The sequence below is a fragment of the Balaenoptera musculus genome, chromosome 10 (genome assembly GCF_009873245.2).
Source record: "Balaenoptera musculus isolate JJ_BM4_2016_0621 chromosome 10, mBalMus1.pri.v3, whole genome shotgun sequence".
Taxonomy (NCBI): Eukaryota; Metazoa; Chordata; class Mammalia; order Artiodactyla; family Balaenopteridae; genus Balaenoptera; species Balaenoptera musculus.
The window spans coordinates 26410659-26699016 of NC_045794.1; the positions used below are offsets into that span (position 1 = coordinate 26410659).

General features: G+C 40.1%; 1 protein-coding gene, 1 non-coding gene and 2 pseudogenes across 10 annotated transcripts; 2 read left to right on the plus strand and 2 right to left on the minus strand.

The window, feature by feature from the left end:
- Nucleotides 1–18840: 18840 nt before the first annotated feature.
- On the plus strand, nucleotides 18841–22471 carry LOC118902557 (annotated as a pseudogene).
- Nucleotides 22472–26592: 4121 nt separating this feature from the next.
- On the minus strand, nucleotides 26593–237118 carry DENND5B (DENN domain containing 5B). 9 transcript variants are annotated; one of them, XM_036864674.1, is made up of 25 exons: nucleotides 236644–237118; nucleotides 185108–185137; nucleotides 139499–139564; nucleotides 136521–136630; nucleotides 127368–128034; nucleotides 98620–98807; nucleotides 92270–92806; nucleotides 89366–89597; nucleotides 86887–86973; nucleotides 84821–84971; nucleotides 76123–76216; nucleotides 75183–75293; nucleotides 71693–71824; nucleotides 70268–70420; nucleotides 69315–69393; nucleotides 62382–62463; nucleotides 47765–47893; nucleotides 45858–45979; nucleotides 43031–43176; nucleotides 41277–41395; nucleotides 39930–40117; nucleotides 35752–35834; nucleotides 35411–35537; nucleotides 33221–33395; nucleotides 26593–31660 (listed from the first exon to the last, which is right to left on the minus strand). In XM_036864674.1, the coding sequence occupies exons 1-25, from the start codon at nucleotides 236768–236770 to the stop codon at nucleotides 31477–31479; spliced, it is 4119 nt and encodes a 1372-aa protein (XP_036720569.1). In that variant the 5' UTR covers nucleotides 236771–237118; the 3' UTR covers nucleotides 26593–31476. The 9 variants fall into 9 exon arrangements, with proteins under 9 accessions (XP_036720569.1, XP_036720570.1, XP_036720571.1 ...); XM_036864675.1 differs by lacking the exon at nucleotides 185108–185137; XM_036864676.1 differs by lacking the exon at nucleotides 86887–86973.
- Nucleotides 49274–50854, minus strand: LOC118901948 (annotated as a pseudogene).
- Nucleotides 229034–229140, plus strand: LOC118902954. The gene has a single exon (XR_005021664.1). It is a non-coding gene; the product is annotated as a U6 spliceosomal RNA (small nuclear RNA).
- Nucleotides 237119–288358: the final 51240 nt, after the last annotated feature.

The window sequence follows — 288358 nt, forward strand, 5'->3', positions numbered from 1 at the left end:
TTTTGTGGGAACCCACTCAGAATCCTATATTGGTATAAAGATTATTTTAAGGTGAAGATACTTGAAATTCAACAGATAGAGAAAAAACTCCTTCTCAGAGCTCCCCTTATCTGACTAAAAGCAGCAACTTCTGGAAAATTAGGCTGCCATAAATTCCTCTTCAAGGCAGATCTATTCCCAGAAGGGAAAATGTGAAAAAGAGCTACCCGTTCTACAGAGGAGGTTTTTTTTATGGCCCTGAAGGAGCCGGAAAGACTACTCATACCTGTATAGACAAACATTATCACCAACTTTCTTATCTCCTGTTTGTTCTCCTGAAAACCCATTTATCTTTACAAAGATAAATGTTTTCCAACGAGTGCCTTTCTCCATCTTCCCTTCACCTAGTATTAAGATGGTATATAAGCCCCAAATTCTAACCATTCCTTTGAGTTCTCACAGAGTTCTGCTGCTATATGCACATTGCATAAATAAACTCCATTTTCTCTTCCTGTTAATCGGTCTTTGTCAGTTTAATTTGCAGCTCTCATTCACTCAACCTAAGAGAGTAGAGAAAAAGCTTTTCTTCCCCTATGCTTTCAACTGGTTGTATGAGGCCCACCCACATTAACAAGATAATCTCCTTTACTTAAAGTCAATTGATTGAAGATATTAACCACATCTATAAAATACCTTCAAAGTAACCCACACTTAGATTAGTGTTTGATTAAATAATTGGGTAGTATAGCCTAGCCAAGTTGACATATAAAACAAACCACCACACAAAGGAAAGAAAGGATAGATAATGTCCGCCCCCCCCCCACCCCGCCCCGCAAAAAAAAAATTGAGAAAACACTAGGAGGATTTGGTGATTGGCTGGAATGTGGGGGTAAAGAGAAAGGAGGTCCAAGGTTTTAGCCCTGGACACAATGGTTTGCAACTATCCTTCTCACATCTGTTCCTACCCTTAACTTCCATCTCACTCTTGTCCTACCCTGAACAATGGCATATACGTTTCTAACAACTGATTGGGGTTAGGGACACAGTGTGTGGCCATGTAACGAAGTTCTATATAGGGATCATCCATGACCTTGGCCCTTTTAGGGGTAATGCTTTAGGTAAAAGTAATCCCAATGGAAGTATTACCATGGCTGTTATAGAAAGAGCATTCTGTTACCTAAGAATTGAATAATCAGTCAGATAGCAGAAGAAAAAAAGGGCAAGAAATGATGTGAGAAAATTTTCTGAAATAATTCTCTCGAATTGCCACTTTTCTCTGGGCAGTGACATACTAACTGGTTAATGTACCTGCTTTCATCGAAATTTAAGCAAATTAGTGTAACCTTGAGCACGGTTTACAAGCTTTCTGCATTTGACATAAGATTCATTTATCTGGGTTGGTGTTTTCCTGAGTTTCATTTCTATTTTTAGGTCTGGGTTTCTTTCTAAGTGACACACGGGTACTACTTGTGAATTATAAGCTTGGCATCTTGGCAACTCTAATAACGAAAACCTGAAGCGTGGAGATTAAAAGCCCTGCCTGGCCAGGTTTTAAATTGAGTCTGGATGCACTTCACTTACTCTGTTAGACTGGTAACTTGTTGCCAACAGAAACCTAAAGAAGCACATTCTGCAATTAATATGTTAACTATCATTAATGGCTTTGTTTTCTCCAGACAAGCCAACAGCATAGGCATTAGTCTTTAGTCTTGATAAACTGGTTCTGAGAAATGAAAATCACATGAGTTCGGGAAAGAGAATACAACCAAGCAGTGAATCTAGCAGCAAAATGCTTTTTACCCTCCAGGGTGAATTATAAAACCTCGAATTTAGAAGCCAGTATGACAGACTTTATTTAATGTGTCAGAAATGACAAAGCTTTATAACCTCCAGTCCAAATCTGACTAAGCCAGCAGACCACTTTCTACAGCCCCCAGGGCACCCAAACTCCTGCCACACCCACCTCCCACTTCTCCAGACCAGCGCTTCCTCCACTCTGGAGCAACTGTTCTCGAAACCTCACTTGATTCCTTATACTTTCCTCAGGGCGTCTACAAGCCCACCTTCCTACATTTCAGCTACAGACCAATGGCTATAACACAAAGCACCAGGCACTTTACCGACATTATCTGGTCTGTCACTTTATCTCTTTACTTCACACTGCCGCTGTGAACTAAGCATTATTATTAGACCCATTTTATCGCTGAGCAAAATGAGCTTGAGAGAAATGAAGATCTCACATCTTATAAGTGATAGAAATGGGATTGTACCCTGGTTCTTCTGAATCCAAATAGTGCACCTATCATTTTACCTTCTTAGTTTATATAGGATGATTTTCTGAAAAAGGGATGGCTTTTCTCAGTTCGTCTATCACTAAGTGTTTGTGGGGTGTCCTACAGCTTAAAGACATGGTGGACATTTCCCAAAACCTTTGCTTACTTGGCATAAACAAGAAAGAATCCATCTGGGCTTCTGAACTGTCCTTACAGCTTCTAAAGGACACTGTCCATCTTCCATTTTTAATCTCTTTGGTGTGATGGAAGAGCAATGGGCCATTCAATAAATGGAGCACTACAGTTGGGGGATGCAGGGGAGGCATGGTACCCTCCATCGCCTCCTGGTAGGAGGTAGGGTCATTGGCTCACAAGGCCCTGAGCTCTGGGATAATACCGTGAGCTGCCAATTCCCTTCCACCACCACCAATAATGCATCACACAGCAATGTGGCAGTACCGTTTTCAAGAGGTTTCACATCCCTTATCTCATCCCAACTTCAAACACCATTCTCAGAAAATTAAGTTGTGGGAAAACTTTATTCTACCCTCCACTTTGTGTGCTGAAACAAGAGTAACAATATAAGCCTCCTCCAGGTTAATTGCAGTTAATACATGCATGGTTCCAGTCTGATTGTCCACAGGAACCAGATTACTTCTCAGTCTCATTTTAACTTGTGAGGACATGAGCTGAATTCTGTGGAATGACGGTTATCTGTGAAAGATACCCACATGATGGGTTCAGGGCAGTCACGAGGCATTTTCAGAGCTGAACGTCAAATCTGTGCTTTTCTGCTTCTACTCTGGCTCCCTGCCCCTTGTTCTTAGAGGCTGACAGCTGGGAAGTGTTGTCAGAATATCTGTGATTATTTCATCATCTATATCAACCTCAAGAGCAATGAAACTACACATGTAAAGATCCAACGAGAGCTTTTCTTGAAATTTTGGGTTTAGACTACCCAGGATCTGCCATTTATTAGCTCTGTAACCTTGCAAATCTCTTAACTTCTCCTGATCTCAGTTTCTTCTTTTCCAAATGGAGATAATGAAAACTACCTCACAGAATTCTTATAAAATAGATAACTAATAAGAACCTGCTGTGTAACACAGGGAACTCTACTCAGTACTCCGTAATGCCCTATGTGGGAAAAGAATCTAAAAAAAAAAGAAAAAAGAGTGGATATATGTATATGTATAAGTGATTCACTTTGCTATACACCTGAAACTAACACAACATTGTAAACCAACTATACTCCAATAAAAATTTAGAAAAAAAGAAGAAAGGCGGGAATTCCCTGGCAGTCCAGTGGTTAGGGCTCCACACTCTCACTGCTGAGGGCCAGAGTTAGATCCCTGGGTGGGGAACTAAGATCCCACAAGCCGTGTGGCACAGCCAAAAAAAACCTCAAAAAACAAAACAAAACAAAAAACCAAGATGAAAGGAGGTAACATCTGTGAAATTAGGATGCTCATTAAAGGTAACTCCTATACTTAAGTTAATTATTATTAGTTCTTACTAAAAGATACTCTGGGGCAAGGATAAATTTCACTAGGTGTTCCAGTCACACCGCCTACGCTATGCTGGGACAGAAAATTTCTCATCAGTATAGTATCTAAGAAAGATGAAAATTCTTCCCAAAGAACTAAACTATAAAATCAAAACACAGCAGAATGAACACAAAGATGTACTGTCACCTTTAAAGACTCTGACTCACAGTTAAATGAAGAAAGTGAAAAATATTCATGAAAATGAAGCATTCTTAGGTCAACCAGAAGGAACGGGATGAGGAGGGAAGGTCATCAACAAAAGCAGAGCAAAGCTGCAGGCAGGTGTTACCCTGTCCGGAGGAGAGTGCATCCTCTCAAGCTACTTCCTGGTTTCCATCTAGTACCTCCTCTGTGTCTTTATCCTCCTGATTGGTTGGAAAGATTCCCATTTGCATTCAAATATGCTCTAGTATCTTTCATATTTAAATCCTACCCCTCTTGACCCCCCATTCCCTCTTTGGTCACTGTACCATTTCTCTGCTCCAATGGTTAGGACTCCGAGGTATTAGAGGATTTTGTTGTTGATATTGTTGTTATTTGGCCGTGCCATGCAGCTTGTGGGATCTTAATTCCCTGACCAGGGATTGAACCTGGTAGTGGAAATGCAGAGTCCTAACCACTGGACTGCCAGGGAATTCCCTAAATAGAAGTTTTGAAAGCACTGGCTACACTTCTTCCTGACTCCACTGCCCACCTCCCATTGACCCTTCCACCCATTCCATCTAGCTTATGCCCCCACCACTCATTGAGGAAGCTCTTGATGAGGCCACCAAATTCAGTAAACACCTTTCAGTCCTCATCCTACTGGACTTCTCAGCAGTTGATACACGTGACGAGTAGCTCCTCATAACACTCTCCTTTTGGAATCTGTGACACTACCTTCTCTTGGTTCTGCTGCCACCTGCCTGGTTGTGCCTTTTCAGTCCCCTTTGTTAACACATTGGCGTGTACCCAACAACTCAGTGCAAGGAGTTCCTGTCTGTCCCCAGGCTCTCCTCTTCTCTTGTTCTATACTCTGTTCTTAGGCAGTCTCAACTATTCTGATGGCTTTTTTACAGTGATTCACAGATTTCTACCACCAGCCCAGATCTTTCCTATATCATGAGACTCACATATCCAACTAGTATTTACTGTCTCCACCTGGAAGTCCTCCAGGACTCTTAGACTGAACATGTTAAAACTGAAATCCTTCTTTGATCTTGCTTGCCTGTTTCCTTGCGACATCCTTCTTCATTATTTCTCAGTTCAGTTAATGGCACTATCAATCACCAAAAGTTCAAGCCAGTAACCTGAAAGTCATTCTCAGTGCCCCCCTCTTGTCACCTGCTATATCCACACCAGGCCCACGCCATCAATTCTACCGTCAACAAGTGTCTCCAATGCAGACGTCTCTGTCATCACCCAGCCCAAGCCATCGTCTTCTCTCGTCTCAACTATTGCAGACAGCCTCCTAATTGGTCTCTCTTTTCTCTCTGTCCTTCTTCAATCACTTCTCTTTCTTAAAAGGTGCCTTGGAACATTAATTAAAATTCTTCAGTGGCTTTCCATTGCAGTTGGGATAGACTCTAGAATCCTTACATTGGGCCTTTGCCCATCTCTCTACGCTCTTCTCAAGCCACTCTCTGCCCACCCTAGTTATTCTTCAGTCATGCCTCTCTTTCATTTCTTGTAGAGCTCTTTCTGGCCACAGGGCCTTTGCATACACTGTTTCCTTCACGTGGATTCTCCTGCTGTCTCCTGCCTTGCCTTACCACCCCCTCCCCCATACCGTTGCCTGGCTAACTTCTACTCACCTTCAAGTCTTAATAGTCTCTCTTTAGAGATGCCTTTCTTGACCTTCCTATCTAAAATAGGTTCCTCATAATTCTCATAACTTTTCCTTCACATTTACTACCATTTGTAATTATATGTTTAGTAGTATATTTATTCATTAAATATCTTTTTTCTCCATAGACTGAAAGCTCCATGGGAGGGGAAATCACATGTCTTTTGTGTATCAGTATATACTCATTCTTACTGAAGTGCCTGGGACATCATAGGCTCTTAATAAATATTTGTTGAATAATGAATAAATTAATATTCTTCTGACAGGCATGTTCTATTGTAAAAACAGACATTGGAGCCTGATGCTAGTAAACAGTTAAGTCATACAGCTCGTGTCAATACCCCTTGCTAGGATTCTAGGCTTGCCAACCAATCTTTTGATAACTTGCCTTCTCATTTCTAATTCAAATATCTTCAGGTCCCACAGGGTCATAACTGAGTCCAGCTGAGCTTTAACACCAAAATTTCTGATTTGGTGGCTCCCCTGTAGAGCCACATACCTCAGCCCCCTAAGTGTCCCCAAGTATTTCTCAGGGTCCCCTTCTCTTCTCCAGCCAGCCCCTCTGCTCCTCTGGGGGGATGTTATCCTTCCCAAGGGGCTCTCCCCAGGGCTTTCCCAAGTGGCACAGCCCTCAAGGATCCACTTAATGCTCTGTGTCTTTTGTCTTCTCTATGCTACGTTTCTCCTGGGACTCTTTTCCTTCCAAGTGATAGATCCCAACTCAAACTAGTTTGAGCACAGAGAAGGCCTGATTAGTTCTCATGACCCTGGAAGAGCCAGGGCTGAGCCTGGAGAAAGCTGGGAGCAGGAACCTCCAAGCTCTGGTTCTCTGCCCCTCGTCTCATCTTCTCTCCTCTGGTGGCTTCATTTGCTCGTACTGCAGACAAGTTCTCTCCACTTATTTGGGGATGCAGCACAGCAGGTCTAGGGTTTCATGCCCAAGTCCCACATCCCAGGGGGAAGAGCTTTCCCCAACCAACTCTACTTAGAGAAATCTGAGGGAAGGGTTTTAGTTGACTGGCCACATGCTCTGCTTGGATGACATCTCAGTCCTGTGTGGCCAGGGGTGTGGAATCCCAGGTTTGGAGTGGTGGAAAAGTCTCCCTGGAGACAGGAGGAGGGAGGTGCACTTCCAGGAGAAGGAATAAGAGTGTGGAAGGCAACATCAGAATGTCCAATATGCTATATTTCGGGCAGAGATAGTGAGGCTGCCTGTTACAGGCTGAACTGTATTCTCCAAAAGACATGATGAAGCTCTACACCCCAGCACCTCAGATATGAGGTGGTCATTGCAGTTGTGATTACAGTTGACCCTTGTACAAAGGAGGTGGGGTGGGGGGGTAGGAGCACTGACTTTCAGCTGAAAATCTGCGTATAACTTTTCATTTTGCCTTTCGTATCCTCAGTTCCGCATCTGTGGATTCAGTCAACTGCAGATCATGTAGTATTGTGATAGTGTAAGTGGACCCATGCAGTTCGAAGCCGTGTTGTTTAACGTTCAACTGTAGTTAAGATGGTGTCACATTGGAGTAGTGTGAGTCATTAATCTAACTTGTGTCCTTATAAGAAAAGTTATTCACAACACATTAAAAAATGATGAGGGAGATTTTATTCAGGGTACCATCATGGTAGGTGTAGGGACGACTCCAATGCGGTTTTGCAGTATGGAAGAGAGCTTGGGCTCGACTTTGAACACAACAAGGAAAAGTGAAAATTTATAGCCAGAGAGCAGGGTGGGGGGGTCAGTGGATGGAAAATCACTAAGAGGAAACAGCAGGGGTAAGGGGGGATTTCTTGCTTAAGGAAACTAACAGGATTCTTGCTGAAGTCAGGCCAGGGTGATCAGACATTACCTGGGGGATGGAATAGGATGACAAACTAAACCACATATCGAGTGTGATCCGGTATCAACGGTGGGGCATTCTGGCTAAAACTGGGTGATACAAAGAATGACACAGAACTCCAAAAGTCGAGGTCTCGTTGAGAAGAGAGTTCAGAGGAGCCTGACTAGTTTGGTCAAGGGGAGAATCTTTATCAAGGAGAACCCCTTGCGGAGATGGAGGCAGAGATTGGAGTGATGTGTCCACAAGCCAAGGAACGCCAAGGATTGCCAGCTGTCACCAGATGCTAGGAAAGAGGGATGGAACAGATTCTCCCACAGTGCCTCAGAAGGAACCAACCCTGCTGATGCCTTGATTTCAAAATTCTAGCCTCCAGAGTTGTGAGAGAATACATTCCTGTTGTTTTAAGTTTGTGGTACTTTGTTACAGAAGCCCTAGAAAACTGATATACAGCCCCTTTCCCGACTCTGATTGGCTTTTTGTCTACTGGGCTCAGAATCACATACAGTTTCTCATGAAACCTCCCTATACCTTCTGACCAGCTTCTGACTATACCTCACTCCCTGTGGGTGTTCAAAACCTGGTGCACGAGTTTGGAAGGAGAAACTGATGCCATTCCCACTGTATCTGCTCCACTCTGCCCATTTCTCTCCATCCACCTTCCAACCATGGTCCCCCTATGCACTCACCCAGTGTGCCCTTTTTGGTTAACACAGGAACACACTGCTATGGGCCTCTCTTACTGACCAGGAGAGAGGTCTTTGATTAGGCTGACTCAGTAACTGTTAAGTTGAGCCATTGTATTTCTCACTGGAAATGAATAATTTGGCATTCTATTTTATACATTTCTGTCTTTGAGCTTTGTTAGTGAATTAGTATCTGCGTCCTTTTAACTTAGGGCTGCTAATTAAAGATTCCTAATTAGCAAAAGTGAAAGACAAACCTCTTGGGCCTGTCTGGAGGGGCTATCAGAAGGCCAGGTGATACCTGTCTCCATGATACTACCTTGTTCTTTTCCATTGAAATGTCTTCGTGGATAAAATGGACTCTGCTCCTAGCACTCTTTCCTACCCATGGACACCGCCCTCAGTCCTAATTGAGGATTAGAACTAAATGTGACTGTTTTTCCACTTTATCTCCAAAAGCTGCTCTGATTTTATCTCTAAGTTATTCTTGTCCTATAAAAACTAAAATGCTCCCAACTGATTAACTCGACTGTAATTTAGTGGTTGCATCAAATTCCCAAGAGTGTTTGTCCTTGGGCATAATTTTTATACGACTAAGTAGTTATGAGTGTCTATGTGCGTGCATGGTTGCTTGGCTTCCAATGAGATGCTTGTACAATGTGATAACCTTGTGCCATATGTTGGGCAAATATCCTGGCTGTAATTCACAGGCAATTGACACATTAATAGGTCCTCTGCCATTCTCATTGTGGAGACTCTGTGCTAGTGGCCTTTGTCTACCATGGATATGACAGAGGGGCAGGATTAGCTCACTGATGCTCGGAACACAGTTGACAAGGGATTTCATGAAAACAAAGCCAAACAAACAAGGCAGCTTCCACAGGCACCTGGCTGAAAAAATTAAAGTTGATTGAATCCTCTATTACAATGATAGAAAAGGAGGTAAAATATGCCTTTCCTAATGAGTTTCTTTACAATTATTAACTGTTTAAGACTTGCTCTTCCAGGAAAGCAGCAACTTTGCACGACACATTCTACTGGGTCTGGGCCCCAGAGGTATTGTTCACACTTCTGGCAAGCAGAGTCACTGGACAACATTGCTTCCAAGCCAGTGCTGGCAAAGAACCCAACACTCTCTTCCCCTTGGCCTGCCCTGGCTACTGAGTGACCACATGGGGATGGACTCAGTGCGGGAGAAATTAAATGTGCCCAGAAGGAAAAAAACTGAATTAAAGTAACAGTCTAAAAAGGACCATGAAAATAGACAAAATAAGTACAGATTCTATGTGAAAGAAGAAAAAAAAATAGCACCAAGGTTTACTAATAAACTTGGCATGAATAAATACTGTACCATCGGATTTAACATTATTTATGGATCTTTCATTTGCTATGAGTTGGCATTACCAGCAAGCATGAGGCACTCAAATGCAAAAGTACACAGGAAAAGCCATTTTCACTCTGTAAAAATGAGCACATACAAGATTACACAAGTGCCCTGTGAAACGGTGAAAAGTCTGCATAGTGTGGTTTTAATGGTCACACCTGTCCACACAGAAATCCCCACCAACCTGCCATTGTGCTCACCTCCACTGAGAATGTCTACCAACAGTGTCCCTCGACAAAGACAGCAATGTCAGTTCCAGACGAATAGGGTTAAAATACACTGGGATTTAACTATTACCTGGGGCTGAAAGGAGTAACTAAGGTTAGCTTTTACCCATTAGTACACTGTGGTTGGCCAGAGAATTAGCTACTCCTCTTGGTAGTTATGGGATTGATATTTGATTTCTGTGTGGAATCAGGGTGCCCACCCCGAACAGGAAGTGACCAAGGGTCAGAGAGAATAGAATAAACAAAGCGTGTGAAATAGCAAAAGAGGTTCAGAGAGGCAGCGTGCATGGTAAGAATACTCACTTAACAAGCTCCAGAAAACTGTCACTACTGCCACTTCCTAAACTGTACAATTTTTCAGCAAACTACCTACATTTTGTGGGCTTCAGTTTCCTCATCTGTAAAACTGGGGTCATAATACCACTGTCATAGGACCGTTGTCAAAATTAAACTAGATATATGTGTAAACACAGACATATGAGACACAGTATGCCCTTGAAAATACAAACTTCCCAACTACTTCGCTACAGGATAAGCTGAAATTGTGAAGGGGAGCAGGGTAGGGCGACCAATGGAGCATGTAAGGAGCTTCTGAAGTGCGGCCAAAGTCGGAGGCCACTGCTTTAACTGATTAATACTAGACTTCTTTCATGTAACTATTATAATCAGTGCTAGACCTCAACAGGGGCTTTTGGCAAACTTTTTCTGTAAAGGGTCAGATAGTAAATATTTTAAGCTTTGCAGCTCATGCTCTGTCTCAACTACTCATCCCAGCAGAGCAGAAAGGCATCCACAGACAATATAAAAAAGAATGAGTTTTACAGTGTTCCAATAAAACTTTATTTTTGGACACTTATATTTGAATTTCATGTAATTTTCACGTGTCACGAAATACTATTCTCCTTTTTTAAAAATAAATTTATTTATCTTATTTATTTATTTTTGGCTGTGTTGGGTCTTCGTTGCTGCACGCGGGCTTTCTTTAGTTGCAGCGAGCGGGGGCTACTCTCCATTGCGGTGCGTGGGCTTCTCATTGTGGTGGCTTGTCTTGTTGCAGAGCACGGGCTCTAGGCATGCAGGCTTCAGTAGTTGTGGCACACGGGCTCAGTAGTTGTGGTGCACGGGCTTAGTTGCTCCGCGGCATGTGGGATCCTCCCAGACCAGGGATCGAACCCGTGTCGCTTGCATTGGCAGGCGGATTCTTAACCACTGCGCCACCAGGGAAGTCCCACTATTCTCCTTTCGATTTGATTTTTTCCAACTATTTAAAACTATGAAAACAATTCTTAGCTCATGGGTCATACAAAACCAGGTGACAGGGCTGGATTTGGCCTGTGGGCTGAAATTTGCTAACCCCCGTTTCTGGACACTGGATTATTTTCTTTATATTCGTTACCTCCTTTAATTCAAATATCAATCTGATGAGCTAATGTTAGGAAGGGAACTTATTTTATGGAAAAGAAAATTGACCTTGGGATCAGCTGGGTGACCTTGGCAATTTTCTTAACGTTTCTCTACCTCAGCTTCCTCATCTACCTTGTAAGCTTGGTACAGAATTAAATGAGTTCTGACACATAAAGCACTCAGAACACTGCTTAACACATGGTAAGCGCCTCATAAATATTAACTGTTACATCCTCAAGCATTAAAAACTCTTCTCCAACATGATATTTAATGACGGCATAGCATTCCATGTAGATTTTCATGATTTACTTACCAAAGTCTCTAATGTTGGACTTTTAATTTGTCCTTTATTTTGTTTCCTCAAAAGGAACTCATAATTACTTTGTAGAAAAAATTTGAAGTGGAGATAAGGGGACTTCCCTGGCGGTCCAGGGGTTAAGACTCTGTGCTCCCAATGCAGGGGGCCCGGGTTCGATCCCTGGTTGGGGAACTAAGATCCCACAAACTGCAACTAAGCCTGCGCGCTGAAACTACTGAGCCCACATGTTCTAGAGTCCTCGCGCTGCAACTAGAGAAGCCGGTGCGCCACAACAAAGACCCAGCGCAGCCAAAATACATACATAAATAAAGTGGAGATAAGAAAAATAAAAATTGCTCGTAATTCCATTATGCAGAGATTATAACTGCTATTATAATGTTATGATGTATGTTTTTCCAGGTTTATTTTTATCTTCAAACAAAGCTGGAGGAATTCCCTGGCAGTCCAGTGGTTAGGACTCTGCGCTTTCACTGCCAAGGGCCCGGGTTAGATCCCTGGTTGGGGAACTAAGATCCCACAAGCCTCGCAGCCAGTAAATAAATAAATAAATAAATAAATAAACAAACAAACAAAGCTGGGGTTACACTGTACATACTGTTTTATAACATGAATTTTCACTTATCATGATAGTGAAGGGCTTCATGACCTCTAAGATCCTGATCTTGAACTCCTGGACTCTGATTTCTATTATCCTAGTTTAACATGTGCCTTCCCACTTCTCACACCTATTCCCATAAGGGAGACTGGGCTGACCATCTGGTCTTCTTGGCATTATATTTCTTACTGTGAAACTACAAATTGGCAGCTGGTTTCACACATCAGTCTCTTAGGAGTTTAGTTACTGTTAGCTCCCACTGTGAGCCTGAGTGATTACCTCCAAAACAGCAAAATAGGGAGTTTGGGATCTTCAAAGCTGAGAACCTTGGGCGTTATGACCTAAATAAAGTCACGCAGTCCTGTCTGAGCAGCCAGTCAAACCCTGTCAGCCTCCTTCCCTGACATCTTTATTTTGCTTTCTTTAAGTGCCTTACCAATGATTATACATGATGACTAGTATTTATCATTTTAAATGGCAAACAACTCTAAGTGGCTCTGGTGGAGAGCAAGTTCAGACATAGTTGCTAGAGACTAGCTGAAAGTAGATGCCCCTTTGGAGTATTATTTGAAATGCTCACTTTATACAAAAATGCCAAATTACCTCTCCCACTGTTAAAATATCTTGTTATACTTCTCCTTCCTGTTTATGTTATCAAGGAAGTACGTATGTAGACTTCAGAACTCAAATTTTGATCTGTTTTTGACTAAACCTAGGTTTACCACACTATGGTAATTTTTCACATTGTTGAGAGAAAGTTGAATTGTTACAGTGAATTTTCTGTGGATATAGAAGCTTCTACAGTTGATTTAAATATCTAAAACTCTCAACACAATGTGTCTTCTGATCACACATGAAGTCAGGCACTGGCACACACTAGACCATGAACTGGACTGATCTGAAAAGACTACTGACTTGCTATCTTACCCCCTGTGTCTACTCTGGGCAATGAAAAGAAAGTCGGATGCATTTAATTTTTGAAGTCAAGTGTTTATTGATCTGGAAATCGAGTCTGTATACCTGCTGCTGATGGCAGAGTGTAGGCAGCACGTGAGCCACTGTGTTTTGTGTGCTCTGAGTGATGTGGGCATTTCCCTTTCACCTGTGACAGGGCCAAAGCAGAGGCACAGAGGCCTGAACACAAACATGAAAAACACCTTACCACCTGGGAGTCGGCAGCAGGTTCAGGCACATCCCTTCCTCAGGCATTTGAGCAGCTCTTTCTACAGCATTGCCCCGAACGGCAGATGGAAGAGTCAGATTAAAAACCAGTGAAACAGTGGTCCCCTAACCTCTTAACCTTCTCCTACTCCACCTCCTGACAAAAAACCAAACCAAAAACCTAAAGAGGCACTTTGTCGGCTAGACATCAACCATCTTCGTTAGCTTTATATATTTCCAAGGAAAAATTACAAGGGTTGTTAAAGTCATTTTAAAACACACAAGAAGCAACTATTGAACACTTACTACTACAATGCCATGCATTGTCATATTCGTGGTTTTTTAAAATTAATCTCAGAACGGGGGAAACAGCTTATTAGCAGACCCCGCCCCAGAGGATGAGGCCTAGGTGGCTGGTAACAAGAGCAGGGTAAATATCATAAATGGTAGAACTCAGATTTGAAAGCAGATCTGCGCCCTCAGACCCATGTCCTTCCCACGATCACACTACCACACATCTAGAGCAGAACCTTCTTAGCCACAGAGAGCAGCTAGCAGAAAGCCACTGCAGGAGGAAGGGCCCAGAGGAAAACTGCTGGGAGTGTCCAGTGGGGCAGGGGACAGAAGCACACGCCATGCGTGCAGTGTTATTTAGAAGCTTTTTTTCTTAAATATACAGAGATGGGTTCATACCCAGGCGTGTCTCTCAAACATTCATTCATCCAGCTTGGGCACAATAGGGATGCTGGCAGATTGGCAGCGGGGGTTCGTGGTACAGCCAGCACAGGGTAACAGGGGGCCCCCCCCGGGAAGACAATCTAGCCAGGAGCGGGAGCCCAAAGGACAGTGTGATACCTGCGCCGAGGCGGGTGCTGGGCTCCAGGAACCGTACTGAGAGCTCAGGGTTAGGTCTGAGATAGTGAGTGACCTGTGGGTTGGATCACCAGAAAATGAAAGCAGCAGGAGTACTTTGGGCTAGTGGGTTTTTTGTTTCGTTTTGTTTTGTTTCGCTTTTTGCAGGGACTCCCCACGACGTGCTGGAACAAACAGTGTGACAGTTGGGTTGGCTGGAGGAACTGAGCGGCTCTCCCTCCCCACCTGCCATTCAGAAACCCCGCAAAAGTGTAGCCTGAGGGTGTGTGTGAAGAAGCAAGGAGTGACTCCTCTCTCCCCACGAGGAGAGGGCAGTGCACCCACAGTGGCCTGGTGTGTGCGCCCGGGTCGGGGAGGGCGGCAGGCTTGGCTCTGAATGCCTGAGCCTCTTCCTGGAGCTGCAGCTCTGCTTGGGGGTGACTGCTGTCATACTGTAGGTGTGCAAAGGTGCGGCCAGAGCAGGGTGGGATTCAGTCTTGAGAAGGTGAAAGGGACTTTTTCTTTCTTTTTTTAATAAATTTATTTATTTATTTTTGGCTGCGTTGGGTCTTCATTACTGCGCCCGGGCTTTCTCTAGTTGCGGTGAGCGGGGGCTACTCTTCGTTGCGGTGCGCCGGCTTCTCATTGCGGTGGCTTCTCTTGTTGCGGAGCACGGGCGCCAGGCACAGGGGCTTCAGTAGTTGTGGCACACAGGCTCAGTAGTTGTGGCTCACGGGCCTAGTTGCTCCGCGGCATGTGGGATCTTCCCGGACCAGGGCTCGAACCCGTATCCCCTGCATTGGCAGGTGGATTCTCAACCACTGCGCCACCAGGGAAGTCCCTGGGCTTTTTCTTTCTTTTCCCCAAAGAGCCTGCAGTCTGGGGGCGGAGATCTGGACAAATCCCTAATTCTACTACTAAGGGCTAAGCACTGAGCATGACTGGTGGAAATCGGAAGTCAGGAGGACCCTGAAGTTGGTGTGGAGGAGGGGCAGGGGTCCAGAGGTGGTACTGGTTATCTATTTCTGCGTAACAAATTAACAAAAAGGTGGAGCTGCTTAAACCAACAGACGGTGATTATCTCACAGTTTCTTTGGGTCAGAAATCAAGGTGTGGCTTAGCCGGGGGCCTCCAGGCTGAAGGGCTTTCATGGGGTGGCAGTTTTGCCATTAGCCAAGGCTGCCCTCCTGTCTGAACGCTCAACTGGTGTCGGACCTGGTTCCGAGCTCGCTCCTGCAGTTGCTGACAGGAGCCAGTTCCTCACAGGCTGCCGGCTGGAGGCCTCCCCTCTGTTCCTGGTCACGTGGCCCCATCCCAGGGCGTTCGCAACAGGGCAGCTGGCTTCCTGCAGAGCAGGTGAGTGGGGGGGAGGGCGCCCAGAAAGGAGCCACAGTGTTTGCGGAGCTGATGTCACTCCCGCCATACTCTGTTCTCCAGAATCACATCAGGAAACACACTCAAGGGCATGAATACCAGGAGGCGGGGATCAGCGGGGCCATCTTAAAGGCTGCCTGTCAGAGTGTCCAAGCTGAGACCTGAAGAGTGAGGAGTTGGCTGAGCACAAGGGGAGGGGCGGGAGGGAGTGTCTGGCGGGTTGGGCTGCGGCTGTAACTCTGTGGCTGTGCGGGAGAGCGGCTCCCGTGGGTGGAGACGTGTGCTAGAGAGACCAGCAGGGCCCAGAGGGCGTAAGACCTTTTAACCCAGATTTGTGAAGGTGGACTTTACCCTGGAGGGAGGGAGACCTTCAAGCTGGAGGCTAAAATTTAAGATCTGACCTTAGAAAGATGACGGTGCTGTGGGGAGAACGGATTGGAGGGAGTAAGAGAGAAAGAGGAAGGCCACTGGGGGATTTTGAACTAAGGTAGTGACTGAAGGAGTCTAGAGATACTAAGGAGTTGGACTGACGGTCGCCACCTTCTAGAACACAAGTTCAGCAGGGTCTCTGGTATCCCCAACCTTCTGGCTTGAATAACTTGGGAGAGCCTTTCTCTGAGATATGAAACACAGAGGACAAACATGGCTAGGAACTCAATATTTGAGAAACAGTGGGTCTGAGGTGCTTCGTGGGACATCCGAGAGTAGATGCTCTGTAGGCAGTTGAAATGAGGGCATCTGCAGAGCTTCCCACAGAAATAGTGAGAGATGCAGATTAGAGAACAGTAAGCACCCAGGTGCCGATTCGTGAGAGTGGATAATACGGCCACCAGAGCTTCCGGGACACCCTGAGCAGCAACAGTGCTTTGAAAGACAGTACAAGAAGAGAGGCCAATTGTCATGCACGAAAGAAAGCCCAAAATATGCTGCCAGGGAGGAAAACCAGGAGTCACAGGAACCAGAAAGAACACGGGGTATAAGAGTGTCAAGTAAGGACTGCAGAGCCCAGTGAGCTGACGCCTGGGGCAGGTGGGGAGAGAGGTGAAAAGGAATGTTTTCCAGAAATACGAAGTATTATTTAATATTTTAGAAGTTAAAGCTGCCATTTCCAAATTCCATTAAAAGACAAACAAAATAGATAAGCATTTAGACATCAGTTCCCCAAAGTTGGTCTTTGTAGCGGCAACTTGAAAAAATCACCCAGGAGGCTTTTCAAAAATACCAGTTCCAGGGTATGTCCCAACCCTATAAAATTAGTCTCCCAAAATGGAGGCAGGGACAACTGACATTTTTTTTAAAGCAGCCAAGTGATTTTTGAAGTGTGACAGGCTTTGAAATCACTTATTTAAACCTCTAAGAACTACTGCTTGATATTTGGCTTAAGCCCTTTCAGAAGAATTAAAGTGACAGAAAAATTCATAGTTTGCTGAGCTGTGAGAGGCTGATTGTTAAATTTAAGGCTTTAATAGGAAATTTAAAGCAATCAAGAAAATAAACTCCCCCACGAAGTTAAAAAACAACAACTAAAAAACACATCTTGTATGTTTATTATCAAGAAAATGCTAATGACGGCAATTAGGACTATAAATTTAGTTGAGAGTAAATGAGAGCTAGGCTAGTAAATAAAACTGTCTGTAAACATTTCTAAAATAGTTATCCTCCTTGGTGTGGTTTGTAAAAGAACCCAGTGGATATCTGAAGAGCTGGGGACCAGTTCCTGGCTCTGACTGAGTGGGAAGTCCTCATTGTTTCATAAACCAAGAAAAGCCCCCCAGCTCACAGTTGCCTCTTCTCTGGGAAAACCCCGAAGCTCTCTTCTCAGCACTCCTGGAGCAGCCTGGGCTGCACCCCGGCCTCCACGTCCTTACCGCTTTCCTTTGCCCCTTGGCAGTTTACCTGGGAGCCTCAGAAGTCCATTAAAAGCCCTTTCCGGGTCCTCGGGGACCCCTGGCCTTGTAAGCTCCACAACCAAACAGCAGCCTGTCACATACAAAGTCTCCAGAGTCCCCCTCGGGCCCCTCCAGGCTGGCAGCAGACCCCCAGGGACTTACCTCCCTTCCTCTGGAAATATATTTCAAAGTTCACCGCTCATCCCTCCCCTTTCTCCAGGACTTTAAGTTGAAATAGTTTTCCCATTTCTACTTTCTCTTGCTGTCCTTAATGAAAAACCTTATACTGGTTTTTCATTTGTTTTATACCATTAACTCCTCATCAGGAAATGAAAGTAACAAACAGAGGGAGGCTAGGAAATCACAGCTCCCCCTCCCTGGTTCAGTGGAAGCCTCTCTAGAAAGGCTCAGATGTTTACATCTTCAGGTCAAATTGCTCCAAACAATAGGTGCCCTTAGGTTTACCCTCACTGGGCAGAATGTGCCTAATTTCACTGGTCTCCTACCCCACACAGGATTTCTCTGTGCTCCTTAGAATGTTTCTTTAAAATTAGTTGAATCCCAAACTTATTAGTCCACAAAGAAATGCAAATAAAATATTATTCTTGTTCTATCAAGATGGCAAAAAAAATTAAAATGAAGTTTGATAATACCCAGTTTGAGCCAGCGTGCTGGGAAGCTGACTCATTCTTGCATCGCTGGAGGGGTTCAGAATCGAGAGCCTTCTGTACTGTACTGAAGGGTAAATGTGGGCGTACTCTTCACAGTAATCCCACTTTTAGGAAAATATCCTAAGGAAATAATCAAGAGATGCAGTCAAGGATTTAGGAACAAAGAATATGCATGGCAAAGCCATAATTGAGAAAAACTGGAAAGGACTTACGTGCCTCCCAGGTGGGGCTATTTCCACAAATCCTCCTGCATCTCTATGGTGCATGGGGCACATCCAGCCTTGCAGTCGTCCAGGTGCCAAATGTTTATTAGGTACCTACTTTGCATTAGGCACTTGCCTGGGTAAACAAAACAGGAAAGTTCCTAGCCGCCCCCGCCGGAAGATGCACTCACTAAAATTCCTAATCTCGTAAAACAAGTCTAAGATCGTTCACATTGTGCTTTTTGAGGGGAAGCAGGGTACACACTGTATCACCCCTCACTCTCTCATCCCCTGCCATAAGCAGTTACCAAATCCGAATATTTTTTCCTTCAGTGGCTCTCCCTAGACGACCTCTTCATTCCTTTTCAAAAGCAGATCCTAAGGCTCAGAGGTAACCTGATAATAGCAGAAAGAACACCCACATGGAAGTCTTCCGATTGGTTTCTAATTCCAGGAAGTTGCCGACTTTGGGCAAATCACGTCACCTCTGGACTGTTTCTAATCAGAATAAAGAAAGAAAGGGCTGGACCCATCTTTCAGGTTCTCGGAGTCCAATAATTTCTGACTCTGACAGAAACATCCGTAGATGAGGGAGTCTTACACCGCGGCTAGAGGGAGGGGGAGGTGGTGAACCCCTTGAGGATCTGCGCACCTCTGTCCGGGGAGTTCCAGGACAGAGAAAAGGCAAGGGGCCGTGTAGCTAGAAGGAGGGCAACAGTACAGAAGCTGACGGGCCTGTGGCTGGTGGGGAGGCCGGGCAGTGGCACAGGCTCGGCCCCAGGCCAGTTCCCTACACGCTGCCCTCCTTCCCCTGGGCCGACTCCAGGCCCACCGCGTTGGTAAGCAGGCAACGCCCTTCCTTCGAGTTGCTATTTCATAGTAATAAATAACAGCTAATAATTATTGGGTGCTTCCAGGTGCAAAACAGTGTGTAGTCAATTTAGTTACCTCACAACAAAAGTATGAGGTTCATTCTGCTGTGCCTGTTCTTCTTAGCGCAAAACATAGGCTTAGGAAGGTTACAAAACTTACAGGAAGTCGCTTGGCTGGTCCCCAGGTCCAGGGCTCTTCACCTGCATACTGGCCAGTCTTCCTCTTTTCCTGAAAAGGCAGTGGGACAGTCTCCCATTTTACCCCCTCTTTCCTGCTGCAGAAGACAGGAACTCGGGTCATTATGGTGGTAAGGGTTTATTGATTACCAACTGGGAGACTGAAATAAATACACAGGGTTGCCTAAGTTTACGGATGGTCTTAGAATCTACTGGGGCCTCCTGTTTCCATTTAGAGCCCCCTTCCTCCAGCCCTCGTCCTCCACAGCGCCCTTCCCTGTCAGGTCAGGGTGAAGGGTCAGCTCTGAAGGGGCCGTCAGGAAGGAACAATCCTCGTCCTTTCCTCAAAGGGAGAGAGAAATTTGCAACTCAGAGGAGCTCAGATCTTGACACCCAGTTTGGACTTTGATCCTTGCAGTTAAGATCTGCTCTGAGAAATTTCCCGTGACCTGTTGAGGTTCGCTGCTACAAAGCAATAAGGAGTTTTGACATTAAGGGCTACTTAATTCAGGAATCTAAAAAGGCGGTTTAGTGTCAGGGTCCTATGAGCTCCTTGAAATTGTACAGGTGTGTATGTGCACAGGTGCATTTTTCTGGGGAGAGTGTTCATAGCTCTCCTTGGATTCTCAGAGGGGCTTACAGCTGCCCATAGGTTAACAATTCCAAGTGACAAGCGGGTGTTGCTAAGGGGGGGACAGTGGGCAAATCTGGTGGGAGTGGAAAAGGGAGAATGGAAGGTGGGGGAGGGGTATTCAGGTAAGACTTCACAAAGAGGCAGGATTCTGGGATGGGGGTTGGGGGAGCTAACATTTCTTGTGCTCTTACTGTGCGCCAGGCATTGTTCTAGACTAAAATTTACAAGGATTAGTTCATTCTTATAACAGCCTTATGAGGTAAATAAGATTATTGTTCTGGCTTTGTAGATTCATTCATTTAATAAATATTTACTGAGCACTATGTATCAGGCACTGTTCCCAGAGCTGGGGCTACAGCAGTTAACAAAACAGTCAAAAATGCCTCCTTTGTGGAGCTTACATTCCTGTGGGGAGACAGATGAGGAAACCAGGTTCCCAGAGACTTAAGTGACAAACAAGGGTCTTCAGCTAGTTAAGCAGTAGAGATTTGAACCCAGGCAGTATGGCACCAGAAGCTGTTTTGTTTTGTTTTGTTTTTTTTAAGGAATGTATAATAACTTTTTTTTTTTTTAAGAAACTGCAACCTATTTTATTTATTTATTTAATTTTGGCTGTGTTGGGCCTTCGTTTCTGTGCAAGGGCTTTTTCTAGTTGTGGCAAGCGGGGGCCACTCTTCATCGGAATGTATAATAACTTTAAACAATTGAAAACTTAAATTTTCTGTGCCACAAAAAATACCAAAAATTAAAAGGAAAGTGAGAAAATATTGATATCGTACAGAGCAAAGAATAGCTCAAAAATGTTTTTAAACTATAAATCAAAGCCAAAACAGACATTAAAAATGAATGGGCAAAGATTACTAAAATAACTCAGAAGAGGAAATATACACGATCAATAATGTTAAATACTGGCTTCCTGAATTAACGTCAAACATTCTGTTTATTGCTTGCACAGTAAGGAAGAGCTTTACCTTGACAGAGTCTTAGTAACCTGTCAGAGGGCAAAGGGCGGAGTCTGGATATTTACTCAGGTTTTGGAAACTGGTCTAGGGCAGACCTTTGCATGGGGAAAGGGGGCTTGGTTAGGTTTGGGTAGGACCATGATCTAATAGTTTGGGATTAACTGACACAGCTATGCAAGGATTTTAAGGAAGGGAGTTTAAAGAATCACAACAGCATGCCAGGTAGAAACCTAGAAGCAAAAATGCAAGTTGGCTTTCTTTGAAGGAGTGTATAACTGTGACTGCAGTCGTGTGCCTGCAGTTCTTCATGCTAGGCACTTGTTGGGTTTATCTAGATTTACCTGAGCTGCTTCCGATCTTTAGCATAGATGTCTTTAGTGCTTGTGGATAAACAGGTGATGGTGCTAAGAAGCCCATAGAATGAGGTAGAAGGGAATGATTGGTAAATCAAGTTATTGGGTTTTCCCTTTTTTTTTTAAACCCCATTTTAATTACAGTGTGTGTATTCTCAACTTTTCAGTTAGATTTTAAAAAATCCTTGAGGTGTTATTGACATTCAACAAATTTCACTTACTTAAAAGTATGCAATTTTGTTAAGTTTTGACATGAGTTATGTACTCATGAAACTATCACCACAATTAAAATTATGAATATATCTGTTACTTCCAAAGTTTCCTTGGGCCTCTGTCAAACTCCCCTCAGCCCCCATCTCCAAGCAGCAACTGATTTGTCTTCTGTAACTATAGATTATTTGCATTTTTGGTTTGATTTTATACAAATGGAACCCTATAGTATGCATTCATTTTTTGCCTGGCTTTTTTTACTCAGAATAATTGTTTTTAGATGCATTCATGTTGCTTCATGTATTAATAGCTTACTCCTTTTTATTGCTGAATAGTATTCCATTGTATGGATATATCACAAATTATTTATCCACTCATCTGTTGATGCCAATTGGGTTGATTCCAGTTTTTGGCTATTACAAATAAAACTGTGATTAACATTCATGTGTAAGTATTTGTGTAGACATATACATATGCTTTTATTTCTCTTCAGTATTTAATTACCTAAAGAATGGCTGGATCATGTGGTTGGTATATGTCAAAGTTATTATTATTATTATTTTTTGGCCACAGCTTGCAGCATCTTACTTCCCCAACCAGGGATCGAACCTGTGCCCCCTGCAGTGGAAGTGCGGACTCTTAACCACTGGACTGCCAGAGAAGTCCCACAAAGAGTGTACATTTGGGCAGAGACTACTTAGTCTGGGGCTTCGCAGATTTGTTCTCGTCTCCTTTCAGGCCAAAGGCCTTTGCCACAAATATGTTCCACTAGATCCTTGGTTAGGCCAAGAAGCATACAAACTTGATTTCTTTCTTCGTATTTATTGGAGCCGGAGGTACTGGAGCAGCAGCACTGTATGTCTTGTATCTGGCATTGCTCAGTCATTTGGAACAGAAAGAATAACCCAGAACCCAGAAGAAATTGAATCCCAGTGATCAATATATGTTCTACTCAGTGAATGTGGATTATAGCAAACTGAAAAAAGAAGGTCCAGACTTCTAAATGAAATGTTTGACTATAAAGCTGCTTAGAATGAAGGTCTTCCAGAAGTTATCTGTAAAATTTTCTATTTAACCAGGAAGTATTTCCCCTCTACATACATGAAATCACGTTGGTGTATTGTGTTGGTGTTTACACTGATTAATAAATGTCTGAAACTTGAAAAAAAAAAAGCATACGTACATTCTTAACTTTTGTTAAGTCTAATTTATCAATATTTTAAATATTTATTTATTATTATTTTTAAATTTTTGGCTGCATTGGGTCTTAGTTGCAGCACACGGGATCTTCATTGTGGCATGCAGGATCTTTTGTTGTGGTGCGTGGGCTTCTCTCTAGTTGTGGTGCACGGACTTCTCTCTAGTTGTGGCCTATAGGTTTTCTCTCTCTAGTTGTGGTGCGTGGGCTCCAAGAGCGCGTGGGCTCTGTAGCTGTGGTACGTGAGCTCCAGAGCGTGTAGGCTCTGTAGTTTGTGGCATGCGGGCTCTCTAGCTGAGGCACACGGGCTCAGTAGTTGTGGTGGGCGGGCTTAGTTGCCCTGCGGCATGTGGGATCTTAGTTCCCCAACCAGGGATTGAACTGGCGTCCCCTGCATTGAAAGGCAGATTCTTTACCACTGGACCACCAGGGAAGTCTCGATCAATGTTTTTTAAGGACTGTACCTTTTTTCATATCTCAGAAATCTTTGCCTAACCCAAGATCATTTACCATGTGTTTTCTTTCAAAGTTTTCTAATTTTAGGATTTACATTTATATCTATGATCCATTTTGAGTTGATTTTTGTATATGGTGGGAGGTGTGGATCAAACTTCATTTCTTTTACATGTAGCTATTCAATTGTTCCAGGACCATTCACTGAAAAGACTATCCTCTTTGTCACTTAATAACCCTTGAACTTTGTTGAGCAATTGACCATATATGTTTGGGTCTATTACCAGACTCTTTGTTCTGTTCAATTGATCTATTTGTCTGACTTTACCTCAATTTCCCCACACTGTATTTATTAATCACTGTAGCTTTAGTGTAAGTATTGAAATCAGGTAATGTAAGTCCTCCAAGTTTGTTTATCTTTTTCCAAGTTATTTAGGCTCTTCTAGGGCTTTTGCATTTCTATATTAATTTTAGGATCAATTTGTTAAGTTCTACGGAAAAGACTGCTGGGAGTTTGAATGGGATTGCACTGACTCTATAGATCAATTTGGGGAGAACTGACATCTTAATAATATTGAATCTTCTGACCTAGGACCACACTATATTTCTCCATGTATTTAGGACTTCTTTAGTTTCCCTCAGTAGTTTTCAGTGAGCAAGTCTTGCACATTTTTTGTCAAACTTATCCCCAAGTATTTCAGATTTGCCTTGTAATACTATTGCATATAGAAATACAACTGATTTTTGTAGATTGACTCTATATCCTGCAACCTTGATAACCTCACTTATTAGCATCAGTAAGTTTTTAGTAAATTCCATAGGATTTTCTACATGGACCATCATGTCATCTGTGAATAAAGACAGTTTTACTTCTTTCTTTTCAAACTTTATGCCTTTTTTTTCTTGTCTTATTGCACTGACTAGAAACTATAGTACAATGTTGAAGTATTAAGAGTGGATATCCATGCCTTGTTCTTGATCTTATGGGGGAAGCACTCAGCATTTCCCCATAAAGGATGATGTTAGCTGTAGGTTTTTTGCAGATGACTTTCAGTATTTTCTGATCCATGAACACAGTATATCTGAGGTGAGGAAGTCCACTGAGTTTTTGGTTTTCTTTTCTAAACCATGAATGAACATTAGAATTAGTCAAAAAATTTTTGTGTTTATTGGGATGAGCATATAAATTGTTTTTATTTTTTAATCTGTAACTGTGGTGAATTATATTGCTTGACTGAATGCTAAACCAACCTTGCTCTCCTTGATAGACCCCAATTAGTCATGACATACCATTTTTATCACTGGATTTGAATTACTAATATTTTGTTAAGAATTTTTACATCTACATTCATGAGAGTTCTTGGTCTGTATTTTTCTTTTCTTGTAATTTCTTTGTCTGCTATAGGTATCAGGGTAATGCTGGCTCATGGGATGAGTTGGGAAGTATTACCTTGTTGTGGGCTGAATTGTGTCCTCTCAGAATTCATATGTTGAGGTCCTAACCCCCAGTACCTCAGAATGTGACTGTATTTGGAGGTAGGGTCTTCAAAGAGGTAAGTTAAAAAGAAGTCATTAGGGTTGGCCCTCATCCAATATGACTGGTGTCCTTATAAGAAGAAGAAATTAGGACCCAGACATGCACTGAGAGAAGACCATATAAAGACAGAGGTAAGACGGCCATCTATAAGCCAAGGGAAAGGCCTCAGAAGAAACATCCTGCTGACACCTTGATCTCAGACTTCTAGCCTTCAGAATAGTGAGAAAATAGATTTCTGTGGTTTAAGCCAACCAGTCTTCGTTACAGCAGCCTTAGCAACTAACACATACTTCATCCATTTTCTGGAAGACTTTGATTAGAATTTTCATTATTTCTTCCTTAAATTTTTGATAGAATTCACCAGTGGACGGCTTCCCTGGCACCCTCTCCAGTGGTTTCCCAGCAAGTTCTGGGCTATGCCACCTCTCCATGGATGTTCCCCTGGTGCCTGACAGCAGATTCCAAACAAGTGGCACTGGTGCAGCATCTCAGTAAACTTCTTTACCATCCGGTGGGCCATGGCTGTGCCCTCTTAATAAAGTCTGACTCTCAGCCCAAGGGGGAGGGGGCTTTTTTAGGTTTGCCTTGCCTCAGCCCTAGGGTTAGTGGCTGCTTCCTATATATGCTATTCTTGTATTCTTTAGAGTTCTTTTCATTGCTTAATAGCAAATAGTCCATAATTCCAATTTCTTATTACAGTAGTCCGTGATGGTTACTTTTATGTATCAACTTGGCTGGGCCATGGAGCCCAGATATTTATCAAACATTATTCTGGATGTTTCTGTGAAGGTGTTTTTTGGATAAGACTAACATTTACATTGGTGGTCTTTGAGTAAAGCAGATTACCCTCCATAATGTATCCTAATCAGTTGAAGGCCTTAGTAGAGCAAGAAGGCATTCTGCCAGTCAACCCTCTTTGAACTTGAACTACAACTCTTTCCCTGGGTCTCCAGCCCGCCAGCCTACCCTGCAGAATTTGGATTTACCAAGGCTCTACAACTGTGTGAGCCAATTCCTTAAAATAAATCTCTATATATACATATACATACACACACACATCCTGTCGGTTCTGTTTCTCTGGAGAATTCTCACATAGTTCTATACATTAAACTACCCCTCTTCAAATTGCTGTGTGATTTCTGTCTCTTGATTTGGACCCTGACAAACACACCATTATTTTCCCCTGAACTCTGAATCCATATGTGCAACTGTCTATCAGCATCTTTACTTGGATGTCTATCAGGCATGCCAAACTTACTGCCAAAAGTAAGCTCTTGATGTTCCTCCTGCAAACTTGTTTCTCTTATGCTTTTTCCAATTTTTGCTAAAGACAACTCCATTTTCAGTGAGGCTTTCCCTGGCTAACCCATTTACAATTGCAGTCCATCTCTAAGCAGTCCCGACTATACTTTCAATCCTTCTTCTTTGCTTGTTGTTATTATCTAACTACTATATGTATTACCTATTTGTCATGTTTATTGTGTAACTCCTCCATTAGAATATAAATTCCATGATAGCAGGAATTTGATGTATGTGTATGTTTAAACTGCTTTATGTCCATAACCTAAAGTAATGCTTAACATACAGTGGGTAATCAATGAATCTCTGCCTTTCATTTTTGCTGCGGACTAAAAAGCTAGTTATTTTTGAGTGTTTTGTTTAAATACTACCCTTTCCCCAGTTCATAAATACATTCTACATTTTCTTCAAAAAATTTTGTTTTGCCTTTTACATTTAGGTTGTTAAGCCAAGAATTAATTGATCTTTCTGTATGGTGTGAGGTAGGGTTTTTTTTTTTTTTTAAACCCCTTTTAGATAACCAGTTGCCCAGCAGGCTATATTTCTACTACATAATGGTTTTATGTAGTTTTATCTCTCATAATGGTTTTATCCCTCTACTTTCTGGAGTCACTTGCCCTGTGAACTGCTCAGTATTAAGGTTCTACAAAAATGAAGCAAAACAAAGTATCAACCCCACAGTTTTATTTGTAAAGAATGAAGCATGAAAAGTCATATTTAAATGTACTCCAAAACCTGAAAAACCCACATCAGTTTCTCTGATACACATGTTAAAGTGCTTGATATCACAATACTCTTTAAATTTTAAGTATGCTCAGATGAGAAAAAAAATCCAGTTCTGATGCATTTTGTTAACAATACAAAGAAAACAATATAATTTAAATGCAGAAATGCTCATTTAAAAAAAAGATACACAGGGTACATTTATACATGGTTCAAGTGTAACATAGAGAATTCTTTTTATAAGTTTAACACCCTCATTTGATTGACAACAGGAACTCTTACCACACCTCTCTACTTTTAACAAGATCTGTCTAGTGTTTGGAATAAAGGCTGGGCCACATGTAAATACATTTAGGTAATTGGGTCAAGCGTGATTCCCTCCCACATAACCCAAGGATACCCTGGATTCCTTCAGATGAGGAGAGTGTTTTTGACGATTTCTTTTCACTCTGGTATTAATTGCTCAATGTGATAACTTTCTGGAGCCAATCTTTATTTTGTCCTTGAGAGGACAATCAGGTCTAGTAAGATCTGAAAGGATGAGGTTCTCCTTGGATTACTCTGATCTCACTCCATCGGTACCCTCTTCAAAAAGCTTGGAAATCAGTTTGATTCAAGAGATTTATAAATGTATTTTAATAGGAATAAGAGACCTAGTAGCTTATTATTTGTTTCTGTCTCCTTTTACACTAAAAGGTAATGTAACAAATACTTACATAAGAAACACGGACTTCAAATGACATGGATGACTTGGAAATAGGATTGATTCACTTTACAAAAGTAGAGAAGATCTCAAGACTCCATTCTCAATCAGTGAAGGTGTGTTAATACTGAAATGTAAATAGCTACGGTTCAGATTGTCCTTTCGAATGGTGAAAAAGATAGACTAGTTTCTGTAAACCTCACAGAGAAAATACTCACAGTTCTCAAAATGAAAATCTACTGAAAAAATCATAATTCTTAGCAGAAAGAAGCTATTTCATCATTAAGAGTTACACTTCCAATGCTGTCAAATAAATATTTCCCTGGGGAATCTGAGGTCCTTGTCTGTTGCCTCATGTTTCAAAATATCTCAGAGGTGTCAACATTTACTACACATGGACTGTTATGTATAGCCTCTATCCCTCTTTTACTTACATTTACATACTATAGTGCTTTATTGCCAAAAAAAGGAAATATGAGCAATTCAGTATTTCCCCTGTATCATTCATATAGTGTGACAGAAGTTCATTAAAATGATTTCTTAAAAAGCCATGTTAAAGTAAATACCATAGTGTTACAAAAGGTACAAAATGTGTGAAATATTTAAAATAAATTTTAGAGGGAAATCATAAACTTTTGCAAGCTTTAGGTTCTTCTATCAAATTCCTGCCCCCAGTGGGAAAAAGGATGGAGAAGGTTGGGAAACCTTCCTTTTGTTCTCAGTAGCCCATTTTTCTCCACTGAGAACCCTACTTTATACTACTCCACACTGAGCCTCAGTCATTTTTAAGGCGCTGGTGAGCCCCCAGATAGGGCACAGCTTCAGGGTCTCACACATAATACCAATTACCAGTGTAATGCCACTATGTCACCAAGGTTGATATTAGGAGTTTCAGGACATTTGAAAAACACTTGGAAGATAAATGTTTCAAGAGATAATATTTTTGGCAATTTAACTTTAAAACAATTTTAAAACAATTGTTTTAAAACAATTTCTTCTTAAGCTATTATTATGTGAAAATACTAATTATGATTCCAGGCATTACTTTTAATTTATTTTGAGGAAAAAAAAGTCAATTACAAAATTGATTTTTATGTACTTTAACTTTGAAGTGTGATGATAAAGCAATATACTAATTTAAAGTATTAACAGGAAAAAAAATAAAGTGTTAACAGAGCAGAAAGTATACCTCTGAATGACTTTCAAAAGTCAGCTTAGAAGGCTATGTACATTTATTCTAAGGATTCTGCTACTGTCCTGCTCAAAATATTTTGATATTGGCTCAAAGACAGTTATAAGCCATGTAAGAACTAAGTCTTATTTCTTTAGAATTGTGTTACTGGAAAGTTACTCTTATGTGACTCCAAACTTTGCTTAAGTATCCTTTTCATTCATCAACTTGTAACCTAAGGACTTTTTGTTGTTTCCAAATATTAAATTTCTTTTGAAAGGCCACCATTTCCCATCACTGGCAGTATTCAAAAGAATGGGCTGTAGGTCATTCAGGCAGCTCATAAGGAAGTCCCCAGCTGTCTGGAGCACTGGCTTTATCACTGGCATACATATATGGACTCCCAAGGTGACCACTCTAAAGGGCCTAGCATTCTAGAGGATGTGTCAGTTCTGGTGTGATTCCTTCTTTTGAAATTGGTCGTTTCGCTACTGTAGTCAGACAACAGAAAGTGGGATGAAACTTTAGGTATAACTCTTTGGGGAGGTATTACTTTTTAAAGTAATGGTTTTATTCACAGGTCCGAAATCCAATTTTGCTCCTAGTTTTTTTTTTTTTTTTGGCTGCGCCGTGAGGCTTGTGGGATCTTAGTTCCCTGACCAGGGATCAAACCCGGGCCCTTGGCAGTGAGAGCACGGAGGCCTAACCACTGGACCGGCAGAGAATTCCTGCTCCTACTTTTTATAATAGGTGTAATTCTCTATAACTTAAGGACAACTTGTTAAAATGAATATTAATCCCTGTGCTACCTATATAGGTGGATGAATAAACAACCAAGGGTAGAAAGGCTATTAATATGAATGCCTTGAAGGCCAGTCTCATGCAGCCTGGTGTAATAAAAAACATGAATTCTAGACTCTGTGTTGTCACTGCCCAGGTGTGCGGGTAAGTATTTAATCTCTCTGACCCTTAAGTGTTCCCATCTGTAAAATGAGAAGGCTAGACTAGATGACTCAATTCTAGCCTGCTAACCTAAGCCATCTCTCTGTTTGCCCAGAATGTGTCACAAGCATGGCCTTTGGAAAAGGTAACAAGAACAAAATCCGGGATTGGATCACGCTACGGTTTCTCATCATTGAAACAGTAAGTGCCTAGTGTGAAACTGGTGCTGGATGGCTCCCATAACAGACTTTCCATGTCCCTGGAACAGCCATATCACTGTGGACAAACTTTAGCTGTAGGCAAACAAAGTTCTGGTCCACCCAGGTCACCCAGAACCATCTTCTTAAACCCTTTCCACGGGTTTCTAAATGCTGCCTTCAACTCTCCCTACCCTCCTCAAGTACTCAGTCTCGTATTAAAAGCGCGTGTGCCTTGGCTGAATACAGTGTTTGATAAAGGGAGTGAGGCACTTGTTTCATTAGTTTCTTCTTCCAGGAAAAAAGGTAAACAACGCTATTGGCTAAAGCCTGGACCCTCAGATTACACAAGGGTCCTGAGAGGCCATGGCTTTGCTTCTCAGCCACAACTGGGAATAAAATCTGGAGCTCTGCTGAGGCAATTTCCCTGCTAACAACATGCAAATGCCTAATTAGACTTACAGGACTGACCGTAAGATGAAGACTTAAGGTAACGAGCTAATACCAAATTTATTTAACTTCCTTAAAAAATACCAAACTGGAAAGTTACTCACAATGTTTGGTCTTCTAAAACTGTTGCCTCTTGTTTTGCTTCCATTTTGTCAGTACTGGCCTGTACCTTCTCTGGGCCAGTTGTTTTACATTTTCACCCCTGCTTACAAAAGAACATAAAGCTTGCCCTGAAACACCCAGAAAGGGTTCATTCTTTCTCTCTTCTTCTGTTATTTGCATTATCATGGTCAACAAATACTTTCACAAAAACATTCCAAGCCACACAGAGCCCTCCTCCTTCTTAAACATTCTTTCCATTTCCTGAGGGGGGATGGGCACCGGGCGAGGGGAGGCGGGTGATTGGAACCAAACAAAGACAGTGTTTGTGGTTATCCTTAAGAGGTAAGGGACCACTGCAGGGTTGAGATGGCCAAATTAAAAGTACAGAATCAAACTGCTGTTTGCAGTTCTTAAGACCATGAGGCCAACACTCTGAAATTCACATCTCCCCAAAGTACCACAAATAACAAGAATAAAAATGCCAAGAATGAAGTTAGTCTAGGCTAATCTTTCCAAAGTGTAAAGAAGTTATAATCCCACAAGTTAACACACTTCTCAGGGCTTTGTGTGTTCTCTTTCCAGTTTAGCCAAGCTCCTGGGGTACAGTATTTAAAATATTTGAATCATATCTTGTGCTGACGGAAAAATTTTTCCAAAAGACTGGAAAAGTGGCTCAATTCAAACGTATGAAACCATGTGAAACTTAAAAGCTATAAGTGAGGGCTACTATCCCCTACAGTAGGTAAAGCTGTTTACATTCACAATACAAAGGATCAGACACCAGGACGGCTGGTTACGACATAACAATGCATTCTGAGTTCCTTTGTGATACCTGGAGGAAAAAAAAAGCCCCACTCGGTTGCACTGTATTTACATGTTTACTGGCTTCTTCCTGACTAGCACCACTCTTTCTCCTCTCCCCCCCAACTCCCAATACTTTTAAGCTACTTATTTTAAGTCACAGGAATATTCAATCTAAGAAAAGTTATCTTATTAGAGTAATATAATTTCTCAAAGAAGAGAGCATATTTACACACATCTAACACATGAAAATACTCTATTTTATACTAAATTCCAGGTTCAAATGAACTACAATACAGCATTTTACCTTGTCTGTAGTGTCAGGATTGTTCAAATTGGGGGATACGGTGTGTTGCCCCCTGCAGTGACTCACTACCTTGTCAGACAAGTCCAAATCGGTCCCCATCGTTGGGGAAGGTTCAGGAACAAGGGGTCTGGACTGAGAGTTTCTAGCTAATTGGGTTACACATCCACTCCTTTGATGAGTGAGCCTTCTAAGACTATGGTGAAGTCCTGGATGGTCTGCAGAATGCGGATGAGGGAGTTGACGGTCATGCGATCTCGCAGGAGGGCGCTCTCCTCATACATTCGGGTGATGGCAGGACACTCGGCTAACAGTGGAATCCACTGTGGGAGCAGGCGATCCCTACAGACCCAAACAGAAACAAGTCCTGAGCACTGCTGCCCTCGCTGCAGAACAAGGCACACACTGGAGCTTTTGACGGGAAGGTGTGGGTGTGCGACTGGATGGGGAAAAAATCTAGCCAAGCTCTGAGGTCACCAAAGACAAAACCAAAGTCAAGTAGCTGGATAATTACTGGTTAAAAAGATAAGGTAAGGAGACAGTGTAAGCTAACGAGGAAACCCATCAGATTCTAAAAGTGGGTCTGCACAAGTTGGCCATAAGGACTTAGATGTATTAAAGAAATTCTCTATTCTGATTCTACCACTTTAAAAAAAAGGCAGAATGCCATTTTGTATTCTTTTTTACAGGGATGTTAATCAGACATCTGTGGCAAAGCATGCCGAAGTATACTGACCTTTTGGGAAGAAAGTCTCCATTTAATTGTAGGGACTAGCAATTTTTTTTAAATTTACACAACATTACAAGGTAAGGAACAAAATCAAAGCAGAAAAACATTAAGTAGATTTTATAAACCAAAAGAGGGGTTGCGCTGGTCTAATAAATCAGAACAGTAAAGCGATAAAAGGAGATAAGGATCATACTCAAAAGGAACGTAAAAAAACACAGCTGAAACTGGGCAGCTTTTATTAAGAAGAAATACAGAACTTAACTCAGTAAACCAGTTGTTTCAGGAGGACAGGATCTCAATCTTCAGTGTTTCCTGATTAAACTGACATTTAGCTATCTGTCACTAAGTAGCTAAGACATCCTCAATGAGCACCTCTCACTACGCTTTCACGACAAGGCAGCTAGGCCATCCTGCACCTCTTGCTGGGGCTTCTAGGGGTTTAGAAGAAAACAAACATTGCACAGATAAAAAATCTTCTAAAGATCTATGGGGTTCATTTCTTACAATTCTGAGAGCCGTTTTAAAATTAATGGAGTGTACAGCTCCTATGTGTCATTTTAAAAAAAGAAAGGGGTAGGAAATTGTCTTAAAGAGAAGACTTTCCATAGTAAGAATTACTCAGATAGTAAGAATTCCACAATGTATTAAAATTAAAGCAACATGGTAGCATGTACACACTATACAAGCTCTATAGAGGAAATATGTATGTGTGAATGTGCTGGTGTGTCTAATTATCTACCCATCTACCTATTACTTATCCACCCACCTCTGGTGCAGTACTGTGTAACGGTTCAGAGCTTTGGGCTCTGGAGTGCGACTGGGTGTAAATCTTGGCTCTGCCTCTTTCTAGCTGTGTGATCTTGGGAAAGTTTGTTAACTTATCCGTGCCTCTTCTACTTTCTATTTTCTCATCTATACAGTGGGGATATCACTTGCTACTTCATGCAATGGTGGTGGTGAAGTGATAGGAGGGTTAAATGAGATAATGTATGTGAAGTACTTAGCATACTGCCCAACACATAGCAAGCACCCAATAAACAGGAGTCTCATAAAATTTGGTACGAAAGAAACCCAAGGGAGAGCTTTGGAAGGGGCATGATCTGGTATAATCTTTTCTAAATTCTTGCTCAACATATGACAAAGATAGGGAAAGTCAAGAACTGGCTTAATACCGTGTTCCAAGGCAAACTAAAATCTGGAATTTGCCGTCCTTCCCAATGTTCCTGGGTGCAGTATTAATAGCATTTACATAGTGGCAGAAGGTTTTGCAGGATGATTTCTGAATGAGGACATCATCTTCATTGTCTAGAATCTGGTCAGTTGTTTCAAAATAAGCAACTGCTCTCTCTGGAGAAGGAAGTCAGAGTCATATCACAATACACATAATACTTCAAATAAAAAAAGATGAATCACTTGGTTTATTCCGGAAATACTAACGACACTGCATTATAGCCAGTCTTAAAACCAAAACCATTACTTTATCACTGGTTTCACAATAAATTCTAGAGGCCCATGTTTCATGGTAGAACAATATGCTCCCAGGAGTTTATTTTCTAATCTAGACTGCATTCCAGACGGTTGGAAAGTTTACTCTCTTTAGAATACCTTCAAGAAATGGCAATTGACAGCAAAGAAAAAAAAACCCATGAACTTGTCTGTTAAGACTGGAGCCTTCTAAGAGTAAGTAGCAAAGACATGGTAGCCATTGAGGTGGCGCCCTTTGTTCTAGTTACAGAATGGCTGGCTAACACTGTGCAACAAAATTCTTGAAATGGAACTGCTTCAGTAAATCTGAGGAAGAGGGACTTCCCTGGTGGTGCAGTGGTTAAGAATTCGCCTGCCAATGCAAGGGACATGGGTTCAAGCCCTGGTCCGGGAAGATCCCACATGCCATGGAGCAACTAAGCCCGTGCACCACAACTACTGAGTCTGCGCTCTAGAGCCTGCGAGCCACAACTACTGAGCCCGCACGCTACAACTACTGAAGCCCGTGCGCCTACAGCCCGTGCTCCGCGACAAAGAGAAGCCACCGCAATGAGAAGCCCGCGTACCGCAATGAAGAGTAGCCCCCGTGCGCCGCAGCTAGAGAAAGCCTGTGTGCAGCAACGAAGACCCCACAAAGCCAAAAATAAATAAATAAATTTATTTAAAAAAAAAATCTGAGGAAGAGTTATGTATATACATATCAGAAGCAGGAGCAGTAAGAGTCTATGCATTCCAAAAGAAAAAACAACAACCCACTCTAGGGGGCCTAGCTCTGTCAACTTTCCTTTCTTTGTCTAAAAGTTATTGGATAAAATCAACTACTTCATCCAGGCCTTATTTACAAACATGAAATGATTACTCTCCCTGTTAAAGAAACTGGGAATTGTAGAAGAAGCTGCATAGCAAGATAAAGAATACAAAGTTTAGCGAGCTAGAGCAGTGCATTCCAGTAGGACTTTCCATGATGATGAAAACATTCTACATCTGCACGGTCCAGTTCTACAGCCACTAGTAGGGCTGGTGTGACTGAGGGAGTGAATTTTAAACTTAATTTAAATTAAGCCAATTTAAATAGCCACATGTGACTACTGGTTACCATACTGGACAGCACAGACCTAGAGTGATCCTTTTAAAACATAGATTATATCATGTCACTCCTTAGCTCCAGGCCTTCCAAGGACTTCCCATCCCATTCAGTACAAAGAACAAAGTGCTTCCAGAGGCCTAGAAGGCCCTCCACAAGCGGCTCTGGCAGTAAACACCCTCTCCTCCGAATCCCAGCCCCTCTCCCTCACTCCGCTCCAGTCACACCGACATCCCTGCTGCCCCATGCAAGGCCAAGCACAGCCCCACCCTGCTCTGCAGGGCGCTTCTCTCAGCCTCCAGTGCCCTCTTCCCCGTATTCACAAGGCTCACTTCCTTAAAGTCTTTGCTTAATGTTACCTTGTCAACAAAGTCTACAAGCACCCCAATTAAAAGAGTGCTCCCACTCCACTTCCTTTCACCTTGCTCCATTTTTCCGGATCAACAATGACCTTCTAATATATCAGATGAATTGCATATCTGTTATGTTTTTGTGTATTGTTTGCCCCTACCAGATTATAAATTTGTCAACCACAGGAATTTCTGTGTTTTGTTTACTTTTATCTTTATGTATATCTTGAACATATGTATATCTTGAGAATACTGTTTAGAATATTGTGGACATTTATATATATTTGTTGACTGAATGAAAAGCACAGATACTGCTTATTTGATATTTACTTTTAAAAACATACACCCTTATCAATAACTCTTATTCACTCAAATTCCTGAGTCTGAGTTTTCTAAGAAACATTTTGATGACCTTATAACAACATACACCAGCTTTAATTTACCTATGAAGTCCCAGATGAAGACGTTCTTGTGAAAGATGCGAGCAGATTTGAAGCCATGGTGGAAAACTTGCTCAAGTGCTGCAACTAAGCCACTCTCTCCACACAGCAACACAGTGAGGCTTCCTCTCTGTGGAGCGCAACACACAGTGCCGGAGAATAAGCTCTTGCTCGATGTTTAAGAAAAATACTAGAGGAACAAGTGCTGAGAGTAGCTATGAAGCATCTTTTGCAGCTATTAGAAAGCTTACAAATGAAAATTAAAGCACCTTTTATTGTCTTATGTATCATGTATAGAGCAGCTTTAAAAATCCTACCATATTAAGTTTTATAGCCCATCATACCTCTTTTTCAGGTTTGTGAAAATGTTTCACAATATTGTTCACAGCTTCTCCAATTCCTTCTTGGATCTGTCCAGCATTGGGTTCTAAAAAATAATCAATAATGGCTGAATTCTCATGCAAGGGAAATAAACCAAAGTACTACAGGACATCAACTGTGCCTGCCTGTGGTGGAAACACTTCACCAGAGCAGGCTGGCTTGTCAGGGTTCCATGAAACTTGCCTTGGCCAGTTTGGCCAAGGGAGAGGCATATTGGCACAATGGAGAAGAAACCAAGAGACCCCCAAGACTCAAATCCCAGCCTTACCACTTGCAATCCATAACCTTGGTCAAATTCTCTAACTTCCTCTGAGTTTGAGTTTCTTCAATCTAAAACAGGGAAAATACACACCTCTTGGGTCACAGGGAAAAGTGAATGAGATATTAGGTGTAAATCATCCGGCATGGTGCCTGTCACAAGGTGCTAGCTAGTCCTCAGATCTAAGGAGAGAGGTGGGAAAGACCCACAGCATCATTCCTCAGGTACCCCTTATCCCACCTACCTCCGAGTCCTTAGTAGGCACAGACCAAGGCTTCTGGAGCTCTGAATGTCTAACTTGGATCTTGTGCTTTGCTGTTGTCTTAAAAGTAAAGGGTATATGTTTAAAGATGCCAGGTACATGGGGACACCCTGCCTGAAGCCCAGAACTGTTTCTTTCTGGCTAGTTAGGCCATCTGGGCACTGCTTCATTCTCTCATTCAGTACTTGCTTACCTAGGCCCCCTTCCTGAGGGAGAGCTTGGTGGGTTGCTTGAATGGAATCTAAAGCACCTTTGCCTCCCAAACCCCAAGAATGATAAAAAAAAAAAAAAAAGGAGAAAAAGACGGAAAAGAAAAAAAGGTGGTAAAAAGTTTCATCCATGGATAGAAGTAAGTAACAAGAGAAAAATTAAATAATTGGTCTTTTCTTGTAGTGATTAACTCTTAAATCAAACTCACATATCACACTATAAATGACATGCTATACAGTCTAGAATTTAAGAATCTTTAAATTCATACTGCTGGAGGATTTCTTGCATAAGACATTTTCCAGGTAAGACTCAAGTAAGTTTTTTCTATAGCAACGCAAAAAAATTGTTAAAATGGAAACCTCTTATAACTGAAGGACTGATACTGTGTCATCTCCAGCTCCTAGTAATTTTTTTACTTGTACCTTTCTCTTTTAAACATGAAGATCTATTTTGAAAGCTTTTATTCATTTCGAATGAACCCTGTGCTGATCAGCATTATTTTGAAACCAATTTGAAGTGTTTAGTTCTCTAAATATCACCTTGCACACACTGTGGAAAAAACACCACGGTACCCATCTCTCAGTTTCACGTTATTTAAATTTTTCTGCTTATTGAGAAAGAAAATATGACCAGAAGTGGGGGATAAGGCCTCTCAAAACATTAATACCCCATGAAATTGGACTGATTCACAAGTTGTAATAATTTGGAAGGACTGAACTGAAATCCACTTTTTAATTTTAAATCAGCATAGTTGAGGTATTACATACAATAAATTCACCAATTTTAAGTGTGTAATTTGATGAGTTTTGACAGATGTATAGACATATAACCATCACCACAGACATAATATAGAAAATTTCCATCAACCCCAAAAGTTCCCCCGTTCCCCTTTTCAGTCAATCCCCTTCCCCAGCTCATAACCCCTGTCAACTGCTGATCTGCTTTTCATCGTTATTATATTGCCTTTTCTAGAATTTAATACAAATGGAATCATATAGTGTCTGGTCCTTTGTGTCCGGTTTCTCTCACCTGGCATAATACTTTTGATTCATCCATGATGTTAGATATATCCACAGTATTGCTGAATAGTATCCCATTGACTAGATATACTACTATCTGCTTCTCCACTCAGCAGCTGGTGGACACTGGGGTTGTTTCCATTTTGGCTATTATGAATAAAGCTGCTAGCAGCATTTGAGTACAAGTCTTGGTATAGATATATGTATTTATTTCTTTTGGGTATATATCTAGAGTGGGACTGCTGGGTCAAGTGTATGGTTAGTATATGTATATCTTTAAAAGAAATTGCCAAATGGTTTTTCCTTTGGCATTCCCACTGGCAATATGAGTATTCCACTGTTCTCTATCCTTATTTTAGCTATTCTAGTGTGTGTGTGTGTTAAATTTACTTCTGAAGGCAGAGAAGAATTATGAATACAGGGAATCATTTGAGAAAGAATAAGGGAGATTTTTAGACTGTATCATTCTAATAGTTAATATATTACTATGTACTAAGAAATGGATATGGAATAATAATATCTAAGGAAGCTGCTTTGTTAGTTAACTAAGGACCTCTTAGGTACCTCTTATTCTACTCATGGTTACTGTCTATAAACTGAAATAAAACCACTTCACTGATAAACTTCTGTGATTTTTCACTAAATCATACTGCCTCTCTATTAGTTTTCTGTGGTTCTGGTACTAGGCTACCACAAATTTGGTAACTTAAAAAAGCAGAAATTTATTCTCCCACAATTCCAAAGGCAGAAGTCAGAAATCAGTATCACCAGGCAGAAATCAAGGTGTGGACAGGGCTGCACTTCCTCTGGAGGCTCAGTGGAAGAAGCTGCTCCTTGCCTCTTCAAGCTCTGGTGGCTCTGGAATTCCTTGGCTTGTAGCCGCATCACTTCAATTTCTGCCTCCATCTTTCTATTGTCTTCTCCTCTGTGTGTGTCTAATTTCCTTTTGCCTCCCTCTTATAAGAATACATGTGGGGCTTCCCTGGTGGCGCAGTGGTTGAGAATCTGCCTGCTAATGCAGGGGACACGGGTTCGAGCCCTGGTCTGGGAAGATCCCACATGCCGCGGAGCGGCTGGGCCCGTGAGCCACAACTGCTGAGCCTGCGCATCTGGAGCCTGTGCCCCGCAACGGGAGGGGCCGCGATAGTGAAAGGCCCGCGCACCGCGATGAAGAGCGGTCCCCGCACCGCGATGAAAGAGTGGCCCCCGCTTGCCGCAACTAGAGAAAGCCCTCGCACGAACCGAAGACCCAGCACAGCCAAAAATAAATAAATAAATAAATAAATAAATAAATAAAGATTTAAAAAAAAAAAGAATACATGTGATTGCATTTAGGGCCTACCTGGATAATCCAGGATAATCTCCCCATCTCAAGTTCCTTAACGTAATTATATTTGCAAAGACCCTTTTTCTAAATAAAGTAACATTTACAGATCCCAGGTATTAAAATCTGACACCCCTGGGAGACATTATTCAGCCTATTATAGACCACATTAGTATAAATTAGAAGTTTATTGTACTATTCAAAATGGCATATGAACATAGTATCCTATCCACAGAATTCACTTTTTTATAGTATTTTGTTTTATCACTTCTACAGGAAGTTGGGGGTGGGGTAGGGAGAGGAATTTTTAGAATTCCTCTTAGAAAAAGGGGCTCTGGATAACTAGATGTGGGAGTACTGTAACATGTAACTGTCCTTATTCCTCCTTTAAGTTTCAGGCAAGATATTATTTATTCATACTTCCAAAGCTTAATTAAAACAGAAGCATGCAATTTTTGTTGGATTTTAACATCTAAATTCTTCAGGCTTTTAATTATTTGTTAATGTCCTGCTTTATTTTTCCCCCTTTTTTCTCTTCCCATTCTTTTTTTTTTTTTTAAATTTATTTATTTTATTTTATTGGCCTCGTTGGGTCTTTGTTGCCACACGTGGGCTTTCTCTAGTTGTGGTGAGCGGGGGCTACTCTTCGTTGTGGTGCGCAGGCTTCTCATTGCGGTGGCTTCTCTTGTTGCAGAGCATGGGCTTCAGTGGTTGTGGTGCGTGGGCTTCAGTAGTTGCGGCATGTGGGCTCAGTAGTTGTGGCTCGTGGGCTCTAGAGCGCAGGCTAGGTAGCTGTGGTGCACGGTCTTAGTTGCTCCGCGGCATGTGGGATCTTCCCGGACCAGGGCTCAAACCCGTGTCCCCTGCCTTGGCAGGTGGATTCTTAACCACTGTGCCACCAGGGAAGCCCTCTCTCCCCACTCTTAAAGCCTTCCTCTCAAATTAATTTTCCTCAGCTTTTTTCTTTTCAATCTCCTTACCGTAATTCATTAATACAACAGTTTTCTATGAAATGGCTACATGATGCCTGCAACATGACACGCTGGAAAATAAAAAAAACTATTTACTGGTAGTTTTTCCCGTCAGTGAAGTGATGCTTAGTCTCCTGGCCGTGGTGGGTGATTTCTGCTGGGGTGGAGTCCGACACTGCTTCACCAGGTCCTCATCTGCTGCTGTCGTCATCAGTTCTCCAATGAGAATTCTCTCCAGGCTTCCATCATCAATGCCTTTCCCCAGCCACCGCCCGCATGGGAACCTGGTAGGACAGAAACAAACTTCAGAATCACCAATATCTTACTAGCTTTAATTAGAATTTTTAAATGGCACCATGGGTGAAGCCCATCATTTTAGTGCCTGTGGGTTGCTTTTTTCATTATGAAAAATTTCAAACACGTAAAAAAGCAGAAAAGTATAAGAGACACCCATATTCTTATGACTTAAACATAACATTTTGCCATATGCTTCATTGTTATTTTTTGTTAAAAGTATTTTAAAGTAAATTACAAACAACAGGACATTTTACTCCCAAGCACTTTAGTATGAGTCTCTGAAAACTAAAGATATTCTCTCTTATATAAAGAGAATAAATTGTTATCACCAAATTAAAATAATTCTTTAATATTTTCTCATACCTCGTCTGTATTAAAATTCTGGGGTTAGGTTCAACAACAATATCTTCAAACTAGATGTTAACGTGGGAGTTAAGTTACAGGAGAAAAGAGGAGAATGCTCTCAAAGAAGAGTGCTGGCTTTGCCAGGAGCATCTGAAAGAACTTTCCTCTTACTGACATTATTTTAAGCTTCTTTTTTGTGTCCTTTTTTTATCAGACTTCCACCAATCTTTTTCAACATTTGTGGACTAAGCATTAGCAGCAAACACAATCAGTTTCTTAAAAGTATTTTGGGGCTTCCCTGGTGGCGCACTGGTTGAGAATCTGCCTGCCAATGCAGGGGACACGGGTCCGAGCCCTGGTCTGGGAAGATCCCACATGCCGCGGAGCAACTAGGCCTGTGAGCCACAACTGCTGAGCCTGCGCGTCTGGAGCCTGTGCTCCGCAACAAGAGAGGCCGCGATAGTGAAGAGGCCCGCGCACCACGATGAAGAGTGGCCCCCGCTTGCCGCAACTGGAGAAAGCCCTCGCACAGAAACGAAGACCCAACACAGCCAAAGATGAATAAATAAATAAATAAAGTAGGTGACTTAAAAAAAAAAAAAAAAGTATTTTGGAGACAATTTTGTATTCGGAACAAAATAACACAATTTTGTTATGACATAAACAAAAACAAAACAACCCAAAAAACTAAACTAAAATTCAGAAGGCAGCGGGAAAGCTTTGGAATGAAAACAATTCTCAAACCTTTTCTTGTCTAAAGAGTCTTAAAAGAAGTCTGAGCTCCCAAGGACATTTACTTACCTGTATGTATGTCCTGTGATTTCATTTCTGACCATGACACAATCCACTAGCCATTTGGCTAACAGTCCTGAGTTATCGTGACCGATCTGAACAGTAGTCAGCTTCCCCAGGTTCTGGCACTGCAGGGACAGGACCACAGGTTACTCAGTACCTGATCCCTTCCTGCTACCTCTCAGCTTTAGCAGTGGCGCCATGATTCCACCCAATTTAACAACTGCAGAGGACCCACTCTGCATAATGTGTTCTGCTGTGCACTAGAGAAAAATACTCACATCTAATAGATCCCTTCTAATGAGACAGGAGACATAGGAACATTAACTGTCAAATGAGAGGGACTGCACAATGCCCTAGAGTAGAGATGTAAACAGGTACTTGAAGAACACTGGGGAAAGAACAAAGATTTCTAATTGGAGAACCCAGAAACACTGCAGAGTCAGTGATTTGTGCCTATGAAGGATGAGAAGAATCCCAAGAAGTGGGAAAAGGATGCTATTTAGATTTAGTTACAGAGAGGTCAGAGAAACAATTATAGATACAAAATATCACCAACATGACTACTTTTCTGCTTCTAATAAAATACTAAGGCAGAACTGACTTCAAACCTCACCTAGAAGTCTTTGAAGCTATTGTTAAAAAGAAAAAAAAAAAAAGCATGGTTATTAGCGTCCTTCCTGACCCTTTGTGGACAAGTACAAAAGAAAGCGATGATAATAGGAATGGTGAAAATAAATGTCAACTAAATTCTGACTTTTAAATCCTGATAAAAGATCATAGACCCCAACTGACTATGTATGGTTGGGAACATCAGAGCTATGAGTTCTCATAGCTCTGATGTTACTAGCTTTAGTTAGATGCTAGTATCTTTGACGTCTTTGAATCACAGCGATCTAGGTGAGGGAGGATGGCATCTTGAAGTAGCTGTGGCAGCAGAGATGGAAAGAAGTAGGCAGATGTGAGCGTCTAGAAACAGCAATGATGGGACTTATAATGCAGTTTATGCTCCGTACTTGGTAGTCAAAGAAAAGCCAAGGATTTTAATCTTTTATATACAGATGGCTGTGACTCCACTAGATAGATGGTGTCAAAATAAGCTCTTGGGCAGTGTTATGACTCTGAATGGAAACTGCTATTCCTAGACTCCAAGGAACATGAGAACAGGACATTTCAGTTAGCACCACTTCCCTCCTGAAACAAGAACAGCTGTTTGTCTTCTTCCTGTGTGCCAGGATCAACCAGCATGTGGGCTCAAAAGTATGGAAGTACTTCACCAGGTAAAACCTGAAAACTGACTACCATAGTGAAAGGTATATTTTTGCAAAATCACTTTATAAACATCACCACGTGGTCTAAAAACCAAAAGCATGGATAGCAGCTCCCCTGTCCCTTTGTCTAGGTTCAGGCAGGGTGAATTTACCGTTTGGAAGAGAACCACTGTGGGGAAAGCATTTACTTGAATGTTCTCTACTTGCCAGGTTCCGTGCTAGGCACTGGGAATTATGGAATAGGACCTGGCAAAGCCCCAAAGTGCACCATTATGAGTGGAAAAATAGAGCTTAACAATTAAAATAACAATAAAAATACAAAAATTCACGTGTTCAAGACAACTTGAGGTATATAATCCCAAAAATGATCCTGCATGCTTAATTACTCCTTTATATTATTTGACTCAAGGAAAAATGAAAAAGTGAAACTGGCATCATTGTGTAGAACTATGTATGACACTTTGTGCTAAGAAAGGTATTAGCTGAACTTACTTCAAAAGTCATTTCGAGGAGATTTTTGGGAATCTGCATTACTCCCGTGTCTCCTAGTTCTCCTGATACACAGATCCAAGGGTTCGATGTGATGATCGCATTGCTTAGCTTTTTGATGGGAATGATCACTGACCTATACGGAATCACTGAAAGAAAAATGCTGAAATTAATACAAAATTACAATAAAATTCTCCTGATAACAAAACAAATATATATTAAGAACTCGGTTGGCTTTCACAGATAATTTGTTTTTTAATGATCTATCAAGATGTACTTAAACAAAAAGATAGATCATAACCTCCCCCAGTCTAGAAAGATGAGTTCTGGTTTATAAGCCAAAAGTCCAAATATTTGTGGTTTCCACACATATACATCACCATGTGTACATGACACGCTTATCATCACCACTACATTTATAAACAATGTCAGGCATTAGCACCAGAATCTCTGAGGACATAAACAGTGACTGTGCTATACAGTATTTTCATTGTTTTAATGTTTTTATTAATTTTGTTCCAGAATCGAGTATAAATGCGCATGGTTACTGGTATGGTTTCATATAAAAAAAGGTGGTAGATGACTTCTTGGATAGTATCCTCTTGTTGCTGATTTTCTTGGCCAACCCTTAAAAGCACTGCACTTCAGAACTTTCCCATCCCAGTTTTACAGTCCAATAGGCAAAGCCAAGAATAATAAACAACAGCACCTCCATTCTGGACGTAATATGAAGTCTATAAACTACAACTTGGAAAGGTGACTCATGTGCAAGTGGTGCCCCAGGGAAAGAATCAGGATATGGAAACGGATCTGTAAGAAATCTTTCCCCTCTGAAGGCTCTTCAAAAGGCACACCACTAGATGTCACTGTCCTATCACCGTCCTTTGCTCAAATGTGTAAACCACACAGGCATTACACATACCTCCATTTCCTTTAAAAAATGGGGATGGCTCAAACACATTAGCATATTTTTATCCCTCAGAGCCATACTTTTTTTTTTTTAAAGCAGGGTAGAATCAATATTTTGGTTGGTATTCTCAGGATTTCTGTTCATTCAGTCACAAGAGAGCTAACAGAAAGCCCTCCTTGAAAGAACTACACGTAGAATTAAAAACATTTACTGGACAAGAGGCTCAGATACAGCCTCACAATAGGAGCTCGTGTTTCAATGTGCTCTTAGATGAGCAAAATGAATGGGATAAATGGTTCATTTCCCTAACTTTACATAGACGACTTTCTGTTGGGTGAATAACCTCCCTTTCTGTCCTTTTTATTTTGGCTGAAGGAAAGGAAAATGTCAGAGGAAAGGCCATACTTTCATGGTTTAGTAATCATGAGACTCAAATGATTTTTGAAACTGAAAGCAGAAGAGGTTAGTGCAAGATGTTATTTTAGGTGCCAGAGGCTACTTTCATTTCTTTCACTGACAGGATTAGAAAAGCTACAGAAAAAGGCCTCTTTAAGGTCAGCAGTTCTGTGGCTGCAAAGGGCTCACAGATGCACAACAATGATTTCATAAAGTAGAAAAAGAGCAATATTATTAAACTCAGAATATTTATTTCATGAAGTATTTCGATTCCTCTAATTGAAAGAGTTCCTCAGATGAAGAGAAATCTGCATATATGGGGAGGAACTTAGGATCCTAACTCTCTCTGCTATTTCTTCTCTTTCAAAACTGTATATAACACCTTAGTTTCTAGTAAACTAATAGTAGCTTGAAAGACAATACAGGTTGGCCCAATAACCATTCCAACTCCATTTTCCCCTTGTCTGCCTCTACCAGAGACTTTGAAGGCCAAAACCTACACAATTGTGCCCAGTGAAATACTGGTGATATTTATTGAGATTTCTTAGAAAACTATGTTTTTCTGGCACAGATTCTAACTCCTCTTCCTTGGCACTACTTCCCTCTTCGGGCTGGAGGGTAGACTGAGAACAGCCATCGCTGGAGGCGATTAGCACGCACTGATAACTGTCAAAGGGCCTGGGTCCGTGATAGCACTGTGGACTGCCTACCCCAAGACTTATCACTGTATAAGAAAATTAAAACAACCGATTTCTTTAAACTACTATTTTCCAAGCTTCTGATACTTGCAGCTGAATAAAACTCCTGATACAAGTAAAAATTCTCCAAAGTAGGGAAGGGGACCCACTGCAACAGAATAAATGCTGTAATTCAATTTATCAAAAACACATCTCTAATCATCATTTCCTCCCTCTATAGACCTACAACACCCAGCAAGATCCTGAAGTCTTTCTGAATCTTCAAAGTTTAATGATGTTCAGTTATATGTTTATTATCATATACTGATTCTTTGAATTTATGTGTTTCAGGTAAGATATTGGAATATTTGTTTAATAAAACATTTTTCTTTACATCCATCCCAATTGGGTTTCCTGGGAAGCAGACTCTGAGTCAGAAATTAGCATGCAGAATGTGAGGAAGAAAGCAGGATGCGCTGAGGCAGAAACTGAGCTCTGATGCTGTGAGTGCTCAGCTGGTCCCACAGTGAGTTCTGGGACAGCCCATGGGTCAGGCAGGGATGCTGGCCAGCTCTGGTAGGAGGGATAGCTTCAGGTAAGGTAGTTTTCTTTGGTGAGACACTCCCCACAGGAGCTGACAGCTGAGGGTGGTCTTCCAGCAGCATCTCCGGCTGCTGGGGCATAACCTTCGTTCATAAATGGAGATGGGGTAGGGCGGGGTGGGTGGGTGGATGTCGCAGTGTCTGACTCACTGTACTGTGATATGTCTCGTTTTAAAAAATATAAACTCTTATTCCATTAGTCATCTGAGCAACTCTTCACTTAACAGTCAATTCTCCAGACTTACTGATAGTGGTGAACACACTGGTGAAGCAGAAATAGTCCACAGCATTGAGGGAAAGAAGATGGTAAAGAAACTGCTCTCTTTCTTCTTCACAACGTAGAAAAGCATAACGTTTATAAAGCTTCCTAGGAAAGGGTAAGACAAGCACAAAATAATAGTATAGTATATTTTTCATTATGTCTTCCACTAAAAATAAACATCTCCACTTAGACAAACTATAGGTAGAAACTTTAATCTAGAAAGAACAGACAATTCACAAAAATGAACACATATACAGTTAATAATACATTTAAATCTACTTAGTAATTAAAGAAACAACCTGCCGTGAATCCATTTTGTCTCTCAAAGTAATAAAGATTTAAGAGTGATGACTGCTGCTGATGGGGGGTGGGGGTTGGCAGTGAATAATAGAAAGTGGAACTGAAAATTTCAGAAAAGCAATTTGTTGGTAATAATTATTTTGAACCAATCATATTCTTTGACTCATTAATTTTACTTTAAGGACTCAGTCCTAGGGATATAATATGAAATGTGGGCAAAGATTTACTCACAAATGTCCACTTGAATATTATTTGTAAAAGTAAAAATATATCATGGTATACCCATTAAAAATAAAGTTTAGGAAGAGTTTTAACAAAAACAAAACTACTACTCCCAAAAATAATAAATAACTTTTTATTAAGCACTTATATTTAAGTATTTTTAAATTATTAATATATTTAATTCTCGTGACCACGTATGAGGTAAGTCTATTAGCATCCTCCTTTTATAGATGAGGAAAACAGAGATACAGTGAAGTTAAGTATCTTGTCTACGGCCATTCAAATAGTGAATAGTAAAGGTAGTATTTGAACACAGGCATTCAGATTTCAGAGGCTAAAACCCTTATGAAATAGAAAATGTTATGGTATAATATTAAGCTAAAAAAAGATGATGCTGAATTACAAATATAGTATAATCTTAACTAAGAGAACATGTACAGAAGTACAGTAGAAAACATGTGAAATACTTAGTAGTCACCTTTATGTAGTAAGATTTTAAATGATTATCATTTTCTTCTTTGTACTTTGGCCACAAAGGGCAAGTGACTTACGGGTGGGGATAAGGTGTGGGGAGAGTAATCAGTTTTAAGAGAACAAGGTCAGGTTCAGACTGTACTTCACATCACGCACTCTTTATCAAACCTATTCGTTGGACATTAAGACTCATCCTAAAATGCTCCAGAGAGTAACTTAACCCAACAGTGATATGTACAAACACAAAATCACAAAAAGAACTGGGTTTTGGTGGCATTCCAACACTGTCATGTTTGAGGTCTCTGTTGAATTCTTTGCATACCTTTGGTCTAGAGAACTCAAAGTCCTCAACCTTCAAATTAGTTCTACTGTACATATTAGCTGGATGATGCATTTCATCCAAGGTTTCTTGATGGCGTAAAGGGAAACCTATCAAAACAGTTAACAATTAACTAATATGCACTTGATTGGTTTCCTGGCTCTAAACTACTAAATGTAAGTATTAGCAAGACTCTCAGAGAAGCCCTTTCCTGTGGACTTTTTAGTTTTTTTGCCACTCCTGGTTTTGTTGTGATCTTTACAATATGATATACAGTTTACATAAATTCAACCCATCTTTTGGATGTTACTATCAGCCTGTGGGACTATTAGCTTTTGTTCTGAACAGAGTAGCACAATCTGCCCTTTGGCTTTGAAATCTGTACCCTCCCAGATATAATCAAATAGGAGGTCATGACACAGAGTTTCTGAAGCATGTGCCTGTTAGAAAGGAAGAGTTCATGTGCACAGGAGTCAGCAACTCATGCTGGAGAAGCCAGCTTGTCAGCCTATGCAGTTTATTTTGTAAGCACACAGGTCACAGAAACAGAAATGCCTCAAGAGGCCATCTCTTACTTTGTGAGCAGTTGGTTAGAGAGCAACTGCTTGAGATGCTGGGACAAGAGCTTCTTTTCTAGAGACAATCTTATCCATGCTCGAGCTCGTCCGACATCAGTCTTGATCTCACTCATGTTTTGAATATGCCTAAAGAATAGTAAAACAGCAAAGATGTAAATCCTAAGGCTAAACTTGAACTGGAAAAGCAATGAAGAGTTACAGCACCTTGCACAGAAAAGTTATTTTATACTTAGAGGAAGCAACAGGCAACACACAATTTATGTTGATTAAACTTCAAGTGTTCCACCTGAATCATGAAATTAGTCCAACATCAGAATTACCATTACAACAAGAGCACACAGGCAATATCCTAAGATAAAGCATTTAACACTCATTCACTCTTTCAGGTTTTATTTATTCTTGTTTCAGGCTCATAGATATCTATAAACTGGCACTTGGTTATTCCTGATACTCAGAAAAATAAAAGCAATAAAACAGTCTGAATATTCAAGTTCTTATTCGAAATAATTGTTCTACAGTTGAAGTATCTGCTACAACTTTAATCCACTGAATCTTTTTTCAAATTGCCCTGACAACATATGGAAAATATGAAATCGCATTTTCTATGGCATTAGAATACAAGCTGTACTATACTAATAAATTCCAAATTCTTAAAAATTTGAGAGACTTAGGAAATTGTGTGGCCACAAACAAACTGTGTGGTCAACCCCCAAATGAATGTTACATATATGTATATATTAGTATTCTGTGTAGAAGTTGATGCCATATCCAGCAGGACTGAATTTATCTTCCTAATGATTTTCCTCCTAAGGAGAAAGAAGGATTGAGCAGGAAGGACAAGCCTAAGGGACAGGATAATTATAGAACCACTACAATGACTCACTGAAAAGTCTTTGTGATTGTGACCCACCATCCCTTCCTTTGATTTTTTTTTTTTTAATGTACAGAATGACTCATCTCAGCTGTAATAAATACTGCAACAAACCCTTTTCTCTGATGATTCCAAGCATTCAGAATAAGGAATATCCTCCCAGTAAAACACACACATTCTCTTTCCCCACCCCAGTTTTATTGAGATATAATTGACACACAGCACTGTGTAAGTTTAAGGTGTACAACATAATGATTTGACTTATACAGGTCATGAGGCCTATCACTGCCCCTCCCTGTGGCCCCTAACTCCAGGCCTCTGGAAGGAGCCAGGACAGATGAAGAGCCACTCTCCTTCCTTCCACTGGGGCTCAGTCTTGTGGACAGAAGCTGGCTCAGTGGTGGCGGAGGATGGTCACAGCACGACTCTCCAAGGCTTGGTGGTTGAGGAATGTAGCTGGGCCCAAGGTAGCAGTGGCACAAGGTGGCCTAGGCCCGGGGCTGGTAATGTGAGGCTGAAGTTTATGGTCCCGAAGTCCTCCTGAAGTGGGGTCAGACGGTGGGAAGGACAGAGAGACAGGGCCAAGGTGGGTGGGAGTGGGGACCAGGTGCTCAGGGCTCAGAGCTTGTGGGAGTTCACTCCTGGTAGGTCCCCTTGTATGGGAAGCCCACTCTCTTCATCAGCTCGTCTGCCTCTGTGGGGCCTCAGCTGCTGCAGACGTAGGGGATGGGCTGGGGCTACTCCCATTCAATCTGGTGCAGCAGCGGTGTGAAGATGCACCAGGCTTGCTGGAGCTCACCACTGCACATAAAGTGCGTCTGGCTCCCACAGAAGATGCCCAGGATGAGGCACTCACATGCATCTGGGAGCTTCACGTTCTTGTATCTGCTGCCATAGGTCAGGTTCAGCACCGACTCCTCATGGTTGAAGAACATGCTGGGCTTCTTGGTCATCATCTTGCTGTACACGGCCTCGTTGGGCTGCACGCGGATCACCAGCTCACTGCTCTTGCACTGCTGCTGGAAGATGTCACCGGCCACGTCTCGGAACTGCAGAGGCACCTCAGCTTTGTGCTCATTCAGGGCTTTGCCGTAGTGCAAGATGAAGGGCACCCCGTCCCACCTCTCGTTCCCCACGTAGAGGATGACAGCTGCAAAGGTGGCGGTGGTGGAGCCGCGGGGCACCATGGGGTCGTCCAGGTACGCTTTGGTGGCCTCACATTCTCCGCTGGGGTTCCCCACGTACTGGCCCAGGACCACATTGCTTGCCTGCACCTCTGAGATACATTTCAACACCTTGACCTTCTCATCACGGACGTCATCTGAGTCGGTGGAGACGGGCTTCTCCATGGCCACCAGACACACCATCTGCAGGATGTGATTTTGCATCACGTCCCGGATGATCCCAAAGTCACTGAAGTAGCCCCAGCAGCCCTCAGTGCCAAAGGACTCCTTGAAGGTGAGAATGACGTAAGACATGTTGTCACGGTTCCAGATGGGGCCGAAGATCCTGTTGGCAAACCTCAGCACCATGAGGTTCTGGACCATCTCCCTGCCCATGTAGTGGTCGATGCGGCAGATTTGGTCCTCGTGAAACAGGGAGGAAGTGTGGTTGGAACTCTGCAGGTCCCTCCCAAAGGGCTTCTCCATAATGATACAGTTCCAGCCTATCTGGCTCATGCAGGTCTTGTGGATGTTCTTGGTGACAGCCTGATAGACTGTGGGGGGCAAGGCCAGGCAGAAGAGGCGGTTGGCCTATGTACCCTGGTGGAGGGTGTTCGTGTGGCTGTTGAGGCGCTCATAGGAGGCCACATCATCATACTGGCCGGTCACATAGGAGTTGTGGGCAAAGAACTCCTCCAGCGTGGTCCTCTCCTCTGGGGTAGCTTTGATGAATAGCTCGCTCCACTTGCGTGTATTGGCCACTGTGAGGTGGGAGAGGGCGTAGCCCATGATGAAGGTATCTTCTGGCAAAAGGTCATCCCAGAACAGCCACCAGATGGTGGCGTAGATCTTCCTCTTGGCCAGGTTGCCGGATGCGCCCATGATGATGAAGTTATGTGTATCAGACTGGTGGAAGGAATCACTTTGGTACAGCTCTTCCCGTAGTATCCGGCACACCTGGGTCTGGTTCAGAGCCACCTGCTCTGCTATGATGCTCTCTGAGCCGGTTGCCGGGCCGCGGGTCCCCTGTGGTCCCCAGCGCCACTGTTCCATGTCCTGGATGCCTCATGAGTGCCCGTGCATCTCCATACTGTTCGCGCAGGTCCACATCCCCGACCCACCCCGCCCCTGCAATTTGGCTTTCTTGCCAGCCTCGGGCGGAACGGCTCCACTTCTGCAGTGTGGTCACGCCCCTTGACCCCATTTGTAGGTGGGCCTTCTGCACCCCACCCCCTCGCCTCCTCGCCCCCTGGCCATTGGTCACCTGCTCAGGTCAAACCAGCCCCATTAGGCAGCCTCGTTGTGGCTCCTCCCCCAGCAGGGGCAGGGTGGCTCGGCTGACTGCTCGGGCTTCCGGTCGGGGACAGCCTCCCTCACGTCTGATCAAACACTCTTGATAAAATGTAAAGCATTATCACATCACACAAGTGAGGCTTAAAGAGATGGCTTGAAAACGAGTCAGAATGAGGAAATAAAAGAAAATTCTGTTGCCGTTTCGTTAACCAACCTCACCTCTAAGAATTTTTTTCAGAAATTATGACAGACTTAATTTATCTTTAAAGGGCTAATACCATTACACATGGTCGTGAACGGAGAAAGCTGGTGTCAGGCAAGTCCCTCTTAGACCCTGGTTCTGGTGGTGGTGGCAGTGGTGGGCGCCACCACACGGACGCCCCACACGGGCACCTCCAAAGTGAGCCTAGGAAACAGCACTGGCTGTTCCTCAACTACTGACATTGACCAAATGATGACACAGTTGACTAAAAGCAACAAGGGGGAAATGCTCAGGTATTTACCACTTAAAGTTCCACAGTATGTACAAGGTCCCCCCATGAGCGCAGTGCCAGGTTAGAGCTCACATGATCCAGGAATACCAAGTTGATCAAAGTGTATCCACCAGAAATGAATCTATATAAGGTTTGGTAAGTACGTATGTTGTATAATCTTTCCCTAAGTATTCTTCCTACTCTAAAACAGTAAAGTCTACTGAAATTAGTTTCATACTGGTCTTAGGTATCTGGAGACATGATAGGTGAAGAATGTCAAAATGGGAAATAATTATTTGAAAAACAATGTTATGTTAAAGGAAAATGGGAAGGATTGGAATACACAAAGTGAAACCTCTTTTATTTAGGTGGCTAGCAGCATTCCCATCATAAAAATGTTTGCACTAATTTTTGTTTGTTTGTTCTTTTGTGTTCTTTTTGGCAGGAAGCATGGGAATCAGGAGATGAGGCCACCAGATTCTTCTCCTCAAGCCCCTTGTTCACTGGCACCAGGTAAATTACTCTGCCTAAAAGATTGCCTCCTAATGTAATTCCTTTGTTCCAGAATATTCAAAAGCTCACGGGATACAGCCTGAACTGCTCAGGCTTGCATTCAAGGCCCATTACCCCTTGGCCTCAACATATTTTCCTATTAAAAAATTCTATTCCAAGCAGTTAACTTATAAGACTCTGTATTTTATTACCTGAAATACTTACTCTCTTCTAGCTTCCTTATTTGATTCTATTCATGTTTGAAATCCCAGCTTCTTCTAGAAAGCTTTCCTTGACCATGAGAGCCTTCAATGACCTCTCTAATTTATGGAATTCTATAGTCTGATTTGCATTTATTGTGCACTACTACTTTTATCATTTTCTCTTGGTATACATTTTTCTCAGCTTGACAAAAGCTTCCTGAGAATGAGGAGCCCAATACTTCTTACTAGCCTTGAATCCTTCTTTGCTCCCTATAGGGCCTAGTGTATATAAAAAGCTAAAAAAATTCTGTTGCTTTGTAAATCTATATCTAATTTAATGCTTTAAAACAATTTATATGTGTTGTGTTATTAAGCTTTAAATCTATTAAAATTTTTTCTGTGTAGTTATACCATTTGAATCTTTTTAATTGGAATAATTTATTATAGGTAATTATAATGATATTCAGCATAATATTATACAAGTATTACTTCTAAAATAGATCCTGGGGACTTCTCTGGTGGCGCAGTGGTTGGGAGTCCGCCTGCCAATGCAGGGGACACGGGTTTGATCCCTGGTCCAGGAGGATCCCACATGCTGTGGAGCAACTGGTCCCGTGTGCCACAACTACTGAGCCTGACCTCTACAGCCCACAAGCCACAACTACTGAGCCTGCATGCCACAACTATTGAGGCCATGTGCCACAACTACTGAGCCCATGCGCCTCAACTATTGAGGTGCATGTGCTCTAGGGCCCGCATGCTGCAACTACTGAAGCCTGTGTGCCTACAGCCCGTGCTCCGCAACAAGAGAAGCCACTGCAATGAGAAGCCCACGCGCTGCAATGAAGAGTAGACTCCACTCGGCGCAACTAGAGAAAGCCCATGCGCAGCAATGAAGACCCAATGCAGCCAAAAATTAAAATTAAAATAAAAAACTAAAATAGATCCTGTTAATTCACAGAAAAGCATACATGGTGTGGTTTAAATAGCTTATTTATTTGATTTGTTTCCAACCCTGGTACAAAGCTTTCTAATTTTTATGTATTCTGTCTTATCTGATTGTCACAATAACTAGTGAGAGGGAGACCATCATTATCTCACTTCAAAAATGAGAAAACTGAGATTCATCAAGACTAAGTGACCCACCCAAGGTCACAGAAATAGTACATATTCTAGAGATGCCACCCATTTTTTACCAATCATTTCTTCCTGGTACTCACATTCTTGGAGAAGCTCTCCTTCTACAGACCCAGAAGAACCAGAAGCAACAACTTCAGGTACCACCCTGACAGATGCTCCTTATCCTTCAGCTAGAACTGAATGGATAAGCAGCATCTAACTGATCTGAGCTCAGCCAATCAGATTTTCTCTCAGAAACTGGAAACAAGTACACTGAAAAACCAAGTTAGTTTTTGTTGAATGCTTAAATAAGGCATGTTAAGGCCAGGGCTTGGGAGAGCATGTTCACAGTAAAGCAGAAAAGGAGGGAAAGGGACAGAGGGGAGGAGAAGCAGCAGAAGTGGAGGGAAAAAGCAGGGACAATTTGCTTCTACTGAGATGGAGAGTAACCTTGCACAAAACTGTTTCCAATCCAGCCACAGTTCTTGTGCTTGGATTCTGGAAAATACCCTCATGTATCTCCCATAAATCCTCCTTTCTGCTGAAGCTAGTTTGAACGGGCTTCTGTTCCCTAAAACTGAATGATTCCTAAGAGTGGCAGCAACTAAATTTGAATCCACATTTCCTGAGTCCAAAACTGGTGCTTATTTCACTGTATCACCAATGAAACACAATAATATTTATTAGAGAGATTAAGGAATTAGCCAATTTTAGTTTGAACCCACATTCTGTATAGTCATAAAAATTCCTCAAATATTCCTTCTGAGGGTAACAAAATCAATCGTGACTATTTAACTTTAGTGTAGAATAAAGCCGGATGCTCATAAGCTCATATGCACACATTATTTATAAAAAAGACAAAGTGAGTAGCCAATTTACCCTCAAGTAATTTATTCCCATCGTAAACCAGATATTTCTAGGATTTACTCAGATATCCTGTTCATTTGTTTACATATTCAGAATATCTATACTTGGATTATAGTACTCACAATCTCCTCAATCATGTGATGTTCTACTATGCCCCTCATTATTAATTGCATTTTGTCATTAAGAATAAAAGTTGGGGGACTTCCCTGGTGGTGCAGTGGTTAGGAATCCACCTGCCAATTCAGGGGACATGGGTTCGAGCCCTGGTCTGGGAAGATCCCACATGCAGCGGAGCAACTAAGCCTGTGTGCCACAACTACTGAGCCTGCACTCTAGAGCCCGAGAGCCACAACTACTGAGCCCGTGTGCCTAGAACCTGTGCTCTGCAACAAGAGTAGCCACTGCAATGAGAAGCCTGTGCACCGCAATGAAAAGTAGGCCCTGCTCACAGCAACTAGAGAAAGCCCGTGCTAGTTTGAATGGCTAGATGATATATGTACAGCTACTCTGGAAAGAAATTGGTAATAATGGTAACCGCATGGTAATACTCCTCTTTTATAAGTAGACAACAACTTGTACAATTATTAATATTTACTGTCCCAAGCCTTTCTCTTTGGAAGAAAAGAATCATTCTATAACTGACAGTATGGTGATACTTGGCATCTATGAAGGTCCTGGGGAGTTGTCTGAGATAACAGGGGATAGCCTGTAGACATGTCTGGACTCATGCCAGCTGCTAAGCAGTCTGGTACCAAGACACTTGACAACTATGAGGACTCTAAGTCTCTACACTGCCAATGTCTTTGCTTCAAGAGAGAAATGTGGGAAACAGGAGGTACTGTCAGGGAATGTGCCCCACAGAAAGCGTGAACTCAGATATCTTTGCTACCTAATCTTTAAAAAACAAGTTTTTAAGTGTCCAGAGTGAAAGAAACCGAAGTTTAGAATATTACTTGGGTGTTTCTCTTTAAGGAAAAGCATCTACATCAACTATCGCGGTAGCAACTAGGGATTACAATGAAGTACTTGCCAAGAACTTGGAAACAGAAATGAGCCCGTACACTGAGAGTTAAAGTAAACATATCGTGAATAAGAACAACAATACATATAAAGGTATCTTAAAGAGGCAGAATGAAGCAGAGAAAAGGGAGAGAGAACCATGGGCAGTGTTTCTGCAGGGCCTTTCTGAGATGACATCAGTCCCCTCAGTATGACGATCAGTGGCGTGGAGCTGGGTGATCAGGCATCCATATCTCTGCTCCCGAGGACGGCAAGTAGACTTCTGATTTTGATCTAGCTTCCAGGCAGAGCCTATCCTTATCAATGAAAGAATATCAAGTCCTCTGGTTAAGGAAATAATAAATTGGTTTAACTGGCTTCCTGTGACCATGCCCTTACCTGGTCATAGATGACTAGACAAGAGTGGACAGATGACCCAAGTCCAGCCTATTATTTTTCCATCTCTCTTAGGTATCTGAGGTAAGTCTCTTGGTTAGTAGGAGTATCTTAGAGTCTGATTACATTTTGATTTACTAATGATTTGGTTTCTGATCTTATAAAGCTAAAGACTTTAGCACAAGGTCTATGAAGACCTTATGGCTACGCATGCCATAAGAAACTGGAAGGTCACACATATTAGGATGGCTACTGTCAAAAAGAACAGAAAGTAAAAGATGTTGGTAAGGATGTGGAGAAATTGGAACAGTTGTGCATTACTTGTGGGAATGTAAAATGGTGGCAGCCACTGTGGAAAGCAGTATGTTGGTTTCTCAAAAAATTAAACATAAAATTACTGCATGATCAAGCAATTCCATTTTTGGGTACATACCCAAAAGAACTAAAAGCAGGAACTCAAACACGTATTTGTACACTCACATTCATAGCAGCACTATTCACAACAGCCAAAAGGTGGAAACAACCCAAATGCCCATCGATGAATGAGTGGAATAACAAAATGTGATATATATATACACTGGAATACTATTCAGCCTTCAAAAGTAAGGAAGTTCTGATACATGCTGTAACACGGATGAACCACAAAAATACTATGCTAAGTGAAACGAACTAGACACAAAAGGCATGATTCCACTTATATGAGGTACCTAGAATAGTCAAATTCATAGTGACAGGAAATAGAACAGTGGTTACCAGGGGCTTGAGGAGCTATTGTTTAATGGGTACAGAGTTTCAGTTTAGAATGGCAATCAGTTCTGGAGATGGATAGTGGTAATGGTTGTACCACTGCAAATGTACTTAATGCCACTGACTATACACATAAAAATGGTTAAAATGGTAAATTTTATGATATATATATTTCAACCCATTTTTTAAAAAAGCCATAGAAAAATGTTAGTGGTAGAATCTAGGTTGTGGGTATATGGATGCATTCACTATAAAATCTTTTGACTTTGCTGTATGTTTAAAATTTTCAATAATAAAATCTTAGGGGAAAACCCTAGGAAGTCAGCTTGTCTTTTCTCGGCAATGCCTTTCTACCTTACTAGACACCTTTTGAAGGCAATCAACCAGTTAAGTTTTATTAAAAGTATCTATCATTTGGCCAAAACATCACTTTAGGGTACCCAGGGGTCTCTTTCAGGCAAAGTCTGAAAATTAAAAGCCAAAGTAACCCTTAAGTGAGAAGTCATAGGAAATGAACTTTTTAGTTGAGTATCCTGAACAAATACAGACTATTCAAGGTTACACTAAATTATATTTAGGGTGATGTGCACCCATACACTACTGCCAACTTGTTTGTGCCTAGTCACACCTGGCATTTTTTCTGATGACAAGGCAAAGGCTGAGAACTTGAATCTAGTTAGAAAGAGACGTGAACTGTGTCCGGAAACCTTAGTTCTAGTCCCATTTCTGCTGTTAATTGGCTGTATATATGGTCTTAGACTCTATCTGCCTGCGCCTGAGTTTCCACATATATAAAAGGAAGAAGCTAAGCAATATGACTTCTCAAGTTTCTTCTATATTCTAAATTTTAAATTGATTAGTAAAAAGTACCTCAGCAATCACCACCTTTCTAAATCTTCAAAACTGTAACCAATGTAATTCAATAACAATTTGGCTATAAGGAGATATATATATGTATATATATACACACACACGTATATATGTTAGATAAACACACATACACACATACACATAACACACACACACATTCTCTTACCCACACTCAAAGAGATTAAAATATGGCAAATCCTTCATTTAACAAATATTAATTGAACACCAATTATGTGCCACTCTGTTAACACTAACTTGCAATTCAACAGTTTCACATGCCAGATAGATTCCCTTCTCTCAGGAAGTTCATAAGTAGCATTAGAAAAACAAACAAGCAAATAGGTGCTATTATGCAAAGAATTAAAATAAGGGGATTTGAGAGCCTGCGTGCCGCAACTAAGGAGACTGTGAGCCACAACTAAGGAGCCTGCCTGCCGCAACTAAGGAGCCCAGCTGCTGCAACTAAGACCCAGTGCAACCAAATAAATAAATAAATTTTTTTTTTTTAAATAGGGGAATTTGAAAGAGAGTGACTGGGTTGCTGCTGTAGACCAGGTGGTCAGGGATGGCTAGTGGGAGGAAGTGACATTTGAACCAAGGTGCAAATGACAAGAAGGAGCCTTAGCTGTGGAGATTCTATGGGGGTAGGACTCAGGGGAAAGCTATCAGGTGAAGGGAACGGGTAAAGAAAGCCCCAGGGCAGGAAACAAGTTTGGCATGCTGGAGGAAATAAAGAGAGAGTGATAGGAAATAATGCTGCAGTCAGACAGGCATCAGATCAAGTAGGGCCCTGCCACTCAGGGTAAGTGATTTGCACTTTATTCTAGGATCACCATATTAGCAGTAAGGAGGATGAATTACAGTAGGGCAAGCACTGAAATATGCGGACCATGATGTAATCCAGGAGAGAAATTTTAGGGGCTTAGACTAGAGAGGTCACAGCTCACTGATCTAACAGTCAAGAGAAGAGGTGAGCAGCAGTTGTACCAAGAATTATACCCCAGGATAATAAGCTATCTACTCCTGGGACTTCCCTGGTGGTCCAGTGGCTAAGACTCTGTGCTCCCAATGCAGGGGGCCCGGGTTCAATCCTTGGTCAGGGAACTAGATCTCACATGCCAGAACTAAGACTGCATGCCACAACTAAAAATCCCACGTGCCGCAACTAAAGATCCCACATGACACAACGAAGATCACTGGTGCCTCAACTAAGACCTGACACAGCCAAATAAATTTTAAAATAACAACAGGGACTTCCCTGATGGCGCAGTGGTTAAGAATCCGCCTGCCAACACAGGGGACACGGGTTTGAGCCCTAGTCCAGGAAGATCCCACATGCTGCGGAGCAACTAAGCCCGTGCACCACAACTACTGAGCCTGCGCTCTACACCCTGCGAGCCACAACTACTGAGCCCGCATGCCACAACTACTGAAGTCCGCGTGCCTAGAGCCTCTGCTCCACAACAAGAGGAGCCACCGCAATGAGAAGCCTGCGCACCGCAACGGAGAGGAGCCCCCGCTCACGGCAACTAGAGAAAGCCTGTGCGCATCAACGAAGACCCAACACAGCCAAAAACAAATTAATTAATTAATTAAAGTAAATAAATTAAAAAATAACCGAAAAAAACAACCCCCAAAAAACAGTATTAAAAAAAAATAAGCTATGTACTCCATAGCTATAACAATAACAGCCCTTAGACATTTACTTTGTACCAGGCCTGGTTTAAAAAAAATACGCACACATACGCACACATTTTTTGGAAATAATTTGATTTACAAAAATGTTGTAAAAGTAGTACAGAGAGTTCCTGTATACCCAGCTTCCCTTAATGTTAACATCTTACATAACCAAACGAAGACATTCACATTGGTACAACACTATTAATTGAACTACAGACTGATTTCACCAGTTTTTCCACTTATGTTCTTTTTCTGTTCTAGGATCTAATCCAGCAACCTTATTGCACTTGGTTGTCACCTCCTTAGTCTTCTCCAATCCATGATACTTCCTCAGCCTTTTCATGTCTTCATGACTTTGATACTTTTGAAAAGTACTAGTCAACTATTTTGTAGAACGACCCCCAATTTGGATTTTTCTCATGTTTTCTCATAGTTATATTGAGTTTATGCATTTATGGCAGGAATACTGAAGAAGTGATGTTCTCTTCTTGGTGTATCATATCGGGGGTACATTACTAGTTTTGTCTTATCACTAGTGATGTTAACCTTGATCACTTGCTTGAAGAGATGTCTGCTGGGTTTCTCCACTGTAAACTTACTTATTTTTTCCTCTGTAATTAATAAATTCTTGGGGGAGGACACTTTGAGACTATGTAAATATGCTGGTTTCACCTTAGACCCTTCAACCACTAATTTTTCTACTTCATTCTTCTACATTTATTAATTGGAATGCTTCTGTAAAAAAGAGCTGTCCCATTGCTTTCATCTATTTATTTAATTAGAATAGGCTCTTGGATATCTATTTTATGGGTTATGCTCTATTACTACTGTTATTTATTTTGTTGCTCAAATTGTTTCAGCTCTGGCCATTTGGAGCTCTTTCAGGTTGGCTCCTGTGCCTTTTTTTTTTTTCTATTTTTTGGCCATGCCGTGTGGCATGCGGGATCTTAGTTTCCCGACCAGGCATCGAACCCACTCCCCCTGCAATGGAAGCTCGGTGTCTTAACCACTAGACCGCCAGGGATGTCCCTCCTATGTCTTTATTACCTAATCCTATACTTTCTGAGCACTTCCTTACTTTCTGGCCTTACCAAAGATGCACTAAGTTCATCCTATATTTTCCCTTCCTTAGTCCTGGAATCAATAACTTCTCTAGAGAGCCATGGCTCCTTTCACTGGAGAATGGTATTTGGAAACCAATATGTGGGCACTAGTTGTGCTCATTGTTACTGGGGTATTACTACTTCTAGGCCCTCTCAGTGGAAAGAGCTTGGAATTATACCAGTTGATTGCCAACGGTAGGAAACTGGGAGAGATGTTGATGTGAAAGGAGTGATGGAACTGTTCTGTATCATGATTGTGTGTTTATGAAAACATATAGAACTACACACCAAGAGAGGATGAATTTTACCGTATATAAATTTAACCAAAACCCAAAACAAAAACCACTAGGATGTGGAGGGGACCCCAAACGGAATACAAGCTAACAAATAACCCTAACACTATTACAAATGAATAATACAACCACACTGAAGGGACTGGAGAAAAAAAGAACTAAACTAAGTTTTGGAAAACAGTATTTTGACTGGATACTGAAAGGCTAATGACAAAGAAAACTGGAGCTGTGCACAGCACTGAGCTTAGCTAGTAACCTTGCTCCTTACAGGGGCTGGGGTAGCAATTCCGAAAATACAGGTTGCACAAATAAGTGAATATGTTGCAGATAACAAGAGCCAGGTGTCTCATAGTTGGAGAAAAAAATTACGAATAAGGGAGAAGGCTAGAATGGTCCCTGTGGTACTGAACTGGAATCAGAGATATCATTATGAATTCGTGGTCTTAAAAGAATTAACTGTGTGTATGTGTGTGTGAAAATACATATACACACATGTAAATAAATATAGAAACAGAAATAAATATAGATGTATGTGTATGCATGAGTTCATAAACATAGATTTATTTCCAGGCCTATTTTGAGTGCTTTACACTTATTAACTCACTGAATATTTACACCAAAATTTTAAGAGAAACACTATTATTTTACAGGTGAGATAACTGGGAACTACTATAAGGAACTACCCTTGGCTACGAAGCCTAGTGAGTGGCAGAGCTAAAATAGCAACCTTTATAGGCTGGTTCCATAGCCTGAGGTCTTAACCAGCACGCTAGACTGCCTCTTATAAAGTGAAGGGAGTTTATTGAAGCCGGACATCCCTCCCCACAAAAAACCAACAACATGAAGCAGATAAAAGTAAATAAGCAGGAAACTGGAAGGAGCGGGGCAGCCTTATGTGACGTCACCATCTCCTAATTAGGTTTCAGAAGTTTGGCCCTGAGGTCACCACTGCAAAGCTTTTGACAATCATCCCCTTAAAGTTATGGCTACTGTGAAATCACTGCAGAACAGATGTGGTTTTATGTTTCCATTAAGAGAGCTGGAGTGCATTTTCCCCTCAAAGTTACAACTATTCATCTCATGCTGACCATCAAAAGGAATCATAAGCCACATGAGGACAACTACATTTCATCTATCAAGGAATAAGGGCATTTAAGATACAAACATAGGAATTGATTCAGATAACAAAATCCAACATTTACTGAACTCTCAGGATGACCCGAGTACTTCTTGAAACTTTTTAGTATAATGGACTAACTAGTTTAATTCTTATGAGCTAGATAACTGTTTTTATCTCTATTTGAGAGAAGGAAAAACTGAGGCAAAGAGAAGTTACAAAAAGTGCCAAGGATCACACAGCTAGTGTGAAGCCAGGATGTGTCACCACTGTACTATGATGCCACTCATAAAAGTTATGCTTTTCACTTGTAAGCCTCTGACAAATCAAATAAACATCGATAGTTAATATTAAAGCATACCACAAAAGAAAAATTTCAAGCGTTATAAATGTTATAACATTCACTTTAGACCCACATATTTTAAAAGCTGACTAAAATGTACCCAAAATGTTTAAAAGAAAAAAGCCTCTGCCTTCCTCATTCAATAAATCTATTTTAGGTATGTTGATGCCTTCTAATGATTTCTAAAGCCAGTAACTGCATGTGATAATTCTCAGATTTGCATTTGCTTCAAAGAAAATCTACCTGTCAGTGATTTTTCTGCTAAGTAACCTGTCATTATTTGCAGATTTTTTGGTTTATATTCGGGGGCAGAAGGAATTTAAGGAGATTAAAAAAAAAAAGAACAAAAGAAATTGTAAAATAATTTAAGGCTATTTAAAAATTCTTCTCAGTTGCATTTTGCCTTTGGATTTAATGTCAGGAAAAAACATAATAGTATAAAAGTAAAATAAATAAGATTATAAAAAATGTTTTCTTCAGAATACATAAGCAAAAAATACCGTAGCCACAGTTATTTGAGCAATTTAAATGAAAGCCATAAATATTTCAAAGTTATCACCATATGCTAGCACATATATCAAATACCTCATGTCTTGGATAAGAGAGACCCTGAGTGTTGGCAACATAACTCCTGAGTCAGATTTTCTTCTTTCTGGTCCAAGGGCAACTATGTAGAAAAATATCAGCAAAGTATTAGAAAAATAACAGTAAAGACTTAAAAAAAACTACATGGTTCACATTCCATAAACAAATACTTTGGAATTATTTTGATGTGAACAAATTTTAAAGACAACAGAAAAGCTCAAATTTGTTTACCTGAATGTTCCTACTTTATTAATACAGTAAACTAGTTATTTTCTTTCTAGTTAATATGGGGCTGTATTTGAAAATTTTAAATGAATCATAAAAGACCACTTAGCAAATAAGACAATGTGTGCACATTTTGGCCAGAAGGGCCAGTCACTTTCTAAAGTTATCATTCTAATAGCTCCAAACAATTACAGGAAAGTAATGTCTGTAAATTAACCTACTAAGTACGTGAACTATCTCTGGGCTTGTGAACTACAATCATACAATTCCCCTTTTGAAAGAATGTTTAAAAAGAAAAACCTAAAAGTTTGGATTCTTTAGTCTGATATAAGTTTCTACTTCAAAGTTCAGAATCCAAACTACAGTATGTTTTTCATGCAAAGTGAGTAATCTTAATGGACAGTTACAAGTATAATGTCTATGAGCCATTCTCCTATGAAGTCTGAAGAGCTAACATTTATAAAAGAAGGAAAGATTATTCTCTTATATAGCAATGGCTAAACAATCAATTATTGGTTAATATGTTGTAGCTGGAGTGCTCAACCTCACTTTAAATGAGATGCTGTGGCGTTTTGTCCCCTTTCTTTATTTCCATTTTCCCACCTGTAAATGGAAAGTAAATTGCAACATCACACTTGGCAAATACATTGATAAAATCAGAATTTAGGATGTGGGTTTTCGTTGTGTATTAAACTTGCATTTTCTCAGTTTTTAGATCCATTCTACTTTGGGGGGCTAGAATACAATATCAGAACACATAAATATACATGAAGCTGGCACTGAAGGAAGATAGGGAACATTTTGGTGGATTAGGATCTGCAAGTTTTTGGCACTTGGTGAAAGAAGCTGGGCTGATACTTGGCAGGTATAAATGAGCACTGATGAGGTTGCCAAGACAAAGAGAATGCGGCCAGACCAACCCAAAGGCAGTCCTTTTGAGGGCCTTCCCTACCAAGCAGGTAACGAATAGGGCATTTGTCTTGGCAGTTTGGGGAGGGAGTTTTCAATGGGTCACTGAAAACACTGGTTCATCTTGATACCCAAGAGGTAACAGACACCGAAGACACTGTTCCAGAAACTTGCAGGGAATGTGCTGGTTGTCTTCCTGTCTGAGACTATCATCACTTAAGTGTGTTAATTAATGAAAGCACATCCCTCTTTTGGGGGAGAAAGTGAAATACCTCAGAGAATGTCTCTACACTCCAGATGATTAGACAGCATGAAAGATGGCCACACACGTAGTAAGAAATGGGTTGAGGGACTTCCCTGGTGGGGCAGTGGTTAAGAATCCGCCTGCCAACGCAAGGGACACGGGTACGATCCCTGGTCCGGGAAGATCTCACATGCTGCAGAGCAACTAAGCCCGTGCGCCACAACTACTGAGCCTGCGCTCTAGGGCCCATAAGCCACAATTACTGAGCCCATGTGCCCACAACGACTGAAGCCCGCACACCTAGAGCCTGTGCTCCGCAACAAGAGAAGCCACCGCAATGAGAAGTGCACACACAGCAATGAAGAGTAGAGAAAGCCCGCGCATAGCAACGACGACCCAACGGACCAAAAATAGATAAATAAATGAATTAATTTTTTAAAAAAATGAAATGGGTTGAGAAGAGAAAAAGAAAAGATCATGAGGCAGGAGAAAGGAGCTGAGACCAGAATCTGGCAACTTGGCCAGAGGAAGACATGACAATACAAGGAATCATGCCTCAGGGAGCAGAGAACAGCTGAGAGACTTAATAAAAGAGGAGTCTGACATTTAAAGAAGCAGTAGCAACCACAATAAGAGCATTCACAGGCCTAACCATGTTCTGGAATCCTGTTTTGGAATCCTGTATTCTAGCCACCCTTCACTGATCAATAGTCCTTAAACATGCGATATACTTTTTCATGTCTCCATGCAATTCGTTAAAGTCTCTGGTTCATCCTTTAGTGATTCTGTATCTTTCTCCTTGTTTATAGCCTATTTATCACTTCAGATTGAGAGCAGTATAGCTTAATGGTTAAGAACATGGCTTTCTCAAGACCTACAGAGAACTTAATAGCTCGCTGACCTTGGGTTGGTCGTTTAACCCCTCTATGGTCTGTTTCCTCATCTGCAAATTGGGGACAGTCACAATACCTACCATATTCAAATAGATGTAAAGCACTTATAATAGTGCCTGGCATAAAGTAAGTTCTCAAAAAAAAAAAAAAAAAGAAAGAAATTTAGCTTTAATTTTGCCTCTGTGTGAAATCTTTCCTGAATATTCTCTTTCCCCTAGGAACACTGTTGGATAAGTCATTCCCCCCTCTCTCATGGGACTTGTAAAACTGAACCTCTATCACAAACTTACCACAGTTTAACACTTCTGTTACTCCTATTAAATTATACGCCTCTTGAGGCTTGGTCATATCCTATTCTGAGAATATCCAGAGGGCCCCTCAAAATGCTCAGCAAATACTCACTGAGGAAGATGAGATTATTTAGGGCCAGATGGCAGAACCTTAAATGACAAGTTAGAAATTTACAGAAATCCTAGGGAGGGGAAAGAAATTTTGAAAAGAAATGATATGCTTCTCAGTGCTTTTTAGTTAGTTAACTAGAGTGATAGTGTGATGGTATAAGGGCTATAAGGGAGATAAGCTAGAAGTTGTTTCAAAGGCCAGCCTGTGGATGAACTAAGACAGTGGCAGCCAATGAGAACGAAGAGGAGAAATATGCAGTGGACTTAAATGACTGGATTAAGGGTAAGCAAGACTCAAGAGTCACAAACAATATTAAGTATGAATATAAACTGTATTAATATATACTATCCCATAGTTAAAACTTTCCTTAAAATTTTTTAACCTTAACTTTGCAAATGAAGAAACTGAGGCTCAAAGAGGTTAAGAAACCTGCCCAATCATATCCATTAATTAAAAGGGGCAGAGTGTTCTGATGTCATGTCCAGTGGGCTGTTACATTAAGGATGACTTTTTGGCTTATAGTTTGACTGAGAAGAGGGTGCTGATGTCATTAAGTGAAATGGAAAGAAGAAGGGAGAAAGCCTGACTGGGACAGGAGGGAGAGGTGCTAAGATAATGAGTTTGTTTCAGGATGTGTTGAGTTTGAGGTCCCAGTGGGCTATGGACATCTAGGAACTAGGGATGGAGATAGAGATTTATGAAAAATCTGCTAATGGGATAGTTGGATGATAACATCGGATTAACCGTCAACAAAAAAATGCTGAAGTCCTAATGCTCAGTACCTCTGCCATAAATGCCTGTTGTTTAAGCCACCCAGTTTATGGTCCTGTATAATGGTAGTCCCAGGAAATTAATACAGTACTTTATTAGTAACTTTGGAGGAAAGTTTAGAAGCCTGTGAACAAAAATGCAGATTAGGAATAAAGGAGTAAGGCCATACTTTTTATCTAGAGATCTAAAATCTAAGAAGTTTCCATGAAGTCTACTCTAGCCAGAAGAGAAATTTATGAACTATTTTAAAATGTGTATTTCTATTAGTGTGTGTGTGTGTATATATATATATATTTTTTTGTTGTTGTTGTTTGTTTGTTTGTTTGTTTGTTTTGGCCACATTGCATGGCTTGCAGGATCTCAGTTCCCCAACCAGGGATTGAACCTGGGCCACAGCAGGGAAAGCCCTGAATCCTAACCACTAGGCCACCAAGGAACTCTCTCTATTAGTATTTCTTAATTCACTATACTCAAAAGCAATAGGCTACTTTCTCCTTCAACATAAACACTCATGGATTTAATACTTAGCCACAGGAATTCCTTTGTATTCTGCCTGAATCAATGTTACTGCATAGACAGCAAGTTTGTAGAGCGCAGATTGCATATATTATTTTTATAGAGCCATCTATAGTCTACGGACAGGTAAGTAACTAAAGAAAACTTTTGATGAAAATAAGACGTTTAAAGAGTGACTCCAAATTCTTGGCTAGATCCAGAATAACCGTTTAAAATGGTATTTCCACTCCCTTCTGCATCCTACCCCACCCCCTATGTCTAAGCTGGTCAACATTCTTAAAGGTAGAAACTTTGGGGTGATATGTCAAGAACAGTCCTCTTTCTAGAATCAATTGCATTCTGAGATCTTTTCTCTAAAATAGGACTTTTAACTACTAGGTACAGTGTCTTGGTCAAAATTTGACTAGGTCAAAATTAAGACAGTTTTAAAAGACATGAGGAAACTTAAATGCATATTACTAAGTGAAAGAAGCCAATCTGAAAAGGCCTCATACTATATGACTTCAACTATATGACATTCTGGATAAGGCAAGACTATGGAGACAGTAAAAAAGATCAATGGTTGACAGGGGTTAGTTAGAGGAGAGGGAGGGATAAATAGGAGGAACACACCATTATTAGGACAGTGAAGGTACTCTATATGATACCACAATGGCAGATCCATGTCATTAACATGTATTTGTCTAAACCCACAGTCTGCACGACACACCAAGAGTGAATCCTAATGTAAATAAACTATGGGCTTAGGGTGACTATATGTCAATGTAGGTTCATCAACGGTAAGCAACGTACTACTCTGGTGGAGGATGATGATGATGAGGGAGGCTATGCATGTGTAGGGGCAGAGGCTACAGGGGAAATCTCTGAACCATCTCTTGAATATTGCCATGAATCTGAAACTGCTATAAAAATAAAATCTATTAAAAAAATTTCAAGACAGTCTACCCTGCTATGGTCCTCTTACTAAGACAGATCTTTTCCATTCTTCTGCAACCCTTAAAATGTCTGATTCCTGTTTAGTGCTGCTTCTGAAAGAATAGTAATGATCTATCACCTAATCTCATCCTGGCTCGATGCTAATATGAGCTGTCTTCAAACCCACTGTGAATCTCTAAGGACTTGGAGGATCTTTCCTTAATATGAAGATGCAGACTGTTTACTGCCATTAATTAGGAAGCTAAGTAGTTGGCAAACAAAAAGTATTTTTTGGGGAAACAAACAAACACCCAGATTTAAAATCATTAAAGTCAGTGAACTGCTAATTTCTAAATAATTAGAACACACTGTTTCTCAACAATGAACGATTTTACTTTTAAACTGATTTTTTAAAATACATTTCACACTGTCATCTTTTTAAGTCCTAACTTCGTGGGCTGAATTATCAGAAGTGTTAGAGCAATATTTATCAAATCCACCCCTTCAGACAGACAATAAATTTGATTTCAAAAGCTACACAGCTTACATTAATCCTACTTAGGATCAGTACAATATTTAGCTTATGTTTGTTCTTAGATCTCCAGCCCTTCATTGACACCTGGCAGTGCAGCACAGGGACCGCATGCGGCTTTGACACATTCCATATTTCTGAGCCTTGACTTCAGAGTTGTACTGGTGTCATCACTGACTGACTGAAAGGCCCTGCAAACAGCTGAGTCTCTGGTCTCTAGCTCAACCACCCACAATTTGACCATTCAAAGCCATGAACTTGCTGGTGCTACCGGGTAGCTGCTCACTTTAACAGCTGGACATTCTCACATGCCTGTTCAGCCCAAGAGTCAAATGCTTCCACCTCCCTGCTTAACTGAGCTTGGCTTTGCAGCATTTCATCCTACAAATGGTTATTTCTTCCTAGGAATTTATTTATTCTAATTAGGGTAAACTACCTTGGTTATGGCCTTACGTCTGAAGAGCTAAATCTTCTATGAACGTGGGTAAACGTTAGAGATAGTTTCAGGGAATATGCCAATGCATTTTTACTTTTTCAATAGAAAAATGGACAACAGAGATAGATGGACACTAGAGAATGCTTTTAAACTCTATCTAAATCTTTATAAATATAGTTACATCCCGGGACATCAGAACCTTGACATTCTGTTTAGAAGGGCTCCAGGGCAATGTAGTATCAAATTCATATTCCTAGCTGTTTTATTGGATACATTGAAAAACTAGGTTTCCAACAATAAACACCACATTTAGGGTAGTATTGCCCTCTAGGGGCAGTGAGGGGAATGGAAATAGGGTGGTTCAATCATATTTGCAATGCTTTATTTCTTAAGCTGGTGGTTGGCTTATGAGTTTTTAAAAAAATAAAACTTTTTTTTTTTTACATTTTTCAACGTCTAAAGTAATCAATAATTTTAGAAAATGTTCCCAAATAGCTGACTCAGTATAAAACATTTTACCTCTACTGGCTTTCCACGGTTACTTCTACTTTTTGTGAAATAGATGGTTATTTTACCGTTATTAGGTAATGACTCATGATACTGTAACATGAGATGTCTTGTTATAAACTGAAGAAGAAATCTGATTTCTGAATATTTTTGAAACGTATATACACGTTTTCTCCCCTGAAAGATTATTAACGATGTGAATAAACTTTTATTTAAGTAAAAAACCAGTATACACCACACCCTAATACTGGTGAGAGTAAGGAATACCACTTGTATGATCTACGATTACAACTCATTAGAAGTTTTCAAATGTTTTCTGATTTGATCAACACTACAGCCTTGGCATGGCTAATATTATTTTCCCTATCTTGTGGATGAGGAAGCTGAAGATCAGAAAGGTCAAGGGACTTTTCCCAGGTCTCACAGCTAGTACGTAATATTGCTCCTTCTACTTTACCCCGCTTTTGGCAAGATGGGATGAGCGTCAGCTTGAGAGAGGTGGAGACAAAGCCATAGGCACTGACTTTACACATGGTTCACTGCTGCCAGTGCTGTAGAAACCATCAAGCCAATGAATTCTCACCTGGTGATTCTGCAAGGTGCTCTTGTTTCTCTTCTCTGTCCTGAAACTGAATTAAATGTGACCACAAAGCTGACTTCCCCTGAAAGCACAAGGCATATAAAATTTTTCATTTTATAAGAAATGATTCATCAAAAAATAACTTATCAAAACCATTCACATTGAAATGCCTATTATTTGAAGCTGGGAGACCCAAGCTCATCCATTCCGAGCTGTGTGACATTCTGAGCATCCCACTCACGTGTGGTGAGGGTCATCCTTTGCCTCACTGACAAGACTGGCAACAGCCTGGGGAAGGGCAGCTAAGCAAAGGGCAGAAGTGCAGGCAAGGAAATTCCCGACTTCAGCTCAGTTGTTACTTAGTTGTATGTAACTAGGGCTGTCTACACTGGCCACACAAGCAAGCATGGAATTAAAGGCTCCAGCAGCACAGAATGTATTTCTGTATGCAAAATATGTTTGGATGTATGCAGTAGCAATGAGGGAAGAAAACTGGGGCAGGAGGAGAAAGAGAAAAGGGGATGAAGGGAGGAAGATGAACAGAAAAAAAAAAGAAATAGAAAGGGAAATGAGGGACAAAAGCAAAGAAATCATCTATGTTTCCACCTTGAATAACCAGATAACTTAAAATGGCAAAGAACTGTTAATTCTGGCTAATAGATTTTTTTCTTGGACAGTGATGAAAGCAGACACTTAATGGAATCTACAGGGGATACAGCCTCCGCAATGAATGTGTTGTTTTATCTTTTCCTGTTTACCAGAAAAGAGCCCCAAACTGCCTGCTAATCATGGGTTATATTTTCTTTTTCTGGAATTAAAATGCCTGTGGCGTATTTCTAGTCATCCTGTGACAAAGGGACATAACCTTTAATTTTTATAATATCTTTTTCTTTTTGTTACTTTTCTTAACAGAGCTCCTAACTCGCCCTGTCACCAGGGTCTCTTGAGACTGTTACCTGCTTGACCTGCAAGCCATGGCTCCAGATCCTTTCCAGCAGGTCACAGAGGCTGGCGATCAGGGTGTTCTCCTCCAAGCCGGTTATGTTTGCTTCCCCATGGCCCAGTTCCACTGCTTCGTGTCCCATCTTTTCCACCAACATGCGTTTTGTCTGAAAACATCACACGTGGTCACAAGTGTTAACCCCAGCAGTGAGCCCAAAAGCCATCAAGTCAATTCCTGGATCAGGAGATCTGGGTTCCCCTTCATTATACTTCTAACTGCAGATTTTGAATCACCTTGGGAAAAGTGTCTTAATCTCTGTGGTCAACTAACAAGTAGTATTATGTATACTTTTACTATTTTGTCAGAGAAATAGTCACTAAAGAGAGACTCTGATGCTATTTTAAAGTATCCTCATGTAAATGCTTATGTACAACAATTTTCAGATTACTAACTTGAATAACACTGGGGGATTATACCAGGCCTAGACAATATACTATAGAATCTGAAACCCCATCCTGTCACAACTCACACTTCATCTTAGCATACTAAAGATATTCACACTTAGTTTTGATTGCACTTAGGCAAAAACTACAATACAAACAGGCAGCTCTAAATTTTTTCAGAACTGTCTAATTTGTGAGTGAAGCAGACCTCTTTTTTTCCTTCCTCTTTTTCTCTTTTATCTCTTCTCTGCTATGAGTATGTACCAGAAAATGGAAAGGAAATGGAAATCAGTGTCAAGTAAGTTAAGTTACAGCAGACTTAGCTGCCCTCATAAAATGTAAAGTGAGAGAGAATCTAGTTCCTCTAGGCAAGGACCTTGTCTGTGTGATTCAGCATTGTAAGCTGATGCTAAAATAGTGCATTTACTGAATACAGAGAAGGTACTCAAGAAATGACTGTCAAATAAATGAAGTTATTGGCTAAAATGATGTTCTGAGTTTTGTCAATTTGTATTGCTACCTCTGATAAACACAGATGTCTGAGAGGAGACTCCTGTGTAATATACACAAACCTACAACACAGCTAAGGTCTTCTTCTTTATGGATATACGCACACACATATGAGCACAGATAAGGTTCTGCACAGGTGCACACAGAGACACGTATAAACACATACAAAAAAATGTGTTGCCTTTCACATAAGATGATGACATCCCTGACACAACTTCTGACTGGCTTAATATCTGTCATGTTGGAGAGGAAGATAGCAATGGCTGAAAGGTGAGAAAAACCATGCAGGGCTCCCATGTCACTGACTCTGTGGTTAACAGAACCCATGGAGGTTCATGCCCTCAGTAAAGAGCACATGAGGCTTATGCCCCAGTAAAAGTGTCCTTCTAGGGAAACTACAGGCTCAAGTGGGGGTTGGCTCAGCTCAGCTTCATACATGGATTGAACATGAATGTACACTGTCCTGCATAGTGAGTAATACATACCTTCATTCTACATTCTTTTAATAAGCCTTCTACAAATTTCCAGTTGGTTTGTGCAATCACTGCAGGAGAGAGGTCTGACAATTTGGGTTGCCTCAGGTTTTTTCCTAAACTTCGTGCCTCTTGCATGTATTTCTAAAAATTAAAGAGTATTTTTAACGTATAAACATCAGATATTCTTCTGACCTACTTAACCTTACAAACAAGTGCAGGAACAACAAGATGCAAAAAAAGGCCATAAGTGTATACGTGCAACAGCAGTTCAAGGTTTAGCACACTGAAAGGCAGAGGGTATTCATATCCCCTCTACTGTTAGCCCTGTGAAAAGGAGAGTGACAGAAGCCACACCAAGTAAAAACTCATTCAAAATGAGATGGAGTTTCATCTAGTTCAGTCTTTTTATTGGGAATACCCAGGGGTGTGATTAGTCACGATCATGGCTGGGATAGAAAACTTCACATGTCTGAATAACAAATCCAAGGTTCTACAGGAACCCAGTGATTCTCAGATCACTGGTTTCCTCCACCCATCTCCCCACAAAACAAGAGCCTTGACATGCTTCTAACCTCTTGGGCAGTGCTGTCCAACCCAACCCTTTGCCCTAATCAAGTCACAACAGTAAAATCAGGAGCTCTGGAAAATGGTTGCAACAAATTTTATGACCTCAGGCATATCTGCTTATTCATAAAATGGGCATAAAACAAGCCCACCTGCCTCACAAGAAAGCTATGAGATCACTCTGAAAAGTATCATGTGCTCCAAATGCAGGAGGAGGCCTCTTGTTTCCAAGACATTTTGCTACATCCCTCCTTTGCCTTGTTCCACAGTCAAAAGAAAGCAGAAATATCATATTATTTTAGGAGACATCGATGGCTCAGAGAGGACCACAGAAACTCAGACCACTGCTCTTGAGCTTTGATTAGTGAACTTCCAGGAAAAAAACAAAAATCACTACACGTAATTAGCGCAGGACAGCTGTTGTCTCTCTTCTTTCTGTGGTACCTGCAAAAGCTCATCCAGATACCTTATGTTTGTATCAGGACCACAGGGCAGAATCTCCAAAAAGTCTAAGTGTCTTAGGTCCATATTTAGAGAATAATTGCTCTAAATTATACAGTAAAATCAGCAGTTTATTGGAGAGAGAGAGATTGCAAGCCAGCACATCCTCCCACAGATACATATGTGAAGTCTATCTTTTCTATCTTAAGGGGAAATTCGATATTATAAGAAAAAGATGTGTAAAATCCTTTGCATTCTTTAAATAAAAGAGAGTTTGCACATTTAATACATTCCCCTTGGAAGAAAAATAACCTGCTAAATCTAGTACAATTTGTTAAAAATCTCACCAATTAGGGATTCAACGAATCCATTTACCTTCTACTTCTATCAGCCCTCCTGCCGAAAGGCAGCATTAACAAAATAATCTCTTTTCCAGTGTAATTATTTTAAGAACAGATTAAAAAATGAAATGAACTCTGCAAGAATTTAGTTGCTATAACAGTTGTGTATACTTCTTTCTGCTTCAAATCTTTTTTAGAGGGTCAAAGAAAGAGGAAAAATGGACAATGAGAGTCAATTATCACCACTAGGGAAATTAAGTGTAACAAGGTCTAGCAAAACATCCTGAAGGTTAATGTTCAAATAAATAAAAGCAGGAAATGAAAAGTTTCAGAAAAACAAACCTGAGATATAAGACAGGGATCATATATGAGATTATAATACCTGCATTTCCTATCATTTCAGGTTGTACTAATGTTATCTGGAATATTACAAATCAGAGATAAATGGTTGGTAAAAACAAATGTTAACTGTTAAATGTTAAAAGGGTTCTGTTTCTCCCCCAGCCTCAATTCCTCCATCTTTAGGACTTGTGCAAATGCAGAGAGACCCACTACAACACTCAATTCTCAAGAAGACTTAAGTATTAAACTTGGCTTAGGAAGAAACACACTGGCTACAAGGAAAGAAGTGAGGTACATGGTTAGGCAAGAGGCTAGGAAGAAGCCACAGGCATTTTTCTTTTCTCTGAAATATATGCATAATTAGATTTTTAAAAGTCAATAACTGGATTAAAAATTAAGCACTGTTTAAAGTTTATGTTCTATTTTATAAATGACAGCAAGCTAGAATGGGGCTGTCCTTTGAGTGGCCATATTCACCAATCACCCTGCACATACAGGGCAGATGTAGTATTAGCCAACAGTGAATTCCACAGGGCCACGTGCAAACTCTCCTTCTGAGCATCTTTGCTGAAGCCACAAAATAAGCAACATTCCACAGACATGCACAGAATGGATACAGGGGTGGCTCAAGACCCTTCCTCACAGCAAGAAGTGAGGCTGCCCCTGTATACTACAAAAATAGAGCAGTGCCTTTACAGCAAACAAGTGACGATAAAAATGTGATTTTCTTTGGGGTCGCTGGAAGAAAAGGTGTATTTTAAGATAAAAAACTGAGAAGAAAGAGAAATCTTTCACAAGGAGTGGTTTTATAATAAAGTCGATTTCCCTACAGAGGGAAGCCACCCCAGGTTTCTTCTGAGATTTCTACAATGCTCTTCGTCGTTTTTGTCTAAGCCAAAAGCAAATCAGTAGGAGCTACCCATGAAAATATATCCTATTATTCAGTAAACACTGAAATAACTGCTCTTTAGTACAGGCTTTCCCTGAATTTTCTAATCAACACACTGTCCCTCTAACCAGCATGGAGCTTGTGAAGAGCAGACCACTGTAAAGTTAAGTAAATTTATATTAATATGTCTTTATATTAATATGTCATAATGGGAAAAAATACAACCAGGAGTCCTAAGTAACTCTGGCCCTCAGGTGAGCAGCTGCTCAGTGCAACCCAGTGTGCAGGGTTACTGGGAAGGGCACTGGCTTGGAGTAAGGAGGCCTGGCCTGTGGGCCTAGCCCTGACTTTGTGTGTCCATTTGACTTTAGGCAAGCCTCTTGGACTTCAGTTAAATCATGTCAAGTTGGACAAAGTTACCTCAAATGTTCCTCTTAGCACTAAGATTCTATATTGATGATCTGATTTTTCTGACCATATAAAATACAGACCAGGAATAAGGAAGGGTAAATTAAAACACTGTGGAGATAAAACTCGGCAAAAGAAAAGTTGTTTGAAAATGAATCACTTCTGCATTTTGCAAAATGCTTAAATAAAAGAAAATTTGAATATTTAATGTATTTCCCCTTTGGAAGAAAAACAATGGTGCTAGATCTAGTCCCCCCTTTCCCCCTCAAAAACACCACTGATAGGGAATTCAAATAATCAGTTTTACCTGCCAATGGTATAGAATTACTCTTGTTAGCGCACACCACCATGAAAAGGTACCAATCACAAAAGGAAGTGGAGAGATAACAGTTCACGTCACAAGGTGATGTGAGGCATTCTAGAGCTATGTGCACTCATACACGTGGATGATTCGAGGAACACCAAAGACAAGATTCAGGAACATCTGCAAAGCACTTTCAGGCAAAGAACATACCAGGCAGCACTCAGAGAAGGATTTTTTAGGAAGTCGTGCAGGAGGAGGTGGACCCTGATCCCACTCCCAGAATGCCATGGAGTTCTGACAGACCACAAGTTCCCCGGAAGGCTAAGAGGATGGAGAAGTGCCAATGACAGAAAAGCAAAAAAGAAAAGGATAGGGAGAAAGAGACAGCAAAACAAGCATGCATATGATAAAGTCACAGCAGAAGGGAAGGGAGAGAAGAAATACAGCAGCACAAAAGAGAAGCAGTAGACAGGCTATGCTTCAGCTCTTAAGAAAATGTTTAAAATCATGTATATATATATGAACACATCAACAAAGAGCAATATATGTATTTGGAATGCTGTTTTCTGCTTTATTTCTACCCATCTGAGTTTAGAAAATAGTTAATGGATCTTCTAACTACATTTTCTTTTGATCACAAGAAAAAATAAAAACTTACTTATCATTATTCAAATGTGTAATTACCGTTTTATTTTCAAGTAGTACAAATAAAGCATAAGGATCTCAATTTAAAATAATTTTAAAACACTCCTAAAAATGGTGTCAGCAAGCCAAGGACAAAGCACAGGCAAATATATCTTTACTTACTAAGTTTAAATTATGCTTGAAACTTAGAAAGTCTATGCTCTTATACCTTTTTTCCCTGTGGGAGACATACTGACCAAAAATTTATCCTAAGCTTAACCTTTACTTGATGTGGTACACAGGGAGACTTGTTTTACAGCCTTATTTTAGATGTATTAAAATTACAAAAAATGGAAAAAAAAGGTGTTTTCAGCTATGTCAGTATAAAAGGATTACTATTTTAAAACATAATTGAACGATTCTTTTAGAAGAACACGAAAGAACCTACACAATGACACCTGCTGGGCTAAGTAGGCCTAGTTCACAGCTCTTGCATCAAGGCATCCCGGGAAGGCAGCCCACATACCTCCCTCAGGTCGTTGTCCAGCCCAACGTGCTCGGAATGTTGGCGAAGGCGGTCTTTCCGGCGCTGTGCAGTGGCACTCCGACTTACCCAGCGACTGAAAGAACAGAAGGGGTAGGTTAAAAGAAACAACCAAACAAAAAAAAGTGTGATCACTTGTCTTTAAAATAGAAAGAATGTACTGTTGAAAACCAAAGACCAACAATACTTATTTTTCAATCAATTCTTTTTAAACATATAGCAGCTTTATTGAGATGTAATTTAGATACATACAATTCACCCATTTAAAGTATCCAATTCAATGGTTTTTAGTATATTCATAGAGATATGCAATCGTCACCACAATCAATGCTTTGTTGAAACCGACGTTAAAAAAATGCACAGTAGCTGTAATGACCCTCTCTTTTCCACCTTACCTGCCCAACAGAACCCCAAACCTGGATAGAGACTACTACCCTCTCACTTCCTTTTAAAATATCCATGCAAATTAGTTATTGATTTCCCTCATGACTACCATGAATCACTTTACCTGCCCTTTATCAACTTTCCCCCGCTCCCCATTCCCAAACCTCTCACTTTATCCTCAAGTGCCTCCACTCAACTGATGACCCAGCCTTGCCTCCCTCTTCCTACCCTCTACTTCAATGATGCACACACACAAACTCCTCATCTTTCTTCTAATCCCAAAGTATAATGTATATTGGCCACAACTATTGCTTCCACCAGGATCCCTGACCAGTTCTCTCTTGCCTTCTCCAATGTGCTCCATTAGAAACCTCCTGTGCCATATCTCCAATTTTTCTCTCTCAACTGAGTATTGCCCTTCAGCTTACAAGTATGCTGGTCTCTCTCGACATTCTATAGTTACATTTAAATCTGTTTCTTCACTCTTCTCATGTAAACATTCTTAAGAAAAGTTTAGGTGTAAGGCCTCTACTTATTTATCTTTGGATATTTTGTTCATCTCAAATCAGCTTCTTCCCCTGAAAATGCTCTTGAAGCCATTTATAGCCCTCACTGCCAATCCAATGGCTATTTTTCAATTCTTAGCTTACTTAAACTCTCTGCTGATCACCCTTTCTACCTTAAAACTCCAGTTGTCTTCAACTACCTCAGTGCTTCCAATGGGATAAGCTCTCTCACCTTTGAGCCTTTGAAGATGAAGTTTTCTCCCAACTTCTATTCATCTCTCAGACAGCTTTAGATGCTACACAGAAAGTCTTCTATGGTTCCTCCAAATCTAAATTAGCTACCCCTCTTATACTCTCCAATTGTAGTATCTATCACAGTGTGTTATAATTACTTATCTCTATTTTCTATATAATCCTCTCTACTATAAACGCTTGAAGGGTTGGTATCATGTCTTTCAGCCATTTTATTTGCAGAGTCAACTACATCACCTGCCCCTTCTATAAATGTACCCTAAATAAATGTAATCAGAGACACAGTCTAATATTTAGGTTTATAGACGTTCATCACAGCATATATGCAGTAACCAATTCTGTGTTTCCATTATTCTAAGACTCACATTTTGGCTTTTAAATGTTCCTGAAAATAGGATGAATCTTCTACACCATATACATGTTTAAAGTATAATTTTTCCAAAAAGCTTTTGAATTAATAGCAGATCTTACAACCAACAGTTACTTAGAATCAAGTAAATGTGCTCAAAGCAACCCAAATGTTCAACAGTAGGAGGTGCTATATAATGAAACGTCATATAGTCATTTAAAAAAATTAAGTTACTAGGAATATCAATAATATGGGAGAGTACTCATGATACAATAATGAATGAAAAAGCAGGATACAACATCGTGTAAGCATTTTCTACTTTTGTAAAAAACAAAACAGAATAAGTATGGACATGCACACATATCAGGATCCATGCAATGGAAGGGCGTAAAACCAAATGTTAACATCTCATGGTGATGGCGTTATAGGTGGTTTTATTTTTATTTACAATTAATTTTTTATTGAGGTATAGTTGATATACAATATTATACAAATTTCAGGTATACAACAAAGTGATTCACAATTTTTTTTTTTTTTTTTTAGTTAAAAACTTTTATTTAGGGCTTCCCTGGTGGCGCAGTGGTTGAGAATCTGCCTCCCAATACAGGGGACACGGGTTCGAGCCCTGGTCTGGGAAGATCCCACATGCCGCGGAGCAACTAAGCCTGTGAGCCACAACTACTGAGCCTGTGCATCTGGAGCCTGTGCTCCGCAACGGGAGAGGTCGCGACAGTGAGAGGCCCACGCACCGCGATGAAGAGTGGCCCCCGCTTGCCGCAACTGGAGAAAGCCCTCGCACAGAAACGAAGACCCAACACAGCCAAAAATAAATAAATAAATAATTAATTAATTAAATAATTAAAAAACCCACAAACTTTTATTTATTTATTTTTGTTTGCATCGGGTCTTAGTTGTGGCATGCGGGATCTTTCGTTGTGGCGTGTGTGCTTCTAGTTGTGGCGCGCGGGCTTAGTTGCCCTGCGGCATGTGGGATCTTAGTTCCCCGACCAGGGATCGAACCAGTGTCCCCTGCATAGGAAGGCAGATTCTTAGCCACTGGACCACCAGGGAAGTCCCAAAGTGAGTCACAATTTTTAAAGGTTATATTCCATTTACAGTTATTATAAAATATTGGCTACATTTCCTGTGTTGTATAGTATTATCCTTGTAGCATATTTATTTCATGCATAGTAGTTTATACTTCTTAATTCCCTCCTCCTATCTTGTCCCTCCCCGCTTCGCTCTCCCCACTGGTAACCACTAGTTTGTTCTCTGTATCTGTGAATCTGTTTCTGTTTTTTTTTTTTTTTTTTTTTTTTTTAATTTTTCTTTATTTTTGGCTGCGTTGGGTCTTCGTGCTGTGCGGGGGCTTTCTCTAGTTGTGGCGAGCGGGGGCTACTCTTCCTTGCCATGTGTGGGCTTCTCACTGCAGTGCCTTCTCTTGTTGTGGAGCATGGGCTCTAGGCGGTCAGGCTTCAGTAGTTGCAGCACACAGGCTCAGTAGTTGCAGTGCGCAGGCTTCAGCAGTTGTGGCACACAGGCTCAGTAGTTGCAGCATGTGGGCTCTAGGGCGCAGGCTCAGTAGTTGTGGCACACGGGCTTAGTTGCTCCGCAGCATGTGGGATCTTCCCAGACCAGGGCTCGAACCCGTGTCCCCTGCATTGGTAGGCGGATTCTCAACCACTGCACCACCAGGGAAGTCCCTCTGTTTCTGTTTTGTTATGTTCACTAATTTGTTTTATTTTTTAGATTCCACATATAAGTGATATCATTATTTGTCTTTCTCTGACTTATTTCACTTAGCATAATACCCTCCATGTCCATCCATGTTGTTGCAAATTGCAAATTTTCATTCTTTTTTATGGCTGAGTAATATTCCATTGTGTGTATATATGTATGTGTGTGTGTGTATATATATATACACACACACACACACACACACATCACATCTTCTTTATCCATTCATCTGTTGATGGACGCTTAGGTTGCTTTCATATCTTGGCAATTATAAATAATGCTGCTATGAACATTGGGGTGCATGTATCTTTTCGAATTAGTGTTTTCTGTTTTTTCAGGTAAATACCCAGAAGTGGAAATGCTATAAAATATAGCAATAGAACTATAAAATAGTTCTATTTTTAGTTTTTTAAGAAACCTCCATACTGTTTTCCTTAGTGACCTCACTGATTACGTTCCCACCAATAGTGTACGAGGGTTCCATTTTCTCCACATCCTCACCAACATTTGTTATTTGTGGTCCTCTTGATAACAGCCATTTTGACAGGTGTGAACTGATACTTCTCTGGTTTTAATTTGCACTTCTTTGATGATTAATGATGTTGAGCATCTTTCCTGTGTCTGTTGGCCATCTGTGTATGTCTTCTCCGGAAAAATGTCTATTCAGGTCTTCTGCCCATTTTTTAATTGGGTTGTTTGTTTTTTTGATGTTGAGTTGTATGAGCTGTTTATTTATGTTGGATATTAATTCCTTATTGGTCATATCATTTGCAAATATTTTCTCCCATTCAGTAGGTTGTCTTTTGGTTTTGTTGATGGTCTCCTTTGCTATGCAAAAGTTTTTAAGTTTAATTAGGTCTTATTTGTTTATTTTTGCTTTTATTTCCTTTGCTTTAGGAGACAGATCCAAAAAATATTGCTACGATTTATGTCAAAGAGTGTTCTGCCTATGTTTTCTTCATATATCAAACTATTTAAGAAGATTTCTCAGGTCTTGACTTATCATCCCCATGACTGTATTCATTGTACTACTCTAGAAATATTTACTCTTGAGAATATCCCTAACAGCACAGAGCTATACACGAGTTAAGAAATGAATTTATACTTTTGCCATTCAGCGAAAGTCATACTGCATTAATGACAATTCACAATTTAAAATTTTCTTATTAATGAAGTATCCAATTTACAAAAAGCTTAAAATGAGAATGCTGCTTCTTTTGTTGCTTCTTAAATAATTTATGCATGGCTTTGGTTTCAAACTGACGAATCATCTCATTTCAGTCTGCTATTTAGAGGAACACTGAATAATTATGATAAAAATGGTAGCAAAGGAAGGTAACCCTTCTTAAAATAGTGTTGTGGTTTTTTTTTTAAAGAATAGGTTTAGAGCGGGAAAAAAAAGGTACAAAGATCTAGTGACAGATCTTTGAAGTAGAATTCTTGGAAATGTCCCTAAAGCAAAAGATCAATAAAAGACTGTAAAAAGGGGGGCTTCCCTGGTGGCGCAGTGGTTGAGAATCTGCCTGCTAATGCGGGGGACATGGGTTCGAGCCCTGGTCTGGGAGGATCCCACATGCCACGGAGCAGCTAGGCCCGTGAGCCACAACTACTGAGCCTGTGCGTCTGGAGCCTGTGCTCCGCAACAAGAGAGGCTGCGATAGTGAGAGGCCCGCGCACCGCGATGAAGAGTGGCCCCCGCTTGCCGCAACTGGAGAGGGCCCTCGCACAGAAATGAAGACCGAACACAGACAAAAATAAATAAATAAATAAAATAAATTTATATTAAAAAAAAAAGCTAATAAAGGAACAATAAAACCTGAGGAAAGTAGAAGGAATAAAGTAGGATAGAAATCATTGGAATAGATCATACTTCCCCAGTCACTCCCCCAAAACAGAATTAATCAATAAAACCAAAAAAATCTGGTTCTTTAAAAAAAAAAAAAAAAAAAAAAAAGACTGTAAAAAGGATACAAAGAGAATTGGGTGACTGAAAAGGAAGATCCAGAAAAAAAGCATATCAAGACACTGACAAAGATTCTCTGCTTGACCAAACTTTAGTCAGACTCCTAACCTTTCCTAAGCCCATTTGTGCATTTCTTTGTAAAATCCAGTTTTAGCAAGAACCTAGCTAAGTCAGTTTAGCAGAAGCCATCTCCCCTCTCATTATATGATCATTCTGGATATCTAATCATGTTCTGAATTCTCCACCATTCCCCAGGTGATGTTTAATCACCTAGGCCTGCCTTCCACAAGAATCCTGTTAGGTCAGTGTAGTCAGAATCCCCCACACCCATGATGCTTCCTCTTAGTAATTTTCTATCCGCTGACCTCCACTCTGCTCCTTGGTGATAAATTCCCACTTGTCCATGCAGTATTCAGAGAAGCCTCTAATCTCCATCTCCACTGCAAGACCCAATTGCGGTGGTCCCTACACCTTGAATAAAGGTGCCCCTCCGCCGTGAATAAAGTCTGTCTTACCATCTTCAACAAGTGTCATGAATATTTTTTTAACAGCTCTGAAGCAAAATATAAATACCAGCTGATGAACTTATATAATAAATAAAGAGGAAGACTAAAATATAAGTAACACAATGTACAAAGATCTGGAGGCCTTGTAAACAGCCTTGTAGCAAAAAACAGTCAGTGTAAGATAGTGAAATTTGTTCAGGGATTTAAAAAATTAGGGTTACTGGGCAAGGTGGTTCAAATAAATAGTAAAAATATGAAATAGATTATAAACACCAGCTAAGAAACTTATATAATGAGCAGAATACACATGGATGAACATTTCTCCTGGCAGGCAAAGTGGAAAAGCACAAAAGATAAGGATAAATATTAATTTACAGGATATAACTAGCATCTCACTCTGTGAGACAAAATGCCCAGTTTAATTTTATTTTCAAAACAGGGAAATGAGCATCTGCTTAAGAAAATTACTATGAAGTCCACATATTCCTGGTCTTGTTAAGTAATTAATTTATTCTTTGCATTATTAAACCTCATTTCTAAGCATAATTTTACCAAAGATGACCACATTTGCTGAAATACTAAAGACTGCTTATTTGCTTTTGCTTTGTAAGTAGTGTATGAAATTCTTACAGTTGATCAACCATTTGTACAGGCACAGTTACAAATCCCTTTACCCTGTAATTAGTTCTGACATCTATTCTCTTTCAGACTACAATTTAGCTGAAAATGTAATGCTTGGGGCTCTGTGTGGAAATGGGGAGATTATATATAAGATTAAAAGCAATAAAATATGGCAATAAGATTTGAAAATTGAAATCTTCCCTTCTAAGCACTCCTTACTTCCTTTCCCTTCCTTTATTTTTCTTCACAAACCTTACCGCTTTCTGACAGGTTACTTATTTTACATAGTAAGTTTTTTTGTTTGTGTCCTCATGTTGAAAGCAGGGATTTTTGTTATTTTGTTCATTGCTAAACTCCCAATGAACAGGACAGTGTCTCACATATAGTAAGGGGTTCGATAAATATTTGCCAAATGAATGAATGAGTACTCTAATGCTATCAAAAGGAAATAAAAACCATTTAAATTAATAGTCTACTCATATCAAATTGATTCAAAAAATTAGGATAATTTATAAACATAAGAAAAAAATGAATAAACTGATGACTAGTCATTCACTTCTGAAAAATAGAACATTGTATCCAGTACAATCATCTGTAAAGTCTGAATCCCCATAATGGTCAACATCTCTCAGCACGTTTTAAGTTCAGTGTTTATAAAAGCAGGGATAGCTCTTCACTAAAAGGGGAAACCCTGTAAATTAACTAAGGTAAGTAAGGTAAAATTTTCAGTCATTAGTTATTTACTTCCATCTTGTAAGCAGCATATTAAATTCTCTCTACAGCCTTCCTACCCAAGACTTTAGCATAAACGCTTGCGTTTCTACAGGAGGGGCCACCTTTCTAGTGAATCATCCTCCTTTACTGTCTTCATTAAAGTTCAAACAACCTATTTAAATAAAAGAGTTCAATCAAATAAAGCTTTTTTTTTTTTAATTTTATTTATTTATTTTTGGCTGCGTTGGTTCTTCGTTGCTGCACGCAGGCTTTCTCTAGTTGCGGCGAGGGGGGGCTACTCTTCGTTGCAGTGCACGGGCTTCTCATTGCGGTGGCTTCTCTTGTTGTGGAGCACGGGCTCTAGGCACACGGGCTTCAGTAGCTGTGGCACGTGGGCTCAGTAGTTGTGGCTCATGAGCTCTAGAGCACAGGCTCCGTAGTTCTGGTGCACGGGCTTAGCTACTCTGCGGCATGTGGGATCTTCCCGGACCAGGGCTTGAACCAGTGTCCCCTGCATTGGCAGGTGGATTCTTTTTTTTTTTTTTTTTTTTTTAAAGAAACACTGGAAAGCTAGGAGGCTATTCTTTTATTTTTTATTTATTTATTTATTTATTTATTTATTTATGGCCGTGTTGGGTCTTCGTTTCTGTGCGAGGGCTTTCTCTAATTGCGGCAAGCGGGGGCCACTCTTCATCGCGGTGCGCGGGCCTCTCACTATCGCGGCCTCTCTTGTTGCGGAGCACAGGCTCCAGACGCGCAGGCTCAGTAGTTGTGGCTCATGGGCCCAGTTGCTCCGCGGCATGTGGGATCTTCCCAGACCAGGGCTCGAACCCGTGTCCCCTGCATTGGTAGGCAGATTCTCAACCACTGCGCCACCAGGGAAGCCCTGGCAGGTGGATTCTTAACCACTGAGCCACCAGGGAAGCCCCAAGATATGCTGAAGTCTTAATCCCAGCACCTGTGGATGTTACCTTATTTGGAAAGAGGGTCTTTGCACATGTAATCAAGTTAAGATAAGGGCATTTAGGGTGGGCCCTAATCCAACATAACTGGTGTCCTTACAAGAGGAGAGCAGACACAGAGGGATGGTAGCCATGTGAAGAGGAGGCAGAGACTGAGTTATGTTCCTGTAAGCCAAACAATGCCTGGGGCTACCAGAAGTGGGAAGGGGCAAGGAAGGGTCCTTTCCTACAGGCCTTAGAGCCAGCACGGCGCTGCCAATACCTTGATTTTGGACTTCTAGCTTCCAGAACTATGAAAGAATAAATTTCTCTCATTTTAAGCCACCAAGTTTGCAGTACTTTGTTACAGCAGTCCTAGGAAACTAATACAGACAGTGAAGGCATAACTTTTCTAATTCCGTTAGACAGTATTAGCATTATATTTAAAACACAGTCATTTAAAATGAAACTATTCCCAAGTGCACATTACTTCAACAAGAGAAAAATATCTAGTCTTCGGATTTTCTTACATGATGGAATTAAAAGTCAAATACTCATTGAGTGTCAATTCATATTTCAAGCAGATTAATTTGGTCTTTGAAAAAGTAATGACTGATAAAATGTTTAATAGTTAAGCATTCCCCATTACAGCACTGCATCCTTCATTCACTCCTTCAACCAACTACTCAAGTGAAGAACATGCTTACTTGTTATTAGCTGGTCCTGTTGCCAAGACATCAGACTGTAACTTTGGAAAGAACCCTTGCTCATATTTGCCTTGACCAATTTTCATATCAAGTAGATGTGGGTGGATTGCAGTGTGATCCATTTTCATCAGTCGTTGCTCAATTGATTGGGCTATAAATTAAATTCATAACATATTAGAGACACTTCATTGGCTAAACTTTAAAAAATAATGCTTCCTCCATTCATGCAGTGACAAGAAACTCAACCTTTCTGATAGTCTGAAGTAGATTTTACAAAAGCTCTTCAGAAATCAGTATAATGTTAAGTATAAAAAGGTTAGTTTTAAGTAAATACTAGATAATTAATTTTCATACTGTTTTCTGCATCTGTCAAAAGCAGGGCAGAGGGGTTAAAAAAAAATCTATAATTTAGTATTGAAACAGTTTCCCTTAAGTGGGAAATTCAATATTCTTAATGAAAATATGGTTCTAAGTACAACATTAAAGAAAATGATGGCAAATAAAATATTTTCCTTGAGCTGAAAGACAAGTAAAGGGAAGAAAAAAGCAAGCACTGTAGCCTTATGTTACTTTATTTCTTTGTGCAAAGATCCATTAAATATTCATGCTTCTCCATTTGTAAAAGCAAGGAACTGTGTAAAGTTTATTACCTCACTTTTAGCAACACATTCTCATTAGTAGGAGTCATTCAGGAGTGTTTATTAGATCAAAAGGCATAATGCAGAGAAAAATAAAATAAGCAGGCATTTAGAAAATGTCCAGGGGATAAGAAACTGCCTTTTGAAGAATAAAATAGGCCAGAGTTAAAAGATAGGAATTACTCAACATTTCTATTTTAAAACCACATAAAGTTGAGAGATGTTTCAAAGGCCCAGGAAACAGTGAACTATTTTTCTGGTAAAAAAATCTGATCTTAAATGCTTTTATCAACTGAATTTTCAAGAAAAGATATAATACTTGTGAAGTAAGATTAGGTCTCCCATCCCTTGCCTAGAGACTACTGCAAGGAGAACAAGCAGTAAGTGTGGTTGTGTGATAAACAGAACACACCGTGGGAAATGCCAATCTTGGGATTTGAGAGAAGTAAAAGGGTATTTTTACAAATATTTCATAGAATCAGTTTATTTTGCCCCATTCAATACCAGCAGATTGAGTATTGCTGGTTCTTCCCCATATATACTCTAGAAAAATTTCTGTTTTGGACGGGGATGGGTCTGTCCATGACACATTCCACTCTTGTCAAATGGACCTGCTTAAGACCACCTTATGTGAGATCGATGCCTCCCAGCCAGGTGTTTGCATTTGCAGCATTAAGGCACGTGTGCAGAAGGCATTATTACCCTAAACTTCAAAATGTTAGATATCTGTTTTAAGCTTCCCTAATTTTTCTTTATAACTCATATGAATTTATCCACAACTTTTTGAATTTCATTTTATTTTTAATGTGTAACTTGTAACTTCTCGTGAAACACAGTCCATATGTTCTAGGCTGGGCAAAAGGATGTCATGTTTTAATGTGAAATGATATTTAATTTTCAATGATGCCCCCTGACTCTCCACAACCGTATCTATACTCTTAATGTTTCCTAATATTTATAAAACACAATTAACAGATGGTTAGAGAAATAATGCTTAGATTCATGGCACGGAATTCTCTGAAGTCCCTGACAATTTTATGTTCCATGAAATACTACAGAATTCCATCTCTGCCAAAAAGTGCTTCTGTTCTCACAAAAGGAGAAAAGGAAAAGTAGCTTCAGTTTTTCCATTGGATTTAAAATGACAGAAAAAAATCCATCTGATATTGAGTTATTCTCCTTTAGTTAGGAAGCTCTGTAAAAACAAAAATCATGACTCACAATGAATTATTCTAGGGTTCATAAGATTGCCATAGGGAGTATAATGCAATGCTACTTTTCAGTGATTATATCATCAGTGAATACTGAACATTCAGAAATTATTAAATGCCTGCTTCGAGAGATCATGGGGCTGTTGTTAGACTTTCAAGGGTTTGTGCCAAAACTCATTTTCTGTGATCAGTAAGGAATAAGAAAACTCTGCGTTACTAGCAACTTGGTGTCTTTCTGCACAGAAATCATGAGGTTCTGGTGCCACAATATCAGCAGCAGATAGCCTCTGCCTAAAGAGTTCACCTGCAAATCAAAATTCTTTTTAGTTAGAGGCAAAACAGAAACAAAAGCAAAACAACAAAGGACAAAAAAAAAAAACAAGATACACAATAAAATCCAATGTCAACAAAAGAATCCTAGTCTCTCTAGTTTCTACTGTGGGTGAGGGTGGGGAGGAGACAATTTTACCTGATAAAAGAAATATCTGCACCATTTGTGAGACAGACATACTTACAGCTGACTGCCTCCTTTTACTTTTTTAAAAAATAAATTTATTTATTCATTTTTATTTTTATCTTTGGCTGCATTGGGTCTTCGTTGCTGCGCACGGGCTTTCTCTAGTTGCAGCGAGTGGGGGCTACTCTTCGTTGTGGTGCGCGGGCTTCTCATTGCAGTGACTTCTCTTGTTGTGGAGCACGGGCTCTAGGCACATGGGCTTCAGTAGTTGTGGCACGTGGGCTCAGTAGTTGTGGCTCGTGGCCTCTAGAGCACAGGCTCAGTAGTTGTGGTGCACAGGCTTAGTTGCTCCGTGGCATGTGGGATCTTCCCGGACCAGGGTTCAAACCCGTGTCCCCTGCATTGGCAGGTGGATTCTTAACCACTGCGCCACAAGGGAAGCCCTCCTTTTACTTTTTAAGAAAGTCTTTGATAAATTAAGTTCCTGGGAGACTATTCCTAATTTAGCCTAATCTCTTTTTCATATATATTAAATCTGTAATGGTACATTTTTGTTGTTGTTGTTCCTAAAGCTCTTTTAATATAAAAGCAGTAAAGAAGAAGTGTTTTGGGTACATATTGTCTGTTTGTCAATGCTTTTTTAATAGCATCATAAAATAAAAGGACTTCATATATAAGCTATAATGGTACATTTTCAACAGTTTATATAATTTCTGCAATGACAGTAGGAGTATAAAACTCTGAGAGGCTGATAGAAAATCTATTTTAATTGAAAAGATTTTCTAGAAGCACACAAATACAGCAATCAGCACTTAACTTCATTTAAAAAATTCTGTCAGGAAGGGAGGAATAAAATTTGCTCAAGAAGGCATTATACTATTTACATGGCTATTAAAGCACTGAAAGTCATACTATTCTCTGAATAGGCATAGACAATTTCCTTCACTCTACTCCCTCAACTTCTAGAAACACAGAAACAATTGTCACTTCCTAAAGGGGCTCCAAGGATCTATCCTCATAAGTGGGATACAACAGAATGATGTTTCAGCGAGTCATCAGAAACCTCTAAGGCTACACAAGAGACATCATTTATATACTTCTTTCCTTAAAATATGCTACAACTACAGCATCACCACTCCTGTAACTTTGATCGATTTAAAATGAAGTGAGAAAGGCAAGCAACAGAGGCAGAGCCAAGAAAATCCACATTTGCTGCCCCTTTTTGCTCCAGAAAAAAAAAATGTTCTCAAATAACTTCTACACAAAGAGGAAGAAATAAAAGGAAGGGGCACTCAAGTGATAGATATCAGTTTATTTGGCAAAGAAAGAGTTAGGAACGAGGTATAAATGTATAAAATTGTGTGGAGTGGTACATTTTACATGTTTATTTATTGAATGAACAGCTAATGTGGTAGTGAGACTCCAGGGGCTAGAATCAGTCAAACTCTGGTTCAAATCAGGGCTCTACCAACCACAAGCTATGCAATCACAGCAAGTTACTTAACCTCTCAGTTTTCTCAACTGTAAGATGAAGACAGCAATACAACAGACAATAAAATGTGTCTATACCCCCTTATTATTAAGATCAAATGTCAAAATGCACGTAAAACAGCTGGTATTATTTCCCACACATAGTATGTACTCAGTAAACACTGACTATTAATATGATTATTTATTTAATGGACTATATTACACTGCCAGACAAGATTGGCCAAGACTCATAATTCTCTGAGAGAAAAAACTAATGTCAGGGTTGGGAACCTCCAATTTGAATACAAGAATCTAGAGATTTAATTTCAATAAATGAAGCTATTTTAATTAATGGCACCACTAAAGTAAATATACTGTTGTAGTTACGTAAATTAGGCAGCAACTCAAATTTACTATTTTAAATTAATACTTATCTTTCCTTGGATGAAGAGAGAAGAGGTAAAAAGCAAAAAGGCAAAATAAGCAGAAAGAAATTAACATTTTCACAGCAACCTTATAGTTGTATTCCATTCAATTTGTTACTGTTTTTCATCTTCTGAGGGAAGAGGAATGTCAAGCAGGAACAGGACAGACATTAGCTCACAAAACAGAAGGAAACGAAACGATAGAAAGCATCTCTTGATACAGTACAAGGGTTAACCAAGAAGTCTAAAATTGAAAATTAATTCTGTGGTTTATAAGGCCAATGATGTGTAAAAAGATATGATCATGGATTTTAAGTTAATTTTAAAAGGCATAACAAATGTACCTGCTTCTTTTAAAGTGCTGCATTTCTGATATATAGATGTCCTCAAGGTGGGTGCCCTTACATTATACAGTCTTATCTTCTCAATCCGAGAATCAAAGACTCGAAGCAAAGGATCTTTCTCTTCCCACTGAGACATAATTTTATTATCAATAAAGGTGGCAAACATCTGTGTTTCAATGAAGCGTGAAAGAAATGGCAGGTAAGGTTCTGGCTGGTCAGACAGAAAGGAAGCCTGTAATGAGATAATTAGGCAATTATTAGTGCAAAGAGACCATCTCAATACTACATGATAAATCCAAAAATTATCTGTTGCTAAGATCATTCCTTTTCAATCTTATAACACACAAAACTGATGCTTGAAATTTAAAAATCCTTAAAACTCCACTTTTTCTTCCTATCTTCTAAAGTCATAGAATTTAGGTCACTTAGTTCTTTAGCACTGATCCCACCTTTCAAAATTGATTTACATTCTGGTCCTCATGACCATTATGCAGAAAAAAGGGCATCATTAATGAAAGATGGTGGATCAGTTGCTACATGATCGTCAATCATGCTCTTTACTTACCATTAAATTTGACCCCTTTCCCCAGTGAGCTGTAATTTCTTCTGCTCTCTATTCCTAGCCTGTGCCAAATACCTCCAAGTCATAAGGCGTCGAGGTGATTAACCGATACAATAATAAGATATACATAAGCAATAACCTTAAAAAACCCAACAACGTGGAATTTGTGCTTATGGGTAAAATCTTTGGTTCAGGGGGATGTTTTCCTAGGCCCCCACAGTTAAAAATTGATGGATGAGCATTAGTTAAAGATCAAACTCCATCCAGACCTGTGCTGAAAGAATAGGTTGGGCCTTAACAACTAAAAAAAGCACTGCCTGAAAAACCATCCAAAGCTAGCCAAGCCTTTGGAAAACATGTACAACCAGCCACATGTTCCTGTTACCAGCTTGTCTGCTTGCATGGAATGGTTCAGTAAATTGTAATCGGTTTCTAATTCAAAGGGTTCATTTTTTTCCTTTGGCTCTTCAGGTCCATGTGTGTAGAGGAATTCTAGCCACAATTTGACACTAGCTAAAATTTGGAAGTGGATTACTATTTCAGCTGTGGGGTTGCTTTTGCTTTTCATTCTTTTGATTAGGTGCAATGTGGCAAAAGCCAGAAGGGGAAAGGTGGAAGGATAAGTTCTGACCTAAGGTTACTCTCCTTAATACTCACTAGCTTCCTCCTAGCATATTTATTCAGGAAATAAATTCTGAAATTTAGGATGCCTTTGAAAAACTTCCTTACAGAAATCCACTTATTCAATTTAAGTGCCTCCATAGTTCAGATGTAGTTACACAAATCCAAATAGCCAAATAAAGGTTCACAGTCATCTCCAGAAATAGTTCACCTCTTCAAAAGATGTTTTACAGATAAATATCAATTTTACTTTTCACAGAGCAAACAGCCTTTTTTCCTAAATGGACCAAATGTCTGGCTTTTGATATTCAGATCCTTGTGGGTTACATCACTTAAGTCAGCAAAGACTTGGCTTGCAGGACTACTATGTGATAGTCCTGTAAATTTTCCTAGTGAAAATGAGATGATTACAAGCCTTCTGGAATCCAACATGAAACTTTCATTTCTCTAGGGGTTATATAAAAAGAATTCCATTTATAGTTTGAAGCTACATAAAGATTAAGAAGGAAGAAAGTACCAGTGCTCGATTTAGATAAGAATTTGAATTGCTCCAAGGATAAATCATGAGTATACACAGATTAGTTCCAAGCTGGCTAGGAAAAAATGTGGAAAAATGGTTAAGCTTAATGAGAACGGGAACTAAGAGCAAGAATACATTTGGAGAGGTGAAAGCTTCTTAATTTGTTAAAGAAGTTTTCTCAAACATAAAGTGCATCAGAAATTAACTGTTAAATGTGGTTTATATAACTCATCTAAAAAAATCTGATGAAATCAGAAAATAATCTTTTATATCACCCACCTTTACAAAAATTTTTTATTAATTCTTATTTGTCAGATGCTCCAAGATTGTAGATTAGCCTCTTAGAACATATTAGCCCCTTTGAGCGGTCTTTCATGATACAAAGATACTATTTAGCAAAAAGCCATAACTCATTCTAATAGCAATATCATGCCTCGGCAATCACAGAGGCAAGGGACTGAACTACACCCTAGTGACCTGAAAGAGTTAATGCACACCCCCAAGTGCTTTTGTCTGGAAGAAAAAAAAATTTGGTGGATATGTCCAGAAAAACTGGCAGAAGAATACTCTATAGTAAACCTTAGAAAGAAGCTTCAATTTCAGCAGGACAATCAAAAGTTAGTGTCGTTTTCTGTCTCCCCTTTCCAAAAACTTAGGAACAGAGGGTTAAACTCATAAAAACTCATTTTTCTCATTAAACCTCACTTTTTCTCTCTTTTGATCCTAAGATGAGATAAAAATTTACCTTCTGAAAGTAAACTGTTACCTTTACATGGGCAAGTTGTGACTTCATTGCAGGATGAAGACAAAATATAAGAATAAGGATTTATTAGAAAAGGAATAGGCCTCATTTAACTAGACTTGATCCTAAAATATGAGTAAATAAAATGCTTACAAGGTGAGATAGTATTAACAGATTTGAAAAACATGGAATTTAAGTTTCATTTCAAACATCTTCAAAGTATAGAAAAGTTAAAAATAAGGTTAAAGGCAATTAAATACATAATTCAATGAGCAGCTTAATGAGCTAGTTGATTTATACTTTCCAGTGAAATTATTTTATATAGTATAAAATACTGGTAAAAAAGAGTTCTTAAAGGGAAAGGAGAGGGGGAAAAATCTGTATTTTAAAAAAGTTAACAAAATCAGTAATGTATAGCCCACTAAGAACCATAAAAAGGGAAACTCTGCTTCTTTTTACTTTGTCAAAGTTCTGCATCTGTTCCCGGTTGGTCAGCCAAGATTCCATGTCCTGGGCAGTCTGAATCACAAACGCTTCATAATCTGCAAACATCTGTGTAAAGCGGTTAGCAAAGACCTCTCGGAGCTGTACGTTGAGCTGGTAGTCCCTTAGTTCTGCCTCTTCACACTGCAGTTTTAAATCTTTTTCTTTTTCACTCAAAGAGGCAGAGAGGTCCATTTTTTCCACGGTCACACCAGTCCGCTTGGCTAGAGCCTGGAGGCGGGCTATGGTTTCGTTGCCCTTCAGTAACTCATACATGCTAATGTTATTAGCAGAGACGTTGCCATTCTTCTTGTCATTGACCAAGTCTTTCAGAACCAGATTCTTTAGCTTGGTGGCACTCTCACTACAATGTAGGCTGCCCTCAGGAGGGATCCCAAATTGAAGAAGAATTTCAGAGAGTTCCTGGATAAAATCTACTTTATTGGGGAACTGTGGAAATTCTTCAGGCAACTCAATAAAATGGTTGTCAATATCCACAAAACACAAATTAGCCTGAAAGAGGAAAAAGAAATACAAAGGTTTTTAAATTGGGAGATTGGGATTGACATATACACACTATTATATATAAAAGATAACTAATAAGAACCTGCTGTATAGCACAGGGAACTCTATTCAGTGCTCTGTAATGACCTATATGGAAATGGAGTCTAGAAGAGAGTGGATATGTGTATATGTATGGCTGATTCACTTTGCTGTACAGCAGAAACTAACACAACACTGTAAATCAACTGTACTTCAATTAAAAAATTAATCTAAAAAACTTTTACTTAATAAAATGCTAAAAGTATCAATTAAAAAATACAAAGGTTTTATAGTAATTTTATGTTCTAAAATGTTCTTGCCAACTATTATAAACAAAATCAACTATTATAAAGAAAAGGTTGCACTGCCTTTTATGTTAACCTTCTCAGAGTTAAGAGTATTTTATTCTTTAAAAATAAATCTCTGTTGCCAGCATTTTTCCCTATGTGAGGGAATATATAAGTATATATTTAATACATATGAATCATTTCCCCTGGGTCTCATCAGTTTATTATAATCTGGATATAACTCTGTAATACATGGCATCGAATAGGCTTTCCTTAGACAGGTAAAAGCACACAGACTCATAGTACCTTATAAATTAGGCACTGGGTTAAATAAAATGCTTACTGAGCTTGAACTTTCTATGCCATTCCACTGCTCTAACACCGTTTATAATGTAAATTAACAATAACTGCTAAAATTTAGCAGCTGTAGTACCCCAAAATGGAATGAAATTGGCAAAGAGCAATCCAGTCCACAGAAAATCCACAAATTTTCACTTTATCTAAAATTAGCTTCAACCTCTTACATGGCAAAACCATTTCAGAAGCCACTGGACAAAGAGCAGGAGGCAGAGAGCGGTGGAGGCAAGTGCCTAGAGAAAGATAAGTGACGAACCCTTGGGTAACTCAGACTTGACTTGAACATTTTTGCGTTGAGGAAAAGAGGAGACAGAAATAGAGGAAATGTTTTTTGAGTTTGTTTACACTCTGGATTTTGAATTGAAAGACTTTTAAATATCTTTCAAATAGATATAGAAAATTCAAGGGGCTAATTACCTGCCTAAAATTTGGATTGTCCCTCAGGTACTTGATGACAGTATATACAAAGACAGTATTTTACCTTTACTGTCCATACCCTCTTGATCAGAACAAGGTTGTCAGAGTAAAGGAAAACTAAGCTCCTAAACTGGGGAGGAGGAGGGGGGCAAGGTAGTCCATCACATAAAACTGATCCTGACTGCATTAGTAGTTGGACACAAGGCATGGGGTGAAGTCAACAAACAGAATAGGAAGCCTCACCTCATGCTTCCCCATCTCCCCGCCCCTCAACAATGCCCCCAGGTCAGCAAGGAGAGAATTCATACTGTCTTCTGATCCTGAATGCCAAGGTAAGATGAAAAGAGGAGAGCAAACAATTAGGTCTCTGTTATTCTCTCCTTTTTTTTTTTTAAAGTCAAATTTTTTTTTAAAAAATTAATTAATTAATTTATTTTTGGCTGCATTGGGTCTTCATTGTGGCGCCCGGGCTTTCTCTAGTTGCGGTGAGTGGGGGGAGGGCTACTCTTTGTTGCAGTGTGCGGGCTTCTCACTGCGGTGGCTTCTCTTGTTGTGGAGCACGGGCTCTAGGCGTGCGGGCTTCAGTAGTTGTGGCTTACGGGCTCTAGAGCACAGGCTCAGTAGTTGTGGCGCATGGACTCTGTAGTTGTGGCACACGGGCTTCGTTGCCCCGTGGCATGTGGGATCTTCCTGGACTAGGGTTTGAACCTGTGTCCCCTGCAATGGCAGGCAGATTCCTAACCACTGCGCCACCAGGTAAGTCCCTGTTATTTTTGTTTGATCCCTGTTCTTCATGTTAGATACTAATGAGCAAGAAGTATAGCAAAATTCCAAATTAAGATTGATAAAAACTCAAGATTTTCCACCATCCAAAAACAGAATCAACAGTGATTCTTCAAGCCTAAAATAACCTTTGAATCCAACCCTTTAATTCTGCAGATGAAGAAACTGAGGCCCAAGAAGGTAGGTGACTTCCTGACACCTGTTCCAGGTACGCACCCTCAAACAGCCTGGTAGCTTAAGGGATTTTTTTCTTCTCCATTATGCCTCATCTCCAATGTCAATAGTTTTCTCTAAATAAAGTAAGAGCTGAAGTCACATCTTACTGAAGACAGTAGTGCTATTACAGCTTTATTTAAATCCACATCTTTATATATGTTTCTACAGTCTCTAGAAAGTAGGATATATTGTAAGGCTTAAAGGGAGAAACTAGGTCACCATAATTCAAATGGATGATTCAGTATCTTTAAATACGGAAGAAAAAATTCACTAACTTGCTAATCTAAATGTTAACCAGCAACCTCTCACCACTTACATTTTGTACTGTATCCTTCATTAATGCCTTCCTGCTATCCTTTTCTATACCTCTCCTTCCCCTGTGAAAAGAGAAAAATGATACATTTGGGGAAATTTTAAAGCTTGTTATGCTCATGTAATCACTGCTGAGCCAAAAATGTGCGGCAAGGTGGATGTTCCAGCACCACAGCTATGGGCCTGCCTTCATGTTCCCGCGAGTCTCTCTCACCCTCCTATGCTGACTTACAGGGGCCTGAATTGGGGCTTTGATTATTACAAAGTAGAAATAGGGAATGTAAACTTGTGTTATAAAAATTTATTGAAGAAAAAGCAAAAAGCCCTTTTTCTAAAATAGATAAGAACTCCATACAATAGAGTATTCTAAGTCAGTTTCTCACTTTTAATACCATTAAATTAAAAAAAAAATTTTAAGAACTCAAGAATGAAAAATATACTCAACATCTCAATCTTATGATGTTTTAGAACTAAATATTTCTTTTTAAAAAAAATTTAATTATTTATTTGGCTGCACCGGGTCTTAGTTGCAGCCCGCGGAATCCTCGTTGCCTCGCGCGGGAACTTCGTTGTGGCATGCAGGTGCTTTTAGTTGCGGCATGTGGGATCTAGTTCCCCCACCAGGGATTGAACCCAGGCTCCCTGCATTGGGAGTGCGGAGTCTTAACCACTGGACCAACAGGGAAGTCCCTAGAACTAAATATTTGTATATTTTTACTGATTAACACTGCCCAGAAGCCTTCATATGTAATTACTTCCAATTAAAAACAACAAACATTCCCTCAAAAGTAGGGGACAAAGACTTGAAGCTTAATGATCTCTTCTGCCATGAAGGCTTCCCATGTTCCTATCCTAAAGGCATCTTGATTTCCTCTGTATATATTCTCAGCTCTTTCATTCCTCTTATTCTTTTTTTTTTTTTAGCCTGTGTTATTGATATTTGTAAATGTCTTATTTTGGAAATCAGAAATCACCTCTTAAAGGTGACATTTTTCTCTAGATGTCTCCCAGTATATTGTACACTAGTAGTGTATGATACAACTGTTTGATGAATGAATGAATAAGGCTTAAGGAGATTGTCATTTTGTGGAACCTTAAAAATACAGGCAAGAGGAAGAAGTATCCAGGAATGTGAGTCGAGGGCAGCCCTCTTCATGTTTGGTAAGAGTCCTGGTTTCTCAATGGCTGAAGTTAAGCTGGTATAAATAAGGGTAAGCCAGAGGGGCATATTTAACATTTTCATAACATTTTAGGGCAAGATATGACAAAAAGAAAGTAGCAAAGCAATGCTGTTTCAGTTTTTCCCTAGATTTTTTTGTCTACTGTTCACTGTAAAGATGAGCAAGAATGGTAGAAACTGAGGTACAGTCTATGCAACTAATCCCCAGTGCTACATCCTTCCACCATCACTCTCCCCGCCTCCCCCGACCAAAACAATATAACAAATGACTACCTGTGCCTATCATTTTGGAATCATGGGGCAAGTGAGTGGGTAGTTAATTATAAGTCTATGTAGTTACATTAGTTAGCTAACAACTAAAATCATGTCTTCTTAAAATAATCATTTTGTAAACTTATTTTCACAACTATTCTAAGAAGCCCTCTCACTATTTTTAGCTATTAGTTTATTTTACAGTTTTCAAGGCAAAGGAGGGTATTACCAGTCACTTTTTTAAAATGACTATTTTTATACCCACTTCCTCCTCCAAATTCTGTGGAGTAGATTATTTCATCTCATTGTAAAATGAAACCAGAGCAAAGTGATATGCTATTAGCCTTTTCTTATAAAACAGTAATGCACTAATGAATACTTTCTATACAGAAGCAGTGCTATTTTCACAGCTGATTCAGGTTATTTCTTATTATTCTACTCTGTGAATACATGAGTATGTATATTTATTAAATAGTGCTGGTTTAGTGAATGAAAAATTAGAAAATCACAGACATTACTGTAAGAGCTTTCAGAATTTTTAAGTTTGTTTATTTTTAGAGTCAGAGGATACACACAGGCATAGAGACAGAAAGATTTCCTGACAACAAATACATCAAGGTGGCATTTAAAATTTCCCAACAATTATTACTCATGCAAAAATGGAAAGATAATATTTATGTGTCTAAAAATATATCATTTAATTAACATGCAAAGAGACCAGATACTCAACAAGAAGCCAAAACACGTCACTGTTTAAGTCTTTAAAACAAAATGCATTTGGCTAGTCTATTTCTTTTTCCTTAAAAATTTAAAGGACTTACGTCTTTGAACCAACAAGATACTTAGATTAATTTAATAAAAGAGAAAATGAGAGTTCAGGTATTAGAAAAAAGAGGTATAAGAGAGAGGGAGAAGCAGAGAACGTGCACAAGCTCAGAAAGAGCAAAACAGTTTGCATGTGTATTTTATATGATCTGAATCAAGCTATTTTCCCCTGAACAAAAATGTTGATTTTGGTAGGGAAACATTCATTAGAATAAAGTAAGCAGTGGATGATTACAGGAATCAATACTGGGTATAACGTCCGTGTGTTATTTTAAATTCATTTATTAAAATGAGAATCTCTATGGGTAATAAGAACAAATAAGAGTGAAGCACAGCATGAAAGATTTTATTAAGAAAGGTGCTAATTAAATAGCGAATATAATGTAATTAACCATTTTACGTTTTTTAATAGGCCATGGCACTCTCATCAATATTTCAATTCAAAGGCTTTACATTTCAATTCTGAGTACCATTAACAATAGCTAAAAATCAGATTCAAAATGCTTTCAAGAATTCCTGTTTATTTTCTTCTGAAACAACATTTGAAAATATAACACACAGAAAGCATAGTAATCTTAAGGTAGACTAAAAGCTAAGGGTTAGAATTTTTATCTCAACCAGCAAGCTAAGCTAACATTTAGAAAAAGCTGATAACGGGCCTTACGTCTGAAAACAGACTACTAAAGTATTTAATATTTCCATGATCTCTAGCTTGCTGAAAGATGTTACTTTCCATTTGATAGAGCTCAAGAATCAAATTCACCTCAATTAATACAATAATTTAAAGGATGTTAAAATTGGGCTGTACCACTTAAAAACAAAATTTATAACAGGAATAGGGAAAAAGAAATAAAATGTTATTAAAATAATAAAGCTCCTAGATAATACTACTACTGCTCCATCTTCACAAATTTACAGCTGTGAAAATTTGCCACTGTCCTGTTTTGATCCATGTTTAATTAATGACTATGTCATATAATAACCATCAGGAGTCAGGATCTGCATTCTATAGCTGAGCCTCTGCCCTAGACCTACTTGGAAGATTCAGAATAGCCAGAGACTCAGTTCAGACAAAGACAATGCTATCTAACAAAAGTGGGCTTGACCTAAATCAACAAACAGCAAGTGTTTCATCGTTCATTGTCAGTTTTTACCTCTTGAGGAAGTTCTAGCTTAGAACGGTCAGTTCCTTCTTTTGACTGAAGGCCCATCAGATAAGGGACAGGAGCATCAAGAAAATGTAGCAGAGAAGCAGGGAGGATGGGCACATAAACATGTTGCCACTGAAATGGGAACAGAAGTGTGGTGATGCCTTCCGCCACAGTCATCAGGCGTTGATAATCTGTACAGAACAGCAACAACAAAAATGGAGGGGAAGATTACAAATCAAAACATAATCACTGCATTAAGCTTGAAAATATCAATTTCCAGAAAAAATTCGTGTGCTAATAAATAAGTAAAATATTTCTTCATGACCATGCAGAAAAGAGGTCAGCTCTATTCCACCGTAATTAAAGAGTTAAATGTTTTCACTGAATAGTTTTAAGGGGGTATGAGTAGGTGGGAAACGTCAGTAAGCTCTTTGCTTCTGAAAACACTGGTATGTGAAATGACACTCCCTCAAAATGCAAAGCAAATAAGAACTAATAAAATTGCTCTTGGCACTTCTCCCATTGAAAAGGTGTAAGAATATTGCTACTGATCACTTTTTATATACATGTATATCTATGCAACCCTCAATTCAGAGGCTCTGTTTTTCTTGTATAAATGATCATGGCTATAGCCTACAGTTATTCTTATTATATTTATTTTAGCCTTCGTTTTGTGGGTACAAGAAATCAACAGATATATGCATTCATAGTCACACTTCCTACATTAACCTCCAACTCAAATCTAGGGACAAAGTGAAAGCTACCTGAAAATTAGAGGTTGGTTTTTTTGTTGTGTTTTGTTTACATGAACTAATTTATCAAAACTAAAAACTGTCCACAGTATTAAAGTGCCTTCTCACCCCCACCCCCCAGTTTTACTGAAATATAATTGACATATAACATTTGGTGTACAACATGATGATTTGATATATGTATAAACAGCAAAATAAATTATCACAATAAGTTTAGTTAACATTCATCAACTCACACAGCTACAAATAAAGTGCCCTCTAAAACCACTCTGCCATGGATACTATACATACATGTGTCCATATCCCTACTTAAACCTTCAGAGGCAGACGTGTTTCAGAATTCAGATTTTTTCTTTTTTAATTTAGAAAGGTAATATTGTGCATACCACACATACTTGAAATATCCAGGGCAGCATCCTGTAATCAAATACATTAATGTTTCTGCAGCACTATATGAGTGTCCCAGTATACTCAAGGAACTTAAATAGGGTCACTTTGGTTCAGATCTGATTTTGCCGATAAATGAGTTACCAAAAAAAGTTTGGTTTTCAGAATGGATATTGTGGAATTGTAATAATTCTCTCACAGAATTTATTGTGCATAAATACAGTAAAATCTGGGGGAGTAAGACTCTGGGGAAGTCTTTTTTAAAAGGTTAAGGGAAAAATGATCCGATGCTACTTGGTTCCTATCAAACTCAAAGAACACCCAACCATGCAAAAGCAGGATGTTTTCCATTGAAATTTTTCTTGTGTTGTTTTATAATCTGTAAATGACTACCTTTAATAGTCTACAATGGGATTTTGGTCATGAATCATCAGCTATCCATAGCCTACATGTATTTAAAATTTTCCTTATTTGGTTCATTATAAAATTTTAGGTGAAAACCTGTTTACAGGAATACTTCTAAAAAACAAATACCAGGCAGCTTGAGGGAAGAGGGTGTTTGGTATTTTGTGGGCTGCACAGTGACCCTGCTTGGAGTGGGTGGTCCCGTGAGACCGTTTATGCTCTAAGAACAACATGGCTCAGCTATGAGCATCCAATCAGTCTACAGTGACAGGGAGGCTGAGCTGAGAGCTAGATCAGTTCCTGGGTGTCAGGGGCTTTTTTCTTTCTTTCTCAATTAAAAGCCAGACACAGGTGAAAGGTTCAGGGTTTTAAGCAGTCAGATCCTGTGCCAGTTATCTACTGATCTATTTACTGAGCTCCAAATCACTCCATAGGTGGTCTATGAAAATGGACTGGACTGTACGCATGTTCTCTTTTATTTTTTATTTTATTTTTTTTAAAATTTATTTATTTATTTATTTATTTATGGCTGTGTTGGGTCTTCATTTCTGTGCGAGGGCTTTCTCTAGTTGTGGCAAGCGGGGGCCACTCTTCATCGCGGTGCGCGGGCCTCTCACTATCGCGGCCTCTCTTGTTGCGGAGCACAGGCTCCAGACGCGCAGGCTCAGTAATTGTGGCTCACGGGCCCAGCTGCTCTGCGGCATGTGGGATCTTCCCAGACCAGGGCTCGAACCCATGTCCCCTGCATTAGCAGGCAGATTCTCAACCACTGTGCCACCGGGGAAGCCCCATGTTCTCTTTTATAGTGAACACACCGGAAAACTTTGCCAGTAGAGGACAGCGGAGAGACACTGCAGGAGGAAGCGCTTCTCCTCCCTGGTTTTCGAGCGTAGTGGGCAAGGCGCAGTGTTCTGTGTGTTCTTGCTCCTTCTGCATGGCTGATCACTGGTGTGGATATGTGAGGACATCTGGTGGCCCACTTCCCCGGCCACACGCCCAGAGCGGGCAGCCTCAGTGACTGGGCCCTCCTAATGCAGATACGGCACACTCGTCTCTCACAGCCACCTGGCGCCCTGACAACTTCTGTGTGCCTGCTCACCAGCCGCAGCTCACTTGGACCTGGGAGGTTTGTCTTCTGCTTGCCTGGTGACTGAGGATCAGCTCTGGCCCAGGCAACCCACTGACCTCCACCATCCAATGAGCTGCCACCACACTTTCTTGAATGAGATATGAACCTCAGCCTTCGGAAGTGGGTCCCCTTCCAAGTTTGTCCTTCCTAGGGTACCCTTTAGAGTTTTCTTCATGTCTTTATAGTTTCCTATTATAGTTTAATAATTCTTCTTATTACATTCCTCTATTTAAATTACTGTGTGGTTTAATCTGTCTCCTGATTGGACCTATCCTGAAAGGCAGAGGGTTTTAAGCCGTCATACCAAATCCCTAGCAGCTTGGCTACTTTATTTACTGTTGATGGAAAATGTTCAACTCATGGAAACACAAATTCTTTAAGGAATGGAAACCAGCATCTTGGGCTATTTTCTTGCTTTGATTATGGTAAACTTTCACTTGGGAAGTGAAAATAAATTATATGTTTTCCCCTCTTCTAGTAGACATGAAAGACTGATACACATGGTTTATTTTTCCTTCACCACAATTCCACCAACTTGTGGGTGTTCTATGTCTATTCTTTTTTCCAGTTCTGCTTTCTCAAGATTGGTTTAAACGCCATACACTTTAATAATGCAGTTACTTAGCAGAAACAAGACAATTCTTTTTAACTGAATCAAGAAATAAAAGGTAGTTTTCTTCTTTAAGCATGTTTTAAAAAATTTAAATAATTTGGAAAATTACTTTTTCTTTGATACTCAAAGTGATGAATGTGTAATAAGTTTCCATATTTAAGACATGCCTCAGCATGGCATATGAGGCTCTTCATAATTTGGCCCTTTCCTGCTTCATTTCTTACCACCACATATACAGTCAAATCATCTGCTTAAAATTCATTTACTGAACATGAAATATTTTCACAGGTCCCTGTGCCTCTGTACACCCCTTCCCTCTGCCCAGAATGTCTCTTCCACTTGCAGTACCTGGCTAAGTTCCACTTTTTCCTTAGGCAATGGTTCCTTTGGAAAGCATTCCGTGAATACTTCTTATCGTCACTAGAGTCCCTTCCACATGCTTCCACAGTACCCCATCTCTATTTCCATCACACTAATTATTCCTCTCACTAAAACTATTAAAATTCAATTATAATTATCTATTCATTTATCTCTCCGCTCTTCCCTACTAACCATCACCTGCTCGAGAGCAATGACTATATATTTTTTTTTTTTTAATTTTATTTATTTATTTATTTATTTATGGCTGTGTTGGATCTTCGTTTCTGTGCGAGGGCTTTCTCTAGTTGCGGCAAGTGGGGGCCACTCTTCATTGCGGTGCGCGGGCCTCTTATTATCGTGGCCTCTCTTGTTGCGGAGCACAGACTCCAGATGCGCAGGCTCAGTAATTGTGGCTCACGGGCCTAGTCGCTCCGTGGCATGTGGGATCTTCCCAGACCAGGGCTCGAACCCGTGTCCCCTGCACTGGCAGGCAGATTCTCAACCACTGCGCCACCAGGGAAGCCCGCAATGACTATATTTTTAATCTCAGAATTTCTAGCACTTGGTACAGGACCTACTACATAGTGAGTGATCAATAAATGTGTACTAATAAATTAATATGTTAACATCTAAGACATGTAAAATGAAATAAAACTATTGGACATTATGCTTGCCTATGTTATACAATAAAACATACTGCCAAAAATTTGCCTAGCAGTGGCACAGGCACAGACCCTGAGATGGCCTGGCCTCCACTGTCTCATCCCCGGGTCTCGGCCCCTGTCCACCAGCATCACTGTGGAGAATAAGGTCGGCCCCGTGGGGACAGTCCAGCGGCCTGGGGCTGGAGCTGACGTTGGGGGCACTCAGGACCCATGTTGCAGGCTGAGGAGATGGCTGAGTGACACAGAGCAGGTCCAGCGCTGGCTGGTGGTGCAATGCCCCATGAAAACGCCATGATTATCGGGGTTTACATACTGCGAAGCACTGCCAGTGGAGGTGTGAGGATGGTGGTGTCCAGCACACCTCTGGTGAACAACCTGATGCAGCTGAAAGATTATACATGTACTAACCCAAGGCAGTGACTGGTTACTAACTGAGCCAGGCTGGCTTTAAGGGCTTGGACCCATGCATAATTCAGCTTATCTTCCTAGTTCACAAAGATATCACAAAAGGCAGAATACAAATTCAAATGAACATAAAAAAAAAAATCACCCTCGATGATGGCTGAAAAGTGAGCTACATTTTGCTTTAATCAGATTGACAAAGATTAAAAAGAAAATCACAGCAAAGGTGTGGAGAAAAGGGTATTCTCATACATTGCCTTATAAAGGCAGCATAAATTGCTAGAGCTTTGTACTTGGCAATATCTATCAAAAGCTTAAAAAATATACAGATCATCTGACCCAGCAATTCTAGTAATTTATCACATAAATATACAAAAACATATGTACATGGACGCTTATGTATAAAGTGTCATTTATAACAATAAACTATTTATAATACCCTAAGTAACTAACAAAAGGGTTAGATTTATGGCCAGTTATATAATGAAATATACTGAAGCTATTAAAAGTATATCTATATTATCAACACGGAAAACCAAAGTGTGTTTGGCAGCAGCAGGAAGCAGCTAAGTACTAAAAACCTGCTGAAACTCCACTTCTGGGTATACGCCCAAAAGAACTGAAAGCAGAGTGCTGAAGATATATTTGTACATCTATGTTTATAGTACCATTATTCGCAGTAGCCAAAAAGTGGAAACTATCCAGGCATCCATCAATGGATGAATGGATAAACAAAATGTGGTATATACATACAATGGAAAGTTATTCAGCCTTAAAAAGGGAGGAAATCCTGCCATATGCTACAACATCATGGATGAACCTTAAGGACATTATGCTAAGTGAAATAAGCCAGTCAAAGAAAGACAAATATTGTATAATTCCACTTACATGAAGTATCTAAAGTAGTCAATTCATAGAAACAAACAAAGAATGGTGGTTGTCAGGAAGGGGCTAAGAGGAGTGCAAAATGCGGAGTTATTGTTTAATGGGTATGAGTTTCAGTTGAATATACTTAATGCTACTGAACTTTTCACTAAGCAATAGTTACGATGGTAAATTTATGGGTTTTTTTTCATACCACAATTTTTAAAACTTGCTGAATATAATCTATATGGAAATAATCTGTGGGAAGTGGAATCCCCCCAAAATGGATCTATGAGAATAAATAATTTGAATCTGACTTGAAAAGGATTTATTTGATATGAGATGACTTTTTAAAAAAGTATACATATGTTTCAAAGTCAAATAGGCTTGCAAAATAGGCAATGAACTATATATTCATTGAGAACTGTTTTCTAAATTAAAAGGTCTTGTTTAATTCATAATTTTAAATAAAATATAGCTTCCTATAAATATATATATCTATGCCTTCATAAAAATATAATTTTCTAACACTCATGAGGATATGTGAAAAGTAGTATCTTATTGCTTCAATGAAGGTTAAAACAAAAACAAAGTATTTATGCACATACTATGTACTTAAATTATTTAATGTAGGTTAAATATAATTGGTAATTGTTGGTAAAAGAGAAAAAAGATCTGGATTATTTTCCTATTTTATATTACTAATAGTTACATTAATATGCCTAGCAGTTGTTACATTCTGTAATAACTGTCACAATCAATCTGTTCATTTTAATTTTAGTTCAGTGATCTTTTTTAAACATTTCTATTTATGGCAGTGTTGTAGACTAGGACTCCAAAACTAATCTACAAATGGTAAATAGAATAGCTACATAACACCCAATACGTGACTATGAATTTGCCAAAAAAAATAAGGGAAGTTGGGGCTTCCCTGGTGGCACAGTGGTTAAGAATCTGCCCGCCAATGCAGGGGACACAGGTTCGAGCCCTGGTCTGGGAAGATCCCACATGCCACGTAGCAACTAAGCCTGTGCGCCACAACTACTGAGCCTGCGTTCTAGAGCCCGCGAGCCACAACTACTGAATCCTGCATGCCTAGAGCCTGTGCTCCGCAGCAAGAGAAGCCACCACAATGAGAAGCCCGTGCACCGCAACGAAGAGTAGCCCCGGCTCGCCGCAACTACAGAAAGCCCGCGTGCAGCAATGAAGACCCAATGCAGTTAAAAATAAATAAATAAAATAAATAAATTTAAAAAAAAATAAAAATAAGGGAAGTCATTGGAGGCTGGGAACAAAATGTGAGCAAGAGTCCAGTGTGGTAAACCTCAAACATCTGGCTGTCTTTGGAGTGTTTACTGATCTAAGGTGGCCTAGAGCTTCGGTTTTACTTCTGTGCATGTTGAGGGACAAAGTCCAAGAAGGGCTGGAATTAAGATGGTAGATCCTCTTGCAAAAAGCTAGACCTAAAAGGGCAAAAACCTGCAGAAAGGAAAAAACAAAACCAAAATCTGTATTGCCAAGGAAAGTAGTCTGTCTTGGCCCTGGCCATGGCCCAGGGAGGAAGGGGGAAAAAAGCCTCCCTGTGAATTCCTACCTACTGGCTAGTTTTCAAGGATGTTTGGGGCTCTCATGCTATCTGTATGGCCCAAAGAAAGACTAAGAGCGAGAATTTTAACTTAAAGTAAACCTGTGTTGCCAGTGAATTCAGGTGCCTGGTGAAAGAAAATACAAACCCTTCCTGGAGGAATAAACCCTCAATCCTCAACTCATGAGATACTGAATTTACCTGAGAAGGAATATAAAATATGTATGTTTAATATGTTTAAGGAAATTAAAGGAAGAATTAGGAGTAAGACTATTTATAGGACCACTGAAATTAAAATGTCAAAGGGGGCTTCCCTGGTGGCGCAGTGGTTGAGAGTCTGCCTGCCGATGCAGGGAACACGGGTTTGAGCCCTGGTCTGGGAAGATCCCATATGCCACGGAGCAACTGGGCCCGTGAGCCACAACTACTGAGTCTGCGCGTCTGGAGCCTGTGCTCCGCAACAAGAGAGGCCGCGACAGTGAGAGGCCCACGCACCGCGATGAAGGGTGGCCCCCGCTCGCCACGACTGGAGAGAGCCCTCGCACAGAAGCGAAGACCCAGCACAGCCAAAAAAAATAAATTAATTAATTAATTTAAAAAATAAATAAATAAAAAATAAAATGTCAAAGGAAGGGTTAACTATGGATTAAACGTGGATAAAAAGAGAATTTATAAGGTGGGAGATAAATCAACCAGAATACAGCACAGAGACAAAGAGACAGAAAAAGAGGTTGAGAGATATGGAAGACTGAGCAAGACAGAATAACACGTTTAATTAAAGTTCAGGAGGATAAAAAAGAAAAAAGACAGATGCAAGTAAAATTTAGAAAGATGGTTAAGAATTTTCCAACACTGGTGAAAAATATTAACCCTAGATTTCAGGAAACACAATGACTCACAAGCAGGACAAATAAAGAAACTCTCATTTAGATAAATCACAGTCAAAATACAGGACACCAAAGACAAACAGAAAATCATATATATAGCCAGAATGAAAATAGACTTCTGGCCAAGGAATGACAATTAGAGTGATTGTGATAAATGACTTCTCAATGGCTACAATGGAAACCAGAAGACAGTAGAATATAATATGCTAAGAGAGAGAGGAAAAAAAAAACTTTCAACATAGAATTTAATATCCAATGAAACCATCTTTCAAAAACAAGGACAAATTTAAAACATTGTCAGACGAACGAAATCTAATAGAGAATGCCACCTCATTTAAGGAACTTGTAAGGATACACTTTAGGAATAAGGAGACTAATCCCAGAAGAAATACCTAAGATACAAAATCGAATGTGAATTTTTTTAAAATGGCAATTATGAGTAAGTTTAAGCAAAATCAAGTACATAAAATATACCTAATTTGAGGGATTATCAAAATTTTGAACAACTATAACAAGTAAGCCATGATGGGGGTGATTGGAGTCAAAGCATTTTTAGAGTATCTGTATTTTAAAGATTCCGATTAACATAACACTGAGTGTTCATGTTAAAATTTCAAAGTTTACCATTAATAAAGAGAAACAGAGCATATAACACCTACAATAATTAAATTTTAAAAAAAACTGCAATGAGAAAAAACGTTTCAATTATTTCAAAAGAAGGCAAAAAAAAAAAAAAAGAGGGAGAAAGGCAAATGGTCAAAATAAATGAAAATTTAAAAATTCTTAGAATTGAATAACGAAAATACCAGATACTAAGACTTGTGGGATGTAACTAACATAACACTCAAATACTTAAGATGTTAATACTGGGGGTGGGATGGGTCCAAAGGAAGTAAAAAACAAAACCAGAAATTAATAAAACAGAAAACAAAGATAAAAAAGAGAGTACAAACAAAGGTAAAAGTTAGTTCTTTAAAAAGAGTAACATAGTGGGGGACCTTCAAAATGGAGGAGGAGTAAGATGTGGAGATCACCTTCCTCCCCACAAATACATCAAAAATACACCTACTTGTGGAACAATTCCTACAGAACACCTACTGAATGGTGGCAGAAGGCCTCAGACTTCCCAAAAGGCAAGAAACTCCCCACGTACCTGGGTAGGGCAAAAGAAAAAAGAGACAAAAGAAGAGGGACGAGACGTGCACCTCTGGGAGGGAGCTGTGAAGGAGGAAAAGTTTCCACACACTAAGAAGCCCCTTCACTGGTGGAGATGGGGGTGGGGTGGGCAGTTGCGGGGAAGCTTCGGAACCACAGAGGAGAGAGCAGCAACAGGGTGCAGAGGGCAAGGCAGAGAGATTCCCGCACAGAGGATCAGTGCCGACCAGCACTCACCAGCCTGAGACACTTGTCTGCTCACCCACCAGGACAGGTGGGCGCTGGGGGCTGAGGCTCGGGCTTTGGAGGTCAGATCCCAGGGAGAGGACTGGGGTTGGCGGCGTGAACACCGCCTGAAGGGGGCTAGTTCGCCACAGCTAGCCGGGAGGGAATCCGGGAAAAAGTGTGGACCTGCCGAAGAGGCAAGAGACCATTGTTTCAGGGTGCACTAGGAGAGGGGATTCCCTCCCTGTGTGCCCACAGAAGGCAGAGAACTGCCTAGGCAAGCTCCAGAGAAGGGCACAAGCTGCAGCTATCAGTCCAGACCCCAGAGACGGGCATGAAACGCTAATGCTGCTGCCGCTGCCACCAAGAATCCTGTGTGCAAGCACAGGTCACTACCCACACCCCCTCCCAACCCCCCCGGAGCCTGTGCAGCACGCCACTGTCAGGGTCCCGAGATCTAGGGACAACTTGACCAGGAGAACACACAGCGTGCCTCAGGCCATTGCAATGTCATGTCGGCCTCTGCCGCCACAGGCCACACCGCATTCCAATTATGACTACCTTACGCCTCCCTCGCCTCCCTCTCCCGAGCCTGAGATGGCAAGAGAGCCCTAATCAGCCGCTGCTTTAACCCCCTCCAGTCTGGGTGGGGGACAGATGCCTGAGGGCGACCTACATGCAGAGGCGGGGCCAAAACCAAAGCTGAACCTCAGGAGCCATGCAAATAAAGAAAAGAAAGGGAAATTTCTCCATGCAGCCTCAGAAGCAGCGGATTAAATCCCACAATCAACTTGATGAACCCTGCATCTGTGAAATACCTGAATAGACAACAAATGTTCCCAAAATTGAGGCGGTAGATTTTGGGAGCAACTGTAGACTTGGTGTTTGCTGTCTGTGACTGATTTGTTTCTGATTTTTATGTTTATCTTAGTTTAGTTTTTAGTTGTTATCATTGGTGGATTTCTTTATTGGTTTGGTTGCTCTCTTCTTTTATTTATTTATTAAAAAATTTTTTTTATTTTACTATTTTTTTTTAATTTTTCTTTTTATTTAAAAAAAATTTTTTTTTCCTTTCTTCCTTTTCTTCTGAGCCGTGTGCTGACAAGGTCTTGGTGCTCCGGCTGGGTGTCGGACATGAGCCTCCGAGGTGGGAGAGCCAAGTTCAGGACAGTGGACCACCAGAGACCATGCGGCCCCACGTATTATCAATCAATCGGCCAGAGCTCTCCCAGAGATCTCCGGCTCAACACTAAGACCCAGCTCCACCCAATGACCAGTGCTGGATGCCCCATGCCAAACAACAAGCAAGACAGGAACACAACCCACCCATTAGCAGAGAGGCTGCCTAAAATCATACTAAGTTCACAGACACCCCAAAACATACCACTGGACACAGCCCTGCCCATCAGAAAGATAAGATCCAGTCCCACCCACCAGAACACAGGCACCAGTCTCCTCCACCAGGAAGCCTACACAAGCCACTGAACCAACCTCACCCACTGGGGGCAGACATCAAAAACAACGGGAACTATGAACACGCAGCCTGCAAAAAGGAGACACCAAACACAGTAAGTTAAACAAAGTGAGAAGACAGAGAAATATGCAGAGATGAAGGAGAAAGGTAAAAACCCACCAGACCAAACAAATGAAGAGGAAATAGGCAGTCTACCTGAAAAAGATTTCAGAGTAATGATAGTAAAGATGATCCAAAATCTTGGAAATAGAATGGAGAAAATACAAGAAACATTTAACAAGGACCTAGAAGAACTAAAGAGCAAACAAACAATGATGAACAACACAATAAATGAAATTAAAAGTTCTCTAGAAGGAATCAATAGCAGAATAACTGAGGCAGAAGAACAGATAAGTGACCTGGAAGATAAAATAGTGGAAATAACTGTCGCAGAGCAGAATAAAGAAAAAAGAATGAAAAGGATTGAGGACAGTCTCAGAGACTTCTGGGACAACATTAAGCGTACCAACATTCGAATTATAGAGGTCCCAGAAGAAGAAGAGAAAAAGAAAGGGTCTGAGAAAATATTTGAAGAGACTATCGTTGAAAACTTGCCTAACATGGGAAGGAAACAGTAAGTCAAATCCAGGAAGTGAGGAGAGTCCCATACAGGATAAATCCAAGGAGAAACACATCAAGACAAATATTAATTAAACTATCAAAAATTAAATACAAAGAAAAAATATTAAAAGCAGCAAGGGAAAAGCAACAAATAACATACAAGGGAACCCCCATAAGGTTAACAGCTGATCTTTCAGCAGAAACTCTGCAAGCCAGAAGGCAGTGGTAGGATACATTTAAAGTGATGAAAGGGAAAAACCTACAAGCAAGATTACTCTACCCAGCAAGGATCTCATTCAGATTCAATGGAGAAATTAAAACATTTACAGACAAGCAAGAGTTAAGAGAATTCAGCACCACCAAACCAGCTTTACAACAAATGCTAAAGGAACTTCCCTAGGCAAGAAACACAAGAGAAGGAAAAGACCTACAAAAACAAACCCAAAACAATTAAGAAAATGGTAATAGGAACATACATATCGACAGTTACCTTAAATGTAAATGGATTAAATGCTCCAACCAAAAGACATAGACTGGCTGAATGGATACAAAAACAAGACCCGTATATATGCTGTCTACAAGAGACCCACTTCAGACCTTGGGACACATACAGACTAAAAGTGAGGGGATGGAAAAAGATATTCCATGCAAATGGAAATCAAAAGAAAGCTGGAGTAGCAATTCTCATATCAGACAAAATAGACTTTATTTTTTATTTTATTTTTAAAATTTATTTATAATTTGTTTATTTACTTTTGGCTGCATTGGGTCTTTGTTGCTGCTGCACATGGGCTTTCTCTAGTTGTTGCGAGTGGGGGCTACTTGTTGTTGAGGCAGACGTGCTTCTCTTTGCGGTGGCCTCTATTGTTGCGGAGCATGGGCTCTAAGTGCGTGGGCTTCAGTAGTTGTGGCACACAGGCTCAGTAGTTGTGGCTCACGGGCTCTAGAGCACCGGCTCAGTAGTTGTAGGCGCACTGGCTTAGTTGCTCCACGGCATGTGGGATCTTCCCGGACCAGGGCTCGAACCCATGTCCCCTGCACTGGCAGGCGGATTCTTAACCACTGCGCTACCAAGGAAGTCCCAAACTAGACTTTAAAATAAAGACTGTTACAAGAGACAGAGAAGGACACCACTTAATGATCAAGGGATCAATCCAAGAAGAAGATATAACAATTGTAAATATTTATGCCCCCAACATAGGAGCACCTCAATACATAAGGCAAAGGCTAACAGCCATAAAAGGGGAAACTGACAGTAACACAATCATAGTAGGGGACTTTAACACCCACTTTCACCAATGGACAGATCATCCAAAAGGAAAATAAATGAGGAAACACAAGCTTTAAATGACACATTAAACAAGATGGACATACATGGTATTTATAGGACATTCCATCCAAAAACAACAGAATACACTTTCTTCTCAACTGCTCATGGAACATTCTCCAGGATAGATCATATCTTGGGTCACAAATCGTATTAAGTATCTTTTCTGACCAAAATGCTATGAGACTAGATATGAATTACAGGAAAAAGACTGTAAAAAATACAAACACATGGAGGCTAAACAATACGCTACTAAAAAACCAAGAGATCACTGAAGAAATCAAAGAGGAAATCAAAAAATACCTAGAAACAAATGACAATGAAAACGTGACGACCCAAAACCTATGGGATGCAGCAAAAGCAGTTCTAAGAGGGAAGTTTACAGCAATACAATCCTATCTCAAGAAACTAGAAACATCTCAAATAAACAACCTAACCTTACACCTAAAGTAATTAGAGAAAGAAGAACAAAAAAACCCCAAAGTTAGCAGAAGGAAAGAAATCATAAAGAACAGATCAGAAATAAATGAAAGAGAAATGAAGGAAACAATAGCAAATGTCACTTAAACCAAAAGCTGGTTCTTTGAGAAGATAAACAAAATTGATAAACCATTAGCCAGACTCATCAAGAAAAAAAGGGAGAAGACTCAAATCAATAGAATTAGAAATGAAAAAAGAGAAGTAACAACTGACACTGCAGAAATACAAAGGATCATGAGAGATTACTACAAGCAACTATATGCCAATAAAATGGACAACCTGGAAGAAACGGACACATTTTTAGAAAAGCACAACCTTCCAAGACTGAACCAGGAAGAAATAGAAACTATGAACAGACCAATCTTAAGCACTGAAATTGAAACTGTGCTTAAAAATTTTCCAACCAACAAAAGCCCAGGACCAGATGGCTTCATGGGTGAATTCTATCAAACCTTTAGAGAAGAGCTAACACCTATCCTTCTCAAACCCTTCCAAAATACAGCAGAGGGAGGAACACTCCCAAACTCATTCTATGAGGCCACCATCACCCTGATACCAAAATGAGACAAAGATGTTACAAAAAAAGAAAACTACACGACAATATCACTGATGAACATAGATGCAAAAATCCTCAACAAAATACTAGCAAACAGAATCCAACAGCACATTAAAAGGATCATGCACCATGATCAAGTGGGGTTTATCCCAGGAATGCAAGGATACTTCAACATACGCAAATCAATCAATGTGATACACCATATTAACAGACTGATGGATAAAAACCATATGATAATCTCAATAGATGCAGAAAAAGCTTTTGACAAAATCCAACACCGATTTATGATAAAAACTCTCCAGAAAGTAGGCATAGAGGGAACTTACCTCAACATAATAAAGGCCATATATGACAAACCCACAGCGATCATCGCTCTCAATGGTGAAAAACTGAAACCATTTCCTCTAAGATAAGGAACAAGACAAGGTTGCCCACTCTCATTACTGTTATTCAACAGAGTTTTGGAAGTTTTAGCCATGGCAATCAGAGAAGAAAAGAAATAAAAGGAATCCAAATCGGAAAAGAAGAAGTAAAACTCCCACTGTTTACAGATGACATGATACTATACATAGAGAATCCTAAAGATGCTACCAGAAAACTACTAGAGCTAATCAATGAATTTGGGAAAGTAGCAGGATACAAAATTAATGCACAGAAATCTCATGCATTCCTATACACTCACGATGAAAAATCTCTAAGAGAAATTAAGGAAACACTCGCATTTACCATTGCAACAAAAAGAATAAAATACCTAGGAATAAACTTACCTAAGGAGACAAAAGACCTGTATGCAGAAAACTATAAGACACTGATGAAGAAATTAAAGACAATACAAACAGATGGAGTGATATACCATGTTCTTGGACTGGATGAATCAACATTGTGAAAATGGCTACACTACCCAAAGCAATCTACAGATTCAATGCAATCCCCATCAAACTACCAATGACATTTTTCACAGAACTATAACAAAAAATTTCACAGTGTGTTTGGGAACACAAATGACCCCGAATAGCCAAAAAAATCTTGAGAAAGAAAAATGCAGCCGGAGGAATCTGGCTCCCTGACTTCAGACTATACTACAAACCTACAGTAATCAAGACAGTATGGTACTGCAACAAAAACAGAAATATAGATCAATGGAACAGGATAGAAAGCCCAGAGATAAACCCACGAACATATGGTCACCTTATCTCTGATAAAGGAGGCAAGAATATACAATGGAGAAAAGACAGCCTCTTCAATAAGTGGTGCTGGGAAAACTGAACAGCTACATGTAAAAGAATGAAGTTAGAACACTTTCTAACACCACACACAAAAATAAACTCAAAATGGATTAAAGACCTAAATGTAAGGCCAGACACTTAGAGGAAACTCTAAGAGGAAAACATAGGCAGAACACTCTATGACATAAATCACAGCAAGATCCTTTTTGACCTATCTCCTAGAGAAATGGAAATAAAAACAAAAATAAACAAATGGGACCTAATGAAACTTACAAGCTTTTGTATAGCAAAGAAAACCATAAACAAGACGAAAAGACAACCTTCAGAATTGGAAAAAAATTTGCAAATGAAGCAACTGACAAAGGACTAATCTCCAAAATATACAAGTAGCTCATGCAGCTCAACATCAGGAGAACAAACAACCCAATCCAAAAATGGGCAGAAGATCTAAATAGACATTTCTCCAAAGAAGATAAAAAGACTGCCAACAAACACATGAAAGGATGCTCAACATCACTAATCATTAGAGAAATGCAAATCAAAACCACAGTGTATCACCTCACACCAGTCAGAATGGCCATCATCAAAGAATCTACAAACAGTAAATGCTGGAGAGGGTGTGAAGAAAAGGGAACCCTCTTGCACTGTTGGTGGAAATGTAAATTGATACAGCCACTATGGAGAACAGTACGGAGGTTCCTTAGAAAACTAAAAATAGAACTACCATATGACCCAGCAATACCACTACTGGGCATACACCCAGAGAAAATCACAATTCAAAAAGACACATGCGCCCCAATGTTCACTGCAGCACTATTTACAATAGCCAGGACATGGAAGCAACTTAAGTGTCCATCGACAGATGAATGGATAAAGAAGATGTGGCACATATATACAATGGAATATTACTCAGCCATAAAAAGAAATGAAATTGAGTCATTTGTAGTGAGGTGGATGGACCTAGAGTCTGTTATACAGAGTGAAGTGAATCAGAAAGAGAAAAACAAATACCATATGCTAACCCATATATATGGAATCTAAAAAAAAAAAAAGGCTCTGATGAACCTGGGGCAGGACAGGAATAAAGACACAGACGTAGAGAATGGACTTGAGGACACGGGGAGGGGGAAGGGTAAGCTGGGATGAAGTGAGAGTGTAGCATTGACATATATACACTACCAAATGTAAAACAGCTAGCTAGTGGTAAGCAGCTGCATAGCACAGGGAGATCAGCTCGGTGCTTTGTGACCACCTAGAGGGGTGGGATAGGGAGGGTGGGAAGGAGACGCAAGAGGGAGGGGATATGGGGATATATGTATATGTATAGCTGATTCGCTTTGTTATACAGCAGAAGCTAACACAACATTGTAAAGCAGTTATACTCCAATAAAGATGTTAAAAAAAATAAAAAGAGTACCATAATTGACACACTTTATGGAAAAACAACCAAGGGAAAAAGAGAGAAGGCATAAATAAATAGTATTAGGGATGAAAAGGGGGACAAAACTACAGACACAGCACATATTAAGAAGATAAGGAAATATTAAGTCTTTATGTCAATAAACTGAAAGCTAAGAAAATTATTCCTAGATAAAATAGAAATGAACAAAAATTGATTCAAGAAGAAATAGAGGCGCTTCTAGGTTGGTGAACACACTGAGGTGCAGGGAGGATGATGTGCCTGGAGGGGCATGGAAGCTCTGTGTCCTTCCCCCCCATACCTTCTCCTATACATGTCTTCCATTTGGGTGTTCCTGAGTTGTATCCTTTATAGTAAACGGTGACAGTAAGTAAAGTGCTTTCCTGAGTTCTGTGAGTCGTTCTAGTGGGTTCGTGGGAAAATCCCCCCCCGAAAGTGGGGTCGTGGGAAATCCTGAATTCGTAGTTGGCTGGGCAGAAATGTGGGTAGCCTGGGCACCCTATTTGTGGCTGGTGCCTGAAGTGAGGGTAGTCTTGCAGGATCAAACCCTTAAACCTGTGGAATCCGATGTTAACTCCAGGTAGTTCATGTCAGAAGTGAACTAAATTGCTGATATCAGATCTGATGGGTGTCAGGGAGGAAAGAAGCTCTCATTTAGTGTCATAAAATGTGGAATTCAGTAGAATGACACAGGCTCACAGAAGCATGTGGTTTAGGAAGAGAAAGGATGAGGAACAGGGCAGGGTATGAGGAACCTTTGACTCTTGGGTGGCCACATGATCAATCATGGTGTAGGGCAGCAGCTATGCTGAGATAAATGACTGAAGGTAAAAGTTATCGATGGAATTTGTTGATGGATCTAACTCCTGGGGAATTGCATCAATGGATGCATAAAGAAATACAAACCAATAAGAAAAAAGTGAAATATACAATCCCTTGATTATTGTTAGCTATAATAGCTAAAATGAAATTAAAAGAGAGTGCTGGGTCAGATTTTGATGCTGGGCCAAGTAGCTTCAAAGCTGCCCCCAAAAGCGAAAAATTATTCAGGGACAACAAAGAGCACCTCAAGACTGCTGGTCACCAAAGTTCACGTGTGGGGTTGGGAAGCGCAAAGCCAAGAAACTACTGAGACCACGGGGCTCAGTGTGAAGGAGCTGTCTCACTTTGTAGGTTGGCATCACCAGCTTCCTGAAGAAGCTTTACTAAAAAGGACCAAGAGAGAAATTTAGGAGCAGTATATTCATTTTTATTTTTATTTTATTTTTTTAAGATTTATTTATTATTTTATTTATTTTAATTTTGGCTGCGTTGGGTCTTAGTTGTGGCACGCGGGGTCTTCCTTGAGGCACGTGGGATCTTTTGTTGCGGCGCATGGGCTCTTTGTTGTGGTGTGCGGGCTTCTCTCTAGTTGTGGCGTACGGGTTTTCTCTTCTCTAGTTGTGGTGCGCAGGCTCCAGGGCATGTGGGCTCTGTAGCTGTGGCACACGGGTTCCAGAGCATGTGGGCTCTGTAGTTTGCAGCACGCAGGCTCTCTAGTTGAGGTGCACAAGCTCAGTAGTTGTGGCACGTGGGCTTAGTTGCCCCACGGCATGTGGGATCTTAGTTCCCTGACCAGGGATCGAACCTGTGCCCCCTGGATTATAAGGTGGATTCTTTACCACTGGACCACCAGGGAAGTCCCTGGAGCAGTATATTCATTTTTTTTTTTTTTTTTTTAAAGTTGGGTAGCAGAAGCAGAAAGCCTGTTGATTTATTTATTTATTTATTTATTTATTTATGGCTGTGTTGGGTCTTCGTTTCTGTGCAAGGGCTTTTCTCTAGTTGCGGCGAGCGGGGGCCACTCTTCATCGCGGTGCGCGGGCCTCTCACTATCGTGGCCTCTCTTGCTGCGGAGCACAGGCTCCAGACGCGCAGGCTCAGTAGTTGTGGCTCACGGGCCTAGTTGCTCCGCGGCATGTGGGATCTTCCCAGACCAGGGCTCGAAACCGTGTCCCCTGCATCGGCAGGCAGATTCTCAACCACTGCGCCACCAGGGAAGCCCAGTATATTCATTTTTAAATGCTGCAGAGTGGAAGGGTTGGTGCAGGACCCACAGCTAACTATGGGACAATTACAGATGGCTATCCATGGTACAGACACAGAGCAGCCAGCCTGGTGCACTGGATAAAAGCTGCTGTAAAGTGTTTACTCAAAGAAGGGGGACTACCTGACTCCCCCTAAAAATGTCAAGTGGAACACCCCCGATGAATTCACCCCTTGTTATTCATAGGTAAGCCGTGTGGGATTGGTGTTATGATAACTAGTATATTCACAACTGAAAATGCCCATTACTCAGGTCATGGTAAATACTGTGGGCCCCTTCTGCATTAGCAACCCATGTAACCTTACAGTCAGAGAAGCCTGTCTCAGCTTCCCCTCATGAATCTTAGCAGATGCTAATAAAAACATTATATTAATTTAAAAGAAAATGTGGAGAGGCAGAGGAAAGAGTCAAGGGACTCGTCCCAGCATGGTGGAAATTTTTAAACAGTTATTAAGAAACTGAGTGAATAAAGCAAATGTTGATAGAAGTGGGAAAGAGGAAAAGGAAAGAAGGGTGTCAAGAGACTCATCCCAGCAGGATGGAAATCTGTGGATGGTTATTAAGAAATGGGACGAATGCAGGGGACATGGGTTCAAGCCCTGGTCCGGGAAGATCTCACATGCCGCGGAGCAACTAAGCCTGTGCGCCACAACTAGTGAGCCTGAGCTCTAGAGCCCGCGAGCCACAACTACTGAGCCTGCGTGCCACAACTACTGAAGCCCGCGTGCCTAGAGCCCGTGCTCCGCAACAAGAGAAGCCACTGCAATGAGAAGCCCGTGCACTGCAACAAAGAGTAGCCCCCACTCACTGCAACTAGAGAAAGCCTGCGCAGCAACGAAGACCCAACGCAGTCAAAAATGAAGGAAGGGAGGGAGGGAGGGAGGGAGGGATGGGAGGGAGGAAGGGAGGAAGGAAGAAATATATAAATAAATTTTTAAAAATCTTAAAAATAAAAAGATTAAAAAAAAATAGGATGAATAAAATGGACATTGACATTGATGGGGTTGAAACAAAGGTCTTAATACAGTACTATCTGAGACTGGGTGGATCAAAGGGACCCTGCTGGACCCCCTACATTAAAGGGCTCTAAGCAAGTTGAGTTTGTTTACCCCAGTTTGGAGACATGTAAGACACAGGGAAAGCAATGATTATAATGAGAAACCAGGCCTGACATCACCTGGGGCAATAGTCAGGCAGATTAATCTTGGCTCAAACCCCCTGCTGGCTAAAACGGTCAGGGAGTGGAGAAGTTTCTGGGAGTCCTTTACTTGGATGGGACCTCATGCACTGTGATACCAAAACCCTTTGGTGAAGTCTTAACACAGGCTACAATTAGATTGAGAGAATATGAAAAAAGTTAAGGTTGATTGATTAAGGTGGAAGTTTGGGTGAAAACTGGAATGTTTAAACAGGCTTACCTGAATGGTTTATGGGAATGGATACTATGTCTAAATGGCGAACACCTTCCCCCAAAGTAAAACAGATGGCATGTCAATCGCTCTCCAATCCAAGCAATATTAATTAGACATCATGCTAAATGGGAATAAGACTGCCGGAGCCCACACAGTGTTATAGACAAGAAGCTGGAGCCTGGCAGACAAACTCTGTACAGGAGCCCTACATAGAGCACAGACTGGGGCTTACGGCAAAAGCCTGTGAGCACCTCCCAGTGACAACTACTGGGATGATGGACTGGAGCATTTCCATTTGAGAGGCAATTACTAGCTTGCTATTGAACGTTAGTCTAAACTGCCCCTATGACTGAAAGACAAAATAATCTTGAAACCCAAAATACCCATGATGTCTTGGGTAATGTCGGAAAAACACTCTAATGAGGAAGGCAGCGCACAGAAGAGTTCCATAATTAAACGGAGATTATTTATAGAGGATCTTGTTATGAGGAGAAGGCAAGGAGGAGATACAATGAGGAGCCTCTTTTCCCAGAGGACTGACTCTTGAACTGAGTGAGGAGGTGCCAGATTCTGTTGTCACTTGAACAGTATAAATACCTCTCAACTGACCAACAAAGAGCTGCTTGGTTTATGTATGACAGTTGCAAGGTGAATGGCCACCACTCTGATCAAAGAAAGTAAACACAGATGGGCTCAGTGGGCTGACTTACACGCTGTTTTCCTAGCAGTGATGGAAGAACTGAACAATGGTAAAGCCCATATGCTTGGGTTTTTACTGACTCATGGGCAACGGAAAACTGGACTATTAAAAGGATGCCTGTATAAGGTGCAGCCATATGGAAATCCCTCTGGGAATTATGGGCCACTTTAAAGTAGGACATGTTAATGCCCATCAGAAGAACCCACTTTCAGGTTTGGGAGGTGATGTAACCACCAAGTGGACCTTTTGGTACACTCCCTTCAAGTGGCCACCTGGGGGACTGCAGCAATGCAGAGATGGGCTGAATCTAGACATAATCCTCTTATACCCTCTGAGGCACAAATTGCCAACAAGAACTGTTTTGTCTGCCAACAGGAGAGACAGAGGCTGCAGATGGCTGTGGGGAAGACTCCCCAGGGGGGAAGGCCCTACTACATATAGCCAGCAAGTAGACTACACTGGATTAATGCCAGCGGCCCTGGTGAGGGGGGCTATAAATGGGTCCTACCAGGAGTAGACACTTCAGACTGGGCTCTGCATATGAGGCAGTAGATGCAAAGGCTTAAAATACTATTAGAGGATTGGAACAGAAGATACTCTACCAACGTGGGCTGCCAAGTTACACATCTTCAGGCTATGGGACACAACACGCTTCACAGCACACAGTGTCCAACAGTGGGTGAAGAGATACCACATCAAATGGACATGTGATGTTGCTTATCACCCTCACAGTAATGGTTTAATTGAGAATTAGAACAGGCAGTTGAAACATCTGCTGTCTAAAATGTGTGAGATAAAAGCATAAAGGGCTGACTTTCATGCCTTCACAAGTGTGTGCTCACACTCAACATAGGGGGGCCTAAGGGAGAGTTCCCACTAGATAGATACCGCTGTTCTTCTGGTGGATCTGGGGAAAAGGGGATAGAGATGGATGCTGGTATGACTACAATTCTTCCTAAGGGGTAAGGATGCTGGTATGACAATATACTTTTTATTTTCTTCCCCACATCACCTCAGCTTTCTTTTTCCTACCTGATGCAGGACCAGGACTACAGCTACAAGTGCCAGAAGCAGGGATGAAACTCTATTTTTAAACCTTTATGTCAGAATTCCTAAGAGCCTAAGGCTGTGCCTTCACCCCATCTGGCAAAATGGGGGTTAACAGTGAATGCAGCTGTAATGCCTGGAGGTAAAAACAGCCCACTAGTTCTGTACCTATGTAGCCTTACCCTAATATGAATGGTAGTGAACTGAGGCGGAGGTACTTGCTAGACTACTATTGCTGCCTGCGATCTAAACCAGTACTATGGCCGAACCTAATGTCCCTTCCAAAGGTGGAAAAGTTTGGGTATAAACGGAAAGAAGGAGGAATAGTAGTTAAGGGTAAAGGAGTAAATAAATGAGTTATGGTAATAAGAGAAATCCAATATTACATTAACACCTTGAAAGAGGCTCGGGGCAAGAGATGACATTGTCTCTTAGCTCAATTATACCGGATGCCTTGAAAGGGGGAAGCCATATATTGCTGCAGTTGGAACCTGAGAAGATGTATTGTACTGGAACCCTGCAAACCTCAGTGGCCTTGCTCTGGGAGACATTTTCACGCAGTAGGACGACAGACAGTAAGCAGTAATGCCAAAGGGACAGGTACTATGCCAGCATCTTTTAACTATTAGGATTCTTTTGCTCTAAGGGATCGTGATCAAAGACCAGGGGGTAGTCTGTGGTATAATAAGAGTATCTGACCCTTGTCCCCAGTTGATGATGATGATAATGATGATGATGATGATGATGATAATGATGACAGAGGAGGAGTGGGAGGGAAAAGGGGGAGGAGAAATAGAAAACCGAAATAAACCATTAAAGACACTGGACTGGTACTTAACATCTTCCCAACAAGACCAAACAGTTTACAGACAGGTTCCCTCAAATAGTCATGGATCAAATAATTACAACCTTAAATGAAGGGGCTTCCCTGGTAACTCAGTGGTTAAGAATCCGCCTGCCAGTGCAGGGGACAGGGGTTCGAGCCCTGGTCCGGGAAGATCCCACATGCTGCAGAGCAACTAAGCCTGTGCGCCACAACTACTGAGCCTGAGCTCTAGAGCCCAAGAGCCACAACTACTGAGCTCATGTGCCACAACTGCTGAAGCCTGCATGCCTAGAGCCTGTGTTCCACAACAAGAGAAGCCACCACAATGAGAAGCCCGCGCACCGCAATGAAGAGTAGCCCCCGCTCGCCGCAACTAGAGAAAGCCCGCGCGCAGCAACGAAGACCCAATGCAGCCAAAAATAAATAAATAATTTTTTAAAAAAGAACCTTAAATTAATTCTTCTCCATTTTATCTTCCAGACAAAAATGGAATACTTTCCGACTCATTCTATGAAGCTAGAATAATCTTAATACCAAAAACCAGATAAGATAGTGCAAGGAATAAAAATGATAAGCCAAATCAATAAAAAAATAGATGTAAAACTTTTTTTTTTAAAGTCTATTTTTTTTTTAAAGGAACTCCTTTATTTACTTATTTACTTATTTATTTTTATCTGTGTTGGGTCTTCATTTCTGTGCGAGAGCTTTCTCTAGTTGCGGGAAGTGGGGGCCACTCTTCATCGCGGAGATGTAAAACTTTTAGTCAAAATATTAGCAGACTAAATCAAGCCATATCTGAAAACCATGACCAAATCAGGTTTGTCTCAGGAATATAAGGGTGGAATATACATTTTTCACCTTAATAAATGGTTAAAATGAGAAAAACACAATCATCTTACTTGATGCAGAAAGAACATTCAATAAAATATGACATGCATTCATAATTTTTAAAAACTTTGAACACGCTAGGAATAAAAGGAAACTTCTTCAACCTGGTACACGGTACGAGGTATTTACCAAAAACACTACAGCAAATGTTATGCTTAATAGTGAAGCATTAAAAGCATTCTTTTTAACATCAGGAAAAAGACAAGGATGCCTGTTATTATCAATTCCATTCTATACTGTACTGGAAGGCCTAGTTAGTACTACAAGGCAAGCAAAAGAAATAAAGGTGACAAAGATTGGAAAAGAAGAAATAAAACCATCATTATTTGCACATTATCACCTACTTTACTATTATAAAACTACCTAGAGACATTAAAGAAAGCCCTTATAAATGGAGAGATATATCATTTTCATGGAGGGGAGACTCAACAGTCTAAATACATTAATTGTCTCAAAACTACATTCAATGAAGTTTCAGTAAAAAGAAGGTGGTGAAGAGAACTGTCCTATAAGATACCAAGACTTACTTTAAAGCTATAGTAATTACAACAGCGTGATTTACTACAGGGACAGAAAAACTGGCAGAATAAACTGAATGCCCACAAATACACAGAGGAACTTCATATACAGGAACTTATACATGACTGAAGTGGCACTGCAGATCAGAGGGAGGAAGAATGGTCTATCTAATAACTAGTTACAGATATTTCTAAAATATTAAATTTGATCTCTTCCTCACAACATAAGCAAAAACCAATTTCTTAGAGATGTTAAATATAACTTAAAAACATTTAGGAAAAAAATGTAGACTATTTTTAAAAACTCAGAATAGAGAAGGATTTCTTAAATAGAACAGAAAGTTAAGTCCTAAGAAAGATTTGTAAATGAGAATTTATGATTAAGAGTATCTTAATTCATCAAAAGATCCCTAAAAGAAAATTAACAGCCACAAACTGGAAGGAGACATGTGCTTCTCATATAACTGACCAAGGATTAGTTTCTTGAATATATAATGAAAACTTACTAAGAAAAATGTCTTAATATTTTTGTTTATCACAAAGTAAAACTAGTATTATAATAATATTGGCCAAAGCTGTTAAAATTCTAATGCTTTTTGGATACAGGTCATGGGAACCCACTTTCTGCCATCAAAATATCAAGTTTGATTTTATGATTTATCAACTCCATAATCAATAAGCTATAATGTTTAGTTGAGCATGACCAGCAATTTGTGTTTACAAGGCTCCCACCTTCTTCAAGAAAACTTCAAGCAGCTTCTACTTTCTGACAAGATTAATTCATGTACAACTTACAAAGGGAGGGGAAGCGAGAGGAGTACTGTGAAGGCTCACAGGCAGGCAGTGCAGCGTGGGCTGTGGGTAACTGCTTATTTCCATTGTGAAGAGTCAAAGAAGGTAATAAGCAAGATCCAAAAATGGTCCTGAGATCTTAATTACTGGTATCAAAAGTTAGACCCTGGTGTTTAAATTCCCCTTTTATTTCTCCACTATTCCTTTGAAAAGATGATCAGACTCCAATCTTCCCACTGTCTTGCTCCAAGTATTTCTAGGCTGCAGAAGAAAAGTACTCTTTTCAGATCTGGGGTCCTAGAAAAGAGCCTTTACCTCTTGGGTTCATTCCCTGCTTAAAATTTCTAGCCAGTTACCACTGCAAAGTGACTGTGATGTACACACTCTCTAAATAACAGACTGGATAGATTTTTTTTTAATTAATTTATTTTTCTTTGGCTGCATTGGGTCTTCGTTGCTGTGTGGACTTTCTCTAGTTGTGGCGAGCGAGGGCTACTCTTCATTGCAGTATGTGGGCTTCTCACTGCGATGGCCTCTCTTGTTGTGGAGCACAGGCTCTAGGCACACGGGCTTCAGTAGTTGTGGCACATGGGCTTAGTTGCTCCGCGGCATGTGGGATTTTCCCGGGCCAGGGCTCGAACGCGTGTCCCCTGCATTGGCAGGTGGATTCTTAACCACTGTGCCACTGGAGAAGTCCCCAGACTGGATGGATTTAAATGGGCTGTGGGGGACTTCCCCGGTGGTATAGTGGTAAAGAATCTGCCTTCCAATGCAGGGGGACTCAGGTTCGATCCATGCCGCAGGGCAACTGAGCCCGCACACCACAACTACCGAGCCTGGGCGTCTCAACTAGAGAGCCCGCGTGCTGCCAACTACAGAGCCCATGTGCCACAACTACAGAGCCTACGCACCCTGGAGCCCACACGCCACAACTAGAGAGAGAAAACCCGCCTGCCACAACTAGAGAGAAGCCCACGTGCCGCAACTAGAGGGGAGTCCATGTGCCGCAACGAGGATCTCACGTGCCGCAACTAAGACCAATGCAGCCAACAAACAAACAAACAAACAGGGCCCAGGAATGTGTGCGGCAGCATTTTTAAAAAAATAAAGGAAAAAAAAAGGGCTATGGACAAGAATTTCAAATCAGTCTAGAAGGACATTTTCATCACTGAAATCCATCTACTTTTATTCTTTTTGGGTTTTCATGGTAATTGTTCAAGACTTGTAATGTTTTTAAATTTTATGGCATCAGTGAACAAGAAATGAAGTATCAGATGTTACTAAAACCTCTTAACACAGTCAGGAGAAATGAAGAATGGCACCAGAGTACAAATCAACATAACAACTCTTAATTCATTACTTTCTTTCTCTAATGGGAGAGACACTTGTCATTGTTAAAATTTGCATTTACACAGATAATCTACAATTATTTAACATGGTACCTTTACAAAAGACCCTCAGAGGTGAGTTTATAATTTAAAAATAAATACTGAGACAGATAAGGAAAGGTTAATAAGTGCAGTGTCCAATACAGCTAACATGTGGGTAAGTGTTCTGGATAAAGACCGATCCAAGCCCATTCTCAGCTCCACCACGTTACCTAATAGCGGTGTGATCTTGGGTAAGTTACTAAGCTTCCCTGAGCGTCAATTTCCTCCTTCATAAAAGCATGTGCAGGACTAACTCATTGTTGAGAGGATTAAATGCAGGGGGCAAAAAGACCAAAATGTACAAGGCACTTTAATAGTACAATTCCTAATATAGAGTGATTTCTGTGAATGATTAGAAAATTACTTTATGAGCCTTTTTTTTGTATGACACTTTAAAAATATATGTATGAGAGTTCTACAATCTCAAGATTCACTCTTGTGTTCAGCATAAAAGACCAAGTTACCAAAAAATACTCATTTGAGTACAAAAACATGCTCATAAATATTCAGTCTTAATTTGAAACTGAAATTAATATGTAGATATTAATCAACTATAACTTTTCAACAGACTCCATAAACTAAATGGGATAAGCTAATCAAGCTGAGCAGAAAGATGAGAGCTCAAGACCACAAGCACAGAGACATAAAGTGCTATTTAAAACAGGAAGTGTGATAACGAAGGGTTTTTTTCTTTAAAAAGCATGACATTCAGTATAAGAGAACATTTATTAAGTTCTCAACCCTGAAACAAATGCCTTGACTATTTAATTTAACAAAGTTATACTTTGAATGTAATAATATGTCAGATCCTCACAACTTAAGATGTGCATAATTTTATAGAGGATTATGTAGGACTAATAAAACTGATAATAATTACAACAACATTGGCTATCATTTAGTCAGCACAGGTTACTTACTTTCTCACAATAAATCAGTGAAAGAGGAAGGAAAAAAACTGTTATCCCCATAAAGATGAACTGACTGACACTCAGGAAGATTATGTAACTTGTCCAAGGTTACAGATAGTAAGTGACAGAACAGAGATTTGAACCCATGATTGTTATCACTTCAAAAACCAATATTCTTTCTGCCCCAAATTGCTTCTCTAGGCAGAACATTAGGAAACGGAACTAAATGACTGGGAAGATCTCTTGAAAATCTAGGATTTAAATTCTTTTTACTAATAAGCTAATATACCTGAGGGTATTAAGCTTCAAGCCCCTGCCCCAACAAGCAACTCTCCAGCCCCTAACCCCTTCAGGGAAAAAAGCAAGACAGGAAGACATAGAAAGGAAGAAAGAATTACTTAACATTAAATCTTTCAGATACAAAGGGGTGATCTGCCGGTAATGACCAGCACTAAGAAAGTGAGAGCACGAGGACAGGAAAGAATTTAGATTAGTCATTAGAGAAGAACTTCCTGACAACAAAAATTGAGACACCGGAACACATTATCAGAGAACATTATGTAGGATAAACTGAAGAAAATACAACCTCATGAAGGGCTGTCAACACATAAACAGTGTCAACATACACACAAGATGGGGAAGTACAAATATAGCCTACTTGGCTCAGCCTCATTTATAATTTAAAATAGAAAAGAAAAAAAGGAAACTGGTAAAATAAGCTTGACAGCAACAGTCAGGAGACTGCACTACAATTCTGTCAGCCTAAGTACAAGTTAGCAAAATGCTAACCCAATATTTGTGCCACATTTTTCAAAAGACCCATCAAGGCACAGGTACCATTTTATATTTTCCTTCAATTCACTATCCATTAAAACACAGCATCTCTATTTCCTCTCCAAATTCATGTTCAGACTAGAACCAGTGCTCTAGTCTAGGCTCAAAGTTAGTCATCACAGATGCACTGGTAAAATAAAACCCAAATTCTGCTAGTTTCTTAAGTATGTTTTGGGAGAATTTTGAATGAAAAATATCACAAAGATAACTTCCTTTGGGATTAAAAACAAAACAAAAAACCCCCACATAACTTTGGTGGAATTATTAGACCTAGGAGAATCGTGTCTGTTCCACACGCCTATACCCCTTTCTCTCACTACATGAAATCAACCCATCCAAAGTTGATCGCCTTAGGAAACTGCAGAGTCAACGATTCCGTTTATCCCTTTCCAATGTCAGCTGAGTCTTGATGTGAACCTTTACTAACCTGTAAAAAAATGAGAAGTCTACATGTTCCTGGTAGTAAGAGGATTTCTCACTTTCATTATAAAAAGAAATATGTTTCTTTTATGATGATTATGTTATTATCAGGGGAAAAAAGGGCTACTTCCATTAAAAAACAAATACACTCAAGTCAGCCAAGTTAATGCTTTTATATTCCTTCCCTTTTCTTCTCTACAGCCACTGCCATCCAAAAGAGAAGTAACCTCTCAGCCTCTGGTCCTACCTAAAACCCTCTCCTTTACACAAGACAGAAGAGACTTCGGACCATTAATTATTTGTTTCTAATAATATACCCCAGTAGTTGAGAGCATAAGTACTTGCTTTTGGGAGACTTAAAATCTAGGACAGACCTACCTTGTGAGTAGAGAAGGATCTGCATCTCTAAAAGAACACAGGTAAACACCTGTACCAAGTTCTCCAGGCCCAGGAGCTCGAAGACCTCTCGGAGCGGGTAATCGGAGAGAGGAAGTTCACTGGGGCCCGGCCTCTGACAGATGACGGGTTCATAAACACCATAAAATTTCAGTGATCTCCCTGGAGGAGGAAGGGGCACCTCATAGAGAATATTATGGATGTAGCTCTCAAGCGGCAAGGGCGGTGGCTGCTGTGAGGTAACTGCCTTGTAAAGCTGGATAAGGAATTTCTTGCAGGCCTGCATGAAAGGCAGTGGTGTGATCAAACATATACTTTTTGAAACATACAGGGTGTCTCTGCTGATGTCATAAGAGTTGTATCGCTGGAGTTTCAAAAGGGAAGTTGTATCTCCCTCGTCAATACTGCTTGCCAGTGAGTCCATGCTGCAGGAGGATGAAGCGTACAAGCTGCTGTAATGCTCTGCGTTGTGCATCTGGTAGAGCGTCTGCATTGCTGTGCAGATTTGCTTACTTGTAACTTCTTCATAAAAAGTGAGAACAAAACCGTAGGTACGAGAACCATCTTCCCGGGTAATTATAAATGAGTGGAACTGAGGGTCTTTATTGTCAGTTTGTGTTCTGAAAGATAGCCCTTTAGGCATGCACAACTGTGGAGGAAGGAGAAGAAAAGCATCAGAAGGCAGTACACAAACAAATTCAAACCAGAAAAAAATGTTTGTGAAGCTCCATCTGAGCTTGTGACCTTCATTAAGTCATGTAACTTCTCTGAGCCTCGGTTTCTTTATCTACAACATTTGCTGCATCAGTGACTTGAAGACAAAATATGCAAGGGCACTTTACAAATATTTAGTATTTAAGGACTATTTTTAGAGTCATGTTGATAATGTTTCAGAGGAATACACAGACAGGTGAAGGCTCATTTGATAAATGGAAAAAAAGTTAAACACAGAATAATAAAAACGACAGTATCATTTTTGCTATTTTGAACAATATTATCCTTAGGAAAATAAACTTTGAAAATTAAATGATTTTTTATTTACTGAAGCAGAAGGGTAGAAACAAGACATTTTAGATTATTTCCAGCAGAGACCATGTCCCAGGTCTTGGGAACTACCCAGGATTGAGTCAAACTTGGGAATAAAATTACGTGAGGAGTTAAAGATGCTACATTTAAGATACTTACAAAGCACAAGAAATTAAAATCGAGTCTTTAAAACATTTTAAACAAATTACAGAAAATTTGAAATACACTAAGGAAAACAGAACTTGTAATTCAACTATCCTAAAATAACGATCATTATTAACTTTTCTATTATTCCTTTCTACTTTTGTATTACAATATACTTTCTGCATAGAAATAATTTTACCATACATTATGACATTTTTTTTCAGATTTAATAATCGATCTGGTGTAAAATTTAGAAGTTCTCCCAAATCCCCACATTACCAAAAAAATGAATTCACTTAAGAGTTACATGTCCTTCATCCAAACTGTGAACAAACACTAAGTGCCTTTCTGAGCTAGGCCCTGTGACGGTGAGACAACGGTGAGAAAGACACAGTTCCTGCTCCTCTGAAGCTTCCACTCCAGTAAGGATGACAGATGATTAAAGAATTATAACGTATTAGAAGTGCTATGATAGGGTAAATATAGGCTGCTAGGAAAAAAACACAGCAGGAGGACATAAATGAGAAAAGAGGGAGCCACCAGGGGAAAAAATGAAGGAAGCCCAAGCGGAGACCTGAGGATAGGTATAGGTGTCTATAGGTGTTAGTGAGATGAAGAGAAGGCAGAGAGGGCACGTGCAAAAGCCCAGAAGACAGAATGTGAGGTTTTGGGGAACTGAAACCTGCTCACTGTGGGTGGGGAGCAGAATGCAAGGTGGGGGGAGCGGAGAGCGAATGCAGGAGACATTAGGTCATGAAGTGCCTTGGAGAGTCACGGTAGGAGCCTCAGGAGGATGCTGGGAAGTCTCGGAAGGGTTGTTAGCAGGAGAGGGACAGAAACAGATGTGCCTCTTAGCTCATCAACCTTCCAGCATGCAAGGGCAGTGGTTTTCGCAGGACTCCAAGGAGGAAGCAGGAACGCTCAGAGCCGTGGAGTCATCTTTGACTCCTCTCTTTCTCTCTCACCCCATTGCCCAATCCATCAAAAAAAATGATCAGTTCTAGCTTCAAAAATATATTCAGAAACAAATTACTTCTATCTTTACTCTTACTACTCTAATCTAAGCCATATTCTTCTCTGGCCTGGATGACTATTTAATAGCCTGCTAACCAGTCTCCCTGCTTTTGCCCTCGTCCCCCATAACCTGCTCCCCATCTAGCAGCCAACATGATCCTTAAAAACATACATTAGATCATGCCACTCTATTCAAAACCCTCCAATGGTCTCTCATTTTCTGAGGTGGTGAAATCCCCACACTGTAAGGCCCTTGTGAGGCCCTGCGTGACTTGGCCCCGGCGACTTCTCTGTCTCCATCCTCCACTGCTCTTTAGCTCACCTACTCTGCTGGGGGCCTTCAGACAATCCCAGTCCTCGGCCTGGAACCACCCTAACTCACATCCAGTAGAGCAGAGGGGCTACCCTGCCAAACCCGACTCAAACTGCAGATCTGTAAGCAAAACGAGGATTTAGTTGTTTTAAATCAAGAGACTACAGCCCTGAGGTCAAATCCAATCTGCCACTTGTTTTTGAAAATAAAATTTTATTGGAACACGATCACGCGCCTCCATTTAAGCACTGTCTACAGCTGCTTTTGCACTACAACAGCAGAGCTGAATAACTGCAACAGAGACTGCATGGCCCACAACGCTCAACTATTTACTATCTGGCCCTTTGTGGAAAAAAAACCCCTGCCAGCCTATGTTTTAAGCCACTTAAGTAACATTGGGATGGTTGTTATAGAGCTATATATACCCAAAACACTCCCTTACTTCCTGTAAGTCTCCATATAAATACTACCTTAAAGAGGCCTTCCTTTATCTTTCCATAAAAAATAGTGTTTTCATCCTATAAATGCCGTTAAAATGTCACTTCTTCTCTAAAAAGTCTTTGTTGAATGAAGCAGTTAAAATCTTGCACCATAGTATACATATGTACATTGTATACTGACACACAGTAGTTTCTCGAATTTTGTTTCATCTCTAGATTGAAAACTACTCAAGGACTGGTAATAGCCTTAACCATTCAAGAGTACCACACATGGAACAATACACTATTTGGGGCCGTAATAAATGGTGACTGATAAAGATAAAAAGCAAAAATTGTGGGGCTTCCCTGGTGGCGCAGTGGTTGAGAGTCTGCCTGCCAATGCAGGGGACACGGGTTCGATCCCTGATCCGGGAGGATCCCACATGCCGCGGAGCAACTAAGCTCGTGTGCCACAACTACTGAGCCTGTGCTCTAGAGCCCGTGAGCCACAACTACTGAGCCCACGTGCTGCAACTACTGAAGCCCACGTGCCTGGAGCCCGTGCTCCACAATGAGAGAGGCCACTGCAGTGAGAGGCCCGCGCACCGCAACGAAGAGTGGCCCCCGCTCGTCGCAACTCGAGAAAGCCCGCATGCAGCAACGAAGACCCAACACAGCCAAAAATTAATAAATAAATAAAATAAATTGAAAAAAAAAAAAAGCAAAAATTGTGAAGCTCAGCATAAGTATCCCAGTGAAAATGTCTTTACATTTCATATCACTGAATATAAGAATTGGAAAGAGCCACGGTAGCTTTACTTAATTATTATTATATATGTATGTTGACAAAAATTAAATTACTGTGTACATTTGGGCAAAATAAGATATAGATTTAGGTAAAACACATTAATACCTTAATTTGTTAGGGGGAAATTTTGCTTATTCCTAATCTTGGGAATAAAAGGCCATGGCAGAATATTTTCATAATGAGGCCTTCATAATTAAAGCTGCTTTCACCATAACAAGTCAATGAGATCTTCTACTGATTATGAATGAAAACTCATCTGACACATTTACTATAGTCAATAAAGATCGTAGGAAGGATGATCTGAATCAGTCTTGCTCCAGGCTAAGCTCAAACCTGCATAGTATAGTGCATGGCACACAGAAGTATTTGTTGAATGAATGAATAAATGAATGAACAAGAAGACAATCAAAAACAACAGTTCGGGGTACAGGATCAGATTTAGTTCATCTGTTCATTCAATCTGTAGTTCTCTTTTTACATCAAATAGGCAATACAGAAACACAGTGACTTCCAAAGTCAACATAAAGACTTAATTTAATTGACAGGGTTTCCTGACATCATAAACCACAAAATTCCAGCTCAAACTGTTTTTGAACAGCTGCCAAATATTCCCTTAAGGATTTGTAGTTTTCATCAGCATGCATTCAAACATCTACAGGAAAAGCTTGCCAAAAGTTGTGCTCAAAATGAAGAATGACTTTCTATGCTACAGATAACAGATGTAAGAATTATTAAATTCCCTTCCTACACATCAACAAAACTAAGAATTACATTTCTAATCTGGGAACCATAAATTGGAAAATGCTATTGCTTTTTCATTTTTAAAAGTGAGAATCATATGATTTGTCAAGTTTATTTTTCATAATCCTAAATTGTAAGTCAAGATTTGCTCACCATGGCATTCAACAACATATTTTATCCCCTGATATTGCTGTTTACCAACAATATCCCCTCCCCACCCCACTCTCCCACAACAACTAAAAATTTAGAGTTGTCACTGCTGACCAGATTATTGCTGGCCATCAAATTACTCTAGCCAAATTGGGCTCACAGTGCTGTGTACCTCTCCTGGTTTGAGTGACCAAATGTCCTTATTATCTCTCTGGACTCTTTTAGGCAGTGTGGCTAGAATTTTAACAATTTTTTTTTTCCATTTTCTATACCTCTATTAATCCCATTCCTTCTCTCTTACTATACAAATAAAACTCTCAATGAGTCAGTTTGCCCTTCCTTTCTTCCTTCCTTCTTTCCCTCTCTCTTTCCTTTCTTCATTTAATAAACATTTATTTTATGTCATGTATTGCATTAGATCTTGATAACTCAAAAGACAAATATGAAAATAATCCCTTACTTCTGGGAGCTTCTAGCCTAATAGGAAAGAGACATATAAACCAGCAGTTACAAAATAATGTGATCAATACTGCTACAGAGTGTGTTCAAAGTATTATAGGAATAGAGAAGACAGAGCACCTAACCATTCCTGTTTAAGAGATGGTTTTGCAGTGGAGGTGACACCTGAACAAAGACAGGGAATGGAAGTACTGTAAGCAAGCATATAGACCTTCATTTATTCAATGATTAGGACCTCTACTATGTGCAAAGCTAGGGATGTAGCAATGAATAAAAGAGAGTGTTCCTGTCCTAATGGTACTTACTTTATAGCAGGAGACAGGGAGTAGACAACCAGCTACATAATTAATTAATTGCAACTGTAACAGTGCTATAAAAAGGTACAAGGTGCCAAGAGAGCCTAAGGGGACGTGGCTGAATGCTGGAAGGGTGATGGAAGGTGGTGGTTAGAGATGGTTTCTCTGAGGAAATCATGTTTACAATGAAATCTGAAGGGTCAATACGAAGAATTCACTAGGGGAAGGAGAAGTGGAAGAGCCTTCCAAAGAGAGGTGAAAGCAGAAGCAGAAGCTGTAGTGTGAAGAACAGAAAGGACAGGAGCAGGAGGCCAGTTAGACAGCTATTGCAGGAATCCAGGTAGAAGCAGAGAGAAGTAGATGATATCTGATTGCATATGGGAGAGGGTGAGAAAGTGGGAACTTTCAAGCATGATGCTAGATTTTTGGCTTAGGCACCTAGGTAGATGGTTGTACCATTCACTGACCAAGATTGGCAGGAAGACTGTGAATTCAGTTTTGGGCATGCTGAGTTTGACATGCCGGTGAAATATTCTAGCTGTGATGTTAAGAAAACAAGTGGGCTCCCCCCGTAATGGCTGGATTAAAGCCTCCATTCCTATGATTTTATTGTGAGGCATGAACTTAAAGCTGGGTCAAAATGAGGGCTTACTTTCATTCCAATGTCAGATCTATTAATGTAACTAAGGGTTATCCATTTCAAATTCAAGTACTTCCTGAGTCTGTCAAAAGTATATAGTGCTCTTTTTCCTTGCATTTTCCAAGATGGATGTCTAAATAGGTTTTTTCCAGCCAACCCTTTACCCTTTACTCTTCGCTCATCATTCCACTCCACCCCTCTTTGTGATCAAAGTAAATAGTAAATTGTAAACTTAGAGCTTTACAGATTATAAAGAGCTATATAATAGCTATTACTCTTTAGTTACCTGAAATATCATATATCAGATGTTTCATTTAGGACATATATACAAAAAAGAATCTTTATATTTCACAAAACTTGCTTAAAAAGGTATTAACCATATTTTCTTCCTAACAATTCCTAGGTTCTCTACATTCTTAAGGATAAGCTCCATCTATTAGAACATTACATAGACAGTCATGGATGCCAATATGCAGATTTCCTTAAAGAGATCTGAAATGGAGGCAGGGGAACTTCAGCTCCATTTGCAATGTTTTGTTTCATTTAAGAGGAAAGGTATGACTCTGAAGCAAATCTGTCAAATGTTGACATCTGTTAGTTCTGGGTGGTGGGTATATGACTTGTTTTGTTCTCTCTGTTTTATGATACTTCCATTTTTTTCCCCACAAAAATCTGTGAATCCACAACCAAAAGAGACATAAAAGCAATTAATTCAGAAGCAATTTCAAATGTCACATATCTATTTTCTGTTATATATGTACTGCACTCATATACATGGCATTTTTTTTATTTAACAAGTTTCATTGCTTTGGGGTACTTAATTTGTATGAAATTAATGACCCTTATCCAAAGCTCCACTTTGTTAGCAGAATGAGTGATATTACAGAAGGTGATAATTTATTGGAGTGGGGTTTTGCTAAAGGCAAGAACAAAGCTTTATACCTTTAGGTGGGAATAAATTATAGCTTCATACAAATGTACTTACTAATAAATCAAAGAGGAAATTCAGGGAAGTAAATCTATGACCCAAATGCAGACTAGTTTAATGGGATGCTTTTCAGAGATTTTTCAAGGAGTACCAGCAAATCCCTTTAGATTTGCAGCAATAAACAAAATGTTGTATGGTGCTTAAGCATCGAAACACAAGCCTACGTGTCTATTCTTCAGAGGGAAATGTTTTCTGCTTATGTAAAATAACTCAGAGAGAAGGAGTAAAGAAAATATCAAAGACAGGTCAAGGTAGCTGATAATTGCTTTAAAGATGAATGTTATGCAGATAGAGGTAAAGGCTAACACAGATATCTTGCTGTTAATCCATCCAAATGATTAAAAGTAATAAAACACATCAAGTGTGGCATTTTGTTCCAAATGACTGTGGATTCATATTGTAGAAAGAAACTGGTTTTGGACACCATTCTGATTTCTGACAGAATAATTTATACTTTGAAATATATTACTAATTTAAGAAGATTAAGTGTTGTAATCTGTTTACATTCTTATCCATTTTTCCACTGCTTCATTTAGGCACTCTTTTCTTTAATATCTTTCCATTAATTTGCTGGCATAAGCAGCTGATAAATTATTTTTTGTCACTGCTGTTTGCTCACTATTTTAATCAGAAGCTTGTCTGTGCTCCTCCAAGTCTCATAAATATAACTAACAGTTGTGTTCCTCTTAATACCTATAGCACTGTCTTCACCAAAGATGAGGTTAGGCCCCACAGTATGAACTTCCAGCAAAAAGGCAACTCTCATTATTTTGGTATAGGGTAACAGTTAAGAGAAATAAGTACACTGTGCTCTGTAAAGAATCAAAGTTGAACTGCCAAGTGCCTTAGGCATCTGTCCTTAGAAAAAGTACCATGCTATTCCATCCTTGGAGTAAGTCCAGACTGGAATGGGTCTACTGTGATAGAGAAATACCACAAAGGATCCAATGTGACCCATATCATTTTGGGGCATGTCAAAACCAAGTTACATAGCTTTTCTTTGGGGGAGGCAGCATGCAGCTGGGAAAAAAGTGAGCTAGAGAGTAAAAATGATCTGGATTTAACCTCTGAGACTCCCTGTATAACTCTGGGCAAGTAAACTGAACCTCTGTAAAATATGAATAAGAATCCTCACTGGGTACATGTAAGCATGTACATGAAAGTAACATACATGAGGTATCCAGTGGGCATCTACTACTAAATATTAATTTTCTTCCCTTACAGTATCACATCATAATGGGGTCTTTTGGCTCCACCTTTAAAATACTCAAAAAGAACCACAACTATGTGTCTCACTCCACCTTTCTTTTTTTCTTTTTTGGCCACGCCGCATGGCGTGTGGGATCTTAGTTCCCCGACCAGGGATGGAACCCATGCCCCCTGCAGTGGAAGTGTGAAGTCTTAACCACTGGACCGCCAGGGAAATCCCTGTCCACCTTTAATCACTTCTGTGCCTATCGTGCCTGATCTCTGATTTACTCATTTTGGGGGCCCCTGATTTTTATAATCACAGAGATCATGGAGGAACAAAATATTATCCAGTCTTCTAAGAAGGACCCTTCCTAAACGACCTGAAAATTATGACCTACTGTATTTTTAAGAACCTCTAAAGGGACTTACAATCACCACTGGTAACTCATTACATTAATTTAAATTCCTTATAAACAAATTCCTACTAATGTCTAAATGATGCATTGAAGTTCCTTTCCTACCTTACTTTGTGAATATGATAAATTACAGACCCATCATACAACATTCCTTGAAATATGAAAACTGTAATCATGCTCCTTCCATCAGGCTCCACTTCAGGCCAAGAAAATGATATCACTGTTACCAAAGTGTCTATGTATTAATTAATACAAATTCACCACACAGCTTAATAGCCAGAAAAGAAAATGGGCTTTGAGGGTCTGTTATATACACTTATTAGCTATGGGGACCTTAGGCAAGTTACTTAACCTCTCTGAGCTTCATTTTCTACATCTGTAAAATGAGGATAATATATCTTAAAGAATTTTTTATTTAAAGGGTTAAATTAAATGAAATAATGTAGACATTCAAAATATAGTCACTACTGTCATCTTAAAATAAAAAGAAGGCTGAAGAGAAAAAACAAAAACAAAAACCAAACACATACCATGTTTACTGCATCTTGATCGAAAGGGTTCCATTCTATATTCTGAGGATAGTGGGCCAGAACTTTGGATTTGAATGTTCTTCTCAAAGGACTCTGGTCAAAATTTTCACCTACAACAGATAATTAGTAATTAGTTAATATCTAGAATTTTTTCAGAAGCATGTCATAGTTTTATTTTTATTTTGTATATATATATACTGACTGATAATGTTGAAATCTGATTCAATTTCTACCTCTAATAGTCTCAGTTGTAAATTTTTCAATGGACAACTGAAAAGGAACTGTTAATAGGAGATCTGCATTTAAAAGTTCAGAATCTGAATTTTAAAATCTTGGCTACACAACTGATACTAAAAATCAAGACATGCTAAAATAATCCTTGCTGTAACCTAATTACTGTCCTCATTTCAACATGTGGTGACCAAAAAAAAAAAAAAAATCTATTTGGAAACATTTAACTCACTAAAGAAACATCTCAAATTAAGCTAATTATACTTCTTAAGATCCTGAAATTTTGTACATGGATAGACTGAATGCTGCAGTGCCCAAAGGAGGCAACTTTGCTTGAGTTCCCACAAAAATCTCTGGTAAATTTGACTGCATCTCCATGCTTTTACAAGTAACATTATTAACAGAATCAGAAACATCATTACTGAGTTGTCTGGTTTAGCAGACAGAACACATTAAGCACACTAACCTCTGAAAAGAAACAAGCTATTCTAAGCCAATTTCATCACCTGTTAAAATTCTGGAAAGGTAAAAGGCTATCCTTTGATTATTATATATAAGAAAATTCAGTAATAACTGTTAGCTCAGTTCTTTATGTCCTTGACCAAATTAACTCCCATGAGACCTGTTACCTCCAAATGCCTTACTTTCACAAAATATTTTAATATGGATGGATCTTAAATTCTCAGTGTCAAAAAGTTGAGATTAAGGAATTAGAAGACCTTGGGAGCAATACCATTCTGTCTCCTGTGTTCTTTCTACTTGTTAAGTTCTAAGTAAGTACAAAACACAAGCTGATGTATCAAAAGATAAATGCCACCTACCAGTATTTGTACAAATAAAAATATCATAAAGCAATTCACGAGTCATGTTTGGACACCTAGTTAGACTCAGTTTCCATCTCTGGTAAAAATATAAAAGACGTATACTAAAACACCTTTCAGTGCAAAACTTATCAGATCACAGGAGGGAAAAGTCACACTGTAAAATCTTGTTGGAGACTGCAATATAAAATACACAGGAGCGTTTTTGAATAAAGGCACATAATTTAAATAGATTTACTGAAGCAACTAACCTTTTACTTCTAATTTAAGCCCTTGGCTAATGATCATTTTCCTTTGGATTCCTCTTACTTATTTGGGCAAGCACTTCATCTCTATGTCTTTCTACCTCATATTTCCATCTTCTAAGAGATAGAGAGCTTTCACTTCTAGAAGAGAAGCTGTCAAAGGCATCCCTAAGGAAAGTTTATCAATTTCTGCACCATGCCTCTAGGGTATGGGAAAGTCAATGGAAAATGTGAAACCATCCATGGGTCACTACATCTGAAGAAAGGAGTCAGGGCTCATGGTTGATTTCAAAAAGGGTAAATGGTATCTTTAAGCTGGTACTAGATTCTCATGCAAACGCTAAGAAGTTTTAGATTATTTACTTCTTCATTAAAAAAAGAAAGGTTACTTTTCACTTCAAGTCGGAGAAAAAGAAAAACAAAAATTCTCTCCTGATTCTAAGGTTTATGCTGCTGACTGTGCTAGTGACACAGCAACGGGATATCCTCAGATAATACCCAGCCATCAAGAAACCCTCTCCTTTGCCCACCCTCAAATACCAAAAATGCTTATTTTATCATTCACAAATGTAAATAAAATAGGAAATACTGCAGGAGCAGAAGAAACAGCATATAATGCAGGATGTAACTCCTTGCAACACTTACCTTTTAATGAATTCCTGCCTCAGTTTGGTTAAAATAGTAACATTATCTTCATTCATATATCAAGTTACTAATGGGTCGGGAAATAAATCAGAAAAGTCATGACACTGCCATTTTCAATATAATTGTCCTGTTAAGGAAGGAACACCACACCCTCTTGAGGCACAATGAATCAACCAGAAGAGAGAGAAGGAAAACCACCTCCAGGGAAAAAGAATTTCACAAAAACAAAAACCCACGAAACAGAAATACAAATCTAACAAAAGAAAAACAGAACCACCACCACCACCATCACTTCTTATGAGACTGCTTTAAAAGGGGGGAAGATCATTGCTATATACACAGCTGTCTTGGCAAATATTATTTTGAAGAAAATTTGGAGAAAATCTGAGTGATAATTCTGATAACACTGTTAAGGATTCAGAAGTGAGTAAATGCAGCTACTCCTACTAGTACCAGTCAAAGAAGAGAATCTTGGAGATGCCTTTTGGAGGTGTGAGACAGAGCAACAACCTAACACCTTTGCACTTTGAACCCATAAACCTCTAACATAGAATTTATTGCTAGGACTTAGCAGGAAAAATGAATCAGTCTAAGAATTTGGATTCCCAGGAAATGGAAATTAAATAAGTATGCTTTACTTAACTTAAAATCCACCTTTTAAACATTATCCTGAAATAAACAAGGATTATAAATTTGTGCAAATATTAATATCCCCCACGAAAACTACAAGTGGACTTAATTTCAAGTAATATTGCCAAGTAACCTCCTACTGACCTTAAGCTACAATTAAGACTTTCCTCCTAAGAAAATAGGACATATCTGCCAAGAGAGCTTAAACACTAATGAATAAATAATTTCTTCAAGGCTTGAAGCAAATGAGGTCTTTACAAAAATTAAGATGCAAATGAGAGAACAGAAATACAAAATAATATCTTTTTTTTTGCCTAAGCAAAACTGAATAAAGAAGCAATTTGATGGGCTTGGGATGAATTAAAATAATAATTTCTAACACCTCAACTTTTATTTTTATTTTTACCTGAAGTCGTATTTGCAGCATCTTGGCTCTTGCCATGACGATCTGCTTCTAGCCATTGGTACAAAACTACATAATGTAACAGAAACAAAAAAGCTTTATGAACAAAGAAACACAAACAAACAAAAAAGCAAAAATGACTGTGAAGAATGGAAAATGAGAATTAAAAAATTAAACAAAAGCAATTAAACATGAGACATTAACATCAACGGAACATAGCTTAACACTAATAGTACGTAGCTTATAAGCTATTAGTAATAAGAAAGGAAAGAGAATAGGTAATTGTATTTTAATGTAATAAGCGAAATGCTATTGAAACATCTGTAACAGTTATTCTTATGGGAAAAAGTACACACTTTTCTTAATGCTAATTTAAAGAGAAATATCAGGAGAAAGCTAATGTTTCTATAGTCAGATATAATAAAATATGGTAGCAAGACCAAATGGACTAAATGACCAACTATGGAAATTGCATCCCAATTTCTGCAAACCTATCAGAATGGCTGAAGTCCAAAAAACTGACTATACCAAATGCTGACAAGTACGCAAAGAGACAGAACTCTCGTAAATTGGTGGTGGTAATGCAAAAAGGTAGAGCCACTTAGGAAAGACAGTTTGCAGTTTCTTACAAGGCTAAACATAGTCCTACTACATGATCCTATAACGCCAGTCTAATCAGTAGAGAAACATAATACAAATTTCAAGAGGAGCAACCTACAATATACCTGATGAATACTTGTCAAAACTGTCAAGGTCATCAAAAACAAGTAAGGTCTGAGAAACTGTCATAGCCGAGAGGAGCCTAAGGAGACAAGACAACTGAATGTAATGTGGTATCCTGGATGGGTTCCTCCAACAGCAAAAGGACATTAAGTAAACAAAAGGAAATCTGAATGGAGTATAGACTTCAGTTAACAATAATGTATCACATTGATTCATTAATTGCAACACAAGCATCCTACTACCCTAGGATGTTAATGACAGGGAAAACTGTGCATGGAGGGAGGTGTGGTGGGGTGTATATGGGAACTCTCTTATTATCTTCTCAATTTTTCTGTAAATCTAAAACTTCTAAAAATCAAGTCTGTTTTTAAAAATTACATTCCAATATTTAATGTAAGGGCAAAAACATATATTATATCCAATCTTATAAGTAGTCTACCTTTTGTAAAGGCTAACACAGATATCTTGCTGTTAATCCCTCCAAATGATTAAAAGTAATAAAACACATCAAGTGTGGCATTTTGTTCCAAATGACTGTGGATTCATATTGTAGTAAGAAACTAGTTTTGGACACCATTCTGATTTCTCACAGAATAATTTATACTTTGAAATATATTACTAATTTAAGAAGATTAAGTGTTGTAATCTGTTTACATTCTTATCTATTTTTCCACTGCTTCATTTAGGCACTCTTTTCTTTAATATCTTTCCATTAATTTGCTGGCATAAGCAGCTGATAAATTATTTTCTGTCACTGCTGTTTGCTCACTATTTTAATCAGAAGCTTGTCTGTGCTCCTCCAAGTCTCATAAATATAACAAACAGTTGTGTTCATCTTAATACCTATAGCACTGTCTTCACCAAAGATGAGCCTAGGCCCCACAGTATGAACTTCTAGCAAAATGGCAACTCTCGTTATTTTGGTATAGGGTAACAGTTAAGAGAAATAAGCTATGCAAACACAAGCTCAAGTTTGCTCGGTACAGAGATTCCGTTAGTCAACTATCCTCTTATGTACTGTTAACTAAGAAGTATCAACTCTTGGGGAAAAGTTTACTACAATGAGGACACAGGCTATTAAAAAATTCACACTAGAGCTCTGTAACTTAGAAGCTTTGAAGGGTGTGTAAACTTCTGTATGTCTTAGAGATGTCAGAGTCTTTCCTTTAAAGAGCCAAATAATGATCACTGTAGGGTCCGAATAGCCGGGGAACCTTCCTATCCACATCTCAAAGGTCTGAATGATCCCAAGAGAGTAGCACAGGCTAAGCTTCTACTTTTGGATGCTATTTATCTATTCACAGATATTGTGAGGGTTCTAGATCCCAAACAAGGTTTGCAGAAATTTTCTATGCTCTCCCTCCACAAAACAACAAAAACAGGGCTGGGAAAGCTACCTATGGAACTCCTGAACTGAAGGAATAAAGGAACTGATTCATTATAAATGGCTAAGGGCACCCTGAAATCACGACGGAAGTTATTTGGATCTTTAGGGACAGCCAGAACTGTGAACTGACATCCATCTATCATCAGGGATAGATGACCCAAAATAGACCTCTGAACAGCCACAAAAATACACCCAGTGTGCAAAGCCCTTGGTTGAGGGTGCCCCAGTGGGCACACAAGTCAGTGCACTCCTCCACTCCTCCAGGTTACTGCATACTCCTGGGAGGCAATATTGTTACAACTGGGACTAACATGAAAGAAGTGGAGAAGCAGACCTCACTCACTGAATATACACTACAGGCGTTTCCTCTTTCTGGGTCACAGGAGTAACAACTACTAATTAGAGTAGTAGCAGAGTAGGGTAGTATTAGATTACTTACTCCAAGTGACACAAATATCTCCCCATTTAGAAAAGCAATCGTGAATTTTACAAATGATGCTGAATATCCCTCTTACAGAAATGAGACACAAAGTAGGGAAACGAATCCATTCAATGGTCTGATAATTCTGCCTAGCTCTTATTTAAAGCCTATCCTGCCCTGTTTAAGGTGTAAACTCTTGGCTGTGTTCAGAGTATCACTGCCATTATATTTACCAATTACTTCATATAGCCTTTGTTTCTGGTTTTACTGGACAAAAAGAAAAAATATGAAAGCTATTCCAGATCATTTTACTCTGGCCAGTTATATGGAGAATGGTACATAAGCAAAAATAATTTTAACAGATTTGAGATTCAATTATTTTATTACTGCCTCCAGATTACCAAACTCCAATTAACTATGGCCTAAATAATTCAGAGAATTTCCAGTGAAATAAGTGCATCTGCTTCATGCAAAGCTATAATGTGAATCACCATTAGACCCAATTTGGATTTCAAAGTCTACTTTACAGCACATATATTTAAAAAGATAATGTATAACTATAAAAGAAATGTAACAAATATTTTTACTTAACATACTAGAATGTATACGGGCAGGTCTAGAAGGACTGAGCTCTAAAAATTTCTTAACTCTCATAAAGTTTCTGAAATATGTCATATTACAAAGAATCTAATCCTCTTCTTACTTTGTAGATGATGTTAGAATACCAAAAATACACCTCTTCTCCCTGTGGCTGGGAGCACAAGATCTGGCCTTTTGGTAGCTCTATGCTTCCTCTCAATTGGAACTAAGAGTAAGGGACCCTGCCCCCAGCTCCAAGTCACTGGTGAGGATTTCTATAGTCTGTGCATGAGGTTGCAAGTAGAGGGAGATCTGTGAACCTTGGAGCTATTTCTCAGGCTGAGATACCCTGTTACATATTTCTTCACTCATCTCCTCTCTGAACCTTCCCACTCCTAGGGCCCCAGTGAGTTCCCTCCCTTGTTGTCCATTTCCACCACAGTCTATTTCTGAACAGGGTATTTCTCCACAAAACAAGGCCAAGTCTCCCAATACTTCCCTATGCTCCTGTCCCTGAAGGATATCACTGAAGTCTAGACGCGTTAAAGAAAGTTTGCTGATAGGAATAATGAAAACAGAAGGGAAGTTGAAACAGGTAATCTCTTCTGCCCTGTCCCTTTTTCACTGTGTTCCTTTTCTCTCTAAAGGTAAAGTTAAAACACACACACACACACACACACACACACAAACACATACACACACACGGACAGAATACTCACAGTGAGTAATTTTTCCTCAGTATTTTGATAAAGGTGAGAGGAGGAAATGGAGATACTATGGATGCTGCCTAAGAAGTCCATGCTGAGGCAAAGAAAAAGGGATGATATGGTGGTGAGGTAACTCTTCTCCTTCCCATGTCTAACACTACAGGTCTCCAAATGTCTATCTCCAAAGAGCCAGCCTGAATTAGTATGAGCGGGAGTTGGGAGAGGGAATACTAGGCAGCAGTGGGTCCTACAAGAGACTGACCAGGGAAAGAGAAAGGGGGGTGGGTGAGGAGGGGTGGGCACCTTCATGGTGGCAACTAAAATAAAGGGGCACTCCTGTGACATTCACAAAAAGACATCTCCTGCACATGTGCTATCTCTACACCACAGTAAGCTGTCCCCTTCGAAGCACATCCCCAGGAGGCTGCATATTCACTATTCATTCTGATAATTCTACAACCATTTAGACATCTCTGAGCAGGCGACGTATACGCAGAGACCTGATGAAGTAGTAGCCATCACATAGTTAACACACAGAGCTTACTATAGGCAGGTGTTATTCTAAGTGCTCTACATATATTAACCCATTTCATCATCATAATTACTCTATGAAGTAGGTCCCATTATGGTTCTCATTTTACAGATGTAGAAACTGAGGCACAAAAAGGTTAAATAACTTGCTCAGGTCAGATAACGAGGAAATTCAAACCTAAGCAGTCTGACTCCAGAGTCTGTGCTCTTAATTCTATGTAAGACGTCATCTCAGGAAAGCGTATTTCAGGCAAGGGAAATAGCAAGTGCACAGTCCCTGTGGTACAAGTGAGCTTGTCCCAGGTGAGATGCAGCAAGACCAGGACACCGATGCATCTGAGTGAGGTGGTGGAAAATGAAGTCAGAGAGATAGCCAGGAGCCAGATAAAACAGGACCCTGTAGGCTGTGGTGCGGACTTTTGATTTTATACTAAGTATCATGGGAAGTAACTGGAGTGTCTTAAACAGAGAAGTGACTTTGTTTTAAAAAGATCACCCTGGCAGCTGAGAGAACAGACTGTAGTGGTCAAGGGTAGATGCAAAGAAATCAGGAGCTTCTGCAACAGTCCAGGCAAGAGATGATGGCAGTACGGATTAGAGAGAGAGTGCTAGGGTGGTGAGAAGTGATAAGATTCTAAATACATTCTGAAGGCATAAAATATTATATATTATATATGATTTGCTGATGGATTAGATGTGAGAGAAACGAATAGTCAAGAAGGATATCACGATACCATGGGTTTTGGTCTAAGCACCTGGATGAATAGGGTAGCTATTTACTGAAACAAGGGACAATGGAGAAGACGGGGATTTTACTGTGGGGAGGAGGGCTGTCAGGGAGCTGGAATGAAGAATTCAGTTTTGGATACGTTAACTCTGAGATGCCTATTAGATATCCAAGAGAAGTTTTTGAATAAGCATTTAGATATACGAATTTAAATTCAGGGGAAAAGTTAGAAACATAAAAAGGACGGTATTTAACATCACAGGGCTGGGTAAGATCACTTAGGAAATGACTGTAGATGAAGAGAGGAAGCCTGGGGTCAGACCTAGGGGGACTCAAGCAACACTGAGAGGCTGGGAAGAGGATGAGGAACTGGCAAAAAGGTAAATGAAAAAAAGCAGTCAGTAAGGTAAGAGAAAACCAGAAGCATCATGGAAGCCAAGTTAAAGAAAATGTTTTAACAAGGACGGTGCTGACAACAGGAAGTCACTGTGACCTTGACAAAGAGATTTCTGTGTGGTGTGGGGGTGAAAACCTGTCTGGTGTTGTTCCAAGAAAGACTGCAAAGAGAGGAAGTCGAGGCAGAGAGCATAATCAACTCTTCTGAGGAGTTCTGCTGGAAAGATGATAAAGGGATGATATTGGAGGAGAATGTGGGGTTGAGGGAAGGGTTTCAGGTTTTGTTTTGTTAAAGACAGGAGGATGTTAACTCATTCAAGCAACATTTCCAGTGTGCCTACACTATGCCAGGCACAGTGACTGATGCTCTAGGTCTGGTCAGGACACTCCAGTCCTCTGAGGATCTCTCGCTCTCCTATCTTGCCTTCCTAATTCTACACAGAGAGCTGGTTTGCCCATTCCATACTACATTATGGCTGATACAGGGTGTACTCCCCAGGCAACCACACTTCCTATCCCCAGCATACAGCTTACCTACTTTATCCTTGTAAGCCTTTATGAAACAGAACAGGACCCTCTGAAGCCCTCCCAGGTACAAATCCTTTCCATGTCACCCATTTCTTGTTTGCAGGAAATAGGCTTCATTCAGCTTCCTTGACCTTCCCTGAATCCCAAAGGGCAGATTCAAACAGTTGCTTATCAGGGAAGGGAGAGAATGCAGAAACAAAGGAGGAGCAGTCAAGAAAGAGCAGTGCAGCCACGGGGCAGGGTCCTGGTTCCATCACAAGGAATACACTTAACAAAATACCTTTGAGTTCTTCTGCAGGAACTAAGGCCCCCACCCAGGTGGAGGATGGTAACTTCAGGCTGAGCACAAGAGTCCTGGAACACTGCCCTGTTACCTTACCACCAACCAATCAGAAGAAAGTCTGCACACAGTGGAAGAGAACAAAGACTCTGACGCCCTCCTCAAATAATTCTCCCTTTAAAAATTTCATGGTAGAGCAGAGTCTTTGGAGTTGGTTTTCAGACATGAGTCCGCTTTCTCCCCAGGTTGCTGGCCTCCTGAATAAAGCAAACTTTCCATTCCTACCAGCACTTGTCTCTCAAGTATTGGCTTTCAAGCATCAAGCAGCCAAACCTGAGTTTGATAACATTTATACAGGACACGGAATCCACGAGGGACTGCATTCTCTCCACTTTATCTTTTCTCCCTCTGGCACTCCTTGAAACAGTCCCAAACCATTCTCACTTGAATAAGCCATGCCAATTATCTTAGCACCAGTGAACAGCTATTACAGATCCTGGATTTATGACAGACAGCAGGTGCTCACCAACATCCATGTTCTCCTCTCCTTCCCAATATCCTTGCATCTGGGTGGGGACCAAAAGACTATTTCTTACCAATGAAATGCGAGCAGAAGTGATGGGTGTCACCTCCAGCTTGAGGCACACAACCTGTCTTTCTTCTGCTACTCATCAGCTAAATGCAAATGGAAATGGGGCCTTAAAGACGGGAAGGCCACACATGGAAGAAACCTGGCTCACTGAATGCCTCTGCAAAACAGAGCCCCTTCCCATCTTGGCCTACATTAGACTAAACAATGAATGAGAAATAAGCTTCTATTGTTCTGAGCCACTGATAGTCTAGGGTTGTTATTACAACAGTTAGCTATTTTTATATTTCTGGATTAGCTTGAATTTTAATTTGTGTTAGTTTTGACCTTCTGATTATAATGCCAATCCCTGACTATACTGCACCTTCTTTTCCTTGGTAATGCTCTACATTGCCTGTTACTGTGCTCAAATGCATGATGAGTATAGTTCTTCAAATATGGGATAAAATTTGCCCATTTTCTATGGATGCTCTCTACCTTTCATAGAAGAAGCCATATACCCACCACTAAGCTACTAATCAAGACCACAGGTTCTAACTCACGATGGGCCTATTAGCCTTTCTAAATCTACAACCTCTAAAATCCAGTTGGCGATCTTGCAGGTGTGGGCTGCTGGTCACAAAGGGAATCAAGCAAAAGAAGCTGGAGGGATCTCTGAAAATTCATAGACACTACTGAAAAATGTTCATCAATAAAGAAACCTGAATTCTGGTAATCCTAAAAGTTTATTTTGATTAAGATCTTAATAAAAGTACATCAACATCCATCAGTAAGCTGTGAATTTCTAAGAGACTCATAATATATTTCCTCCTTGATTACATCAAATTTAAAGAGCCATACTTTATTTAGTTAACATTAAATATAAATACACTTCAATTACTGAAGTTTATTCACTGGGAACCAAAGGAGTACACAATACAGATATTCTGTTTCAAACTCAGCTGGAGGTACCCCAATTTAATTCTGTCCCTAACCACCTGGAGTTAGTGCAGGCATTATCCACTAGAGGGCATGGTTCCCAATAAGACTGCCCTGATTTCAGAGATTCTACAGGCCATCTGCACTTCTCACAGACTGGGAATACATTTGGAAGTTCCCACAAACCCCTCTAGTTTGACAATTTATACCTCACAGAACTCAGGAAAGTGTTATACTTATGATTATAGTTTTATTACAAGGGATACAAATCAGAAGGACCAGACAAATGAAGATACACACAGGGTGAGGTCTGGGAAGGACTGCAGAATTTTCATGCTCTCTCCTTGTGGAATCAGGGTGTGTTACACACCACCTCACCCCCTCAACAATGTGTTCATCAACCAGGAAGCTCCACTAAGCTTTGGTGTCTAAAGTTTGGGGCTCGACTGGGAGCCTGAACCAAGATGGCGGAGTAGAAGGATGTGCTTTCACTCCCTCTTGTGAGAACACCAGAATCACAACTAGCTGCTGGACAATCATCGATAGGAAGACACTGGAACTCACCAAAAAAGATACCCCACATCCAAAGACAAAGGAGAAGCCACAATGAGATGGGAGGAGGGGCGCAATCACAGCAAAATCAAATCCCATAACTGCTGGGTGGGTGACTCACAGACTGGAGAAAAATTATACCACAGAAGTCCACCCACTGGAGTGAAGGTTCTGAGCCCCATGTCAGGCTTCCCAACCTGGGGGTCCGGCAACGGGAGGAGGAATTCCTAGAGAATCAGACTTTGAAGGCTAGTGGGATTTGATTGCAGGACGTTGACAAGACTGGGGGAAACAGAGACTCCACTCTTGGAGGGCACACACAAAGTAGTGTGTGCATCGGGACCCAGGGGAAGGAGCAGTGAACCCAGGGGAGACTGAACCAGACGTACCTGCTACTGTTAGAGGGTCTCCTGCGGAGGCGGGGGGTGGCTGTGTCTCACCGTGGGGACGGGGACACTGGCAGCAGAAGTTATGGGAAGTACTCCTTGGCGTGAGTCCACCCAGAGTCTGCCATTAGCCCCACCAAAGAGCCCAGGTAGGCTCCAGTGTTGGGTTGCCTCAGGCCAAACAACCAACAGGGAGGGAACCCAGCCCCACCCATCAGCAGTCAAGCGGATTAAAGTTTTACCAAGCTCTGCCCACCAGAGCAACCCCAGCTCTACCCACCACCAGTCCCTACCATCAGGAAACCTGCACAAGCCTCTTAGATAGCCTCATCCACCAGAGGACAGACAGCAGAAGCAAGAAGAACTACAATCCTGCAGCCTGTGGAACAAAAATCACATTCACAGAAAGATAGACAAGATGAAAAGGCAGAGGGCTATGTACCAGATGAAGGAACAAGATAAAACCCCAGAAAAACAACGAAATGAAGCAGAGATACGCAACCTTCCAGAAAAAGAATTCAGAATAATGATAGTGAAGATGATCCAGGACCTCGGAAAAACAATGGAGGCAAAGATCGAGAAGATGCAAGAAATGTTTAACAAAGACCTAAAAGAATTAAAGAACAAACAAACAGAGATGACCAATACAATAACTGAAATGAAAACTACACTAGAAGGAATCAATAGCAGAATAACTGAGGCAGAAGAACGGATAAGTGACCTGGAAGACAGAATGGTGGAATTCACTGCTGCGGAACAGAATAAAGAAAAAAGAATGAAAAGAAATGAAGACAGCCTAAGAGACCTCTGGGACAACATTAAATGCAACAACATTCGCATTATAGGGGTCCCAGAAGGAGAAGAGAGAGAGAAAGGACCCAAGAAAATATTTGAAGAGATTATAGTCGAAAACTTCCCTAACATGGGAAAGGAAAGAGCCACCCAAGTCCAGGAAGCACAGAGAGTCCCATACAGGATAAACCCAAGGAGAAACACGCCGAGACACATAGTAATCAAAGTGGCAAAAATTAGGGACAAAGAAAAATTATTGAAAGCAGCAAGGGAAAAACGACAAATAACATACAAGGACTCCCATAAGGTTAACAGCTGATTTCTCAGCAGAAACTCTACAAGCCAGAAGGGAGTGGCATGATAGACTTAAAGTGATGAAAGGGAAGAACCTACAGCCAAGATTACTCTACCCGGCAAGGATCTCATTCAGATTCGATGGAGAAATCAAAAGCTTTACAGACAAGCAAAAGCTAAGAGAATTCAGCACCACCAAACCAGCTCTACAACAAATGCTAAAGGAACTTCTCTAAGTGGGAAACACAAGAGAAGAAAAGGACCTACAAAAACAAACCCAAAACAATTAAGAAAATGGTCATAGGAACATACATATCGATAATTACCTTAAACGTGAATGGATTAAATGCTCCAAGCAAAAACATAGGTTTACTGGATGGATACAAAAACAAGACCCATATATATGCTGTCTACAAGAGACCCACTTCAGACCTAGGGACACATACAGACTGAAAGTGAGGGGATGGAAAAAGATATTCCATGCAAATGGAAATCGAAAGCTGGAGTAGCAATACTCATATCAGATAAAATAGACTTTAAAATAAAGAATGTTACAAGAGACAAGGAAGGACACTACATAATGATCAAGGGATCAATCCAAGAAGAAGATATAAAAATTATAAATATATATGCACCCAACATAGGAGCACCTCAATACATAAGGCTAACAGCTGTAAAAGAGGAAATCGACAGTAACACAGTAATAGTGGGGGACTTTAACACCTCACTTACACCAATGGACAGATCATCCAAAATGAAAATAAATAAGCAAACAGAAGCTTTAAATGACACAAGAGACCAGATAGATTTAATTGATATTTAAAGGACATTCCATCCAAAAACAGCAGATTACACTTCCTTCTCAAGTGCGCACGGAACATTCTTCAGGATGGATCACATCTTGGGTCACAAATCAAGCCTCAGCAAATTTAAGAAAACTGAAATCATATCAAGCATCTTTTCTGACCACAACGCTATGAGATTAGAAATCAATTACAGGGGAAAAAACGTAAAAAACACAAACACATGGAGGCTAAACAATACGTTACTAAATAACTAAGAGATCACTGAAGAAATCAAAGAGGAAATCAAAAAATACCTAGAGACAAATGACACTGAAAACACGACGATACAAAACCTATCGGATACAGCAAAAGCAGTTCTAAGAGGGAAGTTTATAGCTATACAAGCCTACCTCAAGAAACAAGAAAAATCTCAAATAAATAATCTAACCTTACACCTAAAGGAACTAGAGAGAGAAGAACAAACTAAACCCAAAGTTAGCAGAAGGAAAGAAATCATAAAGATCAGAGCAGAAATAAATGAAATAGAAACAAAGAAAACAATAGCAAAGATCAATAAAACTAAAAGCTGGTTCTTTGAGAAGAAAAACAAAATTGATAAGCCATTAGCCAGGCTCATCAAGAAAAAGAGGGAGAGGACTCAAATCAATAAAATTAGAAAGGAAAAAGGAGAAGTTACAACAGACACCACAGAAATACAAAGCATCCTAAGAGACTACTACCAGCAACTCTATGCCAATAAAATGGACAACCTGGAAGAAATGCACAAATTCTTAGAAAGGTATAACCTTCCAAGACTGAACCAGGAAGAAATAGAAAATATGAACAGACCAATCACAAGTAATGAAATTGAAACTGTGATTAAAAATCTTCCAACAAACAAAAGTCCAGGACCAGATGGTGTCACAGGTGAATTCTATCAAACATTTAGAGAAGAGCTAACACCCATCCTTCTCAAACTCTTCCAAAATATTGCAGAGGAAGGAAAACTCCCAAATTCATTCTATGAGGCCACCATCCCCCGATACCAAAACCAGACAAAGATACTACAAAAAAAGAAAATTACAGACCAATATCACTCATGAATATAGATGCAAAAATCCTCAACAAAATACTAGCAAACAGAATCCAACAACACATTAAAAGGATCATACACCACGATCAAGTGGGATTTATCCCAGGGATGTAAGGATTCTTCAATATACACAAATCAATCAATGTGATACACCATATTAACAAATTGAAGAATAAAAACCATATGATCATCTCAATAGATGCAGAAAAAGCTTCTGACAAAATTCAACACCCATTTATGATAAAAACTCTCCAGAAAGTGGGCATAGAGGGAACCTATCTCAACATAATAAAGGCCATATACGACAAACCCACAGCAAACATCATTCTCAATGGTGAAAAACTGAAAGCATTTCCTCTAAGATCAGGAACAAGACAAGGATGACCAGTCTCACTGCTATTATTCAGCATAGTTTTGGAAGTCCCAGCCTCGGCAATCAGAGAAGAAAAGAAATAAAAGTAATACAAATTGGAAAAGAAGAAGTAAAACTGTCACTGTTTGCAGATGACATGATACTATACATAGAGAATCCTAAAGATGCCACCAGAAAACTACTAGAGCTAATCAATGAATTTGGGAAAGTTGCAGGATACAAAATTAATGCACAGAAATATCATGCATTCCTATACACTAATGATGAAAAATCTCTAAGAGAAATTAAGGAAACACTCGCATTTACCATTGCAACAAAAAGAATAAAATACCTAGGAATAAACCTACCTAAGGAGACAAAAGACCTGTATGCAGAAAAGTATAAGATACTGATGAAGAAATTAAAGACAATACAAACAGATGGAGCGATATACCATGTTCCTGGATTGGAAAAATCAACATTGTGAAAATGACTACACTACCCAAAGCAATCTACAGATCCAATGCAATCCCCATCAAACTACCAATGACATTTTTCACAGAACTGTAACAAAAAATTTCACAGTGTGTTTGGGAACACAAATGACCCCAAATAGCCAAAAAAATCTTGAGAAAGAAAAACGCAGCTGGAGGAATCTGGCTCCCTGACTTCAGACTATACTACAAAGCTACAGTAATGAAGACAATATGGTACTGGCACAAAAACAGAAACATAGATCAATGGAACAAGATAGAAAGCCCAGAGATAAACCCACGCACCTATGGTCAACTAATCTATGACAAAGGAGGCAAGGATATACAATGGAGAAAAGACAGTCTCTTCAGTAAGTGGTGCTGGGAAAACTGGACAGCTACATGTAAAAGAATGAAATTAGAACACTCCCTAACACCATACACAAAAATAAACTCAAAGTGGATTAGAGATCTAAATGTAAGACTGAACACTATAAAACTGTTAGAGGAAAACATAGGAAGAACACTCTTTGACATAAATCACAGCAAGATCTTTTTTGATCCACCACCTAAAGTAATGGAAATAAAAACAAAAAGAAACAAATGGGACCCAATGAAACTTAAAAGCTTTTGTAAAGCAAAGGAAACCATAAACAAGACGAAAAGACAACTTTCAGAATGGGAGAAAATATTTGCAAACGAATCAACGGACAAAGGATTAATCTCCAAAATATATAAACAGCTCATGCAGCTCAATATTAAATAAACAAACAACCCAATCCAAAAATGGGCAGAAGACCTAAATAGACATTTCTCTAAAGAAGACATACAGATGGCCAAGAAGCACATGAAAAGCTGCTCAACATCACTAATTATTAGAGAAATGCAAATCAAAACTACAATGAGGTATCACCTCACACCAGTTAGAATGGGCTTCATCAGAAAATCTACAAACAACAAATGCTGGAGAGGGTGTGGAGAAAAGGGAACCCTCTTGCACTGTTGGTGGGAATGTAAACTGATACAGCCACTATGGAGAACAGTATGGAGGGTCCTTAAAAAACTAAAAATAGAATTACCATATGACCTAGCAATCCCACTACTGGGCATATACCCAGAGAAAACCATAATTCAAAAAGACACATGCACCCCAATGTTCATTGCAGCACTGTTTACAATAGCCAGGTCATGGAAGCAACCTAAATGCCCATCGACAGACGAATGGATAAAGAAGATGTGGTACATATATACAATGGAATATTACTCAGCCATAAAAAGGAACGAAATTGGATCATTTGTTGAGACGTGGATGGATCTAGAGACTGTCATACAGAGTGAAGTAAGTCAGAAAGAGAAAAACAAATATCATATATTAACGCATATATGTGGAACCTAGAAAAATGGTACAGATGAACCAGTTTTCAGGGCAGAAATTGAGACACAGATGTAGAGAACAAACGTATGGACACCAAGGGGGGAAAGCCGCGGGGGCGTGGGGGTGGTGGTGTGATGAATTGCTCGATTGGGATTGACATGTATACACTGATGTGTATAAAATTGATGACTAATAAGAACCTGCTGTATAAAAAAAAAAACAAACCTGAGCCTAGGGGATTAGGGGAGGGATGGAGTGGGAGGTTGGGGTTAGCAGATGTAAGCTATTATATATGGAATGGATAAACCACAAGGTACTACTGTATAGCACAGGGAACTATATTCAGTATCCTATGATAAACCATAATGGTAAGGAATATTAAAAAAAGAATGTATATATATGTATAGCTGAATCACTTTGTTGTACAGCAGAAATTAACACAACATTGTATATCAACTACACTTCAATAAAAAAATAAATTAGTATTAAAAAAGTAAAAATAAAAATAAAGTTTGGGGCTCCATTACATAGGCAGGACTGATTAAATCATTAGCCATGTTATTGAAACTCAATCTCCAATCTCCTCCCCTCTCCTAGGTTGGTTCAATGTCCTTCTGTGACCAACCCCTACCTGAAGCTATCTAGGAGTCCCATCATTAGTTGCCTCATTAGGATAATATTCTTATTACCAGGAAATCCCCAGGGTTCTAGAAGTTCAGTGCCAGGAACTCAGGACAAAGACCAGATAAAGTCTTACTAGGCACTGTGCATCCTACCACCAAGCATAGAACACAACAGTACATTATTTACTTGCAAAAATAACCTTAACAATGAAGCCAGGATCTATAGTCCTCTGCTAATGATGAAAAAACAAACCGTTCTGCTCCTAATCCATGCTTGTCATACTATCCCCTTTGTAATAAAATATGAAACAAGAAAAAAACTTTAAAAAGCCATTGAAGTACTATAACTGACATCATGAAACTCTCTAAGAGGAAAGGGTTTACTATTATTATTATTATAAATAATATAAAAGGGTTTATTTATTATTATAATTATTATAAATAATAATTATAGCCAAGAAAACAAGGTTCTAGGGACTTCCCTGGTGGCGCAGTGGTTAAGAATCTGCCTGCCAATGCAGGGGACACACGTTCGATCCCTGGTCCGGGAAGATCCCACATGCCATGGAGCAACTAAGCCCGTGTGCCACAAATACTGAGCCTGTGCTCCAGAGCCCGTGAGCCACAACTACTGAGCCCGCGTGTTGCAACTACCGAAGCCTGCGCGCCTAGAGCCCATGCTCCGCAACAAGAGAAGCCACCACAATGAGAAGCCCGTACACCGCAATGAAGAGTAGCCCCCACTTGCCTCAAGTAGAGAAAGCCCACGTGCAGCAACGAAGACCCAACAACCAAAAATCAATAAAAAACATAAAATTAAAAAAAAAAAAGAAAACAAGGTTCTAACTCTAGTTGAATATCCTGGGGTCTAGTAGCCTAGGGCAAATCACAATTTCTTTGAGCAAAAATTTCCTCATACATAATATACAGATTATTTTATTACTATAATAACACATTAGTAGTATGCAGTATTATTAGATATCTATCTCCTGTGAGAATCATTTATCCAATGTATTTCTGGGAAAGCATGTTAATGTTATTCTTCATGTTACATTTTATCATACAAAATAAAACAAATCTCCTATTGCTAAAGAACTTATTCTCTGCTAAAGACCCTCCAAGAGAGCCACCCTTTGCCTTTAGGAACTAAAGAAAGTCACCTACCATTAAAATATTATAGCTGACAAGTAATACTACAGAGCTAGAGTTCTGAGATGTTCAAACGGAAGCTTTTCTGCTGCTTGACTCAAAGAAGCAGCTATTTGCACAGAGCTAATGGAGACCTTTCCCTCCACTTCCATTCGTTACTTTTTGCTGCCAATACTCTCACCAAAAAAAAAATTATAAGGTGTTCAGACACACGTGTAACCCAGTTTAGTTTGCACAGGAATACCAATTAACTTACACAGGAATACCACTTTATTCCCCCTACCCGCTTCAAAAAAAAAAAAAATCCTGCATAAGAATTCAACCATGTTCTCTGAAGAAAAGAAATTATTTCTTTTGTTTCATTAGTAAAACATTTGTTTTACTAATGCTACTGCCCCATGGTGTATGAAATTGTTCTAATATGAGCAAAATCAGGCAAAATAAATATTAGTAACAGGATTCACTGGGAAAGAGAATCTTCCTATAAGAATCAAAAAGAAGCAGTATCATTCCAAGAATTACCTGAAGTTGCTGGTAGCTAGAATGGTCCATTGATGTGACAGCCTCCGAGTCTCTGTGCATCAGTGTGCACTTTCACCAAAGGTCTTCCAGGCCCTCCTCTAATATGCTGAATGTGAGATAGAACACTCAGGCTTTAAAATGAACTAACGAGACTCTAGGTTTTAAAATGGTATTGAGGTTGAGCACAGACCCAGGACATCACGGTCCACATACATGGGGAAGGGGGTGGGGGGGCATGGGGGGAACATGACCTGTAAGATGACCAAGACCTTCCCATTTCTACAAGAGACTGTGATTCCTAAAGCTACTGTCTAGCATATTAAGAAAGAAAAAGGTCACCTTTGGTGGGGGAAAACCCACTTTCTTAAGGTTTTGAAATTAACATGAAACAAAACCCACCAAGAAGGATAAAAATGGGAGGGGGAGTAGAATTTTCCTCTTCTCTATGGGAAAAACAAACCCCTCCTTCCCCTCTCCACCAGAAAAACACAGAAGAAAACCCTCAAGGTGATCTTTAGCCCTGAATTTCAATTCACAATTCCTACTTCTCACCAAGAATCTCAACTCATCTTAGCAGTATCAGCAGCCTCAACTTCAACACTTTCAAAGCTAACTCCTCTTCTCCCCCAAAGATTTTCCTCTGTTAACAGTGCCATAATCCATGTAGTTATCAAATATTACTATTTACTGTTCATCTCTGAAGAGAGTTAATTTAACACTAAAAATAACTCTATCAAAAAGGTATCACGGGCTTCCCTGGTGGCGCAGTGGTTAAGAATCCGCCTGCCGATGCAGGGGACATGGGTTCAAGCCCTGATCCGGGAAGATCCCACATGCCGTGGAGCAACTAAGCCCGTGCGCCTCAACGACCGAGCCTGCACTCTAGAGCCCGCAAGCCACAACTGCTGAGCCCACGTGTGACAACTACTGAAGCCCGTGCACCTAGAGCCCGTGCTCCACAACAAGACAAGCCACCGCAATAAGAAGCCCATGCACTGCAAGGAAGAGTAGCCCCCGCTCGCCGCAACTAGAGAAAGCCTGCGTACAGCAACAAAGACCCAATGCAGCCAAATATAAAATAAATAAAATAAAATTTTAAAAACAGTTAAAAAAAAAAAGAAGGTATCACATCCACTACTTGTATTCTAGCACTCAGAGCACTACCTGGTATGTAGCTGGGATATCTGACTGACTGACTGGGAGCCATTCTAGATTTAGAGTCTAGATTTCTCCCCCTTCCCTCACCTGGCCCCACACCTTTCCTTCTATATTCAAATAGCCATTAAAATTTATAATTTATGCCTCTTTAATATCCCTCCCAATCAGCCTTTCCTTTCTATTTTCACTGCCACTTTGTTAATTCTGAATGTCAAGCCAGCCTCAGAATACTTACAGCTTCCTAACTACAGTCTCCCTGCCATACATTGTACATTGTACTCCCCTTCTAATCATCTCTCTCCTCTTGTCCTCTTTCTCTCTCTCTCTCACTTACTCACTCACTCAACAGATATTTATGGAGCTCTATGAGCCAAGGCACTATTCTAGCTTTGGGGATGTAACAGCACAGCAGACTGTATTTTCCAAAGATGTCCACAACAATATCTCCTGTTCTACATGCTCTTCGGAAACTCCATCAGAAGGTGGAGTCCATGTCCCCTGCCTTTAAAGCTAGAAGGGCCTTATGACTGCCTCAAACATAAGAGTACCAGAGAAATGAGGCTATGGCTTCTAAGGCTAAGTCATAAAAAAATGCCATGCATTTCCACCTCGTTCTCTTGGGACACATGCCCTTAAAACACAGCCACATGCTGTGAGAAGGAGAGAAACTGAGGGCCCAGCCAACAGTGAGCAACAGCCCGCCAGCCCTGAAGTGAGCCAACTGCAAGTGTGTCCTCTGGCCCGAGTCAGGCCACTCAGCTGATGCAGCATGGAGCACAGACAAGTGGGCCTCATGGTGGGCTGCCCAAATTGCAGATCTGTGAGCAAAATTAATGACTGCCATTTTAAGCAGATAGTTTTCAGGTGGTTTGTTATGCAACAATAAATAACTGGAACAAACAGTGAACAAAAAGGCAAAAAAATCCTTGTCCTCATGGAGTTTGTATTTTAGGAGGATATAAACAAAAACAATAAATATAAATTATACAGTATGTTGAAAGACAAAAAAGTGCAATGGAAAGTTAAAGAAAAATAAGAGCAGGGTGAGGAGAGCAGTACAGAGCACCGGTTGCAATATTAAATAGGGAGGTCAGGTGGTCTCATTAAGATGATGTCTGAGCAGAGACTTAAAGAAGTGAATAAACCTTATCTCTCAGGAAAATCAAAGTCAACTAAGACACCAATCTCATAAGTTCAGATCCCTGTCACCCACAGTCCAGATTCCTCAGATGGCACTTGAGGACCACCGTGATCTAGACCTAGCCTACATGTCCAGCTCCGGCTTCGGAACTCCCCACTCCCAATACACCTGCACTGAGCTCAATGACTTGCAGTTCCCTTTAAGTACCGTGGTCTTGTGTCTGGAATGTCTTCCCTCATATTAGTTTTCTATTGCCTCCTTAATAAATTATGACAAACTTGGCAACTTAAAACAATACCCACACTTATTATCAGTTTCTGTGGATCAGAAGTCTGGGTAGAGTGTGGCCCAAAGGGTTCCTTTGCTCTGGGTCTCACAATACTGGAGTCGTCCTGTTGTCAGGGCTGCATTCCTTTCTGAGCTCTGGGGAAGAATCATTTCCAAGCTCACCCCAGTTGTTGGCAGAATTCAGTTCCTCTCGGTTATAGGGCGAAGGTCCCCATTCCCTTACTGCCTGTCAGCTGGGCTGCCCTTAGCACCTAAGGCCTCTCTCTGGTCCTTGCATTTGGCCCCTGCTGGGCTCCTACAGGTCTTTAAGCACAAAAAAAGTAGAGTTTCTTCCATAACACAGTATAAAACTACAAATTAGAACAGATCATTTTTATGGTCCAACACCTTTTGAATTCCATGAGCTTAATTTTTAAATGAATCACTACTGTACAAACATTGTACTAAATACCTATTAGTTGGTGTGTTAAAATAACAACTTTCACTGATATTAAGGTTTAGAACACAGCATTTCTCTTCTTTTCTTGGTTGGCACATAACACATAAATATAATGCCTTTTTTTTTTTTTTTTAAGGAAATAGAACTGTTTAGTTTTTGGAACTCCATTCCTGTAACTACTCTGCATATTGCTATCCACTTAACATACTGTATTAAAACTGTTCAATTCTATCTCCTCCTTTCGACTTTAATCTCTTCAACACATTATTCATCCTTACTTCCTCAACACCTACTTAATACTGTGCCTGGTACCTATGTTCTTTAATGTTTGTTGCATAAATGGATAAATGAATGAAAATTGTTCTCACGTCTGAATCATATACTCTAGAATTTGTAAGACTTATTTAAAGAATTGGTAGCTGTGAAAATGAGTCATTTCAAAACTTTGACTATATAAACTGAAATGTAATTTAAGTAAAGGAATAAAATTAGCCCAATTTCTTTAGAACATTTTATTTCTTTTCCAATTTGTGCTGACTTGTACATTAAAATTTGACACCTACCTTATTTCAAACATAAGAACATAAGGATATTATTACTGTATCATATGTCCATGGTGGTATCACATGACCAGAATTTTATTATTCTTTGCTTTGAATCCAGGACTACGTGGCTAACTTTTTTTTTTTTCAAAGTAAACTTTAGTTTTTGGAATGGTTTTAGATTTACAGAAAAATTGGGAAGATAGTACAGAGTTCCAATATACCCTCCAACTAGTTTCCCCTTATCCGTAAACATTATATTACCATTAATGAAGCAATATTGATACATTATTATTAATTAAAGTCTATACTTTATTCATTTCCAGAGTTTTTATCTAAGGTCCATTTTTTGTTCCAGAATCCCATACACAAATTACATTTAGTCATGTCTCCCTAAGCTCTTCTTGGCTGTGACAATTTCTCAGACTTCCCTTGTTTTAGATGACACTGACAGTTTTGAAGAGTACTTGTCAGGTATTTTGTAGAAAGTCCCTCAAATGGGATTTGTCTGATGTTTTCCTAATAATTAGACTGAGGTTAAGGGTTTTGGGAAGAAGATCATGGAGGTAAAGTGCCGTTTTCATCACATCATATCAGGAATATACATCAACAGGACTTATCACTGTTGATGATCACCTTGATCACCTGCCTGAGACAATGTTTCTCCATTGTAAAATTCCTCTATTTTCTCCATTTTCCAACCATAATCTTTTTTTTTTAAATTAAATTTACTAATGAATGTCAGAATTTTCATTGTTCTGTTAATGAACTCTCCTTAGTTTTTTTTTTTTTTTAAAGGAATTCCTTTATTTTTATTATTTATTTATTTATTTTTGACTGTGTTGGGTCTTCGTTTCTGTGCGAGGGCTTTCTCTAGTTGCGGCAAGTGGGGGCCACTCTTCATCGCGGTGCGCAGGCCTCTCACTATCGCGGCCTCTCTTGTTGCGGAGCACAGGCTCCAGACGCGCAGGCTCAGTAGTTGTGGCTCACGGGCCTAGTTGCTCCACAGCATGTGGGATCTTCCCAGACCAGGGCTCGAACCCGTGTCCCCTGCATTGGCAGGCAGACTCTCAACCACTGCGCCACCAGGGAAGCCCCCAACTATAATCTTCAGAAGGAAATCACTCTAACCAGTCCACACTCAGAGTGCAGAGGTGTGCTCCATGTCCTTGAGAGAAGAGTGTCTACATAAATTATTTGGAATTCTAATGCAAGGGAGATGTGTCTCTCCCCTCAATTTATTTGATCATTTATTTACATCCGTATGAACTCATAGATATTTTATATTTTGGGTCATAATCCAATGTACTTTTATTTTGTTGTTCACACGGCCACTGGGAACTCTTTCATTTGTCTCTTGGGGCCCACTGACATACTCTGATCTATGTGTTGTGTTTTGGTGTTGGCACTTCCTTAATTTCTGGCACTATAAAATGCTCCAGGTTCATCTTGAATATTTCCTGCTCCATTTCCAGAGTTAGCCATTTCTTCAAGGATCCCTCAATCCTTTAACTGGAGAATGGTATTACAAACAAGATCTGGGCACTAGGTGTGCTCATTTCTACTGGGGTATCACTGCTTCTAGGCCCTTCAGAAGTTAACCTGTTTTTAACTACTACTTAAATAGGAGAAGGTTTATAATACTAGTTTATAAACACATTTTTAAACTTCTTTATAACAATATCTTATGAAGTATTTGTTCTTTGTAATATTTTCAGCAGTTGCCTAATATTTTCATATTAGGATTGCACCTTTCCCCTCCACTCTACCAGCCTACCTTTACATAGTCGTCAATTCTCAACCTGGAGGGGCAATGGGAGATACAGCTTTTAGCATCTTTGTTGAGATCTTTGGAGAAAAGATGCCAAGAATATTTTTATAAACTTATTAACTGCTGATTTTATACAAATGTACAAATAGTTTTGTACAAATGTAGCTGCAAAATAGGTCAAACTCTTAATGCAAATAACTTTATCCTACCCTTCCTATATCTGAAAAGATTTTAGGAATCTCATCCATCCCAGACGGAGACAAGAACTGAGTATATTCAAGACAAGAACTGAGTATACTCAAGAACTAAGTATATTCATATTTCTGTGGAATTCTTGTATTTCTCAGAATTTTTTATTTTGGATGGTCTTAAATCTTTCAAGTACTAAACAATTTATGTAGTATTATATAGGAGGGCATTTTAAAGAAAAATATATATTTCCTATTCTCTAGAAGTCTCTTTTCACTATGCCCTTTCAGCAACATGTAAGGTAAATTACTTTTACAGCTTATTCATTTTATCCCATTTTCTTGCCTATATTGTACCTTCATTATTAAATTTCTCATAAACTCTATGATTCAAGTTGTCCAAACCAAAGAGCTTTATAGGACTTCCCTGGTGGCGCAGTGGTTAAGAATCTGCCGGCCAATGCAAGTGACACAGGTTCCAGCCCTGGTCCGGGAAGATCCCACATGCCACTGAGCAACTAAGCCTGCGTGCCACAACTACTGAAGCCCGTGTGCCTAGAGCCCATGCTCCGCAACAAGCCACCACAATGAGAAGCCCGTGCACTGCAACTAAGAGTAGCCCCCAGCTCTCCACAACTAGAGAAAGCCTGCACGTGCAGCAACGAAGACCCAATGCAGCCAAAAAAAAAAACTTTACAGAGGCCTTCGAGTAGTTTCTACTCTAATATCTTATTTATTTCTTAAAAAGTTTTCCCATTACATTTCAAATATCTTTACAAAGAGATTTATCATTTTGACAAATGCAATGCCACCTTACTTTATTTTTGGCTTAATTCATAACTGTCACAAAGCTCTACGTAATCCTTTTCACTGTTAGTAACTTTATGCATTTGTTTTACATTGCCACTCTGTGAACGTAAAATGGATCATGTAACTTTGTTTATTCACAGAATTGTCATGTTTGGTCATTTAGATGTAAACTACAAATTTCTGAAGCAAGTGGGAATTTGAATTTTAACTAGATAATTTTTTAAATGATATTATTTTAAAATTTTAGGTTTGATAATTGTACTGGAGTAATGTAAAAACAAAGAGGCCTTGTTACCTGAAAATTGGGTTTGCCTCTTGGTGGGTGTCAAGCCAAAAGACATAGTCAAGCCAAAGATAGAGGAAAGGAAGGATTTCTTACAGCAAGTAAGGAGAACACCAGGGATCTTTCCCAAAGTACTGTCTCCTGAACAGCAAAATTGGGGAAGTTTTAAGCTAAAGATACATGCATATTCACGAAGGGGACTGGGCAGTTTACAGGTCTACAGAGTCCAAGCTTTAGTTGACTGAAGTCAGGAGGGTCAGAAAAGTTCAACATCATCATCCTTTGGGTTCCAACTGATCTGGTGGTTGAGCACTTCAGGCTAACCTATACCACTGACACAGAACTGGGAGTCTTTGCAACTGTCTTTGCAGCAACAGCAAAGTTACTTCTTTTGCCTGATAACAGTGTGTTTCTGCATTTTTTTGTTCCCTTAAGGTCATTTCTGGGACTTCCCTGGTGGTCCAGTGGGTAAGACTCCGTGCTCCCAATGCAGGGGGCCCAGGTTCGATCCCTGGTAGGGGAACTAGATCCCGCATGCATGCCACAACTAAGAGTTCGCATGCCGCAACTAAGAGTTCGCATGCCGCAACTAAGAAGGCCACATGCTGCAACGAAGATCTCGCACGCCACAACTAAGACCTGGTGCAGCTTAAATAAATAAATAAATTTTTTTTTTTTAAAAAAAAAAGATCATTTCTGAGACCTGTTCAAGGACAAGCACTGGGCCAGACTTAGATCACAAAATGGCTTAGGCCAAAAATGGCTTCTCTTATATCAAGAAAGCAATGGCTGGTTCTCTTTCTCTGGAAACCCCCTACCCTAACTGCTTACAGCCTTATTTTTCAGAGATAGCTGCTGAAATATTTCAAATAAAATCACATGATGTCTGGGATTTGCTTAAAACATAATACAGGGGCATGAAGAGGAAACAATGCTGACCATGAGTTGATAATTCTTGAATCTGGATAATGGGTATATGGGGGTTCATTGTACTACTCTATCTACCTACATATGTTCAAAATTCTCCATATGAAAAGTTTTTTTAAATCATTAATGCTAAAAGAAAGTAGGTCATTCATGAAAAACTTAGTAAATGTAAGGGCAGGAAGTAAATATTTCAATGTCTCTCTGAAAGATAATGACTCACTCTCCTCCTTTTGTAAGACAACCACAATATATTATGATGCCTAAAGAATAAACAGTAATTCCCTAATATCAAACATCTAGCCATTATTCAAATTTCCAATTATTTCATAAATGTAATAATTATTTTTAACAGTTTGTATCAGGACCCAAATAAAGTCCATACATTGTGATTTGTTGATATGCCCTTTAAGTCTCTTTTAATCTTAGGGTTTCTGCTCCACATCTTTTTTTTCCCCCTTGGGGTTTCTTTGTTGATAGAGTTTCCCACAGTTTGAATTTTGTTGACTGCATCCCCATTCTATGATTTCACATGGTCCTGTCTTCTAACTGGTAATCTAGAGCTGCACTGTTCAATAAAGTAGCCACTAACATGTGGCTATTTAAATTTTAATTAATTAAGAATAAATAAAATTTAAAATTCAGTTCCTTAGCTGCATAAGACACATTTCTAGTAGCTATCATATTGGACAGACCAAGACTCACCCATGTCAAGACCAGGGATTGACTCTCTCTTCTCTTGAAAAAGGCTGAGGAAAACAGAATGGAAATAAATAGAAATAAACATTCCTCTAGCATACAAAGTGTTTTCTGTAATAAAGAGGGTTCAATATTCTCATAATGTGGGGAATAAGTCTTAGTTTTCTGTTCCTGGAGCATAAATATAGAATGACTAAGCTATATGTGACCTTGGGTAAACTACTGATTCTGTGTTTTCCAGAAAGAAAAATGGCAATGATGAGTAAAGTTATATCATAAAAAATGTAAATATTATAAAGGTTATTTTCAAAATCCTCATCCAAACGCTAGGAAAAGTGAGCACAACAGCAAGCACGGCTAAGAGCGTTCTTTTCTTTCTTGGTAATATTTATTTATTTATGGCCGCGTTGGGTCTTAGTTGCAGCAGACGGGCTCTTTCATTGCGGTGCACGGGCTTCTCTCTAGCTGTGTGACATGCCGGTTTTCTCTTCTTTAGTTGCGGCACGCAGGCTCCAGGGCACGTGGGCTCTGTAGTTGTGACGCACGGGTTCCAGAGCGTGTGGGCTCTGTAGTCTGCAGCACACAGGCTCTAGGTGAGGTGCATGAGCTCAGTAGTTGTGGCATGTGGGCTTAGTTGCCCCATGGCATGTGGGATCTTAGTTCCCCGACCAGGGATCAAACCCGCATCCCCTGCATTGGACAGCGGATTCTTAACCACTGGACCACCAGGGAAGTCCCCCTAAGAGCATTCTTCAGTTACAAAGTTAGCTCTCCATTTGCTTGCATCAATTTTTCATTAAAAAAACAAACAAAAAAAAACCCCAAACACCAAAACTCTTCAGGAACATGAATCTTCTATTAGGTACTGATTTGTAGTTTTAAGAAATGCCCTAGAGTTACAAATGTAAGACAACATAAGCAGTATTTCCAACAAATACTGTGAAAGCCAGAAAAAAAAAAAATATGTGCGCACGCGCGTGTGTGTGTGTGAATAGAAGGTAACCCTGAATAAAAGATGATCCACACATCAATATCACCCAAAGTCCATAGTTTACAATAGGGTTCACTCTTGGTGATGTACATTCTAGGGGTTTTGAGACATGTAATGACATGTATCCACTGCTGTAGTATGGTACAGAATAGTTCACTGCACTAAATATCCTCTGTGTTTTGTCTGTTCATTCCTCTCTCTTCCCTAATCCCTGACAACCACTGATCTTTTTACTGTCTCTATAGTTTTGCCCTTTCCAGAAAGTCACATAGTTGAAGTCTTTTCAGGTTGGCTTCTTTCACTTAATAATATGCATTCAAGGTTCCTCCACATCTTTGCAAGGCTTGGTAGCTCATTTCAATTTAGCTCTGAATAATATTCCATTGTATGAACATACCACAGTTTATTTATCCATTTACCTACTTAAGGACATCTTAGTTGCTTCCAAATTTTAGCAATTAAGAATAAAACTGCTGGACTTCCCTGGTGGCTCAGTGGTTGAGAATGCACCTGCCAATTCAGGGGACGTGGGTTTGAGCCCTGGTCCGGGAGGATCCCACATGCTTCGGAGCAACTAAGCCCGTGTGCCCAACTACTGAGCCTGCACTCTAGAGCCCATGAGCCACAACTACTGAGCCCTTGTGCCGCAACTACTAAAGTCCACGCACCTTTGCTGTGCAACAAGAGAAGCCACCGCAATGAGAAGCCCGCGCACCCCAACAAAGAGTAGCCCCTGCTCGCCGCAACTAGACAAAGCCTGCGCGCAGCAACAAAGACCCAACACAGACAAAAATTAATTAATTAATTAATTTAAAAAGAAGATAAAATTGATAAATATTTTTTTAAAAAAGAATAAAACTGTTAGTAAAAGAATGAAATTAGAACGCTCCCTAACACCATACACAAAAATAAACTCAAAATGGATTAAAGACCTAAATGTAAGGCCAGACACTATAAAACTCTTAGAGGAAAACATAGGCAGAACACTCTATGACATAAATCACAGCAAGATCCTTTTTGACCCACCTCCTAGAGAAATGGAAATATAAACAAAAATAAACAAATGGGACCTAATGAAACTTAAAAGCTTTTGCACAGCAAAGGAAACCATAAACAAGACAAAAAGACAACCCTCAGAATGGGAGAAAATATTTGCAAATGAAGCAACTGACAAAGGATTAATCTCCAAAATACACAAGCAGCTCATGCAGCTCAATATCAAAAAAACAAACAACCCAATCCAAAACTGGGCAGAAGACCTAAATAGACATTTCTCCAAAGAAGATAAAAAGACTGCCAACAAACACATGAAAGGATGCTCAACATCACTAATCGTTAGAGAAATGCAAATCAAACTACAGTGAGGCAACACCTCACACCAGTCAGAATGGCCATCATCAAAAAGTCTACAAACAGTAAATGCTGGAGAGGGAGAATGGCCATCATTAAAAAATCTACAAACAATAAATGCTGGAGAAAAGGGAACCCTCTTGCACTGTTGGTGGGAATGCAAATTGATACAGCCACTATGGAAAACAGTATGGAGGTTCCTTAAAAAACAAAAAATAGAACTACCATACGACCCAGCAATCCCACTACTGGGCATATACCTTGAGAAAACCATAATTCAAAAAGAGTCATGGGGCTTCCCTGGTGGCACAGTGGTTGGGAATCTGCCTGCCAATGCAGGGGACACGGGTTCGAGCCCTGGTCTGGGAGGATCTCACATGCCGCGGAGCAGCTGGGCCCGTGAGCCACAATTACTGAGCCTGTGCGTCTGGAGCCTGTGCTCCGCAACAAGAGTGGTCGCGATAGTGAGAGGCCCGTGCACCGTGATGAGGAGTGGCCCCTGCTTGCCACAACTGGAGAAAGCCCTTCCACAGAGACGAAGACCCAGCACAGCCATAAAAAAAAAAAAAAAGTAATAATGAAAAAAAATAAATAACACTTGCTCCTCTTCTTTAAAAAAAAAAAAAAAAGAGTCATGTACCACAATGTTCATTGCAGCACTATTTACAATAGCCAGGACATGGAAGCAACCTAAGTGTCCATTGACAGATGAATGGATAAAGAAGATGTGGCACATATATACAATGGAATATTACTCAGCCATAGAAAGAAACAAAATTGAGTTATTTGTAGTGAGGTGGATGGACCTAGAGTCTGTCATACAGAGTGAAGTCACTCAGAAAGAAAAAAACAAATATCGTATGCTAACACATACATATGGAATCTGAAAAAAAAAAAAAAAGGTTCTGAAGAACCTAGGGGCAGGACAGGAATAAAGACACAGACGTAGACAATGGAGTTGAGGACATGGGGAAGGGGAAGGGTAAGCTGGGACGAAGTGAGAGAGTGGCATGGACATATATACACTACCAAATGTAAAATAGATAGCTAGTGGGAAGCAGCATCATAGCACAGAGAGATCAGCTCAGGGCTTTGTGTCCACCTAGAGGGGTGGGATAGGGAGGGTGGGAGGAAGGTGCAAGAGGGAGGGGATATGGAGATATAGGTATACATATAGCTGATTCACTTTGTTATACACCAAACTAACTTACCATTGTAAAGCAACTATACTCCAATAAAGACATTAAAAAAGAAAAAAAAGAATAAAACTGCTAGAAACATCCATGTGTAAGGGTTTTTGTACGGATATAAGCCTTCAGCTCCTTTGGATAAATAACAAGGAGTGTGACTAATGAATCATACGGTAAGGTATGTTTAGTTTTGTAAGAAACTGTCACAATGACTTCTAAAGTAGCTATACCATTTTGCATTCCCACTGGCAATGGAGGAGAATTGTCAAGTGTTTACCTTTAACATCTATTAATTTATTTAGATATATTTATGTTGTCATCCTTGTCAACAGTGGCTCTGTTATCATTACAGTTACTTTTTGAGTTATCTGACACATGGCTACATTGACTATAAAGGGTTATGTATAACTTCGTTACATATGTAACTAGACAAAATTATACATTGCCTACAGAAAACAATATTCTCTCTACTTTAATAAATAAACCAATGAGCTGTAACAATGAACCTCACAAATTATTTTGAACTCTGAGAGTAACTAGGGATATGGACATCTCAGGAATGACTTTTACATTAAGTGGCAGTAAAAATGATCTAATCTGTAGATTAGATAATGAGCTTTCTTAGGAGTGTCAAGAATCAGAAATTCTTATACTCACAATAGGAAGAGTTCTTAGAGATCAAACAGGGAATCACTTCCAAAGCCCTGACTGGTAATTTCTCCAGCTCAAGGAGTAGTACAACCATTCACCCAGCGGCTCAAGCTGTAGAGCTGGAATTATCCTTGACTCCTCTTTCCCTCTTATTCCCCACATTGAATCCATTGCTTCATCCTACTGATTTAACCTCCTAATTTTCTTACATCTATCCAACTCTCTCCATCCCCACTGCCACTTCTCTAGTCCAATCCAATGTCGTCTCTTACCCGAATTATTACAAACGTCATCACTGTTCTGCTGCCAGGCTTACCACCCACCTCCCCCCACTCCATAACGCAGCCCAAGGAATCTTTCTAAATACAAATCCGAGGTTACTCCCCTTCAAAACCCTTCAATAGTGCTTCATTATCCTAACATTAAACCTCAAATTGCCTAACACTGCTTCAAAATTTTTCATAATCTGACTGCTTATATCTTAACCCTTTCTGCAAGATTTTCCATATCCTTTGTATTCTATACTCCAGCCATGAGGAAATTACTAGCGGCTCACCACATGTACCTCGCTCTCTCAAATTAGCCGACTTTTACACATGCTGTACGTCTGCCACAAATACTTCTTCCAGTATTGCCCCCACTCCCCATCCCACCTGTAAATTCTTGGCCGCCCTTCAGATCTAAGCTTATAGTCATTTCTTCCGGAAAAGACTGCAGCTCTATGAGGGTAAGAGCTGTTCTCTACTGAATCCCCAGAGCCTACACAGTGCCTAGTATAACATGAATTCAAGGACCATTCACTAAGTAAATGAATAATTATGAACACAGGCTAGCAGACAGAACATGGGTTGTTACTGACATTATGTAAAGATTTTTATCTTGTTTGTACAAATTTTAGAATAATAGTTTTGTAGTAGTATGAAGGTCATTTAGTAAGAATTTAAGACTTGCAATTATAATTATACCGAAATTATAAATTAAAATTATCATTACTATCATTGTAAAAGTATTTGTTTCTTTCACAATATTATGTAGAAATAGCTGAGAAATAACTAGGGAAGCTGCATTATGGATTTTGTGCTCCTGCATGACCATTCCAGATACTTATAATTTTGTAGATATACTTGTATAGTGGATAAATTTAATTGCCATAAATGTTTGTTAAATTGTACTTCTGTGAGAGAATAAATAAGTCAAATTCTTTTAGGATGAATTTTTTCCTTCAACTTTTTTATTGTAGTAAGATACACATAACATAAAATTTACCATCTTAACCATTCTTAAGTATACAATTCCGTGGTATTAAATACATGTATAATATGCAACCAACACCACCATTCATCTCTATAATTCTTCTCATCTAGTAAATTGAAACCCTATGCCCATTAAAAAATAACTCCTCATTCTCTCCACCTCCTCAGGCCCTGGCAACCACCATTCTACTATCTCTATGATTTTGATTACTCTAAGCACCTCATATGAATAGAATCATAGAGTGTCTTCTCACGCCTGGCTTATTTCACTTAGTATAATGGTCTCAAAGTGTATTCATGTTGCAGCATACTGAAGAATTTCCTTCCTTTTGAAAGCTGAGTTATATTCCACTGTATAGTATAAGCCAAATTTTGCTTACCCATTTATCCACTGATGGACACCTGGGTTGCTTCCTTGTTATAGCCATTGTGAATAATGCTGTTACGAACCTGATACATATATCTCTTTGAAACTCTGGCTTTCAATTCTTCTGGGTATACACCCACAGAGGTGGAATTACTGTATTATATGATGATTCTATTTTTGATTTTTTGAGGAACCACCATACTGTTTTCTATAGCAAGTGTACCATTCTACATTCTAACCAACAGTGCACAAGGGTCCAATTTCTCCACATGCTCACCAACATTTGCTGTTTTCTGGTTTTTTGATAGCAGCCATCCTCATGGGTGAGGGGTACTTTTAGGATAAGTTTTAAAGGCCTTTCCATTTTGCATGAATGAATGAACAAAAATCCAAAAAACTCAAACTTCATTCAATTACATATAAAAATCAGTAGTTTGTCATTTAGAAAAACTATGTTACATGGACATACTTTTTTCAGTAAGATTACACTTATTTTTTCACTAGGAACACAGTATTAGGTAGTTAATAGACTGTTCACAATTCTATATCACCAACCAACAAATATATCCAGTTCTTTCTATGAGCTTAACCAAGCTTACTAGGAATACAGAAAAATTATTAGTAATGGTTCTTCCCTCAGTGCTTACAGAAGAAATTCCTGGGAAGGCAATAATTCAAGCTGGTGAACAGAGACAATTATATCACAAAAGAGAGGCTATACAGTATATTTTTACAGAATTTAAGCATATGGTCTTATTTTTTTTTTTTTTGGTCACACCGTGTGGCTTGTGGGATCTTACTTCCCCAACCAGGGATCGAACCCATGCCCCCTGCAATGTAAGTGTGGAGTCCTAACCAACGGACCACCAGGGAATTCCCTAAATCATATGTAGTAAAGCCACTCTCTCAGAAAAATAATTCTTATGCTTATGCTTATGATTATTTTTCATGGATATATATAGGTGTGAAAACTAGGTGTACAGGTTATACTTACTTCCTTTCTTCCTGAACTTGCTCCTTTTGATGATAGTGACTAAAATATATCATTTATTTATATTCATTTCCTCCAATGATGTACAACATATCTTCTGTGTTAGCATATCTCACACCTAAAGGAGGTTAAGTCCAAACCATGGAGAAGCTTTGGCCTGTTATTTATTTTTTCCACTTCCTCATTAATTTGATCTTTCATGATGGGTGATTTTAATCACTTTTCAGTTCTTTGGTTGCAGAAAAATACATTATTTGTATGTTCCTTCAAGACCCTTGATAAAATGACTACCATTACCCACCTGCCTACTCAAGAGCTGGCTACTGACTTGTATGTTATTTAAGTTCTTTCATTTGTCTCTTGTACTGCCCAGCTTTAAGGCTATTTCTTTTCCTTTTTTTTTTTTTATATAAATTTATTTATTTATTTATTTATTTTTGGCTGTGTTGGGTCTTTGTTTCTGTGTGAGGGCTTTCTCCAGTTGCGGTGAGCGGGGGCCACTCTTCATCGCGGTGCGCGGGCCTCTCACTGTCGCGGCCTCTCTTGTTGCGGAGCACAGGCTCCAGACGCGCAGGCTCAGTAGTTGTGGCTCACGGGCTTAGTTGCTCCGTGGCATGTGGGATCTTCCCAGACCAGGGCTCGAACCCGTGTCCCCTGCATTGGCAGGCAGATTCTCAACCACTGCGCCACCAGGGAAGCCCTCCTTTTTTTTTTTTTAGAAGTATTTATTTATTTATTTGGCTGAGCCGGGTCTCAGTTGTGGCATGTGGGATCTAGTTCCCCAACCAGGGGTCGAACCGGGACTTCTGCATTGGGATCGCAGAGTCCTAGCCACTGGACCACCAGGGAAGTCCCTCTTTTCCTTTTCGTAATTAAAAAATATTTCAAACATAGAGAAAAGTAGAACAGAAATAATGAACACCTGTGTGGGTATATTCCACCTGAATTCAACAAATGTTAACACGTTGCTGTATCTGCTTCACAATTTTTTAAAACAGAAACAAAACTTTAGAGATAGAATAAAAGTCCCCTTTGTGCCCCTCCCTGACCCGTTTAGGCCTGGAGCTTAGAACACCAGCCTGTCCTCACTTGGCCCATCCTCTTTCAGGATGCAGCTTAAATTATAAACTACCCTACTATAGCCCACAGTGATTCCTGTTTTCCCTAAACCCAACCCACTTTATTTCCAATATAGGCAGATCTTCATTTTTTCTGTGAGTTCCCTCCAGCCTGAACTTACAATGACCTGTGAGTAGGTAACGCCCTGACTACGCTGCTCTGTGTCTTAATTTAGTACTCCTGTTGCTTCCTTGGTCTTGAGACATAAGGTAAATTATCTCAGTGGAGGTGAAGGGCAGTGAAATGTACAGTATAGTGCTGAATGAGAAGTACACAGTTGGTAAAAGGAAGGATCTCTCTCTAACCACACAAGCTGCAGTTTAATAGTCTATTTCATTAATGGTTATATTCAGGGGTTGGTCTATAAGAGAATTCATTTCCCTTAGGAACAGTGTTATAAGGTGGTTAAGTCTCCCTATCTCCCCAGCCCTAAACTAGCAGGGGTAAAACACCTCACGACCCAGGACAGGAAAGGTCAGAGCGAAGAGAAGATCAGGAGCTCTCAAACCCACAGCTGATGCAAGGACTAGAGGGGTGAAGCATAGAGGCCCGGGAGTCAGATGAGACACTGTGTCTTTCATCTCATACTCTCTGTATTTGCCTCTTCTTCCCCCTTTCCCGTCCTATACTTCTCCTCCTGCTCCTCAGCTAATTACTCCGCCTCTTCCGCTCAACTCGGCCCTGAATGCTAGGGTGAGAAGCCTGGGTTCCCAAGAGAGGATCTGTGGGCAGGCTCTGCACAAAAGGAAGAAGAAGGGAGCCTGGTGCACCGAAGCCTGGGAAGTCAGAGACCTCTTGGGTTCGGGGTTCTCTCCTTACATAGTTCACCTTGCTTTCTCATCTAGTCTGCAAGTCCGTCAACCAGAGACTGCTCTATAAACACATAAAATCTGATTCAAATATTTTAGAAAATAACTGCAAAAATGAGTAATTCATACCATGCTAGACCTGAATAATCTTTAAAAGATTATACAGTCCACCTACACCCCTGTCCCATTTGGAGCAAGCAAATCTTTCAAGCGACTTTTAATTAGCTTTTAGTACTGTATACTACCTTACCTTTTCAAACTAATTTAAAATCACCTGAATTCCATACTCACCGCATCCTACTCAACTAGCATAGATGGTTTTCAATTTTTTTCTTTTTTTTATCCATTTTGCTTCATGCTGTGCTAATTTAACCTCATCTTGGTAAACAAGAAAATGGTCTGCATTTGACAGACTCTACTTGCAGCAACTGCAGCTGGCCTGTGTGCAAACCAATTTTGTTCATTCTTCATCCTGGCAGGGAGCTCTGCCCTAGAATTGTTTTGGGACTAATCAGCATTAAACCTGTGTCAGAAAGGTTGCTGAAAGCAGCCCTAGAGCAAGGCCGCAGTAACAAGGCTGCGCAGGAAAGGGATTAGGAACAAATGCAGCAGCTGTGTAAAAACCTGTGAAGAGTTCTGCTTTTAACAGAAAAACCGGGGCTCAGCTTCTCTCCTGCGCCTTGGCACTTCTGTGGAAATGACCTGGAAAGAGGTTATGGAGAGAAAAGAGATGCACCAAATCCACTCTATTTCTTCCTTTCTGGGATGATAGGTGCTTGGTGATGAGCCAGAAAATCTTACTTCAGATGGTAGCAAACAGGAAAGAAATAGTAAATGCATCCTCTGCTAGTCTCTGCAGCTGAAAACACTGCATGGCTGCCCTCTGGGTATCTAGTGAGTTAGATGGCATGGTTTTCTACAGGATGAACTGAGACACAAGAAACAGGAGACATACCTAACAAGATCCAGGGTAGATATAAACCAACTCTAACCTGGCCTAAAAACTTTAAGAATAAATTCCGCAACATCAAATGATCAAATATTGGAGTATTATTTTTTCTACTCGCCTGCTGGATTCAGTCTACACCTTTCAGTGTATCACATTCATTTTGTACCAGAATATGAATGAGAATCGAGTGTACTCAGTCAACCTTTCAATCCCTTAAGCTAGATAAACACTGCTTAATAACTTCACAAGTACCCACCAAAGAAGGCCACTAGGCTTCCCATCTACCACCAGATCTGTGAGGCTGGTACAGAAGCCAAAAAAGAACAGACCATTTTTGTGTGATCACAGGAATTTTTGTATATATGGTTGCTTTTTGTGTGTCTGCTCACATAATTCTCATTAAATAACTAGGAAATCAGTAACTGCAACAGATGTGCATGTAAAGATTGAGGGTTTTTTATAACAGCTTTACTGAGATATGTTCATAACCCTAACATTCACCCTTTTAAATTATACAACTGAGTGGTTTTGGGTATACTCACAGAGTTGTACAACCATCACCATTATCTAATTTTAGAACATTTCATCACTTCAAAAAGACTCTGTACCCATTAGTAGACAGAGTTTTTGATACGGTAGCCATCCCTGTTGGCTATGAATGTTTGTTACCTATGAGGGCATTTCTTGGCCTTTGTCAATTAGAACATGGCAAAAAAAAAAAACTCCAGAGTGTTTAGACAACACTTAAAAAGTTTCAAAAAGTGTTTTTCAAATAAACTTTTTCTCTAGTCCAGTCTTATCCATGCACCAGCTCTGGAACATCTGTTGCAGAAATAATTTATTTGCAGAAGAGTGAATAAACATTATCTAACAATGGATTTAAAAATGCACTGTGGGGCTTCCCTGGTGGCGCAGTGGTTGAGAGTCTGCCTGCCAATGCAGGGGACACGGGTTCGAGCCCTAGTCTGGGAAGATCCCACATGCCGCGGAGCGACTAGGCCCGTGAGCCACAATTACTGAGCCTGTGCATCTGGAGCCTGTGCTCCACAACGAGAGGCCGCGACAGTGAGAGGCCCGCGCACCGCGATGAGGAGTGGCCCCCACTTGCCACAACTAGAGAAAGCCCTCGCACAGAAACGAAGACCCAACACAGCCATAAATAAAATAAATAAATAAATAAATAAAATTAAAAAAAAAAAAAATGCACTGTGACCTCATAGCAAAAGCCAGTTTCCTGCAGATACTCTGTGTTGACACTCTTATTAATAAAATTAATTAATAAAAATACAGTCTTACAGAGCTTTTCAACCTTGTTTCCCAAATATATGAAAACCATTTTGCATTCTGCAGTTTCCAGACCTATTATGAGTTAAAATGAAACACTTTCTAATCAAACAGCTAGCATAAATTAGGCAAGTAATTGAACTGAAATAAATTTAGCCAGCAATGAAAAAAATAAAAATATAATGTGAGCCATACATATAATTTAAAATTTTCTAGTAGCTACATTCTTAAAATAGTAAAAAGAAACAGGAAAAATTAATTGTAATGATATATTTTACTTAACCCAATGTATTCAAAATATTGCTTTAACTTGTAATAAATATACAAAAACATTTTACTGAGATACCAAGGCTTTGAAATCTGGTACTTTACACCTACAGCACATCTCATTTTGCAACAGTCAAGTTTCAAGTGCTCAACAGCCATGTGTGGCTAAGTGGCTCCCACACTCAGCAGCACAGCCTTAGATTACTGAAGTTAGTTTCTCTTTCAATTCATCATAAAGGAGTGCCTTAGTTTAGGTACTCATCATCTCTGGCCCAGAGTATTCCAGTAGACCCCTAACTGGCCTCCTTGTCAATCTGGCCTCTATATTGCTGCCAAAATGATCTTCTTAATATGCTATTATGCTAGTCTGATCATTACAATCCTCTGCATAAAATCCTTCAGTGGCCCTTTAATGCTGAATAAAAATCCAAATTCCTTAGCTTGTAATAAAACACTTGTATCTGGTTCCTGACTACCTCTCCAGTTCAACTAACGACTCTTCCTCTTCCCTCCCACATTAGCTAGAGTGATTACTTGCTGGCACATTCTTACCCCTTTCTGCCTTTACAAATATTTTCACTCAGTTTAATACATTCTCGCCTCAATCCCTGCCAATGTAGCAAACATCTGCTCCTAGTTCAGTGACACAATCTCAGGGAAACGTTCCCCATTTCCTGCCAGGGAACATTAGGTGCACTCCTCTAAACCCCCTTTTTCAGCATCTATCACATTGTGCAGTGGAGTCAAATTTTACAAGGGTTTGGCTCTAATGTGATCATGTAAGGCTAAAATCAGAGTCAAATTACCTCTGGAAACTTCTTAGGATACCATGGCCTTATTGGGAATTGAAATTTGCTGTACTCTGCAGTCCTAAATGCACCTTCCTCTGGGAGTAAGGCAGATCTCCATTTCACAGATGAGATATCAAATAAGTTATGACTGGTATTAAATTTTAATTAGTAAGGTTGCTAACATTATTCTTGATGTATCCCATAATCATCAGCACTACTTTTCCAACATCTTGTTAAAAAAAAAAAATCACTGGGCTTCTACTATCTAAGGAGGTTATTTTCTCTTTAATCTTCTTGCTTCTATTCTATTCTATCCCATTCTAATCATTAAGAATGATCGATTCTTCTGGGCAGAGTATTTCTTTTTATTTCTTTTTCCTCACAGATGTCTCCTCCTTCCCCCACCCCTCCACCCCTTTTTAGGTCAAGGGAGGTGGTAGCTAAGTCTTGAGACTATTGTAGGTGTGTGAGGGAGAGTATAGCAAAATTTTAAAAACATCTTTAAATCTCTAATGACTTACTACATCTGTTCAGTTCTTACCTGACCCCAGTAAAACAATGACAAAAGTATCTAAATATCTTTCCATTTTTAGGGGAAGAGGGAGCAGGGCCTACAAGTAGCCTGCAACTTCAAGTTTACTGCAGGTAGCCTTGGCCATCAGGACAACCTGTGGGTCATTCTGAGGCACAGAAAAGGACGGGAAGAGGCTAATGAATGCCCACAATCCCTGCTCCCTGGAAAAGCACTGTTCTCAGATCTAGAATGGGTCTGTGAAACTCCCAAGCCTTGGGATAGAGGGGACCAAGGTGGTAGATTCCCTGAGACTGCTTACCATCCTCAGAAGAGGGAAGGTAAGATAAAATTGAACTAACCTTGCAGTTTTGGAGGACTTAGGAGGCTGGCAGGGGGCAAGAAGGAGATTGCTTAGGCCATGCTGCTGCTGACCAGACACTGGCACTTCAGTGGGAAGGCAGTGGTCCCAGCATATCTCTTAAACCATTCCACCAAAGAAGTGTTCTTTTTGAGTTAATGTTTGGACATCTTATTAGTCTTTTTTGCCATAATTTTATTGTTCTTCATTTCCCTGACATAAGCCCTTCCTTTAAAAAGTATATGAGGAGACGTACAACACTGTGAATGTACTAAATGCCACTAAATTGTACACTTTTAAATGGTCAATGGTTAACTTTATGTTATGGGAATTTTACCTCAATTTTTGAAAATGAAAATCAAGTATATGATAAGAAAAATACTGCAGGATTACCAAGGCCATCCTACTTTCCTTCACTGTGTGTATATGATACACTTGGCCCTATAATGTTGCCCAGGATTAGATCTTGAATCCTAAGACTGCTGTGATGGGCTCAGAGAGAAGAGATTATAATGTCAGAATACTTAGTGCCCAGGATGTGATTAAGCTCATTTTGTTCATCAGTAAAGTGGCATCATAATGTTCTTTCTAGCATATTAAAGGAAATGAATCCTAATTAACATCTTTAATAGCTCAGTAAGCCTCCTTGTTATATACCACTGAGCCTTTTTTTATCATCTCCAATTTTGAATATCTTAGAAACGTTGGTAGCAGAATATATGCAGTAAGGGATAAACAAATGCATGAAATAAAAAAAAAAGAATTGGAAAGATACTTAGAAATAAATATAGGAATAACTTACAAATTATATTTTTAATGAAATCATCTTTTATTAGGAAATTCTAAACATCTACTCCACTGTAATAAAATATCACAAAAAATGGCCACCAAAAATTCTTCCCTGCCCTGTATGTGTGCATGCTGCCTCTTCCATCAAAAGAAGGGTTCTGGGCTTCCCTGGTGGTGCAGTGGTTGAGAGTCTGCCTGCCAATTCAGGGGACACGGGTTCAAGCCCTGGTCTGGGAGGATCCCACATGCCGTGGAGCAACTGGGCCCGTGAGCCACAATTACTGAGCCTGTGCGTCTGGAGCCTGTGCTCCGCAACAAGAGAGGCCACGATAATGAGAGGCCCCGTGCACCGCGATGAAGAGTGGCCCCCGCTTGCCACAGCTAGAGAAGGCCCTCGCACAGAAACGAAGACCCAACACAGCCATAAATAAATAAAATAAATAAAATAGTGTTTAAAAAAAAAAAAGAAAAAAGAAGGGTTCTATTTTCCTCCTCTTGAATCTGGGCTGGTTCTGTGACTTGCTTTAACCAGTAGAATGTGACAGAAGTGTTGCTGTGCCAGTTCCAGGCCTAGCACTTAAGAGTCCTGACAGCTCTTGTTTTTTCTCTCTTAGAATCAAACCACCACATAAAGAGACTTGGGCTAAACTACTAAATAATAATGAGAGATGACATGGAGAAGCAGGAGAGGCCCACCTGGCCACTAGCCATTTCAGCCACCCAAGTCAAGTGAGAGAAGCTATCCTGGACATCTAGCCAAATTAGCGACCCAAGTAGGCAATGGGTGAAACAGAAGACCTGCCTAGCTGACCCAGAGAATTGTGAGAAATAGTAAATAACTGCTGATTTAAGCCACTATGGAATACAGCATACACTGTTACACAGAATAGATAACCGAAAAATCCACATACCCCCTAACCAATCTTCTTCTACAACCCTAGATTTATAATTGGAATTGAATTTCTGCCGATAATAAGTTGACCTATTACTTAGATGCCCAAAGAATCTTGAAACCTCTAGATTGAATATTTTACTAATTTTCAAAACCAAAAGTCCTTATATCTGACAAAGGATTCATCACCAGAATATTTAAAGAATTCCTATAATCAATATTTTTTTTAAAAAGACAACCCATTTTTTAAAAATGGACAAAAATCTGAACAAGAGAATAAATTTAATATATACAAAAAGCCAATAAGCAAATGAAAAGGTACTCAACATTATTGTCAGGTAAAATACAAATTAAAACCACAATGAGACACCACCTCAAACCTATTAGAATGATCAAAATTTAAAAGACTTACAATACCAATACCAAGTATTGGTGAGGATCTTGACCACTTGGAACTCATACATTGTTGGTGGGACTATAAAATGACAAAGCCACTTTAAAAAACTGTTGGTGAGTTTTATACCTAACCCATACACCTCCAATTCTACTCCTAAGAAGCATATTATCCACAAAATTATTTGTACAAGACTGTCAGCTTTATTCATAATAGCAAAAAAACTGGAAACAACTCAAATGTCCACCAAAAAGCAGAAGGATATACAAATTGTAGTATATTCATTCAATGGAACACAACTCAGTAGTAAAAAGCAATAAACTGCTGATGTACACAACAACATGGATGAATCTCAGTGACACTTTGTTAAGCAAAAGAAGCCCAACAAAAGATTCCAGATGATGTTTAAGAACTAACCTATGGTTCTGTCAGCAGGAACCACCATCTTCCAGTAATTCGTAAAAAATGACCAACACAAAGGGAAACGAGAGGTACCTGCTACATGTTCTCTAGGCCTTTTAGAAAACATGGAGTTGTTCCTTTGGCCACATACATGTGAATCTGTAAGAAAAGTGATACTCTAGACATGGGGTACAGTTCAAAAAGGAATACCCCACAACTGTTAATATGGCAAAACTGGAATAAGTCCATCTAAAGAAAGCAGAGGAAGTACACAGCAAGTTAAGTTTTTTGGAAGTTAGACAAAGAGGAAAATTATTTTTATAGCTATGTATCTAAGTTTGGAATAAATAAATGGAGCATCATTAATTAAGCCCTGTTGACATAAGAATAAATTAACAATATAATTTAATAACCTTGACATTTGGACCAAAGTACTTTTGGCTTATAAACTTTCTGTAAAACAAGAAATAATTCCTTAAATGGGTGATTGGTTTTTTAAGGACTCAAGAGATTTTCCAGCCTTTTAATAAATATTTATTGAATAGCTTATATGAATAAGATACTCTGCAAAGTGCTATGAGAGCAGCAAAGATTAAAAACAAAAAATCCAGACTTTTGCAGTACTATTTCATAGTAATATCTCATAGAACTTATTCATTATAATATGAAGATTCATTATATATCACATGGAGGGGTGTAATGACTATTGCACCCATCAGATTCAACAAACGTTATGGTACTATCAGCAATCTGATGCCAGATTAATTGGCACACCATCCGTAACGCTAATAAATAAAGCAGACAATTGGGGCTATTCAAAATCTATCAAGATTTCTGGATCCATCAAGATTTCTGGATTATAAGCATACCATTAAAAAATTTTTTATTGTAATAAGATACAGTATCTGCTTTCCACCAAACTTAAAAATTAAATGGGGAGATAAAAAGTCATTTATTTCTCCTTAAGACCATGAGACCTATAATAGGTTATAAGACAATAACTGATAAAGAATATTAACATTATGGAAGACTGAAACAAGAGATTACACGGCTTAAATTAGGATGAATTTAGTTTGTATAGATAAACCAACTGCACATTTCATACAAAAATTTATTTTTTTACACCCCTCAAATAAGTCATTAAACTTCTTTTCCAGTGACCTCATGAAATAATACATTCTATTTTTTTAAAGTCTTAATAATTAGAAAATAGTTTAACATACAATCTGCTCTCCTATAATTTATACTCTCTAGTCCCGGTTCAGTTCTCTAGAGCTACTGAGGTCCACATTCTCTTCTGTATGACTAGGCCTCAAATTTTCAAATTTGGTTGATATATTCACTAATCTCCTTTTCTAAGGAAGCACACCCTATTCATTTTATCATTCCTCAAGAAATAATAAAGAAACATCACCATCCTATTCTCTATTCCCTGGATTCAGTAATTTAAAAAACTTTAAAAACTGAGCACCTTTGGTCTGCCAGGCATTAATACTCTATATTGTATGTACTCGAGATACAGCAGTGAATGACAGACATAGTCTCAGTCTCACTGAATTAACTTTTTAGGGGATGTGCTCAAGTTAGTCAATATGTGTCTTAAAATCTATCACCCTAGTTCAACACAACATAAATACAGTGGAACTATTCTGAACATTACATACAACTAGTACAAACTAGGAATCACACTGAACTGGTCATATTATTGAGTTATATTGAGCTTGCAGTCAATTTTTTTTTTTTTAATTCATGTATTTATTTGGCCGAGCCGGGTCTTTAGTTGCAGCACAAGGGATCTTTGTTGCGGTGTGCAGGATCTTTAGTTGCGGCATGCGGAATCTTAGCTGTAGCATGTAGGATCTAGTTCCTTGACCAGGGATTGAAACCAGGCCCCCTGCATTGGGAGCATGGAGTCTTAACCGCTGGACCACCAGGAAAGTCCCAGTCAATTCTTTTTTAAAAGTGAATAAATGATTACATGCCAAGAATATACGAGGAACTATGAATGTAACAAGAGAGTATACCTTTGCCCTCAAAGACTATGAAATCCCATATGGAAGACAAACAAGTAGACGATTATAAGCAGTGAATTAAGAGTTATAAAAGAGGTCTATATAGAGTGCTAGGAGAAAACAGTGGAAGAGTACTTAACTTGGAATATACAGAAGCAGCTGTCTTAACCAATTTCTCCTTAACCAACAGCTTGGATTGAACTAACACTGTTTCTCCTGTAAAACATAATGGCTGATGTCCACAGTAGGCCAAAAATGCTCGTAGCCAGTAGCACTTCCACATCCTGTACTTGAATTTGTTTGCCACAGCCATTCCCAACATGTTTACCCAGTTTCACATGATACTGAATTCATAATTTAATTATTAAGTAAATTATGAAATATGATTGTGAAAAGACTCGTAATTTCTATGAAAATGAAGCTGAATATGTACATAGGCAAGCTGCTAAAAAAATAATAAGCTGTCTAATTAGATACAGAAATACTAAAGACTGGAATGGAAAATCATAAAAATCTAGAAGGATTTTACACTCAGATTTCTTTGAAATGGCTTTAAATTCTCACTCTACTGTAAAGAAACGGAAACTAAAAATCATAGATGATTCATTATATGCGAGCTTTATAATAAGAGACATCATAGAAAATTATAGTCAGCAGATCCTTATTCAAAGGAAAAGCCTTGGTCCTAAAACAAACATTTATGAAATACACATAGTATGTTTTAAGAGAAAATGTTTAAAATATTCATGTAACTTTTCTTTATAGTTCATCAGTCTTTTTGATTAATTGGTACAAACGACAGTGGAAAAAACTTCAAGTGTAGCAGTCCCAGAAAGAGAAACAAGGATGCCAAGAGGGATTTCAGGATGCTGCTGTGTAAGGGATGATTAAAGATTAAACTTTAGGTCTGAAAAGGTGAAAGCTGAAAGGTGCTATGACCCAAGCCAACAAAATCAGCAACAGCATGAACAAAGTAGACCTGGATTTGTTTACCGAGCCCAGAAATGCTGGATAAAGGCAGCCTGTAACAGGCAGTTTTTTATTGGTAAAAAAATCACCCCCCACTAGAAAATAAGCTCCATGAAAAGCAAGGACCTTGCCTGTTTTTGCTCACTGATCTACCCCCCTTACTAACTGAGGACTGGAACGCCTGGAATGAAGTAAGCCCTCAATAATTCTTTATTTAAGGTTGGATGAATCAATCAAATGCGCTAGCCACAACACACTGACATTTACAAAAGAAGGAATATCCTTGAAATTCAAGCAATGTTAAGCTTAAGAGAAGCAGAGGACAGCGTGACTTGACTCATCAAAAAATAAACTTAAGAGACCCAAGCATCCCTAAATTTTCCAGTGTCCTCTCTCACTCCCTTCTTCTGGAGACCCTACTCTATAGTTTTACTGATTCTTCACCATTTCTCAGGCCTTTGACCCTGTTCTGTTAGGCTGAAGTGCTCCCTTCCCTTTTCCTTTCTTTATCTATTAAAATTCTATGCCTCAAAAGAAGATCTACAAATGGCTGATAAGCACATGAAAAGATGCTCAGCATCATTAGTCATTTGGGAAATGCAAATCAAAACCACAATGAGATGCCCCTTCACATTCACTAGGATTAGGCTAAAATTAAAAAAAAAAAAAAAAAAAAAAACACCCAGGGAATTCCCTGGAGGCCCAGTGGTTAGGACTCCACACTCCGCACTCTCACTGCCGAAGATCCCGGTCAGTCCCTAGTCAGGGAACTAAAATCCCACAAGCCGCGTGGGGCAGCCAAAAAAACCCAAAAACCGAAAACCAAAAAACAGGAACACGTGTTGGCTAGGATGTGAAGAAATAGGAATCCTCATATACTGCTGGTAGGAATGTAAAACGGTACCTTAGAAAATATTCTGACAGTTCCTCAACCCAGCAATTCCATTCCCAATTTCAATACCCAAGACTATTGAAAATACATGTCCCCCCAAAACCCTGTACGTGAATATTCACAGCAGCATTATTCGTAATAGTCAAAGAGTAGAAACACTCAGATACCCATCGACTGATGAATGGAAAAATAAAATATAATACTTCCAGTACAATGGAATAATATTTGGCAATACAAAGGAATGAAGTACTCATATGTACCATAACATGGATGAACTTTGAAAATATTATGCTGAGATAAGTCAGACACGTATTGTATGATTTCATGTATATGGATTGTGCAGAATAGGCAAATCTATAGACACAGAAAGTAGATTTGTAGTTGCCAGGAGCTGAAAGGAAGGAAGAATAGGGAGTCAACACAGATATGGGGTTTCTTTTTAGGATAATGAAAATGTTCTAAAGTTGATTTGTGCTTATGGTTTCATAACCCTGTGAATATACTAAAAGCCATTGAATTGTTTGCTTTAAATGGTATGTTTGGTATGTGTAGGGTATGTGAATTACATCTCAATTAACCTGTGTTAAAAGCTCTATGAGTACTTTAAGGGCAAGTTCAAATATGATCCTCCCCCATTTCTTACCTTACCTAGCAAAAATTAATAATTTCCTCTACACTGTCAAACCAGTTGTTATTATAATTTGTTAGTTATATGTTACCTATACTAGAGCACAAGCTTCTGAACAGTAAAAAACTTCTTACTCTTCTTTGCATCCACTTTCCCAAGACCTAAGGCAGTGCATTACATAGAGCAGATACTCAATGTATCTTTAGTGTACTACCGAATTAATTACCCTCCAAGAGTAACATAGGCAAATAATGAGTGAAATTAAACATACTGAGTCAAATTTACCTGTTAAAAAGTCAAAAATGGTTAAGTGTTATTCTAGGATTCATCTCTTCAAGTGATAGCATGGATGGGGTGGGAAGTTCTGATAGCAGAAGAAAATGGACTAGATAGGTATACTCTGCACCTAAACCAGAAAATACCGTCAAATCCTACGATCTTCTTGTCTGAAGTTTACCAATGCTCCATGGCTACATATTCTGGTGCTCCTGAGTTTTACCATCTTTCTTTCCCTTGAAATAGCCACCTGTTCAAATAATGCACAAGTTGCAGTGTTTTACAATAATTTACACAAGGTAGTATTCCTGGGAAAGATTTACAGTCTTTTTGAATCAGTCTCTCCACAGATTAGAGCACACTAAAGAGACACAACCAAATGCAATGTGTGGTATTCTGTATTGGGCAGAGGAACAGAAAGAGAAGAGTAGTGGAAAAATTAGTGAAATCCAAATAGAGTCTGTAGTTTAGTTAGCAGTATTATGCCACTGTTAATTTCTTAGTTTTGATAAATGTAGCATGATTATGTGGAATGTTAACATCTGGAGAGGTGGATGAAAGGTATACAGGAACTCTGTAGTGTCTTAGAAACTCTTCTGCAAATCTAACGTTATCTCAGGGGCTTCCCTGGTGGCGCAGTGGTTAAGAATCCACCTGCTAATGCAGGGGACACGGGTTCGAGCCCTGGTCCAGGAAGATCCCACATGCCGCGGAGCAACTAAGCCCATGCGCCACAACTACTGAGCCTGCGCTCTAGAGCCCATGAGCCACAACTACTGAGCCCGTGTGCCACAACTACTGAAGCCCACACACCTAGAGCCTGTGCTCCACAACAAGAGAAGCCACCACAATGAGAAGCCGACGCACAGCAATGAAGACCCAACACAGCCAAAAATAAATAAATGTATTAAATAAATAAATAAAGTTATTTCAAAGTAAAGTGTTTTGCCTATTTTTTTTTTTTAAGCAGACTCTCTACTGTGGAGTAACATAAAATTAGATATACTCATCTAAAGTTCGTTCACGTTTATTCAACAAATGTTGTGTACCTGCTATGAACATGAGATCATGGGATGAATCTGTGAACAAAAAACAAAGATTTCTGCCTTGTGGTGATTGTATTTCAAGTAGGAGAAGCAGACAATAAATAATAACTTTAATAAGTAAGTTATGTGGTGTGTGAGAAGGTAATAAATGCTATGGAAAAACACAACAGTAAAGCAGTGTTGGGAGATCGGAAGTGGGGGAGGGGAGGAAAGATGGAATTTTTAAAATAGTGGTGTGGAAAGGCCTCACTGAGAAGAGGACATCTGAGCAAGACATGAGGGGGAGCAGGCCAAAGGATACCTGGGGGAAGAGCATTCCAGGCAACGGGGCAGCTAGAGCAAAGGTTCCACGACTGGAGCGTGCCCAGCTTGTTCAGGAAGCAGCACCACAATCAGTGAGAAGAGAGCACAGAGTGAGGGGTGAGTGGGAGGGGAGAAGGCCAGGCAGGTTTCAGGAACCACACCACAGGAGAGCTTTGGCTTTTCCTCTGAACAGAATGGGGGCCACTGGAGACTGCACAGAGTACTGTGCCCCAACTTAATGTTTTAAAAGAATCACTCTGGCAGTTGAATTAAGAATACTCTTTACTCAACATCACCTATGTGGTATTCTCGCCAAAAAATGTTTAGCCTGAACCTAACCATGAGAAAACAATAAGGTAATTCCAGAATATGGGACATTCTACAAAACAACAGGCCTGAACTCTTTAAAACAGTCAGTGTCGTGAAAAACAAAAAAAAGGGTGAGGGGAACTATTTTAAATTAAAAGAGCCCTAACGACCAAGCAAAATGAACAACCTTGACTGAAATCCTTAAAAGGGGTGTATATTAGTTTACTATGGCTGCTATAACAATATAACAAACTGTGTGACATAAAACAGAAATGTAATGCCTCACAGCTCTGAAGGCCAGATATCAGAAATCAGTATCACTGGCTGAAAGCAAGGTGTTGGCAGGGCTGTACTTCTTCTGGAGGCTCTAGAGGAAAATCTGCTCCTGGCTTCTGGTGGCTGCTGGCATTCCTTGGTTTGTTGGCTGTATCACTGCAATATTTACCTCTATCTTTACATCAGTTCCTCCTGTGTATGCGTGTGTGTGTGTGTGTGTGTGTGTGTGTGTGTGTGTGTGTGTGTGAAATCTCTCTCTGCCTCCCTCTTATAGGGACACATGTGAAAAGCATTTAGAGTCCACCAGGATAATCCAGGATAGGATAATCTCTCCATCTCAAAATCGTGCATTTAATCACATCTGCAAAAATACTTTTTCCAAGTAAGGTAACATTTAGGTTCCAGGAATTAGGATCTGATATTTTAGAGGGCTATTATTCAGCCTACTACAGAAGGGAAAGGTATAAAAGATATTTCTTAGACATTAGATGATACTGAATTAACATTAATTTTCTTAGATGTGATAATAGGATTGCAGTTACAGGATAATATCCTTGTTCCTAGGGGTTATATATTGAAAGAATCAGAGATGAACTTTCATAAAATGTGTAACTTTCTTTCAAATTGTATAGCAAAAACAAATACACATGTATAGAGAGAGAACACTCACTAGATAATTTACAAATGTAGCAAAATGTTAACAACAGGTGAATCTAACAGGAAGGGTTTACGGGTTTTTATTATACTATTCTTTCAACTCTTCTATAGATTTGATATTTTTCAAAATAAGAATCTGCAGGAAAAAAAATTTTAAGTATACACTAGAGGGGGCAAAGGAAGAAGCAGAAGACTGTAGAAGCTGTAATCTAGGCAAAAGATGATAGTAACTCTAACCGGGTGGTAGCAGTGGAGTTGGTGAGATGTGGCTGGAGTCTGGATATATTTTGAAGGTTGAGGCAGTAATTACTGATAGACTAAACAGAGTGTGAAGTGTGAGAGAAAGAGAGGAATCAGGAGTGACTCCAAGGCTTTGAGACTGACCTACCGTCAACTGAGAAGGGGAAGAATACTTTTTATAGGAAATAATAGAATTCCAGTTTTGGACATACTAATTTTGAGATACTAATTCAAAATGGAGATGTTAAGAAGGCAGTTAGATAAAAGTCTGGATTTCAGGAGAAAACTCTAAGCTAGTGATATAAATTTAACATTTAATCAGTAGAGTGCTAATATAAGATTATACTGAAGTCATGATATTGGACTAGATCACCAAAGGAGACAGTTACAGCAACCTATAAAATCACAAAGTGGTACACATCAGGGCAGAAAAGAACCAAAGAAAAATTTATAACCTCAGTCATCCTAAGATTGGATGGAGCTATCAGCATTTCTTCAAGGAAACTGGATCCACTGAAGGAAGCCCAGACTACTTAAATGTCTTGAAAGATTTTCTGGTTCCCCCAAATTTTACAATATATACTGCTATATACCATTCCAAGTCCTATAAAAAGAATTAAACATCCATCACTCAAGAGAATACCTTTTAAAAAAATGCCCAACACAAAATGACAATTTTTATTAAGAATCTCTTATATTACATTTTTAAAAGACAAAGTATATACAAATATATAAAGTATATAAAACAGGGATAGCTATATTTGCCTTATCAGTAGTCACTGCTTTGAATTCTGCACCCTCCAAAAAAACCATTTAGCACAACTGCCCCTCCTCTATTTTCTTTAAAAATATTTATTTATATATTTGGTTGCGCCGGGTCTTAGATACAGCAGGCAGCTCCTCAGTTGTGGCACATGGGCTTCTTAGTTGTGGCATGCCAACTCTTAGTTGCGTCATGCATGTGGGATCTAGTTCCCTGACCAGGGATTGAACCTGGGCCCCTGCATTGAGAGCGCGGAGTCTTTTATCCACTGCACCACCAGGGAAGTCCCGCCCCTCCTCTATCTTATTATTGCTTCCAAAGAGACAATCTAGAACTTCTGTGTTATGCAAACTAAACACTATATCACTGTAGTTCAATTTTAATGAAATTTAATACAATGAGACATTAACTAAATGGAAACAGACTAGTAACATATCTAAGGAGGAGCAACAGTTTTGGTTTTTTTTCCCCTGGTAGAAGGAACCTTGTTTTTTAATTTAATTTAACTTTATTTTATTTTATTTTGTTTTTTAACTTAGGAGGTGCAACAGTTTAAAAACAATATATGGATTTTTGTTTCAGGATATTTGTGAAAAATCTCACACTGTATACAACATTTTGAATGTACATACATTTTTCTAGAAAGAAGGTTCAAACATTTTATTACATTTTCAATGGGATCCATGATCTTAACATAGTTCAAACTTTCAGGCTTGAAAATTAACATTGCTAGAGATCTGAAAATCCAAGCACAAACTGAATGTGTCAGAATTAAAAATTTATTGGATTTTAAAAATAGAATACACACTTTCACATCTTTAAAAGCAAGTACACTGACGATAAGGGAAATCTGTCAAGTTCAAGTCATGTTCAGACACCATGAAAATTTTCTTATGAAAACATGCTCCAAAGAAATTCCTTAATAGAACAAGTACATTTACTTCTGAAAACTTTAAACCTTAAAGGAACAGAAGCCTAAGACCTTACATTTAAATTCCTGTTCTCAATTACCAGTGAGATTATTAGCTAATTCCCCCTGCTTCTAATAATCAGCCAAGATTTATCTCCCATTTTACTTCAGGCATCTAAAAAAGGCTTTTAAATTAGAGAAATAGGTAAAACCGAGGAAGGTCCTCAGTAAAATGGGTAAAACATGAAGGAGAAAGAGAGGCACAAACAGGCTTAATCATTATTTTCAACTTGGTTCAGTTTATTCAGTGTTCAAAGAAATTCACGCTTTCTTGTTAAAAAGTGTGTAACTACTTTTAACATTAAACATAAAAGCTGACTTAAAGTCTCCTCAGTTCTTTACACAGTACCTAACATTTATATTCTAACTAAGTGGTAAGAATTGTTCTTAGCACTTTATTTGTATCAGCTCACTTAATCCATGTATGTGTATACATATCTTTTATTTTGTTTTGTCCTTTGCTGAGGCTTGAACTCCCTGGGCTGACAAAATATACCTGCACCGCATCCTAATTATCCCCAAAGGTTCACTTTGGGGTTTGATTCAGAAGTGTGACTTCCCCAAGAAGAGCCTTCCAAGTCCTGAATCCTGGCATCAGAGCTGTCACTGGTCTGGACTAAAGGTCTAGTGTGGCTCTGTTCAACCTGGGATTACATTCTTTCCAGGATGAATGTAAGAATCTCTTTCAGTTCAAAACTCAAATATCGAATGGACCCCACAACTGCCTTGATCTCTCCAACAGAAAATGCTTCCTATGCCCATTTCCCTCATCATAATAAAAAACCTAGACCTAGCCTAAAAATAAATCAAAGTAAAAAGATACTTCTAAGCTACCCATTTGGGGGCCATGAAGGTCTTCACTCTGACCTGACAGAGAATTACTTTACTCAGGTTATATTTATAAAAGACTGAATAATAATGAAAAGTGCATATTTTATACTATTCAGTGAAAGAACAGGATAAAAGGATATGTAAGGTAGGAGAAAAACTATATAAAATCACATTAAAAACAGAAAGGAAATACAATGAAATATTAACAATCATTGTGGCTGGGGTTTACACTTCTAAAATATTTTATTTTTTTATTTTCTAGTTTTTGTTATTAACTTAGCATTAATTTGTGCTTTTTAAATATTTATTCTCAAATTATAAACTATATATATGACCTATAAAATAACTAATCTAGATAGTTAGCTTTATATTAGAGTATATTTGTTTATCCCATATCAAAATGTTCTTTCCTAAACAGGGTGCCACCCGGTAACTATTTTCTGATCATTTTCCCGAAACCTTACCAAAACAAAGCTCTGTTATATTCTTTCTCCATTTTGTTTTCAACTCCTCCCTGAAAAATACATATTTAGTAGGAATCAAGATTTTCTGCTCAGAGTGTAAAATCACTCTAGATTTAAAAGCAACATTGGGCTTCCATGGTGGTGCAGTGGTTAAGAATCCGCCTGCCAAGGCAGGGGACATGGGTGTGAGTTCTGGTCCGGGAAGATCCCACATGCCACGGAGCAACTAAGCCTGCGAGCCACAACTACTGAAGCCTGTGCACCTAGAGCCTGTGCTCCGCAATGAGAAGCCACCGCAATGAGAAGCCCACGCACTGCAGCGAAGAGTAGCCCCCGCTAGCCACGACTAGAAAAAGCCCACGCACAGCAACGAAGACCCAATGCAGCCAAAAATAAATAAATAAATTTATTTAAAAATTTTTTTTAAAATCTTGCTTATACTAAATAAATAAATAAATAAATAAAAATAATAAAAGCAACATTATAATCCCACATCTAAAAGCCCCTGGCATAGCAGAAAACATTGTTGAATGTGTATTTCCTGTACACTAATTTAAGTATCTTTGTCCTATTTTAAAAAATGGCGATATTTGATTGATACATTCAACAACAGCAACCAAAATCTATGTTGTGTTCACAGTTTGCAAAGTGAATTTCCAAAAATATCACACTAACACAGTCAAGTTTAGTTGGCAGAGACACATCTGCAATGTTTAACAGAAACAAACAGCCTAAGATTCGCACATGGAGAATGGCAGCTCTGAGTTTATCTCCTTCCAGCAAATGTGCTTCATTAGCCATTGTGCTTTTTTCCTTCAAAGACTCTCTCAGGTCACTGCCACATTGCTTCCTATTAGGCAAGTTAGTACTGAGAAATGGTGCCTAAAGCTAGATAGATATAGATATGTATATATATCATCAGTCTGTGATAGTGGCAAATTCACATTTAGTTTTGTTTGTGTTTTACTTTTCTTTCTTTGTTTAAAATACATTTTCAAACTTTCACCTAAGGACAGAGAATAAGGGAAAAGTATAATTAACCTCTATGTATCCGTCATCCAGCTTCAACAATTACCAATATTTTGTTATTCTTGTTTTATCTATTCCCCCTCAACTTTTTTAAGGGAGGGAGTGGAATACTTTAAAACAAATCTTAGACATGATCAGAAGAAAGTCTCTTGCTAGCAAACTTAAAAGTTGTAAAGACACTTGTCTTCTTTCACTTAAACCTAATAGTATTAAAAATATTTAAAATGGAAACTTCCCTGGCGGTCCAGGGGTTAAGACTCCATGCTTCCACTGCAGGGGGTGCGGGTCTGATCCCTGGTCGGGGAATCAAGATCCCGCATGCCGCAAGGTGCGGCCAAAAAAATATTTATTTAAAATGTTAAGATATTAAACAATGTCTACTACAGCTTAAGTTAGAATCAGTCTTTTGGAGCTAGAAGAAAACACAGATATCATCTATTTCCTTGCTATTCAAATTGTGATATTTGGGCCAGCGGCATTGCTATTACCCAGGAGCTTGTTCAAAATGCAGAACCTCAGGCCCAGTCCAGACCTACTGAACCAGACTCTGCCCCCCAGTGACTGACATGCTCATTCAGCTCCGCAAAGCGCGGCTGAACCAACTCTGCTCAGTTGAGAAAACTGAGGCCTAGAGAGGTCAAGTGAGTCTCCCAACAGGAGTAAAACCCAGAATATCTGACTCTGAGACCAGGTTTTTTCCTTACATGACACGCTGTCTCTCAACAAACCTGACTCCCATCACAAGATCTGAGGCTTTCACATCCTTCTGGAAACGAATTCAATTAACAGGTAAGTGAATTTCCCATAGGATAATTTTTTTAAATTAATGAGAGCCTGATATTTTCCCAAATAATATATAATATACTGGAGCAGAATCTGTAAATTAATCAAACCTTTTTCTTCTTTGGGTAAAAGGATGGACCTTTTCAGCAAGAGTGCCCTCAAGGGGACCAATTTAATTAATTTATGGCTAGGTTATTTTTTCAATGGTCAGTACTATAGTTTCCTTACACAGAGAATATATTCCTGCATGTAAATGAAAACTTGGGCCTTTCAGCATAGGATCAATAAGCACAGTACTGAAAGCCAAGCTCATTTTCTAATTATGGCTTCAGTAAGAAAGTTCAGAAATGAGTTAAAATGTACCATCTACTCGCATCAGCAGTGATAACCAAGTCTCCTTGTTACACTAAAAAGGCACTGTCTTTTTTTCTTAATTCTAAGAAAAGAAATTATAATTTTTAAAGTTGTGAATAAAGCCTAAGATTTTAAAAATCATTTTAAAAGGCAAATGTTACTTTAATTATGGTACCTATGTATTTTTTTAAATTAATTTATTTTTATTTTGGCTGTGTTGGGTCTTTGTTGCTGCACGCGGGCTTTCTCTAGTTGTGGCGAGCGGGGGCTACTCTTCATTGCGGTGCGTGGACTTCTCATTGTGGTGGCTTCTCTTGTTGCGGAGCATGGGCTCTAGGCACACAGGCTTCTGTAGTTGTGGCATGTGGGCTCAGTAGCTGTGGCTCACGGGCTCTAGAGCACAGGCTCAGTAGTTGTGGCGCACGGAGTTAGTTGCTCCATGGCACGTTGGATCTTCCTGGACCAGGGCCCAAACCCGTGTCCCCTGCATTTTCACGTGGATCCTTTTTTTTTTTTTAAACTTTATTTATTTATTTATTTATTTATGGCTGTGTTGGGTCTTCGTTTCTGTGAGAGGGCTTTCTCTAGTTGTGGAGAGCGGGGGCCACTCTTCATCGCGGTGCGCGGGCCTCTCACTGTCGCGGCCTCTCTTGTTGCAGAGCACAGGCTCCAGACGCGCAGGCTCAGGAGTTGTGGCTCACGGGCCTAGTTGCTCCGTGGCATGTGGGATCTTCCCAGACCAGGGCTCGAACCCGTGTCCCCTGCATTGGCAGGCAGATTCTCAACCACTGCGCCACCAGGGAAGCCCCTCAGGTGGATTCTTAACCACTGTGCCACGAGGGAAGTCCCTATGTATATTTTTAGAAAAAGAAATTTTTGTCACATGGGTTTCTGGAAGAGGACACTCAATTTTCAAAAGAGAACTTTACAACATCTGGAAATTCCAGAGGCTTTTGCAGGACACTAGTAAGAAAGCTATTTTCTATAGAATAAAGAGATTCTGAAATTTTCACTGGAGTGTCTTTTCTTAACAAAATAAATAATGGAGGATTTAAAAAAATGTCAAAACCAGTAATATTTCTTCAAGAATACTGGTAGAGTAAACCAGTACAGCCCTTTTGGAGGGCAGTTTGGCAATATGCATTAAAAAATAAAATATATATGCCACTGGATCCAGTAGCTTGCCCCTTAGGAATATGACCTAAAGAAATAATTTAAAATGTGTGCAAAGATTTTCCTACTAGGAAGTTTTGTGCAATACTGTTTATAAATAAAAAATTCAAAACAACCTAAGAACCTATTGGAAGACAATATGTAAATAAATAAGTGCATCATAAAGTACATGATATTCTATTCTTAAAAGGATAATGCAGCTCTAAAATGAAATCACCTCCAAAATATATTATGCAGTTTGAAAAGATTAAGATAGTGTTTTATACAATGAAATCATATTATGATTATGAAAATATATTAAATAAAACATTTAAGTCGTATATATTAAAGTTACTATTAATATTAAATAAAATAAATTACTTATTATATGTTGTATCTTCACGTATCGAGAGTAGAAATATGATGTCCAATAAAATGTATCAGTAATTACCTCTCAACAGTTGGGCTGCTGTTCATTTTTACTTCCTTTATATTTCCCTGTACTGCTTGAATTTTCTATAAAATCATGTATAATATATTTACAATCAGTTTAAAAATACAATTATATTCATTTTTTTTAAAGGCAAAAAGTAGAAGTACAAATTCAAGGCTTAGAGTGAATAAGGAAGCTTAACAACGGAAAAAAAATAAATAAAAGCAAAAAGCCCTCCCCACCTGCCTACTACACTTCAGGTCTTTTGGAGAGTAGGGAAGAGGAGAAATGAGTAAAAGAGCTGAGGGGTGGCAACAGTGAGCAACCTGTTACACCACAGAGAAGCTCACCACTTTAACCAGAGCAGAAGCATAGCACGGGAAGGTGCTCTTAAGTCTACCACCCCCCGAAACAAAACCAACCACACAGACTAGTCTCAGCAGCTCACTATCATGATAATCTAGCTTTGGCCATCCTCAGACACTGAGCCCATTCTAAAGTTACATGGAAGTATATCACAAAGTTTTACTGTTACTTTCAGTAATTCCTCATAGAGGGCAGTTGTAAATTTCTTCATATATGATGTATCAATATGGGTCAAAACTTCCCTGTCCCTCCTTTTTTTCTTTTTCCTGGGCTTGGAACAAAAAGCAATTGCAATGATATCACTTCACAAAGATTACTGCAGTGAGGGGACTTCCCTGGTGGGCCAGTGGTTAAGACTCTGTGCTCCCAATGCAGGGGGCCCACGTTCGATCCCTGGTCGGGGAACTAGATCCCACATGCATGCCGCAATTAAGAATCCACATGCCACAACTAAAAGATCCTGCATGCCGCAACGAAGATCCCACATGCCACAACTGAGACCCAGTGCAGCCAAATAAATAATTGAATAAATATTTTAAAAAAGATTACCGCAGTGAAACTGAAGGAACAGCAAAATAAGAAAACCGAACCCCAGCTCTCTGATCTATGGAGACTTATAGATGTCCAAGGTCAAACAGAAACTATTCCCTAGAACTTCTAAATTTTAGACGCAAGATCCAAATAACTCCCTTCCCTAGTTTTTTAGTTTGTACCCAAGTATCACAAGCTTTTATTTTCAAGGTTTATTCTGACTTTGCAAATAAAATTGGGCATTTTACTAAAACTTCTTTGAACTCATTACTCCATGAATAAAACAAGAAGAATACCCATACTGATGGAGAAAAACACATTTGCACACTACTCTAAATCAACTCCCCTTTGTTTCCCTCCCCAAAAGGACTGGCTTAATTACAGTAGTAAAGCCCAAAAAACCAATCAATCTAATGACTAAGAATTGACTACACATCCATTTAGCAACTGAAGGTTTATTTTAGTATTTGAAATTCTGTGGTTGTTCAAACTAGAAACCTCATGAATATAGTTTGATATTGATTTCTATTAACAAATGCAACTGACACAATTTCATCCCTCATTAGGAGTGATTTAAGACTCTTAACTGCCAACTTAATCAGCATTGTTGAAGCATTATCTGTGTGGAGAAAAAAAAGTATACTTGTCCTTCCAAATATCAGTCATTCAATCACCAGATACACCTTCATTCAGTGGTAAATATGTTATTTAGAACAGAAGTTTTAATAACAGATGAAAAATGAAAAGCAAACTTTCTACCATCCTAGTACTGACAGATAATCCTTATTACTGAGGGAAGGGAAAATAATCAGTCTCCAACCTATTTTAGTTGAACCCTTCCATTAGTAGAGGAAATGAACTGACGGCACATCAAGCTACTCTCCATAAGTTACTTTTCCTCAACAAATTCAGAGACAAGCTCAAGAACTGGGACACAGAATGGAAGAGAGAAGAAAGAAGGACATGGTCTCCTAAGCCACATTATAGTTCAGAATCAGCTCCATTCAACTAATTGAAACTATCAGTAAGAATTTTCCATCAGCTAGATCAGCTACTTTCTATCATTCATTATGATACACTGATTAAGCACACAAAGTTGCTAAAACACAAATATTTTGGCAGTATCTCAAGCAAGGAATAAAAACAGAAGAAAAAAATTTAAACCCTACTATGTCCAACAGCTAGTCATTTTCAAAATTTATAATATTAATATATCAATTACACCAGTAAAGATATTCTGCCTATATTTTGTTTCATTGTTCAGCTTAATGAAAGTGTGATGGAAAAGTAAGCATCTGACAGTATTTATTAATATCTGTTTAGCAATTATATACTTGAAGTTCAATCGAAGATTTTAGAACATCAGTGAAACAGTGAAAGGAACACAATGAAAAGATGTTAATCCACCAGGAAAAAGGTCAGCCGTATGTTCACTCTGACCTTGAGCTTACTACCAAAGGAAAAATTTTAAGAATTTTCTAAGAGAAGGAAAAAGAGGGAAAAGAAAGAGATACTCTGAGTGCAGCCACCATCCTTTACTATTCTATCCTTTAAAAAAATACTCATGGGACTTCCCTGGTGGCACAGTGGTTAAGAATCTGCCTGCCAATGCAGGGGACACGGGTTCGAGCCCACATGCCGCAGAGCAACTGAGCCCGTGAGCCACAACTACTGAGCCTGCGTGCCGCAACTACTGAAGCCCGCACACCTAAAGCCCGTGCTCCACAACTACTGAAGCCTGCACACCTAGTGCCTGTGCTCCGGAACAAGAGAAGCCACCGCAATGAGAAGCCCGCGCACCGCAACAAAGAGTAGCCCCCGCTCGCCGCAACTAGAGAAAGCCCGCGCACAGCAACGAGGACCCAACACAGCCAAAAATAAATAAATAAATAAATTTATAAATAAAAATGTAAAAATATATATATTAAAAAAATACTCATAATTTCTCCCTAAAAATGTTTTAAATGTGCTTATTAGATACAGTATTAATGCTAGAGTGTCAATGAGCTATCGTTGGCCCTTTTCCTCTCCTCTATCTACAGTTCTCTCCTTGGGTAGTGTTACCCACTCTCAAGGATTTAAATACGTGCAGAATTTATAATTCCAGCTCAGTCTTTTCTAACTTGAAACTCATACACTTAACCACATACTTGACCAAGATATCTAACAAGCATTTCAAACTCAGCATGTCCAAAAATAAATTCCTGATCTGCACTGCCACCCCTCCAACCAATGCAACCCAGTCTTCCCCATTTAAGCTGACATCAACTCCATTTTTCAAGTTGCTCAAGTCAAAACCTTTGGAACTGTTCTTGATTCCTATCCTTCTCTCACATCCCATGATTCGGTAATGAAATCCTATTGCTTCAATCTTCCAAATATATCTAGAAACTAACCATATCTCACCATGTGTTCTGAGCTGCCACCATCTCTTGCCTAGATTACTGCAGGCTTCCTCACAGATCTTCCTGCTTCTACCCTAATACCCCTACAGTTTCGACTTTATACAGCTGCCAGAATGATCCTTTTAAAACTAAGTCAGAGGTCTCTCCTCTGTTCAAACCCTGCCATGGCTCCCCATCTGTCTTAGAGTTAAAACCAAAGCCCTTTCAATGATACAAGGCCCTTCATGATCTGACCTCATGTGTGACCCTTCTGCCCTCGCCTCCTGTTATTCTTCCCACTGCTCATTCCTCCAGGCCCCTTAAGGTTCCTTGAAGTCACAAGACAACCACCAGAACCCCACTGAGGGCCTTTGCTTTTCCTGTTCTCTTAGCCTGGAAGGCATTTATCCCAAACATTCACTTTGTTAACTTACTTCCTTCAAGTCTTTGTTCAAAGATCACTTCTTAGTGAGGCCTACCCTGTCCACTCTACTTAATATAGCAGAAGGAAGGAAAGAAGGGAAGCAGGGAGGAAGAAATTCACCCTCAGTGAACTCATCTCACCTTGCAAAGACTGTGGAAGAAAGTACTAGTACTAGAGGGAGTATATTCCCATGAGAAAATGGAACAGGAGATTAGCTGGAACCCTTCATCAAGACCCTAGTTATGTTTAGAGACTTGAAAAGAAGAACTCTATGTGCAAAGGACAAAGAAAAGAGGAGTTCTGCTACCAAAAAGGACCTATACACAGAGGCCCTATCTGAGTCACAAATATATTCCGGTATACACTAATGTAAGAGTCTCATGGGAAAAAAAAAAACAAACACAATTTAAAGCATAGCAAACCATTTCCTTACCTACACATGGCAAAAGAGAAACAGCAAGGAAATATATCTCAATGCCAGGTACATGCAAATAAATTAAATAATTTCTGCTCCGTATACCTGTAACAGTTTGTCTCTTACCTGAGATGCTCAGCTTTAGAAACAAAAAACAACAAAAAAACTCATCATCATTTTGAAATCTGACTAGCCAACATCTAACTTCCTGAATTCATAGTTTCAGTTTTCAAAAGGGACACCTAAAGCTCTAATCGGTTTAGCATAACATAAAGTGCCAAACAGAAAAACTTGTCATTTCAAGGACAAGTGAAAAATCAACAATTTATTCAAACATGTATTGAGTACCTAGTATTTGTCAGACCTGTGATAGGAGCTGATATGGCCTTGAGTGTAGTGACTATAGTCAAAATGAGGTACAAATATCAAACGCATGAGCATTTGCTTTTGTTTTAAGCATATTTATCAATTATATTGATAATGAGTATACCTTCTGGCACTGTACTAGATGCTCAGGGGTTATAAAGGTGAATAATAGATTATATTTATTGTTTCCTATGTACGCCAGACACTGCATATTATCTCATTTATTAATCCAACAATTTTATGAGTTAAACATCCTTGTTTTAGAGATGATAAACTAAAGCTTAGAAAATTTAAGAGGTAAAACTAGCAAGTTTCAGAGCTGGGGTTTAATCTCAGGCACTTTAAACTCCAGAATTCATGTACTTAACTGTTATGCTAAACTGCTTCCCTCAAGTAGCTTCAAGTCTGGAGGGCAGAAAGATAAGCTTAGAAATAATGTTAATACATGTGGCCAGCGCCATCTCATTTAGTGCCCAAAAGTCTACCTGGCAAATAAAAATGGCAAATTAAGTACCTACAGTAAAGAATTTACACATTTTATACTACAGAATTACTCCCTAAAGGACAAATTTAATTTTTTAAAATTTATTTATTTTTATTTATTTTTGGCTGTGTTGGGTCTTCGATACTGCATGCGGGCTATCTCTAGTTGCAGCGAGTGGGGGTTACTCTTCATTGAGGTGGCTTCTATTATTGTGGAGCACGGGCTCTAGGTGCGTGGGCTTCAGTAGTTGTGGCACATGGGCTCAGTAGTTGTGGTGCACGGGTTTAGTTGCTCCGTGGCACGTGGGATCTTCCCAGACCAAGGCTTGAACCCGTGTCCCCTGCACTGACAGGCAGATTCTTAACTGCTGCGCCACCAGGGAAGCCCAACAAATTTAATTTTAAAGAAATAAATGGCTTATAGTTGTATATGATTTACATAATGACAGCAATTTTACAAGAGAAATAAAATGAATTAAAATAATAGATAAAAGCAACTAAGTCCTTTCTACTCTAAAAAGGCCGATCTGCAATAACTTCAATTTAATTACTTCAGTAACAAGACCTCCAGTTCTGTCCAACTCATCTCTTCCTAACACATGGGAACAAAATCAGGTGACTTTAGCACAAAACTGAAAGCCACTTTAAGTATTTACCTAGAAACTTTCTTTCACAAATTCTAAATATTTACGTAGAAAAGGTTTCCTTCTGCCTCTAAGTAAAACTTCTTTTTACACGTTAGCTACACAAAGCTTCCTAAGACAGATGGGCAGCTTGCAAGGCCTTCAAATCCTTTGTTTAAAAGGTGGCAAATGGGTCCTATTGACCAATAAAGCCAGCCAGGTTTCTGAGAAGCACTGACCCCAATAAAGCCATTATGTTTCTTCATCTTGCAAGACCAGAGCAGACAAAGAAGCCAAAGCTAAAAGAAGAGAAACCAAAGGAAGATCAGACAAACATTAAAATCTGTATCATACAAATTTGTGACACAAACAGCCCCTACTTTTTAACACTGCTGTCACAATGTTAGCCTACAAAAATGAAAAGACTGACCCCACTCTGTTTTTAAAATCTTAATCTATCACTCAACTAGGTAAAATCTCAGCAGTTGGTATGAATAAAAACTGCTCACCTCCTTAAAAATATATACAAGTGTTTTCTTCCCATGTAAAACAGGGAGCAGACAGAAGAAAGTCATATTTGACCACTGAAGACATTCCTAAATAGTGGAAAAGTTTCTTCTTAAAAAAAGAAGTAGGTATGTATAGAAAACCCTGAAGAAGCTATCAAAATTCTGTTAGAACTAATAAACAAATTCAGTAAAGTTGTAGGATATGAAATCAATACACAAAAATCTGTTGCAATTCTGTATACTAATAACAAACTATCAGAGAAAGAAATAAATAAAACAACACCGTTTACAACTGCATCAAAAAGAATAAATATTTAGGAATAAATTTAACCAAGGAAGAGAAAGACTTGGATATCAAAAACTTCAAGACATTAATGAAAAAAAAAAGGATGACACAAATAAATGGAAAAATATTCCACGCTCGTGGATTGGAAGAATCAAGATTGTTAAAATGTGATTACTACTTAACGCAATCTACAAATTCAGTACAATCTCTATCAAAACTCCAATGATGGGCTTCCCTGGTGGCGCAGTGGTTGAGAATCTGCCTGCCAATGCAGGGGACATGGGTTCGAGCCCTGGTCTGGGAAGATCCCACATGCCGCGGAGCAACTAGGCCCGTGCGCCACAACTACTGAGCCTGCGCGTCTGGAGCCTGTGCTCCGCAACAAGAGAGGCCGCGATAGTGAGAGGCCCACGCACCGTGATGAAGAGTGGCCCCCACTTGCCACAACTAGAGAAAGCCCTCGCACAGAAACGAAGACCCAACACAGCCATAAATAAATAAATTAAAAAAAAAAAAAAAACTCCAATGACATTTTTCAAAGAAACAGAACAAATAATCCCAAAATTTGTAAGGAACCACAAAAAAACCTGAATAGCAAAAGCAATCTTGAGAAAGAAGAACAAAGCTGGAGGCATCACACGCCCTGATTTCAAACTATATTACAAAGCTATAGTAATTAAAATAGTATGTGACTGGCACAAAAACAGACACATAGATCAATGAAGCAGAGTAAAGCATGCAGAAACAAACCCACACATAAGTGGTCAATTAATTTACAACAAAGGAGCCAAGAACATACAATGGGGAAAGGACAGTCTCTTCAACAAATCATGTTAGGAAAACTGGACAGCCACATGCAAAAGAATGAAATTCAACCACTATCTTACACCATACACAAAAATTAACTCAAATGGATTAAAGACTTGAATGTTAGATCTGAAACCATAAAACTCCCAAAAGAAAATATAGGCAGTAAGCTCCTTGACATAGGTCTTAGCAATGATTTTTTGAATCTTACACTACTTGCAAATCATGTATCTGGTAAGGGGTTAATAGCCAAAATATATAAAGAACTCTTACAATGGCAAAAAAAAAAAAAAACCCAAACAATCCAATTTAAAAATGGGGAGAAGATCTGAATTGACATTTTCCCAAAGACACACAGATGGCCAGCAGGTACATGAAAAGATGCTCAACATCATTAATCATCAGGGAAACACAAACCAAAACCACAATGAGACATCACCTCACACCTGTCAGAATGGTTATCATCAAAAAGAACATAAATAACAAGTACTGGCAAGGATGTGAAGAAAAGGGAACCCTCGGGGATTCCCTGGTGGTCCAGTGGTAAGGACTGCACACTCTCACTGCCAAGGGTCTGGGTTCAATTGCTGGTCAGAGAACTAAAATCCCATAAGACACATGGCAGGGCCGAAAAAAAAAAGAGAACCCACGTGCACTGCTGGTAGGAATTTAAATTGGTACAGGTACTATGGAAAAGAGTATGGAGGCTCCTCAAAAAAGTAAAAATAGAACTACAATATGATACAGCAATTCCACTTCTGGGTATTTATCTGAAGAAAATGAAAACACTAACTTGAAAAGATATATGCACCCCAATATTAATTGCAGCATTGTTTACAATAGCCAACATATGGAAACAACCAAAGTGTCCATCAATGGATAAATGGATAAAGAAATTGTGAGATATATATATACATAATGGGATATTATTCAGCCATAAAAAAAGAATGAAATCTTGTCATTTATGACAACATGGATGGACCTCGAGGGCATTATGCTAAGTGAAATACGTCAGACAGAGAAAGGCAAATACCGTATGATCTCTTTTATATGCGGAATCTAAAAACTATACATATATATATATGTATAGTTATATATATATATAAAACCAAGTTCATAGAAACAGAGAACAGATTGGTGGTTGCCAGAGGTGGGAGGTGGAGATACAGAAATTGATGAAGGGAGTCCAAAGGTAAAAAGAAAAAATAAAATTGAAAACAACAACAAAAAAATGAAAAAAAACAAAGAAGCACTGGGTAAGGGGGCTCTTTAAGCTTCTCACAAGGCATCCCTCTCAAGACAACAGCATCGCCTCCAAAGTGCCAGGATGTCCCTCCATTAAAGCCCACATCAAGGGAGTTTGAGATCAAACAAACAAACAACAGCAACCAAAAAAAAGCAACAAAAAAAAAAAGAAGTAGGAATAACTAGATGAGTGAAAAAAGCATTTTCATGAGCTTAGAGAGTAATTTATAAGACCAATTTTCAGAACTTTTTTTTGGAATGTTAAATAATAATTCTAGTATCAATGATCTGAGGTAAAAGAAATTAAACAACCTACTGAATGGGAGAAAATATTTGCAAATGATATGACTGATAAGGGGTTAATATCCAAAATATATAAACAGCTCATACTACCCAATATCAAATAGACCCAAAGAACCCAATTAAAAAATGGGCAGAAGCTCTGAACTGACATTTTTCCAAAGAAGACATATTGATAGCCAAAAGGCACATGAAAAGATGCTTAACATCACTAATCATCAGGGAAATGCAAATCAAAACCACAATGAAATATCACCTCACACCTGTCAGACAGGCTATCATCAAAAAGATAAGAAATAACAAGAATGTAGAGAAAAGGGAATCCTTGTGCACTGTTGGTGGGAATGTAAACTGATGCAGCCACTGTGGAAAACAGTATGGAGGTTCCTCAAAAAATTAAAAATAGGACTACTATATGATCCAGCAATTCCACTTCTGAGTATATAGTTGAAAAAAAAGAAAACACTAATTCAGAAAGATACATGGACTCCAATGTTCATAGCAGCATTATTTACAATAGGCAAGATATGGAAGCAACCTAAGTGTCCATCAACAGATGAATGGATAAAGAAGATGTCACTCACACACACACACACACACACACTATGGAATATTACTCAGCCGTAAGAAAGAATGAAATCCTGCCGTTTGCAACAACAATATAGATGGACCTAGAGAGTATTATGTTTAGTGAAATAAGTCAGAGAAAGACAATCTATGTTATCTCATATGTGGAAATCTAAAAGCTAAAACAAACAAATATATATAGCAAAACAGAAAGAAACAGATACAGAGAACTAACTAGCAGTTACCAGTGGGGAGAGGGAAGAGGGAGGGACAAGTTAGGGGTATGGGATTAAGAGATACAAGCTACTATGTACAAAACAGATAAACAACAAAGATACAGTGTACAGCACAGGGAAGTACAGCCATTATTTAAATGGAGTATAATCTATAAAAATATTGAATCACTATGTTGTATACCTGAAATTAATATTATAAATCAACTATAATTCAATAAAGAAAGCTAATCTTAAAATATAAAAGGATTCCTTATGTTCTCTCTTGATCTACATTCTAAATGATTTCAAGAGATCTCTAAGAAATAAGAAACATGCAAATGTCTTTTACAAACAAATTTTTTTAAGTTTACTAATCATATGCTCTCTAAATCAAAAATAAAATTTCTTTTATGAAAATGAAGGGTACTCTTTAACGATCAAAAGAGATTCATAATTCAGACATGCTTAGAGTATCATATGTACCTTTAAGCATAATGAACTGTAGTGGTTACTTTATTCAAATCTGACATTATTTAATTTGTTTCACAGTTTATTTTTCAAGAGAATTTGAGTATACACAAACTTCTCCTTGAGTGTCTATTCTTTATTGATTACATCCACAACAACAAGGAAAGAAAACAAGGGCAACCCACTGCAACTCCAGATTGGCTACCAAAACTGAGAATATGAGAGAGTCTAATGGAAACAAGGCAGGGACTGTTGGAGCCCATGAATATTTCAGAAGAATAATGAAAAAGGGTGCCAGATGGGTTCGCTTGCAGCTGGCTAACAACTAAATTTCTGACCAAAGCCAAATGCTTCCTTACATAATCTATCAAGCACTTTTCAGTTCCCTTCTACTACCACCCTTTTCATTCTTTCTTTTTTTCATTTTCCTTTTTCTTTTCTTTTTTAAAAGAGCAATACCACCATCATTTCTCTTTCAAAGTGGGACTGCTTTTTATTTTTAATTTTTAAAGAAAAGAAAAGAACACCTGTGTGCCCTGTACTGCTGAGGCCGAAGCATGAGTCTAGCTAGGTGTTACTGCTGAAGCAAAAACGGACAAAGGAAGTGCTATAAAAGCCTAACCACTCTTTCGTAAACACAGTAGTTTAAAATAAACACTAATTGCCAAGGGTTATCAAACGTAAGTACAAATCACTCTGCTTAGCTGACAGAGGGGAAGGCTCATCCTTCACAGAGCACACTGGTCCCCGCCTACCTCTCCAGACTCATCTTCCAACACTGTACCCTATATTCCAGAGACAAAAGCAGCTGAGTTCACTCAAGTTCTTTTAACAATAAAAATTAAAATTACAAATAACATGTAAGCACCTACTATGTGCCAGGCACTGTTCTAAGCATTTGATCAGCAAATCCCACGAGGAGTCAGAGTACTATTATCATCAGGTAAAGGGAATTTAAGTAACTTGCCCAAAGCAGTCTGCTTCAGAGCCTACACTCAAACTCTGCTACTGCCTCTCTAAAAGAGCAGATCGGTTTTATTTCTTTGAAATACAGATTGCTTCAAATCCTGCCCACTACTACAGCTTTGACATACTCCATTTAAAATCACTGCTGAAGGTTTTAAGTCCTAAATCAGAGATTTAAAAGCTTTAATATTGCCAAAATCATCGTGGTAGCCAGCCCGCAAGATGGCTCAATGACCCCTGCCTCCTGACATCCACAGCCCTGAGGAGCTCCCTCTCACAGTGAAACAGGGTTGGACTGTGGGTCGAACAGCATACGGCAGAAACGATGGTATGCCACTTCTGAGATAAGGTTATAAAAAAACCACAGATTCCATCATGGGCCCCTCTCTCCATCTGTTTGTGTCTGTCTGTCTGTCTGTCTCTCTCATCATTTGCTCTGAAGGAAGCCAGCAGCCACGTAATTAGGACAAAGAGGCAGCCTACAGAGAGGCCCAAGTGGTGAGAAACAGAGCCCTGCTAACAGCCACACAAATGAGTGTAGAAGCAGATTCTTCAGCCACAGCTGGGCAGGGCCCTGGGGTGACTGCAGTCCCTGCCAAGAGCTTGACTGCAACCTTATAAGAGAGAGACTCTGAGCCAGAAGCACCCAGCTAAGCTGCTCCTGGATTCCTGACCCTCAGAAAGTATGCAAGATTAATACACACTTCTGTTCAGCACTAAATTTTAGGATAATTTGTTCCTTAGCAATAGTAAACTAATACAAGCAAGTGGCCCTATTGACAGCTTACTTATAACAAGATGTTAAAAGAAAGAGCCTTTTATTTTACAGCTCAGGGAATATAGACAATATTTCATAATAACTATAAGTGAAGCATAATCTTTAGAAATTGTGATTCACTATGTTGTACACCTGAAAGTTATACAATATTGTAAATCAACTATATCTCAATAAAAAAAGTAGAAAAAGACCAGCAAAAAAAAATCTAAATTTCTAAACTAGAATAACATTGATGCTTTTAATAATTAGTTACATCTTGGGAATTCCCTGGTGGTCCAGTGGTTAAGACTCTGCACTTCCACTGCAGGGGGCGTGGGTTCAATCCCTGGTCGGGAAACTAAGATCCCCCATGCCACGTGTCACGGCCCCCAAAAAAAAATTAGTCACATCTTTAAAATCTATGTCAATTTAACTTTCAAAATGTTAAAAGCACACACAAGATTTACTTCTTGACTTAATTACTGCATTTGGTTAATGAAACATTTCATACTGTTTATTCATTACATAAATTGTTTGTACCTGGGACCTGAAGATTAAATAGAAAACCAAAACTCATTTCATTAAAGTGTACATAAAAGAGTACTTATCTTTAGAGAAACATTCTAAAAGATTATGGTTGAAATGACAAAATCTGGCATTTGTTTCAAAATAATTCTGTAGTGGTAGGTAGGAGTAAGGAGGGAGGAGGGTGAAGATAAAATAATATGGCAGTAAGCTGATAATTAGTTAATGGGCACATGTGGATCCATTATACTATTCTTTTTCGTGTATGTTTCAAACTTTCCATACTAATGAGGGTTTTTTTGGTTGTTTTTTGGGGGTTTTTTCTAAGCAGACAAAACAAAACATACTCTACACTGGCTAACTTCCTACTTTTTTTTTTTAACAAATTTATTTAATTTATTTACTTTTGGCTGTGTTGGGTCTTCGTTGCTGCACACAGGCTTCCTCTAGTTGTGGCGAGCGGGGGCTACTCTTGGTTGTGGTGCACGGGCTTCTCATTGCGGTGGCTTCTCTTGTTGTGAGCATGGGCTCTGGGCGTGTAGGCTCCAGTAGTTGTGGTACGTGGGCTCAGTAGTTGTGGCTCGCAGACTCTAGAGCACAGGCTCAGTGGTTGTGGTACACAGGCTTAGCTGCTCTGCGGCATGTGGGAACCTCCTGGACCAGGGCTCGAACCCGTGTCCCCTTCACTGTCAGGTGGATTCTTAACCACTGCGCCACCAGGGAAGTTGCTAATTTCCTACTTAACTACCATAATCCATCAAAACTTCCACTTAACATACCAAGACTCCATGAAATCCAGGTGATGTCACATAATTTATAGAAATGTATCTTACGAAAGAAAAAGGTTAATTAAACCAAAACATGTGTTCTGTACTTCTTTAGATAATAAAGTTTGTTTGTTTGTTTTGGCCATGTGGCGTGGCTTATGGGATCTTAGTTCCCCAAACAGGGATTGAACCCAGGCCCTCAGCAGTGAAAGCACCGAGTCCTAGCCACTGGACAGCCAGGGAATTCCCGATAGTAAAGTTTTTTTTTAATTTTTTTGAATTTATTTTATTTATTTGTTTATTTATTTTGGCTGTATCGGGTCTTAGATGCGGCATGTGGGCTCTTCGCTGTGGCACACGGGCTTCTCGCTAGTTGTGGCACTGGGCTCCAGGGCGCCTGGGCGCTGTAGTTGTGGTTCGCAGGCTCCAGAGCACTCAGGCTCAGTAGTTGCAGTGCACAGGCTTAGTTGCCCCGCGGCATGTGGGATCTTAGTTCCCCGACCAGGGATCAAACCCAGGCTCCCTGCATTAGAAAGCAGATTCTTAACCACTGGATCACCAGGGAAGTCCCAATAAAGGTTTTTTTTAAAGTAAAATTTTCATTAATACAACATGTGCAGTTACACTTGTGGATGATTTTCACCTATCTATTAAAAGAAAAGGTTATATCTATTGAGTCCTTTTACATTTATGCTGTTGAGCCCTTTTGACTGACATATATATGTCTTGCTTATGTGGGTGTCTTTGGTCAATTAGAGGTATACCTCAGAGATACTGTGGGTTCAGCTGCAGACCACCGGCAATGAAGCTAATACTGCAATAAAGTGAGTCACGTGAATTTTTTGGTTTTACAGCGTATATAAAAGTTATACCTACACTATACCGTAGTCTATTAAGTGTGCAATAGCACTATGCCTAAAAAAAAAAACAATGTATGTACCTTAATTTAAAAATACCTTATTGCTGGGCTTCCCTGGTGGCGCAGTGATTGAAAATCTGCCTGCCAGTGCAGGGGACACGGGTTCGAGCCATGGTCTGGGAAGATCCCACATGCCGCGGAGCAACTAGGCCCATGAGCCACAACTACTGAGCCTGCGGGTCTGGAGCCTGTGCTCCCAACAAGAGAGGCCGCGACAGTGAGAGGCCCGCGCACCGCGATGAAGAGTGGCCCCCGCTTGCCGCAACTAGAGAAAGCCCTCGCACAGAAACGAAGACCCAACACAGCCAAACATAAATAAATAAATAAATAAATTTATTAAAAAAAAAAAAAACCTTATTGCTAAAAAAAAATGCTTACCCATCATCTGAGCTTTCAGTGAGTTGTAATCTTTTTACTGGTGGAGGTTCTTGTCTCAAGGTTGATGGCTGCTGACTGATCAGGTGGTGGATGGTGAAGGGTGGGGTGGCTGTGGCAGTTTCTTTCTTTTTTTTTTTTCACCATTCGGCTTGTGGGATCTCCATACCGACCAGGTATCGAGCCCACGCCCTTGGCAATGAAAGCAGAGTCTTCACCACTGGACTGCCGGGGAATCCCCTGTGGCAATTTCTTAAAATAAGACAACAATGAAGTTTGCCACATCGATTGACTCTTCCTTTCATGAACGACTTCTCTGTAGCATGCAATTCTGTTTGATAGCATTTTACCCATGGTGGGAATACTTTCAAAATTGGAGTCAATTCTCTCAAACCCTGCTGCTGCTTTATCAACTCAGTTTATGTAATATTCTAACTCTTTGCTGTCATTTCAACAATCTTCACAGCATCTTCACCAGGAGTAGATTCCATCTCCAGAAATCACTTTCTTCGCTCATCCATAAGAAGGAACTCCTCATCCATTCAAGTTTTATCGTGAGATTGCAGAAATTCAGTCACATCTTCAATCCTCTGCATTTACAACTTGGCTTACTGGTGTAAAAGGCCTAGCTTTCTGCCTGTCTCGGTTTTCGACATGCCTTACTAAGCTTAATCATTTCTAGCTTTTGATTTAAAGCAAGAGACATGAGACTCTTCCTTTCACTTGAACACTCAGAGGCCACTGTAGGGTTATTAATTGGCCTAATTTCAATATTGCTGTGTCTCAGGAAACAGGGAGGCCCGAAGAGAGGGAGATGGGGGAACAGTAGATCAGTACAGCAGTCAGAATACACACATAGGAGGCGGAGTCAAGATGGCGGTGTGGGAAGACGCGGAGTTAGTGTCTCCCCACAACTAGGGCGCCTGCCGGCCGCTGGTGGGGAACTCTGACGCCCAAGGAGATGGGAGGAACCCCAAAGTGAACTGGTAGGTTGCAGGGGGACTGAGGGGGGAGGAGAAGTGGAGGCCAGACAGGATCGGCGCCCCTGAGGCCGGGGAGATCAGGAGAGGCAGGCGGGAGGGGCCCTACCAGACCAGAAGAGGAGAGGAGAGGAGGGCATGTGCCCTGCCCACTCGAGCCCAGGAAGCCTGCTGGGCTCCCAGATGAGGTCCCCCGCCCTCTGAGACCAGGGGTGGGGGGCACGCCTGGGACCCTTCTGTTCCTTGAGCCTAAGCCCCACCCCCCACGGCCCCCAGGGCCTTTTCCTGCCCCGTGGGTCCTAAGCACAGGCCCCACCCACCGCCCAAACCTCACCCTTGCTTAGGCCCCACCTTCCACAGCCAAGGCCTTTTCCCCACCTTTTTTTTGTTTCTTTCCTTTTCCCTCCTCCTCTTTTTTACTATTGTGTTACTAACGTACCTTCCAATTGTTGATCTATATTTTTATTTTTATATTCTTTCTAACATATCTGTTACTTTCCTAGTCTAATTTTATTTTTTACTTTGTTATTGTGTGCTTTTTTTTTTTTCTGCCCCACACAGCTTGCGGGATCTTGGTTCACGAGCCAGGGGTTGGGCCAAAGCTCCTGCGGTGGGAGCTCCAAAGCACTGGACTAACAGAGAACCTCAGGGAATATTCAACAGAGTGAGGTCTCAGGGAGTTCCTCATATCAGCAGCAAAACCCAGCTCTACCCAACAGCCTACAAACTCCAGGGTTGGAAGCCTCAGGCCAAACAACCAGTAAGGCAGGAACAAAATTCCACTCATGAAAAAAAAAAAAAAAAAGAGAGCAAAAAAATATGTCACAGATGAAGGAACAAGGTAAAAACATACAAGACCAAATAAATGAAGAGGAAATAGGCAATCTACCTGAAAAAGAATTCAGAGTAATGATAGTAAAGATGATCCAGAATCTCAGACATAGAATGGAGGCACGGATTGAGAAAATACAAGAAATGTTTAACAAAGATCTAGAAGAACAAAAGAACAAACAAACAGAGATGAACAACACAATAACTGAAATGAAAAATACACTAGAAGGAATCAATTAACAGAATAACTGAGGCAGAAGAATGAATAAGTGAGCTGGAAAACAAAATGGTGGAAATAACTGCTGAAAAGCAGAATAAAGAAAAAAGAATGAAAGGAATTAAAGACAACAATCTCAGAGACCTCTGGGACAACACTAAATGCATCAACATTCGAATTATAGGGATCTCAGAAGAAGAAGAGAAAAAGAAAGGGTCTGAGAAAATATTTTCAGAGATTACAGTCAAAAACTTCCCTACCATGGGAAAGGAAATAGTCAATCAAGTCCAGGAAGCACAGAGAGTCCCATACAGGATAAACCCTAGGAAAAACATACCAAGACACATATTAATCAAACTAACAAAAATTAAATTCAAAGAAAAACTATTAAAAGCAGCAAGGGAAAAACAAAAAATAACATAGAAAGGAATCCCCATAAGGTTATCAGCTGATTTTTCAGAGGAAACGCTGCAGCCCAGAAGGGAGTGGCAGGATATACTTAAAGTGATGAAAGAGTGAAACCTACAACCAGAATTACTCTACCCAGCAAGGATCTCATTCAGATTCGATGGAGAACTCAAAAGCTTTTCAGACAAGCAAAAGCTAAGAGAACTCAGCACCACCAAACCAGCTTTACAACAAATGCTAAAGAAACTTCTCTAGGTGGGAAACACAAGTGAAGAAAAAGACCCACAAAAACAAACCCAAAACAATTAAGAAAATGGTAATAGGAATATACATATTGATAATAACCTTGAATGTAAATGGATTAAATGCCCCAACCAAAAGACACAGACTGGCTGAACGGATACAAAAACAAGACCCATATATATGCTGTCTACAAGAGACCCACTTCAGACCTAGGGACACATACAGACTGAAAGTGAAGAGATGGAAAAAGATATTCCATGCAAATGAAAATAAAAAGAAAGCTGGAGTAGCAATACTCATATCAGATAAAATAGACTTTAAAATAAAGACTGTTACAAGAGATAAGGAGGGACACTACATAATGATCAAAGGATCAATCCAAGAAGAAGATATAACAATTATAAATGATTACGCACCCAACACAAGAGCACAATACATAAGGCAAATACTAACAACCATGAAAGGAGAGGTCAACATTAACACAATAACAGTAGAGGACTTTAACACGCCACTTACACTGATGTACAGATCATCCAAACAGAAAATAAATACAACCTCTAAATGACACAATAGATCAGATAGATTTAATTGATATTTATAGAACATTCCACCCAGAAGTGGCAGAATACACTTTCTTCTCAAGTGCACACGGAACATTCTCCAGGACAGATCAAGCCTCGGAAAACTGAAATCGTAACAAGCATCTTTTCTGAACACAACGCTATGAGACTGGAAATCAATTATAGGAAAAAAAGTGTAAAAAAACACAAATACATGCAGGCTAAACACTGTGCTACTAAATAACCAAGAGATCACTGAAGAAATCAAAGAAGAAATAAAAAAATACATAGAAACAAATGATAATGAAAACACAACAACGCAAAACCTATGGGACACAACAAAAGCAGTTCTAAGAGGGAAGTTTATAGCAATTCAATCTCACCTCAAGAAACAAGAAAAATCTCAAATAAACTATCTAATACTACACTTAAAACAACTAGAAAAAGAACAACAAGAAAACCCAAAGTCAGTAGAAGGAAAGAAATCATAAAGATCAGAGCAGAAATAAATGAAACAGAAACGAAGAAAACAATAGCAAAGATCAATATAACAAAAAGCTGGTTCTTTGAAAAGATAAACAAAACTGATAAACCCTTAGCCAGACTCATCAAGAAAAAAAGGGAGAGGATGCAAATCAATAAAATTAGAAATGAAAAAGGAGAAATCGCAACTGACACTGCAGAAATACAAAGGATTATAAGAGACTACTACAAACAACTATATGCCAATGAAACGGACAACCACGAAGAAATGGACAAATTCTTGGAAAGGTGCAATTTTCCAAGACTGAACCAGGAAGAATCAGAAAATATAAACAGACCTATCACAAGTAATGAAATTGAAACCATAATTAAAAATCTTCCAACAAACAGAAGTCCAGGACCAGATGGCTTCACAGGCGAATTCTATCAAACATTTAGAGAAAAGCTAACACCAATCCTTCTCAAACCCTTCCAAAAAATTGCAGAGGAAGGAAAACTCCCAAATTCATACTACGAAGCCACCATCACCCTGATACCAAAACCAGACAGATATCACAAAAAAAGGAAATTAAAGACCAATATCACTGATGAACATAGATGCAAAAATCCTGAACAAAACACTAGCAAACAGAATCCAACAGCACATTAAAAGAATCATACATCATGATCAAGTGGGATTTATCCCAGGGATGCAAGGATTCTTCAATATATGCTAATCAATCAATGTGATACACCATATTAACAAATTAAGGAAAAAAAACCATATGATCATCGCAATAGATGCAGAAAAAGCTTTTGACAAAATTCAACACCCTTTTATGATAAAAACTCTCCAGAAAATAGGCACAGACGGAACCTATCTCAACATAATAAAAGCCATATATGACAAACCCACAGCAAGCATCACACTAAATGGTGAAAAACTGAAAGCTTTTCCACTAAGATCAGGAACAGGACAAGGATGTCCACTCTCGCCACTCTTTTTTTTTTTTTTTAAATTACACTATACTAGGTGTGCTTTATTTATTTATTTATTTATGGCTGTGTTGGATCTTCGTTTCTGTGCGAGGGATTTCTCTAGTTGTGGCAAGCGGGGGCCACTCTTCATCGCGGTGCGCGGGCCTCTCACTATCGCGGTCTCTCTTGTTGTGGAGCACAGGCTCCAGACGCGCAGGCTCAGCTGTGGCTCACAGGCCCATTTGCTCCATGGCATGTAGGATCTTCCCAGACCAGGGCTCGAACCCGTGTCTCCTGCATTGGCAGGCAGATTCTCAACCACTGCGCCACCAGGGAAGCCCTCGCCACTCTTATTCAACATAGTTTAGGAAGTCCCAGCCACAGCAATCAGAAAAGAAAAAGAAATAAAACACAAATTGGAAAAGAAGAAGTAAAACTGTTACTGCTTGCCGATGACATGACACTATACACAGAAAATCCTAAAGATCCCACCAGAAAACTACTAGAACTAATCAATGAATTTGGTAAGGTTGCAGGATATAAAATTAATACACAGAAATCTCTGGCATTCCTATACACAAACAATGAAAAATCAGAAAGAGAAATTAAGGAAACACTTCTATTTACCACTGCAACAAAAAGAATAAAATACCTAGGAATAAACCTGCCTAAGGAGGCGGAAGACTTGTACTCAGAAAACTATAAAACACTGATGAAAGAAATCAAAGATGACATAAACAGATGGAAGAATATACAATGTTCTTGGACTGGAAGAATCAATATTGTGAAAATGACTATACTACCCAAAGCAATCTACAGATTCAATGCAATCCCTATCAAACTACCAATGGCATTCTTCACAGAATTAAGACAAAAAATTTTACAATTCATATGGAAACACAAAAGACCCCAAAGAGCCAAAGCAGTCTTGAGAAAGAAAAACAGAGTTGGAGGAATCAGGCTCCCTGACTTCAAACTATACCACAAAGCTACAGTAATCAAGACAGTATGGTACTGGCACAAAAACAGAAATATAGATCAATGGTACAGGATAGAATGCCCAGAGATAAACCCATGCACATATGGGCACCTAATTTATGACAAAGGAGGCAAGAACATACAGTGGAGAAAAGACAGCCTCTTCAATAAGTGGTGCTGGGAAAACTGGACAGCTACATGTAAAGGAATGAAATTAGAACACTACCTAACACCATACACAAAAATAAACTCAAAATGGATTAAAGACTTAAATTTAAGACCAGACACTATAAAACTCTTAGAGGAAAACATAGGAAAAACACTCTTTGACATAAACCACAGCAAGATCCTTTTTGACCCACCTCCTAGAGTAACAGAAATAAAAACAAAAATAAACAAATGGGACTTAATAAAACTTAAAAGCTTTTGCACAGCAAAGGAAACCATAAAAAAGACAACCCTCAGAATAGGAGAAAATATTTGCAAATGAAACAACAGACAAAGGATTAATCTCCAAAATATAAAAACAGCTCATGGAGCTCAATATCAAAAAAACAAACAATCCAGTTTAAAAATGGGCAGAAGACCTAACTAGACATTTCACCGAAGAAGACATACAGATGGCCAAGAGGCACATGAAAAGATGCTCAACATCACTAACTATTAGAGAAATGCAAATCAAAACTACAATGAGGTGTCACCTCATGCCGGTCAGAATGGCCATTATCAAAAAATCCAGAAACAATAAATGCTGGAATGGGTGTGGTGAAAAGGGAACCCTCCTGCAGTGTTGGTGGGAATGTAAATTAATAGAGCCACCATGGAGAACAGTATGGCGGTTCCTTAAAAAACTAAAAATAGAGCTACCATATGACCCAGTAATCCCACTACTGGGCATATACCCTGAGAAAACCATAATTCAAAAAGAGACGTGTACCACAATGCTCACTGCAGCACTATTTACAATAGCCAGGACATGGAACCAACCTAAATGTCCATCAACAGATGACTGGATAAAGAAGATGTGTCACATATATACAATGGAATATTACCCAGCCATAAAAAGAAACAAAATTGAGTTATTTGTAGTCAGGTGGATGGACCCAGAGTCTGTCATACAGAGTGAAGTAAGTCAGAAAGAGAAAATCAAATACCGTATGCTAACGCATATATATGGAATCTAAAAAAAATGGTACTGATGAGCCTAGTTGCAGGGCAGGAATAAAGAGGGAGACATAGAGAATGGACTTGAGGACTTGGGGTGGGAGGGGGAAGCTGGGGCGAAGTGAGAGTAGCATGGACATATATACACTACCGAATGTAAAATAGTTGGCTGGTGGGAAGCAGCATCTTGGTGCTTTGCGATGACCTAGAGGGGTGGGACAGGGAGGATGGGAGGGAGGCTCAAGAGGGAGGGGATATGGGGACATGTATATGCATGTGGCTGATTCGCTTTGTTGTGCAACTGAAACTAACACAGTATTGTGAAGCAATTATACTCCAATAAAGATCTATTAAAAATAAAAAAAAGAATACACGCATATATTAAGTTCTATCTTATATGGGCTTGGTTCGTGGTGCCCCAAAACAATTACAATAGTAACATCAAAGATCACTTAACACACATCACCATAACAAATATTACAGTAATAATGAAAAAGTCTGAAATATTTCGAGAATTACCAAATGGGACAAAGAGACACAAAGTGAGCAAACGCTATTGTAAAAATGGCACCGACAGACTTGCTGGACACAAGGTAAAAATGCAATAAAGTGAAGAGCAATAAAGCAAAGCTCAATAAAACAAGGTATGTCTGTATGTGTAGATAATCTATTCCTAAAACAGATGGGCAACCAACAAAATCTGTAATTCTCATGCGTACAACAGCCCAAAGTTGGTCTTGCTTTCATTCAGAATGCGATTTAAGTTTAATGAGTTTATTATCGTTCTTTTTAAGTATAAGCGCTCTGCTTTCCAATAGATTAAAGGGGTGGGCTCTTTTACCCATGAGAATAGTTAAGTTCTTCTGTAGGGAAGGGAGCCTGAATTTGGAGAAGAACCTTCCTCTGGTTCTAATTCTACAAAAGCAATGCAAACTTTGGCAAGTCATTTAACATCTCTGAACACAACTGCCAACTGCAAACTAGGGTTTGTACCTGACCTGCTATAAGCAATAAAAAATACAATTTGAGCAATACCTTTATCATTAACATTACTAAATAAAGTGAGGTAAAAGGGCAATAACACGGGTAAAATAAATACATCAAAGTTCAAAAGTAAGACTATACTCTGAAATTAATAAGAAATATGTCACGGAACACAGTATATCTCTAGAAGTATACACAAGAAAGTGATAACTATGGTTGTGTCTGGGGAAAGGAATTGGACAGCTGAAGAAAGGGGACATATTGTTTAACATAATCTTTTTGTATCTTCTGAAAATGATTCTATGTAAATGTATTATGTATTTAAAAATAATGGATAAGATTAGCTGTCATTTAAAAAAAAAAAGGATGCAATCCTAGGAATTATCTTTTAATGTCTAAAGGAAAATTCCAGCAACATCTTAAATCTCACCAGTGTCTGAGGTTTAATCCACCCAATTATGTTAACAAGGGTAGTAGCTGATGTTTATTGAGCAATTATATCTCACCAGCCTCTACAGTACCCACTATACAAGCATTTTCAGCCAGTTGGTATGCATAGTTCTATAGCAGTACCACAGGACCTGAACGTTCTAGGTGGGAATGCCTAGAACGCAGTACAAGCACTTGCAGACATTCAGCACTGGTCGGGTAGTTGTTTGCTGTACAAACTCCAAAGAGTTTATGCAGCATATGGTTCACTGCCTCACAGCTGAAGAATACAGATGCATTCTAAATGCTCTACTAAAGCCTACCACAAAAACTGTGCATTTTAACTACAAACTGAAGCATTGCAGGAGAAAGGTAAATTACTTACTAATTAACGCCCAACAAATTACCTTAACTCAAAAATAAGTCTCTCAGCTTGTGTCCTGGGCAGTTTCTATATTTTTCTTAATTATAGTATTTTTATACTTCATGTTTAAAAACACAGTTTTAAATTAACATACACACATTCTTGGCTCCCTTAAAAGAGAAAGAAAAGGAGGGAGGGAGGGAGAGAAAAGGAGGAGAAAAGAATGCATGAGTTATGTCTATAAATAGAAGTGTGACATAATATCAAGATCATGGAATTCTGGGTCTGAAGGCTTGAATTCAAGTTCTAGCTCCACTACCTGCTCACACACACATCCTTTAACATAGTTAATCACTACTATTATAATAAGATGTGGACAAAGTGGTTTTGGTCCACCCTGCTATAAAGGAAAATAATGTCATACCAGCACCATCACTACCACAAATTCAAAACTAAACTCACCTACATCCTCTGAAATTTATTTCCTCCTGTGTTCCTTCTATGAATGACATTCTGATATCCTTGTTGCCTGGGCCCAAAGTCGAGTCATGTGCATCTCACCTCCCCTTTAACCTCACATACACTAAGGTTGCCAAGTTCAATTCATCCTATGTCTACCCTATCTCCTACATCCATCCTTGCTTCTTTGTTCCCACTGCCACTATCCTAATTCAGGCCTTTCCCCTCTAGTCTGTTCTGGAGAACAATCTCCTAATTGGCTCCCCACTTCTAGTCTCTCCCCAGTTTAATTCTATTCTACACCCCTCATCCTGGAGCATGCCATTCCCTTGTTAAAAACCTTTGAGGGGCTCTTTTCTGTCTTCACAGTCTAGTATTCAGCAAGGATGCTTTCCAGCAGCCACTCCCCCACTCTTCCATTGTGAAGCAGCCCTGTAGTTTTCATCCCAAACTGGTCTCTAAACAGTCAGTTTAACCCCATTTTCCTTGGCCACACTAATGGTTCAAGGATGGCCTTAGGGAAGTGTGACCTAAAGTGGACTGGTCATAGCAAAGACCCAGAATGGGGAGTGGAGGAGGAAAAGTTAAATCTCCTCTAGTGAAGATGTGATATGCAAATGTGAAGCCAAATGGGGACGGACGGAGCATAAAGAACTGCAGTGAAGCGGGGTGAGAGCTCTGTTTAAACTATACCTGACCACCTCCAGCCAAAAAAACTGTTATGTGAACCAGCCAAATTCCTTCATTTCTTAGGTCCTGTTTGACCTACAGTCACAAGCATTCTGATAGAAAAATCTTCTAAAAGCTAGATACAACTCATTTCTACTCCATGAAATGCTTAAAGGAGGCTAGTCTATGTACCTCTTTTAAGCGTGTAAGCTATACATTCAGTTCTACAAACAAACAGTGGGAGCAGAGATCTGGGCATAAATAAACCCCCTCTTCCCCATGTTTGCCCCTCTACTTTCTTTTGTCAATGTGCTAATATTCTCAAAAAATTTTTTAAAGAACCACTGCTAGAGTTTAGAGCAACTAAAATTCACCTCAATTCAGCCCTCCTAAAAAACAACTCAACAGAAACAAAAACGCAAATACTACTCTCCAGATAAGAACTAACAGTCCTCTCTCCCTCCTCCCCTCCCTCTCCCTCCCTCTCTGTCCTTAAAAAAATTTCTTTTGGAGGAAGCATTTTGCCTCATTTACTCAAAATTTTTAGAATGCATGGTCATTACTAACAAAATTCATATTCATGGCAGGAAATTGACAGGTTTAAAGAAAATGAGAGAAGCACATCTGTCCTTGTAAAGTTTTTCCAATTGCAATGACAAACATGCCTTCTTTGGTATCTTAAGGTCTCTGGTTGGTTGGTTAAACACATTAAACATATGACTAAGTGTCTTTTAGGAGGAAAGTAATTTACAGAAAGGATCTAAAAGAACCAACAGCCAAAACATTGCAAGACAATCAAAAGATTGTCCCTGTTCTTATTATTCTGCTACATGAAAAGGGAAACTGCAGGTCCTGCTCTCTGAATTCTCTGAGGTCAGTGCCAGCACTGCTCCTGAAATGTTTACACAGCCCCTACGTGGGAGACAGGAAGGGAGCTGTGAGGGACAAGTGTCAGGTCTGCTGCTGCTTCTAGACTCAGCAACCTGAGGGGAGACAACCAGATTTTCCATCAGAGGTTTCTTATGCCATCTAAACGTATTTCCATTCTGCAATGTGACTACGAATAAATTGGATTCCCAGTAAGACGGAGATCAAGAGTTTATCTCAGTTGTCACCAAACTGCCTCTTTTGCTTACCAGCTTCTCTTTCCTCTGTCTTCGCATCTCATTTGTCCACCAGTGCTTTCCTCTTTCTTTTCCATAATGAAAAATTTTTTTAATATATTATTTTAGTGTTAAACTCCTGAGATTCAAAGCTACTCTTTCTTTATCCATTTCATTTTAATTACTGATCTTACAGAGGATTTTGGTTTTTAAAAAATTGTGTTTTGGGGCTTCCCTGGTGGCGCAGTGGTTGAGAGTCTGCCTGCCAATGCAGGGGACACGGGTTCGAGCCCTGGTCTGGGAATATCCCACATGCCACGGAGCAACTGGGCCCATGAGCCACAATTACTAAGCCTGTGCGTCTGGAGCCTGTGCTCCGCAACAAGAGAGGCCACGATAGTGAAAGGCCCACGCACCGCCATGAAGAGTGGCCCCTGCTTGCCACAACTAGAGAAAGCCCTCGCGCAGAAACGAAGACCCAACACAGCCAAAAATAAATAAATAAATAAATAAATAAATTTAGAAGTTCTTCTGTTAAAAAAAAAAAATTGTGTTTTAAGTACTAAGGATTTAATTTTATCTCTCAAAGTAAACACCTGAGGTAGACAACTCCATACTACTTATTCATTCACTCCTTCAACCAACAATTCTTCACAGAGATCATCACAACTGTCTTACTAAATCAATGGCAATGACTTGGACAAAAGAAAATCTTACTGTGTTTCTCAGATTATTGCTCAGCTCATTTAACCACAACACCTCAGTAAAATGGTCACTCTGGCTTCTAACTAGTGACCAGAAATCAGAACTTCTTTTCTTAATTTAAATTCCACCCCTTTGGGATAACAGATACTTGTGTTTCCTTAATACAATCCTCTATTCTTCAGCTTTTAAATTGAGCATATATTATTTTTAAATTTAAAAGCCACATACTTTTTCAAAAGCACTTATTGTCTTTTATTATTTCAAGCCAATTATTTTACTTATCCTCACTTTTGGTAGGATATTCAGTACCAGGAAAGTGCCATGTAAACAAAAGTCCAAAAGCTTCATTATATAAAGCCTTCGGACAGTGTGTAAAACACACATTCCTCAGAAAGTCCTACTAAAATGTCCAAAACAGAGCAAATGCGTAGTTTTCTGGATAAACTTGAAGATAGTATGCAAAACAATAATAAAATACATAGACAATCCACAAACCTTTATTTGTGACACTAATTTTAGCCTCTTTCCAAAAACAAAACAAAAACTCTCACATTAACTACAAACAAGTAGCAAAACTAAATGCATTCATCTCCTTTTGTCTGTCCCTGATCTTCTTCCTACTCACTTTTTGTCTAAAAAGTGCTTATTGTAAGATAAGCAAGTTAAAGTATTGATTCTCTCTGAAAATATTCGATTTGTTGCTCTTGCATAACACCCTATGAATACAGATTTTTAACTTCTCATACCTAAAGAAACACCAATGGGGAACAAACAGTTGGGTTTCTCTTGGGTTCCCTTATCCTGGAAAGCTCGAATTTTAAGTCTCTCCCTAAATAAACACCTTTACTTTGTGACACTTTTCTCCAAACAAAAAACATATTTAGTCATACACACAGTCACAAAACTTTAGAGTTCCTATTAGAAAATATATAGATACTTTGGACAGAAAAAAACCAGACTTTTTAAAGAAAAAATATTTACAAAAGTCATGCCCACAATTAAATCTGAATGTTCTCCTCAATTCTAAGAACACCTTTTAAGGAAGCTTAAAGCTTTATGTTTCTGTGTAAGGAAACCTGGGTCAACTGGTGAAAAGCTCAAAGGCCCATAATCTCACACAAAGCAGCAGGGTCAAAAGGCAGAGGTCAGGGAACAGGGGAACAGGGTGCAAAATAGTTCCCACACTTGAGAGGAGGCTGTATCTCATTATCTCAGAAGACATTCAAAGACTGTTCAGTCATGTTCACTAAAATAATACAACCGTTTCCTTTAAGTCCCAAAGCAAATCTGAATTTTATGAAAGAATTCCTTATTTTGAAGAGCAAGGAATTTAAGAAGTTACTTCTTTCCCCTACACTGAAAACAACACCAATCTCTCACACACATACACCCATGCTTCAGCTGCCCCTCAAAGACTGACTTTCAGATAAAAGCTGTCACCTGATCTATTCAACAGGGTTCACTGGGGCACGGAAATAACTACTAAATATGCATACATGTCAACAGACATTTCACAGCAAGGCCTCTGCCCTCTAATGATTCAACAAAATATGTCTACTTCTTGGCCTTATGGCCACATTCAGAAAAAGCTACATTTTAACTCCTAGTTAGAGAAGATTTCATCCCAGGGAAGAGTGAACATGATTCTGTTAACCTTTTAGCAGGTGTGACATTTGTACAGAAGACCCTGTAATGACTCCTCTAGCACAATTACTGTGGGCACTCCAGGATCTAGGGCATTTGTCTGGATATCTCTGTACCATTTCTCGCACTCTAACCACAAAATCTGTGTTCCATGTAGAAGAGAGAGTAAGAGATAGATCAATGAGATCAGGAAAAGAGGATTTTGGAATAACAGGCGTGGTTTTAAGTTTTTGTCTTCCATCCTCTATACACGCACACTTTAACTCTCTCTCCACTGGCCCCTTCCCCCAGGGACAAGACGGTTTACAAGTGCTTCACAGTAAACGAGGCCTGTCAGTCCTTCTCTGTGAGGAATACACAAGATTCTACATTGCAGCCCACAAGGCTTTCATGTATTTATTTAAAATAAAACTGTAACTAGGGCTGCCAATGGAAAAATAAGCACTGCCAGACAGGAGTGAGAACAACTAAACAAAATAACCTATTTTGGCATAAACACCTCAATGGTACCAATGCTTATGGTTTAATAAGCTGTGAAATCACAGTCATTGTTCTCATGAACAATGGCACAAAGCAAAGGGAATCAAGTATGAAAGCTCATTTTCCTGGAGCTGAGCCAGAATATTTTGAAATTTGGACAAAAGTTCATTAAGAAAAAGAACACACTTGAGATAGGAGATGGGGAAACATTTTTAAACAATTTGTTATCTTGTTGCCCCAGCCACTTAAATTTCCTTAAAAGTTAGGGTTAAACTTAAAGTGAAGAAAACTAACCTGGAAAGTAAAACAAAACACTGTGGTCCTAGAAGTGAATCATTCATAAGCTTTAAACCTACAAGCAGTCCTAAATTCCTACTACCCAAACTATTCTTATTAAAGTCTCATTTTCATGGAATTCCAGTTGATATGCTGGTACTGATTCTTATGACAGGGAGGACTTCCATGTCAGGGAATTGTATGAGAGTACGGGATGCTCACTTCCCCCAAAACAATTCACATTTCATCTGCCTACGGGGAAACAATCTTTCCTTGTTATTTTAGTCCTGGGAGGAAACAAAATGATATAAATTTAACATATAGAAAGAATATTGTTGATCTAGCAGATTGTCCCTGTTTTCCCAAAGGACTATGAGGGAAGGAAAAGGAAGGAAACTGAAGGGATACTAGAAACAGAAAGTATGGAACCTGAATAGCTGTGGGAAATAAGAAAATCCTCCCTGGACTTCCCTGGTGGCACAGTGGTTAAGAATCTACCTTCCAACGCAGGGGACACGGGTTCAATCTCTGGTCCGGGAAGATCCCACATGCCGCGGAGCAACTAAGCCCGTGCACCACAACTACTGAGCCCACGTGCCACAACTACTGAAGCCCACGCGCCTAGAGCCCGTGCTCCAAGAGAAGCCACCGCAATGAGAAGCCTGCATACCACAACAAAGAGTAGCCCCTGCTCATCACAACTAGAGAAAGCCCACGTGCAGCAACGAAGACCCAACACAGCCATAAATTCATTCATTCACTCATGCATTCATTAAAACAAATTAAATTAGAAACTCCTCCCTGGGAAACCCCTGGTGATCCAGCGCTTTCACTGCTGGGGCCCAGGTTTGATCTCTGGTCAGGGAACAAAGATCCCAGGAGCCACAGCACTGCCCAAAAAAACAAACAAACAAACCTCCTCCCTGTTTGTGCTGGGGATGAAGGTAACTGGAGGATTCATGAGACCTCAATTTCTTCACTATGAGATGCTAATGACAGTGAAAATTTTTGCCAAAAAATTATTTCCTCTTCTCCACGTTGTTACAGAAAAAAGAACCAAAAGAGCAGGTTGTGGTTTTAAGAGGACTAAGATGAAAATAAGGGTGATCTTTGAAGAAGGAATTAGGGGAAAAAAAAAAATACAAAAGCCTGGTCTATGAGCAAACTTGTGCCATGCTGACTATTGGAAACTTAATTTAGATATCGCTTCTACATGAATGTTTCCTCAAACTATAGAATAACTTTCTGTGTTAAATAACAGTGGGAGTGGGAGTGTGTTGTACTAGAAAAGAGGGAGACAGGGAAGGCAAGAAAACACGATCTTCAAAGCAGAAACCTGGATTCTCTAGGCCAGGGCAGGAGACAATTATGCAAAACAGGTGGATTTACATCACAAGGCCTCTGGGATATAGAAAACAAACTATTTAAAATATCTTTAAACTGGGTTTCACAGTTTAAAACCTAGAGGTCTACAAGCTGTATCTAAGGATTCAGACTATTAGTCCACAGCAGGGTTGAACTTTAAAAATTCTACAACTCTAAAATTATAATTCTACCTCATATTTTTATTGTATTCTATAGTTTAAAAGCTCTTTGCAAAACACTGTCATATTTTATAATTGAGAAAAGTATCTAGAAACAATCTAGATCAGTGTTAAGTGTTGAAAAGCATACTCCCATGTGTGTCCTTGGACTATGAACAAATTTTTAAAAAAATATACAGGGAAGGGAAGCAAATAGACTACTGTTGCAGTGGTATTCCTAAGAGAACATGAACATATGAAAACTATTCACAGCTCACCAATAACTAGCTTGGCAGTAGCATTAACAAGATAGATTTCCCATCATGTATGGGGCTATTCACAATTGCTGGTATGGTGCATGTAATGCCACCTCTTTCTCTTCCACTCAATAAAAGCACATAGGAATGTAAATGAGAGTGACATCATTAGAGGGAAGACCTTGAATTCATCCCACTTATTTAAAAATACATACCATTTACAACCTCAGTATTTCAACTATTATTAATAATTACTTGTGACCCAACTCACAACTGCCAGGCACAGTAATATGTCACCACCCAGCAGGTGAGGACAGCTGGTCTGGAGGACTTGGAGGGGCAGCAGGGCACAGTGGAAGAGGGTCACCGGGATGCAATTCCAGCTTTGGCCTTTATTGTCTCTGTGACTTTGGGCAACAACTCACCAAACCTCAGCCTCCTCGCCTGTAAAGTGATGATAGTAATACCTTCGAGTTATTGTGAGGATTAAAGACAATGTTTATAAACCAACCACAGTTCATGGCCCAGTAAATGTTAACTATTTTCATAGTTTCATCACATAAAGGTGATTTCCTGGAACTACTTCTGACTTAATAGTGCTAGCACGTATCTTTGAAAGTCATTTAAAGAAAGCGTTATTTCAAAATTAACTTTCTGTACCAGTGATGTATACAACTATTATATATTTTATATATATGAAATATGTATTTTATTTACGTAAATTACATATATATGTATAACTTGTATACATTTTATACAAGTTAAAAGGCATTAACTTAAGAAATCCATTAATTAAAATAGTCACAATATTTAATTTAGAATAAAGTTAGTAAAAATCATGGATTCTTGGGAAAGGTGCAGGAATGAAGGGGAAAGCAACTGTTTCATGTTCTTCTAGGCTCACGAAGTGCTGTCTCAGCAGTGCATAAAATACTTCCATTTTTATTCCCAGAATTCTCAGTTCTTACCCTCCTCACACTAAGACAGATATCCTTGCATTCTGTTTGAAAAGTAAGGTAGAAGACAGCCTCATACTGAAAATTTTTGGAATCTCTGGCTAAGAGGTTATTAAATGGTGCCATCTTAGAAAGTCAAGCCTTAGGCAGAACAGAACATTATACAAGGTACGATAAAGACACAGTATAAATGGAAAAAAAAAATACAAAGGATTAAACTTTACAGAAGAGAACTGTCCTGGCTGACCAGGCCCAAAACTGATGTGGATGCCCACGAAGAAGGAAACTGAATGCAATTTCCTAGGGTATTCCTCTAAAGACACAACTGAAGCTACCAGTGCTCGTTTGTACAGACACTTTCTGAAATTTCATAAACACTACCCACCATTTATGTGCTCATCACTTGGCACTAGTTCATAAATAAGTAAGACATGTTGTTTGCTTAAAAAAAAAAAAAATCAAAGCATTGCTGGTATCTGCATGCTTGCTTGCATAAAACTAGTGTTTAAAAAAAAGTTTATTACTTTTATTTATCTATTTATCATAGCTTATTTCAAGAGGGAAGGATGAGGCTAATAATATTATAGACATAAGAAATTTTAGTAGCTTTCCACAAAGCTGACATACACCTTTTAAAAAATTAATCATTCATCCACTCTCTTGTTTTTTTTTAGCAATTTCAAGCTTCCTATTAAAAAAAAAAACCTCTATAGTCCATTTTAGAGGTTAAAAAACCCACAAATAAACCAAATATACTAACTTTTATTGTTGGTAACAAAAGGAAAAGTTCTATATTTGTCCATTTCAAGTTATCTCATTCATTTATTCAAACAATCTGAGTCCCTATAATGGGCCAGGCACTATTTTAGTCAAAGGGTATACAATACTAAACAAGAGGGACAAGGTCCTGCCCTCTAGGAGCCGACAATCTAATGGGGAAGATTGACGTTAAAAAGTAAAAGCAGGGCTTCCCTGGTGGCACAGTGGTTGAGAATACGCCTGCCAATGCAGGGGACATGGGTTCGAGCCCTGGTCCGGGAAGATCCCACATGCCGAGGAGCAACTAAGCCTGTGTGCCACAACTACTGAGCCTGCGCTCTAGAGCCCGCGAGCCACAACTACTGAAGCCCATGCGCCGAGAGCCCGTGCTCCACAACAACAAGAGAAGCCACCACAATGAGAAGCCCATGCACTGCAATGAAGAGTAACCCCCGCTTGCCACAACTAGAGAAAGCCCGCATGCAGCAACAAAGACCCAACACAGCCAAAAATAAACAAACAACAAACAAATAAATAAATAAATAAAAAGTAAAAGCAAGCAAATGCATTCACAATATACTGTCGGGTACTAATAAGTGCTGTGGTAATAACTGTGAGGGAAATACAGCAAGGTGACTGCAGGGTGCGGCAGGCAGGGAGAGGAAGGACACTATTTTATACAGGATGGTCTGGGAAGGCCGCTCTGAGGAGGTAACACTTGTGCAAAGACCCGAACGAGGAGAAGAAGCCACTCCCACAAAGATGAAGGGCTGCACTGCCCAAAGGGTGGCCACCGGCCACATGTGGCTACTAAACACTTGAAATGTGGCTAGTTCAAATTGAGATGTGCTGTAAGCGTAAAATACACACTGCATTTTGAAGATTTAGTAAGAAAAAAAGAATGTGAAATATCTCATGAATAATTTTTATATTGATTATATGTTGAAATAATCTCCTAGACATATAAATAAAATTAATATCACCTGTCTCTTTTTACCCTTCTAAATGTGGCTACAAGAAAATTTAAAACTACAAACGTGTCTCACGTTATATTTACAATGGACGATGCTGGTCTAGCGGAAGAGGGTCTAGTGAAAGAACAGAAGATGAACAGGCCATGAGATAAGAAGCTTGCTGGGGCTTCCCTGGTGGCGCAGTGGTTAAGAATCTGCCTGTCAATGCAGGCGACACGGGTTCAAGCCCTGGTCCGCGAAGATCCCACATGCCGTGGAGCAACTAAGCCCGTGTGCCACAACTACTGAGCCTGTGCTCTAGAGCCCACGAGCCACAACTACTGAGCCTGCGCTCTAGAGCCCGTGCTCCACAACAAGAGAAGCCACCGCAGTGAGAAGCCCGCGCACCACAACCAAAAGTAGCCCCCACTTGCCTCAACTAGAGAAAGCCCGCATGCAGCAACCAACACCCAACAAATCCAAAAATAAATAAATAAAATGCATAAATTAAAATTAAAAAAAGAAGCAGCAGCTTGCTGTGTTTAAGAACCTGCAAGAAAACCAATGTAGCAGGAAAGAGTGATCCAATCTGAGAAGGTTGGAAAGGCAGGCAGAAAGCAGATCATGAACAGCTTTGCTAACCAGGGTGAACAGACTAAATATTTGTGTCCCCTGTAAAATTCCTATGTTGAAATTTAACCCCCAATGTGATGATATTTGGAGGTAGGGCCTTTGGGATGTGCTTACGTCATAAGGGTGGAACCTTCATGAATGGGATTCATACATATTCTTATAAGCGATATCTCAGACAGCAACCTCACCCCTTTCATATAAGACAGCCATCTATGAACCAGGAAGTGGGCCCTCACTAGACACCCGATCTGCCGGCACCTTCATCTCAGACTTCCCAACCTCCAGAACTGTGAGAAATAAATTCCTGTTGTTTATAAGCCACCCAGTATATGGTATTCTGTTATAGCAGCCTGAACAAACTAAGATACCATTAAAGAATTTGAATACAAAGGAATCTATTGAAGAATTTTAAGTGGAAAAAATTATTCTAAGATCCCACTGGCTACTGTGTGGAACACTGGCAGTATCATCCATAATGCTAGAATACAGACGTCTAGAGATTATATAATATGGTCATTTCAAACAGGGGTCTCTGGGTTTCTAAGAGTCCATGCAGATAACAACTGAGAGCCCATGAACTGATACTAATATTTCAAAAAGCTTATTAAAAATTGCACCTTTCCTGTAGAGGGCACTGCATAGACTAACTTATTTTTTTCCATTCCTTGTGAATGAAATTATAATTACTCCATCAGTCCTCATGTGAAATATGGGGTATATTCAGTCTTCATGTTCTATGTCATCTAGGATTAATCTTTTAAAAAGCTGATATACTTAGTTTTTCATTCAAAAATAATTTCAGGCCCACAGAAGACAAGAGTGGTAAGTTCAGAAATCAGTCATCTCACTTAACCCCTTCGAAACAGATAAAAACACTTGAGACCAGTCCCGCCCATCAGGAAACTTGCACAAGCCTCTTAGATAGCCTCATCCACCAGAGGGCAGACAGCAGAAGCAAGAACTACAACCCCGCAGCCTGTGGAACAAAAAAGACATTCACAGAAAGACAAGATGAAAAGGCAGAGGGCTATGTACCAGATGAAGGAACAAGATAAAACCCCAGAAAAACAACTAAATGAAGTGGAGATAGGCAACCTTCCAGAAAAAGAATTCAGAATAATGATAATGAAGAGGATCCAGGACCTCGGAAAAAGAATGGAGGCAAAGATCGAGAAGATGCAAGAAATGTTTAACAAAGATCTAGAAGAATTAAAGAACAAACAAACAGAGATGAACAACACAATAACTGAAATGAAAAATACACTAGAAGGAATCAATAGGAGAATAACTGAGGCAGAAGAACGGATAAGTGACCTGGAAGACAGAATGGTGGAATTCACTGCTGCAGAACAGAATAAAGAAAAAAGAATGAAAAGAAATGAAGACAGCCTAAGAGACCTCTGGGACAACATTAAATGCAACAACATTAGCATTATAGGGGTCCCAGAAGGAGAAGAGAAAGAGAAAGGACCCAAGAAAATATGTGAAGAGATTATAGCCGAAAACTTCCCTAACATGGGAAAGGAAATAGCCACCCAAGTCCACGAAGCACAGCAAGTCCCATACAGGATAAACCCAAGGAGAAACACGCCGAGACACACAGTAATCAAATTGGCAAAAATTAAAGACTGGGATGGACATGTATACACTGATGTGTATAAAATGGATGACTAATAAGAACCTGCTGTGTAAAAAATAAATAAAATAAAATTCAAAAAAAACAAAAAACAAAAAAACACTTGAGGCCCACAGCTGTCCTATGTAACAGGCCCAGGATGGCACTCTCAGCTTCTGACTGTGCATCCAGCTTTAACAACTGTACTGACAGCCACGCAAGCCATGGTTTCACAAGCAACCAACATTCCTCTTCAAAACTATAAACTTACCTAAGAACAAGTAGTTTATGCTAAGAAAAGATAGGTATAAAACCCAGTAAGAAGAATGAAAAGGTTTAAAATTTTTTTGAAAGTGGTATTTTTATTTATGCAGTAAATGCCTTATACCTATATAATATCTTATCTTTATAAATATTCATTAATAAAAACAAAAGTAGTGCTCACTTAGGCAGCACATATACTAAAATTGGAACAATACAGAGAAGATTAGCATGGCCCCTGCGCAAGGAGGACATGCAAAGTCGTGAAGCATTCCATATTTTTGTACAGCAGAAACTAACATAACATTGTAAAGCAATTATACTCCAATAAAGATATTTTAAAAATTTAATACCACAAAAAAAGAACAGAAGTAAATCAAATATATATTCTTTTTTTTTTTTTTTTAAATAAATGAATGATAGAATGCATACAGTGCCACCTTTAAGAAGAGACAAACCAAGTCAGGTCTTAAAGGTCATAAAGACCAGTCTTCTCCCTCTTAATATCTTTCCTCTACAGAGGAGTTAAAAGATAATCTCATTTGATTATAAGGTTATCCATGAAGAGTACTGGTAGATTTTATAATCTGTGTGATATGTTACTAAGGAGGCAGCAAATGTAGTGGTTATGAGCATGGATGGATCATGTCAGACTTTTAATCCAGGTTTCTCACTTCTTATATGAACTTAGGTAAAGTACTTAAATTCTCTAGCCTCAGTTTCCTCATCTGGAAAATAGAGAAAATAGTGCCACCTCCTAAGGTTGTTGTCAGGATTAAATGAAGTAATAATCATGAAGTATTGATTAGGCCAGTGCTTGGCATGTGGAAAGTACTAAATAAATGTTATTTTATTATTGCTATTTCATTGTAGAGTCTTTCAAAACAGTGACTGTCACCTATATACTCCTCAACTTGGCACACTGTAAGCATTTAACATTGAATAATTAGGGGCTTCCCAGGTGGCGCAGTGGTTGACAATCTGCCTGCCAATGCAGGGGACATGGGTTCAATCCCTGGTCCAGGAAGATCCCACATGCCACGGAGCAACTAAGCCCGTGCGACACAACTACTGAGCCTGTGCTCCGCAACTACTGAAGCTCGCGCGCCTAGCGCCCATGCTCCACAAAGAGAGAAGCCACTGCACCACAACGAAGAGTAGCCCCCGCTCGCCACAACTAGAGAAAGCCCACGCACAGCAACGAAGGCCCAACGCAGCCAAAAATAAATAAATAAAATAAATAAATTTATTTTTTTAAAAATTGAATAATTAATCCATAATAGCTAGTTATGGCTTTACGAAAAACAAAATTTAGGTCATTATTAATCAAAACTGTTAAGGATCTGGACATATGATACTTGTTTCCTAAAGTACTTTTTTTTTAATTGAAGTATAGTTGTCTAAAGTACCTTATGTAGGAACTACCTCTACCCTCTAACAAATTATAGAAGAAGAAAATGTTTTCTTCCATATGGAGTTCCATGGAAATTATGACTAACTTCTATTACTCCAAGAGTGTCTGTGACCAGAAGTGGAAATGCAAACAAAAGGATATACTCAGGAATTTCAGAACAGTCTGTCTCAACTCCTTAGCAGTGGATATTATGTACTTGCCCTCCTCCAGCCTTCTTTTTCTCTTCCCGTCCCCTTTCTTTCCCTTTCTCTTACTATTTTCTCCTCCTCCAAAGACACTTATGCTCCTCCCTCCTCCCTTCTCCCTATCCATCTCGTCTTCTCTGGTCTTCTGAGCTCCCTATGCTGGAAGGTCCTGCATTAACCAATGCAGCAGGTGCTTGAGCCCTAGGGTTACCACAGGGACTTAGCTGCTCTCACTGTTGGGCCAATTTCACCATGAAGAGTTTTACTTCCAGTGGATTTTTTTTAACTTTTTTTAAAAAAATATTTATTTATTTATTTATTTGGCTGCGCCGGGTCTTAGTTGCAGCACGCGAGACCTTTTAGTTGCAGCATGTGGGCTCTTAGTTGTGGCATGTGGGATCTAGTTCCCTGACCAGGGATAGAACCCGGGCCCCCTGCATTGGGAGTGCATAGTCTTAACCACTGGACCACCAGGGAAGTCCCTCCCCGTGGATTTTTAAAATCAAGTTATCACTATACCACAGCAACCAGACCTTGAATCTTCTTTGGCCCCATTAGAATGGAACTTGATCCTTGTATTATTCCTTCCCCAGCCTCCCAGTTACCAGGTCAGACCTTCCAAACTCCCAAACATAATCTATTGTGGGCCAGGGATGTCAACAAGGCTAACAATTGAGGCACCACCAATGTAGTCAGATGAAGGAAGCTCCTACCCCACCCACGCCCATACACCTGGCGGCAGTTTTTAAAAGACTTTAGCACAGTCTTGACTATTGACATTCAGTCTGGATTAAGGGCAATCCTGAAATGCTTGCTGAACTTGAGTCACCCTCATCTTTTTTCTGAGCTTAAATAACTATGGAGCTTTGTGTATTAGAACAAACAGGCTTGGGAATTCCGTGGCAGTCCAGTGGTTAGGACTCACTCAGCGCTCTCACTGCCGAGACCCCAGATTCCATCCCTGGTCAGGGAACTAAGATCCCACAAGCTGCAAGATAAGGCCAAAAAAACCCAAAAAAAAACAGGCTTTAGTCTGGTGCCTGCGCTGGTCAAATGTGATCTCTAAGACCTTAAACTCTCAGTCTTGGTTTCTTCACTCTAAATGATGTCTAAGGTCCTTTCCAGCACTACTGTGGCATGATACTGTCAGTCTCAACTAAATTTTATATTTGAATTTAGACCATGGTCTCCACTGCCTCTAAGCTCTTCTGGAAACCAGAGCCAAGACACCAAGGCTAAAAATAAACAGCTGGAGGCACCAAGGAAGATCTCTAAACAAAGGTCTGTGGCAGTGCTCACCCATCAGACTTCCATATCTATCAGCAGTACTGAATCCAAGCTACCATGGGAAAACTTCAAGAATATTCTGGTCACCACACAATTTGTAGACTCATGTGTAAGTCTTATTAAACACTAAGGTACTATGAAAGAGAGAGGCAAAGGCCTTTCCTTCTTGGGGGTTCGCATATTTATGTTACTTAAATAAAGGTCTAATTACATCCTTCATTTTTCTTTTTTTTGTTTTTTGTTTTTAAATTTATTTATTTATTTGTTTATTTTTGGCTGCGTTGGGTCTTCGTTGCTGTGCATGGGCTTTCTCTAGTTGCGGCGAGCGGGGGTTACTCTTCGTTGCAGTGCGCAGGCTTCTCATTACGGTGGCTTCTCTTTTTGCCGAGCACAGGCTCTAGGCACACAGGCTTCAGTAGTTGTGGCTCACGGGCTTAGTTGCTCCGCGGCATATGGGATCCTCCCGGATCAGGGCTCAAACCCGTGTCCCCTGCACTGGCAGGCGGATCCTTAACCACTGCACCACCAGGGAAGCCCCACATCCTTCATTTTTCCATTGCCTGAAAGATCTGTGCTGTAAATCAAGCCACATAAATTCCTACAGCTAGGTCTTAGAGGAAATGAGAGACATACAAGAAAATTTCAAAATGACACCTGCTTCCCTTCACATCAACTAATTCCAGTGACTTCTATTTACAGCCCCTTTCTTCTTTATGCAATAAAGAATCAGTTTGGAACTTTTTCTTTTCTTTAACATTAAAGGCAATTTAAACATTTCTGCTTTAACATTTAAGGGACAATTTTGTTAGCGGAAAAAGTACATCTTGAAAATATACATTGAGTAGGAGAAGCACAACAGCTAAGACATGGTAGAGAAAGGACAATAGGCAATACTGCTGTATCAGTATACAGATAGAGAGAGACATCTCCGTAAAATTTCTAGGTCTTCCATTTTAAAATATTTTAAATTTATATATATTTAAATTATCTTCTGCTGTTAAAAGACCTACTTGAAATGAAAGAAGTCTTTTCCATTGTTGGTAAAGCAGCGCCTTACTGGAGGAGTGTCTAAAAAACAATCTAAAGTCCTGATAACTTTATTACAAGGTCTCATTTCTCATAAAGTCTCAGTCTATTTAATTGTTACTTCATCATATGGTTTGTGTCCTTCATTTGATAACAATGTCCCACCACCTGCACAGTGTGAGTTCTAGGAATATACACATGTTAAGAAAAAGTCTATAAAGCAATTGGTAGAATTTACGTTTAATAGAAGTCAATTAAGATCTTCTACAGGCAGGGTGACAACTTGCTAAGAAACAGTGTGATAAAAATGGATCAGTTCCAGAAAAGTAAAATAGAAACTTAACTATCATTAACTTTGAAATTAATGCAGCAAAACAGAAACAACCTTCTGACTAATTTGCCTAACTCACTGACCTTGTTTCCTGATCCTTAAATGTAACTCTGTGGAAACAGTTAAGAAGACTGTTAGCTGGAACATGATACTACATTCTCTTGTTTCCTCTCCTCTCACTGGTCACATTTCTTAACCTCCTTGGTTGTTTCCCCCTCATCCTTCTCACCTCTGAATGTTGGAATGTCTCCAGGACTCAATCCTCGAGCCTCTTTTCTATCTACACCCACTCCCTGGGTGATGTCACCCAATTTCACGGCTTTCGAATCATATCTAAAAATAAATTCAGACCCCTGAAAGATGTCTTGCCTACTTGGTATCTCCATCTGAATGTCTAATGGGCACCTCAAACTTAACATGTCCAAAGCTAAACTAATCTTCTCCAGCCAGCTTCTCCATCAGTCTTCCAATTTTAGTAAATAAAGGTGCTTATAATTGCTTAGGCAGAAAATCCTGGAGTCATCTCTGATCACTTTCTTTGAATATGAATACCATACTCAATTCATCAGCAAGTCCTGCTGACTCTCCCTTCAAAATACATCCAGCTTCTAACCACTTCATGGCTACTGCCCTGGTCCAAGCCACCAACAACTCTCACCTCAAACAGTGAAAAAGAGCCTCCTAACCGGTCCGTCTCTATCCTTGCCCCTGATATACTCTAGTCAACATGGCAGCCACAGCCATCTTTTCAGAAGGTACATCAGATCTCATTACACTGCTCAAAACCTAGTGAGATGGTTTCCCATCTCAGAGTAAAAGTCTGTCTATGAGGCCCTACAGAATCTCCCCTACCCCTTCTCAATGATCATATCTACTATTCTTCCTCTCACTCAGTATCAACCACATTGGCCTCCTTGCTGTTACCTGCAAAACTAGGCACTCTTCCACCTCAGGTCTTTGCACGTGCTGTTTCCTCTGCCTACAATGCTGCTCCCTGAGACAATCCACATAGCTTGCTTCCTCACCTCCTTTAGGGTTCTGTTCAAATATCACCTTATCAGTGAGGCCTTCCCTAACCATCTTATTTAAAATCATTACGACCCCACAAGTCTCACCATTCTGCTGGCACTGCCCTACCATCATTTCCCTGCTTTATTTTTCCTCATAGCACTTATTAACTAACCTCTGACAAACTATATATTTTTATTATTTCGTCATGCTAGAATGTAAGCTCTATGATGGCAGGAATTTTTTTTTTTTTTTTTGGCAGGAACTTTTTGACTGCTTTGATTACAGCTGAGCCCAGGGCCTAGAACACAATCTACACCTGAAGGCTTTCAAAAATATTTGCTGGGGCTTCCCTGGTGGCGCAGTGGTTGAGAGTCTGCCTGCCAATGCAGGGGACATGGGTTCGAGCCCTGGTCTGAGAGGATCCCACATGCCGCGGAGCGGCTAGGCCGGTGAGCCACAACTGCTGAGCCTGTGCGTCTGGAGCCTGTGCTCCACAATAAGAGAGGCTGCGACGGTGAGAGGCCCGTGCATCGCGATGAAGAGTGGCCCCCACTCGCCGCAGCCGCAGAAGGCCCTCGCACAGAAACGGAGACCCAACACAGCCAAAAATAAATTAATTAACTAATTAAAAAAAAACTATTTGCTGAATGATCAAATGAAAATATTATCAGACAAAATTGTTACCTCAAAACACGAAGTATTATGAGGGGCAGAAATCCCAAACAACACCCACACTCACCCATAGTATTGCAAAAGAAGCCAGTTTGTGCCTTAAAAAAAATGCATTAAAAGTTTTTTTACTGTTTAATTTTGTTAAAGCCATTTGCACTATGCCTAAAGAGTCCCAGGCCACACTTACGGGTGTTGTTTTAGCTTTACTAGGCATACAGACTTGATGACAAAAAAAAATACAGGCTTTTTCCAGTCATCAGTCGCCACTGACAGAAGGTCTCCAAGTGCCTCAGTGCCACAAATGCTTAGGGAGATGTTTAGGGGAAAAGGGATTCTAGAAACATAAAATAATACCTTCACCAATCCCAAAAGAGGAATCTCTCCAAATCCCTCTGCAAACATTTTTTTCTAACTCCATAACCCTTAACAAAGCCATTCTTAATATGTACATGAAATCTTAATTGAAGAAACAACATGAATATATAATTACACATAGAGAAAACCTGGTACTCCTCTCTCTTTTCAAAAAATAAAATTAAGTAAAACTAGACATAGTTTAGCTTTTGTTGAAAATGTTTTGCTGTGAAACTGACAAGATATTCACTTGGGCAAGAGGTCACTTGGGTATTGTATCTTAAGGCTAAACAGTTTTGTTTACTATTGTTTATTATTTAATACATTCTTCCCAGTCCGCCCCTCCAAAAAGGAAAAGAAAAGAAAAATACACACTGGTGCAATCAAGAATGCTATGTCCAAAAGAAGCTGTTCTGAAAGGCTATGACCTAAGTGTTTAACACTGACACAGATAAAGTTCAAGCGTTAGATGTCACTTATCTCACCCATTTAAAAAAAAAAAAAAAATCCAGATTCAGATCCCAAGAAGGCAAGCAGAAAGAAACAGGCGTGAAAAATGAAATCAGCCTTTTCTCGCCGGCCTCCTCCCGACACTGTGCACTCACCCCCGGCCCCTCCACCACCATCTTTTAACAGCCCCCTTTCCCAGCGTCGGTCCCCCATTTCAGCCCTGCACTGCGCCACCAAATGAGTCAAGAGGACGGGCCAATGCCCCTCCAGGAAAACCCAGGCAGCAACACTCGGTGCACCCAACTGAGGGGAAATATCCAACTACTTAAACTCGGAACAGTATAAGCGGTGTCAACAAAGCGTCGTGCCGGGACCCGAGCGTTCAAAGATCGTCGCCAGCTCCGGTGACACTGCCAAACCGACAGGATTCCAAAAGGTGACTCGACGGTCATCGCAGAACCCAAGGCGTGAGGCGGCGCAGACCGGGAACAGTAAGGTATGAAATACAACCAGCCTCCCGCCCGGTGCTCGCCCCACGGGCCACCGCCGCCTGGGTGGGCGCGAACCCCGCGGCCTCCAACTCCCCTCCCCGAGGGGACCGGGGCGCCGCGTCACGTGCCGAGGCTGAAACTTCGCAGCCGGGGCGGAGGGTGGAGGGTAGGGGGCGGGAGCCGCAGGAGCACAGCGAGGCCTGGAGTTAATGCTCCCGGTGACTCACCGGCCGCCTCCGTGGGCAGCTGCGGGCGAGGGGGCCAGCGCGCCGGGCTGGGGCCGTGCCCTTGGGGCCGCCCCCGACCCTGCCCCCGCGCCCGTTATTCATAACCCCGCGACCGCCAGGCAAAAGCCCCCGGCGGGCGCCCGCGGGCTCAGCAGCGCACCCTGCACGCGGAATAAATAACAATGTCATTAATCGCCGCCCGAGAGCCCGGCCGGCCAAAGAGCGGGCGCCGCCGGGAGCTGACTTTGTCTGGAGCCCGCACGCCGCCTCCCGAGCGTCCCCGCAGCGCCCCCCGCGTCCCTGAGGGGACCCCCCGCGCCGCCGCAGCCCGGCCTTACCCGCCAGCTCGTCGGGCTCCAGGCCGCTGTCCGCGTCGATCCCGCACAGCACGAAGTAGTGCGCGAAACGGCAGGCTGCCGGGGAGGAGCCCGAGCCCGGGCCGGGCGCCGCGCCGCTCCCGCTCATCCCGGCTGCGCTGCTCCTGCCGCCGCTGCCGCCGCCGCCCGAGAGGGCTCGCTGCCGAGACTGCCGCTCGGGCTTCGGTCTCCGCGCTCCCGCCCTAGGGCGACCCGGGCGCGCCCATGGCCGCGCAGCCGCCGCTCGTCACCGCAGCTTCGCTCCTCGCTCAGCGCCAGGGAAGGGGCCGCGAGCTCGCGCGCAGTCGGTCCGGATCCCGGTGCGGGGTGGGGGAGGGGCGCGCGGGGCGGGGGGGGGCAGTGTCGCCGTGAGAGGCCCGCGCCGCCGCAGCTGCACTCGCGAACTGGGAGCCACGGCGTCTGGCGCCCGCCGGTCAGCTGAGCCGGCGCTCGGGCTGTGGGAGCACGGGGGCGCGGAGGACCGGCGCGTGGGGCGGGGGCTTGGAGGGGAGGGCGCGCTCGCGAGGGGCGGGAGCGCGCGTTTCGGCCGTGTGTGTGCGCGCGCGTCCAGCGGGCTCGGAGGGAGAGCCCAGGGCTGGAGGGATTCGTGCCCGCCCGCCGGCCGGGGCTGCGGCGCGTGGGCGACCCCACACACGCGGCTCCTGGCCTCCTCCTGCCCGCAAGAGGCAAAGCCGCAGAGCAAGATTATGCCTTTTAAATGGGATGCTACCTATCCTGATTTTTTAAAAAAAGAAATGCAGCTTTGGGAAAGGTTAACGGCGCTCTGAAACCATTTCCCACAACGATCTGGACCATCAACATGTTTTAAACTGTGACAAGTGCAGATGCCAATCTCATTTTAAGATCCTAGTCTTTGAATCCTTCCCCCAGCCCTCAGCCCCATTCACAAGCTATCCTTCCTCACTGAATTGGTGCCAGCTCAATGGTGAAGGGGGCCGGGGGTGGGGGGAACAATACTCAATATCCACAAAGCTTTGAGACTTCTAAAAGGACTTCAGTTACCAACTTCCCCTCCTCGACCCATTCCGTAATATATCCTGACATTTTCCAGGTCAGTGTAAAGTAGCCAAGGCGCTCCAGTTCCCCAACTCTGTACTCATTTGATATTATCACCTCTCCCAGCAGGTACAATCGGCGGCTGATAAAGCAACAGGAATTAGACCCTGAACTCTGCTCTTCACAAGACTATGGCTCTCTTACCCTGCCCTTTCCTCTGACTTTACATTATTCAGAACGAGCTCACCAATCAGTTCTTACTCTCTTGAAAGGTGAAAAACTGAATCCATCCCACTCCACATTGTCATCCCTTCCACACCACTCCGTACTCTCTTTCTTCGGGATTTGGGTATAAGGGGGCGGGGCGGGGGGGGCGTGTGGGTGTGCATCGTGAACACCGCTGCTAGACACACAAGCAAACCTTCCAGGGAGGTGGACTGAGAGAACGAACCTCAATTATTTGACTGAATAATGTTCTTCCTGGAAGATACGTATGCATGCATACCATCAATTACTCTAGCTTGTACCCTCACTTTCTCTCCAAGTTTGAAGGGTAAGAAAAATCCAAAAATCAGAATGAGCCACAGCCTGGGAAATGCACCATTAGCTCCTGTTGCACCCTGCACTTTTCCTTCAAAACGCTTATAATGACTTTTTCTGTGTCTGCTCAGCTGGATTGTAAGCTCCACAGAGCAGGAGTCACCATCCTGCTATTCCTATTTCTAGTATCTAGCAGAACCCTGGTCCACCTAGTCCTTCAATTTATGTTTATTGAATGAATGAAAGAAGGGTGGTTATCTAGGTAGTATCAAGTTGTCGATGCTACTAGGAAAATACAGAAACTGTAATATCTGTGACATATTTATGAACATATGCTAATTTGCTATTGTACAATGATTGCTGTTTCTCATATACAGAGTACTGAAATATGTAAAACAATTTCACTAATGGTGGGGGGAGGGAAGGACAGGTTGGGTATGTGTTTCTTCTACCTTTGCTGGTAGATCCTTACAGATTGTTTGTTAGATTCTAGACTAATAAAACAAAGCACAATAGAAAACTAATTTACTGTTTGAACTAGCCAAGGGATATGTCACGTTTTGTTCATTTGAAAAGTAACTGACTTATGAGTTTGTAAGCCCTGCATTAATGTTTTCAAGATGAAAAAATAGAAAGAAGCTCAAACAGAATGCATTCAATTATGATATATAAATTTCATCAAAATAGATAAAATCTCTAAAATCGCCCCTAAAGCTTTCAAGAGAATTGTCACACATTACAAGATTAAACTCTAATTTGAAGATACCTGGGTATGTTCTAATTATCACTTCAGAATGACAGTGTGTAGGTATATTCTGCATTAAGCTGAAACAAAACAAAGCTGAAAGGATAACCAAGAATTAACTATATATCATTGCATACATGTTTTCCTCCGAAATGATGGCATAGAAATAAGCTAAGTGAACAAAAATGACTTAAATCTTACAAAATGTTTAAATTTTGTTGAGGAGGGGAGAGATCATATCCCTATTCCCATGCCAAGACAACCTCTGTCGGTACCATCCTTCATTTCCACCATGTCATCCACACATACTCACAACCAAGAGAGATGGGAGTGCTAAAGTAACTATTCAGAGTCGCAGATGTTCATTGGACCACATTTTACTAGTAGTCAGAGTCACCACATGATATGCCACCAGGTTAGCCGTGCTCAGTCAATTCCTCATTCCTGTGCTTCCTGCAGGCAGCAGACCCTGGCATGGCTGAGCCTCTCCAAGCATAAGTGATGCCCTCCATTGGAGTTTTTACCAGAGAGTCCTTCAGAGGCAGCAGATCATTGATCAAATACTTAGAGCATGGCCTTCCATTCTGCTTGTACATATGCCGCCTGACTGGGAACCTGCAATGGAGAAAACAATCCCAACTTTAACCTCTACATAGCACAAAACATGCCAAATAATCACAATTCCAACAAAAGATTTTCTTCTGTGAGTGACGTTTTCTTGAGTGACATTTTCTTCTGCCAGGGTTTTAGCTTTCTGGGAAAATCTTATCACAATGAAAAGTTATTTGGAAAATCAATAACCATATTCCCTCATCATTAGTTTCAGAAAAAGTGTTAGTTTATGCCAATAAGAGTTTGGTAGCAAAACAGCCAACTCACGATTTTGCATAAATCTGTTTCTACCGTATACAATGGGTCCAAGTTTATAAAAAATCTCTTTTATGTAAGTCATTATGCTAATGCTTTGAGAATATGAAACTAAATAAGACACAATCCCTCTTCTTCAGGAGTCTAGAGTCTAGCAGGAAGGAAAATATTTTTCAAAAATAATTAAAATACAAAAAAGAGATAATAAAAAATAAAATGTCGTATATTCCACAGGACAAGTTCAAAAAGTGATGTAGGATTTAGTGAGCAGAGGTCAAATCTTATTAAAGAATCCACTAGGACATCAAGAAAGTGGTAATATTTGAGATGGCCTTATAAGAGGAATAGGAGTTCATCAGGTAGAGATGGGAAGGAAGACATTCCAGGCACAGAAGAAATGACTGGGGTATAAAAGTGCATAGAGGACAATAGTTCAGTTGGAGCCAGAGTATGAAGAGCCTTCAATGCCAGGCAAGTGGGGATGACTCACTTTCTTAAAGTCTTGCTGATACCTGAGAGCTAGTCTTAGCTAATTATTTCTTTTAATGAATTTATTTATTTATTTATTTTTGGCTGTGTTGGGTCTTCGTTGCTGTGCGTGGGCTTTCTCTCTAGTTGCAGTGAACAGGGCCTACTCTTCATTGCAGTGCGCAGGCTTCTCTTGTAGCGGAAATCTGGCTCTAGGGGCTTCAGTAGTTGTGGCACACGGGCTCAGTAGTTGTGGCTCACGGGCTCTAGAGCACAGGCTCAGTAGTTGTGGCTCTCGGGCTTAGTTGCTCCACCACATGTGGGATCTTCCTGGACCAGGGCTCGAAGCTGTGTCCCCTGCATTGGCAGGTGGATTTTTAACCCCTGTGCCACCCGGGAAGTCCCTAGTCTTAGCTAGTTTTGAGTGAGTTTAACACAGAATATTTGAAATCAGCTAAGCCAGCCCCCTCACTTTACAAATAAAAATGTCTAAGTTCCACAGAATTTTCGTGACTTACCCAAACACACATTGTTAGTGACAGGACAGGAACAAAGCCTAAAAGACTGGATTGTAGGATATCTTAAGGCCCTTTCAGCTCCGATGTTTATAAGTCTATGAAATCTCTTTACTTGAGTTGACTAATCTTTCCCCTCTATGCTGCTTATGACTTCTTTTCAGAGATCCACTTTGGAATTTGATTATTTTTTTCTTTTGAAATGAACATTTTTCAAACATACAGAAAGACTAGGATAATGAGCACATATATACCCATCACCTAATATTAACATTTTGCCACTTTGTTTCATCTTTTTTTTACTGAAGTATTTGAAAGTAATAAGGCATAACATTTGTCAACATTTTGAGTATGTCTGTACTATCTAAAGTTTCACTTGGGGACTTCCCTGGTGGCGCAGTGGTTAAGAATCTGCCTGCCAATGCAGGGAACATGGGTTCTATCCCTGGTCCGGGAAGACCCCACATGCCACGGAGCAATTAAACCGGAGCACCACAACTCCTGAGCCTGAGCTCTAGAGCCCACGAGCCACAACTACTGAAGACCACACGTCTAGGGCCCGTGCTCTGCAACAAGAGAAGCCACCACAATGAGAAGCCCATGCACCACAACAAAGACTAGACCCCGCTCGCCATCACTAGAGAAAACCCACGCACAGCAATGAAGACCAACGCAGCCAAAAAAAATAAAAATTTTTTTTTAAAAATCCTAGTTAAAAAAAATATGGAGATGCAAGAGGGAGGAGATATGGGGATATATGTATATGTATAGCTGATTCACTTTGCTATAAAGCACAAACGAACACACCATTGTAAAGCAATTATACTCCAATGAAAATGTTAAAAAAAAATTTCATATGACTGTTTCCTTACTTTCTCAATGAAATCTCTAGACCTTCTTTTCTCCCTTTACCTCACGTAAAATACCAAACATTAGTTCCTATTCATCATCTAGTCCTATTCTTTCTCTTTTTTCCAATAATACTATAGTAGATTTATGTGTAATTATTTTCTCAGGACCGCCTCCTTCTCCTGAGAACCCTGTTCCTTTCATTCCAACCAAATTGCTCTCTCAGGAGCTATTGATACAATGATATGATACAACAACTCACAGACACACACATACACACACACATCTCTCCCTCCTCCCAAAACAATTGATTGGTCTAGAAGAAGGCTTGTGGCCCAAGCTGGGCCAATAAGCAATTTCTCATTGGTCTTGGACTTGGGACCCAGAGAGTTGAGGTGGTCTCTCTGCAGGTGGCCAGCGTTGTAAGCTGAAAAACTCAGGAGATACCAGTGGTCATGCTTCTGTTATGTGAAGAAAGATAATCTGCAGCGAGAGAGAAGAATGAGGCTGACACTCAGGACAGAGGAAACAAATGGAGCAAGCATCCTCTAATGTTATCATGAATTTGACTTTTTTTTGCCTCAGGTAATTTAAATTGGGATTCTGCCCCTTGCAGCCAAAAGAGCATATATGTAAGTGTGATTTGGCCTGGAGAATATTGATAGGAAGAATTAGGCAAAACCTTCAGGCTACCCCAGGCTAAAAGGTATAAAAACCTCTCTATGCATCCACCCAACCCCAATTCAAAAGATGTGAAGAGAAGCTGTAACTCTGTATATGTTTTCACGATCTCTATATAACTATAACATAAACCTATAAAAACTAATTGTACCTTATCTGCCTACTTCTTGAAACAATAGCAGACTATATTTCAAATATCATAAACTTATTTTTTCAATTGTTGATAGATTGCATTTTGTGCTCAGAAATCTTCCCCCAGGCCAGACCCTGGCACAGCACACAGAAGGGAACATATGAGACTGCAGAACATCTACATTTACCCTAGTATTGCTGCCCCACATAAGCTCCAGGCGGAAAGAAAATAGCTGAATCTTCAGTGCTTACAACCTTTAATTAGATTAGCTCCATCCATCAGAGAAATGAGGACCATGAATGGCAGACTTTGCTATCCATCATTCAAGAGAATAGTAAGCAAGGGGCAAAGGAGGGGCCATGAGTGTTACAGTAGTAGAAGTCCCTCCTTATGGAAAAGAGGCAAGAGGAAAGGAAGTTCCTCCCTAAGGAGTGTTTGTTTAATCAGAATCCATTCCCCTCCCTTCATTGTTTAGCCCTGATGTTGTTTGGGTGGGATTGGCCTTACTGCTAGCCCTAGGGTGAGGCTTTGTGAACCTATGTCCCTTTAAGGATTAATGATTTGGAGATGGACAATTGTCCTAAGCTGGTCTACTTAGTGTGAGGTTCAGAACTTTCATTTGATAACTGGAGGAAGGAACACCCTCTTCTCGTCTTGGATGTAAATGAGGAAGTATACAGAATTGCTGGTAGCCCTACAAGGAAAGCCAGGCCAAGGATGAAGCCAACATACGGAACAGGGCAGAGACCAGAGGAACTCTGAAAAGCAGATTATATCATGAACTCCGGATCAAATCACACAAGAAGCCAGGTCAATATCTGGAATTTGTCAGTTAATGTGAGCCAATACATTCCTTTTATTGTTTCAGCCGGTTTGAGTTATTTTCTTTTACTAGCAACTAAAAGTATGCCCCCCAAATAAGGGGGTTGATCTGTAAGTTCCCTCCCAGTTAAAAATAAAATTATACATATTCTTAATCTAAAAGGAAAGAATATATAATTCCATATTCTGGAAAAAGCCCCAGTGGTATCTCTTCTCAAGGAGGTAACAACGATATGCCACTAGAATCTCAGGCAGCTAGGGCAGGCTCCCCCTGAGAATCAGGGACCATAGGATGAGGAAGAAATCTTAACAGTCTTCTGTAGAGGATAGTTTCCTTGGTTGGATGGGTTCCTTCTCACTAAACCAAGATTGAGAATATAAGAGTAGCAATTAGGGGCTTCCCTGGTGGCGCAGTGGTTGAGAATCTGCCTGCCAATGCAGGGGACATGGGTTCGAGCCCTGGTCTGGGAAGATCCTACATGATGCGGAGCAACTGGGCCCGTGAGCCACAAGTACTGAGCCTGCGCGTCTGGAGCCTGTGCTCCAAAACAAGAGAGGCCGCGATAGTGAGAGGCCCGCGCACCACGATGAAGAGTGGCCCCCACTTGCCGCAACTAGGGAAAGACCTCGCACAGAAACGAAGACCCAACACAGCCATAAAAAAAAAAAAAAAAAAAAATAGTAGCGATTAAAATACAAATTTTCCATCAAAATTTAGAACACTCCTACATTTTGTTTCATCAATTCTGCTTCTCAGAATCTCTCCTACAAAAATACACAAGCAAAGGATACGTGTGCAGTGATATGACCTGAAACATTGTTCATGGTATTAAAAAAACGGAGACAATCTTATTTCTACCAAGAGGAAATGGTTATATAAATTATGGTATATCTATGTGGTGTAATGCTAAGAAAGAAGTTGCACAGATGGAAAAATAATTATCTACTATATGGTTGAACATATAAAATATATAAAATCAAGAAAGAAAAATATATAGTATGATCCTATCTGTGTTAAAAATAAACTCTATACATATGTTTGTGCTTAGAAAATATGAAAAACTTCCACTTTTTATTTTTCATATCTCAAATATGAAATTTATAAATTGTTAAAAAATTTTACAACAGGCGTCTGTTGCATTTTTGTAATTCAAAACCTTTCCTTTTTAAGTGTGTATGTGTATTTTTCTGTGAGAAAAGATTGTCAACATTGTGAATCATGATTATTCTCATAAATAACTCAAACTTGTAACTATTTTATTGACTTATTCTTAAGATTAATTTGAATGACTATAGATATATTCATATATGCATATATACACATGCATGCATAAAGGAGTATGAATGTTGACAATTCATTCATTATTCAACAATTCTTATTGAGTGCCTACTGTTTGCCAGGCAGTGTTCTAGTGATATGTCAATGAGTCCTATAGATTTATAGTGTTGCACATAATGAGATCCAAAATAGTCTCAAGAATATAAGTAACTATAAATGTCGAAATGTAGCAAAGTATAATGTTTATGTATGTATAACTTTCAATCATCAAAACCATTTAATTTGGCTATTCAGTGATGAACTCGATTTCGTGTTATAAATGTGTCATCTTCTTCAGTTTCAACTATAAACCTCATGATTGAAAGCACTGAATTGAAGAGCCAGCTAAATAAAATTACAGATCTTGATTTGGGTGTGTTTTGGATCCAACCCTTACCACATGCCAGAATTTAAACCTGAGTTCTCAGTCCCAGACTTCATATACAATTTCTGATACTTTAAATCACAGAAATCTCACTCATCAATTCTCTCCCGCTCTGAATTCGGGGGCACCTGTAATTAGTCCCACACAATTTAGTCTTGCAATATTAATTAATTCAGATATATAAATCTTTTCTTTCCAACTTGTGCAGCTGAGAGCTTATGGAGGTCAAGAACTGTTTTCTCTTTCCTCACATGCACACATCACAGTTTATTCTTTCAGAAAACTGTGTAAATGCATCCCTCAGCTTCCTCAACAAAGAGTGTACATTTAAACTAAAAATAGAACACAGATCCTGTGTTTTTCAGTCATAATCAATATGACTATTCGTGAGGCAATTATTTTAAGCTTAGCAATTTAGACATAATCCCATCATTGAATTAGGCTTGAAATCTTAGAAAGAAATTGCAGCATGTTTATTCATCTTAGTTGCTTCTAAGCAACTGTTATCCTCCAAGCTTAGAACCCCCTCCATGATTTCTAGGGAGCAATTTTAGATTACATAATAGTTTTTGGAATACATTCTGGAAAGTACCTATTCTGTTTTAGGAAAACTATAGACTCTTTCTCTCACTCTCTCTCTCTCTCTCTCTCTTTTTTAAAAGAATTCTTCTCCTATGACTATTTCCTTGAACTTCAGACTCCAACGATAAGTAAAGGTAACAAGAAAGATGCCGGGAGAAAAGCCAATTTAATTGTGCTAGCCTGAATAATTGTTTCTGACTTCCAGCTTGCCCATTGTGATCTTTTTGGCAGGAAAGAAATTAATATCAGACTCCAACAACCTTCAAACAAGTAAAAATTATAATCTGGTGGGTGCCTATTTAAAGTAACAGAATCCAAGGCAACACAAGAGGCTTAATTTTAGATATGCATGTTATTAACTAAGAGTAGGAAAGAGCATTATCTAGTAGTGAAGAACCAAGAGCATGAAACAACCATTTTAAATTTATATTCCCATTTCTTCAAGGTTTGAGATGGATAACATAACTTCAACTTTCTGTATTTAGCTGTCCTGTCCTTAAATTTAGTTAAAAGTTAAGTTTGCTTAACTTTTTATCACTTTACAAAATTGGCTATCTAGGCTTATAAAACACCAAACTCCTTGTCTTAGTTCAGGCTGCAATTATCATAGACTGGGATGTTTAAATAATAATAATTTATTTTTCACAGTTCTGAAGGCTGAAAAATCCAAGATCAAAGTGCCAGCATATTGGGTGTCTGGGGAGAGCCCTCTTCCTGGTTTGCAGACGGCCATCTTCAAGTTGTGTCTTCACATGTGGCAAGGGGGTGGTGGTGGCAGGAGTATCTTATTTAGGGTGTAAAAATAATTTATCGTTAGAAATGTTAAAATATTGTGGAACGACCTTTTCAACATCATTGGGTAAAAAGTGAGTTCTGGAGACGCCTCTAAGGCAAAATATGCCCAGATTGCAATAAAGAACTAAGTTAAAACAGAATTTTAGGGGCTTCCCTGGTGGCGCAGTGATTGAGAATCTGCCTGCCAATGCAGGGGACACGGGTTCAAGCCCTGGTCTGGGAAGATTCCACATGCCGCGGAGCAACTGGGACCGTGAGCCACAACTACTGAGCCTGCGCGTCTGGAGCCTGTGCTCCGCAACAAGAGAGGCTGCGATAGTGAGAGGCCCGCGCACCGCGATGAAGAGTGGCCCCCGCTTGCCACAACTAGAGAAAGCCCTCGCACAGAAACAAAGACCCAACACAGCCATAAATAAATAAATAAATAAATAAATAAATTTATAAAAAAAAAAAAAACAAAAAAACAGAATTTTAAAATTTTCACCTAAAAAAAAGTAAATTACTGAAAAATGAAAAACTTGCTAGGTTAACATCTGAATTTAGACACTAAAATGTCTGTCTTGCCTAGTGATGTATTACTAGGCAGTACCTACACAAAGGTAGCAATTAATGTGACAACAGTTGAACGTTAAGACCAAATTAGGGGGAAGTATTTACTCTCATTGCTATAATTGGAAGTGTACAGGAGGCACCCAGAAGCTACGATAAAGGAGATATGGATAAATACACACTACTTTTTATATTTGTCTTGAAATGTACAATTTTACAGAATCCTTTCAAGAAAAAAGAAAAAAGACCCTAAAGCAAGTGAAATATAGAAAACAATTTACAGTCTTGTATCCTGTGTCCTGTTTTTGAACAGCAGCACACTCTAAACATTGGATAAATATTGAACTCTTCCCTTAAACTTTTGTTCTGGAAATTTCCAAACATACACAAAGTAGAAAGAAAGAATGGAATAATGAGTCCCCATGTATTGATTACCTGGATTCAACATTTATCGATATGTGGTCTATCTTGTTTCATTTATAACCCCACTGTCTCCTCACCCCCACTGCACTAGATTATTGGAAATCAACTGTCAGATATAATATCATCTCACCAGAAAATACTGTAGTATGTATATCTAAGAGATTGACTCTTTTTTTAAAAGCACAATCATAATGCCATTTTCAAACGTAAAAAAATGAACACCTTAATACCAAATAATATACAGTAAGTAATATTAAAAGTCTTACTGATAGTCACCTAGTTTAGATAATAGTAGTAATACAAAATTTTTTTTCAGACTGAAGTTGCAGGAATTTGAATTTTGAGTTTAAGTATTTCCATGTATTGTTTTATTGTGTTGAAATTATGTTAAAATGAATATATCTTATAAGTCACATTGCCATATTTGATAGGTTGGTTGGTTGGGTGGTTGATTTTATCCGAGGACTAGACATGGAGCAAGTTGATCATTTACAGGACAAGAAACAGCGCAAAACTGAAACCCAACGTCTCTGCTTTTGAAAACAATTTCTCTGAATCCAGAATGAGAGGAGAAATATTTTAACATCCGCCTTGCCAACACCACAGCTCACTTTCAGCTGGCTTTACACTGCTATAGTTGCACTCTGTTAAAATATTACAATTCCTCTTAAAAGGTGAGAACTTACCTTATCGCCTCCTCCTCCTCCCCCCAACCCACCCCCTGGTTTCTCCTGCCCTGAGTGGAGCAGGCCTGGGCTCTGGTTGTCAGCTCTGCCCGCACCCTAGTGGACATGCTTGATGCCCACCTGGTCCCCCTCACCCTGTGCAATCCCACAGAAAACCTGCCGTTGCTACTCCTGGGAACTGCAGCCTCCACAGGGTACCACGTTGGTTGTTACGTATTTTAAATGTCACTTTTTAACCTAAACCCCTTTATTATTTCCTCCTGTTTGGGAGTTCAGGTGAATTTAGTTTAGGGCGACTGAGATAAGCCAGGATTTCAGAGTCAGACCTGGTTCAGATCAGGATCTATCTCCTGCGTTCTAGGCAAACTCTGAGTTATAATGTCTTCACCTGTAAAATGGAGACAATAATATCTAACTCATTGGATTGGAGGGAGTATTAAATGAGATCATCTTTCAATGTCCAAACGTCTAAATTTCTGACGTAGAACTTGATTTTCTCTACCAAACCTCCTCCTCACACAGTTCTCCCCATTTCAGCTCATGGCATCACCATCCACATTTGCTTAGGCCCCAAACCAGAAGCCATTCTTGACTCTTTTCTTCCTCTTACTACTAACATCTAAACCCCCAGCAATGGAGTCTACCTTCAAACCACTTTGTACTACCTCCATTGCTATTATTCTAGTTCAGCAGTCCTCAACCTTTTTGGTCTCAGGGTCCCTTCACACTCTTGGAAACTAGTATTGTGGACTCCCAAGACCTTTGTTTATGTGAGTTATATTAATACTTATCATTAGTATTAGAAATCTGAGCTGAAACAATTTAAAATATTTATTTACCCATTAAAAAATAAGTCCATATCATGTTAATATAAATAATATATTTTTCTAAGTAGACATATGTCCCCACAAAATTTAGAGAGAATAGTGGCATTGCTTTACTTTTTTGCCAATCTCTTTAATGTCTGACTTAAAAAAAATGGTTGCATTTTCACATCTACTTCTGCATTCAATCTGCTGCAATATCACATGTCACGCACCCTCTGGAAAATTCTTTTATTTATTTATTTATTTATTTTTGGCTGCATTGGGTCTTCGTTGCTGCATGCAGGCTTTCTCTGGTTGCGGTGCGCGGGCTTCTCATTGCGGTGGCTTCTCTTGTTGTGGAGCACGGGCTCTAGGTGCACCGGCTTCAGTAGTTGTGGTATGTGGGCTCAGTAGTTGTGGCTCAAGGGCTGTAGAACACAGCCTCAGTAGTTGTGGCGCATGGGCTTAGTTGCTCCGTGGCATGTGGGATCTTCCCGGACCAGGGATCGAACCCGTGTCCCCTTCATTGGGGACTGTGCCACCAGGGAAGCCCATCGTCTGGAAAATTCAACTGTATACTCATGAAAGAAGGAGAATAAGAAAGGCAAGTAATGTCTTAGTGTTATTATGAAAATACTTTTGACCCTGCAGACCCACTAGAATGTCTCAGAGGGATCTCCAGGGCTCCCCAGACAGCACTTTTTAACATTTAAAAATATGGAGCTATACTTACCATAAACTTCACTTACCATACTTTGTAAGATCAACAGGGGATTCCCTGGTGGTCCAGTGGTTGGGAATCTCGCTTCCAGTGCTGGGAGCCTGGGTTTGATCCCCAGTAAGGGAACTAAGATCCTATAAGCTGTGTGGCACAGCCAAAAAGAAAAAAAGAAAAGATTGACAGTTCAATAGTTTTCAGCATGTTTACAAAGTTGTGCAATAATCACCATTATCTAATTCCAGACATCTTTATCACTCCATTAGCAGTCTTTACCCATTGCCCCTCATACCAGCCCCTGATAACCACTAATCTACTTTCTTTTTCTATGGATTTGCCAATTCTGGGTACTTCATAAAAGTTAAATTGAACTTTAGTTGGTCTTTTCTGTCTGGCTTCTTTTACTTAGCATAACCATTTTCAAAGTTCATATGTAGCATGTATCAGTACTTCATTTGTTCATATAGCTTAATAATATTCCATTACATGGATATACTACATTTTATTTATTCATCAGTTGGGTTGTTTCCACTTTTTGGCCATTATCAATAATGTTGCTATGAACATTAATGTGCAAGCTTTTGTGTGGACATGTATTTTCACTTCTCTTGGGTATATACCAAGGAGTAGAACTGCTAGGTCATAGAGCAACTCTATGTTTAACTTTTTGAGGAAACACTAAACTGACAAGACCACACTTTGAGAATCGCTTCCCTAGTCTGAGCTATCCTCACCTACTGCCTGGACCATTGCCTAATTTCCCTGATCTTGCCTGGTGCCCCTACAGTTTTTACTCCACACAGCTGCCAGAGCCATCTTTTTCAGAGACCACATTAGAGAATATCACTCCATTTTGTAAAACTCTCCAATAGTTCCCCGTTATACACAGAATAAAATCCAAACTCCTCCAGGGCCCAAACATGATCTAGTCCCAGCCTACCTATCTGACTGCATCTCCTCACCATCTCCAGAACGTGCTTCCTTCTAATCTTTGTATAGCTGGCTCCTTCTCATCATTCAGATCTCTACCTGAAAGCAACTTCCTTAGAAGGTGTTTACTTATTTGTTTAATTGTTAATTTTCACCACTATATCCAGTTCCTAGAACTGTCACATGGTAGAGAGTCAATAAATATTTTGGAATGAGCACATTAATAAAAGGCAAAGGCATCTGGTGTTCCAGTTATCTATTGCTGCATAACAAACTATCCCAAAACTTAGTGATTTAAAACAACTGTTCAATTTGGCTAGGCTCAGCTAAGTGATTTTTCTATTGATCTTGCCAGTGGTCACTTGTGTATCTGCAATCAGCTGGCTTATTGACTGGGGGCTGGGCTCAGCTGGGCCTCCTCCTCCCTGGCCACATGACCTCTTCATTTGTCTCTACAACAAGGTAATTGGATTTCTTCCACGACAGCCCAGGGCTCCCAATAGCAAAAAGTGGAAGCTACTGCCCTTTCAAGACGTAATCTTGGACATAACACAGCATCACTTCTGCCATATTCTATTGGTTAATAGTGTCAACAAGGCTAGCCCAGATTCAAGGGACTACATAGGGTCTTCAATACCAGGAGGAGTGTTTCATGGGGGTGGGCGGGCGAACCAGTGAAATTGACAAGCACACCATGCAAAGGCATGGTACATTTAACCTTTTATTATTATGACCATCTGGTAGCTGGAGAGCAAGTAAATCCTCTTAAAGGGTTTGGCTGTACTGCAAATTACAGTATCTTTCCTAATGTAGAGTTGTATGACTAAGAATAAGAGAAAGCTTACGATTTATTGTGAGTACAGGAGTCTTTGCTGCAATTTGATGGAAAAGAATACACCTAGATATGGAAATATTTTATTAGATTCTTTGTAGCTATATTTGCTAACATGGAATTCTAATGGAATCCTTACCCAGGCTGCACAGTACCGTAGTACAGGACTCTGGAGTCTGGCTACATGGGTCTGAGTCCTGGTCGGATGCTTATTGCTGGTGATCTTGTACAAGTTTCTTAACCTTTTCGAGTTTCAGTCTCCTCATCTGTAAAACAATACCTGCATTATGGGTTTTTGAGAATTAAGTTAGTTATTACCCGTAAAGTACAGGATAATGCCACATAATCCCTGGTAGATAAGCATTTGTTAAATAAAACACCAATTTCAGGAAAAAAGAATACCGAAATGTTAATTCTAAGAATACCAGCAGTTACATTAATCAACCAGTAGATAAGTTTGGTTTTTTTTTTAACTCGCCAAAAGGCAATCGCCCTAAATCAAAGTAATCTGAACACTTCCCTCCTCCAGGTTTTCTCCAGTCATTAACTATTCAAACACAACTAGTGGTCATGACAACTAATCAGATAGTTCTTTTTTTAAAATTTGTTTTTGCAATTATTTAATCAGACTTTTTTAAGACTTTGACCTTTATTGCACTTTCTTTCACCTTCCTTAATAAGTTTTAAAAGGTCTTCAAAAAAAAGACACAGTAATGACTGGCAAGTTAAACATTGGAGAGCAATGTCCATTCAAAGGTTGGATTCGGCTGTGAAGGGTTAGAGGTTGCCTACAGCTGTGACTGTCATAGTCCCAGGCGGGCTGGTCCCTGGTCTCCCAGACCCAGGTTAAATTTGGGGCCACTCCAGGAACTTTACATGCAGTTTGATTAGCATAGACTATTCCAGACTCCGCAGCCTCTTTCTTCACATACAAAACATGGAGTCCCCAGGCAAACAGTGGCCGTGAGACTGGAGGTAAACTAGGTTCTCACTAGAGCATTCTAGGATAAATTCCCACGCCAAATTGCCACTGACAATCTTAGAAACCCTGGATAAGATGGAGTCATTATGAAAAAGATTAAATAAAATATCATCTTATGTTTACATGTCATAGTAGCTTTTTAAAGCGTTTTCAGTCTCATATCATGAACAGTCTTAGGAACATAGCAAGGTTAATATAATAATTATTGCTTCCGTGACAATCAGCATACCAAAGATGAGAGGTCATAACAGAAAGTTAATTATAAATAAGTATATCTGTCGATCCTCTGACCTGGCAGCTTATCTGAATGAGTGAATTACAGGAAGAACTGTGTTCTCCCTATATCTTTCCTGCACTTCTTCAGTACATGTACCTGCCAAGTACTGAGCACTGACAATTAAAGCTTTAATTCTCTTCTTTTCTTCTCATTTTCATTTTTCATGAAGCTGTAACAATAAAGAGGAAAATGGAAGTCATGCAGAATCTTACCACCTCAAGGCAATTATTTTCATTTCTACATATTTCCTTCCAGACTTTATCCAGATGTGTACAGGTTTTTACATAATTATCATCATAGTGCACATGCTTTTTTTAAAAAATTAATTTATTTTATTTTTCACTGAGTTGGGTCTTCATTGCTGCACACGGGTTTTTCTCTAGTTGTGACTAGCAGGAGCTACTCTTCTTTGCAGTGTGTAGGCTTCTCACTGTGGTGGTTTCTCTTGTTGTGGAGCACAGGCTCTAGGCATGCGGGTTTCAGTAGTTGTGGTGCATGGGCTCAGTAGTTGTGGCTCATGGGCTCAGTAGTTGTGGTGCACGGGCGTAGTTGTAGCGCACAGGCTTAGTTGCTCCGTGGCATGTGGACCGCGGACCAGGTCCCGGACCAGGCCTCGAACCTGTGTCCCCTGCATTAGCAGGTGGATTCTTAACCACTGCGCCACCAGGGAAGCCCCTGCACGTGCTTTTGAATTTTATGTTTTCTCTTTTTATAGCAACACTTGTTCATGTTGTTTCATAATCTTCTCAATTATTATGGCTTTTTATTCCTGTTAGTTGGTGTGTGACAGTTGACTTAGTCATTTAGCTATTGGTAGACATGTAGATTGTTTCCACTGTTTGGGGGTTTTTTTCTACAAAAGTCATAATGAACTTCTCTGTTTTTATACCGTCTTTCTCATTATTTCCATGTGATACGTTCCTTAGAAGATTATGGGTTGTGGCAGACTGTATGTTCTAAAGATGACCACAAAATATCTCCCAACCCCATTGTTCTTCTGCAACAAGAACTTGACACTCTCCTTGGACCTGGACAGGCTCTGTGACTGCTTTGACCAATAGAATATGGCAATAGTGACACTGCACCTGTTTCGGGTATAGCCCTTAATGGGCCTAGTAACATCTATTTCCTGCTTCTAGTAAGTGCAACTTTCTTGAGCTCACCATGCTATGAGAAGCCCAAGCCACATGAAGAAGGCCTAGGGGTCTGAAGCCCCAGGTGGACAACAAGAAAAGCCCAGGAGCATCAAGACATCTGACACATGAGCAAACACGCCACCTCAGAAGTGTAGGGGTAGACTTCACTGCCCCACACGAAGCCAGGCGGACAGACTGCCCAGGGGAATCCTCCTCACATTCCTTACCTGTAAAACCGCATGCAAGTAATACGTATTTGAAACATAGGTCAAAGATAAAAAAAATTTTCCTAAACGCTGGCAAAAGCATTTCTAACAGGATCGAAACAGTTTATACCAGAGGTCCCCGACCTTTTCGGCACCAGGGACCAGCTTCACGGAAGACAGTCTTTCCACAGACTGGTGGGGGGGCACGGGGATGGTTCAGGCGGCAATGCTCCTCTGAGGCTAAGAGAGCCTCACGTCTTATTCCCCCCACTTTAAGCTCTGCTCATCTTCAAGCAAAACTAATACTTACCATTCACCTACTTTGAATTTAAACACATGAAGCTCTTGGAACTCACGTGAAGAAAGGAACCAGAGAGGACGGAGTGTGTGGGGACACCTGCCCGGTACATTAAAGATAAACACATGCTTGAATCATACATTCATTCCAAAACCTATTATGTGTTAGGCATATTGACTCTGCCGGTTAGGACTGAGTATACAGCGATAGAAACTAACTCAGACTGGGCTCAGATGAATGGGAATTTATCAGCACACAGAATTGAGGACTGGTTTCAGGAAAGGCCTAACTCAAGGCTCAAACAGCATGAAGAAGAAACAGATTTCTCTGTTGGCTGACTCTTCTCTCCTCTGTGTGCTGGTTCTGTTCTCAGGCTCTAAGTTGCTGGTTGAAGCAGTAGCTCCAGCCTCACAGCCTCTTAGGTTCAAGTGCAACGAAAGGGAGAGAGATTCTTCCAGAGAGCTGCAGCACAAGCCCCGGGATTCAACGGCTGGACCAGCTGGGGTCTTGTGTCCATTTCTGAACCAGTTGTGGTGGCCTGGGGATAAGGATGTATGGACTGGCTTAAGCTGGGCCCCAAGTTCTATGCCTGGTGCTGAGTCAGCACCACTGGGAGCACAGAGACTGGAAGTGGGGAGGGGGAAGAGGGGTACTCTGCCCAAGATGTACTGCAAATGACACACCCTGCTCCCTTGCAGGAATTCTCTGCAGACAGCAGGGCATCATTGAGCGCAGTATTGGTTCACAATCTCATTTGACTAAATACTCAGCTCACCCCCACCCCTCTATTTAATCAATGCCTCCCTCTAAAAGTGTTATCTCTACACCCGCGGTCCACACTGCTTCAGCCTTCTTTTAATGCGCTGGATGCGAGGATATTTCTAAATGTTTGGTCACGTCTCCTTTGAGATGCCACAAACTACCCTTCTCTATAGGAAGAAGCAGCCTCTAGGGGAAGGAAGGAGGCCAACAGATGAAAGGTTACTTCTTTCCTTCCACCCCTAGGAAGATTCATAATTAGAACCTTCCTAGATGTAAAGAAAAAGGGCCAGAGCCAGCTTTCCAAAAGTGGAGGGACAAATATTTTCCCAAAGGAGGGAGGTGGATCAGACAAGTCAGTAAAGTCCCTTCCAGTTACAGGATCCTCTGATTCACACCCTCTCTCAGAACAGGCAGGGTTTGGTTTTGTTTTCAAGAAGGGGAGAGGGCATTGGCTCCTGACAGGCAGGGAGGAGGGGAGACAAGTCCCTTCAGGAAAGAGGAAGGGGCGGGGCGGGGAGGGTGGCGGGACCCACTGCACCCACTTCCCAGCTGCACGCACCAGGCTGCTGCTTCTCACACCCCGCTTGGATTTTGAGCATTTTCATAAATCCGCAGAACGCAGAATTAGCTCAGACCATCAGCTTGTACTTGACAGCTTTATTCCCTTGGCTCTTGGAAGGGAAAGTAAATCAAAGCTTGACTGCTCAGAACCTGGCAGGAGCGTGTAATAAAGACGTTCCCCAAGGTGGGGGGCGGGCGTGGGCAGCCTCTCAGTGTCTACCCCAGATCCAGGCTGCCTCCAGGGCACGTTGCAAATTGTAGGAGTTACAAGATCGCCCCGCTCCATGGTGGACTATATGAGCAGCCCCCAAGCCGTGTCAATGGAGAAGGAAAGGCTATGCAAGGAGAGGACAGAATGAGAGGGAGATTTTCCAGGTGCAAGCTGGCCCGGCTGGAAAGCCCTGACACGCCAGCCAAACGCTGGAACCCATACAGGTGAAGTGAAGAAAGCAGCACAGCTTACTTGAGCGGGGGGGGGGGGGGGGGGGGGGGGGGGGGGAGGCGGGGCAGGGCAGAGGGTGCTCTGCAGGGGGAGAGGGCGGAACAGCATTTCAACGCTGAGACTCCCCAAAGCACCGGCAGAGAGCTGGGCCCTCAACACGCGTTCAGCTAAAGCACGGTTTCAGCCTTTGTGCTGATGTTGCCTCATTTCAAGTTTTATTTCTTATTGATCCACTCGTAGGTCAGAAGCAATGCAAGAGCCACACAAGTTACACAACGAGTATGTTCTGAACAGTCCCATTTACCGAGGGCTTTGCAAACAAACCTGCTCTTTCCCTGGCCCTTCTGCCTTACAGACCTCAGCCTCTGTGTAAGGATCCAGGATCTCTCAGGTCATATTAAAGTCCAAATTTCATCCTTTATCTGAAACACAGCACTTTGAGAAATAGGAAACATGTAATTTGCAACCTGACAACGCTGAATTTTACCTGAGCCCTGTGATCCTGGAACACGTTGGTGAGGATTAAGAAATCCCCCAACAGCCTTTGCTTAATGCCAAGACCGGTCCTTTCTCATCTGACTTAACATGCCCCCTGTTCACCTGTGACAAGACCAGACACAGACCCTCATGATTCCCTTTCTTTGCCTCATAAATGATTAGCTGAACTGCTTGTCCCCATTGATCAATGCAACAAAACACTGTTAACCAAACTTTGGTTAAGCTCTCTCCTTCCTCCAGGCCCTTGAACTTTGGCCCACCCTCAGCTTCTGCGAATAGGCTGACCTCAGGGTCAAACGTTCTCTGATCTACCATCCATTCGTGCCACTCTTTCATTCCACTTTCCCGAGCCCAGCTCTTTCCAGCCTTGTTTACTCCTCTCTATAACAGAGGAAAATTTTTTTGCCTAACTCTGAGATGTTTGCAGATCTATGGTCACAGCCCTCTCTCACGGCAGTAGTTCCCCTCACCCCTTGCAATAATTCTTTTGAATTCAAGTACCTCCTTACTAAGCCTGGAATATATATGTTTTGGACAAACGAAAAATGAAAGACAACCCATCAGCTTCCTTTATGAGCATATGCTGATAGTAGAAGTTTTTTTAATAATTGTTTGATTCTTCAGTCCCCTGAATGGGTTTCCAGAGTGCACTGACCATTGTGACCTCTGACAAATAATGAATAGGGTAGATTAGTCTAAGTTAAATGCCTATCATGCGTTAGGCACTGTTGTGTTTGCATATGTTATCTCATTTAATTTTCCCAGTTTCCAGAAGAGATAGGTACTAATTTTACTTTCTTTTACAAAAGAGGAAACAGGCACAGAGAAGTTAAAAAACTTATCCAAAGTCACACAGCCAGTGAATGGCAGAGCTGGGATGCAAAGTCAGTCGGTCCAAGGCCACAGTTCAGGCATTTAGCCACCATGCCATGGGCTTTCCTGGGGATGACTTCCTGGGATGCTTCTTCTAACAGCTGGCACCCCTGTGGATAGGAAGCACGTGAAAAAAAAAAGAAAGAAAGAAAAGGAATCCCGACAGCTGTCAGCTGGGAACCGGCTTGGCCTCCACAGCTGGGAACTGGTTTTACACCTACCAATCATAAACCGTTTCACAGAATAGCACTGTCTCCTGAGATCACTCTGTAGAGTGAGACAGAGATCACTCTGCAACCGTGCCTTTAGCAGAAGCCAAAACAGCTGAGAGAACCACAGAAACGACCAAACAACACAATCCCCCCCAACTCCCTCCCACCCCCACCCCCGCCTTCCTTGGTAACACGAGCAACTACCACTTCTTTATGGGTGACTGTTAGCTAGATGCCGTTCCTGTCACCTCTTCGATGAAAATCATTAAGATAATCACCAAATCATTAAGATACCCCCACTTTCTGACAGCACCCAATCCAGAGCAATCCTCACTCTGCTGAACCCTTCCCAAAATCATCTAACAGAAACCCAAATCCTATTATAAGCCCTCCCAATTCTCTCTTGTCTAGACGTGGCACAGTTCCACGGTGTTTACAGTCGCCCTTGCTTTATTTGACTACAGGTGGGAACCTGGCGGGCTGTGCGCCACCTGGTGGTTGTATCATGTAATCGCAGGAGCTTCTGTCTGGGCTGGTTCCTCAAAGCCCACTCCCCTTTCCCCTTTCTGCTTTGCAGTCCTCCTCCTTCCCTCTTCTTAACCTCTCCCCCAGCTCTCTTCCCCCATCCCCCAGTCTCCCTCTGGAAAAGGCTTTATTTCCTTTGGGATAGTGTGAATTGCTTACTGTACTGAAGAGGTCTCTCTAACTTAGTTATCTTCAACTCAATTTCACCAGCTGGGGAATCTCAAGCCTCAGCCTTTACAGCCCCTGTGCTTTCTCAATACACCTGAAAAGGGAGGAAGGGGGTCAGCAGAGGCCTCTGTGGGTACAGTTAGGCTCTCCCTGTGGGAATAGGAACTCCAGAAGCATCTCTACCACAGCTCCTCTTCCCAAAGTTTGCACCGTTGAAATGAAGGGTAAAACTGTTCAGTTAAATTATTCTTCTTACTAATATTCCCAAACACGAATCACAAAAAGTCACACACACACACAAAAATTCTTGGGACTTCCCTGATGGTGCAGTGGTTAAGAATCTGCCTGCCAACGCAGGGCACATGGGTTCGAGCCCTGATCCGGGAAGATCCCACATGCCGCGGAGCAACTAAGCCTGTGTGCCACAACTACTGAGCCTGCATGCCACAACTACTGAGCCCACACGCCTAGAGCCCGTGCTCCGCAACAAGAGAAGACACCGCAATGAGAAGCCCGCGCACCGCAACAAAGAGTAGCCCCCACTCGCCGCAACCAGAGAAAGCCGGTGGGCAGCAACAAAGACCCAACGCAGCCATAAAAAAACAAAAAAACAAAAAAACAAAAAAAAACCCTCTGGATTAGTGCAGAATATTGTCTCTAAATTTAAAAGTTTATTTTTGTTGTGAATTTCTTTTATTACCTATAATAAAACATGTCCTACGTAACAACCCATGGCTGTGGCCCAGATGAAATAATGACAGCAGCACATTTCTCAACTTTTTTTGGTTACAAGAATATAAGATGATGATGTGGAAACTCAAATGGACATGATGATATTACTGCAGCGGGCTAAAGGCGATGACTGCTCTATGTGGCAACACGGTAATGAAAATGGATGGCATGGTCAAGTACTAACTTCCGTTATAATTACACCACAGGAGGTTTCTAAGATGATGTGATTGGAGCACATTAATACAGTTTTCTATGACACTGCTTTACCTTCTTCCTAAAGCAATCCTCTCCGATGGTAAAAATCAATGTGAATTTTTTCAGATTTGTATTTTTTCTAGATATTTTCAGGTTATTTTAGAAAACACAAAACCTGTATTACTTACTGAAATGATAGATTTTTTTAGTATATGTTGTGATGTTTTCTAATAGTACTGCAATGACTGACAGTTCATGTCTATACATCACTTTTAAAGTTCCACAAATAACTCACTGAGAAATAAATTCTCATGTAAAAATTAAAATTCAGAAAAATACAGAGTAAATGTTAAAAGTCACCCATCATTCCCAACCCCTCCCCCAAATCTCACTCCCCTTCCCTAGAATAACCACTATTACCATTTTTGTGTGCTCCCTTCCAGATCATTTTTTTTGCATTTACACTCACATATGCGCACATATTTTGCAGATAACAATAATAAACGTTTCTTCCATATTGATGCATTTCAGATACACTATTTTTTTTTTAATTAATTAATTAATTTATTTATTTTTGGCTGTGTTGGGTCTTCGTTTCTGTGTGAGGGCTTTCTCTAGTTGTGGTGAGCGGGGGCCACTCTTCATCGCGGTGCGCGGGCCTCTCACTGTCGCGGCCTCTCTTGTTGCGGAGCACAGGCTCCAGACGCGCAGGCTCAGTAGTTGTGGCTCACGGGCCCAGTTGCTCTGCGGCATGTGGGATCTTCCCAGACCAGGGCTCGAACCCGTGTCCCCTGCGTTGGCAGGCAGATTCTCAACCACTGCGCCACCAGGGAAGCCCCAGATACACTATTTAATCCTTGTAGGGGAGGCAAAATTTTACCTCTACCCTCAGAGTTTTCATCTGGGCATGAGAATTAAATTGACATGAGGCAGATTAACCAGAGAAAAGTATACACATTTATTTAGTATAAGTTTTATGTGACATGAGAGCCTTCATAAGGAAATAAAGACCCCAAGCAGTGGCAAAACCTAAATGCCTTTACACTAGATTGAACAATGACAGGCAATTGTGGAAAAGTAACTAAAGTAAACGGGGAGGCTAAAGAAAGCCAAAAGTTATTTTAACAAGGTCTGTTTGCAAAGAAGTCTCTTTCCCTCAACTTCCCACCCTTGATGATACGGTTGTTGGACGTCTCCCATAGGGCAGTTTATATCCTGCTTTCAGGAAGAAAAGGGGGCCAGTCAGAGCACCTGCTGTGTACCTTTAGCTCAAAATAATCCTCAAGCCAAAGTGGCCTGTTTCGGGGTGGCATCTTCGGCCATCCCTCATCTTCACAACAACCTTTGAGGCTGGTGCCATTAGCTATCTATTTACACGTAAGGTGCCGGAATCACAGAGGACGTAGCTGTTCAAGTTGCACCACTGGTGAATAATGAAGCCAGATTTTGAACTCAAGCTCTCTGGGTTCTGTCCCAAACTCTCAATCACGACCCTGTATCGCCTCCCAGTGGCAAGTTCAGTATCACCCCAGATGCTTTTCGGTCTGCTAACCACAGGAGCTGAGTGGGCTACATGCTCGTGCTATGTGGCTATTCAGTGGTGGCTGATGCGACTGCAATGATGGTCACCCCGGTAACGTTGTGCACCTGAACCTGGGCTGTTGCAAAGCTTTGCTGTGGTATAAACACAATAGGAACACAGTAGAAAGTGTTGCTAACTTGAAGCAACAAATGCAGTCGATCTAAGCTTTTATGCATTGTCAAAACCTAGGGTGGGTTTCTCCAAACTGCAAGATTTACTTAACTGTCTTTGTCAGTTGGGTAAAATTAAATTTGGGAATATTTCTTCAAAATCACTTTCTTGCCACACTGCTGACCCCCAGTGGGGTTCCCCAAATACTGTTCCAATTTATCAAGAGTGAAAAAGTAGGTTTTTCCTTGGATCTCATTTCACGCTGCTGTCTTTGTTTCATCTATGTAATGAAGATAATCCTGGCCCTATTCCTTCAGAAAATTGGGGACTGTATTGGAGGACATGTAAGTGAAAGCACTTTATAAGCTGCAAAGTGCTGCACGTGCCTGTCTCTGACAGTGCCCCATGCATTCCTCTCTGGGCTGTAAAGGTGGATGAATCAGCTCTTAGCATCAATCATTAAGAAATAATTAATGAAAGGGCTCAGATATGATTAATGCTTTCTAAATAACATTCAACCAACACAGACTCTATCTCCATAACCTCTTGTTACGAATATCTGGTTCAAATATTATAGTGGTAGAATGTTATTCTTCACCACTAATATAAGCACATTCCCTCCTAGGGAATATAAAGCAATGAAGTAAAAACTGCATTAGGTGCCTGGCACTAGCAGGCATTCAAATATCTATTCAAAGAATAAAAAAGAAACACTGGTCCCAGTCCAGCCCTATGAAAAGCTGACCATTTAAATTTATCGCACTTTCCATATGCATCCATTTTTCTCATCTTAAGACGGAGAAAATAAAGTCTGCCATCATCTTTGTCTCTCAGAGGTGTCATGAGATTGAGATCATATATGAAGTATTTTATCTCAATATATAGATTTATGCTATTGCTTTTTTCTTTTCCATTATGGTTTATTACAAGATATTGAATATAGTTTCCTGTGCTATACAGTAGGTCCTTGTTTATCTATTTTGTATATAGTAGTTTGTATCTGTTAATCCCAAACCCCTAATTTATCCCCCTTCCTTTCCCCTTTGGTAACTATAAGTTTGTTTTCTATGTCTGTGAGTCTGTTTCTGTTTTATAAATAAGTTCATTTGTATGATATTTTAGATTCCACATATAAGTGATATCAAATGATATTTGTCTTCCTTTGACTTCATTCACTTAGTATAATAATCTCAAGGTCCATCCATATTGTTGCAAATGGTATTATTTCATTCTTTTTTTATGGCTGAGTAATATTCCATTGTATACATATACCACATCTTCTTTATCCATTCCTCTGTTGATGGACATTTAGGTTGCTTCCATGTCTTGGCAATTGTAAACAGTGTTGCTGTGAACATTGGGGTGCATGTATCTTTTCAAATTAGGGTTTTCTCTGAATATATGCCCAGGAGTGAGATTGCTAGATTACATGGTAACTCTATTTTTAATTTTTTGAGGAACCTCATACTGTTTTCCATAGTGGCTGCACCAATTTACATTCCCACCAACAGCGTAAGAGGGTTCCTTTTCCTAAGATATTATTTATATATGTATTTTCCATTAAGGCCCACATAGGTAAGGTGAGTTATTATCAGTGTGTTACACAGGTCATTGATGGAAATGGGAGCTGGCAGTGCTCAGGTCTTGGAGTTAAGCAGGGGGACCAAGGCCAGGTAGGCAGTAGGTAAGGCAGGGAAGTGTGTGGGGGAAGCCTGAGAAGGAACAACTAGAGGGAATCAGCATCCAGAGCTCAGGAGGTCTCACCAAGTGAATGGGAACTAGTCAGCACTGGGAAGAGGGTAAAAGGCAAAGAACTCATCAAACGTCGGCCACAGCAGGCAGGAGACTGGCAATCAGTGAGAGCGAGTGAGTCCTGGTACAGGAGTTAGTTTCACTTGCCCTGATTTACAATGTCTGTGCCAGAATTCCATTGAGCTTTGCTCCGTAAGGTTTTGCTGACATGTGGAGCCGAAGGTTGAAGTCAAGAGAGAAGCGGTCACCATCCAATCAGCCCATGTTGCTTGTAGCTGTTGCCATGTTATAGGTGTGTGTTCATGGCCCCATCTGCTGCTAACAGTGAGTCATTCTTGCAAATAAAATAAATATCAATATATTTACATGCATCATATACCTTACACAAATCCTATGAGTGGTGTTACAAAAAATAACACATTTGGGAAGCAAAACAAATGCTTAAGTTGGAAATTTCTTCACGTGATTCTGGTAGTGCTGTTAACCTTGCTGGGAGATATGACTGTTACCTTATTCAAATACTATCTACTAATATTCACCCACGTTTATTCAGTGTTTGGATATCCGCCATAGACTGTAGTTCTCTGTAATACCACTAAACGTAATATTTATTAATTATTAAATAAATTTGTTTCCTATATGCATAATCGTGAATAAAGAGTAGGAAGAACGTTGGCAGTATTTTAAAAAACTTATGGTTTCAGGAATTCTTGGGAATTCTGATATCTCATCCCTAAATCCCAAAGATTAATATCTGTCAGGAATTTGGAAACATTAATGTTCTTTGCTGTGTTTGGAGTGGGATTAAGGCTTTGCAAATGTGGAGAAGCAAGCCTACAAATGGCTGTAGGTTCTAATTGTAAGACGGTGTGAAGTCTAAAGGTGGGAACGGTAGGGTGAGGGGGAGTGTGGTCATTGTTCTTCCATCTATGGAGGGTGGCTTATAATTAGAATATTCTTCCAGGTTAAGTGAAATCTTATGTAGATAAAGATGCTTGTGTAGGTTATGTAGGCAATAAATTCACAAGGATGCAAAAGTTTTATTTAATTTCTCCCTGTTATTAGAAATTTTACAGAATCTCAGAAGGTGGGATTGAAAGGGAAAGGTGAACTTGATATTTACAGAAAGTTCCTTTGTTAGAAATAAAGATTCATGATCATGGCAGAGCTGATTCTATGTGTCCACGAAACCATTTCATTTTCTTTTTGAGCTCAGAGGAAGACTACGTTTCCCAGCATCCCTTACATAAAACTTCCTCACGTTCTTTCAGTCTGTCTGTCTCTCCATCTGCGCTGCTGGAAGTGAAGACTCCAAGATGGCAGAAACACATGATAGGAGAAGCGCCAATCCCTGAAGTTGCTGCTTAGAGAACAGCTGTCCTGGAAAACGCTCTGACCAGGAACATCAGCATGAACGAGAAACAAATTGTTATACTGTTCAGCCACTGAGAGTTCAGGGTTTCATTTGTTACCCGGTATAGTCTAGCCTATCTTAACACTGTGCTGTGATCTTCCTTACTCTTCACTGGAGAGGAGGACCACCTTGACATGGGGAGGAACAGCATGTGGGATGTACGGTGTGGTAAGTGACTATAAAATAAGGCACATTCATACTGTAGTATGTGCGGGACATTACAGGAAAATGCATTCCCCACACGTGGAAATGATGTGTCCCCTGAGAAATCAGCAAACAAAACCCACAACTAATGGATTTGGCTACTATCAGTTGAAACAATTCAATAAGTAAGAGCTCTTTCCATCAAACCGTGTGCCTCCATCAGTGCTCCTCTGCCCTACTTGTTCATTATGATGTAATAAGTTGCAGTGTATTGTTCTTTGTACCATAATCTCTTGGGAATGTGGTAGTATAAGACTCCATCTTTGTGCCCTGCCAAATTTGGCTTTTGGACCAGACCCTGACTGTGAGGTCCCCACCAGCTTTCTGCTTCCCAGGAAGACCCTCTTTAGCAGCCAGCAAGGCTTACCAGCCAAAGCTTCTCACACAGCCCAGTTGTCTTTTAAATAGTTTAGAGTAACTTAGGCTTTAAGTAAGCAGATTGTCAGCAATAGGAAACAGCTGAAAGGGGAAAGCATACTGGACAACATTAGTGCAAGAGAAGGGGGGCCTACAGCCATCACGCAGCAACACTAGGTGTCTTCCCGGGAGCAGAGCCCTGGGAACCGAGAGGGGCTGCATGACTGCCATTTTCTGGACTCAGGTTTTGATTTAGTCTAGAATCTGACTCCTGTCTTGACACCAATAGCACTTACGCAGATAAATGTAAGTGCGACAGTTTATCAAATTTAAATAAAGATCTAAGGTCAGATTCTTACTTAGATTTGGTGTTTCAGGGTTCAAAGAGATAAAATAATCTACTCCAGCAGACAAAGCTACTGGGGACTTGTCAGAACTGGAATAATTCTACAGGCTCTTGAGAGAATGGAGAAGTGAGAATCAGTTACCCTTGAGACTGCATTTAAAAGCATTTATACAAGGGATGTCAGTGACAGCAAAAACTGAATCACATCCTGAATCTCTGGCAGTCTCTCGGTTACAAATACTAATTTGTAAAGGTCCCAACTACATGAATGCATTAAACAGCAATTTGTTTTTTCCTTCTTAAACCACACTGGAAACGTCATCCTTCACTTACAGCTCCCCGGCCAAGGCAGTTATGAATGAGCTGATGGTGCCTCCTGGTGGCCACCATGGAGAATCACCTGGCACAGGTGCTTCCTTGATTTGTACTGGCCACCTCTTTACTCTTGTACCGATGTGCAGCATTTCTGAAAATCAAAAGTTAAAAAGTTGGATTTATGTGGTCTATATGAACTTATGTGTTATGGGAGTTTTCATTGCTAGAGAACTAAAACGGAAAATCAAATCTTTAATTTTATTTCACACTCTTCAAATATATATTTCTAATACTGGGCACATAGTCTTTAATTTTCTTCTTTTCCTTCACAGCTTGACCAGTGGACATTCAACTGAGACTTAGGAGGTGTTCCTTTGAGAACCATCTCTGTCTCAATTGTTTTCTATTAATGTGGTCTTTATTTTTTAATTTTCTCTGATTTTTTAATTAAGATAAGAGAAAACAGAGTAAGGTATTAAATCACATGGGCTAACAGTGCCAAAGATGACATCCTGTAAAGTTGGCTGGCAGAAACCTCAAACAAGGGCCCAATTCCAACATTTGCTGGGTACTGTTGTTTACCATGTAAAAGTGCAGGTTTGAAATGTGCAGTGGTTGAAAATCAATGACTGTTATATTTTATTTTTCTTTTTGGGGATTCTATCCTGCTTTTTTTTCTTAAAATGGAGTTAACTGTATTCCAGACAGCTTTTTCTTCCACATGTATACATATCATTTTAAGGAAAATGTTTTGTCCTCTTCTGCCTCTTTTTAATTCCAGGTACAGGTGCAAAACCACTGCTAATAGTGGCTGGGAAAAAAAGCCATATAAGTCCTGAATGAAATAAGACTTTCTAAAAACTTAGGAGTGTCAACCTCTAAAGCCTTTCAAGTACCCAGATGTTTCTTTTCATCTTGTCAGAAATTTCCATGTTCGTTTTCATTCATTTAAAAATCTACCCTGGGGACTCCCCTGGTGGTACAGTGGATAAGACTCCATGCTCCCAATGCAGGGGGCCTGGGCTCGATCCCTGGTCAGGAAACTAGATCTCACATGCATGCCGCAACTAAGAGTTCACATGCCACAACTAAGGAACCCAGGTGCTGCAACTAAGGAGCCCTGAAGCTGCAGCTAAGGAGCCCGCCTGCCGCAACTAAGACCTGGTACAACCAAATAAATAAATTAAATAAATAAATATTTTTAAAAATCTACCCTGTTTTTCTTAAAGTGTCAACTTTCAAGATAAATAAAAAGTTACTGATTATATTTTAAATCATTTTTTGTTTTTTCTATTATTACAATAGAACGGTTTTAAATTTGTTTTTAAACTGCAAACATGAAAGTCTTAAGTGATAGCATGGCTTAAAGAGTCTTTTGTTTGAGGGCCTGGGAACTAAACATCATCTATTACATCTATTACAATGTTTCTGTATAAAGATATACATATTCTAACTCCTGAAATAATGAACAGATGAGAACTTCCTGTGCTAATTTATAAAAATTCTAGCTGATTTGACTCATGCAGAGATATACTTATTGGTATTTTAAATAATAATAATTATTATAAATATTTATTGAATGTTTTCTGTCTTCTAGGCGCTGCTTTAAGAAGCTTATAAGCATTGACTCATTTAATCCTCACCACGACCCTATGACAGTTACCTCTTGTTATCTTGTTTTGTATATAGACAAGGATGTTGAAGCACAGAGAGGTTAAGTCACTTAATCAAGCTCACAGAGCTATTAAGTGGGGGAACAGTTTGCCTTTAGAGCCACTGTACTCTGCTCTTTTACAGAGTTTATTTTGTAACATAGGCAGTTAACTACTGAGATTCATATTTAAGCTCCTTGAAGGGAGGCAGCAAGCCTTACTCATTTTGGTTTCTCCCACAGCGTCCACCCCTAGCAGATTCTCAAAAGAGAGTTGTTGACAACTGAGCTAGTTGGGGATACCTCTCTCTAGAGGTTACTACTGTCCATCATACACAAGGTTTCTGTGTTCTTAATATGTCCCCGAGGGACATACCTTAGCAAATGTGAAAAACCTCAGTGCCATAAATGTTGATGTAATCAAAAGAGCTGACGAGTAGCTTGGGGTGCTGGCCTAGGTGAGTCCCTCTAGCCTCCACAGGTGACTGGGAGGGACACAGCCCACAGCCCTTAGCAGTATGTGACCGGGTCAGGGGGCACCTTATACCCGATGCACCTTCTTTGCTCTGGTCCCACCCATTCAACCTTCATGTCTCTGTTGTAAAACCTTGGGTTCTACCTGCTGATCACTGCCAAATATGGTGAGGCCAGGACACTGTGTGTGATGTGAGGTCTTATGGAAGTCACCTAAGTAAACAGAGAGGGCATAGTTCTTGGGTTTCCCTTTTGAAGTGTTTTGCCACACGATCGGGTGGGAGTAAGAGTGGTGGGAGATGCTTCTGGATTCTGTCTCTAATGGGTGGGGCCCGCTGTTTCCTCCCCAGCACTGGTACAGATGTTAAAGGCATTATGTGTTGAAGCCAGAAGCTGTCCAAGCAGCTTACTGACGGACAGCAATTTGGGTACAACTGGAGACTCTACTGGAAAAGCCAAAGGAGAGTGAAGGGAGTGCACAGGACGCGATGCAGCTGAAGTCTTGAGCCAGATGGACCTGGATAAGAATCCAGGTTCTGCCACTGCCAGGCCCAGGTGAATTTATGCAAATTCCTTAAGCTGCTTGGCCTCGGTTTTCCTATGTTGTATTAAAACTGAGATTAGTAATCTAGTTCACAAGGTTGTCAGGAGAAGTAAATGAGATATTGTGAATAAAGAGCCTGCCATACAGTCATACATGATACATATTGTTTTACTTTCCCCTGAATTCCCTTCCTGTACGTCTGGCATATGAAAAAATGACTAGGTAGAAATAGGCTGAGTCCAGAAGGGGAAAATAGACTAAGCTTTCCTGGACTACATTTTTATACAGATAAAGATTTTTGCAACTGCAAATACAGGCAGCACTTAGTATCCTTAAGATATTCGTGATATTTTTCTCTGATGTTCTTGTAGCTCCTGAGGATCGCTGTGGGCTGAGGGTGAGGGACTGACTTTGTGAAACGCTGCCCATCCCCCCTCTCGGAAGCAGGCAGGACTCCGGTGAGTTTCAGATGTTGTAGAGAAAACTGAACCATAGCACAGATGATACTAAAGTTTGTTTCCATTCTAACAGACCATGATTCTAGAACTGAGCATCAGTTTCTTCTTATGGTCAGGTTGCTGTGCAGATTAAATGAAATACTTTATGTAAAGGGTGTGAAATGTAGTACTCGGGTGATACCTGTCATGACTGCGTCATCACTATTAACAATGGCTAATTACTGACTAGGACATCTAAATCTGTCTGCTGGAGACTGGGAAAGTTGGTGAGGATTGCCAGGCTACCTTTTCATCTGTTTAAAATGCATAATTAAAATACAGAGTAGTTTGAACTTGGTGATGAGAAAGCTTTTCTTTCACCCTCCCAATACTCCTTACTGTGTCTGCTTTGTTTTCAGAGGCTGTTAACATGCTGACAGCTACTGAACTGCTGTTTACATTTTGTTACTCCTCTGATCACACACCTACCATGACTCCCAGTTGAAATTCCTAATGGAATCCAAGCTTCTAAGCCTGGCAATTGAGCTGTCCACCAGCCGGCCCCACCCTGTCTTTCTAATTTTCTCTCCCATTTCCTAGAGCCCATGAATGTCCTCTCTAGTCAGACTGGGCTCTTTCTTCTCTCCAGAATGAACTTGTAAATTCTGGCCTTTCAGGAATGCTGCGCCTGAAATACCTTTCTCCTTTCTCATCACCAAGTCTAAATCCTTAAAGGCTAAGGGAACTACAGCCTGATCTTTACATGCCCAGCTCTGCCTGAGTGCGTCATCCCAGCCCTGCTGCGAATTATTTATGAGACTTCGAGCACGTGACCTACCCTCCCTGTGCCTCCGTCTTTACCTGTAAAACAGAAGTCACAAGAGCACTCACATTCTAGACCCATTTTGAAGCTTAAAAGACAATTTATGTAAAGTACTTAGAACCGTATCTAGTGGGTAGTATGTAGCCAATAAATGTGAGCTCCTATTGCTCATGCCGCCTTCTTGGACCTGCGCCTTTTGTGACCGCCCAGTGTCACAATGACTCCTTTTTCTAAGTTCATGTATTGTCTCTGCTACTTCCTTGCCACATATCTGTTCATTCCACAAATATTTGTTGGATGCCTACTATGTGCCACACGATGTTCTCAACGCTGAAAACAAAGCAAAGGCCTTGTTTTCATGGAGCTTGCATTCTAGTGGGGATACAGGCAGTGGACGATTAAATAAGTGAGATGTATGGTAGGTCAGGTGGTAATAAATGCGACAGAAAAAAATTAGGCGAGGGATTGGGAATGATGGGGTGGGCATGGCGGTGTTATTTTATATCGGTTGGTCAAGGAGACTCCCTGAAAAGGTCATCTGTGAGCAGGGCATGGAAGGAAGGGAGAGCTTAGATATCTGGGGAAAGAGCGAAGAGCAGCTGGTGGGAGGGGCAGCAAGAAGGCTAGGTGACTAAATCCTCAGAGGGCAGTGGGGGAGAGGGCTGGGGATGAGAGGAGAGCTCTAGTGGGGGCCTTGAAAGCCAGTAAGGACTTTGGCTTCTCATTAGAAGAAAAGCAGTTTGTACATTTGTGGCTTTTTTTCCCCTGGGTACTGTCTCTATCAATTAACTCCCATATCTTCAGCTTCTCCCTGTCTATTGTTTTTTTACTTTTCCTCAATGTAAAACAAACTTAGGTGTAGTTATGAATTTAAGAATTTCATCCTCTGGTTTGTATCCCCTCATCTGGAGATTGTGTCCTCTCCTCACCTTCGATTTCCATAGCAAGATCCTCAAAAAGGTGTGGTCATGTGCTTTCCATCTTCTCCGTGGCTCTGCTGAAACAGCCCTGGTCAAGGTCACCATTAGACACTTTCAAACATTTATCTTCCTTGGCCTCTCTGCAGCATCTGAAACTGTTAACTCTCCTTCCCCTTGTTCCTAGGACACAGCTCTTTCTGACTTTCTTCCCACCTTTCTTTCTTTCCTTTTCCATCCCTGTATCAGTAGGGATGGGTTTGGCTGCTCAGTGATATCAATTAAGAATCCAGGCTCTTTCCTTTGGATATGGTTTAGTGGTACCTCCCTCTGTGGACACCAGGTGGCGCTGAAACCCCTGGTAGGTAATATTTGTACCTACCACCAGGACAGTGTCCCATACATTTCATGTCATTTTACCACTGAGGCCTTTCCTGACTTTCCATATAAAATGTTACTGTATCTCGACCCATTTTCCCTATTCCCCTTATTCTGCTTTTTCTTCTTAGGGATTATCAATAGCTGACATATGCTTTTATTTCTTTATTATCTTTCTCATCCATGAAAAAGTAGACTCCATGAAGTCAAGGATTTTCTTCTCATCTGTATCCCCACAGCCTTGGCATCTGGTAGGCAATCAGTTCCCGCTTGCTGAAGGAACCAACGAATCTCATTTGTCAGCACTGGGTCACAAGTCCACCCTTAGACCCACATGGAAAGGGGGAGAGGATTGCCACGATTGGCTGGGACCAGCCACAGGGAGAATGGCTATTGGGTAACCAACCAACAGAGCCATACTACCTTGGCCAGTTTTTTGTTTCTCTACCTTTTCATTTAGTGTTAGCATGCCTCAGGATTCGTTCCTTGGCAGTTTTTTCTTTTCACCACATTCTTCTTGGGTGATTCCATCCCTTCCTTGCTGTCACTTACAGACTGGTGGTGCCACATATATGTTTCTAACTCAGCTTTCTCTCTGGGGCCCCAGACCCGTCCTAGGGTGACCACCTGTCCTGCTCTGCCTGGGACTCTCCTGGCTTTAGCACTGTAAGTCCCATGTTCCAGGAAAGCTCTCAGTCCTGGGCACCTGGGAGGATTGATCACCTTGCAGACTGTCTACACAACATCCAAACCAGAACTCTCTTGAACTCCAGTAGTATATCAACTGCCTCTAGAGCTTCCCTTAATCCCAGAGTCCCTTACTTACCTCAAACTCAAGATGAACCCAACTGGAATTTATGTATTCTACCCCAAATCCTCTTCTTGTACTTCTCTAATTAGGGGAGTATTGCCACTAATTACATATAGTTTTTTCAAGTCAGAAAGCTAGGTGTTATCATCAAAGGAAAAAGTCCACAGTGCATTTGCCTTAGTTCCCTGCAAAATTTCTAGATTTTACCAAAAATCTGAAAAGGCTCCTTAGAGTGTGTTGCTCAGGTAGAAAAACAGCTGACTACCACATTTCTGAGTATAATGTCTCTGTGTCCCTTGAATCTGTGCTTCCTCTCCATTCCTGCTACAATTTTAATTAAGATCATCCTTTTTGCTGGGGACTAAGCAACTGTCATCCTGCCCGGTTTCTTTGACTAGGTATACACCTTCCCTTTCCACAATCCATTCTGCATACTTTAAAAGTCTCGTCTTAGTTCTTGATGCTTAAAATCATCAATGGTTCTCTTTCATAATATGAATCCCTCCCCCAACCTACCTCTTCCTCCTTTTTCCAAAAATTTCCCCCTTCACTCTCTTGATCCAGCCACACTGAACTACTTCAATTTCCAGAACACATCCTGTATTCTCACCCCTCCATCTTTCTCCTCCTGACTCCTTTGACTTGAAGTTCCCCTTTCCCATTCCAGCCTAGTGAACTACTAGTGATCTGTCATGCTACACAGTGGTTATGAATATGGGTGGTTAAAGCTCATTATGCCTGGTTAGGGCTGCTCAGCTTTACCACTTCAGAGCTGTGTGACCTTCTTGCCAGAACTGTGAAGTTTAGCCAAGTCCCTGAACTTCACCAAAGCTCAGTTTCCTCATCTGTAAACTGGGGGTAATATTTGTACCTACCGCATAGGGCTGTAGAGAGGATTAAATGAGATAGTAATCTGTTAATAATGTTAACTACTATTTTTTTTTTTTAATATTAAAGGGTAGGCTAACTTTGTGGGGTTTTTTTTTAAATGTCTGAAACATTTATATTAACATATTTCCATACATATTTCCATACAAATACAAATATAAGATTTTTAGAAATTTCATGTAATGTCTGAAACATTTATATTAACATATTTCCATACAAATAACCCAATGAAAGTTTAGTATTAGTTGTTTTGTTTGTTTTTTTATACTGCAGGTTCTTATTAGGCATCAGTTTTATACACATCAGTGTATACATGTCAATCCCAATCGCCCAATTCAGCACACCACCATCCCCACCTCACCGCAGTTTTCCCCCCTTGGTGTCCATATGTCCATTCTCTACATCTGTGTCTCAACTTCTGCCCTGCAAACTGGCTCATCTGTACCATTTTTCTAGGTTCCGCATACATGCATTAATATACGATATTTGTTTTTCTCTTTCTGACTTACTTCACTCTGTATGACAGTCTCTAGATCCATCCACGTCTCAACAAATGACTCAATTTCGTTCCTTTTTATGGCTGAGTAATATTCCATTGTATATATGTACCACATCTTCTTTATCCATTCGTCTGTCGATGGGCATTTAGGTTGCTTCCATGACCTGGCTATTGTAAATAGTGCTGCAATGAACATTCGGGTGCATGTGTCTTTTTGAATTACGGTTTTCTCTGGGTATATGCCCAGTAGTGGGATTGCTGGGTCATATGGTAATTCTATTTTTAGTTTTTTAAGGAACCTCCATATTGTTCTCCATAGTGGCTGTATCAATTTACATTCCCACCAACAGTGCAAGAGGTTTCCCTTTTCTCCACACCCTCTCCAGCATTTGTTGTTTGTAGATTTTCTGATGATGCCCATTCTAACAGGAGTGAGGTGATACCTCATTGTAGTTTTGATTTGCATTTCTCTAATAATTAGTGATGTTGAGCATCTCTTCATGTGCTTCGTGGCCGTCTGTATGTCTTCTTTGGAGAAATGTCTATTTAGGTCTTCTGCCCATTTTTGGATTGGGGTGTTTGTTTCTTTGATATTGAGCTGAATGAGCTGTTTATATATTTGGAGATTAATCCTTTGTCCGTTGATTCATTTGCAAATATTTTCTCCCATTCTGAGGGTTGTCTTTTCGTCTTGTTTATGGTTTCCTTTGCTGTGCAAAAGCTTTGAAGTTTCATTAGGTCCCACTTGTTTATTTTTGTTTTTATTTCCATTACTCTAGGAGGTGGATCAAAAAAGATCTTGCTGTGATTTATGTCAAAGAGTGTTCTTCCTATGTTTTCCTCTAAGAGTTTTATAGTGTCCAGTCTTATATTTAGGTCTCTAATCCATTTTGAGTTTATTTTTGTGTATGGTGTTAGGGAGTATTCTAATTTCATTCTTTTACATGTAGCTGTCCAGTTTTCCCAGCACCACTTATTGAAGAGACTGTCTTTTCTCCATTGTATATCTTTGCCTCCTTTGTCATAGATTAGTTGACCATAGGTGCGTGGGTTAATCTCTGGGCTTTCTATCTTGTTCCATTGATCTATGTTTCTGTTTTTGTGCCAGTACCATATTGTCTTGATTACTGTAGCTTTGTAGTATAGTCTGAAGTCAGGGAGTCTGATTCCTCCAGCTCCATTTTTTCCCCTCAAGACTGCTTTGGCTATTCGGGGTCTTTTGTGTCTCCATACAAATTTTAAGATGATTTGTTCTAGCTCCGTAAAAAATGCCGTTGGTAATTTGATAGGGATTGCATTGAATCTGTAGATTGCTTTGGGTAGTATACTCATTTTCACAATGTTGATTCTTCCAATCCAAGAACATGGTATATCTCTCCATCTGTTGGTATCATCTTTAATTTCTTTCATCAGTGTCTTATAGTTTTCTGCATACAGGTCTTTCGTCTCCCTAGGTAGGTTTATTCCTAGGTATTTTATTCTTTTTGTTGCAATGGTAAATGGGAGTGTTTCCATAATTTCTCTTTCAGATTTTTCATCATTAGTGTATAGGAATGCAAGAGATTTCTGTGCATTAATTTTGTATCCTGCAACTTTACCATACTCATTAATTAGCTCTAGCAGTTTTCTGGTGGCAGTTTTAGGATTCTGTATGTATAGTATCATGTCATCCGCAAACAGTGACAGTTTTACTTCTTCTTTTCCAATTTGTATTCCTTTTATTTCTTTTTCTTCTCTGATTGCCGTGGCTAGGAATTCCAGAACTATGTTGAATAATAGTGGTGAGAGTGGACATCCTTGTCTCGTTCCTGATCTTAGAGGAAATGCTTTCAGTTTTTCACCATTGAGAATGATGTTTGCTGTGGGTTTGTCATATATGGCCTTTATTATGTTGAGGTAGGTTCCCTCTATGCCCACTTTCTGGAGATTTTTTATCATAAATGGGTGTTGAATTTTTTCAAAAGCTTTTTCTGCATCTATTGAGATGATCATATGGTTTTTATTCTTCAATTTGTTAATATGGTGTATCACATTGATTGATTTGCGTATATTGAAGAATCCTTGCATCCCTGGGATAAATCCCGCTTGATCGTGGTGTATGATCCTTTTAATGTGTTGCTGGATTCTGTTTGCTAGTATTTTGTTGAGGATTTTTGCATCTATATTCATCAGTGATATTGGTCTGTAATTTTCTTTTTTTGTAGTGTCTTTGTCTGGTTTTGGTATCAGGGTGATGGTGGCCTCATAGAATGAGTTTGGGAGTGTTCCTTCCTCTGCAATTTTTTGGAAGAGTTTGAGAAGGATGGGTGTTAGCTCTTCTCTAAATGTTTGATAGAATTCACCTGTGAAGCCATCTGGTCCTGGACTTTTGTTTGTTGGAAGATTTTTAATCACAGTTTCAATTTCATTACTTGTGATTGGTCTGTTCATATTTTCTGTTTCTTCCTGATTCAGTCTGGGAAGGTTATACCTTTCTAAGAATTTGTCCATTTCTTCCAGGTTGTCCATTTTATTGGCATAAGGTTGCTTGTAGTAGTCTCTTAGGATGCTTTGTATTTCTGCGGTGTCTGTTGTAACTTCTCCTTTTTCATTTCTGATTTTATTGATTTGAGTCCTCTCCCTCTTTTTCTTGATGAGTCTGGCTAATGGCTTATCAATTTTGTTTATCTTCTCAAAGAACCAACTTTTAGTTTTATTGATCTTTGCTATTGTTTTCTTTGTTTCTATTTCATTTATTTCTGCTCTGATCTTTATGATTTCTTTCCTTCTGCTAACTTTGGGTTTTCTTTGTTCTTCTTTCTCTAGTTTCTTTAGGTGTAAGGTTAGATTGTTTACTTGAGATTTTTCTTGTTTCTTTAGGTAGGCTTGTATAGCTATAAACTTCCCTCTTAGAACCGCTTTTGCTGCATCCCATAGGTTTTGGGTCGTCGTGTTTTCATTGTCATTTGTCTCTAGGTATTTTTTGATTTCCTCTTTGATTTCTTCAGTGATCTCTTGGTTATTTAGTAACGTATTGTTTAGCCTCCATGTGTTGTGCCTTTTTACGTTTTTTTCCCTGTAATTCATTTCTAATCTCATAGCGTTGTGGTCAGAAAAGATGCTTGATATGATTTCAATTTTCTTAAATTTACTGAGGCTTGATTTGTGACCCAAGATGTGATCTATCCTGGAGAATGTTCCGTGCGCACTTGAGAAGAACGTGTAATCTGCTGTTTTTGGATGGAATGTCCTATATATATCAATTAAATCTATCTGGTCTATTGTGTCATTTAAAGCTTCTGTTTCCTTATTTATTTTCATTTTGGATGATCTGTCCATTGGTGTAAGTGAGGTGTTAAAGTCCCCCACTATTATTGTGTTACTGTAGATTTCCTCTTTTGTAGCTGTTAGCAGTTGCCTTATGTATTGAGGTGCTCCTATGTTGGGTGCATATATATTTATAATTGTTATATCTTCTTCTTGGATTGATCCCTGGATCATTATGTAGTGTCCTTCCTTGTCTCTTGTAACATTCTTTATTTTAAAGTCTATTTTATCTGATATGAGTATAGCTACTCCAGCTTTCTTTTGATTTCCATTTGCATGGAATATCTTTTTCCATCCCCTCACTTTCAGTCTGTATGTGTCCCTAGGTCTAAAGTGGGTCTCTTGTAGACAGCATATATATGGGTCTTGTTTTTGTATCCATTCAGCCAGTCTATGTCTTTTGGTTGGGGCATTTAATCCATTCACGTTTAAGGTAATTATCGATATGTATGTTCCTATGACCATTTTCTTAATTGTTTTGGGTTTGTTTTTGTAGGTCCTTTTCTTCTCTTGTGTTTCTCACTTAGAGAAGTTCCTTTAGCATTTGTTGTAGAGCTGGTTTGGTGGTGCTGAATTCTCTTAGCTTTTGCTTGTCTGCAAAGCTTTTGATTTCTCCATCAAATCTAAATGAGATCCTTGCCGGGTAGAGTAATCTTGGTTGTAGGTTCTTCCCTTTCATCACTTTAAGTATATCATGCCACTCCCTTCTGGATTGCAGAGTTTCTGCTGAGAAATCAGCTGTTAACCTTATGGGAGTTCCCTTGTATGTTATTTGTCGTTTTTCCCTTGCTGCTTTCAATAACTTTTCTTTGTCTTTAATTCTTGCCACTTTGATTCCTATGTGTCTCGGCGTGTTTCTCCTTGGGTTTATTCTGTATGGGACTCTCTGCGCTTCCTGGACTTGGGTGGCTATTTCCTTTCCCATGTTAGGGAAGTTTTCGACTATAATCTCTTCAAATATTTTCTCTGGTCCTTTCTCTCTCTCTTCTCCTTCTGGGACCCCTATAATGCGAATGTTGTTGCGTTTAATGTTGTCCCAGAGGTCTCTTAGGCTGTCTTCATTTCTTTTCATTCTTTTTTCTTTAGTCTGTTCCGCAGCAGTGAATTCCACCATTCTGTCTTCCAGGTCACTTATCCGTTCTTCTGCCTCAGTTATTCTGCTATTGATTCCTTCTAGTGTAGTTTTCATTTCAGTTATTGTATTGGTCATCTCTGTTTGTTTGTTCTTTAATTCTTCTAGGTCTTTGTTAATCATTTCTTGCATCTTCTCAGTCTTTGCCTCCATTCTTATTCCGAGGTCCTGGATCATCTTCACTATCATTATTCTGAATTCTTTTTCTGGAAGGTTGCCTATCTCCACTTCATTTAGTTGTTTTTCTGGGGTTTTTTCTTGTTCCTTCATCTGGTACATAGCCCTCTGCCTTTTCATCTTCTCTATCTTTCTGTAACTGTGGTTTTTGGTCCACAGGCTGCAGGATCGTAGTTTTTCTTGCTTCTGTTGTCTGCCCTCTGGTGGTTGAGGCTATCTAAGAGGCTTGATGGGAGGCTCTGGTGGTGGGTAGAGCTGACTGTTGCTGTGGCGGTCAGAGCTCAGTAAAACCTTAATCCACTTGACTGTTGATGGGTGGGGCTGGGTTCCCTCCCTGTTGCTGTGGCGGTCAGAGCTCAGTAAAACCTTAATCCACTTGACTGTTGATGGGTGGGGCTGGGTTCCCTCCCTGTTGGTTGTTTTGCCTGAGGCAACCCAACACTGGAGCCTACCCGTGCTCTTTGGTGGGGTTAATGGCAGACTCTGGGAGGGCTCACGCCAAGGAGAACTTCCCAGAACCTCTGCTGCCAGTGTCCTTATCCCCACGGTGAAACAGAGCCACCACTCGTCTCTGCAGGAGACCCCCCCAACACCAGCAGGTAGGTCTGGTTCAGTCTCCCCCAGGGTCACTGCTCCTTCCCCTGGGTCCCGATGCACACATTACTTTGTGTGTGCCCTCCAAGAGTGGGGTCTCTGTTTCCCCCAGTCCTGTCAAAGTCCTGCAATCAATTCCCACTAGGCTTCAAAGACTGATTCTCTAGGAATTCCTCCTCCCGTTGCCGGACCCCCAGGTTGGGAAGCCTGACGTGGGGCTCAGAACCTTCACTCCAGTGGGTGGAATTCTGTGGTATAAGTGTTCGCCAGTCTGTGAGTCACCCACCCAGCAGTTATGGGATTTGATTTTACTCTGATTGCGCCCCTCCTACCGTCTCACTGTGGCTTCTCCTCTGTCCTTGGACGTGGGTTATCCTCCTTGGTGAAGTCCAGGGTCTTCCTGTCAATGATTGTCCAGCAGCCAGTTGTGATTCTGGTGCTCTCGCAAGAGAGAGTGAGAGCACGTCCTTCTACTCCGCCATCTTGGTTAATCTCTCAATGTTAACTACTATTATACAAGAATTAATTTCGGCTTCTCTTAAAAGCATTTACTGAACCCTCTCCTTCCCCGGCCCTGAGTTTGGATTAGGAAGACCTCCTCTGAGTGCTGGCAGCACCCTATGCTTAGTGCTAGTGTTGATCAAACTGTAATATAATTAGTCCTTCTACTAATTTTCTCCATGAGACAGTAAGTTTCCTGAGGACCTTGACTCATTTATCATTGACTTTTAGGGACTACCTTATGGCCTGGACACAATAGGAATTCCCTTTTGCTCAATTTATCTTTCCTGTCACTTCCCTGAAGATAAGAACAGTGTTTGATACTTCTTTGTATCTTCCATAGGCCCTGGATACACTATACTCTCCATGCACGGCTTTATCTACATCTACTGTCCATTTTACTTGGTGGGAAATATGTTCCCTGACAACTCCTAAGAGTCAGTTGGTTCCAAGGAGTCTTCTTGGTTCTAAGTCCAAATTCAGTCATTTCCTTTCTTAGGCCATCTGAATCAGGAGGCAGGGTCTCATAGTACAGACAAGCTGGTAGAGCCCAACCCTCTAGAACAGAGCAGGGACCCCTCTGTGGCCTGAAGAAAAGGTGACTACCAAGAAGGTGGGTTGTGAGCTGAGGGAATTTGTCTATTTTAGAGAAATTAAGATATTTCCAGATAGAGACTTCCCTGGTGGTCCAGTGGGTAAGACTCCATGCTCCCAATGCAGGGGGCCTGGGTTCAATCCCCGGTCAGGGAACTAGATCCCACATGCATGCTACAACTAAGAGTCCACATGCTGCAGCTAAGAAGTCCACATGCTGCAACTAAGAGTCTGCATGCCGCAACTAAGAAGCCCACATGCCGCAACTAAGAAACCCGCATGCCGCAACGAAGATCCGTGTGCTGCAAAGAAGATACAGCATGCCACAACCAAGACCCAGTACAGCCAAAAAAAAAAAAAAAAAAAAGGTATTTCCAGATAAACGAAAACCAAGAGAATTTGTTAATAGCAGACAAATAGTAAAAGAAGTCTTTCAGGTTGAAATGAAAGGACACTAGAAATGTTTTTTGGTTTGTAACACTTTTTTCTTATCCTATCTGATTTAAAAGGCAACTACAGAAAGCAATAACTATAAATTTATGTTAATGGGCATAGAATGAAGATGTAATATGTATGGCATTAATGGTGTGAAAGAGGGGAAGAAATGAAGTTATATAAGAGCAAAATTTTTGTATACTATTGGAATTAAATTGGTATTAATCTGAGCTACATTTTTATAAGTTAATATATTAATTGTAATCCCAGAGCAACCACTAAGAAAATAACTAAAAAATATATACCAAAACAAACAACAAGGGAATTAAAATAATACACAGAAAAGATCTATTTACACAAAGGAAGGCAGTAATGGAAGAATAAAAGACCAAAAAAGACATGAGACATATAGAAAACAAGTAGCAAAATGGCTGAAGTAAGTCCTTCCTTATCAGTAGACACTTAAATGGATTAAAACACCAATTAAAAGGCAAAGATTGGCAGAATGGATTTTTAAAAAACCATGGTCTAACTATATACTGTCCACAAGAGATTCACTTTAGATTTAAAGACATAAACAGGTTGAAAATAAAAGAATGGAAAAAGATATTCCGTGAAAAGAGTAAGAAAAAGAGAGCTAGAGTGGCTATAACAATATGAGGTAAACAGACAATTAAGACAAAAATACTGAATAGTTATGAAAGACAAAGAAGGAAAGTATATGATGACAAAAGGGCCAATGCATTGAGAATATATTATAATTATAAACACATAGACCCTAACAATGAAGCCCCAAAATATATGAAGCAAAAATTGACAGAAATGGAAGAAGTAGAAAATTTAATAAGTGGAGACTTTGATAATAGCTTCAATAATAGCTAGAACAACTAGACAGAAGATCAACAAAGAAATAGAAGACAAACTACACTACAAGACCAACTAGACCTAACAGGCATCTATAGACATTACACCCAATAACAGTAGAATACACATTCTTCTCAAGTGCACATGGAACATTCTCCAGGATGGACAGTATGCTGGGTGAAAAAAACTAGTCTCAATGATTTCAAAAGTACTTAAATCATACAAAGTGTGTTCTCTAATCATAATGGAATGAAATTAAAAATCAGCAACAGATGAAACTTGGAAAATTCACAAATATGTGGAAATTAAACAACACAGAAAGAAAACTGTAAAATTCATATTTCTGCAATTTTCCCATTCTCTGATCACCAACTAGGTGCCCAGTTACTTCTATTCTGACACCATCTATTTGGAGTTAACATCAGACTCCACAGGTCCAAGGGCTCAATCCCACAGACTGCCCTCACTGCAGACGCCAGTCACAAGGACCCGGTCCTCAGGTTACCAACACTTCTGCCCAACTTGGCTGCAAAGTCAGGGGTTCCCACAATCCCTTTGTCAGTTTCAATAAACCACTACAACTCACAGAAATCAGGAAAGGGCTTTACTTACTGTTACCGGTTTATTACAACTCAGGAAGAGTCAAATGGAAGAATGCATAGGAGAAGGTACTGGGGAGAGAGGGAGGGCAGAGCTTTCATGCCCTCTCCAGGTGCACCACCCTCCCCCAATCTCGATGTGTCCACCAACCCAGAAGATCTCTGGACCCCATCATTTAGGGGCTTTTATGGAGGTCCCATTAGGTAGGCACGATCGACTAAATCACTGGCCATTGGTGATTGAACTCCATCTCCAGTCTCTCTTTGCTCCTGTGAGTTCTGGGGATGGGGCTGAAAGTTCCAGCCCTCTAATCATAAGGGTGGTTCCTCTGTTGACCAGCCCCCATCCTGAAGCTGTCTAAAGGTTACAAGGGACTTCCCTGGTGGTCCAGTGGTTAAGACTTCGTCTTCCAATGCAGGGGGTGTGGGTTGATCCCTGGTTGGGGAGCTAAGATCCCATATGCTTCGTGGTCAAAAAACCAAAACATAAAACAGAAGCAATATTGCAACAAATTCAATAGACTTTAAAAATGGTCCACATCAAAAAAAAAATCTTTAAAAAACTGCATTAAAAATAATAATAATAAATAAAGGTCTACCAAGAGTCACCTCATCTACCTAAACTCAGGGATGGTTGAAAAGGGCTTGTTATGAGTAATGAAAGATGCTCTTATCACAGGAAATTCCAAGGGTTTTAGAAGCTTTGTGCCAGGAACTGGGGACAAAGACCATATATATATTTTAAAATATACCACAGGTCTGAGGATCCTAACAGTTAAGAGATGCAGCACATGACTAGAGCCCATTCAGTCATTAATAATTAGTCCGGTCCAGGATCCATATTGTATGAAAATGTCTCCAGGATGAGGCCACTCAGGTTTGCAGCCTTCCATTCCATCTTGTCAGATTCTAAAAGCAGGACTGCCCTCAGCAATATCTGCCTTTACCCTTTTAGGCTTCTGATAAATTGAGCTAAGAGACAATGTCATCTCTTGCTCTGAGCCTCTTTTGAGGTATTAATGTAATATTGGATTTCCCTTATTTCATAACTCATTTATTTGTTCCTCTACCCTCAGCTACTATTCCTCCTTCTCTCTACCTATACCCAAACTTTTCCACCTTTGGAAGGGACATTAGGTTTGGCCACAGTGCTGGTTTAGATTGCAGGCAGCAATACTAGTCTAGCAAGTACCTCTGCCTCAGCGCACCCTGATTCACATAGGGAAGGGTTATAAGACTAGTGGGCTATTTCTAACACTAGGCAATACAGTTGCATTCGCTGTTAACCCCAATTTTTTTCAGATAGGGTGAAGGTACAACCTGTACCAGGAACAAAGACCAAATACACATATCTTACTTTATCAGAGTCTTCAATAAGCCTTTGTGGGAAATCTTTCATAAGACTTCAGAGGATATCTCTGGAATATGATCCATCCATCCAAACCATACTCCTGGGAAAACTGTAAAGAAGGAACATTGAAATGAGCCAAAACCTTTATGCCCTTTTAAACCTCTACAGATGGATTTAATTCAGTCTCTTTCTTACGGGATTCTAAATGTGTTCTTACTATTCCGTCTCTGTTTTCTGCTTGGGTTGAAGCCTTCTCTTATTGTAAAGCAACTGCTATGACAGTAGCAAAAATTTTTTTAGTACTTATGTTTCCCACTTGAAGAAAACTCACCTAATTTGTCTAGTGATTGAGGAACCCAATTCACTGAAATACTAGTTAAGGAACTCTCTAGGGCCCTGTCACACGTAAGCTTTGCTGCCTTATCACCAACAGTCCTCAGAGAAAATTAAATGAATAAATGGTAATTTATGAAACTACCAGAGGAACTCTGGTTACTACAGCCAAAGGCTCTAATGGCCTTTCGGGTCACTCCAGCAGGAACTCATAGACAATCCCCACATATGCTGCTCACTGAATACTCCATGTGTCTGTGGATCTCACCCTCATCCTTGACTCTGTTCTTGTACAGTCCAATATGGCAAAAGGTGATAGAAGGTGAATGCAGAATATCCCAGTTTATAAAATGGGTTCAGCAGCTTTTCCAAAAGGTAAACTATAGGAACCTCTAGAGGCACGACCTTCATCCCAGAGACTTTGGCTTATTGAAAATCATACCAGTGTAAGACTGTCTTGAGCATCACTGGGATGTTATCAGAAACAGAAACATCATGAAGGAGACCATTTTCCCAAGAGCCTCAGACTACACAGCAGGTGGCTATCTGTGAGCAGTTTCTACCCAAGACCTGGGAACCAGGATGCAGGCATACCTGGAGGAAGTGACTGCCAAACTCTTCTTTGTCTCTTTCTCTTCCTTTGCTTGGCTATCTTTTCTCTCTCTGTTAGTTTAAACCTCTTATTGCTAAAGTGAAATTCATAAAGTTTCTTCCCTTAATCTTTGTTACTTTGGGAAAATGAGAAGGATGAGCAAAGAAAGTGTCACACAGACCCGTTAATGTAGAATCTTATTTCTCAGTAGACTCGGGGGCCAGCAGGTTGGGTTCTCGGTGAGGACCCTCTTCCTGTTTACACACAGCCACCTTCTGGCTATATCTTCACATGGTGCTGAGCAGAAAGAGAACAAGCTCCTTCCTGTCTCTTCTTCTAAGGGCACTAACCCCATCATGAGTGCTCTACCCATATGACATAATTACCTCCCAAAGCCCCCATCCCCAAATTCCATCACATTGGGGATTAGGGTTTCAACATCTGAATTTGGGGGGATGTAAACATGCAGCCCATGACAGCCAGTATTAACAGGACTGAGAGGCACTGTTCAAGGTCTTCTGATAAATCTCATGCTAATACTTGTCTCCACAGTCATTTGCTGTATTCTCCTCTGTGCAACCACTCACTTGTCAAGTGACTGGAGTTACAAAGGCAAAAGTCATGGGAAGCTTGGATGCCTGTTCTTTGCAGAGTCTGAGATAGCAATCTTTAGGAGTAACATAGATGTAGTGAACTGAACAAACCAAGATGTGGTAAGACCTAGATATGAGGCTCAGTATCCATGTCGACCAAAATTAGGAACTGCAAGACCCTGAAAGACTAGAAAATTTCCACTGAGAACCTGGCAGGTGTTTGTCCCAATGGCTCTGCTGCCCAACCCTCTTGCACAGGACTTTAGCCCCTATCGGTTCTTTCCCAGCACTGTAAGTAAAATCCAGATGGCTAAAGATACGGCTGCTAATCTTCAAGAACAGTTTTTCTCTATTCCCAGAACGATCTGAATTTTGACAGACCCCTATTGCTAAAGTCCCGGAAAGCAGTCTACTCTTTTCCCCTCAACTGACTGCTCCTCTTGAGATTTCTCATGCCAGGTATTCTCAAATAAAGGCTCACGCTTAGATTCCGTAGTTCATTTTTTTCTACATAAACAATAATTAAACTTTCTAAAATGCCTGGGGGATGCCTAGGGTCCTTTCAGAATCACCACCTGAAAGTCTGATTATGGCAAAGTTGAAGAAACAGCAGTTTATCAGGCCCTGGAGGAGATAATTTAGAAGTTAACACCAAAGCCGTCACAGGGAGGAGACCCACATGTGTACGGAGACTAACATACTTTCTCTTTTCCCACCACAATCCATTGATCTATGCCCACAGCTGTGCTTGCTTAACAGGAACTAAGGCAGACGCCACATAAGCAAAACTGCAGAACCAGCCAGAGCCAGAAAGGCCCAAGATGGGGACAGTCAACTGCCCTGAACCGGTTCCAGCCTGACCATGACGGCAGCGCCTGCACAGAAGAGCCCCAAAGTGTCTAAAAGTTGCCTTTGCCCCTTACCATGCTAGGACCTCCGCCCAAAGGTGGGACTTGCACATTGCGAGGCACAATTAGTCCGTGTGCAAGGGAGCCCAAGGGACTGGGCATGTTCCAGCTGTTTCTGGAACTCTCCGTCCCTTTCCCAGAATTCTGGTGGTGCACCCACCTCTTACCCGTTAAGTTTCCTGCTCCCCCCAACCCCCCGGCAGGGAGAAGGGGTCTTCAGAGCAGGAGCTCTCCCTTGCCCACTCCTTGATCAACAAATAGTTTCTTCTCTGCTTTGCCGAACCTGGTCTCGTTCAATTGGCGCCATCGGCACAGGGCAAGGAAAGGACCCAGTCGGAATCCACCCGATCCGAGACGGTCGTGATAAAGTCGAATGAATGAAAGAATGAAGAAATCCAAAAGCTGGAAAGCAGAATGGAATGGTTTTTAAATTGTGTTTGAGGGCCATCGTCTGCCAAACTTTTGGGCTGCTAGTCATTTGTGTCCCTTGTAAAACAGATTCCTGGCTTCCACCCCAAACCTACTAAATCAGCACCTCCAGGCGAAGACCCGAGAACTAGCATTGAATCCAGTGTCTTAGGTGGTTCTTATCATCAGGGCAGTTTGGAATACGTTGTTCTAGCACTGTGTTTGTAAACAGAACTGGCACTTGGAACTTTTAAAATGACAGCTCCCAGATTCCGCTCTGAATATGTGCACCTAAACTGGTAGTGAGGGATATACGTGTGTGATTTTAAAACTCTTCTCAGGTGGGGCTGGACACTGCCTTCCCTGGGAACTCGACAGGAATGCAGACTCTCTGGCACCACCAGGACCTGAGCCAGAATCTGACCTTTAACAAGATTCCTAGGTGACTGGTCTGCATATTAAGGTTTGAAAAGCACTGCCCTGGGGGTACTTGGAGGTGCAGGTATTCTAATTCTGATTCCTAACGCTTATGTAAGACAAGTGCAGCGCCCTCCGGAGGGGAGGCACCGAGGCACCTGTGAAGAGGAGCCCACGTGCCTTCTTGGGCTCTGGGTAATATTTCATTTGAAACAGTTTTTGCTGATGAGAAAATTGGAAACAGACGAAGGTGAAGTGATGCTGTAGAAAGAAAACTGAAGTAGGAGTGAGCAAGATTTGAGGTTCAGAGTTTAGGGGCTACAATATGACTTGAAGGAGTGTTGGGAGACGTGTTTGGAAACTATTTGCAAGTGGTTTCTTCTTAGGGTGTTTGCTTATTTGAGGCTGCTGGGAGAAGGGGTTCATGGCCAAAGACACCCAGGCTATCCTTGGGGTTCCCCCGCTGCTCTCTGGTAAACCGCATCATCTCCCCAGATCTCCGTTTTGACTTTTGTAAACAACGAACTTCGGCAAGGGACAAGTCCCTTTCAGCTTTAAGATTGAGAAACTGGGAACAAGGGACCTTTTCTCCTGTACTGAAAATTAAAATCAAGTTTACTTTTAAAGTTTCATTTGTAATATTACCTTTATTTATAACAAAAATGACTGGCCTTAGAGTTCAACTCTCTTGTTTGCTGTCCCAGAACTTTTCTGTATGATTTCATATCAGTAATATAGTTGAGGAATTTCTAGCTACTTTTTGATCTCCAGGAAGAAAGAATGAACCTGTAGTTTTCTGAGTGTTTCCTCTGGGCCAGTAATAAATTCTTCATATAAGTTTCATGATTCTCTAGTGAAGAAAATGTATTATGTGGAAATAAACGAAGGGCACCCAGATGAGAACGAACAGAGGCTATGTACTGGGAGTTTGCTCTAGCAAGGGAATCAGCCAGCATCGCTTACATTGGGCAGAGACCCACAGGGGAGTGAGAGTCGCCAGGTGAGCAGTGGTTGGAGCTTGCTGGCACCGGAAGCAGGAGGTGGGCTGTCTAGAGCAGGGCATCTTATGCTTTTGGTCTGAGGAGCATATTTGGCTTCCTCCGGGAGCTCCTGAGTTGGAAGTGGGGCAAATATTAAGGAAGCCGGCAGTCATTGACCTCTTCTGATCATTCTGGACTGATAACTGCAGAGGTTGTGGTTTGGCTTCTGGGACCGCTTGCTGCCAAGGTTGTGGGTCAGAGTCTATTGTCATACAGGCTGGTCATCGTCCATTTGTATATTCAGTCTCTTAATATGAAACTGTTGGGAAATAGATAGCATTCTGTTTGTTTCTAAGAATAGCTCCTGTCACAAGCCACATTTAAAATATATTTTGAAGCAGAGAAAATATAGAGCTAGTCTATCTTAGACAACTTTTGTTTTTAAAAGACATAAGAACCATGTCTATTGAAAACCAAGTTTCTTTCTTATTTTTTTTTGTAATATAAAGCTTCTTAAATTGAAGTATAGTTGATTCACAATGCCATATTACCTTCCAGTATATAGCAAAATGACTCAGCCATATGTATATATATGAATATATATATTCTTTTTCGTATTATTTTATACTATAGGTTATTATAAGATATTGAATATAGTTTCCTGTGCTATACAGTAGGACATTTTGTTTATCTGTTTATATATGAAGACCAAGTTTCTGATCAAATATTACCTTAATTACCTCTCTGCAATCTGATCAGCTTGATCAGTAGGTAAGTGTGGGGCGAAACAACAACTAAACTAATTCTGGCTAAAGTAAGCCAGATCCCAGTTACTACAGATCCTCTCTCTGTTAATGATGTATGTAGGTGAACCCGATTCCCAAAGTTAGAACTTAATTATGAGCCTTCTTATATGGTTAACTAATTCTTTAATTGATCAGCCAATTATTTAATTAAAGGATAATTATCCTCCAAAGGGCAAAATTATTACTCCCATACAGATATTATGAAATGAACATGTGTAAAATATTTTTTAAAACTCATTAATGAGGAAACTGGTGTCAAAGAAAAACCATAATGGAGGCCACAGTTTTAATATACCCTAAGCAATCACCCCTAGCCCCATAACCAAAGCTTCAAGTGTCCTGATCTCCCCCAAATGCTGACTCTGACCTTAAACAAAACTTAAGCTTTCTTCACATCAGCATGCCCTTACAGCTTCCTAGCCCATCAGCTATAAACAGGTAAGCTTGTGCGATGCTACACTCCCTGCAAGAATGTAAGTTTCTATTAACCAATCGCGATAGAAAACAACATCCTTCCTCATTTAACTGAGCTGTAGCTGATGAAAGTGAGCGTCTTACCCCTTCTGGTTTTCAAGTCTCCCAGTTTGTGAAGTTTTTCTTGCTCAATAAAATATTCATATCAAGTACAGCTCTCTGAATTTTTTTTTTTTTTTTTTTTGGCAGCACCTCGCTGGCTTGTGGGATCTCAGTACCATGACCAGGGATTGAGCCCAGCCCCGGCAGTGAAAGCGCTGAGTCCTAACCACTGGACCGCCAGGGAATTCCCTCTGAATTTTCTTTTGACACAGGTAAGCTGTTACAACCAGTTCAAAGAGGACTCTAACAGATTCATTTCATAGAGCAGGAGAATTGAAATGAATCTGCAGATGGAGGCAAAACTAGCTTCTTTTTCTGTAGAGCAGGAGAGAAGGAAACTGGACAGGATAAGATTTGCATGACTATGGTTGGGATTTATTTAGGATTGCTATAAGCTGTCTACAATTTACAAAGTTGTAAAATAGTTCCCAGAGAACCAGACTCGGATGACTGAGAGAGGCTGTATGCTAAACAATGCATAGTTTTCCATTAAAACAAAA

Bases quoted from the DNA above. Each gene is read 5' to 3' on its own strand.
- DENND5B (XM_036864674.1), bottom strand. From the start codon at position 236,770: ATGAGCGGGAGCGGCGCGGCGCCCGGCCCGGGCTCGGGCTCCTCCCCG. The intron at 92,807-98,619 runs GTAAAAACTGAC...TTCCTCTTTCAG, and splicing joins AGCTAGAACTTCCTCAAGAG to GCTAATTTGTGTTTTGTGGA. The intron at 47,894-62,381 runs GTATTTGATATA...ACTATTCTTTAG, and splicing joins TCTCTTATCCAAGACATGAG to GCATATTCAAAACATGAGTG.